Source organism: Theobroma cacao, chromosome 1 (genome assembly GCF_053813885.1).
Source record: "Theobroma cacao isolate CCN51 chromosome 1, ASM5381388v1, whole genome shotgun sequence".
NCBI lineage: Eukaryota > Viridiplantae > Streptophyta > Magnoliopsida > Malvales > Malvaceae > Theobroma > Theobroma cacao.
The window spans coordinates 8,717,776-8,992,983 of record NC_142639.1 but is presented as its reverse complement, the minus strand read 5'-3'; the positions used below and the strand labels follow the sequence as shown (position 1 = coordinate 8,992,983).

The following is a 275,208-nucleotide window of genomic DNA, read 5'->3' as shown; positions in this document are numbered from 1 at the left end:
AGAAACATCATGCCAATAAGATATTGAAAAGCCATAATTGCAAAAGAATCCATTGAGCAATTGGATTCGTGATGCACATGAATTATCTTAATTTGTCATTCCTTCTTCAAGAGGTCTTTAATGCTCAGCATTTGATTCATTTGCTTCCATTTGAATCACTTGCACAGATATTTTGTTATCCATAGCCAAAATCACTAGATAGCATCCATCATCCTAAGCCAACAATAATCACTAATAAACACCCCATAACTTTGCTCGATATGCAGAGCAGCTTCCAAGGTTGACCAAGAATCCACATTTTAAAGTCTTAAGATGGTCACGAAAGGCACCTTTTACAATAGATTTTTGGCATGAAGCTCTATGAGTTCCATCAACACTTCTAAATGAGATTTGTTGATGATGGGTTTGACTATGGACAACATGCTCAAAATATACAGCAGAAAGAAAATTAATACTTTATAACTAAACAACCAAAACATACATTCACCCATGGATCACCTTGGTGATATTTAACATATAAAAGTACAAAATTAATTACTATTCAAAAAGTTACCTTGCCAAGTAATTTTGTAATCACAATAACATTTCTCGAAGCAATCCCGCAAACACTAGAAACAGCAAAAACCCTAGCCAATCAAGTGCTTGGCCTCCAATGATAGTACACACAATTGCACACGAACCTTTAATAAAGAAGGGAGTTTTTAACTATGCTTTGTACTATCAAAAAGGACAACAATTGTCCTTTTTTTTTTTTCACAAGCTTAGCTGAACCTCTCTTAAAAATTGCTTTATAAGTAATTTTCTCTTTCACACAAAAGGGGTGGCGGCAATGAGAGAAACACTTGTCTTTTTCTAACAAAAATTAAGTTTTCTTCAATTATGAAAAACTCTCATATGAAAAAATAGTTAAAAGGTGACTTATATAATTAGGTTAAAATAACTTCAATTTTGCAATTAAGCTCTCAATATTATAACAAATTATAATATTGGGCTCATTACTTATCAAACTCTTTTAATTAAGTCCTTGAAAATTAAAATCAAAATTAATTTCCTTTATATTTTGCAATCAAGGCTTTATAATTATAACTATTTATAATTATGCTTAAAACTTAATTAAACTCTTTTAATTAATTTTACAAAAGTTAATTGCCTATCATGTGATTTAAGTCTAACTTAAATCATCATTCTCCCAATTGAATTCAAATGCAATCATTGTGTGTGACCCATTAGGTTCTTAACATGTTAGCAATAGAATTGATTAATGGCTAGCAATGGAATTGATTAATGACTTAATTGATTAATATAAATTTCAATCAATTAATTTATAATCAATTCCATAGACCAAGGTTGTCATTTAGCAATGCACCATGGCCACCCAATTGTTAGGAAAGTCAAAGGGTTTTTTGACAACCTTTCAGTGTAAATGTAATTCATTCCCTCATCATATATCTCGGAGATGATAATAGCTTGGCACAGTGTCTACTTTTATTGACCTTCATATTTGTTTTTGCAGTTATAACATTAGCTTTATAGAAACTTATTAAACCTTTTCATAATCTCTATGTTGCCTTAGCTAAAGACTTCAATAAGTTAATGTTAACTAAGAACTGATAGGATATGTCATTTAAAACACTTGAGGTGATAATTTCTATCTTGACCACTCATTTGCCTTCACTTGCTTCATACTATACCCAAAAGTATCCTGTTTTGGTATCCTTGATTAGGCACCCGTACGGATGAAATTAAAGCATAACACTCCACATATAAGACAATCTGGTGTCTCAAGTCTATGGAGTATTTACACAATTAACACATAAAAAGTGTTGCATAGACACTGGAGTGTATTACCCAATGCATTTCTCATGGCGGGTCATGTTCAATAAACGTGCTCTTCTAGGCAAATACTTAGATTCTAGTGCCAAGAATCTCTAAACTTCAATTTATGAGATCAATTACTTACTTCCAAAGTAAAGAACATAGAATATACCAATCTTTAAGCATCATTGATGTCCAGTCTCAATGATATATTGATTAGGAACATTTTGAGATTATGCTTTGATGCATAAAGATCTCATAACTGCAACCCATTACAGTTTCCTTGCAAGGCATATTAATCTCATGGACTTCATCCAATTAGACTTATAAATCATTATAATTGATGTCTTATTGATGATAGAAAACATCTAATCATTCAATATGGATGATACTGTTGCATGATTGAAATCAAACCTTAACCAATCCCAATTGGCTATAGGGCTCATTTTTGTGGGAATAAGGCATGACCAAGATTGAATGGTATCTTCAAGATAACTTTTAATTAGGATGATTCTGCGAGTAGTAATCACGTTGCAATGTCTAAATACTGCTTCGTTCCTCCACTTCCAAAGGATCCACACAATGATGCCAAACAAAACACCCCAATGGGTATTACAAGACGAGAATATCTCCCTTATGAGGTTTTGATAGAACTAATAAAGAATATTCCAATAATAAAAAGAGGCACAAGAATGAATGAATGAATCCCAAACAACTTTAGCAAGAGGGCAGTCGCGGATGACTTGATTGATTGACTTAGCTTCTATGACAATGTGTCTACTCTAAATTAATTAAGAGACAATCCTTGTCTACCAGCCATAACATAGTATGAATGCGATGAGCACCAGGCTACTTCCAAATCAATTGCCAAATCCGTGTCTCCACTAAACAATTGGGATTCACAATATAATTGTATGTTGATTTAACTATGAATTTTCCAATCTAAAATGATGCCTAAAATACTTTGTCTTCACCAACATTTGGATCAGGAGGTTTTTAAGCCAAGATGCATTTCCTTATTTCACGTGGAATAATGTCCAACCCTGCTTGGAGGTCCCAATCACCATTCTCGTTGACATAAGCACTCACTAGTTTGTTTATTTCATTTGGAGGAATAAGATTATAGACAAAATCAATAATTTGCCCTGTTGCAGTCCAATAACGACACCAGAATTTTGCTTCTCTACCGGAGGCAATCGACTAGCGAGCATTCTCCATTATTGTAGGCCAAACTCGGCTAGTGTTGTGCCAAATAAAAGAAGCCTAAGGAGTATTTGTAATCTTAGGAATCATTGCCATAGGAATTTTGCATTTTGTTTTCATAATGCGAACCCATATTCTGAGGATTGTTGATGATGGACCACCTTAACTTCATAAGAAAAGCACCATTCATCTCTCGCATTTTTCAAATGCCTAAGTCCACAAATTATTTCTACATGGATAACTCTACCCATTTGACAAGATAAATTTTGTTACTATTCCTCGTGGAACTCCACAAAAACATCCTACAAATTTCTTGAGGGATTACCGAAGCTTGCATGACATGGTATAACATCAAAAGTTAAACTGATAGAACCAGTGTCAAACGATCGGTGAAAGATAAAGTACTGACTTTTCACCCACTTAATTTCTTTTAGACCCTCTCCACCAAGTATTTATAATGTTTAAATTAAACTTAAATATATGTAAAAAATATTTTATTTATTTATACATATAATATTAAAAAATATTAAAAGATTAAAAATTTTGATAAAATTTGCTAGTCACTTGAGTTGAGTATTAAAAAACTTGAACTCGACACAACTCGTCTTGAGTAGCTCGAGCTCAAGCTAGGCTCGATAGTCAAAGAGTCAAATTCAAGTATTCATTGAATAAAATTCTAGTAGCTGATCACAAGTAGCTTGACTTGTTTACGTCTAGACGAAATGGATGAATTTTTAAATATTTTTAAAAATTCACAGATCTAAAAATTGAGTTATAAAAGTCACGAATAAAAATGAAATTTTATGTAAATGTTAGAGATGATCAATGCATTTTATTATGCACAAAATTATTATAAATACAGCTTTTTGCAATACTACTATTTGCTAAAACTTACAATATTACATAAATTTGTTGTTGCTACATGTGATATTTCTTGTAACGATACAAACTACGTAGGGCCCAAGGGAAAAATTAGTAGATATTGGAGGCTTTTAATTTGAAAATATATAATTAAAAAGATAAGAAAAAAATTGAGATTTATAGGATAAAAAAATTAATATTACCCATTTAAAGATTCAAAATGTTATGAATTCGCACTTCAACATCCAACTATATGATAAAAAAGTAGATATATGTATTCCTTTATTTAAAAAATTAATTAAATTCAAAAATATTTTTTTAAATCCGCAACAATAAAATTTAATGAAAATATATAATATTATATGTAATAATGAATGCTTCATTTTGTCATTGTGTCTGGGTGAGCTGAATCTGTCAAAGGTTATTGGCAGAGAATGGGACCTAGTGAAATTATTATGCCCTTGCGAAATTCATAATATTGTGGCTACCTACAGTATCCGACGCCGAACTTTGTGAATTTTTAATTTTTGTCAGGATCTTAAACTACTGCTCCCACCAAGTCTAAGCCAAATCCATTGGAAACGAGCTACATTTGTCGCAACACCACCATGTCAAAATTTTATTCCAAAACCTTGGTGGCTGGACCGATATTGACTCTATAACATCCAAAGAGAATGTAAACAAAGTTTTAAAGTATTTCCAATTACTGTTGGAAATTTATAGGTGAAAGTATTAAAAAAACTATATATATAATTTTTAAAAATTTATATAAGCCTTTATCTTTCTATTATACTCAATTTAATCTTTAAAGTTAAAGTACTAATTTTGTTTAATTGGGGACTTATTTGGATGAAACCAGCTAAAATTCATTATTTAATTTACCATGTCAGTATTTGCCTAAATGACCATTATCCAGAGGTGGAGGGAGGGGGGGCTAGTAGGGGCTCCCGCCTCCCAAAATAAAAAAAGTTTATATATATATATATATATATTATTTTATTTTAAAATTTTAAAATTTTATGTTTATTTTTTAAAAATTTTATAATTTCATCTTTTTAAATATTAAATTTTTTATTTTCATCCCTTCAAATCTAAAATCTTAATCCCGACATTACCATTTCTATTTATGTTAATATTTACATGGCACGTACATGATGAAAAAGGGTTCTGTAGAAATTGATGTGCCATGTCATATAAGTTAGTGCTACATGTCATGTAAACACCAACTTAGCATGAGTTTTCATATTTTAAATTGCCATGTGGAGATTACTTTAAAATAGCAGTCTAGGATAGCATAAATAATGAATTTTAATGATATTCATTTAAATTAAGGTTCAAATTAATAAAAATAATATTTTAAGAAAAGAATTGAATGCGATAAAAGATTATAGAATTATTTGAAAATTTAAAAAAAAAATACAAAGGGTTTTTTAGTATTGAAAAATTGATTAAAAGTTATTTTTAATATTAAAAAATATCCTATACATAAACACCAAAAAAATTAGAAGGTTGTCATATGTCCCATTAAGATAAATTTATGAAAATTAATAAGTATATATAGATATGACGACCATCTAACCTTAAGTTAATGTTTAAAAAACTCTATCACTTGTAAATCATCCTATTATGAAAATTACCTAAGAAACAATAAAAATAAAATCCAATGAGATCAAGTAAATAGAAAAATACATGAATTTATGTAGTTCAGTCTTTTGCCTACATTTATAGGGTGTAATAATTCTTCTACTATTGAAAAATTAAAATACAATAAATCTTTGTTAATGGTTTCCCAAACCAACCCAAAGACACCTTATATACCCTCTCTTAATATTCTTACAAGAATACTCACCTACACCCACTTTAGCTCCACTTAGAGCAAAAGATAAAAGTTATAAAGTATTCCCTCTCTAGGACTATCAAAAGCACTACTACTTTTCTAAAGTCTTGAAATCTATTTTTATAATATAAAAGTCCATAGCATAATAGGATTAGGACTCAAAGCGGAACAAGAACGTTAAACCTATACAACTACTCAATGTGGAATTCATTTTACCACCTAAGGTGCATTATTTTTTTGTGGTTGGCAACCTTGAATTGCATCGCAACTAAAGCCTTTCAAGCTTCTATGGGAATTTGTTTTGAAAATGAAAATTTGTGTTGTGGTTGGTGTGGGAAGGGACTAATTGACTTTGGAGAACAAGGGACTTTCATAACCCCTTCAATTCACTAACACTAGCAAGATTTTTCGTTCTTTCATGATTATCTACATCATAGGAACCTTTCATCACCTCATCGATAAATGAAATCTCATTTCGGTAGATACCATCCTTTTTGCACTATTATAATCCCATAAAGGCCTCACCTTCTATATGATACAAACCATTATGTAGATTCTTTTTCATTAGTATTGTGTCACCTTGTGTGACTTTTACCACCACAGGTAGAATATCTATACCTTTTGGAGTGTAATAGGCTTAATGATATTAAGTCTTTACACATTTTTGAGACATAGGTGCACTACCTAAAAAGTGAACAACCTTATCAAAAATTTTGATTCTCACAACTCCAAAACCCATGACCTTTATAGTTGACTCATATAACCCAAAGTCAAATTCTCGACCATCCTCTTTTTGAAAAAAATCAAAATAATCCTTTTGAAAGCATACGTAAGTGACACAAGTAGAACCTATATATTTACCATCACTAGAATTTGCATCCATATCTTTTGAGATTGTAAGGATAACACAATCATCATCATTAGTAACGAAAACACTCTGAATATGTTCATACCCTTCCTTTTGTTTTCACCACTTTCATCTTTTTTTGTAGGACAATCCCTCTGAATATGTTCATACCCTTTACATCAAAATTATTAAACATTGTTAGATCATGACTTGCCCTCCTTAGATCTCTTGTAGGTTGACTTGCTCTTATGAACTTCAACCACCAATGCTGAGCCAATTGAATTTTTACCCTATTCCTTACTTTTCTTTTGAGCTTCACAAGACATTAGCATTTCTTGATTACTTTAACATTATTGTATCCTATCAGCAAATTAGAGATTCCACAAATATCTCGTAAGAGTTTGAAAGTGATGTGGGGAACACCATTATTTTCTCTTATTCACCACTTTCACATCAACCATCTTCAACTGATCAATAATCACATTGAACTAGTTCATATGCTTCGTAAAATCTCCATTCTCTTAACCTTTTAAGCGATATAACTTTCGTTTAGGTTGCAATTTGTTGGAAAGACAACTCAAGAGTGGATTTTTCATCAATAACATGGTTAAACATGTTATCCTCAATGCGAAACAAGAAGTTTAGAATTGTACAATTATTTACTATTGTATATAAACTAGAATCCTAATCATATAAGATTTTGAATTTTAGTCAATCCAAACTTCAACATATCTTTTAATAATTTATATTTCTAATTATTTAGGAAATAATTTGGCATACACATCAAGGAGTACATTCCATATTTGCCTTTAATACAGGTTGTGCAATGTATTTTTAAGCAACTATGATTAAGTATTTGTGGAAAAAGAAGAGATCAAGAAACCTGATTTAATTTTTTTTCCTTTACATCAAAATTAAGTGAATACATAAATAATGTTGGTGATGATGAGATTTTTGAGAAATGAAATTATAACATACATTGGGAATGCTTACATGGCTTGTATTTCTCTTTTTTGAGAATGAAAATGGGCATTACAAGCTAAATGATAGATAGGCTAGTATTTTTCTAATACCACATTAAGCATTAATTTAAACAAATTGACAAAGCAGTAAGAGGCCAATTAAAAATAAAACTACAAGTAAAACTAAAACATGAGAAAATAAGAAAAAGTTTTTCTCAAAAGTCAACAACTCTAAAGCCTTTTTTTTCTCAATCAAAAAGAATTTTATTAATATCAAGACGATACAATCAATAACACCTAATATAGAAAATCCAAACACCTAACAAAACGAAACCAAACATTAGAACTTATGTAATATGTTTATGCAAGTGGGGTTTAGATAGAATTCAAGGAATTAGTAACACTAACTTCAAGGCGAGCTTTTCAATAAATGTTTTCTCTAAGATTATTTTGTCTCCATCACTTAGTATGCAAAAGGAAAATTATGCAAATAGCCTTAGGAATACGATAAAGTCAACGTCTAATTCGGTCTTTACACTTTATGGGAATAGACTGCTAGATGCATTTGAGGGCTTGCAAAGTTCTTCGGTCTTAGAGCCTACTTTTTATAGTAAGTAGATTATAAGGAATTTGGATTCCTTTGATAGATGATGGGAACTCAAGTGTTTATGTTTATTTTCAGAATATAATACTTCTATCTCTGTTTATTTTTCTGCTTTTGTCTTATTTCTTTTGGTGTGTGAAAATGGTTAGCAACAAGTTCTTTATATAAGTTTGAAAGTGTCTTTTCTTAAAGACACAATCCTTTTATTAAGGCACCTCTTTGCCTTAAAGACATCTTTGCATTTTGTAAGACACAATCCTTAGATAAAGGTATTGTTTCAATAATCACTTTATGAAAATACAACCATTTATTCCATAAGACATCATTTTTTAGATATAGTACGAAAATATAACTTTTTATATTCAAACTTTTAAGCTGTGATGTTTTTCTTGTTATCTCTTAACCTTTGGATTTAGAGGTGTTTTTCCAACATGTCATTTCACCAAGAGATATAACTGTGTACATGAAAAACTCACCTACAATCCACTAGTCACACTATGCGATATAATCTTTGAGCTAAGATAGTTTTTCAAATGAAGAAAAAACCTTTTATTTTGAAAATATATCAACAATCCCCCACCATTTTCAAAGTTTTCAAATATCAACAACATTGAGAATCTTGTCATAAATGAAGGTATCTCAAAAATTTGAACCTTTATTTAGTGAGTGTGGTTGGTTCTAGTCTGAATTGAGGGGTTAACCAAGCATTAAACCATCGATTTTTCATTTAACTAGGTAGGCCACTAAACACACACAAGCTTCCTTGCTAACTTTATATCTAGTTTCACCAACACATTTTTTATGGCCTTGTGTTTTGCATCCATTCATGAGTATTGTCAAAGTTAAGCTTTTAACTCATAAAAGCGGCCACACTTCCACTCACATAAGTAGCCCTTATTGGAAGTATCCTGTAATTATAGTAGTTCAACATATACATGTTATGAGTTTATTAAGAACTTTTGTTTAACCTTACTTTACACATTACAGGAACCAAGCACTATACACCTCGAGATGAAAAATATAAATTAGTGCTTGCAATCATTCATCTGATAGAATAATTGGTAACCTAGACTTGCAAGTCAGCCATAAGCGTTGAGATGAGCTCCCACCATTGGAGATTTAGTTGATAGGCTTGAAACCTATCCATCTTAAAGTCTTTATTGTCAAGTATATTTTCAAACTTTTGGTAAATTGATCCTCTAAATTTTTATAAGACTTCACATAACTTACAGTGACTATACCATTACTAATTCTTTGTCTTACAATGCTATGCCGAAGTTCAATATGTCAACTTTTTTCATTGAATGCTTGATTATGTACCTTAGATACTGTTGCTTCATTGCCACAATATATCAAGATTGGTGTCATTGGTTTAGCCTACAACAAAACTTTATAAAGTAAATCTCTCACCCATTCCACTTATTGGGTGGCAGATGTTAAAGCTATAAATTCAACAGCAATAGTGGAGTCAGCTTGACTAGATTATTTCTTAAAATCCTAAGAAATAGCACCTTTGCCAATTGTAAAAGTCCAATTTGTCGTAAAACTATGATCCATTTTATTTAAGTTTCAACTAGCATTTGTATACCTTTCTAAAACTAAAGAAAAACCTGAATAACAAATACCATAATTCATTGTACTCTTTAAGTACCTTAGAACTCTAGGAACAACATACCAATGTTCTTTTCCCGGATTACTTGTAAACCAGTTTAGCATCTCAACTGTAGAAATAATATCCAGCCTTGTACACACCATAACATACATTTGGCATTCAATCACCTTTGTATATTCATTTTGTGCTATTGGCTTGTTTTTGTTGGGTACTAGTCTTATGTTAGAATCATAAGGTGTAGACATTGGTGTACAATCTGACTTATTATACTTCATTACAATATTTTCAATGTAATGAGATTGAGACAATGTTAGGCCATTATTATCTTTCATTATTCTTATACCAAGAATAACATCTACCACACTTATGTCTTTCATGTCAAAATTCTTTGATAAGAACCTTTTTGTGTCTTCCACTTGTTCCAAGTTGATACCAAATATTAACATGTCATTTACACATAAGCAAATGAAGACACCTTTACCATTATAGAACTTACTATAGACACACTTGTTAGATTGATTTATCTTGAAGCCATTAGCTAGCACAACCTTATCAAACTTTTGATGCCATCTTTTATGTGCTTGTTTTAATCCATACAAGGACTTTACAAGCTTACACACTTTCCTTTCTTGACTAGGAAAACAAACCTTTCGAGTTGTTTCATATACACCTCTTCATTTACGTCACCATTTAGAAATGTTGTTTTAACATCCATTTGGTGAATTATCATCTAATAGATAGATGCAAGTGCTATAAGCACTCTAATTGTAGCTATTCTTGCTATCGGTGTATATATATCAAAATAATCAACACCTTCATTTTGTTTAAAGCCCTTGGCCATTAGCCTTACTTTAAACTTAATCTATGATTCTATCAACTTTCATTTTCCTTTTGAAAATCTATTTACAACTTATTGGCTTAAAACCTAGTGGAAGGTTTACTAATTTCCAAGTTTTGTTTCCCATTATCGAGTTTGTCTCATCTTGTATTACTTTTCTCCAAAACGAAGCATCTATAGACCTAATTGCCTCCTCATAAGTTTGAGGATCACCCTTACCTTCTACATTAAAGCAATAAGGTAAGTATTCACATGTTTCTTCTATTGTACCTTCTATAAAGTACATGAAGAAATCGAATCCCTATGTTTTTTTTTTCAATTCTTTTACTTTTTTGAAACTCAATAGCTTCTTTACCATTTTTTGAAAGTTTATCACTTTCCGTTAACAGTTTTTTAGGTCTTGAAATTGAATTTGACCTTGTTTCATCAAAGATAACGTCCCTTGATTCTAGACTATATTAATGGAATATGAATCATTGGGCTCTATCACCATGAAACTATATGTTTTACAATGTTTAACATATCTTATGAATATACATTCAATTCTTCTTTCACTTAATTTCCTTTTCTTTGGTTCTAGAACTTTTACCATGGCTTAACATCCCCAAACTCTTAAATAATTAAAGTTTAACTTTGTTCCTTTTCATAGCTCATAAGGAGTAGTTTTACTCTTTTTGTTTGGGATTCTATTTAGTATATGACGAGTCGTTAATAAGATTTCGTCCCAAAATCCTTTTCCCAAACTCGAAGTAGAAGGCAAAGCATTGACCATTTTTGTAAAAACTCGATTCTTACATTCCGCTACACCATTTTGTTTTAATGCGTATAAATTTGTAATCTGATGAATAATACCAGTAGACTTGAAATACTTGGCATCATAATATTCACATTCTCCATCACTTCTTAAACATTTGATTAACAATTCATAATGCAATTCTATTTCATTTTTATAGATTCTAAACTTCTCTATTACTTCATCTTTAGCATGCAATAAGTAAACATAGTAATATTTAGAGAAGTCATTTATAAATGTCATGAAGTCTTTCTTTCCATTAACAGATGGAGTACTATGCATGTCACAAACATTAGAATGTATTAATGCAAACAATTTAAAGTTTCTTTTTACCTTAGTAAATGAACTTCTTGTGATTTTAGTAAACATGCATGTCTTCCACATATCATTATTTCCATCAATATTAGGTATCAACTCTAATTTAGCCATATCATGCATTCTTTTATAATCGACATGACTTAATTTGTTATGCCATAGATTAGACAATGCTACTTTACTATCGTGAACATTAAATAAGGCATCAATATAAGTAAAATTAGTAGCGTTTTTATTAATATTGAGCTTGAATGTGTCTTCACATAAATATCCATTTCCCTCGTATTGTCCACTTTTTGTGAGGATGAACTTATCCGCCTCAAATATTAATATGAAGCCATACTTATTCAACAAGCCACCCAGCACACGATTTTTCTAACTTCTAATACATAATAGACATTGTTTAGTACAACTATTTTTTCAAAAGTAACCATGAGTTCCATGGTGTTTTTTCTTTTCACTTGTGTAGTGGAGGAATTTCCCATGTACAACATGGTTCCATCATTAACCACTTCCAAGCACTTGAAGAAACTCTTGTCCTTACATACATGCTTAGTTACTCTAGTGTTAATCCACCATGCTTCATCATCTTGGAGAAGATTGATCTTAGAAATCATAGCAAAAAACTAGTTGTTGTTCACACCTTTTGTCTTGCTTTTTAAAAGTCTACATTCCATCTTGAAATGTCTAAGTTTGTTACAATGGAAACATGGACCCTTTTTGTTCCTTCTGATTTTAAGACTTTTGTCATTCATACCAAAGGAATGTTTTCTTCTGTTGTATAAGATTGTCTTGTTTGATGGTTTGTATTTAATCTCATGGACCTTCGAAGTTTTAAGATTCTTTCCATTAGAATGCTTTTCTTTTTCATTTTTCTTGATTTCTTATTGTTTGCGATAATCTTCTTCTATTCAAAGAAAATTACCTAGGTCCCTATGAGACATCTCTTTTTCTTTTTATGTTTTAGAATTTTCTTAGTGTCTCTTAATAAGGGGGAAAGTTTATCAATTATAAAAGACATACTAATAACTTTATTTATGTTAAGATTATATTGCCTAAAGGTATTAAGCATACATTCAAGCTCATGAAATTGATTCATAACAAAACGATCATCTATGGATGTGACAAAATACTTTTTTTTAACCAATTTGCGTTTACTATGCATATCACACAATATCATTCATATCAAGTAAGGAAAAAAAACTTATCTTATAATTTAATGTAGAACCATTTTGCCACAAATGAATCTCATCCATGGATTATCATACAAAGTGGTCTAGCTTGACAATGTTAGTAGCTATCTCTTTTAGTGAAGTCATTTTGAATTCCAACACCACAAAAAATAAGTCTTAAAATTGTTGGTGCAAATGGAGTTTAAATGGAATTCAAAGGATCGGTAAAATTGATTTCGAGGTGAGCCTTTTAGTAGACATTATCTTTAAGACTTATTTCGCCCCACCATTCGGCATGCAAAAGGAGAATTGTGCGAATAGTCTTAGGGATACAATGAAGCCAATGTCTAACTCTGTATTTGCACTTTACTAAAGTAGACCACTAAATACACATGAGGATTTGTAAAGTTGTTCAACCCTATAGCTTACTTTTTGTAGCAAGTAGATTATAAGGAATTTAGATTCCTTTTATAGATGATGGGAACTCAAGTGTTTATATTTATTTAAAACATAACTCTTCCATCTGTCTTGATTTTTTGGTCCTTTCTTATTTGTTTTGGTGTGTGAAAATGGTTGGCAACAAGTCTTTTATATAGGTTTGCAAGTGTCTTTTCTCAAAGACACAATCTTTTCATCAAGGCATCTATTTGTCTTAAAGACACTTTTGCATTTTGCAAGATACAATCCTTGGATAAAAGTATTATTTCAATAATCACCTCACGAAAAGACAATCATTCATTCCATAAGATATAACATTTGAGTTATAATATGAAAAGATAACTTTTTGTATCCAAACTTTTAAACTGTGATGTTTTCTTATTGTCTCATAACCTTTGGATTTAGAGGTGTTTTTTCAACATGTCACTATACTAAGAGATATAACTATTTACATGAAAAACTCACCTACAATTTAATAGTCACATTATTATAATGTTGGGTGTATTTATAATGTTTGGTGAGACAAGTTAAATTTTTGTTGTGATAGTACCATGCAGAGATTGAAAGGAGATGGAGACTCCAATTTTGTGGAATTAATTGATGTAAAGACATTTTTGAAAGTGTACAATCAGTGTGTGGACTACTTTACAAAGGGAGGGGTGATGACTCAAGATTTTATGTGCTGCATGGATATGATTCAAGAAGAAATTGGAGCAAACTAATGGGTTTAATGGACAGGTCATGGTTTGGGGTATTTTATGTTATGTTAACTTGTGGTTATTTCTATCTATGGATAGGGGTGGAGCTAGCCAACTTTTGTTAGGGGGGCCCAAGACGAAAAAGAATAAAAACTAAAAATTTGTAAAACTAATACGTTGAATTTAACCAACAATCAAAGGATTCATAATAAACAATTTTATATAATATGTAAATAAAAAAGAACAAGAAAAGAAAGACTATAGTCTTTTAGGAAAGTTGTGTTCAACGATGCTTCAAACATTCAAATTCATCTATTATTGACTTTGTATTGAAAAAGCTAGTAATGTCTTTTTCAATATAAACAACTAAATTATCTATAAAAGACTCATCATCCATTTAGTTCCGAAATCTTCTTTTCACAATTTTCATTAAGCTTGGTGTTCAAGTGTAAGAGAATCAGTTAGACAATTTACATATTTTCTTTTAGAGAATTTGTCAATTGTTTTCAACTTACTCATATTTTAATCAAACTTTGAAAAATTAAATGCAGTCAACATCTAACATTCTTATTTTATTTATATTTAAACTTAAAATACTAAATATAAAACTATAATGCATAAATATATAAATACAATATGCTTGATTTTACATAATAGTTAAATAATATAAATAAAATGCATAAGATAAAAAAATAACTTTACCTCATCTTAGTTTCAAACAATAATGGTGAGTGGTAATTGTCCAAGCTCATAATCTCTTTTAAAGAATGAAGTGTGTTTCAATGGTGAGTTACATAGAAGAGAGTAAAGTAAAAAAGAAAAGGACAAAAAAGAAGAGAAACAGAAAAGGAGAGAAAGAAGTGGGGAGAAACTTAATTAAGAATTAGGGTAAAGTTGAGTAGAGTTTGTGGAATTATTTTATTATTTTTATTTATATAAATTATTAAATAAAAAATTTATTTTGAGGGGTATAAAAAATAAAAAATAAATAAAAATTTTGAAGGAGCCACACACTCATAAATATACTATTTTTTGTAACAATTAAAAATTTTCAAAAATTTTGTGGAGCCACATGACCCTCCGCCCTTGTCTATGGATATGTGTTGTTAAGGTGTATGTAAGTCTTGGATCAATATGTGTAATGCTTACAATCTAGGTAGATTTAGGATGGTTGTATGTGTCAGTATCTTGTATGCTAGGCGTTCTAGGGATCTTGTGTTAGGTAAGGGCAGTGAGTGTTTATGAGGAACTGGTAGCGGTGGCAATAAGGTATTGTAACAAGTTAAAGGAAGTAATGAGAGGAGAAACCCTCCTCACATAGAAAGGAAGAAAATATTTTCATTTATCAGCTAATGTCAATAAAGTTTATTGTCTTATAGGGACAAAAAATCACAAAGTTAGAATCTTGTATTTCAAGAGGGCCGGAAAAAAATTCCTCTAAGGGAACCATTTGAGTCCCTTAACACTCTTCAACATCTCACAAGACCCGCTTTACCTCTAACAAAGCCATTGGCACTGGAAATTTAGTTTATGTGTAAGTTTACAGTCTTAATAATTATTATGTATAAGTCTTACTAATCATGTGTAAGTTTAATTTGAAAACTTAGTTTACTACAAGAAGTTGGCCTTAATAATGATAAGACATGAAAAAGTCTTTTATGTTTCAAATCAAGGGCATTCATCGACGACTCAGGATATAATTAACAAGTACCTAGGGATCCAATCTAAGAAAGAAAAAAAGGTACTTAGACATACACCGGTACTAAATATTCAGTCATGGCTGCAAAGGTTAGGTTTGATTCAAACTTTTCGAAGCTACAATCAAATTGGGAAACTCAGATAAAGCACAACGCAATAGAGAATTTTCCAAGAACTAGATTTGAAGAAATGTTGAAGTGTGCATGGAAGACATGGTTGTCAAAAGGCATGAAGCATGCAACAATGTAACAGTTAAGGGATTTGAAGCCCTACTAGTGTCTGAGATGAAAATTCCTCTAGTTCATGTGATGATCCAAAAAGGAATACATGCTTGTGGTATGTAATGTATGATTTTTAAATTGGTTCGGGAAAACTCATGAAGTATTTAAAAGATTTTTAAAAAAATTTATATTCTTTTTTTTTTTGCATTCAATCAGGTCTTTTTATTTTTATTTTTGATCAAATAAATCTTTATGACTAATGGTTGACTAATTTTCATTAGTTAAAATGCCATTTATCATTTTATACTCACATGGTACTAATGTAGTGGTGAAAAATATCACATGATCATGCCATCATGTTATATCAGCATGCCACACTTTTATCCATTATAGCACGTCAACATGCCACGTTAGTACCACATGTTATAGAATGATAAGAAACATTTTGACTAAGCCAACAATTAGTTAAAAGGACTTATTTGGTTTAAAATAAATATATAAGGATTGATTGAATGTAATAAAAAAAATAAGGATTTATTTGAATTTGTATGAATAACTTTGAGGTTTTTTTAGATATTATGTCTTTTAAATTTTACTAGAGAACATATGTTTGTGTAAATATTATATAGTAACTTTTTTAATTAAACGTACTTATATAATTATATTCGCATTCCAATTTGTTAATTATTTAGATTATTTTTAATATGTAAAACCTTATAGAATATTCTTATGCATATATATTTATAAATTTATGAATGTTATAATTCCCAATATATCATTACTAACTAACAAAATTTCCTAAGAATAGTGTGTAGTAAATTTTAAATATATATTACAAATGTTAGTTTATTAAACTTTTTCTTATTATAATGTATGTTTACATTGATTGCATAAATATATCGCCTAATTATCTTATTTACTTGAATATATTAACCTTTATTTATTATTTTTCTATTGTTGTATTTTAGTATTGAACGTTTGTAAATGTACAATTATAACATAGTAAATGTAACAACAATTAATGTATTGATATTACTTAATACTTTCCCTCTGTCCCCCTTTTGTAGTCTAGTTTTCATTTTTGGGATGTTCCAAATCATTTGCCCTTTTTAATGTAAAATGCTTGGTTTTCTGTGTTTCATAGAATTTTACTTTTTGACATAAAATCAATTGAACATATATAAAAACATAAAATTTAATTATAAAATACACAAAATCCAAAGTTCTTTTTTTTCTTAATCTGTATAACAAATCAAATATGCTATATAGAAAATCACAATGGGATAGAAGGAGTATACTCCAATGTGAATAATGATATTGTACATTTTATCAATACATTTTAATATTACAAATTTTGATAATATGTTGAAATATATTAATTTTATTAGTAATTTAATCAATTATTATATTTATATTAATTATATCCATATTAGTAATTTAGTTTTTATTATAAATATACATCGATCTTATTTTATACTTTAGAGTAATTATATGTAAATATAATAAATAAACCATCATAATATACTATAATATTATATAGTATGTGGTATTATATATATGTATGCATGTATTGCATATAATAAAATTAAATAATAATATTTAACAATGATAAAAAATTACAATATTAGTATCATAAGTATAATATATTTTACTTGTATAACAAATTTTTTTGCTAAATATAGAGAGAGGAAAGTTCAAAGGAAAAAAAAAAAAGAGAATTATGGACCAAGAGCTTTAAATTGGTTCGAGGAAAATAACTACCTTACATCAAAATTGGAATTAACTTTCTGAAATTTCTTTATGTTTATTCCTTTGCGAAAACCCAGAATCTGAAAATTGATTCTAGGAAAGTAATTTCCGTGAATAAAAAGGAACCCAAGATGTCTTTTATCTTCAACTTTTGAAAAGGGGAAGAATTGTTGAAGGAAATGGGTGCGCCTTGGGAATGAATTATAAATAGCAATATGGTTGATCTGTCATTAACAATTCTTGGCATAATCCATCCAGAAAGTGTTTGTACGGCAAAGATTCCAATTTTCTCCACAGATGCCTTGTTGGCTTTTGGTGATAATTTGTTTCCCTTTTCATCGATCCCTCGTGCCTTCTTCTTTTAACTCCTCAATCCTCACAATTACGAAGCAAAGATGACATGAACGTGCAACTTGTCGGAAAAGTTTTGGCCAGTAGATCATGTCATTATTTGCTCTTTTGGCTTTTTTCGTGCAGATTTTTTATTTTCACTTCTATTTATATGGTAAATCTTGTCACGTCTTACTATCTAAGGTCGAGCCAATGATAGCAATCTCGAATCTTGTCTGCGATGGGCTTTTTACAATTTTTATAGTAAATGGGTACGTAGTTTTGCTGTTTAAGAAACAAGTTGTAAACCATGTTGTAATAGTTGTAGACATTTATACATACACATGATTTCCATCATGGCTGTGTTTCTTCTATTTCCATCCCCTTCAAAGAAACCTTGAGGCATCATGTATACGGACTATTGATTACAAGAATTGTTGTATGCATCCGTACATTTTGAAATGATATACTTTTTTTTTTTTCGATTTTAAGATTTACAATTCAAATTACTTATGATAAGACGTCTCAAAATAGTACTGATATTAATTTAGGCTTATGTCATAATTTTTTGTCGAAAAATATTTAAATGATGAGTGCGTTTTATTTAAGTGGACGTTACTGGAGATGACAAATCATATTATTACAATTGATTTAACCATATCAATCAAAGTGAGAAATGATTTTTTTTTTATAAATATTGAGGGAAAAAGGATAGAATCAGGAGAAAATTAAGCATCCATTATTAAATAAAATGATACTAGTACTTCCTCTTTGTCATGCATGACAAGTCTCCACAGAATCATATGAACAGGAGGACAGCATTGATTTTCTCAACAGGTTATTGGAGATGGAGATTTCTAGCCTAACACATAAACTTTTACTGATCATAAGAGTCTTGAACTCAATATCAACATACAAAGTAGGGTGAAAGACCATTGCATATCAATCTTCCAAGTATCACCAAAATGTAAAAGGATTGAAAATTCTATCTTCTCCATTTTCTTTAGAGGGCAACTTAAACGTAGAGGTTAATTTGTTGTATTAGGGGTGGAGGGGAGGGACGTACCCATGAACTCATTCGTCACTACACTGTGTTTCTCTGATCAAAAAGTTAAGCAGATAAGAATTTACATTGGGAATGTATCCAGAAAAACTTATTTGATCACGGAATTGTGCACATGGCCATATATACTCATTCATGGTTATTTAGTTGCGTCAACAAGCAAAGGCTGCAAATTAGTTATAATCTATATATAACCATATGTAGCAGGAAAAACAAGACTGTGGATGGAGGAAAAGACTTTCTGGTATTCACGAAAATAGATAAAGATACCAGTAGAAACGAGGTGGTTCTTAGGGAACGTTATTGTAAGTCGAGATGGTAAATCATCCAGGAGGAAAGAGAAAAAGAAAACGAGAAATGTGGTGGCTTAACTGGCAGGTAAACTATAATAATTTGTCAGCCTGTCAAAAGAACTTGGCCTCTTTAGAATAAAATATGTTTGAGCTTTTGTCTTTTGCTTCTTATAGTGTTTTGTACCAATCAAGACAGGATATTGAAGATACTACTTTATTCCATTTTTTTCCCCTTTTAGATGTCCTGCTCAAGTATATTGACCCTTTTCTAGGTTTTTCACTTTGGCGCTTCTCTCGTGTAGTATTTGCTTTTTACGATGCTTGTCTTTTATCAACGTTTTGACAACTTTTTCCAAGGTCTTGAAGATGCCTAATGCTCCTCTTTCATTTCTCCACTATTCGAATGGCGGAAAGGGTGAGCAACTGTTATACCTTCCTTCCAATCTCTTCTTTTTCCCTCTCAATTCCTTGTAATTCAAATCTTCCATCTAACACTGAAAAAGCAGATCATATACATATATATATATATATAGATCGCTGCATGCGGTCCCCTGAGTATCCAGTCAAAGGCTTGGGTTGGGAAAGCATGTTTTGATGATGGATAGCGAGACACAAGTAGTTGGGATAAGACTATTCTCCCATTAATTTTTATATTTTATATATTTATATTTGCATGATGAAGCCACAAGAATCCGAAATCATTTATTCAAAATTCAAACACTAGAAGAATGACAAGACATTACGGTGCTTAAATCAACATTCAAAAATGATCTCCTCTATATCAATTCATTACTTAGGTGGATCCACGGAATCGTTGCATCATTATCATCATATAACCATCCCTGTTCTTTTTACCAGTTAAAGTTATTGTTTATAGACTTTCAACAATTAAAAAAAATTAAGTTACTATCCCAATAATTATTCGCTTCCATTATTCAACCACCAATCGATTTAAATCTGTGTGACATTTTAACATTGATTGATTTTGATATGACACTTACTCAGTTTTAATTGAATTTGGTATAACGTTCTTTCAATTATAACTGGATTAGGTGTGACCCGTATCAAATATTTATATTTTTTTAAAAAATAATCATCAAATATGTTTATTGCAGACGTTAAATTAACGTAAAGATCACTCGTAAATGAATTACTTGAGATTATTCTTATTAATTGATTACTTGAGGTTATTCTTGCAAAAAAAAAAAAAAATCATAGTTACATTCAAACAAGGCAACTTGGCAAATGCTAGATGGAGATCTCTTATAAATTTTGGAGTTATCACATTAGAACTCTTGTAGGTTGGACCATACTATTGTTATACTACAATCTTAGCTAAAAGTACAACATCTACAATTCAATACTAATATTTTTTTTAAAAAAAAAAGTAATATTATTAGCCTCTTCTACCAGTATGCCATCTGCAAGTCTCAAGCTGATTTGCGGAGACTTTTTGAAGCATAAAACATCTAGTATGGGCAAGAAAAAACCTGCTCAATTATAGAAAAGACTCGTCACCGCTCAAAAAATAATTTGACAACATCCTGAACTACATTTAACTAAATAACATAACAGAACCTATGAACAAAAATTAGACGAACAAACTCGCTTTCCAACCTAGAACCATCCGCAGGTAAAACTTGAAATTACATGATCAATCCTCCCTCATCCGAGCTATACAACCTAAAAAATCCTTGTGCAACCGTCGTAAAAAGAGAGTTAATTCCTTCCATTGGCAAACAAGTCACAAGACCGCAATACCAAGAAAACCAAAGCAGTTGCGAAACGACTGAGTCATTGTTGCATCACTAAAAATTGCAGCTTGCTACCAAAAGTCAACCAAACACAGGCAAAGCTAACATAAAGAGACACCAAAATATGAATAGTATTCCCAGATCATCCCAAGGCACTAGTTTCACATGCTCAATCATCCCAATCTTAATATTGTTTATAATTAGTGACAAGCGTTGATCTTATACTCAGTTTACTAAGAAAAGGTTAATGATAAAATAATTTAAATTTGCTTCAGTTAATCAATTTGGGATAAATACTAATTTCATTTACGATAACAACTAATTAGGTTAACGGTTAACATTGTTTTCCATTTGAAAATTGAAGGTTTCAATTGTAACGAGTTAATTTCAAAACCTGATTGACCTACCAATTAATAATTACAAGTTTTTCATGTAATTTCCCACATTTTGGTTATATATGTCTTCCTTTTTTAAGGTCTAATAAGATTTTTCTTCTGTTTTCTTTTAAATCCTTAGGAATCTTCAATATTTCGAAATTAAGTGTTACAAGTGTTTGATTGGCATATGGTTGTAGTTAAAGTTTAATACGGTGCAACTTATTCTTCAAAGAAAAAAAAAAGTAAAAATGAAATAAAATAAAAGATGTGGCTCATCAACTTTTCTATTTGGGTGGAAATAAGGGGAATCTATACAATTTGATTTGAATTATATATCCTTTCCTTTACAAATAATTCGACTGAAGACTTGTCACATCCAACACTATAAGTTCTTTTGGAGTATTTAAGAAAGAGGAGTACGATGAAAATAATATTAGAATATGTTGTATACATTCTGAAGTATTAAATATAATTTAAGAATAACAAATTTCCAAATTAAAGAAAAAATCACAGCAACTGTCCATTTTTGTTCAATTATATATTATCTATGTTGAACTTTATGTAGGTTGAAACCATGAAGCTGAAGTTTCTAATTATTTTTTTATTAAAAAAGAAAAGGTCTTTCTCCATTTATTAAAATAATTTTCCATTGTCGTAAGTGTAATAGCTACTTTATGAAGGGATTTTATAATATTAATTCTTAATTTAATTCCATTTATCAGTAGAGTGCCACATGTAGATCTAATTAATCAATGGGGATTTGTGTTGTTTTTCGCCAGTCATCTCCCAAATAACAAGTTAGAAAGATGTGAATGATTAAGGGGGGTTGTTTGTTGTTAGGTGACATATCCAATTAAGCATGCACAAATATAATGATAACTTCACTTTGAAGCCTCATGTAGATGCATGATTGTCATCCCATTATATGCAAACAGATTGGAAGTAATAATAAAGTACCTTTGCCTTTCCTTTCTCCTCTCAGGCCCCCCCTCTCTCTCTTCTCTCTCTTTTTCTTTTTTTACTTTCTCCAAGTTCAATATGGTCTCACTGAAGCCATCAATTTGATCAGTAGGTGTCATCCTACATTTGAGTTGTATGTAGTGTTATTTCATGTGGCACAGAGTAAGAGAAAGAGACTGAGAGGAGTTTGTCACTAACATATATATACACACACACACACACGCACACACACACTTGACCACTATCCAAATTGACAAATTTGTACTGATCAACTATATGTTCATGGATCCATCATCCATACATGTTAACTGATCAATCAATATCACCGATCCACCATGAAATTTTAAAGATCACCCAAATTTGTCGGCCAAATCTTTTTGTAGGTTCATATTCGAAGATAACGTTTTAGTTGGGAGATACCACTTCTGTAAACAAAAAGGACAGGGAGAGAGAGAGAGAAAGACAGAGACAGAGACAGTAAAATCCTCTTTTTTGCTAGCTGATTAATGTAAGATTAGGTCCCCGGTTCTCTTTCATAACTTTTTTATCTGTTATTTATAAAATATATTTATAATTATCATTATTCAGAAAAAAAAAGGAAAGGAAATTAATATATATCAACCGGCCGGAGAAGGAGATGTAGATGCTGACGGGTTAAGGAGTAGCAAGCATTGCGTACGCAAATTTTGAAAGCAGTGGAATTGAAGGGCATGTGAAACAGTTGAACAAAAGTTTTGGCTTTGCGTGTGAATTGTCATCGTCCCTGCCGACTGGCCAAAGGGACAGTCTCGAAAATGTCACTTTCAAATGTTGAGTGCTCTCTTTTGTTTTTCACATAATGGTAGCTGTTGTTAGGTGTCCTTGAGAATATTTTCTCTTGGCACTAAGCTGGTAAGTTGGTTTAAGACATTTGCCCCACAAATCTTTTTTCCCTTTTTGTTGACAGTGAAGGGCATTCCCCACACTCAGTCACTAACCCTTTTTACCCCTTTCTTTGCTTTACATGATTGGACAAGAATTTGATTAAGATGCCACAAAACACTGTTTGTTTGTTGGTGATCGTGACCACGGTGTTCTTCCTCTCACGACCCCTACCCCCTCCCTGCTCTCCTTTCTTTTTTTTTTTCCTGTCTAGAAACCCACCACTCCTCTTCCACTCTCATTGGAGTACTCATTAATTTGTTGACAAATGATTTCTGTAAACACACAAGAAAATTGTTCTCTCTAGTTTACTATTCCCGTGACTCATAAAAACAATCTGTAATCACAATTATTGATCTTGCCTATCTTATCAATTTACTTTTTAATTGTTAATGCAACGTTACATACCCATTCAATGATTATATATACAGTGACGAATAAAACAAATAATATTATGCACTTCCTATATCATCACAAATCATTTGAGTTTGCTGTTCTTATTTTTAAATTTTTGCCTACATAATTGTGGTGTTGATATTGTTTTAAATACAATATTCTTGAACCCAAAGGCAATTGGTGTCCAAAATTTCCTCTTGAAAGCTTGAAACTTGAATCCTCAACTTCTTTATGAAAGGTCTGTTTGTCAAACGAAGGGTTGATAATGGAAAGGATGAAGTAAGAACATATAAGCCAATTGTAGGATTGAAAACAACCAAAAAACAAAAATCCAAAGAATTAATACATTAAGTCATGATATGGATATCAGAGCTCACGGAATTAAGTTAGAGACCAAAAATCCAACCTACAGAGATATGTATTGGCTTGCGACTCTTTTTCTTCAGAAGCTACGTATTAAAGCAATTGTCTTAAAATATTTCTCATTATCAGTATGAAGATGAGATATAAGTGTTCCTAAGGGTCACCTGAAGTGGTGGGCAAGTAGCCAACCTGCAGCCATTGATGCAAGGCATTGGCGGGCTGGTTCTTGTTGGAGTATTAGGGGCCTCCCCGGCCTTTTACTGTCACTGTAACGAGACCTCTTCTTAGCCCATTACATTATTTAGTAGCCCCCTGGCCCTGGGACCTTCTTGCGAGTAGAAAAGCATTTCCTGGAACTTCTATAAAATCCTTTGCTAACAAAAGTACGAACACCTTTAGTTCAAAAGTCAACTTGCATGCCAATGAGGTCTCAGTTTAATGGTGCAAGGCAAGTTCTTGATTTAGTGATTTTTCTTTTTTAAAGTGCTGCAGAAGAAGGAAGAAGCCGTCCTTTATACAACAATCAAGAAAGAATTAATCAACGCTAAGCACATCTCAGGGCCTATGCAACTAGTCCAACTGATCTACTATTTTTTTTTCCTTTTCTTTGAGCAAATCACACATGCTTATTTAGTTTGATGCTTAAGTTGTATTTGTAGATTTTCAATTGAAATTAATTAATTAAAGAAAAACATTTTTTTAATGTTCCATGGGGATCGGATTAATCAATAACGTAAATATTATATTATTAAATAAAATAAATCATGTGTTTTCATTTGAATCTAATTTTAAAAAATATAAAAAAGTCAGAATAAAAGTAAATTCTTTGCATATTTTAATACTTTAAATAGCAAAAAATCTTTTTTTTGTTATTGTACTAATAAAAAGTCTAGGTATATGAGTAGGTATAGGTGGACAATCTAGTTGGGTTTGAGTTATTTTAAGTCGTTGAAAATTTGAATTATTTTGAATTTAAATTATTTTCGAATTGAATCATTTGGGTTCAAGTTATTTTGAATTCGTGTCATTACAAATTTAATCATTTGGTAATTTATTGATTTTTAAAATAAAATTAAATTGAGTTCAAATGAGCTGTTCACGTCAAGTTACATTATATCAATTTTGTTATAATGTGTGAATCTTAAAACTTTAATTGTTTAATTGAAGAAGAGTCGTCATCAATTTTTTTTATTTAGGTGCGATTGATCACGTATTGAGTGTGGGAGTTCAATAATGTATGAGGAAGGTATTAGCATCCACACAATGCCTATTAATTTGAGTTAGTTATGTACCATCTTTTAGCCTTTTATTTCATTATTTAATTTTATTTTTCATAATTTTTTTATAAATGTATATATTTTTAAATGTTGAGATCCATGAATATATAAAAAGGTTGAAAGAAACCTTATCTCGGTTTTTCCAATGTGTTGGCAAAAATCGAGAAATTTTATGAAAATATTTTTTGAATTTTCCCAATGTGTTAATGGAAACCAAACAAAATTTTGAAAGAAAACTTTTTCCCGATCTTCCTAATGTGCTAGCGAAAAGCAAAAAATTTTTATGAAAATCTTTTCTGAATGTTCCCAATGTGTTGGTAAAAACCCAAATACTTTAAAAGAAAATTTTTTCTTAATCTTCCCGACATGCAATGCATGCTGATTAAAATTAGGAAACTTTTATTAATAGAAAACCTTCTAAACTTTCTTAACGTATTGACAAAAATGGAGAAGTTTTACATGAAAAACCTTTTACTATTATAATTTTTCCTAAAAAATTATTTTCAACACATTTACCATACACCGCTTCCTTGTAGCATTAAGTTTTATTTCACTTTTAAGCCATTCCACTATTTGCATTGTTACGAAAACCCTTAATCAATTAATGTACTAGTCAGTGAAAACATAATTTAATAATAAATCATACATAGAAAAAGTAAGAATTTAACATGATTCGACATTTCAACTTACCTATATAACAAATGAAAAAGAAAATCTATTAATTGTATAAAATTATAATCTTATCAACATCAACAAACAATCAACACTCAACTCACTACCCAAATCTAAACCAAATATAGATGAGTACTTTCACTTGTTGTACCAAATACAAACACTCCCAAATCCATATCCCAACACAAACTCACTGTTTAAGTTTAGTCTCTGGTTCACTACTCTGCTTGGCACGAAGATACCGAATCTGGAATGAAAAATAAGACCTCACCTACTTCTTACATGGTCATTTAAAAGACTTTTTGTTTATTTTATCTTTTTTTGCCATTTTGAATTGTAATTAGGCCACGTGTTAGCCTTTGCACAATTGCAACAAAGGGCAACTAACAGCCTTAGTGGTGCAATACTTTCTGTTATGCTATTTTTTTTCATTTTAATATTTTGTCTACTGCTTTTACATTTTGCAAGTTTCTATATTCCCCTTCTCAGGTTAATGAAAGATAGTCTTTTTCATTTCTTTGCTAAGTCTATTTTACTAGAAATAGACTTATTTTCTCTGGTAAGTAAGATTTGACTTACAAGACCATTTTTATATTTTTTATGAATCTTTTCATGGTATCAGAATCTGAAATAGGACCAGTTCTTAGGTATGGCCACCAAAGCAAGGGCTTTAGGCCTCAAATTTGAAAATGTCCCATATTTTTATAATAATAATATAATTAATTATATTAAAAATATATAAAAATTAAGATAATATATAAAATATTTACCTAAATCCTAATAAATATTTATTTTCTCTCACTTTCACATCCCTATTAGTTTTGAACTAATTATCTTATTTCTTATTAAAAATATGTAAAAGTAAAAAAAAAATTAATAAAATGACATATTCTCTCTCTTCTTTAATTATGTGTCTAATAAATCTCAATTTTATATCACTTTTCAATTGTTTTTTATTTCAGTTTATAACATCCACTCTTGAATTTTTCTTCCATCATATGCCTTCTTCCTTTAATTTCATATTTCTTCCAAAGAATATGCAGAAAGTCTGTTATGTTATTATTCTCATAAAGCTGTGAGTAATAAACATTCAACAATTAGACACTATTGTTCTAATCTTTGCAGACTTTTTTACATTAATTTAGAGTTTATGTTATATTATTATATTATCTTTATTTTATGTGATAGTTAATTTATTTGAATTAGAAATTTTGATTGTTGATTTTATATTAGTCATTTGAAAAATATAAAATAATTATAATAGATAAATATTTTTGATACTTTATAATAAATATTTGAATATGTCAAATCAAAAATATGAATTTGGTTACTCAAAAACTTTTAAAAAATTCTTAATTTCAATAAAAATGCCTTATTCGAATATTTTACTTTAAGCCTTTAAAGTTATTGAGCAGCCATTAGCTTCAAAAGAGTTCTTAAAAAACTGTTTTTGGGCTTTACTTTCTTAAAAAAATCAAACCTTTGTTCTTTTATTCCTTCATTACTTAGATTTTCCTTATCTGCAAACAAAGCTACAAAGTATGGCTTCCTTAACCTTTAATGCCATTACTGCACCAGTTTTTAATAGGAAAAACTATCCCATATGGGCTATGAAGATGAAAACTTATCGAAAGGCTTTTAACCTTTAAGAAATGGTTGAAGTTGGAGGAGAACCACAGATTATGCGCCATGCCAACCCCATTATGGCTCAACTCAAATAACATAGTGAAGAGGTGGCCAAGCGATATCATGTATACATTCTGCTATGTCAGATTCATTCTTCACAAGGATCATGACTTATGAAGCTCCTAAAGAGGCATGGGACAAGCTGAAAGAAGAGTTTTATAGAAATGATAGGACTGGACAAATATAGGTTTGAATCTTTTGAGGAGTTTTGAGGGTTTGAAAATGAGGGATGAGGAAACGATTAAGGAGTTCTCAAATAAGGTCTTGAAGGTTGTGAACCAGTTGAGGCTTTTCAAGGAAGACTTACCAAAGAGAAGAATAGTCAACAAAGTCCTTATAAGCTTGCTAGAGAAATTTGAATAAAAAATTGCTTCTCTGAAAGACTTTAAGGACATGTCATCTTTGTCTTTGATTGAGCTAGTTAACGTTTTACAAGCTCAAGAACATAGGAAAGCTTAATGACAAGATAACCATATGGAGGAGGCAAATGCACATTGTGATTACCATTTTTGAGTTCAAAGACATTCCACGAAGAATTGTACTACATTGAAACATAAGGTCTAATCACTTATTAAGGCGAGACTCATAAATTTCACTAAGAAGGAAGATTCGAATGTTGTTGGAAACCCTTTGCTTGATCATGCAAGGCCTACAGTAAATGCTATACATGATGGAAGGACCCATAAGGTGAAAAGAAGCGTTGACAAGATCCAAACACTAATGGATATAGTGTTTGATGCCTTACTCAAAGTCAATGCCATTATTCCAAAATCAACAGATGCCATAATGGGCACAATTCCAGTATTTCTTACAAATTTCATATGGGTGCCACTGGACATTCCATTCAAAGTTATGATGACTTCTGTTGCAAGTTGCAGAAGTTGATGGATCTATCAGTAATCAAATTTTATGTAGAAGGTGAAGAGGATTAGTTGGAGCCATAAATGAAGATCACCTAACTAGAGAGGTGTCAAGCTCGTTTAGTACACCTAAACCTCTTACTATCTTCTATGAAGAAGAAAAAATTTTGATGACCAATAAGCTCTATGGTAGCGTCGGAACTAGAATCAGCATTGAAATTCTTATTCCATTCCCATATAAGAGTGATGAGCTCGTCCCATGGAATTATGACTGTAATATTATTGGCATAACTTCCCTTATTGCTCAAGCATCTTCTATAGATCTGATTAGTGTGGGAGGCATAACTCGAAATGGACGATGCTACTCCCCTGAAATGATAAAAATGACTGAAAAAGGAAAGGATAAACAAGGAAAAAAGGGTCCGAAAGTGGCAAAAACCCTTCCCAAGGATCAAAATAATGGACCTATAGTTGCTCGAGACAATGAGAACAAAAAACTCGTCACAAAAAAAGAGGTAGGCAAGTTCCTTAAATTCATCAAGCACAGTGAATACAATGCAGTGGAGCAATTGACTAAAATGCCTACACGCATCTCAATGTTATCATTGCTTCTAAATTCAAAGTCACATAAGAACACATTACTCAAAGTCTTAAATCTAACGGTCGGATCCCAAACTCGCACGTTACGACACTTGTTCCAATCACATGATAGACAATGACCCTCAATTTTTAGCACTAAACAGAAACTATAAGTTAATTATGCAGATAGGGAATAGTGATCTACTACAGATTTGTGGAAAAGTAATAATAGGCATTGACATAGCTATAGGTATTAAGTCTTTCCCAATGTTCATTTTGTGCTAGATGCTAAACAAAATCTACCGAGTGTAGGTCAATTAATTGAAGAAGGATTATTTTATTATTCAAAGATAAGGCCTGCTCTATCTTTGATTCATTTGGAAATAAGTTATTCACTGTTGAGATGAGAGAAACAAATGTTTCCCATTAAATTGGATGGAAGTTAAGCATCAAGCTTACTCACGTGTTCTAACGATGCAAAGCTATGGCATCATAAACTTGGCCATGTCAACTATCCTTCACTAAGGAGAATGAGAGCTATGAATTATGTTACTGACTTAGCTATGTTGCCTAAGAATGAACACTTGTGCAATACATGTCTTCATGGAAAATAGAGCAAAACTATCTTTCCAAAGTACAACATCAAGGTTCATTTATCGACTGCAATTAGTCCACTCTGATGTAAAGGGCCTGCTAACACAGCTTCATTAAGTGGCAATAAGTTCTATATGACCTTCATAGATGACTATAATAGATTTTGTTGATTTATTTCTTGAAAAGTAAGTTTGAAGTTTTCAATTATTTTCTTAAGTTTATGGCTTTAGTTGTAAACCAAATTGATAAAAATGTTAAGGCACTAATAAAAAAGAATGGCTTAAAATATGTCTCTATTGAGTTTAAGAATTTTTTGTCACTTAAAAGGATAAGGCCTTAACTAACGATCCCTTATAGTCCCTAGCAAAATGGCATATGCGAGACGAAAAATAGGACTCTTCCGAAAATGACGAGATGTCTTTTTTTTAAGCAGAAGTTGCCTAAAGTCTTCTAGGCAAAAGCAGCAAATGCTACAAATAATTTGTGGAATATTTTACCAAGGCTCTTCAAGACAAGAATCCATATGAGACATGGTTTAATTCCAAGTCATCTATTGCACATCTAAGAGTATTTGGGTGCATAGCTTATACGCAAATTCTACAAGCAAAGAGGACCAAACTTGATCCCTAATCGTAAGTATGCATTCATTTCGAATATAGTGATAACTCTAAGGGTTATCATCTTTTTAATATCAAGAATAAAAATGTTTTCATCAATCAAGATGTGAAGTTTGATAAGGATATGTGCTGGAATTAGAAGAAGCATGAAGTAGAAAATACTAATAACAATGATGTCATTGCTAGCTGTAATCTGTCAAATGAAAATGCAATTCAAATTGATGATGAAAATGTAGATGATGTGTCTGTTCAAGGAACACGATCTTTTCAAGAAATTTATGAACATTGCAAAGTTGCAATTGTTGAACCAACCTCCTATGCCGAGGCTGCATTAGATGATAGATGGACGGAAGCCATGGAAGCAGAAATGCAAACAATTAAAAAGAATCAGACTTGGGTTCTTGTTGAAAGGCCAAAAAAAAAAAAAAATCATAAGTGTCGAATGGATTTTTAGAACGAAGTTGAATAGTGACGGGTCAGTAAACAAATTGAACACCAGATTTGTGGTAAAAAAATTTTCTCAAGTTCAAGGTGTTGATTGTTTTGAAACTTTTGCCCTTGTTGCTCGTCATGACACCATAAGATTGCTTGCTACTTTAGCGGCCAAGAAAAGATGAAGAGTTTGGCACACTTTTGTAGACATATATATATATATATATATATATATATATATATATATATATATATGAATAAGAATTAATAAAAAATAAATAAATAAAATAATTTTAAAATAAAAAAAGATAAGAAAAAAGTTGAAAAAAATGCACAATGCTCCCTTTCCAATCAATTCGTTTCAAGCCTATGGCCATAGGCATTTAATGCCCTTTTGGGGCAATCGAATTTGGGGGAGGAGAGGTCACCTCTGGCTGCCACCTTAAGCCTCTTGTTGCCAGAAGTCTTGTGATATCATGCTCAAGAGCGCATGATTTCACTTCAAGGATTGTCCAAAATTTTGAACAATCTGACTTTATAAAAAGTTTGAAAATTCATGAGGAGCAGGAGAAAAAAAAAACAACCAGAAAAACAAAAAACAAGTCTTATCTTCCAAACCAAAAACTAGCAATTAGAGAAAATCCTAAGCTCTATCAGCCAACTACCCTAGCCACAATAAAACTAAATCAAGCAAATCACAACCAAAAACCAAAAAAAAAAGATAGAAAAATCAAAAGCAATCTCTACAAAAAAAAAAAAGAAAAGATTTGGCTTTTGGGTTTTGAGAGGGGAAAGTCGTCGACCGATGGTTGGAAGAGAGAGAAAAGGGAGCATTGGGAGGTGGCTGGAAGAGAGAGAAAAGAAAAGTTGAAAAAAAAAAGAGAGGGAGGGAAGGAAAGCCGAAAAGAGAGAGAAAATGAAGGAAAGGAAGAAAAAAAAAGAGAATGAGGCAAGGAAAGGAGAGAGAATGAAGGAAATGAAGAAAAAAAAAGAGAGAATAAGGGAAGAAAAGTCGAACAGGGAGAGAGAATGAAGGAAATGAGGAAAAAAAAAAGAGGGAAGGAAGGAAAGCTGAAAAGAGAGAAAGAAGGAAAGAAAGGAAGAGAAAAAAAAGAGAAGGAAGAAAAACAGAAAAAGAAAGAAAGAAGGAAGAAAATGTAAAGAGAAGTGAGAAACAGCCGACTAGAGAGAGAAAGTGAATGAAGAAGGTGAAAAAAAAAGGTTAATTTTATAAATAAGCTCATATTCTTTTTAGGTGTCTGTCATTGAAAGTGGGCTAACAGAGCGGACCGCAATTAGCCCACGCTAATTTTAACAGATTCCTTGGGCTTACTTGTGCCCATTTGGTATGGGCTCTTTTCACCTTTTTTTTATATGTTTGGGCTTATTTGCATTTTTGTTGGTTATGCAAAAATGTATATGTAAAATACTATTAGACTAAGAATTAAAGAAAAAGGAAAAAGGATATAAATAATAATAATGATAAATGGAAAGGTGGAAAAAATGTAGATAAATATTTAGCCATAAATGTTTAGGTCTAGATAGGTAAACTATATAAAAAGAAAATGAATGGTAATAAGTTTAGGTAAAAATTTATAAAAAAATAAATAATAATTTAGAACTAAAAGAAAATAATTTAAATAAGAAACAAAAGGAAAAGTGCTTAGTTGTAGAGAAATGAGTTTAGATAGATGAAAAATATAACAAACAATGAAATATTTAGTTTTAAGAAAGGATAGGCTAAGTAGAAAAAAATACATTTTAAAAAAAATATATATTTAATCACAAGAAAATAGGATAAGTAAGCAAGCAAAAATAAAATAAAATTTATTTGGTCATAAAAGATAAAATATATAAAAAAAGAGAAAAAATATTTATTCACAAAAAAAGGGTAGATTAAGTAAAATGTATATGTATATAATGTTAGGGTGGAATACTAGATTACAAAAATAGATGTAGGCAAAAAGCAGACATTTGTCACCAAAGACTAAAAATAATGAGGTAAAGAAAATGATAATAATTATAATAATAAAATAGGTGTTTAGGATTAATATCGATAGTTAGGAAAGCATATAGGTTTGGTCGACAAGATGCTATAATATAACTCACAGAAACTATATAAGTCAGACCGATGATGGGATGTCCATTCAGAATGCGAGAAGTCACAATTCAAAATGAATTTTCCAAAGTTAGTAATTTTGATTAAGACCTCACCAGTATGATGGGAGAGTCTTAATTTTGAATTCCAATGTTTCTAATTTCAAGTAAATAAAAATTATATACTTAATTACCAATTAGTCAAAATAAAAAAAAAATGAATATGATAACAATAATAATACAAAAAGGAATATATACATGAAGGTATAAAAGAATATAGGATTAGATAAGACAATGAGATTCATGATGATAAACAACTAACAAAAAACCAAAAATAAAAAAATAAATCCACCATAGTGGTGAATATGGCTAAAATATAAAGGCAAATACATATAAATATAAAAAAATAAAAAGAAAATAAATTTATAAGAAGGTAAAAGAAAACCATGGTTAGTCAAAAAGAAGATAGGAAAGAAGTTTGGTAAAAAAAATGCATAAATGATAATAACTGAGAAACAAAATATTCGGTTTAAAAATATGATTTTTAGGGAAGTTTATGTAGTAAGACAAATAAGTGTTCACATAGCAAAATACACAACGAAATAAAAATGATTAAATAGGAACAATAATTAAATATAAAATATTCGTTCATGGTATATATGCATACAGGGAGAAATAATAAAATTTTTAAAGATAAGAAACAAATATTAGAATTATGAATGCATCACGTACCATTGTCGCATCGTAAATGTCATGGCATATAAACATATTCTGTATACGAGTATAAGCCCCGATGATGGGACTTTCCGAGGAAGTTTGCGAAGACGAGTTTCTTTAATAAATTTCCTAGGTGAGAAGATACCTCTAAGTCTCATCAATATGATGGGAAGGCTTGGAGAATATCTTTAATAAAAAGCTTCCGTTCGTAGTAGGTGCACTCATGGAAAAACATTATTTTTACTCACAAACAACTACCCCGATGATGGGACTTTTTGAGGGGACTTGCGAAGGTGAATTTCTTCAAAAAATTTTCTAGGTGAGAAGATACCTTTGAGTTTCACCAATATGATGGGAAGGCTCGGAGAATATCTTTAATAAAAAACTTCCACTCGTAGTAGGTTTGCACTCATAAAAAATATTAGTTTTACTCGCAAACGACTATCCCGATGACAAGATCTACCTAGTAAATTTACGAAGGCAAGTTTCCCAAGTATTTCCCTGGATGAGAGAATACTCTCGGATCCTACTAGTATGATGGGCGAATTCGAAAAGTACACTCAATAAAAAGTTTTCATTTAGCATTATCTCGATTTTATGCCATGCATTTCACAATTACATCACGTGCACGTCAAACCCATAAAACCAAATAAAATATATTAATTTGTTAATAGAATAAAAGATAAAATAAATAATAATTAAGAAAACATAAAAATAAAATCAATAGGTTATGATAACATATGATTAAATGGTACCATTTGTGGAGCGGGCATCATAAGGGTGTTAATCCTTCCCTGTGCATAACCATACTCCCATCCCAACTCTAAACAAAAATACATAGACCAATTGTTGTTCTTTAGATGGACCTAAAATCGATTTAGAACTCCATTGAATAGAACAAATTTAATAAATGGCCAACCGCACCTAGGTAAAAAATATTGGTGGCAACTCCCTAAGTTAACCACGTGTAGCGGTCGGGTTCCCGAACTTGCACATCACTACAGCTTTGATGTCAAATTGGCATTTCTTAATGGTGTGATAAAATAGGATATTTTTGTTGAGCAACCAAAAGGTTTCTAGGAGAAAGGTAATGAAAACAAAGTGTGCAAACTGCTTAAGGCTCCTTATGGCCTTAAGCAGGCTCCTTGAGCCTAGTATGAGAAGATCAATGGATATCTAGTTAGCAATGATTTCAACAAAAGTGAGAATGAACCAACTTTATATGTGAAAAGCTTTGAAAATGTAGTGCAACTTATAATGTCTTTATATGTTGATGATCTTCTCATTATTAGACCCCGATGGTGAGCTCATGAACGAATTTAAGAGTAAGATGTAAACTGAGTATGAAATGAACGATTTGGGGAAAATGTCATTTCTTGGGGTTGAAGGTATAGCAAAAAATAGATTGCATATTTCTCCATCAACAAAAATATGCTCGGGAATTTTTGAAAAAATTCAATATGAAAAATTACAAATCTGTTCCAACTCTTTTACCAATAGTTACAAACCGTGCAAGGAAGATAAAGGTGTTAATACTGATGCAACCAATTATAGAAAATTGATTGCACTCGAGTATTTGGTTTATTGGTTGGTGCATGATCTCTATCTTAAAAAAAGTAAGGTTCGAATTTCTTTTTCCACAAATATAAATATATATATATATATATATATATATATATATATATATATATATATATAGAAAATTGATTGGGTGTTTTTTATATTTGTCTACAACTAGATCTGACATTATGTTTGCTACAAGCTTGGTGTCACGCCTTAGGCAATCTCTTTCATGATTTCATTTGGTTGCTGCTAAATGCATTTTGAGGTACGTAAAATGAACATTGGAATATGGTCTTAAGTTTAGCAAGCATGAAGGAATGGAATTAGCTAGTTATTGTGACAATGATTGAGATAGGAGTCTTGATGACTCTCGCAGCACTAGTGGCTTCTGCTTCTCATTTAGTAGTGCCATGTTTACATGGAATTCAAAACAACAAGATATAGTTGCTCAATCGTCGACTAAGGTCGAGTATGTTGTAGCAGCTTCAGTTTCAAACCATGCCTAATGGCTTAGAAAAGTCCCCTCTGATTTGAAATTGAGCAAATTGTTGGAATAACTCTCTAGATCGAGAAGCAATCTGCCATAGCAATTGCTAAAAACCCATTCAGCATGGTAGAACAAAACATATAAGGGTGAATTTCATGCAATCAGGGAGGTAGTGAAGTGTGGAGAAATCTGTTTTAAGTACTACAATACTCATGAACAAGTTGTTGACATATTGACTAAGAGCCTAAACAAAGATATTTTGGAGAGCTAAGGTCAAAAATGGAAATATTGGATACAGATCCTAAAGAAGTGTGTTAAGGTTAGTCTCTGGTTCAATACTCTACTTGGCATGAAGATATCGAATTTGGAATAAAAAAGAAGACCTCACGTGCTTCACACATGGTTGTTTAAAAGACCTTTTTGTTTATTTTATCTTTTTCCACTATTTTGATTTTTGGTCAAGCAACATGTTAGCCTATGCACAATTAAAACAAAGGATAGCCAACCACCTTAGTGGTGCAGCATCTCCTATTATTCTACTTTTTCTTTATTTTAATATTTTGTCTATGGCTTTTACATTTTGTAAGTTTTTATATTCCCCTTCACGAGTTAATGCAAGACAGCCTTCTTCTTTTTCATTGGCGAATCCAAGATTATGTATGAGGGGTGGCTAAAGAATAATTATAAAATATCATGAACCGGGTCAATGATTCAATTTAGAGTAAAAATTAAACATTTTTAAAATAAAATAAAATTATAATATAAAATTTTATTTATAATTTGAATATAAATTTTCAAATTCATTAATATAAATAGACATAAAGTAGAAAGAAAAATTAATATTAGATTTTTACATTAGGCATTGTAAGTTGTGCTCAACGTGCTTTCTTACTTTCAAATTTATCGATAAATAAATTCGTGTCAATGGTTCTAACAATCACTTTTTTCATATTTAATTTGAAAAAGTAAGATAAGATTATTGAAATTTTCTAAATATTTTAATCACATTCTTATTCAATCTTTCATGTTAACGTATGATATATTGAATAAGTGCTCAAATCGAATCAATAGATTGTAAGAAAAATCAAAGTAAAAAGTTAAACTCTTTAGGCATTTACTCTATAGAACCATAACATATTACATACAATAACACAAAACATTCTAGTAATGTTCCACTAAAAAAATGAAGGGTTTTAAGGAAAAGTACATATTGTATAAATGCTCAAATCGAATCAATAAATTGTAAGAAAAATCAAAGTAAAAAATTATAGTCTTAGGCAATTAAACAACTCATCTTTTACTCTATAAAGGAAAAAAAAATAATTTCAAAATTTGAGTTTACTCTATCAAGAAAACGGGTTTACTCTATAAGGAAAAAGATAATTTCAAATTTAAGCAATTAAGCAATACATGTTTTACTCTATAAGGAAATTTGAGTTTATTCTATTAAAAAAATAATAATTTCAAAAAAGGAATTGAACCCAGCCTCTAAATTTTAACTTAAATGACTTACCACTATGCCAAATAAAATCATTTAATTTAAAAAAGGGTGACAAACGTATATATTTATAATTTTATATCTATAAAAATAAAAAAAATAAATTAAAAACTAACCCGTCATCCCTCTACCTCCACCACTGTTCATTTTCTTCGTTGAGTCTCTTTCACTGGAAGACGACTTTATTTTCTCTCTTAAGTAAAATCTGATCTACAAGACCATTTTTATATTTTTAAAGAATCTTTTCACTCACACATAATTACTTTTGCTCGATCTCAACAAACCAAATATCAAACATTTACATCTATGAACACTTTCCTTTAGCGTCATGAGATGTCTACATACTCAACCCTGCAAAACCCTTCAACTCTACTCACATATTTCTCTTATATCTTATTTTATTAGATTTGTATATATTTATAACCCACTAACTTGTCCCAGGAATCTCTTTCCTCATAAAATTCTTAATTCCGAACAAGTCTTCTTATAATTCATCAAGCAAACTTGTCTATCTAGTAAACTTTATCACCAAGCAATATTTTACCTGGTTAATGTTTTTTTGATGATTACATGTTACTTGAAAATATGGTATTATGTAGTTATTTAATATGAAATTTTTGGCTAAAATACAGATTCATTGAATTTAAGGATTGGTTAAAATATACTAAAATTAGTGAAATTATGCACAAATGACTCAATGGTTTTTATTTTATATATTTAATTGTAGGTAAATTGCTTGAACATGGGTGCGGGACCTATGCTACCTTCATTGATATAAGAGTGAACTGAAACATCTATTTTGGACCTTGGCGTTTGGTGTGTTGGTGTACGGTTCTCGCTTTTTTAAACAACTTGGACTGGATGCCTATGGGTCAATGCCTGGACCCTTTTCAAAAAAGTTTGGACTAGCATACCTTACCTATGACCAAAATCTTATGTTGGCCTTTTTTTTTTTTTTTGATAATTTGGATTGGATACTATAACCAGGATGTTAGCCATTGTGCTTGGGTGATGTAAATGATGGTTATAAATGGACCTAAATGATGATTTTGGCAGATGTAACAATACCCATGATTAAGCTTTGATGTATTAGCTAACTTATATTCGGACCTTTTATTTGATATGATTTGACCGGGGTTGCTTTGTGCTCTGTTTTCTTCTTTGTTTTGAGTATTTTTAGGGTCTTTGGGCCTTGTGAGCATGTATTTATTGTTAGATTTTTTCAAATAATAAAATATGAATTTACATTATTTAATTTATTTTATATTTTATATAAAAAATAGTTTAAATTTATTTGATTTTAATAAAGTGACAATATTATAATTCATAATATAATCTAATAAAATACGTCAGACTTTTATATTAAATGTGGAATTAAGAGTGTAGGTATGTGTAACAAACCCTAAATATTAAGGATTCATTATATAAAGGAAACGATAAGTCTCCTCTCTTGTCTATATAAAGGATTCACTATAAACCTTAAATCTTACTATGGTCAGTATTGTTTCTGTTTTGTCAAATCATGTATCAAGTATAAATACACTTTTATGTTTTAAAATCCTATCATGGTATATCTTAAATTAGTATATTTTAATTATAAATAACATTTAACAATTGGTATCAAACTACCATAGTTATGATTTAAAAACCTAAAGAATTATATTATATATATTGAGTGCATGTTGAGATTTTGCGTAGTTTTGAATTTGTGTGATTATTCCATTAAAATGCATAATTCCTTTATAAAATAGTGTAGTTAAATGCTGGACATATTTAATTGATGATAAATTATCGATCTTAAGGTTGTTAGGTCGAATTATATTAACATAATTCAATGAAATCATGTTTAAAAAATTGAGTTTTTCAAGCGTTGTGGGTTTTAATAATTTTCAACAAAATACAACTTGATTTTATGCACTTTTTGTTAAATTACCTCAAGGTTTATTTTTTCTTGATTAGTTAAAATTGTTTTAAGATCATAAAACTTGATTAATTAAACCAGTCAATTTTATCAAATTAGGTGCTACTATTTTTAGATACAATACCAATGGATATAGGTTTTCATGTTTGTCTTGAATTTGTCGAAATTATGTACTTTCACTTGAATTTATCAAAGTGGAAATCAGTTTTCAAGTTCGACATGCACTTCATGACCAATATAGGATGTGAAAGAATGGATCCCTGCTTCTTCATTGTGTGAGGTCTTAAAAGAGGCTAATAAAGCTTCACCGTGCCCTTGTGACTTTTAACTACGTCATAAGCAAAGGAATGGATTTCTGTCACTTTGGCAAATTGCCTAAGATCATGGATGATTCAGTTATACTGTCTATTACTAAGAAAGTAATCTTTTCTAAACTAAGTGTCTGTTTGGTCTGGCATATTTTTAACCTATCTACTGCTTAAAAGCAGAAACTGGATCAAACAGGATTTCGTAAAAAACTCTTAAAAAACAAGATAGCTTTTTTAAAAAAAAATAAAATCTAAAAAAAATGAGCTTAAAAAAAGCTCCAATTAGGAACTTTCTCTTCTCTTCTTTTTTTTAAGAAAATACATCAGCTTATTAGGAAAGCTATTTTTTTCCAAAAATATCCTCCTCAAAAAATATTCCCTCCCTCTCTCCCTATCAATCTTCCTCTCCTCTCTCCCTTTCTGTAAGTCATCATTCTAGGGTTTTTTTTATATTCTTACAAAAATTAAGAAAAAAGAATTTCCAAAATTTAAAACTGCATTCAGGTATTATTTCTTTTTTTTTCTTTCTATTTTGTTTTTCATTTTATTTTCTATCATTTTTTTTATACTTTGAAAACTCTCTTTATTAGTTAATATTTCTCAATTTATTGTTTGATATGATAATTATGTGATGTTTATTTATTCTTAACTTCTTTATGGTGTATATAATATTTGTTGATCATGATTGAAATAATTAATTAAATAGGTCAATGGTTGTTGAGATAAATTAGATGAAAATTGAGATAATATTTGTTGATTATGGTTGTTGAGATAATATTGTTCATGAAAGTGAACTTTGTTAGTAAGGACATCAATAGCTAAACATAATTTTCTTGAATTATTATTACCACCTTAGACTTCTCTTTTTCTTTTTTGGATTCTCTTCCATTGTTAGGGTTAAGAGTTCCACTAGTCGACTCACTGCTTTCTTTCATCTCTCATTTTTTTTATTTGATTCAATTTTTTTCTCTTGATTTTATTATTTATTATTATTCAATAAAAAATTATTTATGAATTATGTGTTACTTATAAATTATTTGTGAAACTCTTTTTTTATGATTTATTATTAATTATAAACTTTATGTTATATAAAAATCTTTTTAATATTTTCAAAATTTTATTTTAAATAGATAAAAAAATAAAATTAATTTTTTTTATTTTGAACAAAGAAATTTGTGATTAATAAAAAGTTATTTATTAAATACCCTTTATAGTAATTTTAACTAAAATTAGAGTTTATATAAGTTGTTTTGCCTAACAACTTATCTATAGAAAAGAGCTTATAAAAAGTAAATTTACTAAATAATTTTAGCTTAATTTTAAAAGCTATTATTTTTCATAAAAGCTTTATAATAGCTTTTAAATTAAAAAAAACCAGACCAAACATGCTTTAAGTGGTATGAGGGTAAAAGGAAAACTATTTAATATTACATCAATGCACTAGATTCAAGGTCGACCTATTATAAAGGTCCCAAAATTCAAGTGTCCTCAACGACACAGAGTCCATTAACTTGAATGAACTTGGTAATGAGACGGTTTAAAAGACTAGTAGGATGACTTCACCATCACGTGTGAGTGGGAGATGTTAGAGTTTTTGACACAACACCCTTGATTGTCATCCTATTTAGATAAGACTATTTAAGATAATGTTTACGCTTTTATCTAGAAAAATTGAAATTATCAAGATTATTCAAAATTAACATCATCTCATAAAATGTTATCTTGATAAGAGTTATCAATGGATGTTTAGAAGGTCACAAATAATCTTGGGTGTTTGATCAAATCAAACATAAAAAATTCACCTAGAATTTTTTTGCTACGCCAAGAGTGTTATAAAAAATACAAGAGTAGAAAATTAAGTCTCCTCCCTAGAGAAAATCACTCTCCCTCTGTTTTAAAGTTAAGGTTCTTATAAACCTAAAAAAATTAAGAGTGTGGTTTTTTCAACTTTCATGTTCGAATACAAAAATATAGTATTCTTGTGACATAATGTCACGACCCGAAACTCCCATCGAGCCCGTGACAACCCCCGCGACGTCCCGATAGGCACTCATTACCCAGAATGCCGATCAAAACCCCGCAAGGCTTAGCATCAGCTTCCGCATCTCCCTAGTGAGCGACAGTTATTGAATCTCACATTTCAAAAAAAATCATAAGTCATTTCCAAATCAAAACAATAAAATATTACTTTCTAGCTCACAGGGGCATTTTTATCATTTTTCTTCAAAAACACCAAAACCCGCTAAAAACATGGTGTAAAAGCTAAATATGTTCATACATACTTTAAATCAAATAACTGAAGAATAAAATTACTTTTACAGTGACACATGGGCCCCCAACTAACCAAGAAGTTGTAGGGCTACGAACCCTTACTTTCTAGGATGCAACTCCGAGATTAATTCTCGTCTTAATCAACTATCAATAAATTGTCCTGAGCCTGAAAAATGGATAGGAAGAGGGGTGAGATTATGATTACATAATTCCAGTGAGTAAACAATTACCATCAAAAGCATCTAAAGTCGAGTAGATGGAGACAATATAAAAACGTTATATCTCAATAATGTTCATACCACAAAATTCGTTTCAATCTATACCAAACAATTTCTTTTCATCAAAATTTCCTCGGCTTATGAATTTCTTAAACTTGGCCCCTGCCAGAATCATTCTCGCGGGTACCTTCGTCAAGGTATCCCACTGAGACAGCTAAGGCTGTCCAATGACCCATACCCATAAACATGTTTTCACATTTAACACACAGTCGTTCCTTGACGTTGGCTGAGTCTCACTCTCACGTGGTGGCCCGAACGTGAGGTGCACTCAAATCATACCTCAGGAGATACTTCACCCAACATCTCCCCCCGGAGGTAAGTATATAATTGGGTTACCGTACCCCTCTCATAGGCAGTCCACGAAAACCCCCACCACTGCAGTGACCGTTTAATATACCACTAGACCCATAAAAATTCCAGTAACATAATATGACGAATAAAATGTAATCTAGTCTACCAAGACCAATCCAAAACTGTTCATATATTTCATTCCAACCTAAAAAATTTAGCCATCATGCTACCATAGTGTCATAAGTCACAATTTCAATAACATATAAAATCATAAATTTCAACACAGTCTCCATATACTCAATTTTTTCAAAACAATATTTGATTTCAAAACCAATATAAATCTCATTTTTATTAAAAAATATTTTAATTAAAAAACATAATATTTTATAATTTAAACTCACCATTCAATAAAAGCATCAAACAAGTATAATTACTCTAGATATTTAAGACGATAAATTATCCACTCACAGTTCTAGGAGTCGATATACTCCTATTTTTAGTCCGCGGGTACAGTCCTTTACCCGTATCTAATGGCTCACCACCTAGCCATAATCCATGACACATATTTCAATTAAATTGTGTCTAACAATCATAAGCTATTTCAGGCTCGATATATATGCATGATATGAAATGAAAAATGCACAGGTAGCCATCTAGACCCGGTATTGACCTAAGTCAATTTTTCATCCAATAAATTGGCCAATGCGTCTAATTTCACTCCAACTTGCTCCATTTCTTTTCCAATCCCTCAATTCACCAAGCACAACTAATTAACACACAATTAGGCAAATTTTATCTTCACTTTTCTTCTTGGAACTTTCGGCCAACAATGGTACACTAACCCCGTGATTTTTCCTACTTAATTTTCTCTCCATAATTCATTAATTCCGACACCAAAAACTATTATTTCTTAATCAAATCACCTAGAATAACATCTCATTCTTCCTCTTTATTCACTTAGAGAATTCGGCTATTGATGGGCACCAAACCTTTGGTAGTTTTCTTCACTTGTTTTCATGCTACACATCATTAATCACCTAAAAACACTAACATACATAAAAATCAAACCAATCCAAGATCATTCTCTCTCCATACCCATTTTGACCAGCCATAAATTCATCATGAAAACATGTAATTTAACCTTGGAAATTAAGGGAAAATGCATGAGTAAGGTAAATCACTAGCAAAATCAAAGAAATTTTACCTTTGCTTGATCAAATCCTTGAATTCCAACACTTTCTCTTTGATTTTTCCCACCTAGGGTTTGTTCTTCCTTGGTTTCTCTTCTCTTCTGGTTTGGCTGATCACTATGGGAGAAATGGGCTGATTTTTTACCTTTTTATAAAGAAATAATAAAATAATAAAAACATGACACATGGCATTTCCTTATTGGTTCAAATTTTAAATATTTGACTTTTAATTCTTTAATTCTCAACCACACATTTCTCATGTTTATCCATTTCCATGATGAATAAAATCCCTTGGTCTGGACAAATGTCGAGGTAAAAATTTATCGATTTGCCCCCGGGGTGGCAAAATTACCATTTCGCCCCTATACTCTAAATTATACCAGAATTAAAATTTTTCACTTCTAAACTTCAAATCATACTCCAATACTCAAATCATACTCCAATAAGTCAAATGGACCAAAAAAATCTTTTCTAAAAATTTTCATTTTGTCCCTAGATAGTGAAAATTTCGGTTTGACTCCAAATTTATCCTTGAACTCCGAATTACCATTTTGAGTCATCCATGAACTATGAAACTCTTAATTTCACCTTAAAATTCCTATTTGAACTAGTTCGAGGCTTAATCGACTTAACGGTACCATTAGGGGCAATATCGTCTTTTAACGATTTCTCGAACTTTCTAAATATGCAAACATTCTATTGAGCATGTAAATGATGTCGTAATTATTTTATAGAACAGGGTTTGACACATAATGTTTAAAAAAATTTCTAAACTATTTAAGAAATTTTGGATAAGACTTTTTTTACATTCAATTAAGGCTTATATTTTTATTTTAGCTCAAATGTTGATTAATTATCAACACGTTACTTGTCACTTGTTATTTTATATCAAAACGTCACTTGTCATTTTATATCAAAACGTCACTTGTTATTTTTTATATAGTGTAAAGAATGAAAAATACCATGTGATAACGTCATCATATTATCATGTCATAATACATTATGACATATCAACAAGTTATGTCAGTATTACAATGATATTTTAACTAATAATAAATAAAAGTATAAGAATTTAATTGAATGTGATAAAATAATAAAAAAATTTTAAAATTTTTTTAAATAATTTAAGGATTTTTTAGATATTATTTTTATTCATGTTTTATAAAATGATGTATATTTTAGATAGTGATAAAGGACCATCAATTATTGATTCCAAAATCTATCTTAAAACAACAACCTAGCTGATTGAAATCTTCAAAAGCTTTTCAATTTAGGCTCCATTTGTTTTGCAATAAAATGTTTTTCTAAAAACATTTTTAACAGCTAAAGCTATTTTGAAGATGAAGTACAAAATCAAAAGAGGAAATTGTGGAAAATGACCTTCATAGTAAGGTGACTTTAAAAATGACCGTCTCTATAAATTTAACTGTTTTTAGCCAATTTTTTACACGACTTAACAAGAATACCCTGTAATCCAATTAATCCAAATGAAGGCCTGTCTCAATTTCTTTCTTTCTGCTCTCCCGCCATTCAGCTTAAAATTCCAAAATTAAATCTCATTTAGATTTAGCTATCCCTCTGTCCAGCTCTCCAACACCATCGAGGTCTATATCGGTAGCCAACTTTCTCATGATCCCAAAGTGCAGAGATGACATCAATGTATTTGTTATGGGTTCTTGCGTTTATTTAAGGTTATTCATAGAAAGAAAAAGTTGATGGGTAAATTATATGAGTTTGGAAACTTAAATCTGGGTGGGGGTAGCGAAATCAATCAGTTTATAGGCGATGCGTGAATATTTGTTAGGCATTAAGTCACTGGATATTAGGGTGTGTGACTGGATATTAGGAATCGTTACCTGTTTATTTTACATTAGGTGCCTGAATATTTGTTGAGCATTGCGTGAGTTCTTTATAGGCATTACGTGACTGAATATATGTTGAGCGTTGCGTGACGGGTAATACTTAACTGAATATTATCTGACTGAATATTTTTTGAGCATTGCGTGAGTTCTTTATAGGCATTACGTGATTGAATATTTATTAGCGTTGCGTGACAGGCGTTACGTGATTGAATATTTGTTAAGCATTGCGTGACCTATTTGTAGGCATTGCGTGACTTTAGCTACCTAATGCTGAATGTGATTCTCTACTGATTATCTTCAATAACCTAATAAGCTTTAATGTAATTCTTGAAGTTTATATATAATTTCAGACTTGCATAGTAATAATAGTATTATATTTTGGTTGGTCTACCATGATACCTAAATTAAAAAAAAAAAAAGAAAAAAGGAAACGATAACGAATTTCTTGGAAAAGAGAAAAGAGGTAAAATTAAAATCCTTTTTTATTAGTGAAAAAGAGAGAAAACCTTTAAGTTGCTTTTTATTAAGAATTTCTTGGAAAATGATGTTTGGCCTGACTTTTGCTTTTAAGAGGTAAATAAGATGAAAGGGTAGGGCGAACATGTACTTAATAACCAATTCAGCCCCCCTTCATTGCACTAATATGGCTATAAAAAACGAAAAGTCGGCTTTCATGCCTATAAATAAAGGGAACCATTAACCATTTGAATCAAATTCAATTATCTTAATCAATCTCAAATAATTGAAAAATGACCTCCAAAGATCCAAGAGTCGAGAAGAGGTAAAAGGCAGCCTCCGAAGAGGAGGAGGTGCCTTTGAGTGTGAGGGGCCAGTTGCACATATTCTTGAGTGTGAGGGACCAGTTGCACATATTCCAGCAGGAGATGCAAGTCCTCATCGACAACCTGATGCAAAGGACTTTTGACCTGGAGGCTACCATCTTGAGCAACGAAAAGATTATCGCCGAGATAGAGTTCAAAGTAGATGAACTTATGAAGAAATGAACTACGATTCATTTTTTTTGTATCATCTACTTGTATTTTCCAGGGGTCTTTTAAATAAAATTTGAATAAAATTTATAGCAAATTTAATTTTCATTGAGCACATATTTTGTTGAGTTATTTTATTCGTTTAAGTTATAATATGCTGAATAACTTCATGAGCGGATGTTAGGCATTGGGTGACCTATTATTAGGTATTGGGAGAGTGGGTTGTATGCGGTGCGTGAATTGTGCAATGCATATCTTCTGTTGAGACATTGCGTGAGTGGTTTGTATCTAGATGGAATAGAGTACCTATGGTGACGTGTTGTTATGTATTGCGTGACATTGGGCCAGTACGTAACTGTTTAAGTTGACATAACATGAGTGGATATTAGGCATCGATTGACTTATTATTAGGTATTACGAGACTGGTGGTGCGTGACTTGTGCAATTCATCTATTGTTTAGAGGCTTATTATTCATTGAGTGACTTATTCTTAGGTGTTGCGAGCCTAGCGATGCCTGACTGACTTGTGCAATTCATGTGTTGTTTTGATGCTTTTGTTCAATAGTTTTTTAGGCAGTGCATGACTTGTTTTTATATATTGCATTACTTGTTGTAGCAAGAGTGGTGGCGCATGACTTATGCAATTTATGTGTTGTTTTGAGGCTTTTGTTCAGTAGTTTTTTAGGCAGTGCGTGACTGGTTTTTATATATTGCATTACCTGTTGTAGCGAGAGTGGTGGCGCGTGACTTATGCAATTCATTTGTTGTTTTAAGGTTTTTGTTCAATAGTTTTTTAGGCTTACGTGATCGGTTTTTATATATTGCGTTACCTATTATAACGTGAGTGGTGGCGCTTGACTTGTGCAATTCATGTGTTGTTTAGAGGCTTTTGTTTAGTAGTTTTTTAAGGTTGCGTGACTGGTTTTTATATATTGCGTGACCTATTGGTATGTATTGCGAGAGTGGTGGCACGTGACTTATGTAATTCATGTGTTGTTTTGAGGCTTTTGTTCAGTCGTTTTTTAAGATTGCGTTACTGATTTTTATATATTACGTGACTTGTTGTTATATATTGCGAGAGCGGTGGCGCTTGACTTGTGCAATTCGTCTCTTGTTTAGGAGTGTTTGTTCACTAGTTATTAGGCATTGCATTAATGTGTATTAGACATTACGACACTTAATTTCTGTAAAATTTCTACGACCGACCAAATGTGACTTAGGCATTGCATAAGTGGTTTCTATGCATTGAAGGGCTATTTTTGATAAATTGACTGATCGTGACACTTATTTTCTGTTAAATTTTAGCGACCTGCCAAATGTGAAGCTTATGGTTACATACGGTGGTCATTGGGTCGATGACACTTACTGTCACGACCCAAATTTTCGGGCCATGATCGGCGTAAGGGCCCAATAAACGTAGTCTATTAAACCCAAGCAAGCCTATCGATTTATCCTACTCATCATTCCATCAAATATCACTAAATCATATTTCATACTTTTGAATCAAAATAGTAATATATTGTCGACTCGTACTGGCATTACTCCTTAAAAATTTACATACAATGTCTACAACATGTATTCTAATAATTTACATTAAGTTTGTCTATACAAAACAAATAACACTCAACTTCCAGCGGAGGGACTCGGATGAATGTACAGCTACTGAATGCCGAGAAACCTACCAAAAGATGGACACAGGTCTACAAGGACACCTCGTCCTAATTACTGGCTGCCTCGTGATCTGAAAACATGAATTTGAAAATGGTGAGTATAAACTCAATGAGTGAACAAGGAAGGGAACAAGCATACCATAAGGAATCTTTAATGAAATTATGATGCATTCTTTTTCAAAACAATGCAATTTGTTTCTATTCTTATTAAAAACCCCTCATCAAGCCTTTAAATGATTAATCATTTGAAAATCATTAACCCATACATAACGAACCATTTGAAGAATAAAAGCTTCAATATTACACAAGTAAGTCAAATACGACGACGAATCTTCGCTACAGCGAGAATGAATTTTTGTTGCAACGACGTTGGGATTTAGTTATTAACCGAACGAGGGTTTCTCAACTGGCCGAGGATTTCTCACTAAACCTCCTCATTTTAAACTTAACTCATTTAATCCTTAATGTTGGAAGTCCATGCGCTGATATGGTAGCAAAGAAGTAAAAGATAAGGCAGCAATTGAACAAGATAGGAGACCAAAACATAAAGTTTTTCGCTGCAGCGAGATACAAGGCATCAAATGAAATTTCCCTTTCTCCCAAAGAAAACCACCCTGCTTGAAATGTTCAAAACCAATATGAAACACATAACAATTTCTCAAGGTTTAACATGTCAAGTTTCACATGCATTACAACCATAAACCATTATCCATCAATTTCCTATAACACACATATTTACATATGTATATATATATATATATATACGTATATACCCATCATCATCATCACACCATTCCATCATCATCATCACCAGCTCATGCGCACTCCCTACTCGCACATGGTTGGGTCATCATCGGGTTATGCGTACTCCCTACTCGCACATAATTGGGTCATCCTCGGCTTATGCGCACTCCCTACTCGCACATAGCCGAGTCAATATAATTACACAACATTATATTCAAGCATAATGCAGCCACATAGAAATCCATAATAACCACATATTATAACATAAATCATTTCTCAAGAGCTTGTTCCCAAGGCATTCATTTTCATGAAAAATCGTATAAAATCATTCAAACGTTTGTCAAATACATTATATTCCCAAAATAAGTTTTGAAGGCAATCTACTCACCAATTGATTGTAAAGCCTTTAGATGACTCAAATTCCCCTAATTGTCCAAATGAGTTGATGGGGCTTCCTTAAAGCCGAGGATCACATTAACATTAACAATAGATCAATTTATACACTATGAACTCTAAAAGCTATCTCTCAGCTAGTTTTCAATTGCTACATTAAACGGCTATCTATGTTCACTATCTTAATCACTAAAAAGTAATGAACATAGTCAACAATAAAACAGCTCATAAATCCCAATTACTAGCCATTTTTTGCAGCTAAAAATTGAGCTTAGTTCATCACTTACCCTAGGGCTCCTTTGTAGTCAAATTCTCTTCCAATTGTTTCCAAATCAATGGAATAATTCTCTTTTTCTCTCTCTAGAATGCCCAACTAGTGAGAGAAAGTCTGGAAATAAGCTTTATCAAAGGTTTTGAAGTGAAAGGATGAAAGAATTCAAAAGTTCTAGTCAAAAGGGTTTAAAGGTGTGAAAACTAGAGCTAGAGAGAGAAAATCATTCAAGCTTCAATCAAGCTTCCATGGAGTTTTGAAGAAACGTGAGAGAGGAGAAGAAGAAGAAGGCCAGCTGCTGGAAAATCTCTAGACGCTGCTGGAAATTCAAGATATTTATAAGCAATCTTATCCTTTCCCTTAAAATTACGAAAATGCCCTTCCACCAATTAACTTATTCTCTTCCAATCTTTTATGCAATCTTTTTGCTCTTTTAACATTGAGACAAGATCCATAATGGTCTAGACATGTTCGGGTTCATAAAAACTTAAAATTTTAACCTGAGGTGAAAAATGATCATTTTGCCCCTATTATGAAAATTGTTAAAACTTTTAGTTTTCTTCGTGTTTTCACCAACACACATCATTTATGCAGTTTTATACCTATTTTGACCTTCAAATATCATAAAACTTTTCTTCTGAAAGCTTATTAGAGAAAATGATAAAATTACCCCTGGCTCGTATTATTACATCTATGTTTAGTTACAAGCCTATAGAGGTTGGGCTCTCACATTCTCCCCCACTTAAAGAAATTCGATCCTCGAATTTAAATTAAGCTATAAGGTAACGTACCTCTAAGTGTCAAAAAGATGGGGATACTTTGTTCGCATCTCCTCCTCGGCTTCCCACGTTACCTCCTTGCTAGTGTGATTCCGCCACAACACTTTCACTGATGTTACTTCCTTTGAACGGAGCTTTTTAACTTGCCTATCAAGGATAGCTACCGGTTGCTCCTCATAGGTTAGATCATCTTGCAACTGAATGGTTTCATACCATATTACATGTGATGGATCTGGGTTGTACTTCCTAAGCATGGACACATGAAACACGGGATGAATATTCGAAAGGTCTGGCGGTAATGCCAAACGATATCCCACTGCTCCAACCTTTTCTAAAATCTCGAAGGATCCTATATACCGAGAACTTAACTTCCCTTTCTTGCCAAACCTCATTACCACAACGACGCTCATCATGGTCTATGCAATTACCACTTAGGGAAAAACGTTAAAAACAAGTTCAAGCGCAAAGATGTTGCAGCGATTTTCACCATGGCCGCCAACTACTATAGAGTCACCGATTTTGACAGACATATGAATCAGCTGAAATAGCTTTGCAAACCTGCTTATGACAGCCTTATGAGATTAAGCCCTGAGAGATGGGCAAGTGCATGGTCACCAGTAAGGCAATACAAGCTAATGACATCCACCACTGCGGAGTGTATTAACTCCTGCTTGAGGCATGCAAGAAAATAATTAATCCGAGTGTGAAGCATGGATTATTAAGTAAATCAACATATACACATTAAAGCATTACAGTTGACCCAAAATAATACAGAATGAACCCATGCAGATAAATTTCATACAGTTATGACACTCGTGCAATTTCTTACAACAATAGTCACGCAATGTCTAATCAATTAGTCACATAATTACTAACATTAAATCATGCAATGATTTATAAACAAGTCACGCAATTCTAAGAACAACTAATCGAATCACGCACACACTAATTGATTCCATGCCTGAACAATATTCACACAATAACATAGAAATCAGTCACGCAATGACCTATCAATCAGTCACGCTAAGTTAAATCCTTTTTCAAACACGCAACCCCAACGTGACCCCATGCCAAAATCCACTCACGCAAAAAGGTGCTAACCACCTAAGCACACCTTCACTCACGCAATATCTAAACCCTCAACCGAATTCCTAACACATACATATCAACTAGTCACGCATGGCCGGTCACCTTTCCACCCGAACAACACCAGCAATACCACCTTCATGTTTATTTTCAAAAATTTCAAACAACAAAAATATCAATATGAACGTGCAATATGTATACGTTTATGCTCAAAAACCTTAACCCTAAACATGAACAATAACCATTCTCTCAAAAACCTCCACATGGTTCAAAATAAAATAAAAAAATTCATAAAAAAATATTATACCTTTCTCAGCGTAATGTCAACTTCCTCACACTACTCAATATGTGAACTATTTTTGTGCGAATAATAACCACTCCAAAAGGCTCCTACCACTACCAATATGCTCAAAAGTTGAACTGTCGAGGAATGCTTTTGTAGACGTGCTTCTGAGGATATGTACGGTCTCTCGATGAAAACCGAAGAGTTATGGTCCATATAAAAGACATACTTGACCCGTTAATAGGTTTCGGATTGAGGCGCGGAGCCTAGTGAATGGGTCGGTTTCATTAAGGATAATTTTGTCCAATTTTTTTTTCTCTTGGCTAAAAACAGTTAAAATTATAAGGAGGGTCATTCTCAAAAACGCCTTATGCCTGAGGCCCATTTATGAAAAGTACTCAAATCAAAATGGAAAACATTTTATGGGTTGACCTTGTAAATTGTCACCCTTTGGAAAGACTTAGGACAATTTCTAAAGTACAAGCTTTTTCAGTGCCGACCTTTTTCTTCTTCTCCCCTCTTTGTGTCGCAACTCTCCTTGTCCCAATCCATTTTCTCTCTCACTTGATCCGCTACATCTCATTCCTCCCCCCACCATTATCGACAGCATCGCAATTCTTCTTGACCAACAACCTTTCCTTTCTTTTCTTCTTTCCTCTCTTTCTTTCTCTCTTTTGGCTATCAAAATCGTGTCTCTCTCTCTCTCCTACTGTAGCAGCCACGAATTGCCTGCACCTCCCACTCTTTTTCTTTTCCTCTTCCCTTTTTTTATCTTCCTTTTCTTTTCCTCTTTCTCTTTTCTTTTTCTCAAAAGAGAACTCATTTGTCTTTCAATAACCTTTGCCTCTCATGGTACAAAAATTCAAAACCAACCATAGATACTTCAATGAGCAATACCATCTACCCAAGGATTTCTACTTTTTAGATTCTAAGATTCAAGTTATCATATCAATTTGAAGTTTAAAGACTAGTTAATTATAGTTAATTCCTCAAAAATAAATTTTTTTAACATGTAAGCAATTGGAGTAATTTTTTTATTGTATTTCGATAATATTTGTTGAATTTAATTAAATTAGTAAGGTTTTTTTAAAAAAATGAATAATGACAAATATTTTTCATATCTAAATAATAAAAATATTTTTGATAATTTATTTAAATAATAAAAAATATTAATTTTTTTGTAAAATATTTTACACTTAAAAATTTTTTTAATATGTTATTTTATGGTTATTAAACGGATCATTATTTTAAGGGGTTTACTACCAAAAGGAATTTTTTAATTTATTTTTATGGATGTCATGGAGCATGAATTACTTGTCGTTTGTGTAGCAGGGGATGATCCGCGCCATCTTTGCTTCATCCATCAGGAAAACACATAAAACCTTACTAATCACCGACTTTCATAAATGCAAAAAATCAAGATGACGTGTACCAAATGCTAAGTGCAAGTAGAAAAAGGACAGGAGTTTTTCGTATGGAACTCATCCACTCATTTATTTATTAAAAAAAAAACTCTCTTTAACTCATTACATATTAGTTTTATCTGCTTAATAATTGTTTATATGAGATTTAATATTTAATTATAATTATATAACTACTATTTATATATTGTAATTGTTATTTTTACGTATTATAAAAAATTAACTTAAGAAATTACATTTGTTTGACTTAATTTATAGGACTCTAAACATAACAATCATGATTATAAATAAATAAATAAATAATAAAATCATAAATATCATGTAAAGTGATAAATAAACCTAAGATAAGTACCAACTTAAATTATCTAAAGATAAAATAATAATTTTGAACAAAGAAAATGATAAAAACAAATCCAAAAAAAATTAAGCAAATAACTGAAAATGTAGAGTTTTGTCTCGAAAAGGAGTAATTGGAGTGGTTTTAATCTCTCTGTCTATAACATAAGTAAAAAGAAGGCCTAAAGGAGCTTCCTCATTTACCCACATGTCTATCCAGACAATGCCACGTTTTCAATCTCTAAACCCATTAGTAAGTTCAACTTTACAAAAGAAGCCATCAATCCATGTTTCCCATCAATCTCTAAACCTATTAGTAAGTCAAACTTTACAAAAAAAATCAGTCAACTCATGTTTCCCATCAGTCAAATTCATATCTCTTTTCTCCATAGCTAGAGAAGCTACGTTTTCTAATAAGGAGTTTTGAACCTGTCAAACTTGAATGGAAGGTTTTGAAATCTCAATCATGGATTCTCAAATAAAACCCAAATTACCTACATTAGTAAGTCATTTGACCCTGTTGGTATTTCTCTGTCCATTCACATCCCCTGTTCTTTAACTCCTCGAGTCGACTTAGATCTACTTGATCATTTTCATCTTTTCAGGTTTCCTCATTGTTAGCTTCCCCTCGAGTCTACACTATATTTCAGGCTTGCTCTCGAGTCGACTTGAGAACAACAAGGAATCATGAATTTTTAATATTTTATCGTAGATTTCAATCAGAGAGTTTCGGTTTTTGAGATTCAGTGCTGTGTTTACTTTTTGGGATTTCATTTTGGCCTTTAGATTTTCTACGCCCTGTCGACATGTGTGGTCTGAGATGAGTGCCGTGTCTAGCCTTTTGGTTCTTACCATATCTCTATTTTTTTTTGTTCTATCTTAGTTTTTATTCTTCACTTCAGTATTTAGCACTTCTTAAGATAAAACAAATATTTAGTTTAAAGTTCTTTCTCATGTCTAATTTTTTTTTAATCTATACATAATTTTACTTTAAATGCTAATAAGTTTTAACTCAATTTTTTCTTCAATCAAGTAAATAATTTTTTATCTAACCTCAACGTAAATAATTTTTATTTAACCTCAACGCAACGCGAGGTTCAATCTTAATATTCCTTAAAAGAAGGCGTGTTCCACACATAAATGCCAATGTCATGATTAATGCGGCAAAAACTTGCGACGTGGCATCTGGTCTTGCTTTCTTTTTATTTATCTTTTTCTTCCCTACCCTCGTCACGGCTTACTAAAGTTGGCCGACCAACATCCGCCATTGAATTGGATCGGACTGATATGAAACTAATTCAAACAAAAAAGAAAAAAAACCTATCCCATGACGTTACAAAGGCTCTCACCGTACCATCTGTACATTCATTTTCAAAGTTGTAATTTTTGTTTCCTAGTGTTTTTTCACTTGTGATTGAGAATTAAGCTTCCCAATTTAGCATCTGGCTGGCTGAGCAAGGAAAAACAGAATCAAAGCAGAAAGAAAACAAGCGTCAGAGAAGTCAAAGGGCTGACGTGGTGGTCATAGGCTTACGTGGCAAACAAGTAGCCTCTTTAGTTTGGGAAAAAAACTCCGAAAATCCACCTCCAGGAAAGAGAAATTTGCTGACGTGGTGGCAAAGCCAAACAAAAAGGAAAATCCTTTGAACTCTTTTCTCTATCTAAATTTTTTTTTAAAAAAAATAGAAGTTTCTAACAAGTCCAATTTGGATCCGTACCTAAGAAGGAGAATTATACTTTTCTGCCACTTGACTTTATTAACCTTCCCTTTGGCTTCAACAATTGATGGGAACTGCGATACACATGTTGTAAGCGGAAGAGGTACATTAACTGCCAAGAACTGAACACTTCTCGTAATCCTTTACGAATCGATTGAAAGCAACCAATGTTTCAAGCAATAACTTCCTCTGACTTCTGCATCTAAATATTTAATTTATTAATTGATGTATTATTTTTTATTTAAAAAGTAAAATTTAAATTTTTTTCTTTTAATTATAAAAAAAAAATACTTCATCTGGCCTTTGGAGTTGACCGAAAGTTACACATGTAGGAACCCACTAGAGGAAGAGAACAAATTCACAAAAAAACCCCTTGCCCCCGCCCCTGCCCCTCCAGATTTTGTAAGGACGTCCAATTCGTTCGAACAAAATCCTTTCCACGCATATTATCATCATACTAATTTTGTATTTATGCCTTTTTTTTAAATGTTTGGAACGTATAATATCAACAGTCAAATTGTACCTCTACTTGTTCAATGTTGTACCATCACAATGACTGGTAATTAAAGATCAAATTTCTATTTAAAATGACTAAGAAATTAGAGGTTTGAAAACGAACCCTTCCTCTCTCTCTCTTTTGCCAGGTTAATTGATCAGATTCTGATTTGTTTATCACCAGAATAAATTGAATTTATTATTTAGTGAAAGAATTAATTGAATTTCACTGTGCTGATGGCGACAATTCGAGAGCCAGTCACCTTAACAGGAAGCATGGACGCTCCGTAGAGTTTTCCATAGACGTTTACAGCTCTATATGTATTTCATAATTAGCCACTATAGCTTTATGTTGTTTTTCACTATTGGTGACAAATTATCTTACAAGTCTGGGCCCATTTGACTCGGATTTCAATCGAGTTGAATTTAAGCTATGAAATGTCAAATATTTTAAAGTCGTGTCACTTGTTTAAATGGTTTTAGATTTATACCATACATATTGCATTTGAATCTTTTTAAATACATGTAATTTCCAAGATCAAATCACTTCAAGTTATAAATTATATTGATTTGAGTCATTGATTATTTACAATAATTTAAATCAAGTTGAGTTTAACAGAATTCTTATCATCATTTATATTGCATTTGAAATATTTTAATTAAATTGAAATCTAAAATAAGACAATAATTTATAAAATATTCAATTTAATATTTAAATTCAAGACAATGACAAAATTTAATTTATGTTCAGATTGAATCAAATTCGATTCATCAATTTTTAAAATCAAATAAAAGTTGATCAAATTTCAACGAAGTTAGAATAGATTTTTTTGTTTTAGGTCAAGTTTTGTCAAGTTTTGTTCGTATTATCATTCGTAACAAAAATGATTTTTTTTTTAAAAAATTTTTTCTTTTTTAAGAATAAGATTATGCATGCAGCTAGTCGAATGAATGCAAAAGTCAAAACCGAGAGGGCCATGCTCATAATAGGTGTGCTAGTTTCCATGACTTGGAGGAAAGGCCTTGTCTAGAAAATTCATATGCAAATAATTACCATCTTATGTTAACTCTAAACACACGAATTGTCTCCTACTTCCCTAGAGACGATTTGACAATACCCAAAAGAGACACAAAACCTCTTCCATCTACTTTTTAATTTCAACCGTGTATATGTTTTGTTATTAATCCTTTATTGCTTATTTTAAAATAAAAATAACATTATTATATTAAAAATAATGAATGAAAATTTATAATTTTGTATTTATGAACAATTAAATGCATGTGAAATTTTACTTTAACCTGTAAATCGGAACATAAGTTGAAGTACGGGGCCGTTTGAAAAGGAAAATTATGTTTAGAAAATGATCTAGAAGTTCATATTATCCACAATACTCTAATTAATTAATATCTTCTTCTTTTTCTCCTTTTCATTTTTTTTGGTTTTTAAAAAATTATTTCTTATTTTTTTTACCTACAAACTTTCTAATTTTTATTGCAATAATTATCTTTCTCCTGTCTTTTAATGCGTAAATTGTACCACAAAAGAAATATCATCTCCCGATTTCATATAAGCATCGAGAAACATGTGGCCGCGTAAGCACATACCTAAGCCTTAACATGGAGTTAAGACTTTTGCCTTGAAAGAAAGTAAATTACATTTTTTTTTCAAGAGGAAAATATACTTTTTTTTAAAAAATTAAGGGGAAAAGATACTACAAATATAGAAGGTAAAATTATTGTTTTTATATTGCAGATTCGTACTTAAAGTTAGAAGGCCAGAAGGGAAATCCAGAACCAAATTCGATGCGTTTAAGAGCTCTCTGCTATCTTATATTGCTTTGGTACTACTTATCAAAATTCTGATTATCTTTTCCTCTTTGGCATTTGCTTTTAGAATCAAATTCTAAAAACTTTTCCACCCACATTTCATGAACATTTCAATTCCGTAATTTCTTTCCTAAACATTCAATTAAAGTGTCATTACCACCAAAATTTTAGAATCTGATTTTAGGGCACATTCTTGCTTCCAATGGCATATTCTTTTAAAGACAAGGGTACCCAATTCCAAGTGATGTTGCATCCGTGCCAAAAAAGAAAGTGAAGCGCCTGTTTAATGTTGAACTTTTTAAAATAAAGAAATATTTGATGAAATTAAAAGCTCAATTTATTATTATTATTATTTTAAATATGAGGTGGTTGATGAAAAGCAGAAAAAAAAATTTAAAAAAAATTGAAATTTAAAAACAGTCGCTTTTGTTGGTATAAATAGACGAGCGACGAGGGTGTGTTTCAGTGTTTGTGCTCTACATAATAAGAAAGAAGATAAAGCGATCTCTTTTCTGCGTGTCTGTCTCGTGATCCAAGCCTTGTTCCACTTTCTCGTGTTGAGATCATAAGTTACCCATTGTTTGTGTTTTTTCTTTCCCCTGTTTTTCTAGCGGTTTCTTCATCTAGGTATCACGGAATTCACTTCATTATCCAACCAGAGATTGGATTCGATTCATCTTTTTCTGGGTTGGGTTCAACGGATCTTTTAATGTCATTGTTAATATAAGTTATTTTACTCCTTTTACTGCGCATTTGATCCGTAATTGTTGCTAGGATAAATTGCCTCTCCTTTTCCTCATTTTTCTGGCTTTCATTGGTTCATAGACTAGTGTATTTGTAAAAGCAAAAAAAGTTGAGAAGAGAGTATTTTTGGCTTTGATAAAAGAAAAAAAAAAAGCAGAAAAAGAGAGAGAAATGGCAGGTAAGAGTATAGAGAAAATGGCATCAATAGATGCTCAGTTGAGGCTATTGGCACCTCGGAAAGTCTCAGAGGATGATAAGTTAGTAGAGTATGATGCTTTGCTATTGGATCGTTTTCTTGATATTCTTCAAGATTTGCATGGAGACGATATCAGAGAAACGGTATTATTACTCTTTCATTCATTTTCATGTCGCCTTTATTTACATGTACATTTCACTTTCACTCGTGCTTCAATCTCTGTTTCATTTGTGTACTACTTGCTAAAGTTAGTGGTGTAGCCAAAAACTTTTTGCCAATGTTTTAACATTGGATGGTGAAAAATTCACCTTTAGCTAGCTAACTGAGTAACAGTACAGTAGGCATTTATTATTATTATTTTGGTGGCTGTATTGGATTTACATTCATGAAATGAGGGATGACATATTTTGGACTTGTTAATTTGTAATATATTTAGAATATCGTGTGATTGTAGGTTCAAGAATGTTATGAGCTTTCAGCTGAATATGAAGGAAAGCATGACCCTCTAAAATTGGAGGAGCTGGGGAAGGTAATAACAAGTTTGGATCCTGGGGATTCAATTGTTGTTACCAAATCATTCTCCCACATGCTTAACTTGGCTAACTTGGCCGAGGAAGTTCAAATTGCTTATAGAAGAAGGATCAAGTTAAAGAAGGGAGATTTTGCTGATGAAAGTTCAGCAACAACTGAGTCAGACATTGAAGAGACCATCAAGAGGCTTGTGGGGCAATTGAAGAAGTCCCCTGAAGAAGTTTTTGATGCTTTGAAGAATCAGACTGTGGATTTGGTCTTAACTGCACATCCAACTCAGTCTGTTCGAAGATCTTTACTTCAAAAGCATGGAAGGTTGTCTACCAGTTATCTACTTACCTTTAGTTGGAAACATTTTACTTTCTTTTATGAGATGTGATTCTGAAAGTAAAAATGTCTGAGCATTATTAAGGATATGTTTCTTGCCCTGATTTTTTCTTACATTGAATGGTTAGAAATAGTGGTTCGAGTTCCCATCTTCAATTCTTAGATTGAGATTGGCATTAATTAGAAGTTTCTCTCATTTATGTTATACTTCACCCAGAATTTTCATTGTTTCAGGATTCGTAATTGTTTGACTCAGTTGAATGCTAAAGACATCACACCAGATGATAAGCAGGAACTTGATGAGGCGCTACAAAGGGAGGTAATAATATGCCTAGATTACATTGTGGAAACTAATCAACAAATTTACAACATAATGGCTTATTGCACCTCATTTCCCTTTCCTTGTTCTCTGGCTGTCTCTATTTGTGCATTAGATAACAAACTTCTCCCCAAGAAAGCTGTATCAAGGAAAGCAAAACACCAAGCACAATTAATGTTGCTGGAATATCTTATTTGCTGTTTCAGTTTTTTTATTATGCCTTTCTTCTATCCACTGTTATATCCTAATGGTGTAATCTTTTCTAATCTTTAGATTTTTAATTGAAATTTTGTGTACATACAAGCAAATGTATAATTTTTATATTGTCTTATTTGTATGACACACGACATGATACTATGTTTCATTAATTGTAAAACCTCTCATATTTCAACTTTGAAATCTGATGTTCACCAATAATCAGTCCTCATATATTGGAAAAGATCTATGAGACTAACTTGGACTTTGTGCTTGTCATTGAAAGACTCCCACTTCCTCTCTCTGTGTCTCATATGTGCTCGTCATGCATTTACATGGAGTTTAATGTCAAAACTTTAATATAATAATTTACGGATGTGCATCATTTGAAAGAAAAGTAAGAATGGGGTGAAGTTATGAAATAAAATAATTCACTCTTGTCCCTAGAAATGCAGCTGCCTCTAATGGGAGGCATGTAATACATCTATGTATGTCATTTGCTGTTTACATAACAAAAAGGACTAGTGGCTTAGGTTCCTGTTTGAACCTTTCCCATTTGCTTCATGTCTGAGCTTTGATGCATCTTCAGGGAATCAGGGCTTATATTCCTGAACATCTAAATCAAGATATAGAACCTACAATTATAGGAAACATCATTTGTTGCCATGCTTACAACTATATCTCTTTTGTTTTCATATAGATTCAAGCTGCTTTTCGTACGGATGAGATCCGAAGAAATCCTCCCACCCCACAAGATGAGATGAGAGCAGGAATGAGCTACTTCCATGAGACGATCTGGAAAGGTGTACCAAAATTCTTGCGCCGTGTTGACACAGCTTTGAAGAACATAGGGATAAATGAACGTGTTCCCTACAATGCCCCTCTTATTCAATTCTCTTCATGGATGGGGGGGGATCGTGATGGTATGTTTCTTTTCCGCATGTAATATTTAATCGCAGAATGTCTTCCTTTTTGCATATGGTTGGTAGGTAAAGTCAGAAACATTGCAACTGTATATCTTATTTATCTTAATATGTGACAAAAAAAAAGTAGATAGTGTGAAAAACAGGTTCATTATTCATTAAGTTGAACTGTAGAAATGCTCGTTTTGTCTCATATTGTGAGACCTCTAAGTAAAAATATCTATTTGATCTGGACTACAGGAAACCCCAGGGTAACTCCTGAAGTTACGAGAGATGTATGCTTATTGGCTAGAATGATGGCTGCGAACTTATACTTCTCCCAAATAGAGGATCTTATGTTTGAGGTATTAAAGAAATAACTTCCCTGACCCAGACACTCTTTTTTCCTCTAGTTAGACCGTAGTTCATGGCTTGCTATGATTTTGATTCATCTTGTTTCTTTTTCCTCTGGTTTAATTTTCAGTTATCAATGTGGCGCTGCAGTGATGAACTTCGTGTCCGTGCAGATGAACTTCATAGGTCTTCAAGGAAAGATGCTAAGCATTACATAGGTATCCAACATTGATCCTAAGATGTGCTTTAAAGATTGCCTTTTAGAATTGCTTTTAATTTATCAGTAATAGGTGTACATATTCTTGTGAATTGGTTGCAAGAGAACCACTTGCTGAAGAATATATTCATTAGCTCCAGATGATTTTTTGGGCATATTTTGTAGATCGTCTGAGTTGATTATAGAATTTTTTTGACTGCAGAATTTTGGAAACAGATTCCTCCAAATGAGCCCTATCGTGTTATTCTTGGTGATGTTAGGGACAAGCTGTACAACACACGTGAACGTGCTCGTTACCTATTGGCCAATGGGATTTCTGACATTCCTGAAGAAGCAACTTTCACCAATGTGGAGCAGGTCTCTACTTTACAATTGGTTAATTTTAAAGTGTTGCGAATTTCTTACCATTTATCATAGTAAAGCTTTTGTTTTTCCCAAACGACATTGAACTGCATACGATAAAAAACTTTTGTGACGATTCTTTTTTTGGTGGTAATTTCATTCAGTAGAATTTTGTCCTGGGGATTCATTGTCATGCTTGAGACATTCCTCATGCCTCATTACTTTGGAAGTGGAGAGGGAATCACATTGGGATGCAACCTTGAAGCCTAAGACACTGAAATCTCTTCCTTTATGGTGTGAAGTGCTGCTGAGGCAGATACTCACGTTTTACCATACATAATATACCCAAAACTAGGGGCTCCTATGAGAATATTAGAACTCACTCTAGTTGCTTTTCACAATTATGTATGTTGTGATTAATTTCAATGTTCTGATAACTACATCTCTATCCAGTATTTAGGGATTTAGTAATCTCTAACATAATTTATCCACTGACTATATGGATTTTGTTTTAGTGAAATAAGTTTTGCATTGCACAAAAGCCTATGTCTGAGTATGATGGTAGATGCTGCAACAAATTCTTGACGTTATTAGATTAGTCCTCTACTGCTTGAGGGAATACATTGCTACAAGGACTTTTGATTGGTAGGACCAAAGCTAGTCCATTGCATCAGAAGTAATGAAATATATTTATGATATCCTAGATTTTAATGATTGTTATTTTTCATCATTTTGATTACCCAAATCCAATTTTTCGAATCAGAACTTTGATAAATCAATGTAATAGTCCTTATACTATTTATGTTGGTCTGAATTTAGCATTAGTCTAACGTAATTATTTTTTCCTTAATATTGACTGGTTCTTTTTTGCATTCCTATAGTTTCTGGAGCCTCTTGAACTCTGCTATAGATCACTCTGCAGTTGTGGTGATCAGCCAATAGCTGATGGAAGCCTTCTTGATTTCCTACGGCAAGTTTCAACATTTGGGCTCTCACTTGTAAGACTTGATATCCGACAGGAATCTGACCGGCATACTGATGCCCTTAATGCTATCACAAAGCACCTAGACATTGGATCTTATCGAGAATGGCCTGAGGATCGCCGACAGGAATGGCTCTTATCTGAACTCAGAGGCAAGCGCCCTCTATTTGGCCCTGATCTTCCCAAAACAGAAGAAGTCGCTGATGTGTTGGACACATTCCATGTCATTTCTGAACTGCCTCCAGACAACTTTGGTGCCTATATAATCTCAATGGCAACAGCCCCATCTGATGTGCTTGCCGTCGAGCTTCTACAACGTGAATGCCATGTAAAGCAACCATTAAGGGTAGTTCCATTGTTTGAAAAACTTGCTGATCTTGATGCTGCTCCTGCTGCTGTGGCTCGTCTCTTCTCTATAGATTGGTACAGAGACCGGATCAATGGGAAACAAGAAGTAATGATAGGTTACTCGGATTCTGGAAAGGATGCTGGACGTCTCTCTGCAGCTTGGCAGCTATACAAGGCTCAAGAGGAGCTTGTAAAGGTGGCAAAGCAGTATGGCATTAAGCTTACAATGTTCCATGGCCGAGGAGGGACAGTTGGAAGAGGAGGGGGACCCACCCATCTTGCTATATTGTCTCAACCGCCAGACACAATTCATGGATCACTTCGTGTAACAGTTCAAGGTGAAGTTATTGAACAGTCATTTGGAGAGGAGCACTTGTGCTTCAGGACGCTTCAGCGTTTTACTGCTGCTACACTTGAGCATGGAATGCATCCCCCTGTCTCACCAAAGCCAGAATGGCGTGCACTCATGGATGAAATGGCAGTAGTTGCAACAAAGGAATACCGTTCTGTAGTCTTCCAGGAACCTCGTTTTGTTGAATACTTCCGCCTAGTAAGTATTTCACTCCTATAAGTACTTATTTGGTGCTCAAATCTAATTCAGTGTAACGTTACATTTGGTACAAACTTTCATTAAAATTTTTCCAACTTTCGAGAAAGTTTTATATTGGCTGACTTATCTATTTGTATAAGCATACATAGCTGATTTTCAGACAATTAAATAGTTCACTTTGAATATCCTAAGTGAACCATTCTCATCTAAAAAACTGCATCAAATGCTCCTCCACTGGCAAAAAAAAAAGAATACTATTGCATGTATTGCATAATTGTCAAAGGATCTAATTAATCATGCACTAAAGGAAGAAAATTTAATGAATATTTTAAATCTGAGTTTGAAATTTGTTTTCGAAATATTTCCCATTTTCCTTTTGAAATATCCTGCCAACTTCTAAACTTTGATTCATATATTTTTCAACTTTTCAAAGAGCTGAAGCCTTAATTGTTGAAGTAACAATGATGCTTGTAAAACTGTGGTTTTAGTTTTAATTTCTGTGAATAAACTCATGGCAGGCAACACCGGAATTGGAGTATGGTCGGATGAATATTGGCAGTCGTCCATCAAAAAGAAAGCCAAGTGGAGGCATTGAATCACTCCGTGCAATTCCATGGATCTTTGCATGGACTCAAACAAGATTTCATTTACCTGTGTGGCTTGGCTTTGGAGCTGCTTTTAAGCATGTTATCGAGAAGGATATAAAGAATCTCCATATGCTTAAAGAGATGTACAACCAATGGCCTTTCTTTAGGGTCACAATGGACTTAATTGAAATGGTGTTTGCCAAGGGAGACCCAGGAATTGCTGCCTTGTATGACAAGCTGCTAGTATCCAAGGAACTCTGGCCCTTTGGAGAGAACTTGAGGAAAAACTATGAAGACACTAAGCATCTTCTTCTCCAGGTATTACAACGGGTTGATTCTAGAATAAAGATAGTTGTATTTATATGGAGCCTACAAAGCATTGTTCGTTCACTTCATGGGAGGGCTTAATATTCCTGAGTTAAGGGTTTTTTTCTTGAGAAGCGTATACTATAGTACCTATGCAATAAACCAAATTTAACTTTCTTTCCTTGTAGGTTGCCGGTCACAGAGATCTTCTTGAAGGAGACCCCTACTTGAAGCAGAGGCTCTGTCTTCGTGATGCTTACATCACAACCCTTAATGTCTGCCAAGCATACACTTTGAAAAGGATCCGTGACCCTGATTATCATGTCAAGGTGAGGCCTCACTTATCCAAGGAATACATGGAATCCAGCAAGGCAGCTGCAGAGCTCGTGAAACTCAACCCTACAAGCGAGTATGCTCCTGGTCTGGAAGACACCCTTATTTTGACCATGAAGGGTATCGCTGCTGGCATGCAAAACACTGGTTAAAGCTTAAAATTAAACATAGCTGCAAAATTGCACATCGTTGTTTCATATAATCGCATGCCTCATCATCCCAGTATATTCCTACCGTATGAAATGCATGTTGTAGCCTTTGAAGGCTGAAGTTATTTCAAATAAATCCTCTTTTATTATTATTATTATTATTATTATTATGTTACTATATATTTTTCTGGTTTAATCATCTAGAACTTGAAATTTCAGCTTTCTTTTAACTATATCTTTCACCCTGCTTTCGATATGAGGGTCATCTTCACCAAAAGCATGTGGGTGGAAAGCATGGAATCATATGTTAAAATTTCCCTCTTTTGCATCTTTGATGTTTCCATGTGAACATGAGATATAAAACGAATTTAAGTTGCAATTTAAATGAAAATTACTTTTAACAGCAGCTTTGTTTCATAATTTTAATCTTTATCCATCATTTTACAGAAATCGTCCAAAAAAGCTTACAGTCATATTCTACAAAGCATTTTACGTTTCAAACATATAACATTCGAAATAGTTTCATCATAAATTTAGTTGAACAGCAGGAGGTTGGATGTATTATCATAGGCTCTTACCTCTTATTATATATTCAAAGTACTACCTTTGGTTATATAACCCACCAAAGGCGGAGACCCAGTGACACTTCCCATGTCCCAAAAGAAAAAATAGATTGAAATCTAGAAACAAAAATTTGTCTCTAGATAGCATTTTACATCAAAAGTGTACAAGAATAATTACTGTCATCTTCTACAAAGCATTTTGCTCTTCAACAAGAGAAATCGATGCACCAAAAGAAATCCAACAACCTTCTTAATATCCAGTAATGATTAAGAATGGTAAGAGTTTCTTGTTCTATTTGTCTTCTGCCCAATGTTTTCATGTTATCCCTCGCTTCTAAGCAGCCCAATCAGCAGCTGAAACCATTTCTGCATATATGTTACAAAAATAATACTGAAAGTAAAAGTGGAAAGAAAGGGGCATAAAATGTAAGTTGCCGAAAAGGCTTATATTTGCACTTTTAAGCACAGTTTTTTTTTATAAATATGTGTATCCACAACGCCAAAACCTGCCAATTATTGCTCTTTTATTTTTGGATAAAATTTTGCTAAGTTAGATTATATACCTCAATTCTCCTCTGACATTTTAACACATTCAATAACTCTAAACAAAATTCAGGAATTCATATAAAGAAAAACAGAAAAATACAAAGTTGGCAAGACCAAAATAAGCCAGAAGTCTTAAAACAAAGAATTATTAATTGTGTAGAAATTACTGAAAATGAATAGAATACCTGTGGGAATTGCAGCAAGTTTATTGTTTAAGATGCCCTTCTGCGTGACAGGGTTTTCAATATTAAACCTCTGTTTTTTTCTCAACTACAGTAACTGCCTCCTCTATAGCTTGAAAGAAAGTGGCAATCTTGTATGTGAAAAATCCCACCAACATTGGGATCAATTCTAAATGCATATAACCATATTCTGGAACAAGGATCCTACACCAAACAACATTGTCAGCATGAAAATCAAAACTTTTATGGATTTTGAGTATATCTGAAGATCCGCATGCCTTGAACTGGATGAATTTTTGACAGAGGATTTTGATGTATTTGCTCAAGGTTGCCCGGAAAACCACAGACAGAAAATCTAACAGCGTCTTACAACAAATTAGAGAAAGCCATTGAGAAAGGTACTAAAATGAACAGGATAATCATGAAGACAAAGCAGTACCCTTTTATAATGCCAAAAAGGTAACATGATGTAAGAATAGTTAAATATGGCATGAGAAACAAATTTGTCAACCAAGTGACCTATTGGGGGAAGAACATAAACTCTAACCAAAAGATATCTAAATGCAGAATTCTAACAGCTAGGCTTTGAGCTGTGAAACTTACCTCCCCGTAGGATAAGTTACAGTATGAAGTACTGTCGTGACGTGCGGGTCCGGGAACCCGTCCGCCAGACGCGGGGCGAAAATTAAAATCGCAAGGTGTGGGAGTCGCCACCAATCTTTTTTATCTAGGTGTGATTGGTCACCTATTAACTCGATTCTTAATCGACGAAGCCCTAAATTAATTTTAGGTCTGTCGAAAGAACGAGAACTGGTCCACGTTTTTTTAGAGATGGGTTCGGGAGTGCGATTACGCACGGAGAAGGGTTAGCACCTCCGTGACGCCCGTTCTACGAACGGTACCATTTAATCTTAAGTTATCTTAATATAGCCTTTTCTTAGTTTAATCCCTATTTTATTAATTAAATTTTTATTGAATTGTCAGACTGAGTTTTTCACTTGGTCTTACGTATGCATATGATGCAAGCGTAGAATGATGTCGTGACTTGTTTATTTTAAATGATGGAGTCGGTAATCTTTTATTGGAAAATTATTCGAAGACTATCCCAACGCTTTGGTGAAGTCTCGAAATTCTCCTCACCTAGAGATATCCCCGGAAGAACTCGTCTCTACGAGCTCCTCGGGGAAATCCCATCATCGGGATTCCCGCGCCATATGCAAAGTAAGAGTGGCGTGCAATGACAGTGTAAAATGATGGTATCTATATGCACGCGTTTATTGATTGTTTAAAAAATTTTGGTTATTTATTTATTATTTATTATTATTTATTTATTATTTTTATATATACTTTATTTTTTGGTTATTTAAATCCATGTTTGTTGTTGGTCAATTTTTACTTGTTTACAAAGCTTATCTAAATAATTAATTAATTAACTTTTAAATGATTAATTTAACTTTGTTTAGTAATATTTATTTGAATTAACAAAATCTTTCTACATATATTATTTTCTAATAATGACTATTTGACTTAATGGGTTTTGAAATTTAGAGTTCAGATTTATCCCGACGCTTCGGTGAAAATCCGTCTCGAAATTCGTATCCGAAAAATATCCGCCCGAAAGAGGCAACTCTTTGCCCCCTTTTTGGCGATAATACTCAAATATTTTCTTCCAATTATATTATTCATTATTATTATTTATTTATTTTTTTATTTTTTTATTATCTTTTAATTTTCATATTTTATATTTTTTTTATTTTTTTATCTTAATATAATATAATATATATATATTTGCATCATAAATTACTATTATTATTATTTATTTTATTTTTAGATTTTTAATATTAAATATAAGTGCCCATAGTATATAAATATTTATTCCCTAAAAAAATAAATAAATGCATTTAAATTAAAAATGGGCTAGACCCAAGCAAAACAAAAAGGGTTATACCTTGTTGGGCTGCGATTGGCCCAACTCGGCGACCCGTGGGAGCCCAAATTCAGCACCCCGGCCTGTTTCAGGAAGCCCGCACGGTGAAGTCCAAAACGCACCGTTTTGATGCCTGCGAAGCCGCTCAAAACGACGCCGTTTTGCCTGGTCCTTTCAGCTTCTGCTTGCCTCTCCGAAACGACGCCGTTTTGCCCACGAACCCTAGGTATTTAATCCCCTTTTCTCTCTTTCTCTCTTCAGTTTCACTCCTCACTTTCTCTCTCTAGCCGCGGCGCCCTCTCCCTTCTCTCTAAAAATCTTCTTCTTCTCTCTTCGCCGGCGGTCTCACTCCTCTCAAATCTCTCCCTTCCGTCGGTCTCTCTCCTCCCAGATCTCACCGGCTTCCTTGCACCTTTTCCCTTCCGATCGACCTCTCTCCTCTCCGATCTCACCCCCCTCTCCTTGTTTTTCTTTTTTTGTTTCTTTTTCTTGTCTGCGGCTAACTGTTGATGATTTTTGGTTTTTTCGTGTTGTGGCTAACTGCTGTCCTTTGTTTCTCTATTTTGCAGGGTTTTTAAAGAGCCGGGTTGTCCAATTTTTTGGACAACCCGGCGAGGGGGTTCTGGCACCTCTGGAGTTGGTGGCCAGAACCCCCCATCCCGCGTAGTGGGTGGGGGATGGGACGCCCAGCCATCCCGATTTTTTTTAATTTTTTTTATTTTTTTTAATTTTTTTTTTTTTTAATTTATGTGTCTACAGTTGCCCCTCTTTGCACATTCTTGAGAATCAAGGATAGTGCAAAGACGTAGACACCACATTTGGCTTATCTCGAAGCCAGTTGGTTTAATCAAATCGATCTAGAATCGACTTATCTCAAAATAAGTTCGATTTTAAACAAAAACGAAATTTCTAGACTTGATCTGGGCTTGACCCATGTTAGGACAAATTCAATTAAAATTCTTAGACTTAATCTAGGCTCGAACTATCTCACAAAAGGTTCGATTTAAACAAAATTAAAATTCCTAGACTTAATCTAGGCTCGACCTATCTCACAACAGGTTCGATCTAAAAAATTGAAATTCCTAGACTTAATCTAGGCTCGACCTATCTCACAACAGGTTCGATTTAAACAAAATTAAAATTCCTAGACTTAAACTAGGCTCGACCCATCTCACAGCAGGTTCGATTTAAACAAAATTAAAAATTCTTAGACTTAATCTAGGCTCGACCTATCTCACAACAGGTTCGATTTAAACCAAGTTAAAATTCCTAGACTTAATCTAGGCTCGACCTATCTCACAACAGGTTCGATTTAAACAAAATTAAAATTCCTAGACTTAATCTAGACTCGACCTATCTCACAACAGGTTCGATTTAAACCAAGTTAAAATTCCTAGACTTAATCTAGGCTCGACCTATCTCACAACAGGTTCGATTTAAACCAAGTTAAAATTCCTAGACTTAATCTAGGCTCGACCTATCTCACAACAGGTTCGATTTAAACAAAATTAAAATTCCTAGACTTAATCTAGACTCGACCTATCTCACAACAGGTTCGATTTAAAAATTGAAATTCCTAGACTTAATCTAGGCTCGACCTATCTCACAACAGGTTTGATTTAAAAAAATTGAAATTCCTAGACTTAATCTAGGCTCGACCTATCTCACAACAGGTTTGATTTAAAGAATTTCTTTAATGCTAACTTAATTGAAATAACATGAAATGAAAAGACTCAAATCCTTCCATTGAAGTTTTACAATCTCAACCCTTTAGGTCGAGTGACTTTCTACCTTCGATGCTTGGGACATGAACTAATTTTGATTCTTGTCGAGTGCATGGCTAGGCATGTATGCATGTATGCATGATTGACATGATTGAATGCTTTTCATGTTTACGATTCATTAAGGTTCCAAGACCTTCCTCTTGCTTCATCCGATTTTTCACTGCAACTTTCGATCTTCTTTGCCTGTTTTCTTTCCTTCTGTAGAATTCAGGTAACTCCAGACTTTCCCTTAAGTACCCTCTCCTTTGACATTTGACTTTGCCTTAGGTTCAGGGCTCTGCCATTCCTTTTTCATCCTTAAGTCTTTTGCTGAACAGTGAGTGTAATTTCTTGCTTAATTAGTTTATTTCTTTTACCAATCATCATTCATTTCCATGACAATCATTATGTGAATCATGGGATGGTAAATAACGAAAGAGTTGAAATAAAGAGGTGAAGAAAAACTTCATATATGAGGAATCAAATAGTTCAAGGTAAACAGAATTTACAAGGCAGACATTAGATCTTTTAAATAATGAACACCCAGACCACTAAGAGAAAACAATCTGATATTCGATTTCAAGAATTGTCCTTGATTGATGCTTTGATCAAATCTGTAGGTTGCAGATTCCTTAGCTTCCCCTTCTTTGTGAAATTGCGGAGCTCCATCCATGGTGTATTTAGGCCGACATCCCCAAATTCCCTTCTATCTTCCTGTTTTTCGGCCTCAAGCCGCCCTTTTTCGGGTTTTCGACATGAGCCTCCTCCCTTAGGTACGAGCTGCCTTTTCCGGGTTTTCAGCACGAACCCCCTCCTTTAGGTACGAGCCGCCCTTTTCGGGTTTTCAGCACGAACCCCTTCCGTTTTTTTTTTTTTTTTTTTTTTTTTTTTTTCTTAGGCATAGTACTTCTTCACCGCATCCGCATTTATTGGATTAGGCAGATCTCCCCCATCCATGTCAGCCAAAATCAAAGCTCCTCCTGAAAAAGCCTTCTTTACCACTTATGGCCCTTCCCAATTCGGCATCCATTTTCCCCGAAAATCAGTTTGATTAGGGAGTATTCTCTTGAGAACCAACTCTCATTCTCGGAACTGCCTGGGATGAACTTTTTTCTCGTATGCTCGTATCATCCTTCGTTGGTACATCTGACCATGACAAAGAGCCGCCAGCCTTTTCTCCTCAATCAGATTCAACTGTTCGTAGCGGGAGCGGACCCACTCAGCATCTTCCAATTTTGTTTCCATCAACACCCTCAATGATGGGATTTCTACTTCAACAGGTAGGACTGCTTCTGCACCGTATACTAATGAGTACGGAGTTGCCCCGGTGGAGGTACGCACAGAAGTTCGATATGCATGTAGGGCAAACGGAAGTTTCTCATGCCAGTCTTTATAAACTTCAGTCATCTTTTCGACAATCTTCTTGATGTTTTTGTTGGCTGCCTCTACCGCTCCGTTCATCTTCGGACGGTAAGTTGTCGAGTTATGATGCTTGATCTTGAATTTAGCGCAAACATCCTTCACCATCGCACCATTCAAATTGCTTGCGTTATCCGTAATGATCCTTTCTGGAAGTCCATACCGACATATGATCTCCTTTTGGATGAACCTACACACCACCTTTTGTGTCACATTGGCATAGGAAGCTGCTTCTACCCATTTCGTGAAATAATCGATGGCCACCAATATGAATCGATGTCCATTAGAGGCTTTTGGCGTAATAAGTCCAATCACATCCATTCCCCACATTGAAAATGGCCAAGGTGCTGTGAAAATATGCAATGGGGCTGGTGGAGCATGGATCCTATCAGCGTATACTTGACACTTGTGGCATTTTCGAGCAAAGTTTATGCATTCTGATTCCAATGTCAACCAATAATAACCAGCTCTCATAATTTGTCTAGCCAACATATGTCCATTAGCATGAGCTCCACAAGTTCCTTCATGGACTTCTTTCATTATTTTGTTGGCTTCCGCAACATCCACACATCTCAAGAGTACTTGGTCTCGACTCCTTTTGTAGAGCACTTCTCCGCTAAGGAAGAAACCCATTGCTAATCTTCGAAGAGTTCGCTTGTCATTATCGGTGACATTCTCAGGATATGCCTGGTACTTGATGTATTGCCTGATATCATGATACCACGGCCTACCATCAACCTCTTCTTCAACATTTAGGCAGTGTGCGGAGACTTCACGAACTTCTAAATCAAAAGGGCGTACATCGGCCGCCTCTTTTATTTTGAACATCGCTGCGAGGGTGGCCAAAGCATCAGCAATCTGATTCTCTTCTCGAGGTAAATGGTTGAAGCTGATTTCTTTGAATTGTTTGCTTAATTCTGTAACCAGCTTTTTATATGGAACTAGTTTAGGGTCTCTAGTTTCCCATTCACCTTTCATTTGACATATCACTAAAGCCGAATCTCCGTAAACATCTATCGCGTCAACCTTCATCTCAATTGCTGCTTGTAATCCCATTACCAACGCCTCATACTCCGCCATATTGTTGGTACAATTGAAATTCAATCTCGTCGTGGCTGGATAGTACTTTCCGTTTGGAGAAATCAACACTGCCCCAATTCCGTGCCCCAAAGCATTGGATGCTCCATCAAAATACACCTTCCATGGATTAAGTTCATTGGGACTAACCTCTTCTATATGCAAGACGACCATCAAATCTTCATCTGGAAAATCGAAACTTACAGATTCATAATCCTCATTAGCTCGATCTGCAAGGAAATCGGCGATGGCGCTCCCTTTGATTGATTTCTGGGACACATACACAATGTCATACTCAGACAATAGCACTTGCCATCGAGCTATTCTTCCGGACAGGCAGGGTTTTTCAAAAATGTACTTGATGGGATCTAATTTTGCCACCAACCATGTTGTGTGATACAACATATACTGCCGGAGCCTCTGAGCGGTCCATGCTAGTGCACAACACATCTTTTCGAGCGCAGAATATTTGGACTCATACTCCATGAATTTCTTGCTCAAGTAATATACGGCTCGTTCTTTCTTCCCAGTTTCATCATGTTGTCCCAATACACATCCCATAGAATTCCTGTTCACAGTCAAATACAGAATGAGAGGTTTTCCGACCGTCGGTGGCATCAACACCGGTGGATTTGTGAGATATTCTTTGATTTTATCAAAGGCTATTTGACATTCTTCATTCCATTCTCCTGGGTCTCATTTCCGAAGCAGCTTGAAGATTGGATCACATTTGCAGGTGAGCTGGGATATAAATCGAGCAATGTAATTCAGCCTCCCTAAAAATCCTCTCACTTCTTTTTACGTTTTGGGAGGTGGTAGCTCTTGAATAGCTCGTATTTTATCCGGGTCCACTTCAATTCCTTTTTCACTGACTATGAACCCCAACAATTTCCCAGAGGTTACACCGAAAGTGCATTTTGCAGGATTCAACTTGAGCTGGAACTTCCGCAATCTCTCGAACAGTTTCTTGAGATTGACAGTATGATCCCTTTCTGTATGAGATTTTGCAATCATGTCATCCACGTATACCTCTATCTCTTTATGCATCATATCGTGGAACAAAGCTACCATTGCCCTTTGGTAAGTGGCGCCTGCATTCTTCAATCCAAATGGCATTACTTTGTAACAAAATGTTCCCCACATGGTCACGAACGTTGTTTTTTCCATATCTTCGGGTGCCATCTTAATCTGATTGTAACCAGAAAAGCCATCCATGAAAGAGAACAAAGCATGTTTTGCCGTGTTGTCCACAAGAGTATCAATATGTGGCAAAGGGAAGCTATCCTTCGGACTCGCTCTGTTCAAATCCCTATAGTCGACGCACATTCGAACTTTTCCATCCTTCTTAGGAACTGGAACTATATTAGCTACCCATTCAGGGTACTTAGCCACCTCCAAAAATCCAGCATCGAATTGCCTTTTTACTTCCTCTTTAATCTTCAGCAACATCTCTGGCTTCATCCTTCTCAACTTCTGCTTAATAGGCTTGCAATCTGGTTTCAAAGGTAACTTGTGAACAACCATGTCAGTATTAAGACCTGGCATGTCCTGATATGACCAAGCAAACACGTCCACATATTCATGGAGCAATTCTTCCAGCTTTTGCCGTTCATCGGATGACAGCGAGGTGCCAATCTTAACCTCTTTCTTCTCTTCTCCACTTCCGAGGTCAATCATTTCTGTGATTTCCTGATGAGGTAGAATCTCCTTCTCTTCCTGTTCCAACATTCTCCACAAATCAGGGGGTAAGCTATAGTCATCCACCTCCTCTTCATTTTTCAATTCATCAATGTTCGGAATTATCTCAAAATCGATATTCAAATCGTTGTCTAGATTGTCTTCGTGTTCATTATTTAAAGACCTGCAAATAGGTAAAGTTGGATGGGTGTATGGGCAGGTATTTATTGACTAAAAGAATAGATGAAAGGAAATATGCAAAAAGATTGATGAATTATGAAACACATTATGCATTGTCATTTATTCAAATGATGAAGGTAATAGAAAGCCCTACTTAAACAGAAAATTAATCTTAACACCCTTGGGCATAGGCATTTAGATAAATTTTTCATTACATTTTGGAAGACTTAAAGATGATGGGCAGTTCCGTGGCTGTCCAATTGCTTAGCTCCTCTCCTGGCAGTACTGGATACACCATAGGGATCTTCCCATCAGGTTCTTCATCTCTAATCATATGGATTGATAGCTCATCAAATATCCGTAGAACCTGATTGACCTTTGGTGGCGCTTCGGGATGAATGAAACCTGCAGAGCGAAAAGTCTCATATAGGCGTGGGATTGTCCGTTCCCCGAATTCTTCTTCCTTTCCCTCAAGTTGAGCCATCCTTTTAATCTTCTTTTGAGCTGTCAGCTTCCTTCTCTCTTCTTTGGTAGGCTTGTACCCCAAACCAAAACTTTCTTCGTTCTTCATTGGAGTCAGAGGACGGTTAATTCCTTGTAAATTCTTGCCTAACCCCAAACCAGCACGGCATCTTTTACCCACAGTCTGCTTAACTCTCATTTTAGTGGCTACTGACAAACGAGGGGTTGGTATCACTTTCCTTTCCCCCACATAAGTAGCATTAACAAATTCAAAAGATCTGAAAGAGCATTCTGGGACTTCTTCTGTTGCCTCTACATAGGGAGCAGATGATGGTTGAATAGCCAGTATGTCTTCTTCCGCACATACACTTATCAGTTGGCCTTCAGCTATGAACTTAACCTTTTGGTGAAGGGAAGATGGTATGGCTCCAGCCATATGAATCCATGGACGCCCTAACAAGCAATTGTAGGACGGGGCAATGTCCATGACTTGAAATTGGACCTAAAAAATGCAAGGGCCGATTTTTATCTGTAGTTCAATGTCTCCTACCACCTCCCTTGTGGTCCCGTCGAAAGCCCTTACAACCATGCGGCTAGTTCTCATATACGACACATCTACTGGCAACTTGGTTAAAGTAGAGCGAGGCATGACATTTAAAGCGGAACCATTATCGACCAAAACCCTAGGTACGGCATGGTCCTTGCATTTGATGGTGATGTGCAGCGCTTTGTTACCTCCTCGACCACCCGATGGTATTTCTTCATCATTAAAGGCAATGAAGTTTCCCACTGTAATGTTCCCCACGATGTGGTCTAACTTTTCCACTGATATATCTTGTGCCACATAAGCTTGGTTCAAGACTTTGAGCAGTGCGTTCCTGTGTGCTTCCGAATTCAACAGTAAAGACAACAACGAGATGCGAGCGGGCATCTTGGTTAATTGTTCTACCACACTGTATTCACTGTGTTTGATAAACTTGAGAAATTCACCCGCTTCTTTCTCGGTGACAGGATTTTTGACCTCACTGTTCGGGGCAACTACGGATTCGTCAACTTGGTCCTTGGCAATGGTATCTGCTTTCTTTAGGCCTCCCTCTTCCTGTGATGGTTTCCCTTTTCCAACTCTTTCTGCTACCTCAGGGGAATAACATCGCCCGCTTCGCGTTATACCCCCCACACCAGTTAGGTCTTCAAAAGATGCTTAGGGGGCGGATGAAGCTGTGCCCAAAATATTGCACTCATAATTCCATGGGACAGCCTTATCGCTCTTGTAAGGGAATAGGCTGGGGACTTCGATGGTGATACCATTTCGGATCATAGTTGGGGACGTATCATTCATCGGGCTTCTGTTTTTTTCATAGAAGATGGTGAGAGGTTTAGGTTTGTTTGCCCCGAATGAACTTGATGCCACTTCAGCTGGGGTGTCTCCATTTATGGTTCCGACCAAATTCTCTTCAGCTCCTTCATAAAACTCAATTACCGATGAGTCCATCAATTCTTGCAACTTACGGCGAAAGCCATCACAATTTTGAATGGAATGCCCAATTGCCCCCATATGAAATTTGCAAGAATAAGCGAGATCATGCCCCAATTCCTTTGTGTCGATGGGTTCTGGAGTGATGACATTTATTTTGGACAACGCCTCAAACACTTTATCCATCGGCGTTTGAATCTCATCAATACCCTTTTTCACCCTTCGAATCATCCCTTCATGTATGACATTCACAGTCGGTCTTCCATGATTAGGTAACGGGTTCCCATCAACACTCGAGCTGTCTTTTTTGGCAAAATTTAAAAGCCCTGCCTTAATGAGCGCTTGGACCTTGTGTTTTAAAGCAGTGCAATTCTCGGTGGAGTGCCCTTGAATTCCAAAATGGTAATCACAATGCGCATTCGGATCATACCATTTCGGGAAAGGTGGTCGGAGTGGTTCTAAAGGGGTTCGAGCAAGGAGTCGATTTTCTATGAGTTGTGGCAGCAATGTGGTGTAAGGGACTGGAATAAGATCAAATTTTGGTCTTTCTGGGGTAGTTTTAGGTCCTCTTTGACCATGGCCAGGATTATTGGTTGAAGCTATCGGCCTTGGTGGTGGAGTTTGTGGAAGAACATTGGTTTGAAATGTTGGTTGCGGGACGGGTTGGTACACATATGGGTTTTGTGTGACGTTGCCTATGTGCGGATAGAAGGGTTGGTATGGAGGGTACGGGTAATATGGGTTAAAGTTGTGGGCTTGTTGGCTGTCGTGAGCGACTGCTTGCACATCCCCTTCTTTCTTCTTGGGCGTACTCCCTTTCTTTGAGCTGGCAACTTCATGCCCTTCAATTTTTCCGCTTTTGATAGCTCCTTCTATTATTTCTCCCGATAAGACCAGATCTGCAAAGTTTTTCGTGGCATTGCCGATCAAGCGCTCATAGAATGGAGCTCGGAGGGTATTTATGAACAAAACAGTCATCTCCTTATCAGTGAGAGGTGGCTGAACTTGCGCTGCTGTATCTCTCCACTTTTGGGCATATTCCTTGAAGTTCTCGCTTTGCTTCTTCTCCATGGTTTGTAATGACAAACGATCAGGGGCTAATTCAGCCACATGCTTGTATTGGGCTATGAAGGCTCTTGCTAAGTCTTTCCAAGTCTTGATACGGTTTCGATCTAGCTGTACGTACCACCGAGCAGCTGACCCGGTTAAGCTGTCTTGGAAAAAATGGATCAGTAACTTATCATCGTGAGACTGTGCCGCCATCTTCCGACAATACATAGTAATATGTGCCATGGGACATTTTGTTCCGTCGTATTTTTCAAATTCCGGAACCTTGAACTTGGCAGGGATCAATACATCCGGCACTAAGCATAGCTCGGTTGCGTCCATGGTACCAAACCTATCAACTCCCTCGATAGCACGAAGACGTTCTTCCAACAGATCATACTTTTTCTGGTCTTTTTCATTTTCCCCTGTTTGTGACGAGTCCTTTCTTAGTTTTTCTTGCTCCTTCGGATCGTCTAAATCTGGGACATTTATTGGTTCAGCAGGATTTATCCCAGAATATGGCCCAAATTGCCCCTGAATCGGTTGATGGCCTAGCGGGGGTGGTGCATTGTAATAGACGGGTGGGATCACTTGAGGGTGGACCCTTTGAGAGGTTTGGGCATGTGGTGGAGTGAACCCTGGGGGATAGGGTGGATCTTCCCTTTGGTTTTCACTGTCTTGTGCTGGTGGGTTTTCTAACGGAGCTGGCTCTTCGATCGCTCTTTTTCCTTTACTGAGACTCATCATCAATTCCATCATCTTTGCTAACTGTTCTCTCATTTCTTCTTGAGCTCTCTCCATTCTATCCATTCGCTCACTTTGTTCTTCTTCCATGATCCTTGCTCGTCGACGCGTATTATGAACACGTTGGTCACTTGGCTTAGGTGGTCGAGCTATTTTTGGAACCTTATTGTAATCATAAACGTGAATTAGATGCATGTATGAATGAAAAAATGAACCCCTTATCTTTATTTACAGGTGAAAATACTTATTGTCATGAAATGAGGATTTATGCACATATGAATGATCATGTACTAAAAGTATCTGTCACATAACACCCCTCAACAAAGTAATTCAATGCATAAGCTATTGTTTCTTGTTGCAATTCAGGAGTCATCTTTTGCATCTACTTTGTCAATGGTTGTCAAATGACATACTTTTCCTATATACAAAATTATGATGCAAACATGCATATGCAAAAAGTTCAAGTTAGCACTATAAACAAAAATTTCAAAAGATGAATGAAAGTAATTAGTAACCTGATACCTTTATTATTCGCGGAGAAAAATTTAGAACAAGGGGATTATGAAAATTCCTTCATGTGTACCTAGTCAAAAGGTATATTCTCACGGGTGAAACTCTACCTAAGCAAAGGTGACTCTCGGTATTCTACATGCTGAGTTTGGGTTGAAAATGGAGCTAAAGGTTCCCAAATCGCTCCTCACTGTCGTCCACACGGACTAGTAAGGCACCCCGGTCCTCACCCATTACAGGCTTCAAACGGACTAGGTTCGATTTGAGTGGGAGTCTTCACTAGCCCATGCGGAGGTTATCACCTCACGAGAGCGTAGCTACTTAACTCCCTCCTAATCAAGGATAAAGCCCGGGTGGAAGGCTTATGCATGAATGCAAGATGTGTAGTGTGTGAGAAGGAATATACCGACCTTGGACCAATAATTTCACATTCCCCTTATCCTAAATTTCTCGCAATTATTAAAATAGTGAAGTAATAATAGCAAAATAAATAAATGCATTAAACAAAAATATGCAAAATTGATGCTAGGGAAAACAACAAATTATTCAAGGCTAAAGCTAACTTATGATTAATTAATGGCTTGACTCTCGAAGTCCCCAGTGGAGTCGCCATCTGTCGTGACGTGCGGGTCCGGGAACCCGTCCGCCAGACGCGGGGCGAAAATTAAAATCGCAAGGTGTGGGAGTCGCCACCAATCTTTTTTATCTAGGTGTGATTGGTCACCTATTAACTCGATTCTTAATCGACGAAGCCCTAAATTAATTTTAGGTCTGTCGAAAGAACGAGAACTGGTCCACGTTTTTTTAGAGATGGGTTCGGGAGTGCGATTACGCACGGAGAAGGGTTAGCACCTCCGTGACGCCCGTTCTACGAACGGTACCATTTAATCTTAAGTTATCTTAATATAGCCTTTTCTTAGTTTAATCCCTATTTTATTAATTAAATTTTTATTGAATTGTCAGACTGAGTTTTTCACTTGGTCTTACGTATGCATATGATGCAAGCGTAGAATGATGTCGTGACTTGTTTATTTTAAATGATGGAGTCGGTAATCTTTTATTGGAAAATTATTCGAAGACTATCCCAACGCTTTGGTGAAGTCTCGAAATTCTCCTCACCTAGAGATATCCCCGGAAGAACTCGTCTCTACGAGCTCCTCGGGGAAATCCCATCATCGGGATTCCCGCGCCATATGCAAAGTAAGAGTGGCGTGCAATGACAGTGTAAAATGATGGTATCTATATGCACGCGTTTATTGATTGTTTAAAAAATTTTGGTTATTTATTTATTATTTATTATTATTTATTTATTATTTTTATATATACTTTATTTTTTGGTTATTTAAATCCATGTTTGTTGTTGGTCAATTTTTACTTGTTTACAAAGCTTATCTAAATAATTAATTAATTAACTTTTAAATGATTAATTTAACTTTGTTTAGTAATATTTATTTGAATTAACAAAATCTTTCTACATATATTATTTTCTAATAATGACTATTTGACTTAATGGGTTTTGAAATTTAGAGTTCAGATTTATCCCGACGCTTCGGTGAAAATCCGTCTCGAAATTCGTATCCGAAAAATATCCGCCCGAAAGAGGCAACTCTTTGCCCCCTTTTTGGCGATAATACTCAAATATTTTCTTCCAATTATATTATTCATTATTATTATTTATTTATTTTTTTATTTTTTTATTATCTTTTAATTTTCATATTTTATATTTTTTTTATTTTTTTATCTTAATATAATATAATATATATATATTTGCATCATAAATTACTATTATTATTATTTATTTTATTTTTAGATTTTTAATATTAAATATAAGTGCCCATAGTATATAAATATTTATTCCCTAAAAAAATAAATAAATGCATTTAAATTAAAAATGGGCTAGACCCAAGCAAAACAAAAAGGGTTATACCTTGTTGGGCTGCGATTGGCCCAACTCGGCGACCCGTGGGAGCCCAAATTCAGCACCCCGGCCTGTTTCAGGAAGCCCGCACGGTGAAGTCCAAAACGCACCGTTTTGATGCCTGCGAAGCCGCTCAAAACGACGCCGTTTTGCCTGGTCCTTTCAGCTTCTGCTTGCCTCTCCGAAACGACGCCGTTTTGCCCACGAACCCTAGGTATTTAATCCCCTTTTCTCTCTTTCTCTCTTCAGTTTCACTCCTCACTTTCTCTCTCTAGCCGCGGCGCCCTCTCCCTTCTCTCTAAAAATCTTCTTCTTCTCTCTTCGCCGGCGGTCTCACTCCTCTCAAATCTCTCCCTTCCGTCGGTCTCTCTCCTCCCAGATCTCACCGGCTTCCTTGCACCTTTTCCCTTCCGATCGACCTCTCTCCTCTCCGATCTCACCCCCCTCTCCTTGTTTTTCTTTTTTTGTTTCTTTTTCTTGTCTGCGGCTAACTGTTGATGATTTTTGGTTTTTTCGTGTTGTGGCTAACTGCTGTCCTTTGTTTCTCTATTTTGCAGGGTTTTTAAAGAGCCGGGTTGTCCAATTTTTTGGACAACCCGGCGAGGGGGTTCTGGCACCTCTGGAGTTGGTGGCCAGAACCCCCCATCCCGCGTAGTGGGTGGGGGATGGGACGCCCAGCCATCCCGATTTTTTTTAATTTTTTTTATTTTTTTTAATTTTTTTTTTTTTTAATTTATGTGTCTACAAGTACAAAGGAAACATCTCAGACAAAATGATTCAAAATTCGGTAAACTTTTTCTTAAAAAAAAAAAAAGAAAAGAAAAAGAAAATTTTATTCTTTTAACATGATGAAAAATGGAAATACTATCTTGAATACAGGACACAGCAATTGAAGGTGAAATAATGCCCACAAGCACGTAGCCTGGTGGTATCTTTTCTTTTAACAGAGTTTAAGGTCTTGGAATCAAATCTAGGCATGTTCGATGTGTATAGAGTGAGTAAAGGGATGGAAGAGGATTATCTTCCATTGTGCACCCTAAGCGATAGATTTTACACAATAGAGGAAAGAACAGCATAACAGAATGCACAAGGACAACAGGTAATTACAAAATAGAGAGCATTACTAGAGTTGTAAAGTTATAGAAATGCTCAGAAGTTGGTGAGACGTGAGAAAGAGATTTCACCAGAATTTCAACAAACTGCCTTGAGAAAAGTTGCTTCTTAGTTAACAGATAAAGCAATTTATCAACACGAGAATGCTAGAAAAGGTGCTTACCCATTCCAACGGTTATAGATCATGACCAATACAACAGGAACGAGCAGCCTTGGCTGTGCAACTGCACCCCTGAAAGCAAAGCTCAAAGTGAGCTAAAAAGTTAAATCAAGTCACTTTAGACTTGGAAGATTATGTGAGGAACAAATGTGAAAGAAAAAAAAAAAAGAAAACGACACCATGGATCCCATCCTGTTCAACTTAGAAATTTAGAGCAATTTCCATTACTTGTAGGCCATTTCCCAAAAAAGAAAAAGACATCACGGATCTCATCCTGTTCAACTTAGAATTTTTTGAGCGATTTCCATTACTTGTAGGTCATTTCCCATGGCACTGAACATTTAGAGCTTGCCCTCAGCACTTATGGCTCATTGCGACAATGCTGAAAGCAGGTTGCAATGACCAACTTCCGCTATATCACTGTTGCGAAATCAGTTCTTGACATGCAAGCAGAATATTGGAAAGCCTAATTAAAGGAAAGCTATCAAAGCCACAACAGAGAAGAGAAGGATCAAGAGGGGCACAAAGAGGAGAAAAGACAACTATGTCTCTCTAGGTTGATACTTGCCTCCTCATAGAGGACTTTATAAATTTCCTTATGTTGGTATTTATCCCAACTACTCTTTAATCCTTTTACACATTCCAAAACTGTCTTGACAAGAAACTCTCTTACTATATTTTACTACCAACATGGGTCCTTACTTTAAGAAATAAGTTTATTTCCAAGATTTGATGAAAACATTAAATTTAGGCACATTTAATATCAAAATTCTCCAATGACCATTTCTGCACTCAAAACAAATTGGTTTTTTCTTTGGTGAGATTAAAACTAGTCTTACCAATGGAAACAAGTCAAAAGAGTTATGCAAATAAAATACACAATGGACATATATCTGTAGAACATTAGTTGTGAGATTGTTTTGTGGCATTACTCAGCAAGACATTCAGGGATTCGACAATATGGTATCTCATGGATCATAACTCAAGTTTACTACCTCATTTAAATAATAGTCAATGTAAATTTAGCAAGATAAGAGTGTTTTAGCAAGACAGTATCTTCTTGGAACATGCAGATGAAACCTGTCAAGAAACTACAGGGGAAAAATGGACATAATGCAGGTAAAACTGTTGAACAGCATTACCTCCTCTATACTTAACAAAGAGCTAACCTGTGTGAGCACAAGTCTCCTGTCGACTTGAAGTTCAAGTATTTAACTTTAAAGTAAAATTTATAGTGGAACCAAAGCATTCCACATAACATATAGATTATCAAATGTCTGAACAAATTATCTAACCAAGTTTTTATCATCTAGGAATGAATAAAATTGTAAAATATCAAATCATTGCAGTGATAAATAAATAAAATGCATTTATAGCAACAGTTCCCTAAAGCTTTCTTTCATTTTTTTCTTTTACTTGTAAAGCTTAAGCTCCGTTTGTTGATGCTTTCTATTTGCTATTTGCTTTCTTTTTCCTCTACTTCTTTTTTTTTTTTTTTTTTTTTTTTGCAAAAAATGAATAGAAAGCAAAAAGCAGAAAATAAAAAATGAACAGAAATAAAAGGCCAATAGCAAAAGCATCAACCAAGCAGAGCCTTAATAAGTCATTCTTCATGTAAAGGGTTTAAGCATCTAAATCAGTATCCAGCTGATTTCATCTATCTGATTCACATTTACATTCTGTAAGTACAGTAAGAGAAAAGAATTAGAAATTTATGTCCTGTTTCATTTGCCGTATTTTGGTTTCAACTACTAATGATACTATGGTTGCTGAGATGATCAGTTAAGTGAGTACGCAGTCAAAGAAATACGTGGTACCAAGGATGTCAAGATAGTGCAGAATATACCTGAAAGTGATCAGGTCAAGATAGTAAGCATCTGAGTTTTAAGGACTAATAAATTACTTACTTCATACGCCCCTTTGCTCCTTCTGTAAGGGAATCCACACTACTTCCCAGCATACGCATATACACCAAAGAACCAAGCAACCCAGCACCAAAGCTGCAGTCAGGAAAAATCAAAAAGCTTCAGATATCATGGCGAGAACAGTGAGCTCCTAAGTTTAAAAGTTTATATGCAATGGCATAATAGATCTAGAACTATAAAACTAATACTCTTTCCACCTATAATCACAACCAGAGAATCATTATCTGTTCAAAAGGGATTTTCATATAAAGCAAGTTAATGGTTGTATGATCTAGTTGAGATTGTTGTCTCTTAACAATACATTTGACATGGCAGTAGGCTATGGCCAACAAATATACAAAAGGAATGTGTGCAGATGGTTATGACTAATGCATGGCTTAAAATAAGGTTTTAAAGCTATTGACAATTATTTAACTCTACAATATACTAAAAATTGAATTTACATGTAACATCTCCAGATCCATAAAGCAATGAAATGGGTAAATAAAAACATCATCCTTAAAGTTTGAGTTGAATTCTTATACAGCCCACATGGTTTAAATTTTGACATTTATGATAGTTTGAAACTATTCTTAGAATGGTCCTTACTCTAATTACCATTAAAAAAAGTAACAAAAAAGGCCATGCTGGATCCTAAGTAACTCAATTTTAGTTTCCCTCTTTTTTCTTCTTTTTTGTTCACCCTTTCTCTCTGTATCACTTCTTTCTCATCCTTTTTTTCTCTACTCTCAGGAAAGAGCAAAGGAAGTGTAATTAAGTCAAAGACAGAAAGATTTGATAATGAAGAGAGAGGAATTAAAAAAAAGAAAGGAGGGAATACCCAGCATGGTAGCACCAATGGAAGGAGAAGACATAGAGAGGGGGGGAGGATGAGAGAGTACATAAAGCTGAAATAAGAAATAATGCAAGTTTGTGACATATCCTCACAAATACACCAGTTCTAGCATTCATAAACTGTAGTTCTCACTTCTCAATTACTAGATGCCTAGCAATACATATTGTTCTCAAGTTCTGAGCAATGGTTAATATAGAGAACAACTCAAATGATTTAGGGTGAACTCCACTGTACACCTCCTGCGGTTCCAACTTTTTCCATATAGCACTCTATGATTTCCTTTTTCCATTTAGCCCTTGTACATAAATTCTGTTCCTAAAGAGGTTAAACTGTTAATTTCATCCAATAAAATTATCAAAATACCCTCAATTCAAAAGTTAGCCTATTTATTCACACTTAAAGGTACTTTTTTAAATTTTACTGAGCAAAATTAACAACCTAACCCCTATGGAAACAGAATTTATTCACAGCATACTAATTGGGAAAAAAGAAATAACAGTATGCCATGTGAGAAAATTGGAAACCACAAGGGTGTAGGAGTTTACCCAATGATTTTAGTAATAGGTATCTGATATGCTTGATTGTTAAAACATGACAGACCACAAAAGTTTAAAAAAGGAAAAAAGGAAAGAAAAAGAATAAGAGAGATTAATCTCAGCTGCCACAAGGAACAACTTATTAACCTAAATTGCAAATTATATTAAGTATACAGGAAGACTGCCTACTAAGAAATATACTAAATAACTAAAATATGTGCAAATATAAACGAACCTAGCAGCAATTTCAGGAGTGTAAGAAACATAAGCTGAGACTAGACCAACACCACCTATAATCAAGGTGAGAACTTGCAACTTCCTTTTCAACTGCAACATGAAATTCCAAAAGTTATAAAGATAAGAGAAAACCTTAAGATATCTCTTCCCCTAGGTACAAACAGAGTGAAACTGTAACAAATGAGATGATGAAATCAACAAATACTACTCCCAACTACCTTAAAGTACTGCTCCCTTGATTGAGCAGCCAACACTTCAGGGTCTCCTTGAGGCCGCCGTACCTCCCGCAATATCACATCCTAGATGGTAGAACCACATCAGAATCAGAAAATGCAAAGTGGAAGTATCCTTCCACTTCACAATGTCAAGAATCAACATGAATAAAGCTTCTACTTCTGAAGGCAAAATCAAAGTCAAAATTTGTGCTTCATAGTCACAAGTATTCATACTATGTGTTTTCTTGACTGACAATTAACTGATCAAAAGTTACTTATAACCACTTTGTGGGAATTGAATTATAACTCACACTGCCGCCAGTTGCAGCCTTGGTTGCTTTATCCCACTTTTCTTGCTCACGCCGTGTTGGCACCAATTTCCATTTGCACGACATGCTACCACTGCTCTGGTAGTCATTTCATTCCAATAGACAAAATAAGAAATTTCGTGATTAGAGAGAAAATGCCATTAGATCAAGAAGATCTGATAGGAAATGAAAACCCGTTGTCTCACTTGAGTTGTAGATTCAACTGTCTGTTCTAACACAGGCTTTGAAGGTGCTGTAAGTTCCTTGCTCAGATCGACATCCAGACTATTTATATTCCCATATCAATGAAAAAAAAAAAAATAACATGAGCAACAAATATGGAAGAGAGAAATATCTAGAGAAAATACATTGAATTGTCACATTGTTAATAGGCATAAACCTGTCAAGGCTCATAACTCGATTTAAGCTTAAAAATCCAGAAGGCTCTTCCTGTTTACACCAAACCATATGAACTGAATTATAACATAGGCGATGAACAAAATATGAGAGTAATGCAGTCCAACTGACAATCATATCAACGAAAAATATAATTATTTTTTCTATTATGGGATAATGACAATCAATCAAACAAACAATTAAAACAATCAAACTGTTAAAACTACATAGCAACCCCACTAATAAAGCCACCAACCATAAGCAGATAGACTTTAAATCACAAAATTCATTAAGATAACCATATAAAAGCTATTCCCATTCTGCTACCAAACTTCAAAACAAACCCTTACTGGGAAGGAGGCCAATACAGTAAAGCAAAAACAAACTTTGACCTTAACAGGGGAGGGTTGAAGAGAAGAGTCATCGGCAGAAGCAGGGTCCTGAATGAGCTTCTTCATTCTACCAACGAAGTCCTTGTTCCAAATGAAGTCATCAGAGGTTAAAGGGTCGTCTTCTTCACCACCCCAGTACTTGCGAAGCTTGGTGGTTGCAGGCGGGCCCCCATACTCCCCTGGAGCCACGCCTGTTGACCATTTAAGGGGCTTCTTCTTGGGCAAGATGATTTTGGTCCGTCTTGGGTTTGGTGCTTGCTGTTCTTGAGAGAATGCTGCTGTCGTTGAACTTACTCTCAATGGCATATAGTTTAGTGTTGCCATTGCTGTCCAAAGCTAAAACGCTTCTCCTTCACTTCAGCTTATAAGTTTTATTCATTCATTCAGTTTAGAAATCAAAATATTTGGAAAAAGAAAAAAAATATCTGGGTCTTCACTCTTCACGCTGGGTTCGTGTAATTGTGTCCATTGATGTTCCACACAATTCTCATCCTTTATTTTTTGAAAAATTTAAATACTTAATTTAAAACGTTTTACATTGAAAAATTAGTACTAAATTTTAAAAATTTTAAGCAATGAAGTTATAATATAAAAATTGTTTGGTATGCTATTGGAAATTATAATATTAGTCAACTTTTTATTGGAATTTCTGTAGAAGAGAAATAGAATTTTATAATTATTTTCTTTGGTGAATTTTTTTTTAAAAAAAGAAGGAATAAGTGATTAGAAAAGAACATAATATTACTGTAATTAAATAACAAATTTTTTAAAAAAATTAATTGACTAAATACATTAAGTTTTTAGTCACTGAGAATTTTTAAAACTATTTTTGAAAATCTTCTATTAATTAATTTTTAAAATAAATTATCAAACACAATGAAAAAAATTAAATCAATAATTTAATCATTTAAAAATTTAATCGAAGTATCTGTTATTCTAATTTGACGACCAAACTTCAACCTCGCTATATCTATTATTTGAGTTATAATAAAACATATCATATTGAGTTACAATTAAAATACCATTTAATACATGTTTTTAAAAACTTTGAATGAAAAATATTTTCTTTTATTAAAAAATCAAATATGTGAATTTTTAGGTACATATATATATGTTTAGTAAAATGTAATGTATTTAAAATAATAGGCATCAAAATTTTAAAGGTTTTTTTATCAATTAAATGTTAATCTTTAACAAGTTTATTAAAAGAAAAAAGTCTTTAATTTTATTAAAATAGCTAAATTAATATTTATTTTTATAAAAAGAATAACATTATATGATTCATGAACAAATTGCACCTCAAATAAGAGTGTCCTAGTGGCCCAAAGCTTAGGTTTTGGGGTTGCAGGAATTTACTATTGAATTGGGTTATTTTTGTCATTTGGTGAAGAAGAAAAACCCTAGCATTGGCAGCCCTCTTTTTTCTATATATATGTGCTTAAGATTTGTCTGCTGCTGCCCTGCTCCCATGGGGAGTTCTCGCTCTTTAAAGAAGAAAGAAAAGCTGATGTCAAGTTCTCTTTTTCTTAGTCACTGCTGGTCGGGGTTTTAATTTTTTTGACAAGAATTCATTCATTCAATTGGTTGTGGCTGTAGTAGATTTGAGAAGAAAAAATCTGTGTACAATAAGCCGATGCTCTGGAACAAACAATGAAGGAAGCATGGTAATGTGCACAGAAATTGAATCCTCCGATGGGTCAACATGTCTGCTCCCTCTGAACCCCCTTTCTGGGCGGCTTTGATGAGGGGGCCTGGTTTCGACCCACATTTTTTTGAGTGTCTGCGGGCATGTTTGAATTTGTTTTATATCAGATCCGCCTGGGATTGGCTTTCTTGTTTGTGTTTGAAATCAATGTCTGCAATCTGGGCTGTTTTTGTGAAATTAAAAGAAGCAAAACTGTTCAAATTACTAACCCTTTTTTGCCAAGTCACTAATTGGCAGTTGCAATTTGAGGGTGAAAAGGAGAGAATGACTGGGCTATGGCCTAGAGAGACATTATGAAACAAGGGATGTGTATTTGATTTTGATGGTGTCAGACCTTAACATGGCTTTGAATATTGATGCTCCTAATCCAGATTCATCATCTAAACTAGAATAAATGAAAATGTAAAACTGATTCCAAGTGATGAGCAATCAAGGAATATATACTAAAATGAAAAGAATTCCACTATTCTTCAATGAAAAGAATTCCATTTTCTCTTTTTTTGATTCCAAACATAACCAACACATGGAGGCTTTGGTGACAATTAAGGAATAGTTGCATTCCCATGTATATATTTCAACTGAAAGTTGGGAGTTATGGTTACCCTTGGACAAAAGTTTTCCTGACGATGCCTAAGCACCGCAACTATTCCCCATTGCGTCCATGCGTGAATCATTTCAGCCACTGCCATCCTCTGCGACCTATCGATCAAATAAAAGCAGAGGAAGAACTCATTTGCTCTGGTTGCGGCCTTGAAGTCATAGGTTCAACTTTCATGTGCAGCAAGTCTGACTGCGATTTCATTCTTCATAAGTCATGCTTCGAATTGAATTTGGTGCTGCAACACAAATCCCACCCTCCCCACTCTCTCAAACTTCTCTGCGCCCCTCCTGACAATTATAGTAGGAACATTTTCATTTGTAGTGCTTGCCATGACTATGGCACTGGTTTTGACTACCATTGCTCCACATGCCAATTTGATCTCCATGTTGGATGTGCTAAACTGCCCAAAACCATAAATCATAAAGATCACCAACATTTGCTTACCCTCTACTATTCCTTCTCGTGCATCAAGGAGAATATTGAAGCCTTCGTTTGTGATGTTTGTGGCCAGGATGTACCAGATCGACTCTGGGTTTACCACTGTGAAAAATGCGATTTTGGTATCCACTTACGATGTACAATTCCTGATACAGTCCTGAAGAAAGATATTCAAATGGTCTCAACTAGACCATAAGGAGACGTTTGCTATGGTGTAAGTAGAGAAATTTCCATTTATTTTAATTGGGTGTAATGTGATTACATGGTTTGGTTTGCAAATTAGACATGGGAAAGTCTTCCCATTGTAAAGTAATTACAAAGATTAAAGGGAATGTCATTCCCTATTAATCTATATTCTATTCATACATTCCCCATATTTGTGAATTTATTTTGTTATTTTGTATGTTTAATTTCACCTATTCAATTTGCAACATTGATCTTTCCTAAGTTCTTCAATAAATGGTTATAAAATAGTGTTTTTTTTTTCTTTTATTGGGTGAAATTGATGCTGATAGTGTTTTGTTAGGGCCAAATAAATACAGGCCACCAGCAAAACGTCACAATTACACGTTGCCTCCTTGGCAAATAAAATGTCTAAATCTAAACGGTAACCAACTAGAACAGGCAGTTTTTTCTTTTATTTTTTGTTTCCAAAACCGGCGTTTCCATTCCAAACAAAACCAATGATGACTCGTAGAACAAGAAATGCACCTTCATCACCCCAATTCTCCGCTGAATCATCCGCCACTCGCAGCAAACATCACCGCAAAATCCCCTACGTGAATTATTATTATAGTGATGATAATTATGTTGACAATACTTCTCTGTCTCATTCTCCCGATGAATCAAATGGAGATGACTTGGAACAACCGAGGAATGAGAATGACTATGATGATGTTGATGCTTCTGACTTTCAGTCTGAATCCATGACTAATGCGCCCAATGCCCCCAAAACATTGCTCAGAGGCAATGGTTTAAGTGCAGCAGCGTCTTTGAATTCAGTCTCAAATTCTGCTATTTGGTCACGATCCAATCTTATTGAGGCTACTTCATATATTAACATTGCCCCATTGCCTATCTTTCATGGTAGTCCCAGTGACTGCCCGGTGACCCATTTAAGCAGGTTTGCCAAAGTTTGCCGTGCAAATAACGTATCTTCTGTTGATATGATGATGAGGATCTTCCCAGTCACTCTTGAGAATGAGGCTGGGCTTTGGTATGATCTTAACATAGAGCCATACCCCTCACTTCGTTGGGAAGAAATAAAGTCTTCCTTTCTGCAGGCATACCATAAAACCCAAGTGACAGAGCAGTTGAGGCATGAACTTATGATGATTAATCAAGGCAGTGAGGAGCGTGTGCGGTCATATTTTCTGAGACTGCAATGGAGTTTGCAGAGATGGCCTGATCATGGGATCCCAGAAAATTTGCTTAAAGAGATTTTCGTTGATGGATTGAGGGAGGATTTCCAGGATTGGATAGTTCCCCAGAAACCTGATTCTTTGGTGGAGGCGTTAAGGCTTGCTATTGCTTTTGAGCAATTGAAAAGCATCAAGATATCAAGGAAAAAGGATTTGAAATGTGATTTCTGTGAGGGGTCGCATGAGGAAAGGAATTGCCAAGTCAGGGAGACAATGAAAGAGTTGTGGAGAAAGACAAAGGACAAAGAATGGATGGATTCTTCAGAGAAGAATCAGAGCAATGAAGCAGTAAATGAGAGTGCAGAGGGGAGCGCTGAGGACAGGATCGAAGAGGAAAATGTTGTTGAAGGAGAGATGTTGAGTGGGAGGAAGCAGAAGAAGAAGAGTCCGTGTCAGTGTTGTAAGCACCAGTGTTGGAAGAAGCAGCTTGATAGAACAAACAGCCTCGTTTCCAGAAACTCTGATGCAGTTTGAATTTGTTACTACGTCTTTTGCTTTTCTTTCTTGCTTAAATTCCTTGTTTTTTTTTTTAAAAAAAAAAGGAAATTAAATTATATTACGTTTACGTTTATCCAGGAGAAGGGAAAGGCTTTCATCTTATTGATACGAATAATTTTTATCAACAACCATAATACTTTCATTTCAATACACGGAGTGCAATCTTCCATAATAACATGAAAACCCGAACCTGATAAAGCAAAATTTGCCAGCTGATGTGCCGCCTTCTTCGACTCTCACTGGACGTAGGATCAAAAACTTTGCAATCTAGGTTTTGTGAGAATCTTATCTTTTGGATGTAGGAAAGAAATCTTAAGGTTAAAGGTGTTAACAAGTTTATGCTAATAGTTGAGATTTTTTTGAAAAATATGATGGGATTTATGATTAATGGTGTCCCCAATTTTACTTGTTAGCCACAGGAGAAGGTGTATGAAGGGAAATTTTTAGTAAAGTAATTTAATATTATCGACCGAATGGTGCTTTGGCATAGGAGAAATATGAGAGAGAGTTGAATTTGTGATGATGGATAGTTCTATAACTTGGCATCCATTCTGAACTTCTGGGCAAGTCTGTTGTATAAGAAAATATGATTAATATGAGATTACATCAAAATACATGATAAGTATACAAGAATTATAAATTTATTTTTTAAAAAACTTAATCATAGATTGAGCGACTTATCTTTGGTTGATTGTAATGATTTCAAGTTATCTTAATTTTTTAATACTCTATTATGTCTAATATGATAAACGGAAAAATGAAAAAAATCGAATCAAACTTTTTTAATAAGAAATTATATATTTATCACTATTGGTTGTCCAAATGCTCCAATGTAGTATGTAAATATTATAATGCATGATTTAGTTTCTTATTTTTGAATGTCTAATTATTATCAAAAATTAATATTCATTATGTGTAAATTGCAAAAATATCACGTCAACAACGTAATGATGTCACATTAACATCAATCATCATTTAAAATCTATGTATTTACTTGATCAATTTTATCTGAGCGTAATTATTACATCAATTTTAAATGTCATATTATTAGTGTCTCATTATCAGATGCAATGTCACATTAACAAAAAACTATGTCATAATAGCACAATAAAATACCATGTCAATATAATTAACAGAAAAAAATTCAACTCCTTAATGATTGAATTGAAATTGTCAATTTTGAAAAGCATATGAATTTAATTTTTGTAAATTATTGTATAAGAATTGACTCCACCACTTTGATTGATAGAGTACAAAAACTAATTATATAATTTAACTATGTTTTATTATTTTTCAAAATACTTTATAATAGTACAAACTAAAAAGAAAAATGAATAAATAAAAAAAGAATATCAGGTTAATGGAATTAAATGATAATATTCAATGGATTTAATAATTGAAATGATTAAAATTTTCAAAAATTTATGAAAAACAACTTGCTATCTTCTAGAGAGCATTCACACTCTATTTATTTTTGGGCTTATATTGCACTCCTTCTAAGTGTTTTTTGGGTTAACATACGCACATACAAGTAGTTGAATATTTACTCGTATATTTTGGGATCAGAAAAGATAAATGCATTCCTAAATTGCTTGTTCGTGATCAAAAACCCAGAGGACAAGGTCGGTGGTAAAGGAGGACTAGAAATAGGCAAGGTACTAGTTACGGCCGGCCATTATATAACGGCGGAAGACAAAAAAACAGCGAAGGATTTTGATGCCGCGTGACACCAAACGGGAGCGTGGCACGTTCTGATTGGCCCAAGTAAATAAGGACTTTTGTCTGGACTGCTGACTCTCAACCAACCCAAGTCCGCTGTCCGAATTTGGGTCCTCATTGGACGAGCGAAATTATTAAGGTGCAAAAGAGTAGACAAAGAAAGCGAGTGAGAGAATCTCTCCTACGGCATAGATTTGCAACAGCAGAATCCTCTCAATATAAAACCCTAAATAATTGGTGTGCTATTTGCGTGAGATCAGCTATGGCTTCTTCTAAAGAGCGCGAGAATTTCGTCTACGTCGCCAAGCTCGCCGAACAGGCTGAGCGCTACGATGGTGATAACTCTTCGTTTTTTGTTTGCGTTGAATTTTTATGTACATTTTTCTCTTATTTTCTACTCGTTTCGAGCTCAATTTCGTTCCCCTGTGCTTGCTGATTAGAAAAAATATGCTGAATTTGATGTTGCTTTTGCTGTCCACTAGATTTAGTCATAATTGTGTAAATTTACCGACTCTTTCTCTTTTTAAAAATCTATGGGAAGAGTTTATCTGGTCCTTTATTTTTAATTGTTATTTTTTTTGGTCTTTTATGTTTAATTTTTATTTGTGCTGACTAGTTTTGGACAATGGAATTATTTGAGTGTTTAAAAATTTAAGGCTAGAGGAGTGAAATTGTCGACTTATTTTGGAAGTTCACTGATAATTTCTTTTTACAAAATTAAAATCCTATAAGTTTAGGTTCCCAACCCAACTGAAGTTATTTTTCTGAATTTCCTCTGTGTAGTATACTTTATTATGAATTAACATCGATCTTTTAACGTTTAATGTCTATATTTTGGTTTGGAATTCTTGTCTTGTTGATCCAAAATGGAAAGCTTTACCTAGGTTCTATCTCTTTCTCTCTTTTTAAATTTGACAGAGATGGTGGAGGCTATGAAGAACGTGGCAAAGCTTGATGTTGAATTGACAGTGGAAGAGAGGAACTTGCTGTCTGTTGGGTACAAGAATGTGATTGGTGCTCGGAGAGCTTCATGGAGGATTCTTTCCTCTATAGAGCAAAAGGAAGATGCTAAAGGAAATGAGGTGAATGCAAAGCGGATCAAGGAGTACAGGCACAAGGTTGAATCTGAGCTCTCAAGCATCTGTAATGATATTATGACTGTGATTGATGAACATCTCATCCCTTCAGCATCTGCTGGTGAATCAACTGTCTTCTTCTATAAGATGTATGATGTTGTATCTGAGCATCACTTTTGACTGCTTAGAAGCAAACATATTTAGTTTTTATTGTTTTATTTTACTTTTTACCCTTGGCAATTGCAGGAAAGCAGATTATTATCGTTATCTTGCTGAATTCAAAGCAGGCAATGAGAAGAAAGAGGCTGCTGATCATTCTATGAAGGCATATGAGGTATCTAATAAATTATTCATTTTAAACTAATTTTAGTAACCATTTTTACATATTAAGACAAATAATGACCATGGTCTTGTATATACCATGGTATTTTTCTCCAACTTATATAAGCAATAAGACCACTACTTTTTGTATCCTTGCTTAAAATTTGGGTATCTTGTATGCTTGACTTATTATCTGCCATAAAGTTAATTTGAAAAGTTTGATGCCCAGGTTGGGCCCGTGAGCCTTTGCTTTATTGGTAAGGGTGGGGCATTGTCTCTGTGGATTCTTTTTGTATTGTATTAGCAAAATTAGGTGGAAGTTTATTGATTTTGGCCATATGTTGTGATCCAGCTTAAACTTGAATTGATGTTTTTCTTTTTTATGTATCCTTGGAAATTGAAAATCGACAATATTTAGATATTTTGTGTTTTGTTTTGATTACTTGAGACCCATTAGCATGGGAATTTCTGGGTCCTACACTTGGTTAACATAAAGGGTTTTGGAAGATTGTACATTTCTTTCTGATCATGTTCTTATCCTAGCCAGTTGAGATATGGCTTTGGTTATGGAAGTACTTACTTTGGTTATTGACACTGTATTTGTTTGGATCAAGGGAAGGGAGAAGGAAAGGGAAGGATGGGGATTAACACCTCCTTACTAGCTTTAAACATTTTAATGGAGAGGAAAGAATTTTTCTTTTTGATTTGTTAATATTTTCTCCAGATGATGCTTATTTGCTTTTATACATCTGTTTCTCTCTATATGTTTCTCCTTTGGATAATATTATTTTCTTATTTTCATGCTCAAAATGGATGGCCACTCACAATGTCCCTTTTTTATGTGCTGAGGATTGCGTGGACCCATCCATTGCATGTATCACTCCCTTCTCTTTTTTATGGCTTTTAATCTATTTTAGAAGGCAAATAAACTATGCAGTTATTTATTTGCTTGTTGATTTTTTTAGTGGAATAAAATTGACTATATAGTGTATAAAGTGGAACTTAATCAATACGAGAGGGCAACCAAACTATGCAGTGTGTTTTATTTATTTTGGTGGGCTAAGTGGGAGTATCTATTATATTAGATTGAACTTAATATGTCTTCTTCAGCTAAGATATCAATGTCATTAAATGCTGTGTCATATGCCCATTTCATTTTTTCTACAGACAGCTACCGCTACTGCAGAGGCTGAGTTGCCTCCTACACATCCTATCCGTTTGGGTTTAGCCTTGAATTTCTCAGTCTTCTATTATGAGATTATGAATACTCCTGAGAGGTTTGTTGGAGTTGCTACATAGGATGTATTCCATTTAGAATCTTGTTCTTTCATCTTCTTTGACATAACTGTTTTTTCTTTCTCTTTTCTATTTTCACTATCAGGGCCTGCCATCTTGCCAAGCAAGCTTTTGATGAAGCTATAGCAGAGCTTGACACCCTCAGTGAGGAGTCTTACAAAGACAGCACCTTAATTATGCAGCTTCTAAGGGACAACCTCACCCTTTGGACTTCTGACATCACAGAGGATCCAGGTCATTATTATAATTCTTTCTGGACTTTTTCATGCAGTTAAAAAGTTAAATTATAAAATTTCCCTTTAAGTAATGGACTAGTTAGTAGATGGTTCAGTATGTTTTTATCCAGCTAAAAACTGTTGGGCTGTTGGCTACCGTTTTACGAGTACCATTTCTTTCCATGTTTCTTAAAGTGCTCAAAAACTTCATCTTTCCTACCTCAGGGGATGTTAGGTTATGTTTTGTTTGTCTTTTGAGGCTTTCATGTTTCCTATTAATTAAGGAGATAATAACCTTTTCCAGTTAAAATAATTAGCTTATAACTGATACTGAGAATGAATTAGGTGGCTCATGCTACAGACTAGCTACACAATAATATATTTTTCAAGATATCTAGAATCAATTAGGTGTACCATGCTGCAGGCTAACTACATGATTGATATCTCTTTCCATTGCACTTGTAAACATGCTGAGAGAGTGAGCAACAGTGCTTAAACAGGTTTTGTGTTTCCCCATTGAACCTGGAGTCTTTTTTTTATTAAAGTAAAAAAAAAAAAACACCCTGGAGTCTGGTATTCATAGTAACATATCTGATTAGATAACACTTTTTGTTTTACCTTTATGACACTTCTTTGACAAGGACTTGTTTCTATATGCATTCACATGATTTGCTTTAGTTGATGATATCCTTCATTTATGTTATCTGACAACTCTTTCACCAATATTATTTCTGTATATGTCTGATTTCTTTTTCTTTTACTAACATTAAAGTATTTGCTAATTGCCCTAATCAGGATAAAATTTTTTAAATCAAGGGTAGAGGTGTATGTGTTTCTGGTACATCAACCTCTTAAATTTCTAATAAGAAACTGAGACAGAATCAACTGGGAAGAAAAACTGATCTTACCCGAAACTGAATAACTCAGTTTTCTCAACTTAGGTTTTCAGGTTTTCCAATTGACATGCCATTACTTCCAATTACACACCAACCAATAAACCTTAAGAACTTGTACTTGAAACACCAGATTCACTACTCTGTCTTATACCAGACTAAAGTTTATTAGTATTTACTTCAACCAACATCCAAAATTTAAGATCTTATGTTTGAGATCTTAAATCTTAGATTTGATCTCAGATCTGGATGAAATAGAGAAGATAAAAGATAATTTGTCTTGGATGGTTGAATCGGTTAACAATATCATGATTGTGTTAAAGGAGAAGGAAGCCATGATTAATATTTGGCTGGTGAGAAGGTATTGAAATCTTATAGGAAACTGCACAGAAAGAAAGGAGAAAGAATATGAGGAAAAAAGTTTTAATACGATGGCTAAAAAGTAGGAAAGTGGTCATAGAACCTAACCATTGGAGTAAAAGGTTTTCCATCTTTCCCCTGTTCCATCCTTCCTACAAAGCAAAGCCTAGAGATGCTAGAGCTGTCTTGAAATGATCAAAGTTCCTTTTTCCCCCATAACTTGGGCAAGTTCTCACATCAGGCACACAATGTCACTTGGTCAAATGGGATTTTGATAATTTGGAATGAGATCAGCTGTATTGTATTCCGAAGTTTGAACTTTGAAGATTGTGAAAATAGGTGGGGTTTATGGTAATTCTTGTGCTCGCTACTATTAATTGTAATCAGTTCAATTACAGTAATTCGGGTATCTACGCATAGTATCCTAAACTGAACCGAATGCCCCAGAAATCTATATGGGAAAACTGAAACAAATTGTTTTATGTTAAAAACGGATCCAAACCGATCGAATATGGTTTTCTCAATTTTCTTGCACAGCCCTAATCGAGGGTGTAACCTATTATTTTGAAAAAGCTATATCCTAATTAGAGCATTTAGTCTTAAATCATTTGATGTTAAAGGTTTTTATTGCTAATTGGAGACCTAAGAGTCAAGATGCATTAGATAACTTTTTTTCCCTAAAAAATTTTGGTTTTTGCATATGTATTTGTTCAGACTTTAGATCATCAGGATAGATGAGAGATTTAAGGATGATGATTTAAAAGGGGGTATAATTTCAAAATTGAAAGTCAATCATACCAAATTGCCTTGATTATGCATAGAGGCATCAAGTTGGTAAGATCTATATTTTAGAATCCTGACCACCTCATTTTTGAGCTTTAATTAGTCTCAACACAGAATGAAACTTGAACTTGAGCTCAACTGAGAACTGGATACTTGAGCTGAATTATTTCATGCTTGGTCTCAACTCAAAAAGTTGATACTACTTGACTTTAACTCGATTAGGCTTGATTATTTTATAGTCAGGGTTAAATTGTAATATTAGATAATAATATTATATTTTATTGATTGTGCATATTATATATGATATATATTGTAAATTGACTACAAAAAAAAATGAAAGCTTATCTTAACTCACAACCTACTTACTTATGTCAAGTATTAAAATGCTCATAGTCAAGGCAAAGCCAGGAACTTTGTCATGGGGCTTGTTAGAAACTTTAGAGTACAAAATTCAAATGAAATAAGAATGAAGTTGCATGAAAAATATAAATTGTTTAATAAATAAAAAAATACAAAATTTCAAGCATCATAAACCATATTATATACATAAAAAATGAAATGACTAAATCTAAAAATATATAATTTCTCTTAAAAATAGAATAGAAGTCACAACTTTTAAAACACTAAGTGGGTAATAGGAAATAAAAGAAAAAAAATAAAAGTAAAGGTACATGCACAATTGTTTGGTTTTTTTTTTTTTTGAAATTTCATGGTATATTGAAGACAGAGGTAAGTAAAAACTTTACCCTGGGAAGGAACAAAGTGATTCATGTCTGTTCATGCACAATTGTTTTTGTATGCAAAATATAGCCATCTAATTTTCTTTATTATATTTTCTTTTATCAGTATAATTCATATTACTTGACACAATAATTTGTGTCAAAGTGCTTGTTTGATCATTAACTTCAATAAGAGCTGAAGAAAATCAATTAGTAATTAGGTCCACTACTTAAAGTGTCATCAGATTGTGAAAGCTGCCATACTAAGTATTATAAAGTTTGGGGAGGGGGCACTTCCTATTTACCATTTTTTTATTTGAGAAAAGGTGTATATCTCATGGTAAGATCTCCTAAGCCAAGGGAGGCCCAGGGCCCCTGTCAGCCCTCCTGGCTTCCCCTCTGCTCAACCTCAACTTGATTAGTTACTTGAACTACTAGAGCTCGAACTTGGCTTTACAGTAATTTAGCGTTCAAGTATTAATTGAGTCTCACGAGTAGCTTAACTTGCTTACTCTGTGATTCCCACATATGAAAAAGGTACAAGATATATTATAAGAATTTTAGTGGCATTTACTAGCATGTGCAAACTACACTATATGACCAATGTTTTAATTATGTTCTTTGTGTTTAATTATTAGTATTTAGTTATTTTACAGAGTTTATGTAAATTGTCTAGACTATGTATGCAATAGAAATGTACGTTCAAAAGAATCTACAGAAAAAAAATGGAACCTCAATTTAAGTGGCATTTACTTGACTGGAACTCAAATGGTTACTCAAAGTACTAGAGCTCAAACTTGATTGTAAAGTTATTAAATGTCAGTCTCTTGAGTAGCTTCACTTGCTTACTCTCTGATTCCCACACATGAAAAGATAGGAGAGTTTGTGTAAGAATTTTAGTGGCATTTATTAGTATGTACAAACTAATAATACCTTAACAATAATTTAGTTATGTTTTTTGTGTTATAATTATTAGAATGTAGTTATTTACAGATTTTGTGTAAATTTGTTTAGAACTGGAGACTATTCATGCAGTAGGAGCGGAGAACTGCATATAAAAAGGTATTTACAGAAAGTAGTTATAGCAAAAAATGAATAAAAGCAGCAGCCATAAAATTAATAAATAGGTAAATTATATATGTATATGTATTCATATCTTTGTATGTATGTCCCGGTGTGTGTGTGTGTGTGTGTGTGTGTGTATGTGTGTGTGTGTTTCTGATTACTTTAGAAGTCACCTAAATCTTGTATGCTGACATACAGTAAAACCTCTATAAATTAATATTCGATAAATTAATAACCTTGATTAAATAATAGTTTTGACCGGTCCCGGCTTGGGACCAATGTGGTAAATTAATAATTCATTAAATTTATAAGATAATACATTTATAAAAAACATATAAGTCCCACTTGATATATAAATTAATAATCTCATTATACATCAAAATTATATATATACATAACTCAATTAGGAGGCTTTTGTAAAATATGACTCCAATGTTACTTGTTTTTCTTTAATTTGATGTTTCTTTGGACCTCATCTCTTAACTTTTTTTGGTATTGAACAAATCACTCGTAGAGAACCTTATCTAGCTCAGTGAATTTTCTAGTTTTGTATCGTTTGGCATCACCTTTTTCAATTTTGGCTGATAAATACTCTGATGACCTCTTGATCGTATTTGATATTGTTGCTCGGCCCACTTACAAGTTAAACTTTTCTGACACTTACTGTTGCAATTGCTTTTAGGTGCAATTTGAATTTTCTATGCTGTGCTTATACAATGCTTTATGCATTTCATCTATCATTGTTGATTTCTTTATACCTTTGAGATGATAAGTCATTGTGTTTAGTTTTACCGTTTGTGATACTATATGTTTTTTTTATAGATGTTTTTGCTTGACTTAATGTTCGTGAAGTATATTAATTAAGTATTCCTAAAATAATGATATATCATAATTCGGTAATTAAGTAATATTTGTATAATCACAATACACAATACATGTATTAAGTTTAATGTTTTGGGAAAAAAAAATAAAGAATACCTTGATAAATTAATAAATTATTAATTTATCAATTAAATAATATCTCGATTAATTAATAAATTTTCATAGTCTCACGGATATTAATTTATAGAGGTTTTACTGTATAAAGTTTACCTCTTTAGATATTTACACAGAGCTCATGAGAGTTTCAATATGATGTGTTGATATCCTAAATTGTTTTTTATTTCTTCTAATTATTATTTTGCTTTTTAACCGTAGAAGACAATGATTATGAAAATCAATGCTATATGGTTGACTTTCAATGAGGTTGAAACTCTGAGCAGGCCAAGATAGTTGCAAAATTTTAATGTTTATTGTAGAATGCAGAAGAGGGTATTACTTGTTCCCATCATTTTAGTTGTGGACTTGTTCAAGTTCAGGGCTTGAATGTGTTAAAAGGAGTTCAAAATGTGCTGCTATTGGAACTGTTTTCCTGTCTTGCACCCATTGTTGTTGTAATAAATAATTAAAACTGCATGTTAGTGGATGTTTTGTTGTGATTCTCGTGATTATATTAAGGACGTTAAAATGTAAGACACTGAAATAAAAAATGTTGTAACATAGATTTCTTTTTTTTTTTGTAATACAACCTTGAAGTATCCACTTTCATAGTCATGCATGTCATAATAAAAATCACGTCAGAATTTATTTTTTTTGTTATCAGTGTTAGATACATGACTGTTCTACCAATTTGGTTGAGAAGGAACAAAGGAAAACACTTGGCTTTTGTTATAGGTGGATGAAATGAATGTCGGTGCTTTTTCTGTGTAAAGATATAAATGGGAAGAAGCTATTGTGGTGAAGTCTATTCCCAGAAATGTGTCCTGATGCATGCATTAAAAGTATAAAGAGGCTTTTACATCAAGTTAATATTTCAGATAGACTTTTGACCATGTAAAAACTGCAGCATGACCAATTACATATCTAAATGTAGCAAGATACTCTATTTTGAAGTGTAGATGCAGAAATCCTCTACAATCAGGTTGCAGTTTTCGAGTTTTCATGAATAATGCAATCTAATATGATACTCTTTATTGCAACAGAAGATTCCATGAGGGACTCCACTGGCAGATCTGGTGCGGGAGATGATGCAGAGGTATGATTATTAATTGTCTTCAATTTAGCTGCTTTAATTATTCAACTGTCATGTCCTATGGCTTTTGTTCATGATGTCTTTGTTTTACCCTGTAGTGAAAACAACAGCTTGTGATATCGCCTAAGCTTGCGGGAAATTCTGCCCTTGTGACTTGATGTGTTTGGGGAATGACTGGTATCTGATAGCCAATGTTAGATTAAATATATACCATCAGTTAATTCACTCTTGTGTTTTTCTCTCCCTCTCGAAGTGCCATGTTGTGTTGTGGTTTATTATTGCGTGATGTCTAGACGAGGTTGGTTCAATTTGTAGTGAGCAGCTTTTGCTTGAGACTAGGCATTAGGATTGCTCTGATTGCCTTTTCTTTTTGGGTGTAAATGGTACAAACACAGATGGAGGAAATCTGCTGTTTGGTTTTCCTCACTACCTTAAAAGCTTACATTTGGGTTTATGGTTCCTTGATCGCCAGCCAGCCATTGCTAGTATAAATTTGTGTTGTGGGGAATATCTTGTATCCTTTAAGGAGGCTTTTGGGTAAAAAGGAACTGAGCCATCAGAAATATGATTCAACCATGTGGGCTCTTTAACCCTAAACCATAGACAAGCAGAGGGTAATATTATTATTATACAAAAAGTATGTATGCCTAAATTTCTGTTTAGACATGTCCAACAATGATGGAAAACCTAAGGATTATCTCCCAGGAAGAAACCTTTCTTAATCTCTAAATGTAGATTTTGTTCAATTTTAATGTGAAAAGTTTCTAAACGAAAAAGAAAAAGAAACTGGAATCCTTTTAACTAATATACACGAGAGTCTCAATACTAATATATGTGACGTAATTGGAACTTTTACTTTCACAGTTCAACAAACGCTTGACGAATTTGCGAGTATGGAGAAATGCTAATATTGAGAAAATTTTACACCTAATTGACCAAATCGGTTAATTTGAGTAGAAAAGTTTAAAATCAAACGAAAAGAATAATAATAATAACAGATGTTGAGACTGAAATGCACTTAGCACTATATTACTGTACATTATAATTCTGTACAAGAAGAGGATGCACTAATAATTGCAATAGTGAAAAGAATATGCTTTTCCCTTCTTCTATTTATAGCTATTTTCCCAATTCCCCCCAATTTCTTTTTTTTTTTTTGAAAAAAAAAAGGTTAAAATTTTTTTAACCTCTATTGGGACATTACCCATTTTCTCCTTTTACTTTTTGGGTTAACAAGGAACGAAAATGATGCAAATCTACCTACTTGATGTTATTTCGGTGCAGTAGATATCCTCTACCCCCATGCTCTTTCCCCTGTTCAATTGTAGACAGCAAAACCAGTAAAAAGTCTTCTGCATCTCCCTCTGATGCCACTTCCAAGTTGGTCTGAAAGAGTGGTAGAGGAGTTGATGGATTATTCCATCGCTTCCTCGTCCCACCACCCTTCCTAGACAGCTGCTGCTTCTGTCTTAATAAAGCATCTGAACTGCTTCCAACAATATGTACCACTCCGTCATCAGCATCAGTGTGGATTACACTATGCAGGCTAATTTCTGTTTCTATCACCCACTCTGGATCTACTGCAACACCTCGAAATTCAGGTTTCTCAAAGTCCACCAGACTTGGGCAATTAACAACCAACACAAGTCTCTCGGTCACGATGACAAATTTACCAGGTTTTCTCAGTGCTTTGCACATGACATACACCTCATCCTTGAGCTTGCCATCATCAGCTTCAGTAAGCACTGATATCCCAACAGCTTCTTCCCAAGAGTAAGGTCTCAAAGGAAGCTCTCTACTTAGGGGCCTTGGAAAACGAACTCTGTACTGTTGTGATCCCATATGGTATACTCTGCTTCTGTTTCTAATACTCTGTGCAGTTCTTCCAGTAACCTCAAGTATACTTGCAGCTGGTCTTCCCACTAGTCCTGTTACTCCCAAGGCTATTCCTGTACAAAAATAAAACGAGTCAGCATTCCAGGTGATGATGCATGACTACTTGTCATGATGGCAATACAGTACATATAGACAAGCAGTCAACTCTGCGCCTGTGGTTTACCTGAGAGGATGCCAGGAAGGCCATGTTTCTCTGCTTCTTTAACCGGTGATTGAAGGAGGCCAGTAAGTCCCTGGAATCAACAGTAAAATAAGATTCAAACTTGAAAAGCGATACTGGAGCCCGACCAGAAGCTTCAGTCTAGCATGTCTAGGCTGTCAAAGATATAGCTCTAAATGAAAAGCATAATTTATTTAAGGCCTTGACAAGATACAGGATTTGGCACCGGCAGTGCAGTATTTATCATCCATATAACAAAATATACAGACAACATACAGATAATGTACCTCAAAGACTTCATTTATTATGCCTTTACTGTGTGAAGCTTCCCCCTTCAATTGCTTTTCCATTCTTGCAACAGCCTGGTCATCAAATGTAAATGCAACAATACCCTGCAAGTAGAATAGCTTTTTATTGTCAACCGATGATATTTAACTGAATAATTCAAGTTTCCCATAAAAATAAACTTTTAAAGAAGAAACCCTGAATTACTCAAGTTCAATCTAGTGATACCTTGTGCGCAGCTTTACTGAACTGAGTGGCAGCATCACTTAGCGCATAGACTGTATTGCTCAGAAGACTAGTAGTACCTTGAGCCATGCCTGTGATAAGTCCAGTGGGACTCTGTAAGAGAAACCACCATATTTTAGTCCTGCAGTAATGAGCAGTTTAAAGTTAATAAAGAATTTCATTACCTTCAAAATACTCTTGGCAGGAACTGCTAAAAAATCTCTAATTCCAACGCCTAGACTCCTGGCAAATCCCATGGGATTACCTATAACACCAGCAGAGCCAAACACCTGCAGATTATACAAGTAGGAGCCCCAAAAAGACTCTTTAGATTCAAGAAGATGATGAATCACGAGTAAAGTAACATAGTCCGCACTATAATGAACTTTAGTCTATACCACATAGCACTAAGGAAATTCAAACATGGTAAGCTGTAGACTACTAATTTATTGAAGCAGATTCTAAGAAAATTAGAGCCCAAAGGATAACTTCGCAAGGAAATAAAGTTCTGAAGCATAAGCGGGCAAACATGAGATATAAGATGATATAACATAATTAATAAGCAAGCAGCACTAATTTAGCCTATTCAAATCATGAGGTAATATATTTCCCAAATTAAAAGGTATCAACTGTAGCCACCTGGGCTTACTCAAGTGTTAAGGATGGGGTTAGAGATCCTAGGTTCAAGTTGTAATATCAATGGAGAAGCAGGACATGAAATTTTAATCCCAAGACTATGTGGAAGCCCACTGATGGAGGAAATTCTTGCAAGATTTGGAAGAATGTCTTCCTAGGCATAAATTTAAAAAATAGATTTAATCTAACTTATCGGCTTCTTTGCTTAGTTTGACTTGGTATTTAGGTGAGCTTCATTATCTATGGGCTTAAAACATAGGCAATGGAACTCATATATATAGGTTTTGTTAAAACTTGGAATTTAGGTTTGATGATTGATATTTAGATATTGGGATTTTGATTTTGAGACTTGAGTTCATGCAATTGAGACTTTTAGACTATTATGAGTGTTATTGTTCTAGAATGCTTGTTCTACACCAATCTAGTATCAAAGTACACAAGACCTGCAGCTTTAAATTTGAGAGAATTTTTTTCAACCAATCCAGAAAACTCCTATTTTAACAACTTTTGTTTTTCCCCTTAAACAGCTTTGAAATACAATCAAAATTCTCTCACAACTTTGAAATCACTCACGAAACCCTGAAATTCTCTCAAATTCACTCAAAAAAACATCTCTCAACTCAAAACTTGCAACACTGGCAGATCTTTTTATTCTAAAACCAAATTGATGTAGAACAAGTATTATCAAATCAAAACACTCATAAATATAATCTGAATTCTCAACCAAAATTCTCAAATATTAATAACCAAAAATCAAATATTTAAAAATACCAATCTCCAAAATAATCAAAATATCAATATCCCAATAATTCATAAATCAAGCCTACTCAAAACTAAACTTAAATAGGTTTTTATAACTAAATCCTAAAACCTAGTAGAAATGCAAAATAGCAAATATAACCCATAAGCCCTAATACTTGGCTAACTTGGATAACAAGTAAAGTACTAGTTAATATAAATAACCTAAATATTCTGTAATACCCTACTTACATATAAAAGATAAAATTAAACCATAAATTATAACAAAGAAACAAAACGAAGTCTTAGATAGTTTATTCCTTCAACTGGTTTTTTTCCATCATCATTACCCCTTAAGAAGGGTGGTAGCATCAAGCCAAAGGATTCATTGATTTAAAAAAATAGGATCTAATATTTACCTTGTACATCTCATGGAGTAGTTGCCGAGTGTAGTGCCTAATGAGGATCTCCTGAATGGATTCCCAACTAGCCATTTGATGCATGATTGACAACTGTTTGAGATGAATTCTTGCTCCCTCTACATCAGCAAGGGCCATAAGACCTCTCTGCAATGAATAATTTTACCCAGAAATTTATTAATTTGCTCAGAAAAGGAAATTTTAAAGTAGCACTAAAACAATGGGATTGCTATGAAGCAAAAAGAAAGCAGTAAGCCAAAACAGCATGAATTTCACAAGTGAAGCAAATTTTTTATTCAAGGTATGACCTTCTAGTGATTGACTTGGGCACATCTGTGAGATGAGAATCATGGTTAGAAATTTTAAAGAAAAATAATGAGAATCATGACTATTTTTCCTCCTCCCTTCCACATCATGTCTCTTTATTTTAACACTATCATTTTTTTCCTTTGTGGTTTATGTTTTCTTTTTTTTCTTGGAGAATGAGGTAATTAGACAAAAAGCAATACGACCAGAATAAGGGCCAGACCAATAAATAGAGAAACCAGCAACATAGAATAAAATGAGACTTATTAACATTCTGAAATTAAATTCATCAGGTTGGAAAGATCAGTTGCTCCTGTTTGAATGGCTGCCACCGGTTCATTCTATTACAAATCGAATAAGGACTAAATCCTCAGACACTGCTGTGCGAAAAAAAAAAGAACAAGAGATCAAGGGATTACTGCAGCTAGTTTGAGCTTGCTTTTTCCAGTTTTTATTGAGTTCAAGTTTTTATCAAGCTCAAACTTTTTAACTCAAGCATGTTTATTTGAGAAATGATTGAGTAAGAGCTCAAGCTTGGTTCTTTAGATAACTGAGTTAACATTGAACTTATTTTTAAGCTTGTAACTAAACTCAAAAAGAAGCTTTGAAGTAAACCAAGATTCAATCTTGAAAAACATATGTAATTAAGATCACTTATAAAGTAATAATGAGAAATGACAATCAAATACATTTTTATATGATTTATAGCCAAATTCAAATATCAAATAATGAAAAAAAAATTCTCTGCAAAACTTATAAACAAGCCATTCATAAAATTAAACAAGCCAAGAACACTTAAGAGTCCAAAGTAGGCTCAATTAGCTTGAGCTCATTTAGTAAACATAATAAATGTGCTTAATTAAGACATGGCTCAAATAGCTCATGAATTGTTTATTATTAGCTCTATTTACTTTCATCTGTACTACAAAGGCTAAGACATGATGTCATCCTTGCTATAGTTCTAAATAAATAAGAATTAACCAAGTCAAGATCAGGTATCAGCCAGCCCCTATGTAGAGTGGCCAAGTCCAATCACAGTTATGGAGTCAAAACAATATATGCCAAATGAGTATCTATAAATATACCATATCTATGCATTTGTGCATGTAAAATTAATGTGAAGAAGTATACTTGTTAAGTCCAACCCTTCTTAAGTGTCAAGGCGTGAAGCACAAGTCCTTTCCCCAACATTTGGCTAAATTAAAGAGGGGAGGAACTAACCAAATAAATCAAAGTCATATAAGATTTGACCATGTTTCCCAATTACTGGAAATCCTCATCAGCCAAGTGATCAGGTCTCCATTGCCCTAATTAAGCTTGGAACAGTCTCGTTTTGATAACCATGCCATTTTTTTGTCTAAGACTTATCTTCTGTAATACACAACCTTAGATAATTCTAGCACTTCAGATAATAGATACTCACATGGATAAGAGATTCTCCTGATGTAAGAACCCCATTCCTAAGCATCCAAGGAGAACTAGAAAAGCTGTTGAAACCAAAACATCATGTCTGTCAATATATAGGTGTTAAAGTAAGAACTTGAACTGAATAAAAAGAAAGCAATTCCACTAGAGATAAAGTTATTGGTTCTACCTCAGAGTAAACTTTATAGGAGCCAAATCAAATGATTCCACATAAATCTTCCTGTGTCTTCTGGCCAAAAGGTGAATTTGCTGCCAAGGAGCTCCTAGTGGAACTATTAAAGGTAATAATCCACCAGTTTCATCACTTTTACTGAGCACAGGAGTACCAGTTCCATGTAGCTGTTCTCTTGCTTTCACATGCTCACATGTTTGACCATGCGCAAAGCCCACATTGTATATAGGATCAGAAAATGGCAAGACTTGACTCTGAAGACCTGGAGAGACAGCTTTGAAGAAGTAAAGCAAGCTCAGTATCACTTCCTGCTCAAGCTCAAGGCAAAAATCTGCCACTCTGCAAGTGATTAATATACCAGGATAAGCACTGAAGCTACTATAAATAAAATAGACTATTACAATGCACATGATTCTGCAAACAACACCTTAAGCTTATATATTCAAATGAAACCAATGAAACATCTTTCCTCCTCCACTTTGCCACAGCTAGGTAGAATACAGGTTCAAACGAAGAGTCAGAAGAAATTTGTAATCCTCTTTCAGCTTTAGATTTTGGGCCATCATCCTTAGTTATCTGGCCAACTTGGTGGCTTCTGTAGTCACTATTAAAGGAAAGGATAACAGGATAAGGGGTATTATGCAGTTGATTATCTATTTGCAGTGAAGAGATCTGAAAAGAAAGCTTTTGGTGGTCCACGCTCTGAAGCAAATCAATTTTTATATTTTTTGCAGAGGCAAAAAGCAGTTCCTGCAAAATAAAGAGGAAAGCTTAATAGATGTTGAGTCTCTCTTTAAATCTGAACAAAAATCTACTAATTTTGTATTGACTAACCTGCGGATAAGAATTAACCAAGGAAATACCCATGTAAGGAATAGTAAGTGAAAATTTCTCCTTATAATCAACAGATTTCTCCTGTTTCTCCTCTTGTTTTTGTTTTTCTTGGAACCTGATGCTACTGTGATCCTCCATGTCTTTCAGAATATGATAAGTTGAATCAATAATGCTGAGAACCTGAAACAGGAAACTCAGTTTTTAAGTAAACAAATGAGAAAAATCCAGCTCAATGCACCTAACCATGAGAAACACACCTTTGTTGCACCCTCAGCACGTACAGATAAAAGCAACATCCTCTCCGGCTTCTGTAGGCAAAATTTAGCATTAGACCAAATTGTGTATGTAAATCAGGATTTAGGAGTAGCAAGGAAACTAATAACCTTGAATTGCTTATGTTAGATATTAAAAAAAAAAAAAACCCATCTCAGAAGAAATATTTGAAAAAAAGAACCACCAGAATCATATCACTTGGTGCACTAAATCCAGCATTGTAATATTACCTATCACATAGCCAGTTTGCAAGTTTTCATTTTATATTCTCTTGACTATACAATATTTTATGAATTTCTAAAAAGCCAGTGAATGTTATAGTTAACTCAGAACTTGGCCGTTATAAAAGTGTCTACAGAAGTTCCCTTACAAAATGAAGAGCATTTCATAGATTACATGCTTTCCGATCTTCTTTCCTAATTTCATTTTTAAAAAAAGTAAACTAACTCAAAAAATAACAATAAAAATGTCAATATATTTTAACTTTAATTTTAAATATGATTAATTTTAATTCTTAATTTTAAATATATTCTTTTTTTTTCTTCTCTTCATTTTCTCATTCCCTTCTCCTTCTCACTTTTTAAAATTTAAATATTTTCAACTTAATTAGTTTTAAGTAATGTCAAATAATATTGTAAAATAAAATAATTAAATTATTATATATATATATATATATAAGTCATGTAATTATTTAACTTTTTAATGTTTGAAAATTTATTTTATTTTTGCCATGTTGGTGCCACATAAGCACAACTCAACCACAAAGATGCCACATAGAAATTGATATGGCAGAGGTAATGAATTTGAACGATTTCCATCCAAATAAGGGCTCAATTAAATAGAAATAATTCTTTAAGAGCTCAATTGGGTACAATAGAAGAATAAGAGCTTATTTTAAAATTTTGTTTAAGTAGAAGGGCTTTTTTTAGTATTTTAACCTCCCAAATACATCATAAAATTATATTCATCTTCAGACTACACTTCTAATGCTGCTATATTGATTAGATATAGCATGAAACTAGGATAATGTTATATTATGAAGTTGTAAATTCGTATGCTGGAGCAAAATGACCATAAAAGACAAGTTACTGCAGAGGGTTCAATCCTTGGAGAGTATCATCTGCATTATATAATCCTTCTCCTTTACCAGCCGACTCAGAGCACATATAAAGTTTGCATATCTACTCGAATATCCTTAGACCAGTCCTAATTAAAGCAATAAATTTAATAGCAGAATTATGTACCTCAGAAGTTGACTGTAGATGTACAGGCATGTACTCTTTCAAATCATCTAGAGAAAAAGAACCCACAATTCGCTCTCCTGGCACCTTCATTTCTCAAACAAAGATTTCTTAGCAAGCAATACCTTACAGTTTAACACTTCTAAAAGGAACAAAAAGGTAAGCAGGCATACCTCAATAGTGACACGATGAGGATAGTAGGGTTCATCCCATGCATAAGGGCAGGACGTGTATGGGTGAACAATGGTGTCAAGTGATTCACACCTTTGTTGGTAAATCCTTAGTCTCTACAATGAAGCAAAAACATCATAGAAAACTCTTACAAATAATGATAAAAGATGTCGAAATGGGTAATGCAGAATGCAAAGAAGGTATTTAGTGTTTGGCATCATTTTCAAGATCACCATGGTGATTTAATTGCCAAGGTGATCTTATTACTATGGTGATCTTTATCAAGGGATATTTAAGATTATCATGTTTGGTTAACAAATTATTAATCACTTGGATTAGAGATTACATTTATGGTATCATATAAAACTCAAAAAAATTTTATTTAAAATACCAAGATAACCACAATAGTTAAAAATGATAATAGTAATTTGAATATGGAATAAAGATAACAATTAGTAAACTATAAATATTTTATTTTTTATAAAGATATAATTAAATAATTTAATCAACAATTATGAAAAATATATCTATCAATAAATAAATTAACTTCTAAAATACTAATTACATAAAAATCTTTGAATGAATGAGATATGAAACTAAATCAACTAAAATGATAATAAATTTGCTGAGAAAAAAAATTATATATAACATAAAAAAAGCAAAGAAAAGCACGTAATGTACTTTTGAGTTTGGTACAAAGAATATTATTTTGAAAAAGGCAACTATTTACTATATAAAAATAATTACAATTTTTGCAAGAAAACAAGTGTCTGTTCATACATTAAAAGTGTAATATTATCCATAATTAATTTTACATATAACTTCACTTGATGCAAAAAGTTTCCCACCTTATTGGATGGGAATTAGATCACCCTTCAAGGTAGTTATCCAATCACTTCAGTGATCTTGGATCAACACCACATAAGATTACCGAGTCCTTACCAAACACGGTGATCTAATCACCAAGCGCAAATCACCATGGATTTTGAGGTGATCACCCCAGACCAAATATATATATATATATATATATATATTAAAAGTGTAATATTATCCATAATTAATTTTACATATAACTTCACTTGATGCAAAAAGTTTCCCACCTTATTGGATGGGAATTAGATCACCCTTCAAGGTAGTTATCCAATCACTTCAGTGATCTTAGATCAACACCACATAAGATTACCGAGTCCTTACCAAACACGGTGATCTAATCACCAAGCGCAAATCACCATGGATTTTGAGGTGATCACCCCAGACCAAATATATATATATATATATATATATATATATATATATATATATATATATATATATATATAATTGTAGATTTAGGGTTATTATATTGGTATTTAGGTTTTTTTTAAGTAGTAAGACGTTTGAGTTATATATGATATTCTACGCTTTGTATTAGGGTTTAGGTTCTTAGTGCATTTTATCTTTAAAATAGAATATATCACAAATATAACCCCTAACCAAAGGAAAAGAGAAATAATAATAAAAAAGGTTGGATACATTTAGCTCACAAAAAAAAATGTACAAAATAATATAAAACAAAAATCTTTGCACAGAGATATTGTCTAACAGCACATAAGTAAAGCATGCAGTTGAACAATTTGAACAGGCTTAGCAAAGCTGGCATGCACATAGCAGGCAACATATAGATTAAGTATTTGGTCCATGCAGACCATTACTTATTGAACTGATTAAAAATAACAGTTGGTATCTGATAAATTAAAAGGTCACAAAAATATCGAAAACCAATAATTAACAACTATAAAGCAATCAGCTAAGAGTACAATAGAACACTAATCAAACAGGTACCAACCTCCTTTGAGAAATTATCAATTCTGTATGGCATATATCCTGTATCATCCTCTGATAAGAGAATCAAGTTTGTTCCAGAACTCCCCTGGAGGCTTCCAACAATCTCATCCCTGACGGAAACATCAGCATTCTGTACCTCCACCCGAATCATATTCATGGCACCAGAAGCATAGTTCCTTGTTTTCACTTGAGTGTCACCAAGATGATCTGGCAAGAAGCTGCCAGACCATTGCCAGCCAGGTTCATCAAAAAGCATGGAAATCAATAACTCCCTGCAACAGATAGGAAACGGAATAAGCAAGCGACAGAGGGACGAAAGATAATGTATCATAGTTTTATAAGTTATAACCAAGAACTTAAAAAATGTAAGTAGACAAACTTGTTATATAAATCATCACCCCATTCTAATTAAAACCAGTGACTTAATGATACTCCTTCCCCCACCTCTCACACCCCTCTCTTCTTTAAGCCAAATAAAGCATTGTAAATTTTGATTGACTCACATAGAAGTCTTGAGACTCTTGACTCAACCAGGATCCATTTTTTCAGAAGTATTCATGGTTAAGTCATGTTAACTCCCATACACGGAAGATGCTACTATTACCTCCTAAAAACCCAATCAACAAATGCAACTCTGGGGCCCCCCAAGTAGGGGAACAAGTATAGCAAGTTTTGATGATCCAGGGGAAGATCAATTTTCAATACCATAAAAAAGCTTGATAAGTAAGTGTTTGCATTGCAAAGATGGCAAACTGTTCATTACAAATATGAGATTATTGATGAGGTGATTGAAGATAGAGGGCCTATGAACAGTGAGGACATACAAGCGGGTCTGCAAACCAGCTACTTTCCTCACTTTGCCTTCAAAAACAGCTTGCTTTGCAGTTTTAGCTGTTAGGGGTAGTAGTAAAACACATCGCTTTGTGGCTTTATTCGTTGGTTTAATGTTCAGTCATCAATACTTTTACTTGGTTTTACATCTTCAATGGTCTTCTTGTTATTACTTTAAGTCAAGTATAGCATATTGCAAAGAATGGAAGTTGCTCTCATGACACATTTTTTAGAGTTAGCCAGCAAGGGCAACTTTTACCAAAAGAAGTGGGGAAAATACTATCATATTATTTGAATATTCCCAGCAAACCAAACAGGTTATCAAATATACCAGGGTTTCCAGGAAAATGACACAATTCAAAACACATAAAGAAAGACTATACCATATGGATATATTACTCCTAAGCATCAAATTCTCATAAATCTAATGCCAGAGGGAATCTCAGATTCCTTGAAACAAGCACTAAGATTTGTTCATGTTGTAGAAATTGCATCTTATGAACAAAATGTCAAATTTTAGGATAGGCATCCAACCTAAAACCAGTTGGCAATAAATAGCGAGGCCCAGCTTGAATATAAAGACATGACAAACTGAATACTTCACCGATGAGTGATAACACCACTCATTACTCCCCCTCATGTGTAGGGCAAATACAAATTACTGAAACGAATAGGCCTACGACGTGGACAAACAAATCTTAGGGCAACAAGAACAATAACAAGTAGCGAAACCTTAGCTCTGATACCATGTTAAGCATTCGACCTAAAACCAATTGGTAAGAAGTGGAGAAGCCCTGGTTACATGTATGTGCCTACCCCAAATTTAATCAATGTGGGACTCATCACCACTTTAACATCCTCTTCACATGTAGGGACAGTACATATAGTGTGACATACTTAACAGGCCTATCATGTGGCTTGGAAATCACATTTAGGCATAAAAAGCCTATCAACAAGGGGCCCAACAAAAGGGGGTGGAGGCAAAGCCTGCTCCGATATCAAGGTAAATTTTAGGATGGAAACCAACCTAAAAACCAATTTGCAATAGATATAGAGGCCATACTTGAATATAAAGCCACAGCAGACTCAAGCTTAATTGATGTAGAATAACACCATTCAACACAAAAATGGCAAAGTACCTTGTTGTATCTGTCCAGTGAAGCTGTGAATGTTGCCCCACACCCAAATGATAGACAATATCAGTTCCCTTCTGCTTATAATAAATGTCCTTGCTGCATGCATTACTGATGACATATCTGCACAAGCAAACAATTGTAACAAAGATATAAATATAGAGTGCGTTGAAAAAATAATAGTAATATGACTGGGGACAGCACTTCTTTTTGCATTCTTATCAAATCATTACCTCGGCTGAAAAGTAATGGCCCGTGTCCTCCCAGCAAATGGTCCAGCAATAGCACTAGATGTGACAGATAATATAAACGTTGCATTTGATGATGGCTGTCGAACAAGAACAGTCGTTGAACCACTTGGTGGAACAAGAGGAAAGGGCCCTGACCATGGAGAATTAGGTATATTTTCTGAAATATGTCCATGATGACAATTACCTATGCAAACGACAATTTCACTTGCAGCAGAAATATTATGAGGAGAAAATATGCATGCCTTAACCATTCCACACTCTTTCTCCACATAGTCATTATTCCCTGACAATGACTGAGTGCTTGAACACAATTGATTCTTCAGAATATTTGAAGAAGTTTTCTGGTCCACCAAATCATGTTGGTCAGTTTGCTTCTGAGAAAATGAAATCAAGGGATTTTTTAAAAATCTTCCAAACAGTGGATCAACGGTTTTTCTAGTTGAAACAATGTGATCTTTCAACAATGAACAGCCCAAATTGTCAATTTGTGGAGCCCCAACATATGAATGTTGGTCAGAAAATAAAAGGCTGAGACCATCTCTTCTGCCTTGAAACAGTTCGTCATCAACTTGATTGTAGCAGGAAGGTAAAGTACAGACAGTTCCATCCATTTCATTGGTGAACTCTGAAATAATAAGTGGGAATGCTGTGCAGTTATATAACAGAAAGGGAACATAGATGAAAAGTTCTCGAGCACCAGAGAAAGCATCCATCATCTTTTCCACAGTTACATAAATTGCGCCTTGAACAAAAAAGCAACAGAGACACTATCAAAAAAATTAGTTAAAAAGATATAATTATGTAGAAAATCAACAACAGACATTAATTACCATTACACATATCAGGATCAAAGGTCATGGTTTCAGACTGACAGAACTTCGTCCCACTGAACTTAGCAGTGCTACTGAATGTTTCTGTACGAGGAAACTTAATGACTGAAGGTCTATATCCATGCATACTGAACTCCAGTAACAAGTCATGTGAAAGATCAACATGATGAAAGAAAGTGACTACCTGAAAAGACAGGCATATGTTTTCAAATTACTTCATAGCATCGTATACTAATAAGACAAAAAAATGCACAAAACTACATCTATCCACCTTAAGACATGGTGGAACAATGAAATACTAACCTTTGAAAGCAAAGTAGTACGAGTAATTCCACCACTTTCAATTGTCAATGATATTGCCTCAGGAAGATAGTTGTTAATGACTAACGGAGTGCTTAGAGTCATTTGATGAATAAATCGATTTTTTGACTTGCCCTGACCATTTAGCATTTTACTGCAACTTTGAATTGACTGGTTTAGAGTATGATCAACATGACTCACTGGGCTGTTCTTTAGTCTGTCAGCTGCAGGTAAGCTAATGTGCTGAAGTGATAAGCAACAGCGAAATGGGTCACTGCTTGGATGAGATGGATAACATACAAAAGACCTGAGAAATCCAATTTTGCTTTCTGAGGAGAGAAGATCAGAGACATTGTGTGCTTCACTCCACAGGTAAGAATTTCCAAGTGGACGCCACCGCATGCGACCGGCTTCAGCCAAATGGAGGGGCAGTGGGAACTCTTGACCAGGATACACTGGGTCTAGTATCTGCAATAACCAATACAAGGACATACATAATGAAAAGATAAAGAGGGGAATACATAAAAAATGATTTATAGGATTCAAACAATAGCTTTGTCCACACCTTTGGTGATATACCAAATGGAATATCAAACCGTAGTTCCAATGGCATTGAAGTGGCATTTAGAATTATCACCTGAAATTAAAAGGCATTAGGAGAAACCAACAAATAACTGAAAATTGAAAAATTGATGATTCTATTTGCTCATATACATACCGTTGAGTACAATCGTATTAGCTTGCTATATCGCAGCATTGAAACATCAAACACAACAGGGACAACAAAACCATTCTTGGCATCAACTACACCATTTTCTTTCGTGTTTACGTTGTACTGTGAAGTATTTGAAAAATCAACTTCAAAATATGTAAGTCCAACAAGATCCATTGAAACAGAAGCAGAAGGCACAGACATGCCATCGAGCTGAATAGTCATTAAATGATGAGCCACCCCATTTGATTGCCTCTCAGTGAGATTGTCAGAAGAACAAGTAGGCCGATAACCAAAAAGTTGTTCCACTGGAGTGTCATTAAGATAAATTGGAACAGCAGCACCAGGCTGCACAATTTTTCCATCCTTTTCTTTTGAGACATCAAACTGATCAGAATCAGCCAGTCCTTGATAAACCCGATATACTAGAGGCGAAGAAGTCAGATTTTGAAGTATATAGGGAGCATATCTTCCTCCAGATACATTTTCAGTGAGCTGAGGATTTAGATATCTTTGCTTTTCAGAAAAATCTTGTTCCACAAACCCCCAGGCATCCTTAAGCATTTCAATTGTCCTGAAAACAGTCTATAAATGTTTTTGTAAAGAAGTAAGCATTGACATTATAAATTAATAGCTAAGATCTACACACAATGAAATAGACAATGACATTTGTCTGGTAATAATATCTTAAGAAAGACACTGCACCTTGATCAAAAAAGATATTTTAATCTTATGCGACCCAGATCATTATACAACTGATTAAAAAGATTAACTTTCAAAAAAAAAAAAAGCCCGATTAAAAAGATCTTTATAAATTGGACCATGGTGCACAACCGTCAACAGCAGTAAAAATACCAAGATGAAAGATATCTATGGCAACTATCAGTTTACATATTCTCTTTGACAATAATTCAATTATTTACAATGCTTAGCAAGAATACCTCTTTAACGTGATTTTAAGAATGACAATTCACACCCTCCAGTGATATGCAAAAGACAATTGGAGCTTTCAATTTCCATTTGATGTCCAAATGATGCAGGACATGATGTGGTAATTGAAGGACTAAATTATTTTAGGTGTTAATTTTTACCGATTTCATTATATTTATGGGAGCAGTTGTATTTTACATATACTTTAGGCTGTTTTAGATTACCTACATCATTAAGTCTTTCTAGTTTACCAAGAGTTTGGATCAGGAAGTAGTCTAATCACTAATGTATTTCAGTTTCAGTAACCAATATTGATGATGAATGGATTATAGTTGCAATCACATATTCTCTCTTATATCCTAACTCTCTATTTTATCTCAGTTTCTCCCCTTCTAATCCCCCTGCTCCTTCCCCTTTTCCCTATGATATCCCCCTCTATCATCAGCTTTCACCCTCTTTCTCTTCCTTTCTTCCCCTATATTTTCCTATCTCATCCTAAATCATGTAAGTAACCTATCAAATGTGTAGCAGAAAGGTGATCCAGCAAGTATGAAAACATAAAATGGAAACAAGATCTCCATGTACCTCAATTAGGGATTCTGTAAAGTTGAAGTTAAGCTGTCCTGTCGATAGGAGATGGACATCAGTAATAATAGAGTTGTCTAGCAGAGCATTCAGCTCTTTTTTCCTAATTATCTCCATCTCAAACTTCCAAGGCTCAAGAAAAGGCTCCCAGAAGACCTACAACAAATGCAAGCAGAAAATTAGCATCTAAGTCATGCTAAAGTTAAAGAATACAACAGTAATGCAAATTGCGTGCCAAATATACCTTCTGAATGTTATTGTAATTCACTTGAAGATCACATGCAACTGCACTCTCCATGCTGTTTTGAGTCATGTTAGCACATAACAGGAAGTTACTGAGAAGAATTTCTAAAAGAGGTCCACTACAACTCCACTGCAAAAACCAAAATATATATATAATATATTAAAGAGAAGGACAGAAGATATAAATGAAGTGGTATGACTAATAGCCAACTCAAGCACATAAAATGATTTTTTTCCTCTTCTTATTTTTCTTTTTTGTGATAGATGGCACATAAAAGTTTTAGTTAAACAGAAAAGCAAATAAAGCACATGGAGATAACTGCCTAGTGGAAATCCATAATCTATCTTGACAGCTACAAATTGTGAAAAGCCAAACAACCTAATTATCTCTTATAACATGTCATTTGTAAAAAGCATTTCATGCCTCTCTCTAATCCTCTGAAATTTGAACATTATGATCTTCACTTTTTCCACACCAGCTAATCTTCACATCTAACACATCATGCAAACTCCATACAATAAAGGCAAAGTTACTGACAGAGTCAAGGCAAGTGCTTAATTGTGTCGTATAGAAGATGATGGCAAGCAAAAGCATTAATTACTGCATCATCAGAAACTTTTTTCAAACAAAAGCAAACTGCAACAATGAGGAAAGCACAAACAATAACACTAATTCACTCTTCTGAAGTTCTAGATAAAAATTTAAAGGCCAAACAGATAAAAAATAATAAAGATACCCTTCCATCAGATAGCAGAAGAGAACCCTTCCTTAGCTGGATCTTAAATTCCATACTTCCAAAGTTATACCGTGAAGATCTTGATCCAGGAACATCAAACCTTACATCATGCAAGAAAAAGAATGTTTGATGCGAAAGCCATACGTCTAGCCGTTCACATTGAACCCCCAGATTGAAATGCACTGGCTTTTCCTGAATATTGCATATCTCAGTCTCCACACTAACTTGAAATATCTGGAAGAGAGGCCAAGAATTGACATTTTCATTGCCTTGAAACCCCACAGTACCACCGGTTTTGTCCAAAATGCACTTTAACTTTGCATTTTTACCAGAAATAATTAGTTCACTGTTTTTGCTGTGCATCGTAAATGTCAAAAGTTTACAATGCTTCCCTTCAATACCAGTAGATGGAACTTTCTGTGGCCCTTCTTCATTGAACACCAATTCAGTACATGCTTCTTTAGTGACATGTATTGGAAGATGAAATGTGATGCCAATATCTTCTGACCTCACAATAACAACTGTTTCCTGCATCATGCTCAGTGCCGCACTATAAGTTGAGGCACCTGACTTTTTAACAGAAATTTGAGGAACAGATTCTGATACATTTTGAACTGGACAAATTGTATTCACAGCTAAACTCCCTGATGAAGAATCCAACTTTGCAGTTTTGACAACTCTTCGCCCGTAGGAATTATACAAGTCAAGGACCTCGGTCCATTCTGAACAATGCAGCCAGATATCAAGAGAAGGAAGACCAATACGGAATTCACTTTGACATTGATCAGATTTTGAGAGAGAAAGATCAAGAACTAATGAGGTTGAGCAAGTATTAGTGCAATGTGCAAGTATAACCGAATTTAGCAATGAAGATAATGCTAAAGAGAAAAAACTTAAATCCAAGCTTCTAGGTGTCTCATTTATCAGCGACATGGAGCAAATAAAGTTCATTTCAGCTTTAGCGATTGGTTCCAGTAAAACGAGGTCTTTTCCCAAGCGATTCAATTGTATCAAGAGTGATTCAACATAACATCTGACTTCAGTAAAGGTCATGGCAGAATCTAGAAGTGAAACTGCCCTTTTTTCCTTTCGCAACCTCTTTGACTGTAGAAACTGTAAAACATCAGACATGTAACTTTTTGACTCATCCTGAACAAAGGAAAACAGGTCTATGATTTCCAATAATGCTTCAAATCCACCAATGAAGTAAAAATCTGTCCAAAAGAACAACAACAGATGCATCAAGCGACACCAATAGAACAAAATAATGATAATAATAATACAAAAAATGAAGAGTACTATTCCATATTGAAATTTAACTATAGAGATTAATTGATCTTACCATCAACAAAAACTTGACAAATGCCAATCCTTGCCATGATACATGTGGAATCAGAAGATCTTGCAGAAAAGGATTCTGTTTCACTAGGTATTCTGATCCAAACATCAGCACTAAATGGTGTTATCAAAGAGAAATTTCTCGGTTTATTGCCTGGGATAAATGTTATGTGATCATCCTCAAACAACAACAATGATAGAGACAAATCTCGTCCAAAAATATTTAGACAATGATTTGTTCTTGCAACTTTATTTTCTGGAACCACATATTCAGGTGGAATGTCCTTCAATACATCACTTAAAGCACACTCATCAATGAAACTACCATATAGCTGCTGAATTTCTGTCTTCAGGAACTGATGGTCATCACTTTCTACAGGCAAAATCAAAGTGGATTCCAGAACCTCAAACTTATAAATGATAGCATTCTCACTTTGGCTATCCATGGACTCAATATTTTTGCTTACAGGCTGCATACTAGATTTTGAACTCCAATCAGGCAGTGAAAAGTAACCAATTATGATGGCCAAGTATTGGAATGGTAAAATACAACATGCATGCTGAATTCCAAAGCTAACTTCAAGCGGCGAACTTAGCGATCCAAAACTCCCTTTCCTCACACGTATATTTAAGATTGGAGAAAGATTTGGTAATGAAGGACCCCACAAAAATTCATGTAAATTATTGGTCCACCATGATGATGTGAGAATCACTCCTTCAGAGGAAGAAACCAGATCCATACAATCATCAAAAATGTTAATGGAAGATTTAGAGGTTGGCAATGTGATTGTTCCAACAATACAAGAGGAATCATGGAAATGAAGTTTAACTCCTGAAAGATTGATGTCAATAGCATATAAATTTGCATCAGTAGAACTCCCTGACACAGGAAATGCAACCATATCCATTTTGGATTTTAGTGGTGAGGGATGAAAAGGGTTAGACCCCTTCTTCAAATTGCAATTTGGGCTTCTTAATTTTTTATCTCTTAAATTGAATAACTTCCTCCAGTCGGGAATGGAATAACGAAGTGAACTATCAGGGCTACCAAGGGAACCTGAATTATGTATTGTAACAAATGGAAAACAATCCAACGATATGCTCGCATAATCAGATGTTCCTATTTCAGAGAAGTTTGAGAAACCAAACCTTTGGAACTGAAAACCTGGCATCTTTTTTGTACTTTGAGCATCAAAAGTGGGGCCCAAAGAGTTCTCAGCAGCATTAAATGGGCTAGATGAACATATTCTATCATAAAACCCAACCAACAATCCAAAAATATACGGGTAGCAATGGAGGTCAGCATTATTCAAGTATACTGTGAACTTGTGATTTATGAAATCTATGTTCCCATGAGCTTCATAGTGTAAAAGAAAACAAGCCTCGGTAGATTTATTCTTTTCACAAAGGTTATTACTTGCATCACCAAGTTTAATGGCCATATCATACTGATTTGCAGTATTTAAGGCAGATACATCCCCAAGCGAGCATAAAACATGGTTATTGTTTTCACCACTCAATGTATGTGCAGTAACCTCCACTGCTTTCAAACAGATCCAGCACCTCTCATAGTCGATAAGAGAATACCTGCAATTATAAGAAATTTATTTTCCAGAAAAAAGCATATGTACCTACCTAGCATTCAGTAAAAAAATTTGAAAGTGAATTTCATAGCTAATTCATATATTGACAAACTTTTTAGAAAGAATTTGATATCAGACATGCAAGCAATTTGCAAAGCACCTGTGGCTAAAGTTATATCCACAAGCAGGTGAGAGAAAAGCACAACTGCATGTTTAAGAAGAAAATTAACAGCAAGCAACATACCACACATCTAGATTTTTTAGAGCAAGCGTGATGAAAGAGCTATTTTCTCCATCATTTGCAAGATCAACAAGAAAATTGGCTGATTTGATGTTTGCAGTTACACTGAAACCAAAAAGAGGAGCTCCCGGGTGACTTGATACGGTATTAAGTGAATTTGGGTTTTCCAGCATGGCAGGTTCAGATCTTGACCATTGTATATTAAGAAGCACTACCAGTGCAATGACTGACTCATATATTGATAGAGAAAAGTTAGCATCAAGCGATGATACAGCAACATATACCTGCAATTCAAAGGACTGCTCAGAAGGAAAACCCTATAAATACATATCATAATTTACACATACAGATCCAACTAACTAGACCAGCAACTTAAACAGTCCTGGGTTCAGAATATTTGCATATACAAAGCTTAAATCCTCAAGTAACTGAAAATTGCACAATTCAAAAAAAAAAAAAAAGCGAGGGAGAAACAACCAAAACAAGAAGTACACAACCCATAAAATCTGGTAATATCTAAGTCACATGGTCCTTTGCATCTCCAGTACAATTCAGAGAAAATCCGCTGAAAATGAAGTTATTAGAGAAACCGTTCAAAGAGTTATGGGCAATGTGGGCGAAAATAATATAGAACTGCAGGGAGCTTAGAGTTTTAGAGATATTCATGAGGAACATGATTTGGAGTATATGATGATGTATGCAGAGGTATTGCTTTACATGTTTTTTAAGATGAAGGAAGCACCTTCCTCAAAAACACATATGTATTCAACTATTATGTAGAATAAACTTAACAATTATGATAAATTCGAATAGGACGTTCTTTCTCCTTTTTTCTTTTCACTTCACCACATGATACAACTACAGAGAGACAAAAGGGGGACCTACAATCCTCAACTAAATTCAGATGATGGTAAAAAAGGTTCATCTAAATCGAAAAACGGACTTCAAAGCACAAGAAAAGTAAACATTGTGAATTTTTAAATGCAAGTTTACATATATTCCCATGCTGCTTTTAAAATTGAAACCCAAAGGGAGGCATGGGATATTCGTTCTCATTACTTTTCTTTTAATGCCGCTACATGAGAATGACACAGAGGGTAAAGAAACGTATCTATAAAGAAAGAAAGGGGACTTTAAACCAAAGAATATTGTGGACATTTGTCTCAGAGTCTGTATGTGTTTCCATGCCACTTAGAGGCCCCATGGGGGTATGGGAGTAATATTTTCCTCTCTTTAAATGTTGCCACACATGAGGAATACATAGACACGATAAGGGCACTACAATCCTCAATCAAAGTATGATAATGACATAACAGGTTAATCTTTATTGCAGCAAAAAAGGACTTCAAGCTCAAGAAATACCCAAAAATTTCTTCTGAAACCCAAATGGTAAGTTAACAATATAGATTACCTACTTGAAGGTAGGCATTGTAACCTAAAATCAGAATTCTGATTTATATATATGAAAGAAAAAATTTGGGATTGAAGAGGGAAAGAGAAAGGACTGTAGATGGAGAGGAGCACCAGAGTATATTTCCAAGAATACACAAAACAAGGAATAAAAAGAAGTGCAACAAGGAAAAACCAAAAAATAAAGAAAACCATAGAAAACATGCTTACCTGTCAGTATTTCTAATCGGTTAAACACAATGAACAGAAATGCAACAAAGAAAAAAAACTTAACACAAGCTTACCTTTCAGTATTTCTAATCAGTTAAAATCGAAGTACAATGTTTTAGCAAAAACTAATATATAGATCTACAAGATTTGATCTAATTACCTCCAATTGTTTCAGTCTTGATTCATTTGGAATAATGCAAGATGCCAAGGTAATACAAGCACAAAACTTTTTCACAATTGAGATTGTTTGGAGATAATTAGGCTCCACCAGCTTCACCTGCTTATATAAATCGCTATTATCAGAAATACAATAATGATAATGAAGAAAACAATATCCAACAAAACACGATACCTGACCTCAAAATCAACTAGTTTGGTCTCAAAGTAATTATAAAGATGTTGAAGCTGAAAACTTGTTAACCAATCAGAGGAGAAGGCAAAATCAAGTGAGTTCTTCTGGAAAAATGATTGCCCTTCAATACTAGAACCATGAGAGTCTAGCTCAGGTTTAGATGCGAAAAGAAGAGATCCCAAATCAAAAACCTAGCAAACCCAATTGATATAAGAGAGATTAAAATATAACAGGAGTTGGACATTAATATGCAAGAATAACGATGTTCATGTCCAAATAAACACATTAAACAATGCGATTACCATGTTAAACTCTTCTGAAACCGCATTTCTCAAGGGAATATTTATCATAATGTTGGTGATACTAACATTCCATGTCACCTTCTTATGAGCTGATAGGATGTATCTGCAAAATATAGATAAACATGTAAAATTGCATGCATGTATAAAATGTAATATTTGAATACTACTAACATTTTCAGACATTAACTAATATATCCAGTAGCAAAAAGACTTACTCAGCTTTTGCTAACAATCGCGACTTAACATCTTCAATCCCATTCAGAGATGACAAGACCTGCACTAGGTTAAAAACTTATCATTACTGATTTGCAACCCATATCCTCACAACTTTCAAATAGAAAGACATAAAATGAAGTCATTTTTATCATTCTATAGTTGAAGAACTACTGAAGGAAAATAGTCATTTGTAAAGTAAAAAGACAACCTAAACAACAACTTCATGCGTTACACCTTTCAACATTGAAAAAATGCCAGAAACAATATAAGTGAAATATTTAATTAAATCAATCAATTGACTTTTTTTTTTTTTTTTGAAAATCACCTATTGATTATTATTTATTGATATTATTTTCTTTATTTCATTCGAAAACCTAGTATCACATAAAACAAAAATAAATAATTTGCCTGCCTTAACATGCAGACCTTATTGCTTGTATCTACTAAAGTTATGGCCTGATGAAACAGGAAACAAGTTCAGAGGGGAAGGAGAAGGGGCTCTTGCTGAATTTTAGTTTATCATTCCCAGCAGGCAGCAGTGCAAGGAAGAGCCAACTTAAAAGTCTAACTTTCAACATACTATAGAAGTATGCTTCTTACATACACAAATATGTATCCTACTTCTAACATATGAAAGGACTAGAACCACAATAGATTGCTAATATACACCAAAAAGTGATAACAGAAGGCCCAGATATGTTATTTTAATTTAATATAAAATTGCGAACATTTCTTAATGTGTACTCAACCGACTGTGAATCTGTAAAATTAGAACACAATCTAAAAGTAAGAGCATTTGAAATGCATTACACTTCCCAGAATTATCAGTTTTAGTAAACACATTAAATGACTTAATTGATATCAAACTCTTGGACCTGCTCTTTCACACGAGCAAAAAGCTCATAACTTAACCATGAGATTAGAAATCTAGACAAGCTAGAAGTACCTAAGGATCATCATAACTTAACCAAACCAAAAAATAAACAAAGGAGATGTACCTTAAATAATACAGCTGACAATATAATGACAAAAACCAGCAATAATTGCACCAGACACATGCAGGAATTTTGAGCATTTGAATAGGAAAGATGCAAACTTAATATGCCCATGCAGAAGTTTGTGACTGACCAAATAGGGAGAGGGCATGCTTAATATAATTACTTCTTACCCTTTCATGCTGAAATTCAAAGGATTTGACAACAGTGAAAAATTCTGTGACATCCCGAAAAAATGTTGTTTCATAAGCAACCTCAAGTGACTGAAGCATGACCTGAGTATGGAAGTCATAATAATAACACTTGTAAATAAAACAATAGCATAAGAAAAGTTCCTTAAACACAGATTATACTATCAAGTAGAAAAAGTTCTATGTATAGCACCAAAACGAAGGGGCAGAAAATTACATTCACTGACAATTCCACATCTTCCTTAGGGGACAAGTCTACTTGAACTCTGTACAAAGGCAGATCTTCCCCAGCATTTTTCTCCATACAGGACTGTAAACATACAAACGAAGAATTAAGTAGAAGAACTAGCTAGATGCAGATGAATTACTACAATATTGTCATCATTGAACAGAATCACCCTTCAAGCATCTGAAATACAAAATTATAAGATGTTGGGTCCCCTTCACACTATTTTTATAACTTAGATGAGTTTTCTCTGATGCACCTCAGTAATGATGTGATTTCAAATGTTTTCTCTTAACAAGTGCTTTCGAGACAAAAAAAAACATTCAGATGTCTTGATGGAGGAACATATTTGAGTTCAGGAAGTTAGGATTTTTTTTCTTTTCTGGGTAAGGAGGGAGAAGGGGGTTATACAAGTTGATAGTTTGTGATCAGAATGTCATGAAACGTCTAAATTACACATTGACATATAAAATTTTAGTGCCAGTTCATCACATGACATAAAAGCAGCCACTTCAAGGTTACATATATTCTTAGCAAGAGCCAGCAAACTTAGAGAAGCTTTGCTAACAATTTGCACAGTTACTATGACATAACAAATCATTTAGCACCTTTTCTAACCGCACAAATTGGCTTCTTACTATTTATATGATAGGCATTAACCTATCCACACACCCAGGGGTTTCTTTTTAACTAAAACAGACATCATTACAATCTAGCAATTTATGAGAAGAGCTGAACTGGTGTGCAAGGCCAGCTTAGGAAAAAACACCTAAACAATAGATCACAACCATATCATATTGTCCAATTGATATGGAATAAGTCATCAAGGCATGCAACAATAGAAACCCCTACCATTAATCGAATCACGTTCTTATTGCTTGCATTACCCATCTCTCCTGACTTAACAAAAGCAATCACAGTTCCCAATTCTTCCTGTAGGTTGCACTTGATAACTGCCTCATGAAGATTCAACTTAGCAATTTCCTGACAGAAGTTCCTACAAAATAAAAAAAAAAGAAAATATAATGACAATTTAACTATACAGGGACCACAACAAAATAATAATGATATTAATTCAAAAACATGCACAACACCACTACTTAATTCAATGATTAGTGGATGATGTAAACTACATGTAATGCAATGTCAAAAGAAGAAAGAAGCAATTTACTAATATAGGTGAAAACATATGGGAATGTTAGGGGTTAGAGCAATTTTTTGATGGCTGAAAATAGGCACATTGTTTCCAACAATTCTAGTGAGCTGCTCTGATTAGGTAGTTTAGACATTAAAGTTTCCTTTCAAGGAGAAAATCACCAAAACACTGTAGGTAAAGAGGGTTATCACCCTGATGTAGCCGAAAGATTTAGGGCAATTAGAACTCAACAATTATGGCTAGAATAGGGTTGATTGTATTGAAACAATAAAAAGATAATTGGATTTTCAAAAAAACCTCTTGAATAAATATTCAAAATAACAAAAGATGATAATAATAATCTTCTACCTAAGATACTTAATTATAATAATTAAGATAAATCCTAATCAAATAGTAATTCTAATCCTAAATAAAGACTTAAAGTACTAAAATTCTAATAAAGATAGGAAAAAGAATCTCAAACTAAATAAATAAAATAAAATCCTAAACTAACTAAAATACTAAATAAATTTTCATATGCGCCTGCATCAGTCCCCTCGGGTCAGAAAAGACTCGACTCCGACAAGTAGGCCTTGACATACTCCTCATAGATGTCGGGATCCACTCGTTTCAATTCTTCTTCTGCAATCCAAGTGTTTTCATTAGCAGGCTTACCAAGCCATTTCACTAAAAATCGTCTATACGGGTTCCCTCGTCTAGATCGAACCTCTTTTACATCTAGCACATCCTCAATAACTTCAACCTTATCAATTGGAAGGTGCTGAATTTGAGCGTCTATGTTAGATGCAGTTCCATCACATCCATCAAATGGATACAAGTCCAAAACATTGAAAATAGGACTGATTTGTAACTCAGGTGGTAACTCAATTAAATAGGCATTTGAACTGATTTTCTTTATCACCTTACAAGGTCCAAACTTTCTAGACTTGAGTTTGTGATAAGTACCCTTAGGAAATCTTTCTTGCCTCAAGTGCACAAGTACTTGATCACCTTCCTCAAATTCCTGCTTGCGACGATGTTGATTTGCTGTAAAAGAATATTCTGCATTGCTGGCCTTTAAAGCAGCCTTTACCTCTTCATGAATTTTCCGAATATGATAAGCAAATAACTCTCCTTCATTACTCACTCTAGCTTCTTGTGGTAGAGGTACTAAATCTAGCACATGTTGAGGTTTTAACCCATATGCAACCTCAAATGGTGTCTTCTTTATGCTTCGATTGACAGAATTGTCGTAAGCAAATTCAGCTTGGGGTATGACTAAATCCCAAGTCTTTGGGTTATTTTGAATAAGACATCTTAACATGTTACCCAAACTTCGATTCACAACTTCTGTTTGACCATCTGTTTGCGGATGGCAAGTACTAGAATACTTCAACTCTGTCCCAAATTTCCTCCACAAAGTTCTCCAAAAATGTCCCATAAACTTCACATCTCTATCAGAAACAATGGAAGTTGGAATTCCATGTAATCTTACAACCTCACAAAAGAATAATTCAGCAATATGAGTTGCATCAGAAGTCTTAAAACACGGAATAAAATGTGCCATTTTTGAAAACTGATACACCACCACAAAGATAGAATCAAATCCTTTTGCTGTCTTTGGAAGTCCCAAAACAAAATCCATACTCAAATGAATCCAAGGTGCATCTGGCTCAGGTAAAGGAACGTATAAACCAGTGTTTTGAGCACTGCCTTTACCAAATAAACAAGCTGGACATCTTTTCACCAACCTCTCCACATCTCGGAGCATTTTTGGCCAATAATAACGATCAGCCACCATTGCCAAAGTCTTGTCTCTGCCAAAATATCCTCCTAAACCATTCCCATGAAGTTCTCTAATGATTTGCTCCCTTAAAGATCCTTCTGGAATGCACAACTGGTTACCTTTGAACAAATAATCTTCGTGCAACCTATAAGGTAAATTTCCAGCTTGTAATGAACCCTGCAAATCAGCTATTATCTTGCTGAAATAAGAATCAGAACTATACTGATTTTTAAGTTCTTCAAATCCTGTCACTTGAGTGCTCATAACTGATAACATTTTACATCGCCTACTCAAAGCATCAGCCACAGTATTAGACTGCCCAGATTTATATTTTAAAGAGAAATTAAATTCATTGAGAAAAGAACTCCACTTAGCATGTTGATTACTAAGCTTTTTCTGCGAATGCAAATACCTTAAAGCTTGATGGTCAGAATAAACAGCAAACTCACAATAAGCCAAGTAGTGCTGCCAATGACGAATGGCCCTTACCAAAGCATAAAACTCTAAGTCATAAGTTGAATAACGTAGTCTAGAGTCTGTCAACTTTTCACTAAAAAACTCTATAGGCCTTCCATCTTGACTAAGAACTGCTCCAATTCCTACATGTGAAGCATCACACTCAACAACAAATAACTTCTCAAAATCTGGTAGTGCGAGAACTGGGACTTCAGTCATCAAAGCTTTCACTCTTTCAAAGGCTTTTTGTGCAAAATGTGACCATTCAAATCCATCTTTCTTCAAAGATTCAGTTATAGGACTCATAATAGAACTAAAATTTTGAATGAATCTCCTATAAAAAGATGCCAAACCATGAAAACTCCTTACTTCTTTGATAGATGTAGGTGCTGGCCACTCTGAAATTGCACGAATCTTCTCTAGATCTGGTTTCAAACCCTCTGCAGACACAATGAAACCAAGAAATACCACTTCTGGTTGCATAAAACTGCACTTTTTCAAGTTTATATAAAGCTGCTCCTTTTGAAGTACTTCTAAAACTTATCATAAATGTTTTAAGTGCTTTTCCTTAGTGTGGCTATAGATCAAAATATCATCAAAGTAAACCACCACAAATGAATTCAAGAAGGACTTGAGTACCTCTGCCATGACTCTCATGAATGTGCTTGGTGCATTTGAAAGGCCAAATGGCATCACCAACCATTCAAATAATCCATCTGGAGTTTTGAAAGCTGTTTTCCATTCATCTCCATCCCTCATTCTAATTTGATGGTATCCGTTCTTCAAATCGATCTTTGAAAACACTCTTGAACCAACTAATTGATCAAGCATCTCATCTAATCGAGGAATGGGAAAACGATACTTGATTGTAATTTTATTTATGGCACGGCTGTCCACACACATCCTCCATGAACCATCTTTCTTAGGAGCTAACAAAGCTGGGCAAGCACAAGGACTTTTACTTTCACGCACTAGACCTTTCTCCAACAACTCCTCAACCAGTCTTTGTACCTCAGCTCGCTGCATAGGTGGCATTCTATATGCTGGCAGATTTGGTAATGCTGCTCCTGGTACCAAATCAATTGCATGTTGGATGCTTCGTACAGGTGGTAGACTTTCGGCAAATCCTCATTGAACAATTCTCCAAACTCCTTCAATAACTGCTGAATTTCTGTTGGATATTGAGGAGATTTACCCATCTGATCACTTTTTAAATGCTTAGTTACCAAAGCATACATAATACCCATCTCACTACCTTCAGTTTCAAAATTTTCAGCAAATAAATACCCAGTGATCTTGCTGATCTTGCTGTTTGCTGATATCTTAATCTCTTCTTTAAGAGGATATAAAGTGTACCTCTTGTTATCCTTGTAGAAAGAATAGGTATTTGGTTTCGTCTTATGAACCATATCGTGATCATACAACCAAGGTCTACCCACAAGAATATGGCCAACATCCATTAGCAGCACATCACATAGGGCCTCATCATCTAAGTTATCTCTCATAGTAAATTTCACCAAACATTGAGTAGTTACTAGTACTTCGTGTCCCTTCTTTAGCCACCCAATCTTATAAGGATAAAGATGTTTGTTTGTAGGAAGCTTTAATTTGTTCACTGCCTCTTTTGAAATAATATTTTTCATACTTCCTCCATCAATGACAAGATCACACACTTTACCTTCACAAACAACTCGTGTGCGAAAAATACTTCACCTCTTCCAATCTTCTGCTTCCTCATTTACTGTTGTTGTCATTACTCTTTGTACCACTAATGACTCACCTTGTGCAGGATAAACATCGATTTCCTCTCCCTCCTCCTCATACTCATCATAAACATGCTCTAACTCTTCCCCTAATTCTACTAAGTTCACCCTTCATTGTGGGCAAGCAAAAGAAGTGTGCCCCTTTTCCCCACAAGTAAAACATCGAATATGGAAATTGCTGCCTCCTTTATTTGTAGAAGAACCAGAACTGGTTTGTCCTCCATAAGGCATTATACCCTTGCCTTTATCATTCTTTTCAACATTGGTTGCACCTCTATTAGTTTTATTGATTGTGACAGCCCCTCGATAATTTTGTTGGGATGTTGGATAACCTCGTCTTGCTTCAGAATTATTTTGCCAATGGGTGCCATATAAGGGCTTTCTAGCACCATAGCGTAAAACCTGTTTTTCTGCTGATAGAGCATATTGACGAGCATCTTCAATGTTGTATAAACGAACTACTCCCATCTCGTCTCTAATAGAATGATTTAAACCAGCAAGATAACAAGAAGTAATTTGTTCGTTACTCTCAGCTAACCCAACCCGAATTGATACGTTATTGAATTCCGATGTATACTCCTCAACGGTCATGTTATTTTGCTTCAAACAATGAAACTTTTCATATAATTCCATAGTATAATCAGCAGGTAAAATTTGCTTTCGTAATTTGCTTTTCATGTGCTCCCAAGTGCTGATTTTAAGCTTACCTTATCGTGCACATTGCTCTTCAACTCTCTTCCACCATTGAAGTGCAGTACCCTTTAATTTCAACTTTACAAATAACACTTTCCGATTTTCTGCCATGGGTTTCCATTAAAATAATTTTCCAAACTAGCTTCCCAATCCAAATATTCTTCCGCATGAAATTTTTCATGAAAATCAGTTACTTCGATCCTGATTCCTCCACCGTTTAAATCAAGAGCATGTAATAACCGGCCCTCCAATCCAACTCTTGCCTTTTGATTTGCGGGTCAATCTTCATGAAAGGGGTTCTCGTTCTCAAATTCATCATCATCCTCGAGATCGTGAATCTCAAGGGGGTTGTGGTTACCTTCCGGATTCTCCATTCAGACTTCCACTGGTTCCTGACGCTGCAAGGCTTGCACAGCCCGGGTCAAGTCATCAATCATTCAAGTCATCAATCATTCTCCGCATCTCTGCCAACTCAGCTTGTTGGGGCTGATTGCCTCTACCTCGACCTTTGGCTCGACCAACCATAATCTCCTAACTCAAATCCTTATAGGATAGTAAGATCGTTTGCTCTGATACCACTTGATGTAGCCGAAAGGTTTAGGGCAATTAGAACTCAACAATTAGGACTAGAATAGGTTTGATTGTGTTGGAACAATAAAAAGATAATTGGGTTTTCAAAAAAACCTCTTGAATAAATATTCAAAATAACAAAAGATGATAATAATAATCTTCTACCTAAGATACTTATTTATAATAGTTAAGATAAATCTTAATCAAATAGTAATTCTAATCCTAAATAAAGACTTGAAGTACTAAAATTCTAATAAAGATAGGAAAAAGAATCTCAAACTAAATAAATAAAATAAAATCCTAAACTAACTAAAATACTAAATAAATTTTCATATGCGCCTGCATCACACCCACTCATGGTCCTATCTAAGCACAGTCCTAGGAAGGATGATATAGACAAAGTCCCATATGCACGTAATTTTTTAGTGTTGCCTCTTTCAACAATCAAGACTTGAAATTGCACTCTTGTACTTAGTAACATTAATTGCACTCCGACCAAATTCATATAAATGAACTTTATATGTTTTCTTGAGTTTCATTGTTCTTGTATAACATTCTTGTTCCTTGATGCTATTCTATAAGCATGTAATAGCATTTTACAAACCCAATCTTATTCACTATGATTGTCGCACCACCCTTTGCTTCTCTTTTTTTCCACTTCCTTTGTGGCATGGACTTTGTTTAGATGAAGAATTAGAAAATTAAACTCAATTTCCAAAGCAATATATCAAATAAAAAATGATGCAACTCAAATTGTAGCAATTAGAATAATGCATTGTTCAAATAATAACAATGGGATTTCACAAGAGAAATTAGCAGTTGTCCAAAAAGTTACCAAAATACCCCTAATTATGAATAGAAATTTCCATCTCTACCCATAATCACAAACACCAACCCATACAAATTAAATCACTACATTAAATTATTAATAAAACTGTTGTAGAAATTTCTCAAGAATTAACAATAAAAAATGAGGAACAAAATGAGACAATTGAAATGAGAAAAAAAATGACAGATAGGAATGATGACGGTTATGATGATGTGATTTTTATTATCATCATTTCCAAGAGAGAGAAAAAAGGATACCAGACAAAAAGGACTGTAAAATAAAAACATTGTTTCAAGTTTGGTAAATGGGACCACTAAATACATGGTTAAAATATTGACTATTTTTGAAATTCTGATACTTTGTACGCAAATGAGATAGTTGCTTTCATTTAAAATCCTTCCACAAAATGAAATCCCTCTTAAAATTACTTCATCCAAATATGCTGTTTTTTACTGTTTATTTTATATCTGCATGTATGCATTATCATCATGTGTTACCTTGACTTTCAAACGTTTTATACAACACATGCTTATAAATTTGTCTCCAAACCTGTTTCCATTTTCATTGCTCTTGAATAGATAGATATGTTTGAAATCCAAGAAAATCAGACATAGTTCATAAGCAAAATCACAGGCTTTCCAATTTTTCTGTTAAAGACATACTTCATAAGCAATACATGTATGTATTGCAATCTCAATTCTGTTAAACAAATAATCATTGATAAGCTTTTCATGCCGAAGTGAAATCAACAATTATTTTTCACCCAAAAAAGGATCAAAGGTAAGTAACATACATGCTCCATAATGTTGCAGAAATTTCATCTATGCTGAACTCGATTACCCGTGTATACATCTTTTCATTTGTGTCGGCATCCACAGCAGAAAAAACCGGAGGATAGAACTTTGTGGCCTCATATATATCCTGTAAAAAGGGAAAGCTATAAGTCTTCTTGTACAAAGCATTTTCAACTAACTACAACTTGGACAAGAACTACCTGTACATCTTCATCAGAAACAACACCAGAGAACTGACTAGAATCATCTGTTCCTCCGGCACCAAGCATACCACGGGACAACCAGTTCAACCATCCACGAGACTTGCCAGATGACTGGCCATCTTGTCTTGACTTCTCGACAGAGATATTGGCTGTTGAAGGCTTTGATAAAACTTCCTGTAGAAACACCAAATATATATATATATATTGAAAAAGTGGGAAAAAAATGTCAGCTGACATAGAAACATGCCTTGGCCCAAAACAAACCATAGAACCATCTAAAGTCATAAGCAACATATCAAACAGAGTGAATATAAGCAAAAAAAAAAAAAAACAATGACCATGAGATCTAACTTATAGAATATGAAAAGCATTCTGATGTAAATTCAGATCAACACGTCAGAAATATTCATACCTGCAGTTCATGTTCCGCAGCAGACCTATAACTTAAAATATCATCAATACCAGATTCTTTCTCCATTTGTTCCAATTCCCGAATGATAGATTCATCAATTGGCTGATAACAAATTGGAAAACATATTTATGCCAGGGAAAAGTTAGCAAGTGAGCAACTCTTACATTGCATGACATTAAAAGGCAGTCCATGTGCAAGACCAGATGAATGAAACAAACTACTAAAAACTTTAAGTTGAAAGATAAAACAAAAATATAACAAATAAGGTCACAACTAGCTAATTGGAAAAGAAAGTACACGGGACATTGTTCTGTCATAATTTGCAGCAAATAATGAGAAAACCAATGGATTCTAAAAGACATGTTTAAGCAACAAGCATTTTGATGCTTAAAATATACAGGAATTGCAAGATGGTTAGTCATCAATCTTTATAACACTCAGGAACCCAAAGTAATTGATACAGTACCAGGAGGAGAAATAAAGAGAAAGTAAAGATCAAAGGAAAAATCAAAAAAATTAAGGAAGAGAGAAGAATAGAGGAAAAAACCTATGGAACCAAGAGGCAGAGGGAAGATTCCAATAATATTCCCAAATCTCAGCTAATTAAAATCCAAAGCTACCGGAAATAGAAATGGAACTAACAGAGGTACTTATAAACTAAACCCTAAACCTTGATAGAACTGCAAAATACTAAATCTAACCCTAATGCCTTAATACTTGGAAAACAAGCAACCTACCAGTTAATAAAACAGCCTAAGTAATTTAAATATATCCAACTAAAAATTACATTTAGCTATAAAATATAACAAGGTAACAACCTAAAATCATAAGTAGCTTAATCCCTCAATATCTCCATCACACATCATGTAAACCAAGGAGGGGAATTAAGAAGAAAATACAGAGCAGAGTAAACATAGAGATACAAGAATAGAGAGAAAAGCAGATAGAACCTAGAAGGAGATAAAAAATCTTCAACACTAAATATTCCAAAATCTCAATAATTAATTATCTAAAACTATTAGGAATTGAAACAATACATATACTTATAGGGTGAACCCTAAACCCTAATGCCATAATAATTGGAATAATAAGTAAAACATTAATTAATATAAAATTGCTTAATTAATCTTTTTCTAAGTTAGCTTAACTAATCTAAAATATGTTAAATCTATATAAAAATTACAATTAATACATAAAATATAACAAATAAAAAAATCTTGAGTAGTTTAATCTCTCAATTAGCTTCTTTCCATCCTACATCAGCAATACATAGAGAAATCAAACGACAACAAATAAATGTTAAAGTATCCTAACAATCTTTGTACTTGGTCAAAATATTGAAATTAGTCCCCATACTTTGATTTTTGAGAAATTGAATCCTCGTGCTCTAACTTTTCATTGCAGTCAAAGAAAACCATCGACATCTCAACCTTTAGCTGTTAATTATGCTGACGTATAGCTGACATGGCATCCATGCGGTCATTTCTGATGGCCAATTGATGACACAGAATGTTCAAATCATTATTTTAACAATTAAATCTTCAAGAATAACGCAGTCAAACCATTTTGCTAACATGGAAATGATATGGCATTAAAAAATAATATTTTTGATGATGTTGCATACCATAGGAATTAAATAAATTTTTTGGTAAAAAATAAAAAGCAAAAGAGCCACATGGCAACACACTGGCAATGGTTGTTTCATTATCGTTCATTGCATTATTTATTTTTATTCGCTTTTTAAAGCCACACGTATCCTTTTCTTCTTCAAAATTTTCATTTTACATTGAGGTAGTGCCTCATAAGCCAGGAGTACTATTTTTTAATCCACATCATCCCCAGGTCATAAAAGAAATAGTCTATGTCTTCGTTGTTTTTTTTCAAAGATATCCATACAATATTTTTATAAGTCATGTCATCATTCTGTCAAATGAAATGGCCACACAGATGCCGCATCAATGCTACATCAACATAACAATAAAAATGTTAACAAATCCTTGATTGCATCAAAATTAAAGTACATAGGTTCAATTTCTCCCAATGTAACTAAAAGGGACTATTTTGACCAAGTACAAGGACCTTTATAATTCTTTAACTGCAAATGAACATAACATATATGTATAAACTTCAAGGACAGCCTAACACGAGCCTAATGACATCAAAAATGAAGAAAAATTAGACAGGGGAGGGGGGGTGGGGGGGGAGAGAAAGGATGCCCCAAGAAGTACCAAACCATACATCTATGTCCAGGGCCAAAACCCAAATTGACAACCACCACTCTGTGCATTTGTGCAAAGACAAGCCAATTGAGAGATAGAGAGAGTAGTTTACCTGGTCTTGTTGAAGAAACTCTAATTTAGTCTTGTATAAATTAACATACTTCCGACGATTACTCCTGCAATCATAAAAGATTTTCTTATTCATCTCACATGTCAAAACAATTAAGAAACCATCTGCCAAATTTTCCTTTCAACAAAAGACAAGAAAATCTTTAATTTCACTCATATTTGGTGTGCATGTCTATAGATGTCATAAACAATTTTAGGAAAATTACACATGTCCTTGAAATTTACTATAACTACAATCTCCATTATTCTGATTTAACAATAAAGTAAACTTGATTACACATGACAACCAAATCCTTTTGTTAGTTTTCTCTAGAGTTAAAATAGTAAGCTGCCACCTGCAGAGCAGGTCATCACCACGTGCAAATTGAATAAACTTTAAATCACAAAAAGGAAAATAAAAAGGCAACCTCCAAATAAAAAAATAAAAAAGACAGTATAAAAGCAGTAACCATCTTCTATGTTTGCCACCAACTAACCTTTACAACGTTAGATATACTTTGCTGCCATACCTCATTTTATACACTACAACCACCGTCATTTTGAAATCAAAACCAAACACCTCATATTAATCAAAGTAAAACAATTTTTAATTGGAAAAAGAAAATAAAGAAAAACTCAATTGTATTTTTTTAATTTTTTTGGTAACTAACATAGAGTGATATAAAACAGTGACTTCATGCTCCATCCTAAGCAACATGATACATAACACAAACATGTCATGTAACATGGACACTTTAACATCCTCTTTAACAAGGCTATAACAGAAGGGCTTGATTGTCATATGCTTAATGCGTGGTTACCTTATTGTTGCGATTATAAATATATGGACAAAAGTTAACAGTGGCAAATTTCCAGGGTAACTTGTGTAATTTTCCCAAAAATTTGAAATTGACTAAGACTTCAAGCATTAAATATCCATTAGTCAAAATCATTGCAAGCAAAAGGTAAAAGCATGACTGAAGAATTCTTTAAAACAAGTGCAATCATTTAACATTTTCTTTTATTTATAATGTAAAAATTGAACATTTTAACAGAAAACAAGAAAACTTTCCAACTACTTGTGTCTAAAAATTTATATTTGATCTGAGAAGAAGTTCCATTTTTCTAAAGGAAAATAACTGGGTCACTCGGTTGCATTTAATGATAAAGAACAATGACGATTATGCTATATACATCACATAAGGAAATGAGAGCAAGGTAAGAACTATGTCTAACTAATTCCTACTTCTGCATATAGGATGTAGTCAGCAAAAAGGTTGCATGTTGATTGAAACAAACTTACAATCGCTGTCCAAGGTATCTCCACGAAGTCTTCTTTAATTTCTCACGGACATCTGATAAAATAGATTCTTGGGCATAATGCCACCACAATTTTTGCCAGCCATCTTCTTTTCTTGACAAAGGACAATACCATGGCCGGTAACGTCCATACCTATGTCATTCAATAACAACAGATGAAATTTTCTATGATAAAAATTAAAATAATAATAAGTACAGCAACAACAGATGAAACTGATTACTATTTCAGCTCTAGGTGCTATGAATAAGACCTTAGTCATGACTGAATCTTCCACTAGAAAAATATCCTAATGATTAGCCATCTACTCAAATATAACACATGAGCCACATAACCCATCAAAACTAGCCTGAGAAAGCACTCAAAAGAGTGACAACAGGTAATGCAAGACAAAAAGAAGCTGATTGAGGAATTCAAATTTATTTAAGACTTCATTTTATTACTTGGTTTTATTTTTGAATTTTATTCCAACTTAGTTTTATTTTTTAATTTCATTCTAATTTATAGTATTTAACAATATATTTGGAATTTTCATTATTAAGGTATAGGGTTCAGGTTATAAGTACAGAGGTTAGTTCAATTTGGATAGCTACAGATCAAGAATTATAGAAATTTTGCGGTATTTGAGTTTAAGATGTCCCCTCTTCCTTGATTTTCCCTAGCTTTCTCCCCCGGTTTCTTCTATTGCCCCACCCCAACAATTTCCTCCCTCTTCTCCTTAAATTGCTTTGATCTCTATATTCTTGTTCTACATCGCCAAGTCAGGCTAACATGCATATTCCTTACAGCTCTATTCAACTATGAAAAAGGAAACAACACTTTTGGAAACAGAAGCAGTCCATCAGAATAAAAGTAAAAGGTATTCGATCTATAAACTGATCAAGAGATCAGTACAGCTATGAGTAGCATCCATATGTTAACAGAGAATAAATAGAGGTAAATCAAAATTACTTGATTGATGCCATAAGAAGGGTTTTGGCTGCTTTAGATATAGCCTTTAACCAGGTTGAACAAAGAAAATGGATTCATGTAGCAAGCCAAACAGTTTGGGATTATGGTTACTTGTATTTTGACACAAAAATTAAACTGGTCTATCAACTACTTGAAATTAAGCCCAATTATTCTGTGCATTCACCTTGTTCTGCAAGAGCTAATACCAAATTATTTACACCTTTTTTTTTTGAAAGGCAAAGATGAAATTATTATTATTATTATTATTATTATTATTATTATTATTTACACCTTTGAGAACCATAAATAATGTTGAATTAACTTTAAAATTACAGAAAAAAATAAAGTATATATACATGAGCAAAATGCAGAGAATCAACTAAATACAATTCCAGCAACCTGAGATCCTCAACTTTGATCAAAAAAGGCCCAAAGTGTAGGCCATCAAACATAAATTTAGACTTAACCCTTATTTAGCCCAACCAAACATAAAACCTTTATTAAATAGTCTTAAGCACATCAACAAAGACTATAGAACCTTAGGTGGTGTTGATATGCGGAAAGTAGGGCACTTTTTCCTGGGACTTTAATTAGAAAGGAGGATATTGTTATGTTTGATATGGCACTTTCCTAGAAAAATACCTTTACTGTGACCATCTCCTCCCCATCAAAGGATAGAATATGATTCCCATGAAGGGAGGTGGTAAAGTTATTTTCCAATGTTGAGGGAATGTGAAGGCTTTTTTTTGAGATAAAATTGCCCTTCAGGCTTCTTCCTCTCTTCAACCTAGCCAACACCATTTTCTTCATCTCTTTTTCTTCTCACCAGCAACCATAGCCATACCCACCATCTGCACCAGCTTCTTTTTTGTAAAATCACCTATGTCAAAAATTTGCATTGAAAGCAAGTAAATCTTCACTCTCTCTCTCTAAGATCTAGAAATTTTTGCTTGCCTTGAATATGGGCTTCAGTGGTTCTCATGGAATTTTATATGGCTTTGTGTAGCTTCAAGGAATAGAGATTAGTGGAGGTGTGCTTGGTCAGCAATGCTTCAGGCAGCATATGGGATGGTGGTGGCTTGAATCTGGTTTTTGCCCAAAAGAATCAAGAGAGAAAGAAAGTTTTGACTAGAAAAAAGAGAGAGAATATCGGATTTTTCAAGAGTTTATTTTAATTTTGAGGGCATTTTATTTTTCTCACTCCAATTAATTTGTACTTTTAAAATCTAAAAAAAGCAACTAAATTAAGAGGGGATACTAATAATTTCTAGTGCATGACATTCTTAACGTCTATATTGTTAAAAATAAAAAATAACTTAAGAATAGTTTTTATTTAATGTGAAGATCTTTTTTCTAGATGAATTTTAAAATGTATCTAATTTTCATCATTAACATTTATCACAAAGATTATATACTTTCCTAAAAGGATGCTTAAAATTTAAGATGCGTAGTTATTCTCATTTTAATTGGTAGGGGTAGTTTTGTAATTTCCTAGTACTTTCCTAGTAAAGTACCTATCAACCAAACATTTCAATGTAACTTTCTCAAGATTTTACTCAACACTTTCCAACGCTACAATACATAGTAATGTTAGCTTCCCAAAAATCAGACTCTCAGCAATTACTTTCCCCTGGAACCAAGATATGGGAAGGCACTAAACAGCCCCTCAGTTCTACACAAAGAAGGAAGATCATAAAACATTTGATTAGTTTCCACCTCTATGTTTCAATACTGATATGAACATCAAATGCTCAAAACTCAAAAATATAACATCTTTCTCAAATGTATATAACCAAAAGCAAGTATGCACTCCTTTCTGTTGAAAATTATTGTCCTACTAAAAAGCTATTCACAGAAACAGATAAAGCAAGCTAATTTGAAAATTGTCGAGAAGCACCTAGCGAAACTGGAAAAGAAGTCAGGCAACAAGTACGTAAAACAAAATTTTGAGACATGTCCAAGTATAAAACCAGAGACAGATGAAAACAGAACAAGAAAACTGGAGAGAAATTAATTCCATGCAATGTAGGACAGATTTGGGGAAGTCAGCCTACTTAGATATAATTAATTAGGAATCTATGGCAATGGTAGGAATTAGGATTGAATCTGTTTAGGTTTTATCTTAAATGAGGGCTGAAACAGTAAAAAGGATTGCTAAAGATTTTGAGCAGCAAGAAGACTAGGGTTAATTAGTGACTAGTAGAGTTCGGCTGGTGGGATTGATATGGAAAATATGGGGCAAGAATTAGCACTGAAGACAAGAAAGGAATTTAATATAGGTTGCAGAGTCTAGTTTAAATGAAGAGGTTTCTATGTTGTGAACGTTCCCTACATAATAACATAGCAAGAAAGGAGGAGAAGAAGAAAGAGAACTATAGAGAGAGAGAGAGAGAAGACACTATAATCATAGGCATCCATGTCTCATAAACCAATATTCTCATAATTTCATTGATCAAAATATATCAATATCTAAAGATTGCAAAAGTATCAACACCGATTCTTAGACTAGTTGAAACCAAATTGGACCGCAAGCAAACAAACCTATCTCCTAGAATAATCTAAAACTCAGCAAATATTAAACCCTAGGGCTGAGAAATTGAAAATTGCAACCCTGCCCCTGTGAATGAAATTAGCAAATTACCAGGTAAAATGCTAACTGGTGAAACTATAAATATAAAAGCAATAAAAATTCTTCTCCCACACGGGAACCACCAAGTAATAGTCAAAACCAAGCGAACTCACTGAAATTATAAATATGAAAGCAATAAAAATTCTTCTTCCAAAGGTGCATCATTAAGTCATAATCAAAAGTATGTGAAATCACTGAAATTAAGGGAAACTGGGTAAAGAGAAATTTTCAGTAAATTAACTCTGTATTTAAAATAATGATGATGAAATATCAAACTTACTTCTCTCTTAACTGGCTTGTGCTTAAGTAATCTGAAAGGATCAAAATTTGCTGCAACTGAATCTCATTCAAAGACACAACCTTAAAAAATTTAAAAGCACAAATTACAAATCAAACACCAAGCAAATTAAAGGACCAATGAAATTATAAAGTACTTATCAGTATAAAACAAAAGAAAACCAACCAAACAGGTTATCTTAGCACTTATAGAATACTGTGGCAAATCATTAAGTTTTCCTGATCTGTTCACCTGCACAACAAAAGAGTATGATTTGACAAATTTAAAATCCAACAACATTATTCTATAAAAACTTAAAATTAATAAGTATGTATATCTAGACAGATATATACACTCACATACAGAAAATAAAAGAAAAATATCGACAAGTTCAAGAACAATACTTTTACTCAAATTTTTGCAAAGGGCAAAGAAACGATGATATTTATGCTATCAAATAATGCATCCTTGAACACAAATAAGTCTTACCATTAAGGCATACAAAATCATCAGCTTGAGAATGATATGTGGAGAGTACTGAAGACAAACAACTTGAGTAAATAAATCCACCATTTTTCTATCACCCTACATAAGTGTAGCTAATGGCACACATCTCATCTGAAGAAGAGATCTAAGCTCAGATCCCCTTACCACTGAACCATCAAAAATTATCTAAGCAGCCAATATCTTCACCCAAGATTAATTAATGTTTGGCAAACAGGTGTCCACTTTACTCTGTTCTATATCTAAACTCCAAAGCCTTCCTAAAATGAGAAACTTAAGATGCAAAGAAGGGCATCAAATACCATAGTCATGTTTCATAACATCTAAACCTGAAAGAAAACAAAACTCAGAACAGTCACATTAACCTGTCAATCTTCTGTTCATGTTTCTCTGTTTCTAGAAAATGATAGGTTGTCCAATGGAACTTTTTTGATCTTCTACAATATCCTGGAGGAAGTTTTTATGTAAGATATCCTGATCTTTGATTGTTTTTACATGCATTTGCAATAACTTTGCATGAATTTTTTGGAGGTTACAGATATTGGTTTTCTACACTCTTCTGAAAACTCATGAATAGAGTCAAAAGGTTAAGGTGAGGCAATCAAGTAAGCACAGTTAAACCAAGCCTAAACCTGCACGAAAGTTTTGGTGGTCACAGATAAAGGTTTCTACCATATCCACTCGAATCCTGGGAATCAGGTCCATTGACTGTTTAGGATTTAAATGCAGTAGCATAGGGTCAAAAGATAAAGGTCAGGCAATAAGTAAGCATAGTTAAGTCAAGGCAAAACTTGATAAACTTCTACCAAGCTGAGCTCAAGCAGGCTGGCCAAAGCTCATATTAAGTTGAGCCCAAGCAGAGCTCATACTTTACCATGCTAAACCCTGCGTAGCCTTGATATGCCAGCACTTGCCTTGGTTCACATGCAGCTCTACCCAACAAGGCTATACTAAAATTTTCAACCTTATAAGTCACAAATCACCCTCCTGAATATGAGAGCTTATATCCTGTGAAATAAGCACATGATGTTTAAACTCTTCATCTATCTTTTCAGATAAATTCTCAGTAATGCTTCTGTCCTTACCATCACCGAGACAGGAATCAGAAAACAAATGTGACAAAATTAATGAACTGCTTTTGAAAATAAATCAGACAATTCCTACACCACAACCACCTCCCCCCCCCCCCCCCCCCCCCCCCAAAACACCCCACACACCCTCCAGATAACAGAATAGTTTTTCTCTTTTCTTACCAGCATATTAATATTTTATAATTAATTTAAATATGATTGTCTAATCTTGAAAACAAAATTAAGACTTCTTGAAATACAGGAAAAGAAATAAGGTCCAATTGGGCCTTTCAAGATGCTAACATGCTTCATGACATGCCTACAATATAAATGCGAGTATAAAAGGAAGTATAGAAAGAGAGACCAAGAGAGAGATACAGAATGATCAAAAGCACAAGATGTTACTTCATAAAACAAACAATTAGACAAGATGAAAAAGTATTGATATCACAAGCTAGATGGCTAGAATGCCAAGTAAAGATCAACAGATATCCTGAGGAACAATGTTCATTAAAAATCAAATAATGATTTTCTTGAGAGCAATTTCCCAACCTTGCTAGAAGCTACTTTATTTTTTTTTGGCACGTATACATAGATGTATATAAGTCATTAGGTAAAAGCTTATATCACATAGAGACTAGCATGAAATTTGAACGGAATAAATCTTGAACAAAAGAACTATAAAGCTCTGATAAAATTTGCATACCAAAAGAGACAGTGATACATTGACAGGCTCTAATATATGATCAGACTTATCACCAACAAAGTGTGAATTGCACCAGGGTTTGGAATCCTCAACTTGGTTCAGGCTCAAAACATTGGCAGCTTCCTTGGAGATGCTACAATAAATTTCTAAACCTTCAATCTCCACAATTTTGCTCACCTGACCCATTCTCAGTCTGATACGTTGAGGTAACAAAGTCAAAATGCATTTGTAAGTAAAGCTAAGTACACATCAGAAAGATAAAAAGGACCTCTATTTGGACTTATTTGTCACAAAAGTGAAAAAAAAATAAAAGAAAATAAAAACATGCAAGTTTAATCTGCCATTGGTTACTGATGCTTCACAAATTAATGCAGAATAATTAAGAAGGTGCATTTCATACATACGTCACAACAATCATTGCCAATTAAGTCAAGGAAGGTCAAATAACTGACTTCTGGAAGTCACTAAGACAGCCAAAGTGGAAGAGATAGAGTGTATAAATTAAGATGAACATCAAGAATATTACAGTAGACTGAGGAAATTACCCAATCGGATTTTGCTTTAACATTGTCAAGCTAGAAAATCTTAAACCAAACATAAACTGTTCCTGCAAAGACATTTAAGTAAATAAATGATTATAAGCTCAGTTCAGATAAGTTGCATAAAATAATATGCAAAGAGAAACGTTAAAAAAAAAATCTAAAACAATTTAGTGCCAAATCTTAAAGAAATTCCATATAATTCTAAGATTCAAAAGGGGGGCTCCTCAAAGCATCCACACGTCATTAAGTCTCTACTAATGCATATACACATAAAATCCCATGCTTAATTTTTTGAAGATTTATATCTCCATAGCTACACCTCTAATTACGATTATTGCAGTCAGATGCAAAATGATGACAATAATTCTTTTTCCATCATTATATAAATGATCAAGTAAGTAGTTGACAGGGAAAAACTAAAATGATCCCTTAGCTTACTAGGCGAAAGTGAACTTGCTTCTGGGAAAACAGATAATGATTAGAATGGAATTAGACATTCCATCTTCATGAATTTCTACTTTCTTATAAGAAGTGAAAATCTAGTGTAAGCATCACCAAAGAAAATTCTTAAATATTTCTAATTTCAGAATTTGAAAGTAACAAACTGAGCAGACCATAGTAGACAGGACAATAAAGCATAAAAATAAAAATAAAAAAATCGATTAAAAAAATCAAAAGATGTAAAGTAATTTTAGATAGTATATGCATTCAAAACACATGCAAACAATGCAAACAAATGTCAGCAACATAAACAGAAGCAGTTGAGGAAAGCAGTAGACTAGTTATAATAAATGAAAATATAAAAGATAACAAGGTTAAGTATGGAGAAGAAGCAAATGGCAGGAGAAGGAGGGAACTTACTGAATCGGATTGCATATCACTATATAAGACATGGAAATTTCTAATGGACACTTGGATATTCTCAAGAACCTAGAAGGAAACAAAATTGTCAAGGGTGTAGATTTCATCAAAAGTCAGAGAAGTGCATTTGCAACATGACAGAGACAAAATCAGAGAGAAGAAAGGGAGCAATTACCACCAATAACCATCCAAGGAAGTCCAATATTAAATCTCTAACCACAAATATCGAATAAAAAGGGAAGAAAATAAGGGTTTAAACAAGTGGATTACCTTTGCAGTAACGAAGGGAATGAATGACCACCCTCCTTTATTATCTGCATAAGTTCATAAAAACAGATTTATTAATTTATAACCATTAAAACTTAAAACATCACCATATATTTGCCCAAGTGGAAATTCACAAATATATAGCGATAGATAACTGACTGACCGCAAACACGTCTTGAGAGTTTAGCAAGCTCGGCGGCAGCCAGCTTAGCCTTCTTGCCGGCAAGTTCTCTTGTTTCAACGGCATCCATTCTCCACTGCCGCAACATTCATGAATTCATTAAATTCAGGAAAAAAAAAAGGACAGAGAGAGAGTTTTCTTCTTTTTCTAAATTCAAAGAGCAGGAAGATGAATAATAAAATACCTCATGGTCATCCCTCTGGGATACAGAAAAGAAAACATTCTCCAAAGCAATAAGAATGGGTTCACCCCCAATCAAATTCCAAGGAACCTTAATGCTTAGTCTCCCAACTCGACCTTGCTTAAGAGCAAAAGGCAACTGCAGGTAGTCGAAGGCTTCGAGAATAAGGTCTATGTCCTTCAATTCAACCTCGATGTTCCAGAGAGTAACCTTCACTTGGTCCTTTGAGAAATCCTTCACGTATCGCCCAAGATATCCCAGTAACACCTGATGAACCACTCTTTCCAGCATTCTCTTTGCCTTTGCTTTATATTTGTAAATTTTTTATCATTCTTCGAGATTCAAAACCATTCACAAACCAACGTTGTCAATGCCCAAATATATGCCATTCGCAAGAAAAATACTACGACAGTTGGAAATTTCATTTCGGTATTGCTTTACCTACAATAACTACAAGACCCCACACCAAAACCCGCAAACCAAGACTTTTGGAGACGGGAAATAAAGAAAATTCGTCTCGTCTGATGCCTGCAATACGATGGGGCGACGTGAAGAAGAATTTTTCTTTTTCTTTATTTTTTCCTTTCTTACTAGTTCTAGTAATTTCTTTCTTTCTCAGCATTAAACCCAACCCCGAGCAGATGTGGCAATCAGTGGAGTGGGCGTCCAGTCCCCTTGGTTTGGATCATTTGTTGGGTTCGGGTCATTCTAACTTCCAACATTTTCCGTCGGGTTTCGTTCGGATCTAAACATCAATTATTTAAAAAATAAATCAATTATTCAAGGACTACTTTTTATTTTTAAAATTATTTAACTCTAATCAAATTTTTTATTCTACTATTTGGTAAGAATTATATACCTCATGCATGTTGTATAATTGTAAAAGTTGTAGATTAATTATAATAAATAAAAAGAATTTTATTTTTATTTTTTTAATAACAAAAAGGATCTTATAATGAACTAATGTTATATAGAAATTAACATACAAGTGTAAAGAAAAAGAAATTTCATATTTTTATTATCTTTTAATGTTACCAATAGATTAACAATTTGTGTTATGTTCATTTTTAAAATCAAAATAAAATTTAAAATAGTAATAATTGTACTCAATTTACCTTACAAATTTTAGGTCGTTTCAAAGTAATTTTTTCAAATCATTTTAGATTCAAATAAATTTCAGATTTGAAAAGCTTTAAATTCGCATTATTTAATATTTGAATCATGTTGAGTTTAGGTAACTAAAAATTTGAGTTGATACATTTTAAGTCTAAAATTAAGTTGATTAAGGTTTGATTGTTTTAAAAACTCATCAATCATTCAATTAAAATTCATATATGTGTCATTGCATCTATTACTATTAAATTAAAATAATTTATAGATAAAATCAAATAAATTAAGTTCTTATTAAATTTTCTTAATTAGTATTATAATTACAATACTCCTCCTAGCCATTCTCTCTAAGATTGAAGAGATAATTTGTGTTTTCAATTAATAAATTCGCTTATGAGCATTGTATTTCTATTCATAGAGCTTAACTCGAATTTTTTTTTTTTTTTCATATTAAAAGAATGTTCTGCTTCCTGACTAAGATATTCCATAATCTTTAGAGTAAGTAGTTATAACGTCAGCTAATCTAATATTTGATGGAAATCAGCAATTACAAACACAAACAAAGAACATTTGGCTGATTACATTTTCACAAAGTTAAAAGACGCAAAGGCCCTTACTCTACTTGTACAAATCCAAATATAGCCCTTCCCTCGCCCGCCTGTACACCTATAACTGGTTCAGTTGAAAAGGCCAAAAACGCCCTTCCAAATTATCCAAAATCACAGGTCTACCATTATGTTCAAATACTTACCCCCCGAAAACACAGGTTAATCAATCGTTACAAGTCTGCTGAACAGAAAGGCTTGAAACTTGAAAGCTGAAATTAAGCTCGAATGCATTTACCAATTCAAGTCTCAAGATGATTGAAAGGAAACTACAGCGGAGGAGAAGGAATCAGCGCCTTCGGCAACAGCGACACTCGCGCTTCTCTTCCTTTTGGCTTTGGCTTTGGCTTTGGCTTTGGCTTTGGGAATGGATTGTTGTTCGGGAGATGAGTTTAGGGTTTGGATGGAGGTAACGCAGCACTCTTGCCACTCCAGACGGTTGAGGTCCCCGATTATCTCCTCCTCTGTTAGCCAGGCGCTCGATGACATGGTCGATTTCAGCGTGGAACGTGATGGATCAATCAGATTCAGCTTCTCCACCGCTTCGCTCAACGCTTTCTATTCATTTTTCCGTTCAATTTAACGTCTCTAAACAGCTAATCAAATCCTATACCAAAAAGAAATTAAAAAGACAGACAATCAATTCAAGAGATAGAATATTTCCGATTACCTTGGGCATGTTTGTCGATTTCTTGAGACCGTGAATGAAGATAATCTATCGAAGAGAAAACAAACAGCACTACGAATCAGATCATCAACAATTAAGAAAATAAAAAGGTTTTTGATTCGAATTGGGAATTTGAAAATCTAGAATGGAAAATGAGATGAGAGAGGATCGACGACCTGGTTGAGGGAACTGAGGGTGAGAGGAAGTTGTTTGTGAGAGGAAAGGAAAGCGATGTAGTCCTCGAGAGAAATCTTCTGCTTCTTTGCTTTCATTCTCCATGAGTTCGCTTTGCTGCTGCGCTCCATTTTTTTTTTCTTCCCTCTTTTGAAATCAAACGGATTTTCGCTTCAACGGTTTTCTTTCTAGCTATTTATAGTCATGGGGATATGACAGTCACGTGCTGATTACATCACATGTGTATTTGTTGACTCTGTATATTCATTTAAAATTTTTTTTAATGTAACAACTCTCTTCATCTTTTTTTTTTTTAATTTATTTTTTTAGAATATCCTAAAATAAAGTTATTATCTTTTCAATTTCGAGTACCTAAGTAATATTTTTACCTTTAAGAGCAATGGAGGGTGGCTTAACATAAGTAGAATTTGATGAAATCCTATACAATAATTGAAGATCCCATAGCCGACTATACATTGAATATGAGGGTATATATAACTTCATTTTCAATCTTATGTTGTATACACAGACAGAAGCATACGGACACAAAGGTGAGGAAAAATATGTGAAAAGTATAGAACAATACCATTGGTATTACCTCTCTTTCTCTGATATGCATATATAGGACGAATACTTCAATGCAGCTAAACTTGGTTTTCCCCCACGGATATTGTCCCACATTTAGCTCCACAGCTGTATATATTAAACTCTTATACCCCCACTCTAGCCTATCTATCTTCAAAGCAACATTGAAGTAAGTAATCAAGTTTTGAGCAAAGAATCTGTTGTTAGCATGGAAGATAATAAGGAGGGAGGGATCGTGAAGAAAGGTCACGATGACGGGATGAAAATGGCAGTTTCCCTTTTGCGAGAGTTCGAGCTCCCCGAAGGGCTTCTCCCTCTAGCCGACGTGGTTGAAGTGGGGTACGTGAAGGGCACTGGGTACATGTGGATAGTGCAGCAGAAGAAAGTGGAACATGAGTTCAAGATGATCAGCAAGCTGGTGAGCTATGACACCGAGATCAAAGGCTTCGTCGACAAGAAAAGGATCAAGAAGCTCAAAGGAGTGAAGGCCAAGGAGCTGATGCTGTGGCCTCCCGTGAGTGAGATCACCATTGATGATAAACAACCAGGGAAGATCCATTTCAAGAGTCTTGCCGGGATCACCAAGACTTTCCCTGTTGAGGCTTTTGCTGCTGGCCAATGATTGGATCCTATACTGCCCATATATTATGCCTCCATTATATGTAGTGATCACTTTCATTGCTGGATATATATTAACTAAAAGTTGAAAAAGGTTTCTTTACTCTTTCATCAGCGTTGGAGCTTGGGTTGAATAACAATTTTCTTCTTATTAAGAAAAAAAATGTGTATTTTGAATCTATTTTTGTGCAATATGATTTGGTTATCGGAATGTATTTTCTTCTTCTTGTTCATCGCAATTATTTCAGGCTTCGATCAAGCAACCGGGGTTTACAGTGCTAAAATTTTCCTGGGTGCCTAAAGCCCAAGTCTTGGCAAGCCTTATGGCCCAAAGAAAGTCTTGGCAGGCCTGTCCGTCCCACATCCACACTTGTACTTTGGGTTGAACATCCTCCCCTTAATTTACAAAAATTGTGGGAAACCCAATTGACAAACACCATGTTTGGATTAAATGAAATAAAATTAATTATTTCTTTGTACAGTAGAAAGGGTAAAGCGAGATAAAGAATTTGAACTTCAGTCCTCAAGAAGGACCAAATCTTATGCTGTGTGACTGTAGAGCGTAAATTCGAATAACTATATATATTCAGTTAGTATTATTTTTCCAAAGGTATGAATGCATGCACCAAATATAAAATTGTGATTGGGGTCCATGACCCGAGACTAAATAATGGAATCAGTACCAAATATTAAAAAAGCCAAAGACAAAAGGTGGTTAAAGCTTTTGAGCTCCCATCTCTCTCTCTCTCTCTTTTTCCAGTTTCAAGGAGAATCCAATCAGAAATTATTGTAGTCGACGTAATAGGAATACAAACACCTCAAGCTATAGATATTAATATATATATATATATAGATATATAAAAGTATGACCTTGGATTCTCTTATCCTCTCTCTGCTCTGCCATTTCTCTCTTGCAGTGGACGGACAATTGCCCACAACACCAAAACACAGAAATAATGCCCCCACGCTCTCCCATGCCAAAGGGCAAAAGCAAAAGCTGAAGCCTTGGACCTTGATTCGCATCACACTATCCAAGTACGCTATATCAAGGTTGGTCCTTTTTAATTGCCTTCTTTTAGAATTTCTCCTTTTTTGAGGCATGCACATTTGACAAAAGCAAAATAGTACTAGTAATTAGTTAAAAAAAAATAAGATAACAAAAAGTAACAACAATTGATTAAAAGGTGCCAAAAAATATGTCAAAGAAAGCAATTTGCTGTTTGTTAAGTAACCTGTAAACCAACTAAGCCAACAAAGGATTACTTAAATCAAACCATGATGTGATTCACATGAAGCAGAGCAAAGGAAAGCAAGACTACATTCTTGGGGTCAAATAATTAGACATTGGCGCAAAAAGGAAAGAGAAGTGAGAGTTGAAAAAGAAAGAAGAAATTAAGAAGGGAAGCAACAATTCTTCTTTTAGCAACATTCTATCTCAATCCGAATCCCAGGTTTCAAGCGGTATACTTAGGTGGCATTTGACATTTTATAATACAATATAATTACAGATAATGTGATTGCAAGTAATGTGATTGCAGAAAAAATAACATTACAGTTTTTTGTATACAAGCAAAATAATGATTAAAATGTAATAAATATAACATTACAATGTTTAGTTTACAAGTATTTTGCTAAAAATTTAATATTAATTTTTAAAATTATCCATATTTATTAAAATACAAGTGTAATATGTTTGTATTTTTTATTGTTAATTTTTATATAATATCATCTCTTAAATATATTTTTAATGTCATATATTTTATTTTCATTTTTTATTAAAATCTTATATAGTTTATTTTCATTTCTTTAATATAATTTTTTATATTATATATTTTATTTTAATTTCTTTTACTTATATTATATAAATTGTAATTTCTCATATTTTATTTTATTTTAATATTTTTTATTTTAATTATAACATTATAAAATATTTTTAATAAAATAATAAAGTTGAAGGGTTAAAATATCTTTAAGAACATTACAGAGTACATTGTAATGTAATTACATTGATTTTGAATTATAATCACATTACATCTCTTGATTATAATGTGATTGTATTACAATTTTATATTACAGTGATTTGTTACAAAATAAACATTGTAATGTAATTTAATTGAGCACATTATAAAAAATGCGTTCTTCCTTTCTTCATACCAAACGCTACCTTAGTGTTAAACTCTGCATTAAGGATTAATGGGTTTCTTCTAGCTAGGCTATGCCACTTTTTACAAGAAAAACATCCTTGAAAACAAATATGGCAAAAAAGGCCATTTCATTACTTTAAAAGGCTAAGGACAGCAACATCTAAAGTGTAAACATTGTACACAATAGATTGACCGTTTAACAGAACAGCAGTACTATTGTGTCAGAGTTTCTGAAAACAACCAGGGACCAGAATAACTTTGCTTATCTGTTCCTGTCCGGGTTCCAGTTTGCTAGAAGGTGGATGTTTGCAGAATTTGAAAATTTTATTTTACGAATCCAGAAACTGTTTTAATTCTTCATCTGCAAGGTTATTACTTGTTACTTGGAAGGAAAGAGTTGGGTTCTGGTTAGCCTGAAGTAGTGTGTGAAGTTACATAAACAAAAAGGAGAAATGTACAGTCAAAAAGTAAAAAGTTCACCTAAGTCAGCCGAGATGAAAACAGTAAAAGGTGAATGTAAAGATTTTAGAATGGAACATTAATAATGCACCCCTCTTTCCACCCGAGTGTCCAGCAGAGATCCAGCCTCTCAACACAATGTCACCTACCAGCCAACCCCCCACCTCCCTTCTCTCTCTTTCTCATCAATAGTCCCAACTGGAGAGACAAAATAATTAAATCCCACACTTTATCCCACTTTTTCTTGTCATAGGAAACATGGGACATGAGAATGAGACTTGACTTATTCAACTGATTCTTTCTCTCCCTCGCCCTTTTTTCCTTTCCTCTACTTTTTCCTAGATGTAGAAGGAAAACCAAAAAGGATTACTGTTAGTCTTAGTGGCTGTGCAATTCAAAGGGTTGAGAGGTAAACCAGAAGACAAACATAAAGAAAAGAATTAAGTAATTCCACAAATGTAAGCTAAGAAGCTACTTTCTCTCTGAGCCTGATGAGGTTTTCTTGCCTTCAGAGCTCTATGAAACAATTATGTAAATGATTATGTCACAAGTAAAACTGGTGATACTAGTATGAATCAAGAACGGACAATGAATACTTTGGACAACTACCATCAAACGCTGTGGGGGCCTTGAGCCACAAGAAAGAGTAAGGATATTTTCTTTTTATACTATATAGTTCCTCACTGAGTCCTCCAAGAACTGATGGCTTGGGCAGATCATCTCCTTCACTTTGTCTCCATTCTTATAAATCTTAAACGTTGGGACCATTCTTATACTCTCAGCTTTTGCCACTGCCAGGCTTTCCTCCACATCCACCTTCAGGCAAAAAACCAATAAGACATATGTTAACACTGATCCTTTTATCAATCAATTCATGATTATTAGAATGAGTATGGTACAACTTCAGTTTGCTTTTTGATATTCCAGGCATTACAAGCAAGAATCAAACTGAAGCATCATAAGAAAATCAAGAGAATAACAACCATGAACACTTAATTGCCAACCTTAAAAAAATGAACAGATGGATACCGAACACAAAGCAAATTTATGAATGGGGATATTTCTTCACATTGTTCATTCGCTGCCACTTTAAAATGGACCACTGATATGCCTGAAATTTCAATTTGTAAATCAGATAGGATAATCAAGACATAAATTGAGGAAAAGAGATCCAGAAGAAGGCATCAATCTCACCTGGTGATGATATTGCTGTTTTAAATCTATCTAGGCTAGAAACTTCTTCTACTTCACCACTGATTTTCATACTATGAACATCCACTCCACGAGATTTCTTCAGCGCAATTTGTGCATTGTGTAGAGACTCAGCAACTTCATTGTCTCCAGGAAGTTCCTTCCTCAACAGCTCATAATCTCTCACAGCATCTGCCCACCGTCCAAGCTGTAACATCCCACAAGAACATTTCCCGATATATGAATTGCTAATCAAAAAACAAGAGACTTGGAAACACATATAACAAAAAGTAACCATAGAAATGCTAATTCACCTTTCCATTCGAGGCAGCCCTTCGAAGTAAGGCCTTTATGTAATTTGGTTGGATCTTTAGAGCCTGGTTACAGTCCTCTACAGATTTTTCCCAAAGTCCAAGTTTGGACCAGCAAACTGCTCTATTGCAATAGAGAATAGAGTTAGAACTATCATAGCTGAGGCCTTCCCCGTAAGCTAAGCAGGCTTCAGCAAATCTTCCAGCATTGAAGAAGTCATTGCCGCGAGTCCGTGCTCTTGCTACCATTTTCACATTGTTTAATACCATTGCAATCTCTATGTTGTAATCAATACGTCCAGCCTTCTCTGCTGCTGAAACTGCATTCTCAAATCTGCAACAAATCTATAATCCATTCTCACTCAACTCCAATAACAACAGCAAACAGTAATTGTAACTACATCTTTCAAAGCTCACCTTCCCAATGCCATCTCAACTTGAGCTTGAACAAAGAGGGCATAAGCTTCAGCCACCATACCAAAGAACCTAGTCTGTGAGGAGGGAGTATATTGCTCCAATTTTGGAATGTTTGATAGGCAGGAATCTGCATCCTCAATTTGGTGGAGCTTCAAAAGGGCTTCTGCTTTACAAGCAATGAGCTGTGAATTCATTTCAATAAGCTCAGATAATCTGCAGTTTACTACTATAAACAGCTAGCCAGTGCAAATATATAATTGAGGGAAGGAGTTGTACCTGAGGAGATGAGTCTGCGCCAACAGCTATTGCTGCATCCATTTCCCCTAGTGCACTCTTCCAATCACCAATCTTTCGGGCATCTGCACATCGATTAATATGCTTCTCCAACAACTGCAACTTCTGTAACTCAGCTTGATCTGGATTTTGCCCTGGGAAACATAAGTGGTGCCTGGCATTTTCAGGAAGACCTAACCTGGAGGACAAATTTGAGGATTGTTACTGTTCTGTCCAAAATCTTTTCTTGTCAAACAGCATGGAGGCAGACATCTAAAGGTAAAGATGACCGATGCCATTTTGAACTTAAATCTAAAAACCAAAAGGTAATCACAAACTCGACTTAAATTCCGAAAGGAAAGGTTATAAAGTTGAGAAATAGATGCAAGAGAACTCCTTAAACGTCTAAATCAATAAACAGAACAAGCTGAATGGCTACACCAATCAGACAACAAAAAGGAACTCGATTATAAACAAAAAAAATATATATGAAAGGAGCATTTTGACAACCTCCCAGACAGCTAGGAACAAAGAGATTGAAGCATTCTCAAAGTATAACCAGTGACATGGAACAAGTGAAAGTCGCCCATGATCATGAAAAGGAACAAAATGACAATGCAAACATGAACCAATCACTCAAAGTGAGAGAAAGAGAAGAGCCCACCGAAACAGATCCAATCCTCACCAACACCAATGAAAACATAAAGAAAGCACCCACCAATCACATTACTCAAGAAGATGAACAAAAAACAATGATAAATAAGCCAACTAGTGATTGAAACAAATAACCAAAAACATTTCCGTCAAAAATCCAAATTAAACATGAGCTAAATCATCAACTAAGAAGATTAACTGACTCACCTAAGATAAAGAGAAGACAATCTCTGACGAGCTCTGCCATAAGCATGGTCCAACCTAACAGCCTCCTCACACTCCCTGACAGCCTCTCCCAACCTCCCCACCGCCGTCAACGCCGCTGCCCTGTTACTCCTGAACGCGGCGTTTTCCGGTGAAATGGATATGGCCCTATCGTACAATGCCAATGCCTCCACAAAATTCCCTCTTTTATACATCTCATTACCAGCTCTCTTCACTTCCTCGGGATCACTAGTGTTCCCCAATTTAGCACACCCACCACCACCACGCATTATGCTGCCATGTCCATAGTTTCCTTTGCCAGCACCAAGCGTGTCCGTCTTGTTAGAGGTACGAGACGCCATAGTTTTGAGGATTTTGCCAGATGGGCAAATGTTACCACTTGGCAAAACATTTGTCGTGCTTGGATTGGAACAAACTGATGACGTTGCAGATGAGGTTGCGGCACTGAAGCTTGAACCAGAGTAGATCAATGGGGGTCCAGCAGACACGGATCTCCTGTGACCCGGCCTAAGAATCCGGTTTGTTGGGGTCGATCCGGGTATAGGTGGACTTGTCTCCGACAGCTCCCCTGAATTGTTGGTGTTCAAGCCATTACTTTTGGGCAAATGGGTAGTTGTGCTGTTGTTGTTTTTGCCCGAAACGGAACCCACTGAAGAGCTTGAGCTACTGCTTGATGTTGTAGTGGCGGTTGCATTTCCGTTGTTGTTGATTGAGACACGGGTGGTGAGCAATGGTGAAACCGGTGAACCCAGATCGAGTTCTTTGAAGTCAGGCTTGTTCATTTCTTTTTCATTAATGTTGTGGTCGGCTGCTTTGAAACTCAGTGAGTCACGGTATCGACTGGTTAGAGAATCAAGGCTTGGTCTTTTGGAATGTGATGACATATTTTTGAGTGTTGTTGTTTTCTTCGTGTTTCCTCAGAATTCTAAATCTCAACAACAACAATTGTGGTTCTGCATTCAATCATATACTATCTTCTTTCTCTCCCTCTCTCGTGCTTGTGCTTGCAGATATACTCTAAAACAAAAGCAATACAGAAGAAGAAGAAGAAGAAGAAAGGGAGGTACGTGAAGAAAACACGAAGCAAAGCAAAGAAAAGAAAAGAGAGATGGGGATCTCGTGATATAAAAGGTGAAAGCAAAGAATGAATGAATGTGAGCCAGTCGAGTGCTTAAGGCTTAAGGAGAGAAAACACAGAGCTTCCACTATTAGCCGTAGACTAATACAATTGTTTTTATATATGTTTATATATATATATATATATATATATATATACACATACATATATATTATGACAGAGAAGAGAGAACAAAGACATTCATCCTCACTGCTTCCTCCTCTTCTCTTCTTCTACCAATTCTCTCTCTCTCTCTCTCTCTCTCTCTCTCTTTTACCCAAAAAAGAAAAAATATTCATTGCGGTTAATTATTTCCGCTGCCGGCCATTGCATGTGGTGTCGCCGCATTCATTTAGTATTTTATCTGAGCTTCACTGTTCCTTTCCAATAATCCTAATTCGAAAATTACTCGTGCAGCAGTACTACGTTTGTTTTCCTTTTCTTTTAGCCAATGAAGAAACCAGAGCATTCATTATTTACTTGTCAACAAAATTGCGAAAAAGGGTTTTTCCTTTCAAATTCTATACTTAGATTAGTTATCATCCCTTAATCAATACTTAACAAATTTCATCACGTAAAATATTGTTTGCAACTTCATTAATTCTTGCCAGTTGCCACATATAAACGTAGCAACTCCCTTTTGCTAACTTGAAATAGCAAAACCATGTAGCGCCATTAATGCCCGAACTGGTCTTGCTACGCGAAAGGACTTAATCCCAAAAATATAAACTTTAATCCACCTCTCTTTTTCTTTTTTTGGGTTAAAAGAAATAGATAAAACCAAAATTAATTAGTGACGTTTCAAGATAAGGATGTCATGCTATTTATAAATTTAAGGGTTAAATGGTTTGTTGAGGTGTACTTACCAAAATTAAGATGTTCCTCTTCAACAAGATTCCGAATATTCATGATTTCCCATGTCATCACCCAAATCTGGGATGTTAATTTCCACCCAAATTCCTTGGAAAACTCATTCCCTAATAAATGGGTTTGCGGAAAAAGAAAACAACGGCAGGCATGACACACACAGACATATATATTGGATGCATTATTTATATTATTATTTAATTATATAGTGTCACCTTATAAATGGGTAAAAGTAAAAAATTTAAAATATTTTGATAAATGTTTTTAAAATCATAAATTTTTATTTTTGAAAGTTTTTAATTTTTAAAATTTATTTATTAATAAAATAATAATATTTGTATAAAATTTATATAATAAAAGACATTAAATATAAAAACTTAATCACCTTCAAATATTTAGTTTATTAATTGAAGCATGATTCCCTACTTAAAAGAATAAGATTTGAATTCCCTTCTTCTAATTCTAAAAAAATATATATAATTTAGTTTAAATAATTATAATTTAATTGTATTAATAATCATTAATTTAGAATTTAAATTTAAAATTTTTTAAATTACAAAATAAAATAAGCAGGGAGCGTGGATTCCTAGTCATGGAACAAGGTGGCTGGATGGGGAGGAATTTCCTCCTTAAAGGCGGGGACACAGGACAAAGATGGAGGTGGGGTTTTGGAAGAATCCCTCCTTGCCATCCCTAACCAAAGGTTTACGCTTTACAAATTTTCCCTCAATTTTACCAAAATACCCTTAAGCTTTGCAAAGAATTATACTTTTATATTTTTCTTAATAAAATAAGGTTTATTGATCAAAATAAATTAAAATAAGGTCTCTCTCTCTCTCTCTTCTCAAAAAATAAGGTTCGTTTTTTAAAATTATATTGAGGATGGATAATTCGACTTGAACTCTTTAATAGAAAGAAATATACACTAATCATTGAATTAAATATTTAAGTGCAAGTTTTTTTTAATTGCACATTAAATATCAAAATTGAGTACATAGCTATAAATGTTATGATTCAAGTATTATGTATGTGATTTTAAATAAAGGTTACCTACACATTTGGTATTTGAACTAGAACCAATTCTTATTACTATAACAAAAATTTTAAAATTAACTATTACTTAATTAGTAGAATGTTGTTTCCATTGTACACAGGATCAACATCATTATTCAAATGAGTGATATATCCAAAACATTAAATATAATAGTAACACATTACTTGTATATTGTTTTTAAAATATCATTTATTTGATTAACAATTTAGTCGTATATACAAATCTATAAATAAAAGTAAAATATTAAATGGAGAATTTGATTATTAAAATTGGAATATCAAATATATAATAATTTTGAAGTAGATAAATAAAGAAAAGGGAAAGGAATAAGTTGCAAGCAAGGTTCATGATTGAAAAACTTGGATGAACCCACAAGCAGCATGCATGTCTTTATGCTTTAAATTGGGAGAACATAATGCGACACATCATGGTAATGAATTTGTAAGCGAGGACAGCAGTTTTAGTTGTCTATACAAATTTGGTTGAGAATTATCAAAGCACAAGCTCCTATCAATTCGTTTTGATCACATGGACGTGCTTGAATCAACTTTAAAAAAAAAAAACAAGGCTAGAGGGTACAGGCATTTGGATGAAAAAAGAGATGAGGTGTATGGGTAAAAGGGTAAACGAAGGGAGAAGAATGGAGACAGTGGACAGAGGCAGCTGGCCATGTGCAGAGTGCCGTGCCAGCTGGGCCACTGAGGGAACCCTAAGCGCTCCCAAGCGGCCTCCAGCTAAGCTTAGCCAATGCCACTCATAACACTGACGGAACTAGTGTTCCTCCTCTTCCACACGAATATTCCGTTTAGAGGTGCCGTTACGTTGGAGCCGAGCCGAGCCAAGCTGGAGTGGGGATGCTGTGGACTCGAAGAGGCACATTGTCTCCCCGTCTCCCATACTTCGGTGATTTGCGCTCATCACAATTCGCATCTTCGCGTGCTTTTTCTTAGGTTTGAAACAGAAGGACGGCGTCCGTCCAAAAATATACAAAAGGTAGTCAAATTTGTCTTTGGTTATCCACTACATTACATCAATTTGTTTATGATTGGTTTCGGCAGATAAAATTGGGTGGAAGGGCAGTTTGGGGTATCCAAGGCAATGAAGACCAACAGAGCTCTTTTAATATTGTTTGATAAAGCAGGGCCCAATGATTAGCATCTCCTTCGGGAAACTGGAAAAGTGTCAAACCCTGGTTTCTTAGTCTTATAATATTTACCCTAAAAAAAGGTAAGAAAATGAAAGGTAAAAATTGCATTTTTGTATACGAATTGTTAGTTCTCGGGCATGGTAAACAGGGATATCTAGGAATCTTTCCAATAGGATTCAATGGTCCGAATTAGGTTTACCAAATTTTCAAGCATTCTGAACCTTGAAACAATTAATAATAAAAAAACCAATACAAGTCATAGCATGTATGACCACATTTAGTCTACTTGGGAGGAAAGGTTTGATTAGCCACGGGCTGCGGTTGTGCGGCAGATAGATAAAGACTGGTTATGCATGTTAGGAAAAGATGCATGCATCCTCCATTAACAAGTCTTGGGCTTTTGATGTTGAGTGTTAAAAAATGGATTGTTTATAGATACGGATTCAACAATCTAATATTTCATTAAGAAATAATTTTACATGCTGCCCACATTGCTACGCATAGAAGAGACACATGTTTTAAATCACCTTCCTCGTCAATCAAAATTGCATTTGTCCACCCCATATCTAAGAGTCAAAATCACAATGAAACCGTAATCCCATTCCTGTATTAAACTTTATATTGCACAACACTGTCTTGCAAGTGTTCCTAGTGACAATAGAGCTTGATTGATGAATCAGCACCAGCAGTAAATAACCAGGGCTGTCTTGGATGGAACTTACAGTCAATTACTCCTGCAAGAAACCAACAATATATCACTATGTAAGTTCCAAACCCAAGTATGGATAGGGCCGACTATGGACCTCCTTTGATTTGAAAAATGCAACTCGATTGGGCCAACCGTGCACCCTCCTTTCATTTGCTAAATTCAATATAGACCAGAGGCAAAGGTAATACAAGCATATCCATAGTACTCACCTCTTCCATCGGAACTGGTATGCCCTCTCAGAATTTCCAATGGAACAATCAGAGGATTCTGGTTAAGATCGGCATAAACCATGCCATGAAAGACATAGGCTGTGCAATCATCTGAGCATGATGCAAATAGTGGGTATGAACGATGGAATGCCACATTAGTAATGTCTTTAGGGTGACACCTGAAAATGTCCCAAAAAAAAAATGAGAGAAGATTAATAACCTGCGTAAAACAAAGACAAAAATACTAGACTGCAGATGCCCAAATGAAAAAATCTACACCTGCAGTCATAAATTAAGATAATAATAGCGTATTGATTTACCTTGTTGCTCAAACTATGATATAGTTAATTAAATGGGATTTAATCATTTTACCATCTGGTGAAAGAAATTGATGAGAGCACATTTATAGTGGTTTCAGAAGATACAGGAAGAAATTGTTTACAAGTAACATCATGTTTCTATTTTCAAAATAAATGTTGACACATACTTGAGGGTTTTGTAAGGTTTAGATGAAAGATCCATATCAAACCAACACAATTTTCCCTCTTTGCTTCCCACAATTACATTATCACCTGCAGAGAAAACAGGAATCTTAAATATTATGAAGACAGCAGATAATAGGGAAACAAGAAAAAGAGAGTATTAACAAATGAAATCAGTGAAAAAAAAAAATAAAAAAAGAGAAATACCAGCAGGATGAACAGCAATTGATGAAACTTCACGCAGTTGAGTCTCAAGCTTTTTGATTAGCTTTTGCCTCAACAGATCATACACACGAACATTTTTCTTTGTTGCTACGAAGAAGATTGAACGAGTAGGATGAAAAACTGATGATACTGGAAGGCCATGGTGCTTAAAAGGGAGTCTTTGAGTAAGTTTCTTAGAGAGCTGGTGTATAAGAATTGCTCTTGATTCGCGTGATTGACAAGTTAAGGAAACCCATGAATATCACCAAATTAATAATATAGTCATATACACAAAATCCCCCCTCCATTCCCAGGCAAATAAAACCACACAAATGGTAACCAAAGCATCAATAGACATGATAGTTGAACAAAGGTGTTGATTATAGATCAGCAGCAACAAAGTAATATAGCCAAAAGAAATGAGTAGTTTTCACAAAACACCCCCCGATTGCTCTTTTAATAATGACTACCATCTAATATAACATCAGTTGATGCATAAAGAAGAAAAACAAAAATTATAATAATAAGATGATATTGGAAAAAGGATATCTGCCGGCATAACTGTAGAAAGATAGTCTCCTTTACGATGCCATTCTATTGAAGATACAGTCTGCAACAACATATCAATCAAACAGTTAAAATTTTCCTACAGAGCCTTTCAACTAGTCCTCAGTTTAACAATACTGGATTATTTTAAGTGCAAATAAATAAAGAGGGAGGAAACAGAAAGCAGAAGTACCCTAAAATGCCTTAGTCTGATGCAATCATGCTTTTCATCTTGAAGCCAGCTTAAGACAGATGATATATCGTCTGTGCATTAAAGTTAATTTTCCAGAGTCAGAACATATCCATCTTATACAATACATGGAAAATAATAGATGTTTCAAACAGACCAGAATCATCAGAAGAGGTAGGCGTTCCAATTTGCAGAAGTTCCTTAGCTTTTCTCTGTTGTTCCTCATTCCCAAATCCAGTGTTCAAAATAAGTACATCAGATCCCCTGTAGTAAAATATTTAGTCTCTTAGCATAGAAACAGATCTAAAAAAAGAGGAGGATAGCAAAACTGCTCTGTTTTGATAAAAACAGGCAGTAAAAAGGAAGATACAAAAAGCACTGAGGTGAAATTAAAACTGTAATAACTGTCTAAGCAGCCTTACACAGAAACTGCCAGAATAGGAAGCTCGAGCAATGGATTCCATGCAACATGCTGGACAGCCTCACCAAGCTCCCAAACTCTAAGACATCTACCAGTCTCCACCTCCCAAATACGTACAGTTCCATCCTTTGAGCCTTTGCCAAACAGAAGCAATTGTCAAACCCAAACTTACCAATTTTATATTTGTGAACAGAATCATTTTATACTTGGACAAGGAATGTAGTTTATAAGCAAAATGTTCATACCTGAAGCAATCCATTGCCCTGAAGGTTCAACAGATATTGACAAAACTGCACCCTCATGACCTCTATACTCAAGATAACATGTAACTGGATAAGGCCTAAGATCTTTTCTGCTAGGTAGCTTGGGCTTCAGGGATTCAGGATCGATATTAATCTGAAGCATAGAAGGGGGGAACCTAGATTAACTTGATTGTTATGAGAAAACAGTGGTGTAATGGACAATTCAAAGACTATGCCAGAAAAACGTAGAGATTTCCTCCAAACAGAATCTCGGACTTACACGTTTCTTCCGCACTCTAGGGCACAAGTATAGATCCAAGCATCGCTCAAAGGAGTCCTTGATAGCATTCTCATATGCCGGGATGCTTCTAAAGGATGTGAACCTGAGTATATCAATATGATTAGAATGCTAGTTCAACTCTCAAACATTCAAGCAAGTAAATAAGCAAATGCTTGCAAGCCAAATTGTAATAAACAAATAATTTTGGCTAGAATATTACCTCTTAGGTATAAATTTAGGGCGATCTTCTTCATACATCAACTGATAAGTGTTGATCTCTTCCTGTGTTGGTAGGTATTCTAAAGAAGGATTGTATGATTCCTCATGGCCTGAAAATAGATTAAAAAAAAGCTTTCATAATAGTTCAAATAGCATAGCATTAAAATGTAAATTTAAATAAGATGGCCAAAACTCAAACCTGGCAATTTTGGCTTTGGAGGGGGAATGTAAGCCAAATGCTTAGTCCTATCTGCTGAACTCAAATCATCACCCCAAAGGAGATATAAACGAGGTTCTTCTTTTGGCTTGTCAAACTTGATCAATCCTTTGCGAATTGCCCTAACGTACTCAACAACCTGTAGATTCACAATTACAATTAAAAATGGAACAACATTCACCCTGAGAACAGTTTAGTCTTTCCCACTCCTAGCAAATAGCCATTAGAAGTGTTTACTTCAAAGAAATAAATGAAGAAGGAAAAAAGTGGGTGGGGAAGGGGGGGGGGGGGGGGGGGGGTTGTGGTTGGAGGAATGAAAGAGATCTCATACATCATCTGACAACTATAAATGTAAAGGATTTTACCTTTTTGCTTTCCCATTTAGAAGGAATGAACCGCCTCTTTGGTTCTGGCACATTAGATAAAGGATGTTTCGCATCATCCCATTTAAACCAATCAACATAAGGCTGCAAGAAATGGGTAGGACCTTGAGCATAAAGTGAAAACAATATCTAAGGTTGAATATCGTTAAAGTGTGAATGAATGTGAGAACAAACTAGAGTAACAGACCGCATACGGATCAAATTCAGCATGTGGTGCCTTCCCTTTGAGCAATCTACGAATAAGTTTGGTCTCTTCTTTAGTCAGCTCTACCTCCTCATCATTATACTCATCATAGATCTTGCGCCTGAAGGCAACAAAGTTCACCAAAGTTTATATGAATGACTGATGCAAAGTGCCATCAGAGTTAATTGTGCTTAGCAAATACAATACGTTTATAAAAGCATTGAGAAAAGCCACAGAAGTGTCCAGTAACATTCCTAATGTGAGACAGAAAGTTCCTAATGCAGCAAATAAATGTAATTAAAAAATACAGGAGCCCGGCAATTGAGCAAGAAGTTCATGTGAAATAGAAAATAAAACAATCCTAACAATGCAATTACCATACTTGAGCTTCCTAAACCTAGAAGGGGAAGAGATAAAAGAATTCCCTCAAAACCAATAGCTATTCATATAGAAACTAAATAAACAGAAGCAAAGAAACTAACCAATTTTTTGAGTCATCGGCACTCGCAAGAAAGGAATCCAGTTTATCTTGTCTTTCTTTCTTTTTTATCTTTTTCCCAGCAATGTCATATCCAATATGTTTTTCATCCTTGTACCACTCCAATGGAACATCACCAATTGTATTACGAGGAGCCACCTGTTAAGCCAAAAGAGAAATATAAGAATCCAAATGAAAATTTCATTTTCTAAAATACTAAAGGGCATGCCTGACCTCATCTTCTGATGAATCACTCTCATCAACTGCTTGACGGGATTGGGAACTATCAGCAAGCTCATCTTGATCATGATTATCATCCAAGCCATCATTATTGCCACTCTCAATGAAGCCCTGATATAGTTACTCTTAATTAAATATTTAAAATAATATATAAAATTTCATTGTCAAAGAAGAGAAGATGAATATGATTTTGGTGCTTGCTGAAAAACAAAGAATAACATTTTCAAATATCCTGAAACAGGATAGATTTGTTCCGGGTTTACTTGCTTTCTTTATCATTATTGACAATATTGTATCTTATCATAGTTAGGTAACTCAAGAACAAACCATCCTGAAAACAAATAAAGCAATTACCAAATCTCTCATCTCCAAAGGATTCACTTTCTCCGGCCTCTGACTCTCCTGATGATTCATAGTCTTCAGACTTGGAGTCGTAGAACTTGGAGATGTCCTGGAATTGCATATAATTGGTGATTTATCAAGAAAAATTCAACAACCGATAAGAATGCATAAACCAGCTAAAAGATTTCAAAAAATAGAGGCCACCATCTATAAACATCGTACTCCATCCCAGAGGAGGCAGAGGATTCACTTTCTCAAGCTTCTGACAGTCTCAACAATTCATGGTTTGACTTGACATAACTGGGTACGTAAAGATGTAGCTCAAAAGAAATAAAACAATGATGCTAACACAAATATATCTAAGGAGCAACGAAGTAAGGCTACAGTGATTAAAATTAATGTGAGGTGCAGACAATTTAAGAATATCAACAGGTCGGACATCCTATAATTTGGAGATACCCGAACCTTAACCCTATAAAAAATCAACTATCCTAACCCTATTAACCCAAACAATTTTAAAAGTTACTACCCTAACACTAATCCTATTACATTTTTACTATCCTATAATTACCTTAATCCATTTAAAAACCCGATTAGATTAAAATATTATTAAAATTTTTTTTTATGAATATCTAATTATTCGAAAATTTCATAAAATTAACTACTAATTAAATTAATAAAAATAAAAATAACAAAATTTAAATTTAATAATCAAAAACAAAAATTTTAAACATAAACTTAAATAACTATACATAAATATCCAAATAACAATATAAACTTAAATAACTAAACACAAAGATCCAAACAAATAACATAAACTTAAATAACCAAACTTAAATAACCAAACACATATATCCAAACAACAACAACATAAACTTAAATAACTAAAATAAATATCCAAATAACTAGTTAAACAACATTAAAAATTGACAATAAGGCAAGCTCACAAACAATTCAATCACCTTCTTCCGTGTCAGTGTCAACAAGCGTGGCATTTGAAGAAGGAGAATATCTAGAGCTAGATAAATAAGAAAATCACCTTCTCATCTATTGCATTTTATTACACCGCGGCAGCCGGCGGGGCGTGGCTGTGGCTGGGCCGCTGGGGAGAAAAGACAGAAGAAGGAGCCGAGCGTGGCGTGGCAGGCTGGCAGCTGGGGAAGAACAAGGGCGTGGGGCCAGTAGCGACACCGTGGCAGCCAGCAGGGCGTGGCTGTGGCTGGGCGGCTAGGGAGAAAAGAAAGAAGAAGGAGCCGAGCGTGGCGTGGCAGGCTGGCAGCTGGGGAAGAACAAGGGCGTGGGGCCTGGGGCAACACCGCGGCAGCCGGCAGGGCGTGGCTGTGGCTGGGCGGCTGGGGAGGAAAGAAAGATGAAGGAGACGAGCGTGGCGTGGTAGGCCGGCAGCTGGGGTCTTGGGGAAGAACAACTGAACAAGGACTGATTCGAGTGAAGGAGCGGCTACCGACTAGAAGAGAAAAAAGAAAGACAAAAAGGGAGTGGCTAGGGTTTTTATTTTTTAATCTTTTTGTCTTTTTTTTTTAACATCAATTACATAAACATTTCACATTTGAATTAGAAAATTGTGAAGTAAGTTAACAGTTTTTTTCTATTAAGCACAAAAAACTAAATTTTGCTATATGAAATTTATAATTTTATAAATTATAATTTTTATAATATTAATAAAAAATAAAACATAAATATATATTAAAAGTATTATAGTGTATATACAAAATAATAATTATATTTTTTATAAATAAATTTAATTTATATAAAATATAGTTATTAAAAGATCTTACAATTTAATTAACAATCATAATTTTATTTATAATATAAATTTATCCTTAGTTACATAAAATTTTAAAAAAATAGCTAAGTTTCAAAATTATGCTAATCTCACAACTTCTTTTTAGATAATTAAGTTTATATATTATAAATTTATATAAACAAATATATATATATTATTTAGTAATTAATTTATACAATAGTAATTATATTTTTTGTAAATGAACATAATATATAATATAAAGTGTATGTGTTAAAAGACATTACAAGTTATAGTAACTATAAAGTGTATATATATATATTACAATTAATAATTTTATAAGTTAAAATTTTTATAATGTTAACACAAAATAAAAAATAAAAATATTTATATTTAAAGTGTATATGTATATATATATATATATATATATTAAAAGTATTAGTATATATATAATATAGTAATTATATTTCTTATAATATTACTCAATATATATAATATATATTTAAAAATATTTTAAGTTAATTAATAATCATAGTTGAATGAATTAATTTAATTAACTATATGAGTTTGTCTTTAATTGCATGAAATTAAAAAAATAGTTAGATTCCAAAACTATTTTAAACTCAAAAACTTTCTATAAGTATATATATTATAAGTTATAATTTTTGTAATCTTAACCCAAAAAAAAAGTAAATACATTTTTATTAGAAATGTATATAACAGTAATTATATTTCTTTATAATATGATATGATATTCATATTATTTAAATATAATTAATAATCTAATAATTTTTTTATTCATATATATTCATATCATCATATTAGTTATTTAACTAACTATATTTTAAATATATTATTTTGTCAATATACAATAAAGGAAACTGGTTGTCAAGATAGTAGAGATGGTGAGTGCATTCCTACTGAGCCTGGGTTAGAGTCTTGATATATCAATTTTATTCAACTATTTAAATAATAAAATAATATATTAACGGGTATTGTAAGTGGGGTTCAGGGCGAGTATCTGCGGAACTTGGTTAAAAAATAATCAGGTTTAGGTAACGAGTATCCAAAATATGAATATCCGAACCCGATTCGGGTAATGAAATCACTACCCAAATCCATTCCGAACTCGTTTATTAGATACCTTAATCCGGTTTAACCGGGTCGGGTACCCGCGAGTACCTTATAATAGGGTACCCGTAGACATCCCTAGCAGACATGCTGCAACTTTCATTTATATGTGTATACATTTATACATATTATTCATAATCCTTCTTATAAGCTTTGTTCTTTGCTAAGCACTACCCTTGCTACTCTCCCAAATATCTATGGGAAAATTCTAAAAAAAATTACCAAATTTCCCAAAAAACAACAATATCAAACCAACTTAAAAGGCATTTGCATTTGTCAACCTATTTTAAACATTGTGCATTTGTTACAAAGTAAATAATATATTAGAGTAACAATGCACTTGTTCTACCAAATGGAGTGATGTCTTGTAGAACATCCTAACCCCTTATTAATCTAGACCATTAAAAAGTTAGATAGAAATAGTTGACTGCCCCTTTTAGTAGTACAAAAGCTGAAACCTTCTTCTAAAGATAGGCCTCCCTACTTCTACATCAAAACACGAGTAAAAAGAAACTGAAATAATTAGACAGAGTTAATCTAACCAATTACAAGAGAAAAATCAATAAATTAAAAAGTAAAAAATTAAACATAAATTTAAAATAAACTCATAAAATTGACAAAAAAAACCAAAGAACTAAAGCACAAATATTAAACTAATCTTTTACCTTGACTGTTCAGCCAAAGTGAGTAAGGGAGACACAGATAGAAGAGAAACAAATGGCGGCGTCGGCATCAGGGGAAAGAGTGGGAAGATAGAGAGGAGGTACAGACGGAGGAGAGACAGTCCGGCTCGTCAGGGGAGGAAACGAAAGCTGGTCGACGAGCAAAAGAGAGGCTCGTCAACGTTGAGAAGAGAAGAAAGAGGACGTGCAGGCGTAGGTGATGGAGAAAAATAGAGAAAAAAAGAAGGTTTAAAAACTTCAAACCCTAAACCCGCACTTTTATTTATTTTGACGAATACGCAAGAAGAGGAAACGGAATGAGAAAAAAACAGAGGAGGAAAAATGTTTTTTTTTAATTTTTTTTGTAAAATTTAATGTGATATTTAAACTTTTTAATTTTTAATTTTTTATTATTAAAATTTTAAATTTTTATTTTAAATCAAATTTTAAATGATTAAAAATTAATGATGGTCTATTTTTTATTAATTATAATATTATTTATCTTTTTATATCACATAAAATTGACTTGATATATTATCACATTACAATATATAATAAAATGACGCATTGATGTGATGACATCAATTTTAAATAAACATAAAGTGATGAATATATTTTGATTAATGCGTTATTTGAACATAATAAAAGAAACATCACTTTAGGGGAATGAAATAGTTATTTTCCTTTTAAAGGTAAAGTTACATTTAATTTAATGGAATAGTTATTTTTTGAAATGGCCATTCAAAGAAGAACCTGAATAACCATTACCAAGGTCCCCTTGGTAATGGTTGTTTCAAGTTTGTGAGAATAAAAAAAAAAGTTAATTGAACAAAAATATCTCTTTACAATTTCAAAAACTACCTTATAAAATAATACTAAATCTATTTTTTTTCTTTCTTTTCCTCACTCTTTCTCTCTCTAAAGCAATTTCATTTTTTGAGCTTTCGATCACTATCGCCTCGCTCTACTTTACAAAAATACCCATTTACAAAGAATTTTTTACAAAGAATTTAGTTAAAATATTATTTATTTTTTTTATCACTTGATGTTGGCATGAATTATTAATATATTATAATATATGATAAAATTACATATTGATGTGACGAGGTCATTAATATATACAAAAGTAAAAAATTTAGACATAAATCTCATTTTGAAAAAATTTAAACATAATTTCAGAAAATTTTTATAAATTACTATAAAAAATTAAATATTGATTTTTCTATTATATTTAATTAATGCATAAATGAAAATATATTCATCACTTTATGTTTATTTAACATTGACGTCATCAAGTCAATATGTCATTTTATTATATATTATAATGTGATAATATATCAAGTCAATTATATGTGATATAAAAAAGTAAATAATATTATAATTAATAAAAAGTAGACCATCATTAATTTTTAATCATTTGAAATTTGATTAAAATAAAAATTTAAAATTTAAATAATAAAAAATAAAAAAATTTAAAATTTTTAAATAATTTAAAATTTTTAAATATCACAACAAAATTTTACAAAGAAATAAAAAAAAAACTTTTTCCTTCCTTTGTTTTTTTCTCCTTCTGTTTCCTCTTCTTGCGTATTCATAAAAAATAATAAAAGTGCGGGTTTAGAGTTTTAAGTTTTTAAACCTTATTTTGTTCTCTATTTTTCTCCATCACTTGTGCCTGCACGTCCTTTTTCTTCTTTTCTCCACGCCGACGAGCCTCTATTTTGTTCGCCAGTTGACTTCCATTTCCTACCCTGACATGTCGAATTGTCTCTCTTCTTCCAGTACCTCCTCTCTGTCTTCCCACTCTTTCCCCTGATGCCGATGCCGCCATTTGTTTCTTTTTTATCTGTGCCTTTCTTACTCACTTTGGCTAAACAATTAAGGTAAAAGATTAATTTAATATTTGTGTTTTAGTTTTTTGTTTTTTTTGTCAATTTTATGACTTTGTTTTAAATTTTTGTTTAATTTTTTACTTTTTAATTTACTGATTTTTCCCTTGTAATTTTGCTTTGATTGACTTTGTCTAATTATTTCAGTTCCAAAGTGAATCTTTTACAACATCTTACTGCACGTTTGGTATAGGGAATAACTAAGCTATTTTCAGTCTATTCCCAAGGGAATAGCTTACCTCCGTTTGGTACAGTAATGCCCCAAAGAATAGCTATTACCTAGTAATAGCTATTCTTTAAAATTGGATAAAACTCAAGCATAACTATACCCATGTTTCTCCATGGGTTTTGCTATTTTATGACTGAAGGAATAGCTTTGAATTATGATAAGATTAAAATGCCTCTTATAACTTAAAAATATTACAACCCTATACCTATAAATATTTTTTTTCTTCTCATTTTCCCTTCTTCTTTCTCTCTCTTCTCACGTTCTTTGCTCTCTCATTCTCTCTTTAAGTGGCACTTAACACCGGAGATGACATTGGTGGAGGCGGCAACGACGATGGTAGCGGCGACGACGGTAATTTCACGATCGAATATGGTCGGACAAGATTCAAACGGAGATCCAATCAGATCTGGCCGCGAGAAGCACCGAATCTGGTACTTCTCGACCAAATCTCACGGTTGGATCTGGCACTCCACGGTCAGATCCAGCCGCGGAGAAGTGCCGATCTGGCACCGTAGTGGCCAGATCCGGCTACATGGTGCCCCAAATCAGCGTTTTATTACACCGGTCGCCTTTCCAGCGACAAGCCCATGAAAAATAAAATAGAAAAAGGGAAAAAATAGAATAAAACAGAAAAATAATTTGTAAAATTTTAAATATTAATATTTTATTTATTAAATTTTTAATGAGTATAAATAAAAATATTAATATTAATATTTTAATCATAATAATATTAAAGTATAAATAAAATATTATTAATTAAAATATTAAATTATACTAAAATACTGATATTTAAATTATTAATTATAAATATTTTAATTAATTATAAATTATTAATATTTAAAAAATAAAATAAAAAATAATTATCTATATAATAAAATGTATTTTTGTCTTTTTATTTTCTAATCCTTTTGTATTCCAAAGTTATTGTTACCAACCAAACACTATAATAAGTTATAATAATTATTCCTACTCTATTTCATTAATCATACCAAACTACATAATACTTATTATATTCTATTATCACCTCATTCTATTCCCACATAATAACTATTATATTCTATTTCTATCTATTCCGTGAACCAAACGTGTCATTAGAGTTTCATGTAAAAAGCTAGTTTCAGTTCTTTTCTTTGTTGAAGAGAATAGTCATCCCACCATCGATGTTACCTATACATTATTCTCATGATTAATAATTAAGACTCATTTTTTTTATACTTTATTAATATTAACCCAAAATATAGATTTTACCATTATAATTAATATATTTTTTATCTCACCATTTTAACCCTTGTTGACAAACATCTACTTTTTCTTTTATTTTATTATTACTATATATTTTTATTTATTTTTTTGTTACTCTTTCATTTTTCTTATTTATTTTTTATTAATAATTTATTTATTCCTATATCCTTTTCTCTTCTTTTCATTTTTTTCTTTTCAGATTGATCAAAATCTATTACTATAGCAATACTTTATCTAGACATTTATTTCCCATTTATATGTATTTCGACTAACCTATTTTCACATATTTGCATTAATATCTTTTCAACTAAGTTCCAAAATTTTTTATGACTTAAAATATTTAAAACATTTCACTAATTCCTACTATTACATTTTTATTTTCATGTTCCTCTTTAAGTTTTAATTCTTTAATCCTAGAATATTATCTAAAATCTTATAGCATTAGAATAAAATGAAGTTCACTATATATATTACCAAGCAAACAGATCTAAATAAAAATGAGTGGGCTACATCCAAACACTAAGCTACACCAACACAAATGGCCCAGATCACAACAAAGCCTACCAAAGAATAAGCTTTTTACCAGATTGGATCAGACTGACCCAAACTATGCCGGCTTGGCCCACGGTCTGCTCCCAAAAATGCACTGTCCGGTGCTTTGTTCAGTCACCTCCTAAACTCCAAAACGACGCCGTTGGTTGGAGTAGAGAGGGATTTTGGTGAGTTACAAAACGACGTAGTTTTAAGCCCTCCAAACCCTAACTATAAAACCCACTTTTTCTTTTCTCTCCTTTATTTCCCTCTTCCATTTTCTCTCTCTACCTAGGCGGCACTCTCCCCTCTCTCTAAAAAAACTTATTTTTTCTTTTCTCCTCAAACTCCTCCCACCGACGCCGAAACTTTCTCCTTTTCTCTCTTACTCCGGCGTGCACCTTTCCCTTCTCCTTCCTGGCGTCGCTTTTCTCTCTCTTTCCTTCCTCGCCGGCACTTCTCTTCTGTCTTCTATCTTATCCTCCACCTGCAGATCTATTGGATCCCTCTTTCTCCATCGTTGCAATTCTCTTCATTCGGTACGCTTGTCTCTCTTCCTACTTCTTATAACCAAATATAAATAAAAATTTCAAGTGTCTTTCCAGTTCTTGGTAATTTTTTTCGTTTTGTTATAAAAATTTAGGATGTTCATGTCTTATGCTTATAGCAACAGAAATAGAATATGATTTACTTTATGTTAAATTTTGAATTGATTTTTACAATCCGTCTTCTCTTTTGATTTATTTTTAAAAGAGTGACATTTTTTGTATTTTTACTATCTGTCAGTTGCTTTGTAATTGTCTATATTTCTTTAAATTTATAATTCTGATGCTTGATTTGTTTTACTTTTTTATTTACTTTTTGTGCGTGGTGGTTTAATTTTTATTTTCAAATTATGCCATTGAGTGATACTTTTTTTTTCGTATAGTCGAGATTTGTTGCTTTTTAAAATAATTTCCTTCTTGTAAGAGGAATGGCTGAATCAAGATTGGTGCTTTCCTAATTTTCTTGTGAAGATTTTCTACTTGGCTTCTAGTTTAAAACATATTTTTGGTGGGTGCATATTATTCTAAGAGAGATAAAGAATGGAAACACAAAAGAGTCAACCGGAAAAACAACCATCACCTGCTTCACCAGCACCAGTGGTGGCTTCATGTAGGAAGAAAAAGAACGAGGAGGCCACCTTCCTTGAAGACTTTAAGGATCACATTGATGAGTTCATTAATGCATCAATGGATGAACACAAGACTTGCTTTAAGAAGACCATCCAAAAGGTTCAAGCCTTTATCTTCTGTGCTAATGCTGTTGTATATGGAGCTTCCTTGTTGGTTATCTACTCTATGCAAGTTGGTGTCTGACTAAAAGATTGGTTCATTTTCAGATGTTTGGAATGTCAAAAATTGTAGCAGAAAGGAGTGCTGAATCAAAGGAAGTTGAAAGTGTTTTGCCCCTTCGAGCAACAGTGACAAAATAGAGTATCTTCCTCCTTCAATAACGAGACCAAAATTGAATGTAATTTTCTCTTGGGCCGGAGGGAAAGTGACTTACCAATGAAAAAGGGGAAGTCAAGAAAATGTTAGACAAATATGCCTTTTCAAGTTAAATATTTAATAAAAATAAATATTTAGTAATTTTATATATTTTAATATTTAAATAATAATTATTAAAATATTATATTAATTTTATCATATTATTATTTATTATTTTAAAGATAAGTTAAAAAGTTAAAATTTTGTATTAAAAAATATATATATTTATTTAATTCTATATTTTCATATATAAAGATAATTTTATAAATTCACATTACATTTTTAATAAAGTGTTTACAAATCAAACTCTATAATGTAATATTCTCAGTAATCATATTTTTCATAATCATTACTTTTTCAGTTTATATCAAAAGTTACAAAGTTATCTCCTTAGCAATTATATTCTCAGTAATCACATATTCAGTAATTATATTTCTAGCAACATATCAAACGCAACCTTAGTATCTTAGTTTTTCTAGCTTGATAGTAAGAGCTCTTGGTGGGTTCAAGCACCGGTGGTCCATTGTTGGTATTTTTACTAGACTGAGTATATAAAAACTATTTATAATTCCTTGACAAGATTGAAATCAAAGAAATAAAAACAGTTACAAAGAGAAAAAAAAAAGAAAGAAATCAAATACAGCTATATATCCTTTCTGATTATGGATTTTAAATAATTAAGGCAGTACCTTTATTTTTTAGGATGAATTAAGGGGAGTTATTAAGTGCATGCTTGGTTGCTTTGCAGCTATAGTTACAATCAATTAAAAATATTTTAAGACAAAAAAGAAGAATTTAGCACTAAAATATTTTTGTCAAAAAGAGTTAATCTAACAGCACCTATATTTGTATGTTTTCATAGCTTGATCTAGTCAGATCAATTTTACTTTATGTGTGTTAAGGCTTATTTTAGTATGAATTTTTATGATTTAGTATATGCTTTCGAGTTATGAATGGAACGGCACGGTGAGAGTGGGAGTATTTTCTCCTTGATGTGAGGGCATTAGAACACAAAATTAAACTTGTTCGTAAATCCATTCATTTATTTTTTTTATTTATCACCATTAAAGACAAAATATCAATCAAGTTTGCAGCTAGCCAGACTGGGAAATTATGAGTTTGTAAAATTAACTAATTTGATTGATGGGTCCAAATCGGAATGATTTCCAGGGCACGTAGATTCTTTAGCAAGTTCATTTATCCATAAGAATACAGGCAGGACTTCTCTCTCTCTCTCTGTCTTTCTCTCTATATATATGCATAAGAATGGCAAAATAATTCATTAACAATCATCTGAGTGCTATATTCATTGCTTTTCCAATTCATTTATCCACAACTATGGCGGTTGCAAACCAGCATGGATGTCTTTGTTTGGCCTTAATCTTCATCGTTGGAACTAATTTAGTCTTTCAAGCCACTTCCCGCACTCTTCCAATCCAAGATTCAGCAATGTATGAGAGGCATGAGCAATGGATGGCACAGTATGGACGAGTCTACAAGGACAGCAACGACAAGGAAAAACGTTTCAAGATTTTCAAAGAAAATGTGGCTCGTATCGACGCTTTCAACACTGCTAATGGCAAGCCTTACAAGCTTGGCATCAACCAATTTGCAGATCTTACAAACGAAGAGTTCACAGCCTCTCGGAATAGATTCAAGGGCCACATGTGTTCCAACACAGCTGCTTCCTTCAAGTATGAAAACGTCACTGCAGTACCATCTGCCATGGACTGGAGACAGAAAGGAGCTGTAACACCCGTCAAGGACCAAGGCCAATGCGGTAATTAAGTACACATTTTTTAATTTAAGAAACAAGTAAAGCTCATTCATGTCCAAGTTCTGACTCTTTTTCGTGTAACGTCATAAAATGTAGGATGTTGTTGGGCGTTCTCGGCTGTGGCAGCAATGGAGGGGATCAACATGATTACAACCGGTAAGCTAATCTCTCTCTCTGAGCAGGAGTTGGTTGACTGTGACACCAAGGGCGAGGATCAAGGTTGTCAAGGTGGTCTGATGGATGATGCATTCAAGTTCATCCAGAAGAATCAAGGCCTAACCACTGAAACTGATTACCCCTACAAGGGAGTTGATGGGACTTGCAATACCAACAAGGAAGCTAACCACGCAGCCAAGATAAATGGATATGAAGATGTGCCTGCGAACAGTGAGACGGTATTATTGAAGGCTGTCGCCAATCAACCAGTTTCTGTTGCTATTGATGCTGGGGGTTTCGAATTCCAGTTTTACTCGGGTGGTATATTTACAGGAGCTTGTGAAACTCAGCTAGACCATGGTGTTACCGCTGTTGGTTATGGAGTTGGCGATGATGGGACTAAATATTGGCTGGTGAAGAACTCTTGGGGCACGAGCTGGGGTGAAAAGGGGTACATCAGGATGCAGAGAGATGTTGATGCAAAGGAAGGCCTCTGCGGTATAGCAATGGCAGCTTCTTACCCTACTGCATAAAATTCATTCTGAAAAGGCAATACCTGCCACTCAGACTGTAATACTATAATGTTTATCCTACTCTTTAGTTTTCTCTAGTTCGAGCTTTTGGTTGCTCATATTATCATCAAAACTCTATGTTCGGTCTCGTATACCAAAACATAGTCTAGAAAACTGCTATTGCTGTAAAGTACAAAAACGTATGAATATATATATCACCATCACTTTCTTATATTGAACTACTCTGCAAATACTTAAACATTGCTATATTGGTCAAAAGACTTGCTGGCCTGTATACTAAAACAACCATACGAAATATTCTGCATGGACATGCCTGCAAACTATGGATTGAATGAACAAAACTTCTGCTTGGCTATCACAGATTTCAGGGATTTGAAACAACTCTCGTGCATGATTGCACAAACCTGCTACTATATTCCAAAAAAATTGAAAAACTAATTTCTGTGATTTAGAATTAGTTTTGGGAAATACATCCAGATACGTAAATACTATACGAGTCAATAATTTTCAAGTAGTTTTCCAGTATTGTTATATATCGACTATTGAAAATACTGATGGATGTAACAGTAGTCGGTATTTGTTTAAGGAAAATTTAGTGGGGGTAGGGGCTCGATCTAAGACCTCCTTTGGTAAATGTAGCTTTATTTCTCCAAGGAGCAGGGGCAGAGGGCAGCTTCACTACGAACCCCAAAATTTTTAAATTTTTTATTTATTATATATTTTTTAAATGTCTTTCAAAATATATTTTTATTTAATAATTAATATCAATTAGTTTTTATCTTTTTTTTTTTTTTATTTTTTCATTTCTATTCTATTTGTTCAAGTGTTCTTAGTTTACATAGATTTTGTTTAATTTCTACAAACTATCAATTATGTTCTTTTTTTTTTTAAGTTGCGTGAATTTTATTTTTTATAATTTTAATTTTTAAAATTAAAAAATTATTATGTAATTTTCAAATATAAGTTATAGTATTACACTCTTGACTATTGCTTAAAATTTCATCAATGTATATTTTTTTATTAATCTTGATTGTTAAATTAATTGATCTTATTTATTTTGAGAAAAATATTACTAACCTTTTCAATATAGAAAACACAACTTTCTTAAAATATTTTTCTTGTTATTTTTTATTTATATGTTATATAAAATTATTATCTAGTATGAATTTTTTTTATTATTAGTTAAAAATTTTAAATATTTTACATGTTATGTAGTTTTAAAAATTTTTAGTTTCATCTTTGACTCCTTAAAAAAAAAAAAAAAAAATTGGCTAACTCCAGGCTGCTGCGAAGGAGCTCCTCACCGCTACAAAGCAAGAGGGTTGGACCCTTGATGATGCTAAATGATAATTCTGGCCTATTGTTTCTGTTGCTCCTTTAGTAATTCCAAGACTGCAAAACTTAATTAGCAGCTTGGAAATACATTATTAAAATAATCGATCATCCATTAACAATGTTGAATCTTCTTTAAAACCCTTTCAAATGAGTGAATAAAACGTTGCTTTGACACTTGACAGCACCTACGTTTTAGTTGAAGTGAAGCCATTTGCACACAGACAGAAGCGACGAGACGATGTCCTTCTGAAACTCAAAACAGTTGAGGCTAATGATTTAATTCTCAGAATGAGACAAGTTACGATTCATTAACTTATGAGAACCCTTTAGAATAAACAAATTGTCCAAATCATAATTATCTTCTCTGGCACTTTGATAGCTAAGTTTTTCAAGATATCCTTGCGGTATGGTATGCAATAAGAAGGCAGTTTCCCTATATAAGTTCCAGGGGTAGCCCTGCAGTCTATGTGTATGTTCATTAATTCTAATGGCTGCCATAAGACCCAAGGGCGTAATGGTTTCCTTCGTTCTGATCTTCATCTTGGTGTCTTGGGTGTCTCAAGCCATGTCTCGTGCTCTTCAAGATGAACCAATGTACGACAGGCATGAACGATGGATGGCCCAGTATGGTCGGGTATACAAGGACAACTACGAGAAGGAAAAACGTTTCAAGATTTTCAAAGAAAACGTGGCGCGTATCGACTCTTTCAATACCGCCAATGACAAACCTTACAAGCTTGGCGTCAATCAATTTGCAGATCTTACAAACCAAGAGTTCACAGCCTCTCGGAATAGATTCAAGGGCCACGTGTTCCAACACAGCTACTTCCTTCAAGTATGAAAACGTCACTGCAGTACCATCTAGCATGGACTGGAGAAAGAAAGGAGCCGTAACACCTATCAAGGACCAAGGCCAATGTGGTAAGTTAACTAATTTCTAATACAAAACAGTGAAAGCTAAATGAATTCTAAGTACTCTTCATCTAATGTCAATATATAGGATGTTGCTGGGCATTTTCTGCTGTGGCCGCAATGGAAGGGATCACTAAGCTGACAAACGGTAAGCTAATCTCCCTCTCTGAACAGGAGCTTGTCGACTGTGATACCAAGGGTGAAGATCAAGGCTGTCAAGGTGGTTTGATGGATGACGCATTTGAGTTCATCGAAAAAAATCAAGGCCTAACTACTGAAGCTATATACCCCTACAAGGGAGTAGATGGGACCTGCAATACCAACAAGGAAGCAAACCATGCAACCAAGATCAATGGACATGAAGATGTGCCGGCCAACAGTGAGGCAGCATTACTGAAGGCTGTCGCCAATCAACCGGTTTCTGTTGCTATTGATGCTGGGGGTTTTGGATTCCAGTTTTACTCGGGTGGCATTTTTTCAGGAGCTTGTGGAACTCAGCTAGACCATGGTGTTACTGCCATTGGTTACGGAGTTGGAGATGATGGAACTAAGCATTGGCTGGTGAAAAACTCCTGGGGCACAAGCTGGGGTGAAAAAGGGTACATTAGGATGCAGAGAGATGTTGATGCAAAGGAAGGCCTCTGTGGCATAGCAATGCAAGCTTCTTATCCAACTGCATAAAGAGCAGTTTGATACACAAAATCTGCTATTATGAATACAATACACTATTCCTTCTCCTTTTTAATTTGCATCAGGCTACGCTGGCCACATACCAAAACAAGTCTAGAAACTATTGTTGTTGTAATTTATATAAACTTATACAGATACCATCAAGAATTTCCTAATTTATTGGAATTCTCTGTTATGCAATTGACCACACCAATGGCTTCCTTTAAAGTTTACATGCTATTCAAAGAAACTGAGGTATACTATATTAAAAATATAAGAATATCTAAACCTGCACAGCAAGGTGATGCAATTCTCAATTTGAAAATCCTTTTGAACAAGTGAAGCTGCTAATGAGTATGAAAATGTAATAAAAGAGTGACAATAGTTATAAAAAAATATTGGAATCTGGAAAGTGACAATTTTGAGTAACATTCAACCTGTGTTTTTCTTCTTATGGTAAAAGATTAATATCTACGTAGTATTTATGTATCTCAATGTAGAACGAGGCTGACTCCAATATATAAAGTTACAGACTCAAAAGTGCAGATTGCTAGCCCTAGAATTCTACTCACCAATTCATATATATTTGAATTCAAAAGAACCCCTAAGAAGAGGATAAACAAGAAGCAAAAAGGCAACAAAATCTCAGAGGAGCTAAAGGCTCAAATAGTTAAGTGTTCCAAGGTCCTTTCTGAGTTGCTTAAGCAGAGCAATTGGTTAATTCCCTGGACTGGAGTCAAGTATCTTTTTCAATTTTGACAGAAGCATTATTTCCCAAAAGCATGCATAACGCACTAAGGAAATCTCTAGAATTATGTATTATCCTGAGACGGATGGAGATCTTTCTTTCCTTGGATAAGTGAGAGGGATGGAGATCAAGGTCACTCTACCTGTAACATGTTATATCTAGGACAAGATTTTTTTTTTCTTTCTTGCTTTCTTTTCTCAAGTTCATTGACTCATCTCTCAGGCCAAATGGTCACTGCAAATCCTTCTTTAAATGCGAATTGAAAGACATCTAGATTGTTTTCCATTTTAAGTGAAGGAAGCAAATTTGGTGTCGTAGTGGGCCAAGACAAGCAAGCTTGCAGAGCAGTACCTGATAAATAATCTCTTTGCATGTTATAAAAATATTCCTAAATTGGTTTTGCAGTCATCATGGATGTAGGAAATGGATGCCAAACCATGTTAAATATTATATCTTATGTGATTTATTTGTGTGCTGATCTTGATATTAAATACGTTTCTACTTAAAAATCCCAACAAAAGTAACACATCGATAAAACTCCACTATTCATACATTCAAGCAAGTTTCACAAACAACCCTTTCATAAAAGGTTGGCTAGCTCAAGCTTAAAGATCTCCACTTACTAACTTGATTGACGCAACTCAGGTCGCACAAAATCAGCATCTGGGGGCACTGAAATATCAACTGTAGGCCTCAACTGAGCACAGACTTCAATGGCTCCATGTACAGGATCTGACAGAAAGTTGCTGATCAAATCTTGGTCGATGGGAGTGCCATTGTCCACTGCCACCAGGGCCTGTTGGGTAAGGATGTAATCGAACCTAGGAGCCCATTTTCTTGATCCCAATCGTGCAGTTGTGGAGCAGTTGTCAACCATAAAGGAAACTCCACGAGCATGCATAAATGGATTCAATGAATCCACTGACTCTATCACACTTTCATTAATGATCTCAGAGTAGGAGTGCCCTTTCTTCCTCAGGATCTCAATCTGCAGTTTTAAAAACCAACAGCAAAAGATCCTTCAGACAGCATGCATGGAAACTACTTATCTGACACCCTTTAGTATTTTTATTCTGAGGACACCATAGTTACCTAAGCTTTGACCAATGAACTCTATTTTTTCCACACCATTACATCACATATAATTACTCCTTAACTTATTGCCACAATAAGGAAAAACCTAAGTTACATTGTAATTTTAAGGGTTAAATCATACCTGGGCCATCATTAATGCCAAATAAACACCAGCTGTAAATGGATATAATGGTCCTAAATCACCTGCTAGTCTTGCCCTCCATACTTGTTCTCCAACTTTCCACATGCGTGTCTGATCAATTTTACCCATTGGGAAGGCTGGCAGCCCATCCTTTTCCTGTGAAACAATGTACAAAAGAAGTACTCCATTACAACATCAATTTTACGGAAATGAGCCTTAATGCTCTGAGAGCAAAGTTATCTATAAAATACGCACCAATATTGGGGAGTAGGAATTAGTCCAAGATAATACAACAAAGTCATACAAGATGATAGAAATGAACATACATAAAAACGCCGCCCAGCCAAGACAACACTGCGGATTTCATTCCCACAAGCTACATCTTCATAGCACTCATACAAGATATCCATGCATGGATAATATGAAGTACTATATGCAGTCTCAAATTCCTTCCGTCCCTCTTCAGAAAAAGAATTGTACACAGCCAACATGCCCTGTTCACCACAAAATAAGATGAAAGTAAGTAAAGACAGATGCATTTTCCACTAAGTAAATATGTACCTTTTCTATGTGTAACAGAGAGAGATGCAGAGAAAGAGAAAGTTTCAGATGAAAAAAAAAGCAACCTGAGTTGAAATTGTCTTTGATATAATTCCTGTTATGCATTCAACAGTATTCTTGTAAGCCAGGTCCTCACTCATTCCATTTTCTGTGTATCTTCTAAATAAGGCCTCCACAATGCCATGAACCGCACCAAGCAAAATGCCTAAAACCAATACATCCAAAAGTCAGGCATAGAAAGTTGACTGCACAAAGCAGAAAAGAACAATATAAGCTACACACCTCGTTCCCCAAAGATGTCACTCTTGTACTCCTGCTCTAAAGTAGTAGCAAATGTGAAAGGCGAACCAAGACCAACTGACCAGCCAAGTGCAACATCAGTAGCTCGACCATCAACATCCTGAGCAGAAAAAAAAATGATCCAGTGCCTTAAACCCAGTAAAAAATGAGAATCATAGAGGGGCAGAGAGGGAGAGAGGAAGAGAAAAAGAAAGAAAATACCTGGTGGACTGCAAAACTGGAATTAATACCAGCACCATTGATCTCTTTGCCTTGAACATAGAGTCTCCTTACTGATGGACCCATTCCTTTGGGACAAACCGCAATTACGCTGATGTTTTTTGGGAAATCAAGTCCCATAGATTGCAAATGCCCAAGAAGAAAGCCATGTGAGAGACCAAGTATGCTTTTTGGTTTCATGTGTGAGAATATTTTCTCACAATTGTCAGCCTGCACAATGAGATTAAGTTTCTTATAAAGTCAAAAGAACAAGTAATAAAAGCTAGTAATTTCAACTTCAACTAATGATTTTGAAAGCATAAAATACAGATATTGTTGCAACAACCTGTGCAGCATCAGATATCAAAAGTAACACAAGATCGCTGCCAGAAATAGTTTCCCATATTTCACCCAGTGTTCCATTATCTTCAGTGAAACCAGCAGCACGAGCTTCGGCAAAAGAATGAGAACCCTTCCTAAGTCCAACCTATAGAAAATAAAGTGATCAATGCAAACAAGAAGTTGATTCAGAAACAAAACAAGACTTTATCCAAAGAAAAGAAGCAATTAAATAATCAGCTAAGACCCTAGAAAATACTACTAGTAAGCACAATGAAAAAAAAAAAATACTGAAAATAAAATTGAAATGAGATCACCTTGACAACAATATCAGATTTTGCTTCTGCAAGGGAATCTCTTAAATTTTGAGCTTGAGCTGGTCCCTGAACAGAAGAAGGTTTTGAATTTGGTAAAAGTCAGTGACATTTGCAACTTTGAGCTTGGACCTTACTCGCACACCTAGTCTTCAATCTCATTAAAATATTTACCCATCAAATTAATTTTCCAGTTGTTTATCCAAAACCAGAACAACTCAAAATAAACAGAAAAAAAGGAAAAAGATACATGCTTTATCGGCCCTTGGTTGCTAATCCCTGCCCAATAGTGGCACGAGGCCAGATACGAAGAGGTTTTCAGAATTACTAGAAAATGAGAAAATTCACATGGCAATAAATGGATCAAAATTGATTAATATAAAAGCAAAAGGTAGAAAGAATTGCAAGATTTTGAGCAGATCACTCACCTGAGAACCCCACCCAATAACGCCAATCTGTTTAATCCCCTTGAAAGCGTCAGGCAGCAGCTTGAACAAATTTCTTCCTCCTTTCACAATGTACTATATCACATGGTACATACAATATTGTTTTAAACAAATGAGCAAAAAAATTAAACAAAACCCTCCAAGGCTCCAAAGAGATTGACAAAGAAGCAAGCAAAACCCATTACTATCAGAAATGAAAAGGAAATAATTAAAAAAAAAATAGTGTATGAGAAACCTCATGGTGACCAGCAAGGGAGACCTTCTCCTTGTTGAAAACAGAGGTGTGGAAGTCGAGCGATGCCGGAGGATTCATACTAGGCGTCGAAACCGAAAGGATGCGAAGAGAGGCAGAGCTTTAGCTTTAGCCGTTTAGTGATAGCCTCTGGTCCCCTTCCTTGCTTGCTGCTTTTTGTGTGTACGCTTGTTTCAGTGTTGATAAAGAGCTTTTACTCGTCAATTTCTCACTGGACACTGCTATGCTCGTCACCTGACGTACCGACGACGTGGGACGCATGCCGATTGATTTTCTTTGGCTAGACGCTCCGTTTAGGATTTAAATTTGGCATTTTTTTTATTTCAAAATTCAATTTATTATTTTTTTAAATTTTATATTAATACTAGGATGCTGTTTGTAACTACGTTACAAATAAAATCACAAAAATAAAATCATAAAAAATATTGATTACGTTAGAGTAAATTTTAATTTGCTTCCTTTAAAAGAGTTTGTAGAGAAAATAATATTTTATTAGTCAGTTGCATAAATGTTCAGTTTTACTAATAGAGAAAAATATAAATTGATATTAATTTAAAATAATTATTTACTTTGGTTTCAATTACCAGAAATTTGCACCTATATATATGATTATAAAACAATAAAATATTAAAAAATGACAGAGTATATAACATGCACTATTAGTAGATTAAAATAAACAGTTGTATAATATAAGGTAACTGTATAATATAAAGATCCTATCAATATGAAATAGTTATTGATTTTTAATAATATATCTTTTTATATATAAAATGAATAGCTAAAAGTTATCAAATTTAGTTGATTTATTTGTTCAATGATACTATGTGCTATGTATATTAAGAAATGAATACATCTTTTTTACTTTTTTATTTTGTTCAATGAATTGGATGAATATTTATTGAAATTTAAACATTCATGTATAAAAGAAATCTCTAAATACTATAGATTCAGGTTCATACAGAATAAAAGGATATAAACAGAAAATAATATTAAATTACAATTGATAAATATTAAATGAATCTATATTCTAAACATTAAAAATTATTGTTTTCAAGTATTTTTTTACTAAAATAAATAAAAATAAAAAAACCCTTCAAATGTAAAAAAACAATGCAGCTTTGATATAAGGTGTAAAAAAAAATTAATTCAATTAAGAATGACAACCAATTGATCCAATTAGTTATCATATTTAAAACAGAATTTATCCAAAAAAGACGATAATCCTATCAAAGATTATTAATGTATAATAAACTATTAAAAAATAAGAAAGTATATAACCTACACTATTAATAGATTAAAATAAACAGTTGTAGAATATAAGGTAACAGTATAATGTCAAGATCCTATCAATATAAAATAGTCAATAATTTCTAGTATTATATGTTTTGACTTCAGAACACCTCCAACATGCTAAACCCATTGTTGCTGGCCTTAAAATCTTAGGCTTAGTAATGCTTTGTCTCCTTGCAAGATGATAAAGTTCCTAATGTGATAATTAGATCTCCTGGCAGTTTATATACTTTTCCCTTGCAATTACCTATAATTGTTAGCTGAGTGAAGAGTTAATTGTTCTGTAATTATATGCCCTCCCACCTCCACCTCTAAAAAAGAGTTAATTGATTTATTCATTCAATGATAACTATGTGCCATGTATATTGAGAAATGAGTAGGTCTTTTTGACTTTTTTATTTTGTTCAATGAATTGGATGGATGTTTATTAAAATTTAAAAATTCATGTACAAAAGAGACATCCACATACTATAAATTTAGGTTGATACAGAATAAGAGAATATAGACAAAAAATAATATTAAATTGTAATTGATAAATATTAAATGAATCTATCTTATAAGCATTAACAATTATTGTTTTCAAATATTTTTTACTAAAATAAATAAAAGTAAAAAAGAAAAAAAAACTCTTCAAATGTCAAAAACAATGTAGTTTTGACATAAGGTGTAAAAAAAAATAATTTAATTAAGAATGACAAATGTCAATCAATTGACCCAATCAATTATCCTACTTTAATATAATAAATTGGATAGATATTTATTGAAATTTAAACATTTAAGTATAAAAGAGATATCTATATACTATAGATTTAAGTTTATACAGAATAAGAGAATATAGATAAAAAATAATATTAAATTGTAATTGATAAATATTAAATGAATCTATCTTCTAAGCATTAAAAGTTATAAAATATTGTTTTTAAGTTTTTTTATTAAAATAAATAAAAGTAAGAAAACAAAAAAAAATCTTTCAAATGTAAAAAAGAACTTATTTTTGACATAAGGTGTGAAAAAAATTAATTCAATAGAAAACGAAAAGTCAAAAAAATAAAAAAAAATTCTAATTGAATGACACTTGTCATTTAATTAAAGACACAATTGAAACAAATTAAAAGAAATTGAAACATCCTACTTTTATATATACTAAGAGAAATAAGAAAGAGTCGAACACCTCAGAAAAATAAGAAAGAGTCAGATAGGAATGCAAAAAGCCTTATATCAATACGACGTTGTTTCCATGGGCCAAAGTTACAGAAAAAAATGAAAGGTTATACTTGAATGACACTTGTCATTCAATTGGAGGCTTAATTGAAAGAAATTGAAGGAAATTGAAACATCTTACTTTTATATAAAGTTCTAATTGAATGACACTTGTCAATTAATTAAAGACTCAATTGAAACAAATTAAAAGAAATTGAAACATTCTACTTTTATACATACTAAGAAAAATAAGAAAGAGTCAAACACCTCAGAGAAATAAGGAAGAGTCAGATAGGAATGCAAAAAGCCTTATATCAATACGACGTTGTTTTCATGGACCAAAGGTACATAAAAAAATGAAAAGTTCTAACTGAATGACACTTGTCATTCAATTGGAGACTCAATTGAAAGCAATTGAAACATCTTACTTTTATATATATTATAGATATCCGTTTTTCTTATTTCACTCATTTAGTTTCCATAAAGTTAATAAATTCGCATATTAACATTTTATTTAACTTTGTTAGTTTTTTGGAGATGGGAATTGTTGGAAATAAACCCTTTGAACACGAAAGACCTTCAATTCTCACACAAGTCTAGAGATGTTCATCTTCGTTATTGGTTACATTAATTGCTATAACTTAATGAGTAACAAAGTTGCTAATCTAATCCCTAATTTAGGTTTATCATAATTGGATAAAAAAGAATCGACTTATAGCCATATTTACACCCTAAAAAATGCAAAGGGATGGATCATAGATCCTAAATTGAGAACTTTGACATTACCCCCAAAACCAGTAAGAAAATACATTCCCACGTCTTATTTTCTCAACTCAAAACAACCATAATTTTGGTCCTACAATTACATAAAACATAGGGCTAGCCCAATAACACATATAGGTAGAACTACATCACTCGTACATTCAAGCAAATTTTGCCTCAACAACCTGTATAAGTAGTTGCTCACTCAAGTTCCAAAGATTCTAGGGCTCAATTGCCAGATTGACGCAACTCTGGTCGCACAAAATCAGCATCTGGGGGCACTGAAATGTCAACTGTGGGCCTCAACTGAGCACACACTTCAATGGCACCGTGCACCGGGTCTGACAGGAAGTTGCTGATCAGATCTTGGTTGATGGGGGTGCCCTTATCAACTGCCACCAAAGCCTGTTGGGTAAGGATGTAATCGAATCGAGGGGCCCATTTCCTTGAACCCAATCGTGCTGTTGTAGAGCAGTTGTCAACCATGAACGAAACTCCACGAGCATGCATAAAAGGATTTAAAGAATCCACTGCCTCTATCACACTCTCATTGATGATCTCAGAGTATGAGTGCCCTTTCTTCCTCAAGATCTCAATCTGCAATTATTAACATCAGTGTAAAAAGATCATCAGACTAGCACAAAGGGGAACTATTTTCTCAAAGAATCACCATTTTACAGAGGCACTATATATATATATTGACAATAGAGGCACTGCAATTGGCTTTGCTTGACTGAATAAAAACATATATTAGTACTACATAATTACATTATCACAATAAGTTGTTGTTTAAAGTACTTACATACTTGTCAGAAATTGAGAGATTTGTTGTTTCAAATTTCAATTATAAAAATCACAATAATTTAGAGAATAACCTCTGTTTGCTGTAAGCATCATACCTGTGCCATCATCAAGGCCACATAGACACCAGCTGTAAATGGATATAATGGCCCTAGATCACCTGCTGGTCGTGACTTTCGGACTCGCTCACCAACTTTCCACATACGAGTTTGATCAATTTTCCCCATCGGAAAAGCTGGTAGACCATCCTTTTCCTGTAAAACAATCAGACACGAAATCAAACTTCATGGTCTAAAGTGCAAAAAAACCCATTTTCGTTACAACTTACAAGTTGGAAACATGATAGAGATACTTACATAAAAGCGTTGCCCAGCCAAGACAACACTGCGGATTTCGCTTCCACTGGCTACATCTTCATAGCACTCATACAGTATATCCATGCATGGATAATATGAGGCACTATAGGCCGCCTCAAATTCCTTTTTGCCCTCTTCAGAAAACGAATTGTACACAGACAACATGCCCTGTTATAGGAAAAAATAGAATAAAGTAATTAAATACATACAAGTCTACTCAATAGGTGTAAGTGAGTCAACAGGAAGAAAGAGAGAGACAAGAAGAGAAGAAATAGAAGATGAGGAAAAAGAAGAGGTTTGAGACGTTATACAGAGAAAGGCAACCTGAGTTGAGATGGTCTTTGACATAATTCCTGTAACGCATTCAACAGTGTTTTTGTAAGCAAGATCCTCACTCATTCCATTTTCCGTGTATCTTCTAAATAAACACTCCACAAGTCCATGAACCGCACCGAGTAGAATGCCTAGAAATCATACATAAGAATGGTCCAGCAAGTTAGTTCACTTTCAAGGAAAGAAGATAAAGAAAAAGCATAGCTAGTTGACTGCAGAAGGAGAATTAAGAGCATGATAAGCCACTTACCCCGCTCCCCAAAAATGTCACTCTTGTACTCCTGCTCTAGAGTAGTAGCAAAAGTGAAAGGAGACCCAAGGGCAACTGACCACCCCAAGGCAACATCAGTAGCTCTACCATCAACATCCTATGCACAAAGAATTTACTCAGTGCATTAACAATAAACCAAGAAAGGTGAGGACTTTCAGAATAGAAAGATGCAGGACAAGAAAAACATACCTGATGAACTCCAAAACTAGAATTGATTCCAGCACCATTGATCTCTTTGCCTTGAACATAAAGTCTCCTCACAGATGGACCCATTCCTTTGGGGCACACAGCAATTACACTAATGTTCTTTGGGAAATCAAGTCCCTTTGACTGCAAATGTCCAAGAAGAAAGCCATGGGAAAGCCCAAGGATGCTATTCGGTTTCATGTGGGAGAATATCTTCTCATGACTGTCCGCCTGCAAAATGATATAAAATTTAATTCTTTGTGCATGAAAAAGAATACCTACTAAAGCCAATGATAACTACTTTATCTCATTAGCAGATTAGCAGAAAACCAAGTGATATATTCAACAACCTGTGCAGCGTCAGAAATCAACAGTAACACAAGATCACTTCCAGAAATAGTTTCCCATATGTCACCCAAAGTGCCATTCTCTTCTGAGAAGCCAGCAGCTCGAGCTTCAGCAAACGAACGAGAACCCTTCCTAAGTCCAATCTGATTTTTTTTTTTAAAAGGAACAAATTAAGCAGAAAAAAATAAGTCAGTTGCAACAACACCAGCCCTCCACACCACATAAACAGTGTATTGATTGGTTAAGAATAACAATGAAAATAAATTAAAAGAGATTACCTTGACAACAATATCAGATTTTGCTTCAGCAAGAGAATCCCTCAAATTTTGAGCTTGAGCAGGCCCCTAAAAGAAGATTGTTTGGAGTTAGTAATCATGAGTAGAATTTGAATTCACGTACTTCATGCATCCGAGAGTAGAGTGAGGCTAAGATACAGGAACGGAGTTTATTTTCTAAGTCGACATTATTAAAAAATAATTAAATCCAGCCACCCATATTACATATTGTCCAAACCAGCAAGGCGGTAAGATTACAACAATAGGTTTCTGTGGATAATGATAATAGATTTGTCCTTTCATATATCTGTATGAATTTACTGAGCAAAAAAAAATCTGTATAAACTTAGTTTCCGTATACCAGATTCCTCCATTATTAGCTACAACTAATTATAAGGAACCTAATTCATTAATAAAAAGAATTTCCTTCTTTAATTGAGTGAAGGTGCAAAGTATTACTATATCATTTTCTAATATGAATATCGTCTTTCGTCGCCGGTAAATTAGATTCGGTAAAGCATAATGCCCATATATTCTGAAATAAAAATTACAAAACCAACCGAGTATGGAAGATATAAAAAATATATAAATAATCCAAACAAAGCTTACTAAGACGAATTAAATCCATTAAAAAAGTTAAGTAAACTTTTGTTTGGTGAGTTTGCAGAAAAATCACCTGTGAACCCCAACCAATAACACCAATCTGCTTAATTCCTTTGAAAGCATCGGGCAGCAACTTGAACAAATCCCTTCCTCCTCTCACAATGTACTAAGTTTTAACACACAAAACCCAAATCAATAAGCAAGAAACAAACCCTAAGAAATTATCAGAAACGAAAAAACAGAAAATAAATAAAATCCACCTCGTCGTGACCGGCAAGAGAGATTTTCTCCTTCTTGAAGACGGAGGTCTCGAAATCCAGAGAAGTCAGAGGCTTAACAGCAGGAACGGAGACCATCCTTGAGGCGAGAGCCGAGCCGCAGCCGTTACGGGAAGTGAGTCTGGTAGCTCTAAGAGAACTCAAGGATTTGGAAGTAGAGGACAAGAAGCCAAGAGTAGAAGGGGTAGCTAAGGTTTTGTGCGTTTTGGAGGAAGAATTAGGAGAGGGGATAGTGGAGATGGAGGGAGAGAAGGAAGTAGCCGCCGCCATAGCAGAAGCAGATATTCAACTTTCAAGGGTAAGGGCGAAGGGGGGAGGCGAGGCTAGCAAATGAAAGAGAGGGCGAGGCATTCTCTCACGGGAGCCTTTTATACTACAAATCAGCTTCCAGGTGGGCCTGCCCTGCAATTGTTGGCCTTAGCAAGCACCGGGTGCACAATGCGCCACAAAGAACGTGTATTTCATTTGCATTGAATTTCAACTATACGTGCCATTTGTCAGTTACTCTGTGCCCTGGCTAGTCCCTCCCAGAATACAATTACCAACCATATCTTTGCATTTCTTCAGCCAGTTCTTCTGGTTTTGCTCATTTGTATTTTTTCTTTATTTTCTGAACCCAAAATCATCAGGGATTCATGAATCATGATATATCATAAAAAATAATAGGGATGTTCTCACACAATCATGAGTAAGCTTGCACGAATATTAAAACGATCACGTGAATCATCCATAGTGCACAAAATAGGTAAATAAAATAATATTCAAAAGCATAACATTGATTAGCTATGAAAAATCTAAACACTTGGAAAAAATTTCTAGCAAACATCGAATCAATTAACAATTAAATAAATAATAATATATCACACCCGCATTGCATACGGGTTAAGATACTTAAAACTATAAATCTGGTACAGAAACAGAATAAATCCATCAAACCCAATACAAAATTTATGGTCTAATAATCTAAACACACAAGATTTATATTTTCTGACCTTTTTCTAACACCGATATAATTTTTATGATGCGGAATTATAATTTTTAATTTTAATAACAATAATTGTTACTTAAATAAACAATAAATATATATCATAATAAATTATAGGTAAAATATAATAATTTATTCGAGTGATTCATCTCTAAAATGATTTATGTTTTTTATAAATAAAATTTATTATTAAATAATTTTATTGACCAATTAAGTGATAACTCTTACCTCTACGTGTCAATAAACTTAGATCCATATGGCTTAATTCATATTCCAGCGAGATTTAAGCATAAGATTAATTTGGACTATTGCATTTCATGGCCATGGGAATATTTGGCCCACGATTACATCTTTGATATTTCCCTTAATGAGAATCTATTACATATTTAAAACGAAGTCCTAAAGAGACTTTTTTATTTTGCCACGTATAAACTTAAAGAGTAGTCACACCAAATTTTCAACAAAGGGGGTGGGTTTTTAATGACTATAACAGGTTTCGATTAGTAATGATACTGTAGTGACTTAATAATAAGCTTCAATCAACTCTTATGGAATAAACATTAATATTTTAATAGGTAAATAAATATTATCACATTAATTCTACTAAATTATTTTCAACAATTCCCTTATAAATAATAAAAAAAAAAACCGTGACTCATCTCATAGCCTAACCAATATTGTCAGGTTATTACTCTTTTAAGTTAATCATTCGTGAATTACTACTTTACTCTTGCTATGAATATATGTGTGAATATTCATTATATTATAATTCAAGATTTTAGACCAGACAATTTACATAAGCCAAACAGCTCAACCAGCTAGACACAAGAATGTAATTTGATTTAAATTCTTGTATTTAATTATGTATATCTATATTTGAAAGTAGATTAAGATTAAGATTTAATCTATCTAAATTAAATCTCTTAGCATTATCTTTATCTTATAAATTCTATCTAGATTAAGGATTATTAGTCTATAAATAAGCCTTTCACTTTATTTGTAAATATACACTGTCGAATAAAATGTTTTTACTACTTTTAAATACTTTTTCTCATAATTGTTCTTTCAAGTTATATTTCATAATATGTTATCAACACGATTATTTAATTTTTCAAGTTTTGATATTATTTAGTTTTCATAATCTCTAGACTTCAAAAAGAGTTCAATGGTTGATCTTTGATTTTTGGTTTTAACAAATCAAATAAATGGCTTGATATCTCTTTGGTGTTTTAATTCCTTGAAAATCAGTCTTAATGTAAATTTTGCAATCATGTAATATCTATCATATATTTTTCCATTGATTTATTAAATTAGGTTGAGCTTGAAAATATATATAATTATATATGATATATTTGTTCTAATTTTAGAATATGATTTTCTTAATATATGTTTTTTTTTTGTTGAATTTCAGTTACAATTTTGCTCAACATATGTAAATCTATCTTTGATACTATAAGATTTTACATCAGACATTTTGAATTGAACATATGGAATTAACTTTGTATGATATCTATTTTTGTAACAAATAAAAAATACTATACTTTGGGTAATCTAAAATACCTCTTGTTTTGGATTTTATGTCTTTTTACAATTGAGCAAAACAACGAACTATTAATGAAAAATCTTAAACTTCGTCCATTCCCTAAAGTGAATGCAACATAATTTAATAACTATGGTCAATAACATCGAAAAGATCACCATAATAATTGCAATTATGGTAATTACACTAATCACTATTATAATAATACATTTAACTACTAAAAATGGATGAATATCTTTACTCATAAGAGGTGGATGGATACCTTTACCCACTAGAGATGGATGAAGGATGGATACCTTTACCCATCAAAGATGGATGAATGCGTTTACCCACCAGAAGTTGATGGATACCTTTACCCACCAGAGATGGATGAATACCTTCATCCACTAGAGGTGGATGGATACTTTTATACACCAGAGGTCGATGGATACCCTTATTCATCAGAGGTGAATGGATTCCTTTACTCATCAGAGATAGATGGAAACTTTTACCCATCAAAAGTAAATGGATACTTTACCCACAAAAAATGAATGAGTAGTGAAAATATATATAAAAAAAATACAAAAGTGGACAAATCATCGATGTGGCATGAAAGGCCACTGGTCGCATACTTGTTGTACGTTGAAACATCTTGTTGAATTTTATCAAATATTACTGAAAGGTAAAAGAAAAAAAATATTGAAACAAATTTTGTTTAAAATGATTTTAACCATGACCAAGTTAATATAACATATCTAGATATTACTATTTTTCTTGTCCACTCTAAATGAGGAATTAATCATGTGATTGGTGATTAAAATATACAATAATGAAATTTCTTAAATAATTTGTTAGCATGTTTTAGTATAATTTAATCATGAATATGTTTCTATATGTGCTCATTATAATTAAATAATATATTTTTATTATGTGTTTTAATAGTAAATTATATATCTAATGTTATTTTATGCTAACTTACAAGTTTCTTACTATATATATATATATATATATATATATATATATATATATATCTTATTTTATTGAAAAAAATTCATATATTCATAAAGATTGTACTACACGAATATTAGAATGATTGAAAATTCATGTGGTTATCCATTCTAGAAAAAATTTTTAATTTGATGAATTTTCATGTGTTGCTTGCTTTCAAAGCAAATTAATTATAAGATCATCACTAGCTAAACTTGGGACTAAATCTTCTACATTTTTTAAACATACTCAAAGTGATATATGTAGACACATACATATTTTACGTGGACTATTTAAATATTTTATGATTTTAATCGATATATCGATTAGATGGTCACAAGTGTGCTTATTATTAACTTGCAATTCGACATTTGAAAGATTACTCGTCTAAATTATTTATTTGCAAGCACATTTTCTTGATTATGCAATCAAGACTATTCATCTTGACGATACTGATGAATTTACATCTCACACCTTTAACGTATGTTTAGTTCGCGAAATGAAATAGGATATAAATGGAATAAACATTTTGAGGAAATAGAATTAAGGATGAATAATTATTATGTAGTTTGGTTAATAGAAATGAAATAGGATAATAATTGCTATTATGACTTATTCTAATATTTGGTTGGCAAGAATAGTTTTAGGAATAATCAAAGAATAAGTGATAAATGATAAAAATATTATTTATTATAATATTTGATTATTTTACTTTTAATCTTTATTTTTATTTTTAAAATTTTAAATATTAATCATTTACAATTAAAATTTTGAATATGATTTTTTTATAATTTATAATTAAATTTTAATTTAATTTAAAAATATAAAACATTATTTTTTAGCTTTTTTTCATTATAATTTTTTTTTCTTTTCTTCCTTTTTACCAGCCAGCCACTAGAAATGTAGCCAATGTAATAGAGCTTCAATCTGACATTTCCCATGGCCGGATATGGTGGGGGAATGCTAATCAGCACTTTTTGCAAGCCAACATCGATGCCGCGATAGCCAAACGTTGTCATCCTTTGTTGAAGGACTTTAAAGAAAGAATGAGAGAGGTAGAAAATGAGTAGAAAGAGAAAGAAAATGTGAAAAATGAAAAAAAAAATCTATGTTGTATATGATGGTAGTTTTTAAATTTATTTAAAGATAATTTGTTCAACAAAATTTTTGACCTACCCTCGAATTAGTTGTTACCAAGGTCCTCCTTGGTAATGGCTATTCAGGTTTATTTAGGAATGACCATTCTAGTGAAGAAAACAAGTTATTAGATGGGGCTAAGGAAGCCATTCCCCCCAACCAAACACACTGTTGGTGAATATTGTATATTAGTTGAAATAATTGTTGAACAGTTGATTACTCATATTCATACACAAAATGATCTAACAGAATCATTTATTAACACTTCCAACTAATTACAAGGACATTGCTTATGAAAACTAAATTCTCCATTTCTACTTGAGGTATATTATTTTAAATACAGTGGTATTTGTACACATCAGGCTAACAAGTTTTCATAAATTCTCTTATATACAATTGGTTTATAGTCAAGAACCAAATATTTTTCATCTAAGAACTTTTGGATGTGCGATATATGTTTCAATGGCTCCACCACAACGCACAAAAATGGTTCCTTAAAGGAAGTTGGGAATACATGTTGTATACAAATCTCCATATATATTTAAATATTTAAAACCATTAATAGGAGATTTATTCATGACAAAGTTTACCAATTGTCATGTTGATGAAATAATTTTTTTAACATTAAAGGGAGAAAATAAGCAGTTAAAAGAGAAAATTTATTGTAATGCATTGTCATTATCTAGTTTTGGTACTTACACAAATCAATGTGAACTTGAAGTTTAAAAGATAATTTATTTGCAACATATAATAAATCAGTTGCTAGATGTATTTACTGACTTAAAAATAATAATTAAATCTCATATACCAGTTGCAAATGCTCCTATTAAAATTGATGTGCCTGTAAAACAAGGCACACACAAAGAATGAGAGACCAATCAATTACAAAAATAAAATCCTCGAAAAAAATAAAGAGCAAATGTACAAGATGCTCAGAAAAAAGAATAAGAAAATCCATAAGAGACCCCTGACATAATTGATAAAATTTTAAAAGAAATTGAAATACCTGTAATTATTGAAAATGAATAGATCTCAATAAATTTTGTTGTGACAAGAAAAGATGAAATCAGAATAAAATAAATGTCGACAATATTTTTATATCTAATATAATGCTAAATATTATAAGAAAATGAGGATTTTGAACCTACATTTATTGAAGCATGTAGGCATAAAAATGATTGGCCAATGTAAAAAAGACACAATCAATGTGGAATTGAATTCATTTGCAAAACATGAAAGTTTTGGACCTATAGTCTATATAACAAATAATGTAAAATCAATGGAACCTAAATGGGTATTTATGAAGAACAAAATGAGATTACGAGATATAAAATAAAACTTATTGCACAAGGTTATTCCCAAAGACTTAGTATTGATTATGAAGAGACGTTCTCTCATAATGGATGCAATTATATTTCTATATTAAATAAGTCTGACAATACATGAAAAGATTGAAATACGTATAATGAATGTAGTTACAACCTATTTATATGGCTCATTTGATATCAATATTTATATGAAAATCCTTAAAGAATTTAAGTTACCTAAAGCATAAAATTTGAATTCTTGAAAAAATTATTCAATGAAATTAAATAAACATTTATATGAATAGAAAGCAATTCAAATGCATGTGGTATAATCACTTTATAACGAACCACCTTAGTGAATATTTGTTGAAAGAAAGCTATAAAATATTATATGGCTTTGTGTTTTTATAAAACGATTTGGATATGAATTTGATGTAATTGTTGTTTATGTTGATTACCTAAATATTATTGGAACTCCTGAAGAAAGTTACTTAAAAAAAAAATTTGAGATGAAAGATTTTGAAAAAACAAAGTTTTGTTTGGGTCTTCAAATTGAGCACTTGACAAATGAAATTTGTATCCATCAACCAAATTATATAGTAAAAACGCTAAAACGATTCTATATAAAGCACATCCATTGAATTCACCAATGGTTGTAAGGTCACTATATGTGAAAAATGACTCTTTCTGACCTCATAAGGATGATGAAGAACTCCTGAGTCCTAAAGTATCGTATCTTAGTACAATCAAAGTACTAATGTATCTTCTTAACAATATGCAACCTAATATATCATTTGCTATAAATTTATTAGTAATATATAGTTCTTTTCCAACTCAAAGATATTAGAATATAATTAAATATATAATTCTATATCTTCAAAGAACAATGGACATAAATGTATATTACTCAAATGTATCAAAATAAGATTTAATTAGTTATGCGAATACAGGATATTTATTTGATCCACACAAAACTCGATCCCAAACAAATTATTTATTCACATATGGAGGTATGGCTATTTCATGAAGTTCTGTAAAATAATCTATAGTTGTTACTTCTTCTAACCTTACATAAATTTTAACAATTCATAAGACAAGTCATGAATGTGTTTGGTTAATATTTATAACTCAATATATTCAAGAAATGTGTGACTTATCAACCAAGAAGGAAATTCCAACAACATTGTAAGAAGATAATACTACTTGCATAACTTAGTCAGAAGATGTACACATTAAAGGCGGTCGGACAAAACATATTTTACCAAAATTCTTCTTCACTCATGATCTCCAAAAAAAATGTGATATATTGTTTAACAAATTCGTTTAAATGACAATTTAGTAGATTTATTTACCTAAGCCTTTTCTACTGTAACATTTGAAAAATTGATACAAAAGATTGAAATGCGTTATTTTAAAGATTTTAAATAATACAGTTATCAAGAGAAGTAAAATACGCACTGTGCTTTTTTCCTTCATCAAAGTTTTTCCTATTAGGTTTTTGTTGATAAGGTTTTTAACGAGCCTGTATTTTAAAAGCGTATTGTTTAGAAAAAGTATGTACTTTTTTTCCCTCATTTGAATTTTTTCCAATGAAGTTTTTTCTTAATAAGGTTTTAATGAGTCATATTCTTAATACAATAGACATTCAAGTTGAGTGTTATGAATATATGTGTGAATATCTATTATATCACAATCCGAGAGTTTAGACTAGTTGGGCAATCGAGACAAGCCAAATAGCCCAGTAGTTTAGACATATAAGTGTAATTTGATTTGAATTTTTATACTTGATTATGTATAACTAGATTTAGATATAGATTATATCAGGTTAAAATTTAAATTTAATCAATCCAAATCAAATTCATTAACAATAACATTATCTTTATCTTATAAATTTTATTTAGATTATTAGCTTATAAATAGGTTTCTTATTTCATTTATAAAACACACTTTCAAGTAAGATTTTTTTATTTTAATAATACTTTTCTCTCATACTTATTTTTTTTACAATTTTTTTTTCCTATATGGAAACCGAGATGGTTCATGTGGTATCAATGAATGTCCCAGATATTCTTTTTAAAATGATATGCCTCGTAATCAATGTGACTTAATACACATTATCATAAAATTTGTAATTATTTATCTTTAATCATTTTAATATTGATTAAAAAAATATTTAAGTGACCTATTAATTATCTTCATGTGTTAGGCGTATAGTCATGGTCCTTCTATGTTTTTCAAAGATAAATTTGAAAAAGTTCAATGTAGAATTAAAAGTCTAACGGTTAGAACTATTTGTTAAGATTATTGTTTAAAATTAAATAAAACCAGTATTGACGTGTAATGTACATGCTAATGAATATTAATATAAATAAAATTCAGTGTAAAACCCATTACAACCTTTTATCCTTGGATTTTTTTTTATTTTATTCTTTTGATTGTTTGAAATCGGAAAGACAAGGTAGGGTGATTCAAATCCTATAGGAACCTCCCGCTCAAAGGAATGGATCTGTCAATGGGCTAAGCTACTTGTCAAGCCAGCAGGCTCAGCTTGACTCGAATCAGGCCTCGGAGCTTGGTTCGACTCAAATTAAAAATATTATTATTGATTAAATAGGTGGGTTTAAGTGTCACGTTCCGTATATCCGTGATTAATTCAATTCGTTTGGATTGTTGAGTCAATCCATATATAAAGGATCCATCAACTGTTGTCTTAGTTTTTCAAAAATAATTTTTTTTTGTTGTTGATTACTTGCTCATCAAAAAAACATAATATTTACTTTTACCACATTCTCGCGTTGATCATAAAAAAATCTTATTTAAACTTACTTAATCTTACAAACACAAGATTATAACGTCACTCGAAACTTGATTAAAGTTTCAAGACCGTGACATTGAGTCCCAAGCTTGAAAGGTGTTAATAGGATCAATCCGTCGATGGAGACCTCTACTAAGGAAGGAGGCGGTGGTAATTTCTTATACGCAGAAGCAAAGGTTTTCTAAGTCGTTTAATTTTGTTGATTGGATTGGTTCTTGCAGTTGTTTGATGAACCTAACAAGTGTTTCAATAGAAAAGTTGGCAGAAATGGGGAAATTGAGGACCACCATAAAGGTGAAATGATGACAAGGCAAAACCTATCCCAAGATGAGTCTCTATGTATTTTTTCTGGTTTTCCGTTATTATTTTCTGTCACTACTTTTTAATATAATCATTATCGTTGTCCATATTTGGAGGAGATGTAATAAACAAATAGGAGAGTCGAATCTTATTTAAGGGATTAAATGGAAGTAAATGACGGACTTCTGTCATTATCATGAAATGGGATTGCACTCGCTATGAAAAAAACCAGAAAAGGAAAAACGGAGTTTGGTGGGGGTGAGCTGGTTTTTCACTACAAAGAAAGGGACCCTCGTGTGGTCTAACTTTGAGGTTAGAAATGCCAAGAGCAGTGCAAGTAGCGAAAAAGGGCTAGACACGATTTTCCACGACCACGACGCATAATGCCAAGGGCCTTTTCAACCATGGTGGGCGTCCGGGATCGACGTGGGGGCGTACCGAGAAATGCGGCTTTGACAAAAGCAAATAATCAGACCAAAGTTTGATTACTCATCACTTGGGTTTTTAGTATTTATAATTTCTGCTACCATATATATTAATGGATTTTGCACTGTGCCTTATAAATACCTTAATTTTTCTCAACTCTTGTTATCCTTCTGTGATCATAGACCAAAAATATATAAATTAACTTATAAAATCATTCTAGTCTCATGCGGAATTTGCTAATGGAAGAGTTTTTTTTTTTTTGTGTAAAATTAAATGTAAAATTTAGTTAGATTACCCAATATATTAAGAGACGGATATTTGAATTTTTTTTTTAATTTTCTCATAAATTGTATTGTTAAAATTTTAAAATAACAAATAACTTAAAATGAAATTGACAATCAGTAAAAAAACTTTATTATATTTATATGTTTAAGATATTCTTAACTTAATAAATGTAAAATTTTTATCAATATTTAAATAATATAATTTTAAATTGAATGCACATCTTAAAATTTTAAGATAGTATTATAGTAAATGTGATCCTCATTAATGTTGCTTCCATGATAAGTTTATTATACCTACAAAATGATGTCTCAACTATATGATAGGTCAATTATCTTATAGGTGACATTTAAATTAAGTGATAAGTAGATTGTTTTTATATACAAAATGAAAGAGCAATCAAGTAAAGATAGTTTTTATATATAAATATAAGATAAAATTTTTTGTTTATTATGAATAAATTTTAAATTAAATGTTCATAGTAAAGATTTAAGATCGATGGCAGAATCTTGTAGTGTTTTTTTTTGGTTTATTTTTTTAATTTTTGTGAAATATAGACGGAGCACAGTGAAGCAATGATAGTGAAGTTGAACCAAACTCCCCAATCAGCTTTGCCTTTCGAAGTGGGCAATGACCATTGACCACATTATCAGACTTTTTGTCAGCTTGCTCGGTTAGAAATTACGATTGTTTATGATTTATTTAAGGAAATGGAAAATGTAGGCAGCACGCACTTTCCCATTCAATCCCTCCTGGATCTTCATTCTTCAAACAGAACAGCTTTCTCCTTTTGCCTTAAATGGAACTTACACTTCCCAACCAAAAATAATTCTCCCCAATTTATCTCGTTGATTGGTTTGTTGCTTGTTTGGTAGCATGGACCAGTTTTCTTGGAGCTCCAACACTCACAGCTCTGGTTTCATGGTGAATTCAGGGTGTCGAGGGAAAACAAGAAATGTGTCATTTTCTTCTTCTTCTTCCTCTTCGTCATTGGTTTTGGATAGTGAGAGAGGAGAGCTTGTGGAGGCTACGATGAACTTGCCGAGAAAAGGGGTGGCAGCCGAGAGAAATATGGCTGCTTTGAAGAATCACAGTGAGGCTGAGAGGAGGCGCCGAGCCAGGATCAATGCTCATTTTGATACACTCCGTGACATCCTACCGGATGCAAAGAAGGTAAAAAAGAAAAAAAAATTGATCTTCGTCTGCTTAAGATTTTGGTTGAATGGTTATTAAAAGAGAAAAAAGTATGGTAGTTTTCTTATTTGATTGATTTAATATCAATTTTAGCAGTATCTGATTCAATATATAAAGAAATAGAGATTGCTAAATGCAATTGTCCAGTGGTCACTGTTGAGCATACATCATACATGAGTTAGTAAGATTGACTGAAAAAGGCTTATGTATGCTGCAGTGTGAGTCCAGTACTACTAAAACAATTGATTTTTCTTGCTAGTCAAAATTTTTTTTTTGAACTTTTTTTGGGGCTAGTTGATGTTGATAGTCCCTAATGATTTGAGTTCTACTTATAATGTCTTATCTGGTGAGTTAGTTGTTTGTAATTCCTTAATTGGGTTTGCTGAATTAGCTGTCTTGAACTCACAGATGGACAAAGCATCATTACTTACTGAGGTGATTAGACACATGAGAGAACTAAAGAAGAATGCGGAAGAAGCTTGTAAAGGCATTCTAATTCCAACGGACACTGACGAAGTCATAGTGGAAAAGCAGGAGGATGAATTAGATGGAAAACCTTGTTTGATTAGGGTATCTCTATGTTGTGATTATAAACCTGGACTTTTGTCTGATTTGAGACAAGCACTTGATGCCCTCCATTTAATAATAGTGAAAGCAGAGATGGCAACCTGGGAAGGAAGGATGAAGAATGTTTTTCTGGTGGCTAGCTGCAAAGAACGGGACTCTAAAGATCCTGCAGTAAGGATTTCTACAAGCACCCTAGACCAAACACTTAGGTCTGTACTTGATAAATTTTCTGCTTCAGAGGAGTTCTCCTTTAAAGCGACACTGTCAAACAAGAGGCAGAGGATTTCTTTATTCAATTCTTCATTATCTTCTTCATCCAAAGATCTTTGGTGAGCATAAAATTTCTTAGAAGTGGTTCGATTCTGTAGAATGCTACTTTTGATGTCCATAGTCATAGGCATGCTGGATATATATAGTCAGTAATTGCTTATGTTTCTTCTGCTGTATAAACTTGAGAATTTATATACACAGGTCTCTCATTACTGGATTATAGGTGACTGCATATGATGTACCTGCTGTAATATAAATCATAGATATTGTAAAATGGGCAACTTATCTCATGATAAAACTTGTGGTAGAGAGTTATTTTATCAATATTCTTACCCAATGTGGATAACAGTGAATCAGAGGCATTTTTAGGTCTTTGTTTGCTTCAAGATACATTATAGTTATTTTTCATAAATATCATCATAATCATTGTGACTTAAATCATATTCCAATCATGCACAATAAGAAACTCTTAAGTATTTCTCATCTTCCTCCCAAATTGGATAACATCTGCTTTTGGGAACCTTGAAATTCAGGAAACTCTATTAAGCAGTGTTTTCAAGGCTTGTGCCCAGGTGCTGAGGTGCAGTGCAGATCAAAGAAAGTGCCTTGCACCCCATTAGGAAAGGGGCAACTTTTTCCTTATTCTGAAAAAAAAAGAGCCAAAAGTTGCATAAAGCGCACCTATCCTAAGCATTCCTTTGATCTTTTTAGTTTTTAATTTCTTTTATTAGCTGGACTATTGCTGCTCATAAAAGTATCATATAGGTAATACCGTCTATGAAGAACTTGTAGAAGATGGAAGTGAAGATATAGAAAACATTGAGGTACTGTATGAAGATGAGTTATACTTAAATATGATAATGCTTGATTTTTCAAACACATTAGACTGTGGTATCAATCAATCTAATTAATGTTGTTGAACAAAATTATATTTTAAGATAGTTGTGTTTGTGTGTGTGTGTGTGTGCGTGTGAGAGAGAGAGAGAGAGAGAGAGAGAACTTACTTGACTTGGCAGGTGCCTTTTTCTGTTCTCTTTGTCTGTGTGTCTTGTGCTTTAGGAAATATAAGGGTACTGAAAATTAATAATGTCAGAAGGAGACATAAGATGCAGGGGAGAAGGGGAGGAGCTTAGCTGGTAAGTTAAGTAAAGAAATATAGGTTCTTGGAAATGGTCTTTTGAAAGACCACAAGCCAAGAGTCATACTCTTGAGAATTGGGTGGAAGGGTACAGAAAATTAATAATATCCTTTGGGAGCTAGGAAGACACAAAATTCTGGCAGAAAATGATAACTACTATATCTCTAAAGTGGCTAGAGGAGTGGACATTTCTCCATACCTGAATCTGAATAAGAAACACTTGGTAATCATCAAACTCGAAACTTTTGATTGGGAATGGAGGATTGACCGTAAGATGCTTTGGTAAGTTTTACTATGTAAAGAAGAAAATGCTATCATCTCCAAATTTAATAGTCTTTTACTCACTTTTAAAGTAGAAGAAAGTTCTTCCTTATTATTGAATCTACAACTACTTTTCTATGAGAAGGTGCTGTTAGCATATGTGTTTTCTTTATGCACAGGCATACATGGGATAGGGATTGTGTTCATTTTACTAAAGAAAACTGTACAAGCTGAAAGCAGTGCTGCCAAATCCCTTGGCTCCTCTTTTACCAATATGTACAAGCTTTGTGACTGGAACTTGTATGTGGAGCCCAAATTCTATAAGAGAACAAACAATATAAGCATCAGAGTAGCTGCTGTTTTGTACTAGGAGTAGTATTTTTGTTACTAATTGTAGATTAATTCGGGCCTTGGCCATAATATTGAAATGAAATGCACACAAGTGCATCACTTTAGGAGCCATTTGATTTAGAACTATCTAGCTTGCTCTGAACCTGTTGCATTGGCAGGTTGGGTACAACCATTCAATAAAGCTGGCAAGTAAATGCTTTGAAATGTTGTGAATGAAGTCTCTTTTTTAAGGTGCATATCTTTCTTACCATATTGGTAACAAAGAAAGTCCTACAAGGAAATTGCTTACACCATACTAGCTTCATTGCTTGGCTGTACTGCTACAACACTTTGCTATTAAATATGTTGAAAATGCCTCTTACAGTTAGGTACCAGCAATTGTCAATGTTTATTTTGCTCTGCTCTTAAGCTATCATATTTAGCATTCAAGAATGTGGTATTCTTTTATGTCAACTTCATATCTAAGCAGTACTGATACTCCACTTCTAAGGCTATTCACAGCTTAATGAAACCCAAAAGCAAAGCTAGAAAGTTCAGTTCCTTGATATTACAGTTTTGGCAATGGGTACTAGCATGGCTGTTTCTGAAGCTCCTTTGATTTAGAATGGGGAAAGGTAGGACCTCTTTGGGACAGTTATTGTTGACTATTTGGAAACTAAACTATTTAGGAAGAGATAGTAGTGCTTGTTCTTCAATATTGCACAGTGATAAAGCCCTTAAATCATCTTAAAAAAAGTGAGCTCATAAAAACTGTTACGGACTATTGCCAACTGCATTTACCACCTGGGATAAATACAACTTTGAAAGAGAGTCAGTTTTTGAAATGAGATGTTTTAGAGTAGGGGGATCTCTTGGCAGATAATGCTTAGGATTATTCTCCTAATATGATATTTCTTCTGCATTGTCACCCCTTTTCCTTTTTCTCTGTAGACATCAGCATGGTAAAAGTAGTTCTCAGCGTAGGGAATTTTGTTCTTGAACCCTCATCTTTATGATCCTTTCCCCTTCAGGTTTAACACCAGTACGTCATGGTATCACAATCACCATTCCTGTTTCACACTGCCATTAACCTCCATTTCTATTAGCAAAAAATTCTGACTCACGGTGCTGACTATCTGAAATACATGAAATCATTTCTTCTTATTCTTTTTCTTCTTTTGGGGGATGTGAAATTCATGTTAAATGGGAACTTGGAAGTGCTTGGACTGTGGGAGTCCTGTGTAATTCGGCATTTCAGTTAGCTGGATATTAAAGCAGGTGCATAGAAACAGTGGCTGCTGATTCTTGTTGGTAACTTTGAAGTTCTTACTCACTGAGCACAAGGTCCATTGCATCACAACAGTATTTCGAATAATAATGTTTTCTTTTAGGGAGTGAAAGTCACATTATTCATTGTAAGGGATGTTGTTTTGAAACTAGCATGAGTTTCAATAAAGTTATGTTAAATATCATTAAAGAGTTCTGTGATGCTATATAGAAGAAGCTCATTTCAAGTCTACTTCACAGCAGAAAGCCCTTTAACTTTTTGTTCTATAGGACCTGTAACTTAAAATAAAAATGCTCAGAATTCTGTACCCAACAATGAAACCCAACATGACAACAACATTACTCCATTTCTGTGACTCTTTAAGACCTCGCTGCATCAGAAACCCTTCGGCATAGAGGTAGCACTCTCCTTCCACAATCTTCAAGCATCTCTTCTGGCCCTTCTCTCTTCCATACTCATTTATCATAAAACACTCGAAGGGATACTTGAAGAGACTCAAGTAGTGCATGAAAATCCAACACCTTGGTATGTCCTCTTTTGATATGAAATAGCCAGAGAACAGGAAAAAGGATCCAATGAGGCCAGCGATCAGAGATGTTCCCATGATGAAATCTGGAACAAGTGCACTGAAACATGCTACAAAAGAATTTGACATTAGAACCACCATCCAGACCACCAGTGAAAAATAAAGAAACGCATCGATTTCCCTCCTCAGTCCTACTAGCCAGTATACAGGGATGGTGTACAGCAGAGCCACAATTAACAAGAAAGGAAGGAATACCAGAGTGTTTGATATGACATAAGAAGAGATTCTATATGCTCCCCTTGAGGTTTCTCTCATCAAAATTCTTCTCTCTTGCAAATAAATTGGTAGGCCTTCTGTCGTGGATGAGAGCAGGAAGGTGAGGCTGAAGGCAAAAAAGCCAATCTGTGTTTGTAGCTTAAATCTCATTGAATCACTAGCTGCATTCATGAATATAGTGCCAAGCACAATCCCGGCAAGTACGGCTTGTAATGTTCTTGCTACGAAAAGCTGTTTTGTTCTGTAAATGTTATTGGAAAATCTCTGACCCAATATTAAAACCTCCTTGAATTGAGGGTTGGCGTAACAAATATTAGTTTCTCTGACATTACTGACCTGAGTGTTTCTTCTAGTATCTTCACAACCTTGTTCTAGATCAGCATTCTCCTCTTCTTGGCTTTCTTCAGCGTCTTTGACCAGGGCTTCTTTCACTTCGATGGCAAACTCGAGAATGTTAATGTGCCGAGGAATGGAATGACCTGATAATTCAAGACGCTGCTCAAGGAGATGCAGGGATCCATGATGAAGAACAGTTCCATTTGATAATAGCAAAGCTTGGTCAAACAGCTCGAGAATTCGGGAACCAGGTTGATGGATGGTTAAAACAATTGTCTTCCCTTGTTTCACAGCCATGGATTTCAGCAACAATGCTACATGAAGGGCTGATGCTGAGTCCAGTCCTGATGTTGGTTCATCAATCAAAAGAACAGCCGGGTCATGAACTAGATCAACCCCAATTGAGACTCTACGTTTCTCCCCGCCTGAAATGCCACGGTTTGATTCCCCACCAATTCTAGCTTTGGCAACGTGCTCTAATCCAAGCTCCTCCAGTAGCTCTCTTACTCTGGCTGCAGCCATTGGCCCATCATGCAACCTCAGACGTGCGCTGTACCTGAGTGTTTCTTCGACAGTTAGAAGCGGGAAGAGAATCTCATCTTGGGTAACATAACCTGATAACCTCCGGAAGTGTCTAGGATCCATCGGCTGGTTATTTACAAGAACATTACCAGAAAGCCTACTCAGTGGGATCATTCCTGCTAGTACTTCCAACAAAGTTGTCTTGCCAGCCCCGCTTGGACCAGCAATTGCCATGATTTCCCCAGGTCTGGCTTCACAGTCCACATTTTTCAAAATTCTTTTACTAGCAGTGCCCTCCTTCCTGAAAAACCAACTGAAGTCATCAACCCGCCTAGATAACCAGTAGGAAAGCTTCTTGGTCTTTATTGTATACTGGGTTTTCTTGTCTCTAAAATCCGGTGCCTTTGTGGGTAGCTCCATTTGAAGGCACTCAAAAGAAGGGCCAAAGATATGGAGAATAGGGAGATACACAAACAAGAAGATGAGCTAACACACCCAACCACCCGTGCTTCGAACATGCTAGCCGCAAAGCTGATATTATTTCTTTGCATGCATGTTGATACTTGACACTTGACAGCTTAACCAGTCTTCAACTCTTTTATATAATTTTCTTCTATTGACAACACTGTGGAAGGGCAGCTGGTGGTGGTGTATTAGGAGTCATTACCAAGTACATGAGGCTTGAAAGTTTCAAAATTTCGTATGAAAAGTGAAACCATATATATATTTTGGCAGGTAAAGTTTGTGTTGACCCAGCGTGCTGTTGGTGTTTGGTCTTTGTTGCGTCAGCCATCCTGCTTGCCCATGTGACTCAGTAATCTACGGTTACAATCCCTTGGGAGCCTTAAATGGGAACTTGGTAATTCCAAGGGGATGCAGATAAGATTGGGGGAGTGCTTTTACTTGCCAAATGAGGGTATGCATTTAAGACTGAGGGAATCTAATTATTAAATAGACTAATATTTTTAAAAAATTGATAAAAATTAATCAAATATGAAAAAGATCAAATCGATTAAATATAAAATTAATTTGATCGGTTTGATTTTAAATCAATGGATCAAAATTTTATTATTTTTTTAAATTATATTATTAAAATTTATAAACTTCATCTATAATTATAAATATACAAATTAAGTATCAATTAAATGTATGTATATATAATATATTACTTTATTATATATATGAACTTAATAACACAACTTATATGTTATAATATTTTAATTTTTATATCAAAATTTATATAAATAATAACTAATTGTAAACAATATGTTATAAAAATTAAAGTGATAATGAATAAAATTATTAAGTGTAATTATATAAATAAAGTCTATTACAAATTACAGTAATATCTATGTATAAATTAAATATATATATAATATTATTATATTGTGTATATATGAAATTAATAACACAACTTATATGTTATAATGTATTATATCAAAGTTTATATAAATAATAACTAATTATAAATAATATATTATAAAAATTAAGATGATAATTAATAAGGTTATTAAGTGTAATAATATAAATAAAGTTTATTACAAGTTATAGTAATACTTATGTATAAATTAAATATATATATATATATATATATATATATATATATAATGTTTATACACTTATATATATATATATATATATTCATAACATTTGATATTATAAAACATTATTAAGATGTAATAATTATAATATATCAATGTGTAAGATGTTTATTATCATAAATTACAATATTAACTATAAGTTATATCATTTAAAATATATAATTTGTAATTTCATATTAAAATAGATTTATAAATAAAAAATATATAACAAAAATTAAATTGCTATGATTATGATTTATATACGTATATATATAATAAACTGATATATTTTAAGTATATTATTAATTAAGTTTATTATCAATTCTTTTTAATATATATAAAAAGTATTATATATAAAGTATATATAAAAAATTAGTTTAGTTTTTTTAGTGAATTGATCTAAAAATTTTAAAATGGAGAACCGATGAATAACCAATTGAACTAAATATTTTATATCAATTAATCCAATAAACTAATTAAACCAAACCGTTTTATCCAAATCAAATTTAATTTGAATAAATAATTAATTTGATTTGATTTTGTTCACCCTAATTTAAAGTAAAGAAACTAGACATTAGAAAAGAGTAGGCGGACTGAGCTATGGGATCAAGCTAATCTCAAACTGGCTCTGATGTCTTTAGTTACTGGCCCTCGGTTACTTAAAATATTTATGTCTTAATTCCTATACAAACAATAAATGAATAAATAAATAAAAAAAAGCTATTAACAATATTAAACAAAACATTAAGATTTTAAAAAGAATAATAAAACTCAAGGGTAAATGAGTAAATAAATTATAATGTGAATGTATGAATTTTCTTGTAGTATTTATGAATTTGATAGACTATTTAAATATAATATATATTTTAGGATTAATCCTGTACGGGTGACTTGTAGTCCGGTCTTCAAGTTTAACGGCCACCACGAGACCATACTCTCCCTTGTTAGAATATGAAACACCACCCCTCTGACTCCAATTATTTACTCTGCAAATTGTCACAAATATATAATCATTGGTACATGATTAATGTAGGGGCATCTATGGAGTACACTCCTGTTTCATATCCAAGATCCACTAGCCAATTTGTCCAGATGATGTTTTATACACTTGAAGACCTAATAACAAGTGGTATAGAAAGTCAGATTATGTGATTAGATTTGAAGATAAAAATGGTATAATTGCCAAAGACCAAGTTAGGTAAACCTTTTTCCTCTCTAAAATATATTAGCTTTTGGGGCATGCAACCACCAAATAATTCCATTATTTTAATCCAACCAACTCTACCATCTAGCAATTATGAGTTTTGGGATAAAACTGAAAATAGTAAACTTAAAATTTTACATAATGAATAATTAAATAATAATTATATTCTATATATATATATATATCAATTTTTTTATATATAATAATAAAAAAAAATTAAAATTGATTGTCAATCTTGTCACCAATTTAGTTTTGTTTATAAATGAGTATATTCAGAGCTTGGTTGCAGTACAATTTAAAAGGCTACAGTGAAAGTTAGACCAGCAGGTTGACATTGACTCAATATATAAAAGTTATATAAATATATACATATATGATATATGTAGTATAAAAAAGAAATTAGTGTAACATCCATACCATAAGTGCCTTGCCCTACTAATAGTTCAGAAAACTTAAATGTATTAATTTAATCTGTAAAAGCATTACTAGTAATACTATTTGCTTATCCAACAAATATAGATATATTAATTTAATTACTTTATTTTGATTTTCTTATATAGAATAATTAAATATATATATCTGAGTATTTTATTTAGTTACACAGTAGACCGAATAAATATTGCAAAAAAAAAAAAAAAGAAAATCAAAGAAGCAGATAAACTTTGTTCTTTTGTCCACGTGGTAGTACACAATAGGCTGACAAGATTCGGGGTTAGTGACGTGGCAATAAGAAATGAATAAGCAAGCGCTGCTGTTATCGGTCGGGAAAATCCTGGGATTGCTTATACAGGAAAGCCTTGGTTTTCTTCCCTCTGCAACTGCAACTGAGATTAATCTGCATTAATGGCGCTGTGTGCATCTTCTCAGAAGCTTTTTCTTGCATCTTCAGCAGCAAGTGGAAGAGAAAGAGCAAGACATGGAGGAAGGGCAAGCGCAAATGGCAGAAGAGATCTAGTGGTTCATGTTCGGATGGCAGCCCCAGACCAAATAGCAACAGCATACGAGGAGGGAAATCTAGAAATGCCAAAATGGGCTGGAGAGACCCCTCTCTCTCGCCTTGTAAAAGCTCTCGTTTCCTTTAAGCCCCTTTACTCTCTGCTCAAGCTTGGTGCCCGACAAGTCCTCATCAGGTTCTTTATCTCTTTGTCACAATGTTGCGTTAAGATAGCAGCTTTTGAACTTCAATGTATTGTTAGTGATTCAAATGCATTATGCGAAGGCTACCCAAAATTCTTTTTTACTCTTTGAATTTAAAGCGTATGCTATAATATCTATCCAACAGTACAGCGGAGAAGAACAACATTCCTTGGAGGGAGATGTCGAGGGAGATTCTGGAATCAGATGTTTATAAGGAGCTGCACAGCATTGAGAACCCCTCTCTCCAATACCCAGATTGTAAGTAATTCTCTCCTTTTTTCCCTTGAATGATTTAAGAAAAAGCAGAACACAAACAATCCAAGTACTATGTAAACATCATTTAAGACTGGAATTTTCGTAAATATGCTTCGCACAATCCTAACTATCAAGTATCAGCTATGCATATATAAATGAAGATTCAGTAACCTTGAAAATTGGAACTTAACTTTCAAACTCTGAATCTCAAACTATGTAGAGGCTGCTTGATTAGATGATTAAGTGTAAGTTCTGTTCCAGATGGTTTACATGCTGCTAAATGTTGTATGTTATTTATTGTTTTAATCATTCAAGCAAATTAATAATCGCCAAAGCTATTGTGTTTTTGGAACAGATTATCTGAGTCCTTTTCATGCATATGACGAGGGCAATCTTTCTTGGTTGGTAAGTATTCGGCCTTCATCTTAAGTTTTCTTGGAACTCTTCACTCCCCCGTCACTGTAGCGGCTGAAGAGTGAAGATGATTTGTTTCTTTCTTTTAGCACAGGGAATACAAGGGGACAGGGTAGGGGATGAGAGCCACTTGTTTTTTGGCTTAAAGATATTGAGGGCTACTTGTCTTCTAGTCCAATATACTGAGACAAATTAGCACTGCATTTCCAGTTATTTGTCTAACCAATATTAAGACCATATTGTATCTCTAATATGTGCCCGTTTATTTGATTCTTGACCAGTGACTTCCTAAAGTTGCTGATGTTTAAATGCTCTTAGCTCTCTTCAATTCTCAATTGTTTAAATTTCTTGGCATGAAGATTTCTGCTCTAATATTGACTTATGTGTAATACTTCTACTTTAACTGGTACTGTTAATTTTGTGATTTTCACAAATTGAAGAATCTTTTTCAAAGGAGTTTTTTTTGAAGAATTCTCTTACCTCTATAAGAAAATTGTTAAGAAGGAAAGCATTTCTTACAGTGTAAAGGAAAAAAAAGAAGATGAAAGGATTTTAACTTGCAAGATTGCTAGTGTGATGGCAGGCTGCAGCTGAAGCGGAGGTTGCAACCATGTCTGTTGCGAGACGAGCTATACCACATGCTTCATCAATTGAGGAAGCAACTAAAGAATTGCGTGGAAATTGGCTTCAAGTAATTGAACAACATCATATGAAGCATTCAGGATCCACAATTGAAAATATTATAGATATTGGGTGTTCTGTAGGTGTGAGCACAAGATTTCTTGCTGATAAATTCCCTTCCGCTAAAGTCACTGTAAGTGCATATATTTATTTATGGAAACTTACCATAAGACATGTTTTACAAGATAAAGACTTGTAACTGTAAGAAGGAAAAATAGCAATTTAAGCAGCCTTATGATATGGCACACATTTGTATTGATATGCTCATAAAACTTTAATGATTACAGTTCATAGTACATTTGGTCTTTAATACGTGGATATAAACCTCACGTCCTTCATGTGTATCTTGATGCAATGCTACAGGGACTAGATCTGTCACCGTACTTTCTTTCTGTAGCTCAATTCAAGGAAAAGAAAAGAGCCTCTCGAGAGAATCCCATCAGATGGATACATGCAGCTGGAGAAGACACAGGCTTGCCCTCAAAATCATTTGATCTTGTTTCTTTTTCTTATGTGGTATGTCTTCTCTTAACCTTCTTAAAATTTTCTGGGAATGTCTAACTGAACTGACTATATGTCCTATAAGTCTACTACATAATGTGGAGAACAAAACATAGTTTTAATTTTTCAAGTTTTTCCCCCCATAATTCAAATGTATATTTGGAATTCGATAGCGTAGGTTGGTCAGTTCTCCAAATTCATTGAATCATAAATCAATTTCGCAAATCCTCATAACAATTACCCATTTTTTTCCTTCTCAAGTTAGAACTATAATATTAGGCATTAATCTGGTTTTCTGTCAAGATAAACTTGTCTTTTTGTGATCTTGAAGTTGCAAACCAAATGTGTCCTTCCAATTTAGCTCATTTAGTTGAGGACAAAATCATGATATGAAGGATTAAGAAAATTTGAAAACTAAAAAATCGAAAGAGTTTCTAGCTGCATGGTTCCAGTTATGTGGTCAAATAATGATTTTCCATACTTTTGGTGTTGTGCGTGTGTTTGTATGAGACAGAGAGAGAGTTAACAGACATGTTGAGGGAGGAAGTGACCTAAGTAACTGAAACAGTGTCTCTTACCAAACCAATCTTAAGATGTTCCAAGTGTACATTGTATCCTCTTTATTTGTAAGGTTTTAAATAATACAGCACTATAGCTGTGAGGTGTTGGTTGAAAATAAAAATTCCTTTCACCATTCAGCAAACAATGGTAAATAGTTCTAGTAAGTTTCTCTTATTTAATCAGAGTTAGAAAATTCTGTCAAACCCTTATTTATAAAAGCTGTAAGCTGAAGGTGCAATCTTCAAGGGCAGAGAAAATTCTATATTTTACTTCCCTCATGATTGGAAGCGATTTCCAACACTTGCTTTAAACAAGAATCCTGTTCTGTTATAATTGTGGGATTCAACATGATTCCTAGATCATACAAATGGGGTTTGATCATGCCCTCTTAGCTAAGAACATTAAATCATCTAAGGGTACTTTCCTCATTGTGGTTCATACTCTGGGAAGTTTGTATCTCTACTGCATTTCCCTTGTTCTCTAGTTGCTTCCTTCTCTTTATCTCAAGAGGCAATTACTAACTGTACTTTATGAACTTCTCCTTTTTCTTCGTAAACATTTTGTAATGATAATTATTGAAAATAAAGTGCTTGTAATGAAATCTCTGCATTTGTATAGAAATATCAAGCTGAAAACTCAAATTGAGGAGACAAGAATTATCATTTTACTTATTATTCATATCCTAATTTCAATCAAACTTATAGTTTATATTAATTAATCTTATAGTAATTAATAGTTAGTACAAGTCTGTAACCTATTATTATAGAATTTTAAACTCACCATTCATCATGCCAAAAATAGTACTATAGGCTATAGCTACCTATACATCTCTCTGTTTCTCTTGTATTTTCTAAAGATTTTTGTCAACTAATGAAATTAAGAATTTTTAGTTAGTGAGAATGAGACTATATCTAAATGTGTGCAGTTTCATGAATGTCCTGAAAGAGCAATAATCGCATTAGTGACTGAAGCATTCCGATTGCTGAGACCTGGAGGCACAATTGTTTTGACTGACCAGTCGGTAAATTACCATAACTACACTTTGTTTACAAATGGTCTTTCTTTCAGCTGCTACAACCCTTCTTATTTTAATTTTAACTTTCTTCCTTGTGCAGCCAAAGTCAAAGATCCTTCAGGTGCAGTTCCTCCTAATCCTTAATTTGCTCTGCTATTCTACTGCTTAGCTGGTATTCTCAGTTGTCAATCTATTATAGGCGTTAGAGATGTGATTTAATTTGTAGAATTTTTGTTTTGACAAAAACATTGAGGACGCTAAAAGTTTGAAAGCAGATAATTTTGTCTGTATGCTTAGTTGAGGAATTAGAAATTCTGATAAAGAAGTTGGTGCCGTTCCAAGAATAAAGGGAAAATCATAGGTCTTAAGTTATCATCTTACAATGAACTAATATAATTTTATGAAGAATTTCTCAAATCTATCATTTACCAATAAAGTCAGTGTTGGTTGCAACTTGAGATGTAAACCACTGCAACTCTGCAAGAACTGTACATTATGAAACAATCTTATTATAAAGCCTTAGAACTTAGTGTGCGCATATGCTTTCAAGTGAAAGATTACTCGTAGCATTTCAAACTTTAGATACAGCAAAATTTTGCCAAAGGTTTATTTTGGCTGTAAAGATGACAAGAATCACCATAAAGGAATTTGTATGCAAGTAAATCTCATTCCAAGATAGAAACTTGCGAGGATGGTTGTATTGCTTTGAACAAGAAAATCAATGAACACTGGCATGTTAATTTGGATTTTGTTTCTTTCAGGAATTGTCCCCAGCTCTTTTCACATTGCTGAAAAGTACAGAACCATTTTTGAATGAATACTACCTCACTGATCTGGAAGGAAGGTTGAGAGAAGTTGGCTTTGTCAATATTCAAACAGTGCTTACAGATCCGCGGCACATGACCATGACTGCAACAGTGCCTCATCAACAAGTATGAATATTTTCATAAGATGGGAACTGCCTACGAGAGTTTGTTTTCAAATTCATCTGCCTTGTTGAGCCTAGCAAAACCATTTCCGAGTTCAAATTGCAAGCATTCGACTTCTTACTAGTGGCATCAGATGATATTTAGAGGTCTCATTGGGAGCTTCTGCACTGAGAATGTGGTGAGGTACACATGATCCGAGACTTTTATGTACAAGCAACTCAGAGTTCAGTGGCTTCAAATTTTTTTTAAATTTATTAATTCCTACTGTTCAGTGTTGTTGTTGTTGTAACCCAAAACAGGAGAAAAACCAACAAGTTGCAGCATAAGGAATTTATTATTGTAACTGTGTAACTTGTTTAAATCTCGTGAGACAGAGATATTTAAATAGTACTTTGAGATTAACTCCAACCTGTGTTGACTCCATCACCACCCTGCATCAATCTCATTGTCTTTGCCAAATAGAGAAAGAATAAAAGGTGCCATTGAAGAGAGAGAGTCAGTGATAAATTAAAGCAAACTGAAAATGTAGATGCCAGGAGGTCTTTGATTAACAAGAGATCTGCTGTAGCTGTTCTGGGAAACTTGGAAATGAATATGAGTTATAATCAAAATAGGAAAGTGAAAAGTGTTTCTAGCCTAGGAAGAAGTTGTTGTCTGCATGGCTCATGCATTGTAACAATAAGGGGATCCAACCTTTGACTTGTGAGAAAGTGAAAGTCACTAGATCAAGATGAGGCAGAGGCAGAAAGCAAAGGAAAGATGGAGCTCCAACATATAAGTTCTGCACTTCCACTGGTGCTCAGTGATGAAAGTGAGAAAACTTACTGCTCAGGGTAAAAAATAATAGTAATAATAATACTTTTTTGGAAATATAATTAAAAATAATTATTGAAGTCCATGATTAATAGAGTTTCTAAAAAAATCAATAATTAATAATTAGAAGACATGATCTTCAAGCTTGACTTAGCTCAAGAATATTATTATTTTTTTAGTTTATTTAATTTTAATTTTAAATATGTTTCAAATATTAACTTTCAAAAAAAATGTTACAAATATGAAATAAAGATACATTTTTAAAATTTTTGTAATATTAAATATAATTTAAACAGGTGGATCAAACTGAATTTGAATCTAAATCTTGAATTTAACTTGATAACAAACACTTCCACAAGTCACAACAAAAGCTAGTTATTGAATAAAGGTTAAAGCGTATGACTTCACTAAAAATAAATGTTTATTCATGTTATTTATTAGTACACTTCTAATATAAGTACGAAACGTGGTCAAAAGTCAAGTTATTCGTTTAAACTCATGAATGTGGTTCAAGTTCAACTGAATTAATGAAATTACTCTTTTATTAATAAAAATATTTTTTATTTAATTTTAATTAAAATATATTTAAAATATTAAAATATTAATATAAAAAATTTAATATTTTTAATAATAATATAATTAAATGAACGGAAAAAAAATTAACGGATTGGACCAAATTCGGGTTTGGTGGGTTCAGCTTTAAGAGAGACCCGGTTAGGCCTGGCCGGCGACGGAGACATCTAATCAGTTGTAAAGCTTGAATTGCTTTACAAATATTTATAAAGAGAGAGAGAGAGAGAGAGAGAAGGAAAAAATTGAATTAATAAAAAGAAAATAATAGCAAGAGCGAGAAAGAAGGAAGAAGTCTGTTTGTGTTGTGGTAGAGACCATAGAAAGCAAAATTGGGAGAGAAGAGAGTATTTTCATAAGAAATTTGGAAAATTACCTATCTAGTCGCAAGCTGAGTGAAGTTTTTGGTTTGCTTGCCTTGTACTCAAGCCGAGTTTGAGATTGAGAGCGTAGATGATGGAGAAGGAAAAACAGCCCAAGGGCAAGGCAGCAAGGGAGGAAGGCAAAGTTGATGAGAGCGAGGAGACTGCGGAAGCGTTAGAACTTGTCCTCTTTCAAGTGTCTGAATGTTATGTTTATTTGGTCAGTACCCTTTCTCTTCCTCTCTTTACTCTCAGCTCTTTCTATATATATATATATATATATATATATATATATATATATATATATATATATATATCTCAATTTGTTGTCCCTGTTGGGATTTTGGGATCAGACTAAATTCACATGATTTTATCTGATTTTTATTTGGTTTAGTACTGGATCAAGATTGAGATTCAAAAATGGGTATATATATATAATTAATTAATTAACTTTAAGAATGATTTCAATGGAACTCCAAATAGTTGTCGTGTTCCTTCCAATATGTCTAAAACTTAGGTGGGTTTCTAGGGCGCTTGAATTTTCTATGCTCAACTTTAATGTAGATACTTTAGTTTCGCAATTTTTTGAGGAGTGTAGTTTTGTTGGATATTTTAGATTCGGAATCATTGTTCGGTGTAGCAGCTCCAATTCCTGCACAGTTTGAATCATCAAAAACTAGACTTAACAAGCTTTGCACTTTTATACAGCTTGTATTTTTTACCTTTTAGATTAGTACAGAGTTCACAATTAATCTGGACTTTGTATCAAAAATTGCTGCCACTCCAAGATGTGTAAGGAATAAACCTGTTAAATTCAAGATTTTACATTCAAAATATATGGCTGGATCTTTGAACTTTCCAAGGGATGCTCTCATATCAATATAAGTTGTCTGATAAAAGTGCTTTTCTTTGGTCATTCAATATTTTTACCCCATTTGAATCTATATTTGCATTTTGTGCCAACACTATGACAATTTTTCATGTTTTAGTTGGTCAAAAACCAACCAAACTTGTTCTTATTAAGCCATATGCACTTAAAATCATGCAATTTTTGAATATTTTGCTTCGGCTGACTTTATGAGACAAATAGAAGTGCTGATAGAGTAAATGATAGAGTATACTGGCAGCAGCCTCCAAAGGTGTTTACAAGGTGTGCAAGGGGGGTTCTCATGGCCAAGCCTTAACTTGGTACAATTCCAGTGGTGAGAAGCTTAGTTGGGAGCTTGAGTACGGTTTCTTAGTTGCTTTTGAGTTATGTTGAAGTTTCAGGTTCTTATTTTGTTCTCTGTTTTCTTCAGTTTCAGGGGTCAGGTGTGCTTTTGCAATTTTTTGGATTGCTTGAAATTGCAGATTTTGAGGCTCAAGTCTTAGTTTGGGTTTTGTTCATGCTATTGGCATTCGGTTTTATTTAGTTTTGGAGTTGTTTTAAGTCAAGGTTGTTAATTTCCTATTTGGACCTCAATTATATGTTAAAGTCCTCATTGGACTGCGAGTGCTAGCTCTTTAGGGACTAGAACGCATATGCATGTGAGCATATTAGAGAGAGAGAGAGAGTTATTATTGGAGAATTTCCAGTGCTTTTTCTCTTGTATGTGATAAAATCAACCTTAGGTATTACTTCTATGGAATCCTAGGTTTGAAGCCCAGGGATTCCTTCTTTTCTTTTTGTCTGTATTTAATTTTCTCTGTTTTCTCAAGAATCAAGATCAGAGTACTGCCACAAACCCTAATCACCTAATGTCCTATATTAGTGAAATTTCAACCTTATGACATTTTCTCACTTTTATTCTCATTCCCTATATGCTCGCGATAATGTCAAACTAATTCAACTCATTATTTCTGCAGATACCTCCAAGGAAAAGTGCAGCCTCCTACAGGTAGTTGGCCAGCTTGTCAAGATATGATGCTGAATATGCAAGAAACACGAATGTGAATGATATCTTTTGTATTATGCTGTGTTTACTATGTGCTGTTTGCTGCAAGGAAGCTAAAAACCTTACCTATCCTTCTTTTTCTCTTTGTATTGCTGTTATTATTCTCTTCCATTAGTTTACCTTGCAATTTCCATACAATATGAGAAAGTTAGGTGATAATAATGGGAACACTATTGAGAACTCGATATTGAAAACTGTTTGTTTGTTATCATGTTATTATTATTATTATTATTTTTTTTTTTTGAGAAGTATTGTCATCATGTTAGTTGAACCCTTTGTTTTTGCTTTTTGTTTTTTTTTTTTTTCATTTTGTTTGTTTTCTGTCTTAGTGTTGGCTTGCTTCAACTCAGCCTATTTCTAAAATTAAAATTCATTATGTAATTAACAGAGAGAGAAATCTTTTATGTTTAATTTTTTCCCTGAAAATTTTCAAATTAATTTTGTTGATCTATGAAAACAATTTTGTTTTGTTAGCTAAGGAAATCTCCTTAACCAGCTGACAGGGGGTAGGGTAAAAAATCTTGTCAGGGAAAGCACTGTATTGGATGCGAATACCTAGAACAATTATTTTATGTGCTGAATTTACGGTGGCAATCTTCTTGTTAGATCAATTGGCATTGATTAAGATGTGGGCTTTTTCTGTTTCTTTCTGGTGTGGAGATGCATGTTTATTCATCTGAAGTTTATTTCAGGGCTGATGAATGGAATGTCAACAAATGGGCATGGGAGGGAATTTTGAAAGTCATTAGCAAGGGAGAAGAGTGCATTATCAGGCTTGAAGACAAGTCTTCCGGTAAACTTAGTTTTGTAGTTTGGAGGGCAATATTTATATTGTATTTATCTTATTATTAGATAATTGGTTTCTGCTTCAACTTACTACATCTTCATAGGTGAATTATATGCTCGAGCATTTCTCAGAAATGGAGAGCCGCATCCAGTGGAACCTGTAATTGATAGCAGTAGGTATGTACAAATAAGCATTACATTAAATGTTGATGCATGTGCAGTGCTTTCATATTGCTTTTGTTTATGATGCAATGCATTAGCTCAAGGGTGTCTGTTCTGCAGATATTTTGTTCTTCGAATTGAAGAGAATATTGGTAAGTAATTTTGCTTCTATTCTTTCAAATTTACATTTGATTAGTATATCAATTTATCTTTTCCTACCATTCTTTTTTTGTTTTAATGTTCTCTAACAATGTGTATGGCATTACCATATGAAATTCTTGCCACTCCTCTTTGTTACCCTTCTTTTCTTCTCCCCATTTCTTCAACTTAGCAAAAGAAAAAACAGAGAAGTATTTCACAGGAAGTTTTATCAATAGATAGTAAACAAATTTCAGAAGAACTGTCATGTAGTTAGATCAAATAGAGGCCAGGCTACTACACATCTGCCTACTTCCTTGATTGTGTTCTGCCTTTCTCTTTCTTCTTCATTTTTCGTTTCCATATAAAAGCAACCCAGACACCTGTCATGAGAATCTGTCAAATTGGTTTACCAACTTTTGAAGGTATCTTGTCACCGTGATTAAGCATTAAACTCTTTAAATGAGATTTTTGTTAGTGAAATATATGTCAGTAGCTTATGCATCATAATATGCTCCAGTGCCTACTAATTTCAGATTGCATTACTGAGAAATATTATGAGTAAGCCAACAGAAAAGGTGCTCTACTTATGCTTTTAACTCTTGTTTCATATTTGGAGGTTCCCATATGCTGTCAATTTATCTTCTGCATCAAGCATCTAGAAACATCCAACATTCCCTGATTTTATGTCCATGTGCATGTGACTTTAACAGCCAAAGCCAGAAAAAGAAAGAATTCATCTTTGGGGTCTGGCATCCTAAAGAAAGAATAAATGTCTAATATGTGGTTCTGACTGTTCTAGACATTGTCTTTGAGCTATGGTCATTTGAATTGGTTCTTGTTTTCTTTATTGTCTAATTACGTTCATTTGCATTTTTTTGCTCAACTTATGTGGAGTATAATTGACTCAAAATACTTAAATGCCCAAAAACCTTCTTAATTTTTGATCCATTCTAATATTATAAATCAGTGCTTGCGGTTTTTTCTGTGCATGAAATTATTTCCACATCTGCTTTGAGTAAAATGCAAAAACCTTTTTCTGCGGTCCCCATTTCAAAACATTTAACTGTGTTGGGATGATGATGATTGATGTTTTTCACTTCACTTTTTTCTATTGGTATATAGTTTTTAAGATATTGTGTTTATTAATTCAGAAGTCATGCAGGTGGTCGCCTTCGTCATGCTTTCATTGGCATTGGATTTCGAGAAAGAACAGAGGCTTATGATTTCCAAGCAGCCTTGCATGACCATATGAAGTACTTTCTCATATACCTTTATGCAGTTTCTCTCATATCATATGCTTTATGTTCTCGGATTTCATAATGGCTCATACTGCAGATTATTCAAAGAATAATCTTCTAATTTTGAATGATTACTGTAGTTTTATTAAACTGTGTACTTTCTTAAATTGCTATTGAAGATATTTGAACAAAAAGAAAACTGCGGAAGAGATGGAGCAGCAATTCCAGAAAACTTCCTCAGTTGACTACAGTTTAAAGGAGGGCGAGACCCTTGTACTTCAAATAAAGAATGTACGCCTGTCTATTTATTGTTGACAATTTTTAATAATTAATCATTTTATATACAAGTATTTTAACAAGTTTTCCCTGCTTTATGATGCTCATTGCTCAGAGCGGTAGTTCCAGTGTGAAGTCAAAGATTTTGGAGCAGGGTGTGGACAATCTGTCTTTGGAGGACAAGGGCAACCGGACAGAGCCCAAAATTAGCATCAAACCACCACCACCTCCACCAGCACCACTTTCACCTGTAGCTAGCAGTCAGAAATCTCCAACAAGCTCACCACCAAATCTCAGCCTAGAGAGCACTTCTAAAGATAATTCCCCAGTCTCAGCAAAGGAACATTCACATGAACAGCATTCACCTGAAAGTCAGAGCACAGAAGACATAGTGGATGATGATTTTGGGGATTTTCAAGCTGCGGCGTAGAGGCTGTATGGGACTGTTATATTTGTACCTGAACATACAAATTGCTTACTTGTGTTTCACGGGTTTGGATGCTGCCATGATCGAAATTAGGTCCTCTGTTAAATTTGCCATTCGTCTGGTAAATATTTGGTAAATAGACCAAACATATGGTGCATACTCAAAAAAAGAAGATTCTACATTGACTTTCTTTTCCCCTTCGTTTTGGGTGATAAACATGACTTGGTTTTCGTTCATTTTGTGAAGCACTAACAGTCAAATTTTGATGGATGGGGGGAGAGATGCTGCTTCTGGAGTTACTAGATTCCTCAATAACCCACACCTCCACGCTTTTAAGAAGGAAAAGGTAGTTGTCTTTGAGAGTAGGAAATCCACGTTCCTGTGAATTACGCTCATCTTCCTTCAAAGCAACTTCTAACCATGGTTCCCTACTTCCGTTGAGGTTTTTTGGAGTATCAAATAGTAAAATTAGAGGGACGAAAGTGGCCCCATTTCGATTTAAGTCAGGTCTAATCCAATTTAATCGGGAAATTGATCAATTCTTAATGGATCTGACTCCTAGGCTGTTTTAAGATTGCTATGCATTTAATGGGACGGAGATGGGAATAATGATTTGAGTTTTCTCCGGCAAGCAACCTCCTTCGGCCTAATGAAGTCAGGCCCTAATCAATTACATCACGAAGAATCAATTAAAAAAAAGGAAATTGTGAAAAATTAACTTTCGTCATAAGGAAGCTGCTGTGAGCATGATTTTGGCCGGCTTTGGGGTTGAATAATAAGCATTACTTCTTCGGGATTCAAAGAATTTTTTTTATCAATATCACTGCCATTAAGCCATTAGCCATGGACACAAAACAAGCATTGTGTTATTGTTGATGGCATTTATTTATTGATATTTAAAACTCTGAAATAGACTCTATATTTAATTTCACCTTATGATCCAATATCTTTTCTTCTCTCTCAAAATTATATTCATTTGGTGATTGATTGGTCCCTATTTGTTGAATTTCATGACTAGTAGAACCCAAAAACGAATCTTTCAATAATTGCATCAAGAAAAAGAAAAAAAAAAAAAAAGGTTGTGGGAAAGAAATTATGAGGAAAAGGCTATTGGTAATGGTAGGTGACATGAAAATGAATTACGTGCACAGAGACACGCGGTTTGATGCTATCAAGTTTTCAGTGCAGTAAATACATGCATTACATACATATACTTCAATCGCATCAAAGTTTTAAATAATTGAAGAGATGTGGCCAACTTTGGCATCCAAAATTTCTTGCTTTGAAATCCAAAATTAAGGTTTCTCGTACCTTTATTCGTGAATTTTTATTTCATAATAAAAGTATTTTTTTATATAAAAAAAAATCAAAATTAACGGCCGGTTTACTTGTTTGTTTGTTTGAAAATGTTTGTAAAATTTTCACTTATCCATTATGTTGAGGTCCAAGAATTCAGACCAAGTCAAGTAATCTAGATAAAATGATCAAACATAGAAGTTTAATTTAATTTTTTTTTATATGAAGAGAAATTTTATTAAATTAATTTAAAATAACATTACAAGCCATTGAACACTTAAAGAGTCTGCAAGTAATAAATAAAAAATGTTTACAGGGGTACATCATAAACTTATAATCCTATGCTTAAATCCTCATGATGAGTGGCCATCAAATCGGCACACTAATTGGCTTCACGATGTATGTGAGATAAGTGACATTCCCATTCATTGTGAAGTAATTATCTCATTGACTGTAATAATTGAATATTTAAACTTTTAGATTTGATTATATATATCTAAATTTGAATGTGCATTATATTAGATTAAGATTAAAATTTAATTTAAATATTATTCATTCAAATTAAATATTTTAACATTATTTTTTCTTTTTGTAAATTCTATTTATATTAATCATTTCATTTGTAAATACACACTAAAATAAGATTTCTTACTTTCTTAATATTTCTTTTTTATTCGTTCAAGTTATATTAATCCTCATAATTGTGAAAATATCACGAGATATTTTTTGACATGAGATGTTAACATACCATTCACATGTCATAATAGATGATAATGTGGTATATTGATATGATCACATGATATATATTATCCTTCATGTCAATGTTAAATTAAACTATATAAATATAAAATAATAAATAATATTTTTAATTAATAATAATTAATCAATCATTATATTAAGAATTTTTAATAATTATACAACTTAACCTATCTTTTTCTATGTTGGATTATTTTATAATTTTGATTTTTGGATGAAAAAGAAAAAGAATTAAGGGACTTTGGGATTAATGGATTGGGCTGTATGGAAGCATGTTAAACTTGTGGCCCAAAGCAGAGCCAATATAGACCAAGCATTGCTTGCTGTACTTTATCCAAATATATCAATCAATCAAAAAACATAAAAATAGGAAACAGAAAAAGGGGGAAAAAAAAAAAAAAAAACTCCCTTCCTTTTTCCCCCCTCCCCTCAATCGACAACAATGTAAGAGATGGGCCCCACTACTGGGCTAATAGTAAACCTTAGTTTTGATGCTTTATGAGAACACGTGTCTACCAATAACGCCTACAAAGTGACCAAGCTGTTACAACTCTGCCTGCCATATAGGTTTTTTTTCTCTTCACACAAAGCCTAGAACAATTATATTGTAGTGTCGTGGGGTTGAAGTTTGAAATCGATGAACACATAATCCAAGAAATTCCTTGACCAAGTTTTAGATTCTGGTTTTGCTTCATCTTTCACAACACGTAAGTTCTCCTGCTTCAACCAGTTTTCGTGGAGGAAAAATGAGGAAAAAGAAAAAGAAAAAGAAAAGGAAATTGCTTCTTTTTCTGAACTTTGCTACAGATAAAGATCTTCGTGTCTCTTATACCATTCGTTTATGTTAATTATCCAAATAATTGACGAAAGGGTTTCTGTTTTTTGTTTTGGATTACTTGTTTTTCTTGGTAATTATCTTTTCTTATGAAATTTTGCTGTGGTTTTAATGTCTTTTTATCTTTTTAGAAACTGTAATTTGTATTGATGGTCATCTGCAAACTTAGCTTATGATCATTTCGAATTCATGGTTTTTTCTTTTGTTTCATTTTTGGTATGGGGTGGAAATATGTAGTATTAGCTGAAGCAGTTAATTAAAGGGGTTTGTGTTTCTTTAAATATTAATTTGTTGGCTTCAGATAATTGATTCTAAACGCAGATTTTTCTTTTTGGGTTTTTTTGTTCTTGTTTTGACTCTTTTCTATAAAGGACGAAGCTCTAACTTCATTTTCTTCTTGAAGTTAAGGGCTGTTTTCCTTTCTTATTCCTAATTCTTACTAAGAGGAAAATACATTCAAGCATCCCTGATGATCTTTTCATCATCAAATTCTTCCACAGAGTAGTTTTTTTGACAGCGAGTCCTCTGGTAACAGTGGTCATAAGAAAATCAATTTGTGATCCTTGACGATTTATTTATGTTACCTAACAGTTGAAAGTATGGTTTTGTCTTTTAATTTATAATAATTGGATTGCTTATGCAATGCAAGTGTCATGCCTTTCACTGCATCTATATAATTAATGTCTTCTTAGATACCTGTTTCCTGGTATTTTGATCCTTTATGTTCATCAAGATTCTTCTACTTTTTCCTCTGCATGCTGTTTTTGTGTCATATGGTTAAGACTTTATACATCTAATGGAAGCTTGGTAGAATGAAGATCAGAATTTAAGAACAAACGAGTATTGATGAAGATTCCATGATTTTTGCTGTTTTGCTGGCTTTTTAAATGATTTTATATGTTAAACAAACTTTTTAGCTCTTACTGTGGCATTGTCTGAGAGAAGAGACTACATAGTGGCCTCCAAAGAGACTAATCTCATTTAATGTAAGAGCAATATAAAAGATTAGGATGATGGTTTTTAGTAAGTCCTGGCATTACGGCCTTTTGCTTGTGTCATGTCAAGATAACTTTTTAAAACTGTTCACAGGTTCTATCTTTTGCTTACTTGTTGGATATTATATGAAGAACTATGACGCAGAGTCACCTTGGGGTTTTATTTCTTAGGGTTTTTCTAATGGGGAATATGTTTTTAACCTTGAGTGTATATTAGGGTTTGATGACTGAAAATGCTTTGATTGGCCATGTTTTAAGTAGGTTTGGGATTATAAGTTATTAAGATTTTGGAATATTGAGTTTCAGTTTTCCCCTCTGTTAATTCTCTCTGCTTTTCTCTTGCTGTTTCTTCCATTTCTTCCCCAATTTCCTCTCTTTGTGTTTATCATCAATGGACTGATTTAGGGGTTTCAACAATGAAGTGTTATAAGGCTTTGTTCATTCAAATTGGTCATCCGGCCAGCATTCCTTTCTTCCTAGTTCAAGGGACCCCTTTTTCAAATAACTCTTTTTCTTTTCTTTTCTTTTTTTTTGGGTCAAAATTGGAACCACGTGAATATGATTACCAAATCTAGTTATGCTTGATTTATGTTCTTTGGCATATTTTCTTGGGCTTGGATGTATGTGTCTCAATTGAACTGCCTAGCACCCATGTTGTGTTTCTTTTAAAACTTCACTGAACTTAAATCTAATTTCCTGCAGATAAGTACTTAGTTAAGGTAATTGCAAACAGAAGATAGCAGAGGAAATCGAACAGCTGGTCCAGTGAGGTTGATTGATGATCAGTATGGATTTAAAAGGTATAACCTGGGTGGGGCATGTATATGAGAAATTTGAAGCCATGTGCCTAGAGGTGGAAGAAGTTATGTACCAGGTATGCCCTTTTTGATAATCTTTTTTTGAACCATCTCCAACCTTTTTCAGGTCCAAAGGAGGTTCTGTGGACACAGTTCATGAGAACCCAGCTGTCAGAAGGCAGTCCTCCTTCTCCCTTGATTTTGTTGTGTTCTGTGCAAATAACAGTCTACAGCATGGTTTTCTTGCGAAATTATGTATTACTATGTTTTCGGCTTCTTATTTGAGGTGACTTGTATCTATAAGAGAGCCTTAATTGTTGTGTCATGCGGTTTGATTTCATATTCACAGTGACTTTATCTCTGAACTGGTCGCACTTTGATTATCTACGTTCAGCATATCCTCAGATAAGTTGGTAGCAACATTCCATTAACTTATTATCTTTATGAACAGGACACAGTTAAATATGTTGAGAATCGAGTGCAGACTGTAGGTGCTAGTGTCAAAAAGTTCTACTCCGGTATGATGCAAGATGTGATGCAGGATTTGCTTCTTCCATCTTCTTTTGAGCCCATGAAAGCAGTGGCAGCCTCTGACTTGCCAGTAGAGATATATGCTGAGACATTAAAAAAGCCTAATGTAGGTTTAAAGGAGGATGCCATACAGGGTGATAGCGAGCAGTTGACTGAAGATTCAGAAGTAATTGCTGATGTTAATGAAAATGCTGCCCATGTGCCTTCGTCCTGCCAGCTTCACATGGTTGATAACATATTTGAATCCTGCTCTGGGAGTTTTGTGGAAAGAGCATCCTCTGACTTGCTTTCTGGGGAGCCTAATAACAGGTGTACACTTAATAAGACAAATGTTGAGCATTTACTTCCAGCTGAGACATCTTCTGAAGCTGGTTGTGTGGAGAATGAGTTCGGCAGGATGTCATCATTTTGTGGGAATGCTAATGCAAATCATGAAGTGTCTTGTCAACAGATACCCGCAACATTAACCCCAGTTTCAGTTGAAGAAGATGATTGTGACTCCATAGAAGAAAGTTCTAATGAAATCAAAAGTGCAAGTGACTCTGTACCTGAAATTTTACCTGATGGTTTACACTTGGTTGGGATAGTTGAGAAAAACGAAATGGAGATGAGATGTTCATCCTCTATTATTGAATCAGAAGAATCAAATGGTGAGATTTCCTTGGCCCTATTGTGTTAAAATTTTTCTCATTCTTGTTACGGTTGCAATTGTTGTCATCAATCTGCAGCTGCAGGCAGTTCTTCAGATGCTGGATGGTCTCTTTCATAGGCTGCTCTGCAAATAGTAACATTCAACATAATGAATTTTCCAATAAAATTGTTTCTGCATCCTGTCCAGTTATATATTTATATACATAATAATATATATTCATATGATGCTCTGCGAATAGTAAGATTCAACTCAATGAATTTTCCAATAAAATTGTTTATGCAATTATGATTAGGAAAGTCTATTTATTGGCATTGGCAATTATGATTTATTATAGAAGTTCTGCTAAATGGTTTTAGCAATTCTGTTGCTAGTATTGGAAGATGACTATAAGTGAATAACTGGAAAGTAATTTGGTTTGATTTGGAGCTGTATGGAGTTCCTTTTTCACATCAGTTTTTTGTGTTACTCCATCAGGTTACTATCTTTTAGTGATTCTAGGATATTCGTGAGACTCGCTTTATATGTCCTTGTTTTATTTCTGCTTAATTTACTTACAGTGGTCACTAAAATCTAGTACAAAACCTAGTTGTGGCCTTTGTGTTGGAGTTTATAAGATTGCTTCAAAACCTTTTTTTTTTTAATGATTGAGAGGATTTTTATATTACCTACAGTGCATGTTATGTTTAACAACCTTTAGCTAAAATAACTTAGCAACACTTTTCCCAAATAGGTTGGCTTGAATTTAAGTTTGGTTCTAGTTTTCACAAGTCATCCCCCCCTCTTTTCCCTTTCCCACCTCCCCATTTGTGGGGGAAAAAAAGAGAACATTGAATAAAATTTATTTGTGTTTAATTTTCTTTTTCACTTTTCCCTGAATGACGTTTGCTATTTGTCTGGTAGTTCTTCATTTGGTTGCAATTGAAACTTTCTGCTTGCTGGTTGCTGTCAACCTGGTGTAGAACAAGTAGGGAAAAAGATAAAAAACATAAATTTAGAGGGAAACTCAGAAATAGACAGAAGCAAATAGGGAGGAACAAAGGAAATTGGGGGAGAAATGGAAGAGGAAGAAAACCTGAAGTATCAATAGAGGGAGAAAATCTTAATAACCAATATCTCAAAATCTCAATAATCAATAGTCAAAACCTCATCAAAACTAAAAAAAATAAACATAGGTACTTATAACGAAACCCGAAACCCTAATAAAATGCTAAATACCAAATATAACCCTAAAACTAATACTTGTGATAAAGGAAAATACTAATCAATACAAAATAACCTAAATATTGTGAAATATTCTATATATATATATATATATATGAAGTTACAATTAAATCCATGAAATATAAAATAGAGTCCTATGTTATGTAATCTATCAACTAGAATATCTTTATCCTCCATCATTCTCCCCTAGTTTGAAAAAACTCAACCTTCAGTTTTGAAAATTTGAAGTAGAAGAAATTTTGAGCCTGATTTGTGACTAGTAGTCTCAAAAATGAACTTCACTGGTGGCACAAACATCTTCAACAAAGCAACTTAAATGGAAGAATTTTCCTTGAAAACAATAAACTTGACCTCTGTAATTGGAAGAATAAAAAGTTAATGGCAGAACCGTTACTAGGTAGCAGCTCACAGTTCTTATTTTCTTTAACCACTTCAAACTTCAGTCTCTAAAATTTCAAACGCAACCTCTAGGTTCTCAACCTCTGCAGTTTTGAGACTAGGTACCTCTAAATTCTTCAAGTCACTGATAATGTTGCATGTGTTGCTCCTCAACTTTAGATCTCTACCATGGTACGTTCCTCTTCTGCAAGGATGTCAACAACAGGTTCTAAAATTGGTTTTTTACTTTCCTGAAGCATTTATCCTTACTGTAATTTCACTTTAGCAGTCACAATATGAGTTTCGATTGAATCCTTCTTCATAAGCACATTAGAGGAACATGTTTTAAAAGGTGAATTTGAAAAAGGATCTGAAGGTGCATGAACCTTTTCCAAATCTAGCTGTCAGTTTCTGAGATTCGTCTTTTAGTTCCATCAATTCATCATAAACAAATTGTAATCACCAATTTTCTAGTGTTTTCTCACTTTGGAGTATATAATCTTTGAAACCATAGTACACTTAAAATACTGAAGGATGAAAATTTTCAAAGCCAAATCACTCTCTCAAAGCAATCAACTCTTGTAAGTGTTAAGTAGCTTCGTACATATCATCTTCCAAACTCTCAATTTGCTCCAAAGTAATCATGTTTACCTTAAAATAAAGATTTTCATAAACTGTCCAATTAAATTCTGACCTTTTGAGGATATATCTTGCAAAATGGACCTCAAAATTGGAATTAGGACTTCAAAATTAGCAAAGACGGAAATTCTGGCTGAAATGGTGATCAAAGCTCACGTGGCAGGTGACATCAGCAGGCGATGGAGCAGAGTCTGCTGCATAGGTGAGTGTGGCGTGTGACCCAAAGATGCCGTCACCCGACTCGACCTGTGGAATGTCTTCTGGTGACGGAACTTTTTGACTGGATGAACTAAAACTCGCAATATAGTCTTAGGTGGTCTTGTCTCTTATTGCTGGAAAACCAAAGATCTAACTCCATGGTTTAGGTTTTTTCAATTTCCAGCAAATGGTGTGGGTAATGGTCCTTCTGATATTTAATGACACAAAAAAATTCTACAAATGGAGGTACTGAGTTAAGTAAAAGTTTGAGGAATCTTTTGATCATCAAAAATTTCTCTCAGAACTTCAGTTATTGTTTTAATTGCTGCTTATTGGTGTCATTGATCTTACTAGAAGCCATTTATGCAAAGCAATCTCTTTCTACACCACCCCCCGCCACAATCCCCACCACTGTCACCCCTGCACCTCCACCCTTTTATTGGTTTTTGGTTTTTCCTTATTTTCAATACAAGTTTCTTAACCTCTTTGTATCCGCAAAGCTGCATGTTGTAATTGGTGTCATGAACTTTGCAGGAAAATTAAACTGGACCAAGGATGCCTCAGGGAGCAGTACTGTTGGTAGAAAGGAAATTGAAACTGTTCAACAATTAGATAAAATACGAGTTGATGAAAGTTGTTTCATGGTGAATGGAGCTGAACTTCATTTTCATCCTCAGAGGGAAGGCAAACACAAAACTTACCAGGTGCTTTGACATCCCTGTATTTCTCCTGCCCCCTTCTCTCTCGTGACCTTCAGTTGATAATTTCCTCTTCTTCCAGAGAAAGATTCGTGATGCAATTTCTTCAAGGATGAGGTCAGCAAGGAAAAAGGAATACGAACAACTTCCTCTATGGTATGGAGATGATGTAAAATCTGATCAAGACTCTGAGGGGAGTTCAACGTCGGCTCTAACAAGAGAGGATACAAGGAGAACACTTAATCATGATGACCTGGATTCTGAGTGGGAGCTTCTCTAGGTGGAGGATGGCAGCTTTATGTACATAATCAAATTAACCTCGAGGTTATTTCCATCCCTCCCTGCTGAAGTGCTGATGAATAAAGTGAGATGCTGGACTTGATGCTAATGGTGCCCAACTTACACTATTGAAGTAAGATTTATGATACTGTGGCTGTAGGGCAAAAAATGAAAAGGAAAAGGAAACACCGTTTCCAGTTACGATCTAAATAATTAGTATACAAAAGTTATTAGCAGACCTAGTCCCCCTGTTTGCGGAGACAGAGACAGAGGTTCAATACAGTACGGTATGTTAAAATTTCAGCAATCTGTAAGCCATCTAAAAGTTTATTCATCAATATGTAAATATGTTTATTATGTATGAGTCCTCAATGGTCGTAACTATGCTGTCCTTTTGAACTGCTCAAATTACGCTTACTTCTCACATGGTATTAGCAATGCAAAAACATGTCTGGATTGGCCTGATTCTGTTTCTTCTGTACTGTTTCTGATACAAATACAAGTATGTTGTGTTTGGTATGCGAAAATGAATAAGGGTGACCTAGTACCGGCCTTCAGTTTTGAGAAGATGGAAACCATAAGAATATTTCATAGTTAATGCATTGTTCTCTTAAATTTGGTGTCAAGAATGATATTAAATGAAAAATATTACCAGTCTTCATTTAGCATCTGAACAAAAATATACCCTCATTGAAGTTGCTAAGTTTGCCATGCGGTTAACTTGGAATGCGAGCTGCTGTCCCACAGCCTTAAGGCCCTGCGGCGAGTCAAGCTCAAGCCTAGCTGGTTTTGGTTAATTTTATAGAGCATCTGCTGTTTATCTGAATTCTTAATACCCCCATGACCGAAGGAAAAACATCTGCAAGAAGAAGCTTATATATTTTGTTAAAATAAAAATAACAATAAATAAATTATGCCAAGCTAGAGCTAGAGCTATCAAAGACCATGGTTGCATAAAGAAGGTTGTTCCAGGTGTCAGGAACACCAGGCAAACACCAGTGACTGCAATCGGGCCCAGGCCTGAATTGCTTTTGCTTCCAATAAATTGAAGAATGCGCATCTTTTCGATACTCTGTTAGCTTTGTGATGTTCAAGTACTTCACCGGTGTCCTCATGCCTTGTATTGTTCTCTCGACAATGCCTTTGATCAGTGATTCACTATATTTCAGTTTGAAAGGCTGATCATCCTCGATCGGTTGGGTTGCTCTGTAGCACTTGTTTCTCCCGGAATGCGCCGGAGACATGCCCCTGAAGAAGACTGTTGTTTTGCTTGTGTCCACATTTTTTTGGATCCAACCAGCCCAAGTTTGCATAGCAAGCTTGAATGCTCTTTCGAGCTTCATATCTGTATACAGCTTCTTTTTGTATAGAAACCAGTCCCACCTGCAATGCAATATTCTCGCCCATTACCTCTGCAAAGGTAATCATTTCACAATTTACATATTCACATCTCGTTTAAGAATTATTACCTTTGGCGACTCATCCACCAGTGACCAGTGTTGAAAACCATAATATCTGCACCTTTCCATTTCCAGGCAGAAGAGGAAAGAGAGTCGAGGTTTAATATCTTTTTCCCACTAGTCTTGTTCACTATTACTTCCACCAAAAATTCCGCCCAGCGAGACTCTATTATCAAGTTATAGGACTGCATAACATCAAATATTACCTTCTAGTTAAGGAAAATAATGAAGGCAATGAGTAATCTTTATGAATTGGAAGCATGCATGTTGAATTTCTCATTACGTAGAATGAACAAATAAAAGTAGTTGGGAGGAAGAATATCGAGCAGATGTGGAAATCGAACTGGAGAAACTATATGCAAGTTAAAATTGTCTGCTTATTTCCATCTTTTTGAATTTCTTCAACCATTTGCTTAACAAGACTAAAACAGTACTTGAGACTTGAGAGAGGAATTTGTAGAGAAGAAGATCAAAACTAAAGAGTACGATGGGAATAATGTTCTCTTACCTCTGCTCTGAAGACCCGATTTCGAGCATCAACGTGGGATCTATCAGGTATAGCAGAATAAAGAAGACACGCAAGAGATTCCCATTGGCCAAAGTTGATGGAGTCCCCCACTAGTACAACTCTCTTACCTCTAAGTCTTTCTAGCATGTCCTTGGCGTCAAACCTTACAGCAAAATGGAAGGACCTGCTTACAATGCTACACTACAGAAAGAGGAATGTGAAATGAAAGCATTTATGAGCCAAGGCACTGCTTACCTAGGGATCTTACACTCATTAGCTTGCCACCTCCATCTTTCGTATTCCTTGTCTGGCCGTCCATTCCTTTGGCAGCTAGCTCTATCACTAAAAAATGGACACATCGCTGAATCATACAGAGGACTTTCCCCAGGATCGTAAACCCATTTTCCTTCAAAGATATTGCATCTTCCCATTTTCTTCTCCGTTAAATTTGGTTTTACATCATCGAAAACCTTTGATGGTTTTGGGTTTTTCGAGCCTGATAAATGATACTGAGAAGAAGATGTTACCGGTTCGATTTTACCAGCTGTAAAGTTTGATGGGCTTGAATTTTCGAAGTCTAAAGAGGGAACCCGAGAAGGCATTACCGGTTTTACATTATCAGAGATGTGTGATGGTTCTGAATGTGGGTGGCCTGAAAAAGGAACCTGAGAAGAAGATGTTGCTGGTTTCTCACTATAAGTAAAGTTTGATGGCATACAAGTTTGCAACGTTAACTTGGGATACTGATCAGAAGATTTTTCTGGTTCCTTATTACCAATGTGATCTGAAGATATTGGAGACGGCATGTTGTCCGGCATGGTATACTGAGTAGAAGCTGTTTTTGGCACTGTCAGGTTCTGAAGCACAGATATGTTGTAGCCATTGCGGCTGTGGCTGATGAAAAGGAGAAGGACGAGTATGAATCCTGCAAAGGTGACCAGCCACCATCTTTCAATGATGGTTGAATAGGTGCCCATGACTGAAGAACTACTTGTCCTGCTCCAAGGCAGACTTGTGTTATCCTTAACTGTTTCTAATCAGCGTGGGCTAAACATTTAAGAACTTTCTCAAGTCGGGTAAATTAAGATTTTACAGAACCTTCTCGGAAAAATTATTAAAATATGAGTCTTTTTATGCAGCTATAGAGCTGGGTAAATTTAGGGTCGGGTGTGGAGTTTTCTTTTCAAGAGATAGCCAAGTCGTGGTGCTAATGAGGACAGAGGCTGAGGCTGTAGGATCAGTGGTCCTGTGAAAGTGAGAAGGGTTGGATGCATGCTGGTTTTTTATAATTAATAAATGTAGGAGTTATTTCACAAATACTCTTAATGCACAGATGTGGATGGCATGCATATCAGTTAGCATCAAACAAGAATATGGACGAAAAGTCTCACCCCATCTTTATTTTCCGATCGAATTTGCTTTCAACAATTTCCCTATAGGCTCGTAGAGATAGAAGAACTCCATATATGAATCAGGAAGCACTCCTGCACAACGTTTAAACCTTGAGAGTATAATTCAATGGCATATGTGTTTGTTAACACCGGAATGAATTGCACTGAGAATTTGGTAGCATAGATTTGACTTTAGAGTGACGTTTCCTTCGGATTTATAAATAAAGTCTTTCTCTACCTAAACATCATTTTTGAATTGAAAAGTGTAAACTTTTGATAAGTGATATTAGAATTTATTCAATTTTTTTCATAAAAAATATCGAAATCAAGAAACCAGTGCATCGAGATATGATTTTTTTTTTCACAAGATAAATATATATATATATATATATATATATATATATTTTATATTGAAAATGTGAACCCTGATATAATTTTTTTTCATTGAAATTTATATCTCAACTATTTATTAATAAAATTATTTTTTCTAAAGAAAAACGTGTTTTGAGTTCTTCCGTGAGTTTCTTATCTGTTTTTCCTTTGGTCGGATGTGTGGTTTTGCTCTTTTCGGTGTTCCCAACATGACAAAAGTGATAAGAGGATTTCTGAAAGCAGGACCACACAGCGGAGCTGTAAGGTTAATGCATTGCGTTGCCAAACTTGTGCTGATTATCGCCTTGTTGTGGACATAAAAGTAAGTAAACAAATAATTAAACAACGTAGAATTGAAGAACAAAATAACCAATTTATTACAATACATATATTTGAAATTTCATGAAAGGAATGCTTTGGATGCCGTGGCTTGGGTTCAATGAAGTAATCGAACTTTCCTGATTAAACAACAGACGATGACTGCAATTTGGACTGATGCAAATAACTAACCCTGAAATGAAGTAGTAATTATTGAACCGACTTCAAACTCAGTCTCTCCCTGGAGTAGCGAGTCAAATCTGAAGGCTCCTTTTCTTTGTTGGTATCAATGTCAAGTGACAGTTCGCATTAATCCAATTTTAGCATGAATTGCTGAAAGGATTAATGATCTTCTGGTTTCCATAGTGATCATTATCACTTCTGACCAAATTTTTTAAAAGAAAAGAAAGAAATTAACAAAAAAAACCGAATTGAATTTCAGGAAGTAGTAATGTCCCTAGAGCTATCTAAGACCATAGATGCATAAAGTAGGTGGTTCCACGTATCAGGAACACCAGGCAAACACCAGTGGCTACAATCAGCCACCATCGCTGGGGGTTTTTGTTTTGTCGCCACCAGTAATTTCCCTTGCTTTGTTCCGTAAATGGAAGAATGGGCATCGGTCCGGTACTCGCTTAGTTTTGTGATGTTCAAGTACTTCACCGGCGTCCTCATGCCTTCCAGTGTTTTCTCAACAATTTCTTTTAGTGATTTGCCGAATGTTAATTGGTAGGACTCATCCATGATGGGCTTGGTTGCTTTGTAGCACCAGTCCTTCCCAAAGTGCGGCGGGGACATGCTCCTGAAGTAGACTTTTGTTTTGTTAGTGTCTACGTTTTTGTCTATCCAACGAGCCCAAGTCTTCATTGCAACCTTAAACGCTGTTTCAATCTTCATATCATCGAACACTTTCCGCTTGTACTGAAACCAGTCCCACCTGCTACCAATAAACTTTCACCCCATTAATAGACTACAAAAGTTACTAACTTATAGTAATAATTGTACATATATATATATAGATATATACACACATATATTTCATTGAGCAAATTATTAAGTTACATTACCTTTTGCGGTTCACCCACCAGTGACCAGTGTTGAACACCATAATATCAGCATCTTTCCATTTCCAAGCAGTGGGGACAAGTGAGTCGAGTTTTAAAGTCTTTTTGCCATCTGTTTTGTTCAGTATGACTTCCACAAGAAATTCAGCCCAGTGAGACTGAATAACCAAGTTATAAGACTGCAACCCCATCAAATTTGTCCTTGCTTGTTAGGAATTACGGTCACACGAATTAAGAAAACAATTCAAGATAATGAAGACCGAATTAACATTGAATTGAAATTAAGAGGAAACAAGCAATTAACTGAGAAAATCAAGCTGAGATTAGAGGGAGTACTCAGTGAATCAATAAATTATGATGAAATTTGTCCTACTTGTATAATAACTTATGGACATCTTTATTGTTTATATACTTGGTATATAGTTTAGGATCAGTAAAACAAAAGAAGAGACTGATCATATCCTTATTAAGTAGAGAACAGAGCAATATGATGACCATGTTGCCTCACCTCTGCCCTGAAGACCCGACTCCGAGCATCGACATAAGATCGATCAGGTATAGCAGAATACAAAAGGCAAGCAAGAGATTCAAATTGGCTAAAGTTGATCGAATCCCCAACTATTACAACTCTCTTCCCTCTCAGTCTCTCCAAGATGTCCTTGGCGTTAAACCTTTCAGGGAAAAAGAAAGCGATACTAGTATTAGAAAGGGTTAAACCAGAGGAAAGGAGTTAAAGCTTATGTAATAAAAATTGTAAGGAAGATGAAAATGAAACCATATATTAGCGGAGTAGAAATATTGCTGCTTACCGAGGAATCTTGCAGTCATTAGCTTCCCACCTCCATTTTTCATATTCCCTGTCTGGCCGTCCATTCCTTCGGCAGCTCACTGTATCACTAAAAAATGGACACATTGCTGCGTCGTATAGTGGACTTTCCCTAGGATCATAAACCCATTTTCCTTCGAAGATATTGCATTTTCCTTCTTTCTCCGTTGTAATTGGCTCCTCATCATCATTGTATTTGGATGGTTCGTGATGTTGCGCGTCTAACAAAGGAGTCTGAGAAGAAGATGTTGTTGTTGCTTCAACTTTATCAGTTATTTCTGATGGTCGTTTTGCCTCTTGCAAACCTGAAATGGTAACCTGAAGAGAAGGGGTTGCCTGTTTCACAAAATCAGACAAGTCGGGCAGTTTTGGATTTTGCAAGCCTGACAAAGGAATCTGCGAAGAGGGTTTTTCAGTGAAATCTTTGTTTTCGTTCTGTGGTATGCAAGATTGCAACTTGGACATGGGAAACTGATTAGGAGATTTTTCTGGTTCCTCATTCTCAATAATGTTTGGGGACAAAGGAGACAGCATGGTAGGCATGGCGAGCCCGTTGGTAGCTGTAATTGGCATTGTCAGATTTTGAAGCACTGATATATTGTTGCTACCGGGGCTGTGATTGAGGAAAAAGAGAAGGACGACTATAAAGCTTGCGAAGGTGACAAGCCACCATCTTTCAATGACGGTGGATTTGCCCATGGCTGAAGAACTCTGGTATCTCTTGTCTGAAGACAGGGTTATGGCTTCTGAAGGTGTCTGAAATGCGTCTAGGACAACCAATAAATGGTTCCTATACTTAAGCTAATTTATTTGTCTAGTAATTATTTGATTATCCAACTGCAAAGACGGGTTTATACTTTGAAGAGATTGCTATATTGCGGTGCAAAAGAGAGGTAGCGATGAAGGGTATGGTTGTAGTGGTAACAACAGTCTTGGATTTTATAACGAAAACACTACAAATTAGTGCAGTTAAATGAATGACAAATAAGTCAGCATCAGGCCTCGAAAGAGGTTGATGCGATACGCTCTGTATTTTCATAAAAATCAAATGATACTACCAGCTCTCGTATTTTAGGAATTGTTCATTGGAGTCCTTGCAGGTTCGATCCCTCTTTCTCTATATTTTTCTCCAAAACAGTCCCTATCCTTATAATTGTATTCTTTTTTTTTTTTTTTAATTTGTTCTTCTGTTAACTTTATTACTAAACTAGCACATTGCTTTCCTGAAAAAATTATCATCCGAACTAACTTAAAGAATAATCTATTAATATGTAAGTCTAGATAAATACTATCAACAGATAAATTCAATTTGAAAAACTTAATTTATCTGATAATCATTTTATTATAATTAAATTTAAGTGCAGATAAAATTATCATTTTATTATTATTAAATTCAAATGTAGTTACGATTTATCATCTTATCATATATTAATCATATCAATGGATGAGGTAATCCATTGTTAATTTGAATATATATACAATCTAATCTTTTGTCTACTTCATTCTATCTTGGACATCTCTATTGTGTTTTGACATGTCAATGGCAAACTCCCCTTAATCCAGAACTACTCCTACCTCCTCTCCCCGTCATGTACAGATGTTATAATTACTTGGAATGGCAACTTCTTTGCAGCATCATATTCAACTCGAATGGAGATATGAACTAAACCTAAAATAATTCAATTCTATCAGAGTAGATTCCTTTGTATGATTTGAATCTTTGTATGCATTCATTGTCTACTAAATCTTCTCTCTGAATCTTGAATTAGGTGAAATGTGCCCAAATCAGCTTAATTATTTATCTTTCGTATGTGTAGATCCGATTTATTCTCTTTATTGGTAGAGGTTGCTCCTATACTTGAATGTCTTTTGATCACTAATGGTTGGTTTTTTCCTAACAAAGAACAAACTCCGGACCCTACCTTTTCTCCAGGAAAAGTTGACAATATGACAACACATATCCAAACATATCTTACTCCTAATATGATTCATTCAAATGACAAATAATGTACTGTATACGTAAATCGGAATATGCTGCGGTACGAGGGGGAAGAAAAGAAAGAAAAAGCAGAGATGAATATCACATGTAAAATACGATGGTACAGGATTGTCTGTCAGACTTATCATTCTACACCATCGTCTTCCTATAATGAGTCTGAATTGGTCCAAAATTCAGGGAAAATAAAAACATGGGAACAGACGTCTTAAACACTTCAAATCTTCAAGCAAATATTCTATATCCATGGCAGGAAAAAAGGGTGTTGCTGCAGCTGCTGTCGGCTTCTTAATTTGCTAAGTGGAAAGTGACTGTTAACTGCATACGTAATAAAAAGAGCTTAGTTCTTCTATCTATATCACGTCTATAGCTTTAGTTTCCGACCATTTACAATTTGCATTATCTAATGAATATTCCTTCCGCCTTGGTCCATTGAAGAGATTTCTTGGATTACTCTTGCAAGCATTTGTCCCTCATTCTTTATCATTATTACTGAAGGGGAAGTGACATTTGTGTGCTGAAGAAACAAGGGAAAACGATGGTGTTATTCCCTTTGCCAGCGAGAAACTGTATTCATTTTTATCCAAAGAGACAAATCTTTCTGTGCCCATATTCTCACATTATCTCATCGAGGTTAACCGGCCATTCTTCATCAATTTCCTCCTCCTCCCCCAAAACAAGATGACAGTTGTTTATTAATTTATTTGGATTTAGCTCTAACGTGATACTGCTTACTTCCCCCATTCCTCCGGGCTCAGCAAGAACAAGAAGAACCAAAAACCCCCCGTTCTATTAGCACATGTGAAAGATGGAGCGAAGCTGCCGGGTCCTGGAGTTTGTGGTCCATGTGAAGCTATTTGGGCAGCATCCACACAGCTGGAATTGCTCGTGATGGGCCAAATTGTTATTGCTGGATGGAATCTTTTCAATCGGCAATGGCGGCCACCCCCGCCCCTTTAATAGTATCATTGGATTAAATTCTACTATAAATTATTAATTAGTTGAGCATGCCTTTCCATGGTGAAAAGGACCTGCTCATGTAGGGTGCAAAGTCACCAACTGACAAAGAAAACACAACAACAAAAAAAAAGACATGTGAAAAATATTAGGTATACATATTGTGTCATGGATCCATGTCTTTAAAAGATAAAGAGGTCTCTATTTATAAATATGGATCTTTCATCATTTGTTAAATATGTTTTTTTAAAATTGAGAACATGAATCCCGTAATTTATGAGTTTATTTAAATTTAAAGTCACACGAAATTCAGATTAAGTTTTAGCTTGTGACATATTCTATATGTGATATTGAGGTTGTTGCTAGAATTATTGAATCATATAAATCAATATAATATTTTTTTGGTGACAATTTTTGTCCAAAAATAAACTTATATGAAAATAAGATGGCAAAATTCAACACAATTGAAATATAATGACAAAATTTTACCATTGATCATAATATACTGGCAAATTTATTATTTACCTCTAAATTCAATTTAGAAGACAACAAAGACGGAACTAAGATTTTTCAGTTTGGGAGGGAAAAGTCTTATATAATATTAAATATTAATTTTTTTTATATTATGAATCTGTATACATTATCAAATAATCTAAACAATAATCATACTGACTATGATCATTTCAATTTTTTAGTGTTGTATCGTGTTAAAAGTTTAATCATGATTGATTTTACATAAGTTTAAGTTAAGAACTTTACTTAAGTTATTTTTATATAAAATCTAAGTAAAGTAAGTTCAGTAGATCTAATCTTTGTTATTTACTTAAGTAAAGTAAGTTATCTTAAATTACTTAAGAGAACAAATTAGTTTTACATGTAGTTGAATAAAAAAAAACCAATATATATATATATAGTTAAAGATTATTATTGATCATTTACTTATTAAATTATGGAGAATCATATAATTTAAATTTTTCTAACTTAACAAAAAACATAAGAACATATTTGCAACTTTTAAGGAAAAAAATATATAATTTTTAACTTATATACAATCAAAGTACATAGAGCCCATATGTTAAATTTTTTTTTAACTTACCTCGTATTATTATATATATAAAGGTAACATGCTTGATTTTGTGCTTATAAGCATGTTTTAATTCCTAAAAGGATTTTTAGTTCACTTTGTTGATATTAAATATATATTTATATATCTTTAACATTATCCATTTCATTTTATTTTCTTGTTAAACCATCTACATTAAAAGAATTTACGAATTTGAATTTGAATACCTTCAAAATTTTGAATGAATGATAATATATATTAAGATTCATGAAGATATGAATATCTTTAAAAAATTAATAAAGTATGTGTCAATTAATTTCAATTCACCTATTACAATGTGAAATATTTTACTTATCTACATAATTTAAGAATAATCATTAATTTTCAAGACGTATTATGTCTTTCTTTTTAATTTTATTTCTCAGTTAAAACTATCATTATTCATAAAGTCTGATTACATTAAATTAAGATATTCTTAAACAGAAAAAAATAAGAGCACAAATATTTTAAAAAATAACAAAAATCATTTGGTCACATCAATAAAGAAAATTCGGACCCCGCAGCAAAGCACAAGAGAGAGGGACAACAGTTGATATGGATAAGAGGTGGATCTTCGTTTTGAGTATAGTTTAACTCTATTAGCAAACAATTCTATCTACAATGTTTGTAGACACGCCAACCGCTTTTACGGAAATTAACAGCAAGGTATTAGTTTTGTTTCGCTCATCATCTGCTATTAGCAAGACAATCAGATAGGTCCTGCGCCAAGATGTGCTTACTTTAAACACTAAAGCATATAGAGTGCTTGCTTCTTCACAAGCAACATGGTAAAGCCATTATGCATCATTGACCAATTGAACCTTGAAAATCATGCTCTAGACCAGGTCAGATAATATCCCACAGCAGTTTTGCCTGATGTTCCATTACAAAACTGATCACAGCACCAACCTGAACGTACATTCTTCATACGTACCACTCAAATTTGCACCCAAACAACCCTTACTAAAATCAAATAAAACGGACATTCTTCGTTTTTTGTTTTTATATAAAAGACTCATTCCCCTTAGCCCATGAAAACATCATAGGTAAATTCAAAGTTTAATTCACTTCAAGCAACATTATCTGACAGATATTTCAATCCCATTAGCGAGAGAATATAAATAAAGTACACTAAACTGTCACAATGACATATGAAAATAAACGAACCTAAATCAGGAAGCCTCAGCAGCAGGTTGGGTCACTCCAAACTTCAGCAACAACTTACTCAGAGAATCAGGTGAGCAGACCTGGTACTTTACATTCCCAGAAGGTGTGAGGAAAACCTCAGCCAATTCAAGCTTCTCTGAAGTAAGGCTAGTGCTGTCCATGGTTTTACTGAGCACCTTCAGTGCAAGTTGGACTGCTTCTTCCCTCATGATATCGTCCTTGTAATCTTGTTTTAACATTGACTGTGCTGCCTGGTTATTGGCACCAATAGCTGCAGCTTTCCATCCACTGTAGTTTCCACTAGGATCACTCATGTAAAGTTGAAAACCATAATTTTTGTCCCATCCTGCAAAAAGAAATGAAACACCGAAGGGGCGGAGACCACCAAACTGTGTGTAACCCTGCTTTGTGTCACAAAGAGATTGAACTAACTGTTCGACAGGCATTGGCTCTTGGTAAGCATATGTGTATCGTTGTGCTTGCACCCTAGCAGTGTTGATGAGGATGTTTGCATCAGACATTATTCCCGCCACAGCACAAGCAACATGATCATCAATCTTGTACATCTTCTCGGTAGATGTAGAGGTTTGAAGAAGCTTGGAAGTAACTTTCTTTTCACCAACCAAGACAACACCATCCTTTGACAATATTCCAATCGCAGTGCCAGCATTTCCAATGGCCTCCATTGCATACTCAACTTGGTAAAGGCGACCTTCAGGGGAGAAGATCGTTGTACGGCTATCATATCTCCGAGACATTTTTGTTATTGCTGATCAACAATTGAAATAACTAAAAACAGAAAAGGAAGGAGAAAAAAAGAACCTGTCAGTGTTAACAGAAAATAGAAAAAGAAAGCACGTGCAATAAAAGAAGAAGAGGGGAGAAAAAAGGAATTAAAAAAAATAAATAATTGAAATGATAAATTGGAGCAAAGGATGATAAATCAAGGTTTTCAAGCAATAATGAAATTAGGTTCTTTTTATCCAATCAAATACATTTTTATCATCGTCATTTCCTTTTTCAGTGAAAGTGAACAGAGAAGATAAGACACTTTATGCAGCAAACACCAGTAATGCAACATCCACATTTCTATTTTTTGTATCAGAATTCAAGACACGTGATGAAAAGAAGTGAAATGTGTAAATCATGTATATTACATGCCTCAATAAGATCAAAGAGAGAGAAGAGAGAAACTCAATGATTTTCCATGAATATTCCACAAAGTTAGATTATATTTATTATAATATTCTTTTTTGTTAGTTTGAATCTGATATCTAATATAACCCCTCTCCCAAAGGAGCTAATGCCCAAATGCACTCAACCAGAGGCTTTGAACACCAGCATTTCCTAGTAGCACCTCCTCTTTCCAAATCAAAGAAACAGCGAGCAGACTCAACAGATTTGATGCCTGATATTTCACTCATCATCATCAAGATCACTACTTCCTACCTACGTTCTAAAACATGAGAGCCTAAATGAGTAGAACAAATAACCCAAAATAAAATTTGAAAAGCTCAATTGTATAAACTCAAATCTCAAAAACAAATATCCATCATCAAAACTTAACTTCCAAATTTAATAAAACCTAGGTATATGTATATGCATATGTATATAACCTAAGTTTAAGCCCATAAAAAATAAAGCCCACCTAACTAACAAATAAGGTTAGACAAAATAAACCAAACAAAAGCCCATAAATAGATTAAATCCTATTTCTTAAATTTACGTCTAGACATTCTTCCAAAACTTGAAACAATGTCCTCCATCATTCTCCCTTGGTTGACAAGGACTCAACTCCAGAGAGTTAGAATGAAGAACCATTTAAAGAGCTCCACATCTAGCTTGTGAAACTCATCAGCAGTAATCCAAGAAACATCTGAAAATGGCCAGCCTTCTTGCAGAGAAACATATCTCAGTACAGCACCATTAACAGAAGCTATAGTCTCTTCATCTAAAATAGTTTTAATCTCCTCCATTTAAAATGGAAACAGTGGTACCTTTGGGATGGAAGTTCTTGCAAAATAACTAGAAGGCAAGAGCAGGGGCTCAAAAGTACCCTTATAAAGTAACAAATCTTCCACATTGAAAATAAGACTATTATTTAAATGAGGCAAATCAAGCAAATAAGCATTAGGTTAAAGCTTTTGAACAATAGGAAAAATGGTATGAATTTTGACAGTCTTAGGTCTACTGGTGGTCAAACTTAGGTAGAATTGTTGATTGGAGAATATGTTGCAATGTGTTGTAGGAATGAAGTAAGGTAGTCTGGATTTGGCTATACCTATTGTTTAGTATGCCCATAATAAGTCTAGTCACATGTCTACAGGAAAGAGTCCAGTAAGTGGTGTGTCTATGATATCAGACCTCCTGCACTATTAACCTGTTCCCATTCCCCCTACTTTTTTGCACATCAGAACCTACTGAAACTTCTGCTCACCATATTCATGATGTCCATGCTGAAGTTAGATGAAACATTTCAATGAGTAATATGGATTATAAACTTGCTGCTAATGTGCATCGTAGAGCTTGATGTTAATGTCGGTAATTGTGTGATGGTTCATATTCGCTCTAAAAGTTGACCCAAAAATGCTTTTGAGAAACTACATGCTTGAGCTATAGGCCCTTTTCATATTATTCAAAAACTCAGACCAAACGCTTATTTACTTGATTTGCCTACTTTAAACATTAGTCTTGTTTTCAATGTGGAAGATTTATTGCTCTAGGGAGGTACTTTTGAGCCTCCTTTGTTGCCTTCTAGTAATCTTGCAGGAACGTCTATTCTGAGGGTGCCAAAGTTCCCATCTCAAAAGGAGGAGATTGAAGCTATTTCAGATTAAGAGACTGTGAGACTAGTTTACGGTAATGGTGGTTTACAAAGATATCTTGTTCATTGGAAAGGCCCACCATTTTCAAACGCTTCTTGGAAAGTTACTGATAAGTTTTGCCAGCTAGATGTGAAGCTCTTTGAGTGGTATTTGCAGTTTAACTTTCCAGAGTTAAGTTCTTGTCAACTGAAGCAAAATGGAAAACATTCTTGCCAGTTATAGAAGAATATCTACTCCAGACTTAAATTTAGGAAATAGGATTTAATCCCCTTTTAAACTTTTATTTAGTTAATTTGTCATACCTTATTTATTAGTTAAGTGGGTTTTTCTATAGGCTTAAAACCTAGGTTGATATTTGACATTGAGATTTAAGTTTATACAATAATAACCATACTTTGCTGACTACGACCACATCTAGAGTCACCATACTTTCTCTGAAAAATCTAAATGTGCAATCCCTGAAACAGAGCAGAGCAATCAAGGGTATGGGTATTAAAAAATCAAAGTCAGAAACAAAGCTGTAAAAGGTACGAGCTCGTCCCAGGACAACATACACCACATTAGCAAAAGCAAAATCTACAACTCTACTCCACCCAACTAACCAGAATGGGCACTATACTGCAAGAAAAAGCCAATATATTCCTTTTTTTTTATGAGAAAACCCAAAAGCAACAGCATATTACAAAATCCTAATTAAATATCTTCATTAATCTTAATATTCCTAGTCTAGTCCAAGTTTGCCCTCATTCCTTAATTATATTAATCATCTCAAAATTAAACGTTAGAATAAATCTGATGCAGGAAGTTTCTAAGCATATATTAAATCAGAAATTCAGAGAAAGGACAATATTGAGCGAAATGAAAACCCATTTTCAAATCGGAAGCCGCCATTAAACAAAGACAGTGTAAAAACTATTTCCGTGGATGGCTCCTTTAAATTTCAAAGGGATTCAAGCTTCCCATCACAGACACAAACGAACTAAGAAGATGGATGAAGCAATCAAACAAATGAAAAAGGGAAACTAAAGGCAACACACCTTTTTGCTTGATGGCTTTCGGCCTTAATTCCCCGACTGTAGAGCGAGAGATGGAGAGAGTTTCACAGACAAATTTCTTCAAATTTGGAAGGCCGATCAAAGTTTATTTTGGGAAGACTTGCGCGAAGGGCAAGCTACTTTACGCAGCAGTAGAGGTGGGCCTGTGGCCCGACTTGAGCCGAACTTGGGCATCCCAGCCCAATCTGGCTCGAAGATATTATTTTATTAATATATGTGAGATTTAATTACTTCAATTAAATTTAATTAAGTTATATTCTAATTTAATTATACTTTTTTTAAAAATTCAAGATTATTAATTCAATTATATTGAATAATCCAAGAGAAGGGTGAATTAGATTTCTAAAAATTTGTTGACAATATTAACTGAAAAATAAATGCGTTAACAATAAAGAGTAAATAGTAGAGAAATTTTTAGTATTTAAAGTAAATTTTAAACAATAATTTGACTAATGTATAGAATCCTATGATATCAATCACTTTTGAAGAGAAATAAAGAGTGTTTTTCAAAATAATGGGAGTAAGTTTACTTTCACTAAAATCTTATGATTAATGACAATTATTTTTCTCAATTGAAATATATATAATTTAACATATTTAATACATAATTGACTAATTAATAGATAGTAATTAAAGATGAATTTAAAACTAAATAAATCTTTCACCCATATTTTTAAAATCTCAAAATTTTTTTCCAAATAACAAAAAAACCTTGGGTAAAAGAAAAACAGAAAATACCAGATGAAAAGAAAGCAAAAAATAAATAAATAAATAAATAGCAAAAATGTATACTTATCTTTTCGTTTAAATTTACCTAAGTAATTATGGAATAAGATGGTATTTCCCAAATCAATGTGGATATAAGTGAATTTATAGCAAAACCTCAGGTTTATATTTCAACAAATTAAAGGTGGATTATAACTTCCTCCTGTACCAGGTTGAATTAAACATGAAAGCAATGGTGAATTTTCTGAACCAAAATTGAGTGCAGGGATTGTAGCTAGAGACAGTACCGGGAGAGTACATGGTGGTGTTGAGAAGGCAACTTATGGCAGATATTAGCAGGCTTTGGCACTCAAAGGAGCTTGCCCTTGGAAGGGAATGATCCCAAAGGAGTTGTCCTAGTAGCCGATTCTTACAGTACTTAGAAAGCAGTCAGAGCAGAAAAAACTTGCCCTTCTCTTTGTATAAAGAAAAAGAAAGCGAAGCAGACATAGAATTAGCAACAGTCTGCGGATGCACGCGCTTGGACATATCAATCTTGAGGCAATAATAATAACATGAGTTTCACGCCTTCAGGGAATAATCACATCAGCCTTGGTTTGTGTGAAAATGGTGATTGATGCAATGAATGAGAATGGAATGTTTTAAAAAAACGTGTTACATGCACGAATGTGAATATATTCTTATTATATCTGGAAGGCATCAACAAATACCTTAGGCTGGGATCCTGGAAGGCTGTTTGTAGAATGTAGTATAAAAGGAACAAGAAACAGTAAAAGATGGCATGAGGAAGAGGCCTTGTACTTGAAGCCAGTTGGGGGAGGGAATCTTAGGATTATATATTCTTGTGGACACAGAAATATATATATATATATATATATGTTTTTCTTCTTCTTCTTCTTTTTTTGTAAGAGTCGGCCTCGTAAGAATCACTAATATAATTGAAGATCAAAGATAAGACTGTTCATTTGCATATTTGACTGGTTGCTCAGGACATAAACCACAAGACAAAAATATGGCCATCGGCCTAGGCTCAAGAGCTATTCATTCAACTACCTAGGAACATTTAGCTGCAACCTCGGAGATCCTCTGGAAAGTTGAATCATCGCAGGGCAAGACAATGCTATTGTGGCTGTCAAACCCAAATTCCTCTGCAGCTTTCTCTAACAGTTGCTGAAAAGGAGGACTTCTCAAGTAAGATAATGGGACCACAAATCTCCTCATTTCCTCTCCCACATAAACAACGAAGTGCCCCTTGGGAGCTCTTCCCCCTTCCTTATAGTTTATTTCCTTTTTCATTTTCGCAGAGAAGACTCTATTTGAATGTAGAAATATCAGAGCGAAAAAAAGTTTGGTTTATGCCTGGAACTGGGCAACAGCCTTGTCAATATATAGAGGAGTTGATGCAATGTCTTTAATTTCAACACAGTGCCTAAACCGAAAATGTTAGCAACTTGGTCTCATGTGTTTAAATCATGAGACCTGATGAGCAAGTTGCTTTCCTAGATGGCAAGCCCGTGTGAAAGAGGGGAACTTGGCTGCACCCCACATGGGGTAATTTCGAGTAAAATGAATCAGAACAACACAAAAAGTGGATTCTAAGGACAAGAATTAGGATTAAGGAAGATTATATATATATAATTAACAATTCACATCTCTGTTCCTACAGATATCCTATCATGTCTTAAGCTTTGGTACTTACAAAATTAGCCACCATGACAACAACAATGCATTCACGTGATCCTTATCTGGATATCACACCTTCAAGCACTAACTATTCCTAGCTACACAACTATTCCTAGCTACACAGTCTAGAAACTTGATGGCTGATCAGACCATGGTACGTATGTACTGGTTCATATTCGAATTCTCTTGTCGGTAATTATTTCCTGACAGGCGACAGCAACTCTAACTAGAAAACAAGCAAAAATGCTTTAACTAACATCACTTTTGACTGAATATTAAAACCGTTTTCTTCCCTCTGTAAATCCTGCCAATTTGACTAGTAAAAGTAGCCAAACTATCATTTATTTGTTTGCATCTAGAAAATCATACAGTCTATTGCTTCTAGCAACTGCTCATATATATGTTTGTCCGGTGCCAATCACGATTTGACCCGACGATACATAACATGTGCAAGCCTACGTCTTTTCTTATACCACTCATTACCAGCAGAGTTTAACACTGTAGCCGGGGAGGAGGCGATGAGCTGAGTCAACATCAAACTCTTCCTTCTAAAAGCAACTGCTGCCTGCCTAGCATACCATATATGTCTATCCCTGCAAAACCTAATCCGCTCTTTCTACGTAACTTGAAGCTCTTCAGAATTTCAGACATGTACAGATGAAGGTTTGCATGCAACGTATTTTCCAGACAAAGAGTAAAGGGTGATGCACAAACTTGGGCCGCCTAACAATTGGCAAAACCTATATCGTTCGAGTATTCACATTCTTATGTAACCGAAGCTGCCAACGAATTTCCCTAACATGTTAGCTGAAATATATGTAGTACCATGTAAGTTGCAACATGCTGATAAGTTTGGCCTATATATCCACTATGAAATTGGATTTCCATGTTTAAATCCTGCATTTTAACAAGCTAGAGAGATGATATATAGTAGATATTGTGAACTACATATTTAGTGGCAAGGAATTGAGGGTGATCTTAAGATGACGATAGGATATGGTACATCTGCAATTCATGCGCAATTTTATAATAATTAATGAATACAATCTGCTGAAACATAGCCATGTGCAGAAAAAAGTTGAATGGACTTGACATTGGAGTGGGTCTCCGCTCTTCCACCAAAGAACAGCAACGATGTTAAGGTGTAGAAGATAACAGTTTAGAGAACAATCAAGTTTTTTTTTTTTTTTTTGGCTAAGTCAAAATGATTCATTAATTGAATATAAATGGTACAATGAGAGAAACAAAGTTTTTCCTATGATTTCCAGCAGAAAATCAGAGCACCCCTAAAACACAAACAACACCCCAAAGAACAAAAAAAAAAGGCATAAACAGACCCTCAATACTGTATTACATATCAGAATCAGAGAAAACAGCACACAGTGCATATCTAAACATGTAACTTAACATGACAGACTGGCTATATCCGCACCACTCTCTGCACACTATCAATCAAGTCATTGGCCTCCTCGAAAGCCATTTGTCCACAATTTGTACTACCACTAAGCATAAAATATCTCTTTATCTGTCAACATCAGATTTAGTTAGAACTCGACAAAAAGTGTTAGCTTCTCTAAAGTATGCACAAACACAATATCACCAATAATTTTTTTTTAAAAATGGTCAATTTTATTTAAAATGTATCGTAGTTTATTCTATAATCTAGACTTTACGTTACATATTCATAAAACAATCACTTTAGAGTTAGATTCAACAATGAGAGATTTCTTACCAATCCATGCCGATAAGACAAAAACTTTAAAAACATTTTTAATGGTCATTAATTTTGCAAATTACAATCCATTATTCCCAAAAAAATAAAGAAAATTACAAGCACAGAACCACATGAGTCTCTTAGCACCCCTCCACAACCTGCCAGGTCTAATTTAACCCTAACAAAACCTTCTAACATTAAATTTCAGTTCATTTTCTTTGGGAGAAATTCAATAAATTCTTTTCTAACTTCAAAAGAAGTATATTGGAAATTCCTAAGCTCAGACCATCACCCGACTTCATCAATGCAACTATTGCCTTCAATTGCTTTAACCCATAATGTTGATCTCATCTTTATCATTAAAAAAAAAATCTCCCCCATCTCATTTTTTACCATTAAACACAACATCATTGCTTGCAATCCACAATGATCAAAATGTAGGCACCACACACTGTTAACCACCTCTTTTCTAGACATCAAGCATCATAACATCTTCACAAGACTTAAGGACCATTTCCACAGGCATTGGAGTCACCCATAGTAGTCTCCACCATTTAAACATGTAAAACTAGACAATTCATGAATAATCACATGAGATAAGAATATGATCACAATCCTCCTCCATTAAACAACCCCATATAAATAAACATTAATTATTCTCAAACAAGACTCCTCTGGATTTCAAAATAACTTTTAGTAGGAATGCGATGCAAAATAACTAACCACAAGAAACCCTCAATCTTAGGAAGAATAATGTATTTCCAAATTGAGGAGAATCATACCTTTTCCACGTTCAGGTATGATATGATGATCTAGAGCGACTATAAGTCTCTAATAGAGAAGGAGCGTTGTGATCAAGTTCCCATCTTAGCTTATCGTCCTTCTCCCTGTCAAGGTATACATCTTTCAGAGACTCTACAAAACTTCATGCAATGAACTCAATTCCCACTCAAAATTCTATCTTTGAAAATGCAGATTCCTTTGTCCTCATTGTTCCATGCCTCTGCTACTCTAACCTCCTTGTTAACCGCTATAAATAGTCTTGGAAACGTTGAACTAAAGGGATTGGCTGTAGTCCAATTTTTTTTATTTTTTTTTGAAGATTGTATCATATCCTTTCATTGCAAAAGAAAGGGAAGACCCCCTGTACACAAAAGAGAGCGACCTGACTGATGAGGAGATGTCAGGCCAGGTTGTAATGAGCTTGGCTTACAAAAACATAGCCAGCTGATCAGACTATAATCTATCTATGTAAACAACCATTAACAAAATCGGTAAGAGAATCCACTATACCCCAAAATGACAAATAACATACAAGGGCGTGCGAGAAAAGGAACAACCCATTCTGTAAGTTCCTTTTACTTGCAGACCGTTCCATAATGAGTAGTCTGCCACAGCAAACAGTCCTCCCTGTAATGAACCTGCAACAGCTTTCCATTAATAAACCAGCAGCAGAAAATTCAACCAGCGTACAAGAAAGGTCACTCAAACATTTAAGGGAAAAGTTCGAGCAGTTCATGTGGCCTGTCCACGCCTAATTTCGCAAGGTTATCGCAAGCTGTAGTCCAATTGTTTAACCAGAAGAAAACATCTCTTCCATTCCCCACCATCCGACTCGTTTCTACCCACCAATTTCTCCACTCCATCAAATTTTGGTACATTCACTATATTTCTCGAAACATTTGACATTCTCTCCTTAAGCTGATTCAAGGCAGCCAGTGCAATTTTCCTGCATCATATTTACCACAGATGAGCCTTCACCACAGAGCCCTTTTCAACCCCATAACGCCACTATCACTTTCCTAACATGATTGAAATCTTATGATAAAAATTATAAAGTCCCAACCCTCCCAATATCTTCGGCTCACATACTACTGCCCATATCACCTTTGCAATCTTCCTCCTATTGTCATCACCTCTCTTAAGAGAAGTATCTTCCAGGTTTCTTAATCACTCCTTTAGGTGCTTGAAAAACTGATAAGTTGTACACAGGCAATGAGTTCAAAACAAAATTTATAAAAATAATCCTTCCTCCAAAAGACAAATATTTCTTTTGTCATCAAACGAGCTCGTTTTTAAATTTGCTTACCATTGATTTCCATGTTCGAGGGCTTCTAGAGTTCACCCTCGATGGAACACCAAGATACACAAAAGGGATAGATCCCATTCTGGATGGCAAATTTCTGCCATTTCCATACTAAAACTCTTTTAATACAAAATTAATATCGGTGTATTTTTTAAAATCAATATCATATCTGCGTATGTGTGAAAATTAATATCAAACCTGTGTATGTGTAGAAATAATATCATACTTATGTCTTGAAATTAATATCAAACTTGTGCATGTATGGAAGTTAGTTAATATCAAACTTATGTATGTGTGGAAATTAATATCATACTTGTGTATGTCTCGAAATTAATATCTAACCTGTGTATATGAAAATTAATATCAAACCTGTTTATGTGTGGAAACTAATGTCATACCTGTGTTTGTCTTTAAAACTTAATATCAAACTTGTGTAGGTATGGAAATTTATATCAAGCTTGTGTATGTGTGGAAATTAATATCATACATGTATGTGTCTTGAACTTAATATCAAACCTATGTATGGTAATAAATATCAAACCAGTGTATATGTGGAAATTAATATCATAGCAGTATATTTGTGGAAATTAATATGAAACTTGTGCATGTTTGGAAATTAATATCATACCTGTGTATGTGTACAAATTAATATCATATTGGTGTATTTTTGGAAACTAATATCAAACCTAGTATGTATGGAAACTAATATCAAACCTATGTATACATGGAAATTAATATCATATCAATGTATTTGTGGAAACTAATATCAAAATTATGTATGTTTTGAAATTAATATCATGCCTTTGTATGTGTGAAAATTGGTAACATATTGGTGTACTTTTAGAAACTATTACCTAACCTTTTGTATGAATGTAAATTAATATCAAAACCTGTATGTGGAAATTAATATCAAAACTTTGAATATGAGAAAACTAATACCAAACTGGTGAATGTGTGAATAACATACTCGTGTCTGGAAATTATTAACATATTTGTGCATGTTTGGAAATTAATAACATGTTTGTGTATGTATGAAAATTAATATCAAACCTGTGTATGTGTGGACATTAATACAATGATAATAGTAATAGATAAAAATTTAATTAGTGAATTCATGTAAAATACATGTAACACCATAACAATGCTATTTCATTAAAAAAAAAAAGATTGATTAATTTAAAGCCAGATTAAAACTAGAAAATTGGCCCACCCTTGCTAACGGGTTGATGAAAAATATTTACCTTTTTTAATGAAAAAGAAAATGTACACAAAAGAAGTTCAAAATAATAAAAAACAAAAATGCATAGTTCTATTCCACATTTTTCTCCTTATTCTATTTATATTTTTTTATATTTTTATTTAACTTTCATTTATTTATAAATTGTATAGATTTGAATTTGCTGTTACCATTTTGATAGGAGATTTCGATTAGGGTTGAAAACAAATAGATTGGATTTTTAAAAATAATTAGGAATTTATTCTTATGATTGAAAATATATATATTTTAAATCAAAAGCTTTAATCATGATTTTTTTTTAAGTAAAAGTGAATCTAAATCCCCTGCCCTTTTTCCTATCCCAATTTGCTCCCCAACTCTCACAAAGTACCATACACTTACCTTTTAATTATTAATTAATATATATTTAATTTTAATTCTTTCCATGTTTATCTCTCATATTTCCTTTTCTCTATCACAAAAGGATTACTGGTTTAATTTTTTTCCTTATTTCTCACAAAAGGAAATATGAGAGAGAAATAAGAAAAGAATTTAAAATCAAATATGCATTAATTAGTAATAAAAAATTAAACACATGATATTTTATGAGAGTCAGAGCACAAAGTGGGATAAGAAATAAGGATAGAGTATTTGGATTGGGCAAATGTTGAATATCAAAATTCAAAAGGTTTCTAAATGCTTAGTTCAAAAACAAGGAAAAGAAAAAGTTAAATGTGTAAATAAATCTCCAAATTAGACCAAAAAAATCAATTTAACCCATTTCCTTTTATTACGTTTAAATAAGCCTTTGAATTCTTATTTTAGATCGAATAAGTCATTTTCTCTAATCGTTGACCAACTTTCATTAGTCAATGGTACAGTTAAAGCGAGCACAAGTCAGTTGCAACCGTACAACCGATCAGAATCGACGTCAGCGGCCACAATCAGCTCGGTTATTTAGTGTCGATTTAAGGGGTCAATTTTAACTATCAGTTTAGAAGGTTGCACGATTCAATTTTCGGCCACACATCTTCCCCACCCGAGCCAGCAGAACAACTGAAGGGGATGAGTGAAATTCCATTTTTATCTTTTTTAATCCTTTTTTTTCTTTTTTTCCTTCCCCGATTTTTGCATTCTCTCATCAAATCAACCCTTTTTTTCCCTTTGAAACCCTAAAAACTTTCTTCCTTGGTCCTAATCAATTGTCGTTGCCAACCCCTTGCTGCCATCTCCACTCTCCTGTCGTCGTCGTCCTCCTCGCCAGTCACCAGTTGTCTCTTGCTGTCATCTTCCCTTTGTAACAAATTTATCTTCAAGGTATATTTAATGTTGAGGAACTTGAGTAGTTGACAGATTGTGCTTGCTATGTGAACAATGAAATTCAGATTGTTTTGTATTTTAATGGGTTTTGTGATTTGTGAGGCTTTTGTTGAGATTTTTTTTTTTTTTTGCTATGTAAAGTGTGAACAATGAAAGCTGGTCTTTTTAGCCTTGATCCCTATCCCAGATGTGCTTTTGCAATCCAACTTGTTTGGTTATGTAACTTATGTTGATTATGTTGTCTCATGTTTGGTCTACAAGTGGGTTTCATGTATGGGTTTACATTTAAGAGCAGAATGTTTAGGTGTACATTGAATGAATTTGTGCACCAAATGTTTCGTTTTTTTAATTTAAAAAAAAAGGTTGTTTATTTTCTTTATTAAATATTTTTTAAATTAGTACTTACAATATGAATATTAGAGAAAATTGAACTTGATTTTTAGATAAAGAAATATACATTTTTTTTCTTTATATAAAGAAATATAAAGCTAGGATTTAGAAATTAATTTAGATTTTATATTATTATTTCTTTTTAAACTCTTTAACTAACTATTATTCTTTTTTTTATTAATTAGACCATAAATAATAAAAACTTTTATTCATGTCTAAGTCTCTACATAATTCATAACATATTATCATTGACCAAATTTAATTCATAACATTCTAGCATTGGCCAAATTGATGCTTGCATTGATACTTTTTTTCTCCAAGAAAATTTGTTTTATTTGCAAGTTCTTATAAAACTTAATCAATAAATCATAGAAATGTTTAGGTTTTGACAAATAAATTCATGTCACACCCTTATTAAGTTAAGTCTATTTGTCCAAAAATTAAAATGTGTATAAGAGTCAATTTTTTTGCTAATTAATTTAATCCAAAAATCACATGTTCAACCTCTCATAATGGAAAAGAGATATGAGTCATATAAGGGGCACATCAATCAAAGAACAAATTGAAAATATTAATCCAAAAACAAAAAAGGTATATCAACCAATACTTTAATTTTCTGTTTTCCATATTCATAAATCAAAATTAATTTAGAAATTGTTTAAGGATTTAAATCATTTATATTACGTTCCATTAAAGTATGACAAATTAGAAAATGAGATGGTTTGGGTTAGAACTTAGAAAGAGATTTTTAATCTTCATAATTAATACTTACAATATTAATATTAACAAAGAAATATACATTTTTTCAATTTTTTTTGCTTGTTTTTTTTTTTTGGTTATGCATGGTATTATTATTCTTTTTCACTTTGGCACACCATATTTACTTATATGATGATTTTTTTTTTTTTTTTTGCAGATGTCAAATGAAATTGAGGAGAATATAAATTTAGCAACTAATGACTCAACATCTACACCTCAAGTTGATGTAAGTGTTATTGAAGGCAACGCAAAAAGTGAAGCAGTAAGCTCTAAACCACAAAAGCACAAGGAACCATCAAAGACATCATTGCTTGTGTGGGATCACTTCGCAAAATTTGTTGATGACAAAGGTAATCATAAGGCTAGTTGTAGTCATTATGATAAGGTCTTATGTGCTGATACAAAAAAAATAGAACATCTTCTTTAAATAATCATATTAAGATTTGTCTGAAGTTGAATATACTCTGTGCTAGTGAGGAGAGTAATCAAATGGAATTAGTTTTTTCATCAAGAGGAGATGTGTCTTTGGATAGTTGGAAATTTGATCATGATGCATTTAGAAGGAGTTTAGCTAAGATGATTATTATAGATGAGTTGCCTTTTAGATTTGTGGAAGCGAAAGAGTATAGGAAACACATGAAAGAAGCATATCTTAGATTTCATATACTGTCACGATGGGCTATTGCTAGGGATTATTATAAGGTTTATGTTGATAAAAAAACTCATATGAGAAAATTTTTGAGATCATATTCTAGTAGAATATGTCTCACCACAAACACATGGACTTTGGTATAAAGAATTAATTATTTATATCTAACTGCTCATTTTGTTGATAAAGATTAAACGTTACAGAAAAAGATTTTGAACTTTTGTCCCATTACTAGTCTCAAAGGTCAGACTATTGGGAAGACAATTGATAGATGTTTGGTTGATTGGGGGATTCAAAAGATTTTTTCTATTAATATTGATAATACTAGTTCCAATGATGCTGCAATAAGACATTTGAAGAAAAAATTTATACGTTGCCAAAACTAGTATTTTATGAGGTAAATTTTTTCATATTAAATGCGTTGCACATATTGTTAATCATACTGTGACTGATGGGTTAAAAGATATCAATGACTCAATTGCTCGTGTTAGAGCAGCAGTGAAATATATTAAACAATCTCCTTCTAGATTAGCTAAATTTAAGGAGTGTGCTACTAAGTGCAGGAGTTCATAGTAAGTGTTTATTGTGTTTAGATGTGTGCACCAAATGGAATTTTACTTTTTTGATACTGGATACAACTGTGAAATTTGAAAGGGCTTTTGCATCATTTGAGTATTGTGATAGTAGTTACATAAGTGAATTAGCGAGGAATAGAGATGGGGTGCCTGATGAAAATGAATAAGCAACTGTTAGGAGGATTTTTTTTTTTGAAAGAGTTTTATGATATGATTGTGAATGTTTTAGGTACATTTTATGTCATTGCCAATTCTTTTCTTAATTCTATTTCTGATGTGTGTGGCACTTTGATTGAATGGCAACAAAGTAATGATGTAGATTTGAAGTCTATAGCAATGAGAATGAAAACTAAATTTGACAAGTATTGAGAGAATGTGGAAAAAATGAATTTAGTGTTGTACATCGCCTCAATTTTTGATCTAAGGAAAAAGCTTGCTTAGGTTGAATTTACTTTCCAAGATATGTATTTTCCTGAGCAAGCTCTGTTGATGTTTTCTTTATTGAGAAAAACAATGGATGAGTTGTTTTAATGTTATAAGTATATGTTGCAATCCCAACCTTAATTTCTTGTCGGTGAAAGTGGTCAACAGTCTCAAATGTCAATGAGATAAGTCACCGGTGGTGAAGGTGAGCATGGTAGTGCTATTATTTTGAGTGGCAAGGACCCAATAACTACTAAGAAAAGATTAGATGCTTTTAAAAGGCATCGGTTAAACAGTGGCTTTGAATAGCATAAATTGAAATTAGATAAATATTTATTTGAGCTGGTGGATGATGATTGTTACGACCCGAAACTCCCTTCGAACCCGTGACAACCCCCTCGATGTCCCGATCGACACTCATTACCCGAAATGTCAACCGGAACCCCGCAAGGCTTTAATATCAGTTTCTCATTTTCTCTGTGAGTAACCATTGCCAAATATCACGTTCTAAAAGATTTTAAACTATTTTCAACTTAAAACAATAAAAAATAATTTTCGTCTCATAGGGGTATTTTAGTTATTTTTTCTCTAAAAATTTCGAAACTAACTAATAATGTAGTATACGGTGCAAAACACATATTTCATAATCAAAAATAAATTTGGATATCTAAAACATTCGTTTAAAGTGAAATTATGACTGTTAGAATAAAATAAAAATATTGAATAAAATACTCAATTTTCTCATAAAACAATATTTTTAAAACACTGCGTAAATAATTTTTATTTATAGCGTAAAAGTAAAATAAATTTTTACATACAGTAGTACAGATAACTAGAGTATGAAATTTAATTTACAATGACATGTGGGCCCCAAAATGACAAAAATGAACGAAGGTTGCAAACCTACAGTTTTTGAGGAAGTAAAGCCAACTGTGGCCTTCGACGATATCAGCTATCTACAGCCTATACTGAGTTTGAAATGGGTGGAAAGGAGGGTGGTGAGATTATAAAATCCCAGTGAGTAAACAAATACTATCTAAAATATGTAAAGCTGAGTAAATGAAGACAGATAAAACAGTTTAACATATTAAAATTCATCACCTTTCAACTTGTTTCAACCAAATAAAATCAATTCATATAAATCGAGTAATCAACATGGCTTATGAATTTCTTAAAAGCTTTGGCTCGTGTCAAAATCATTCTCATACCCAGTTATCATGGATGTCTTGATCGAGGGCTATCCCAACCGAGTCCGTCAAGGCTGTTAAAAAGTCATGTACGCATAAATTATGTTTTTATTTTGAAAACATAGTCGTTCTTTGGCGTTGGCTGAGTTCACCCTCACGTGGTGGTTTAGCGTGAAGTGAACTCTAAAGTGTTAACCTCAGGAGTTATCCACCCGCGCCTCTCATACTGAGGTAAGATATAATGGGGTTTACCATGCCCCTCTAATAGGCTGGTCCACAGAAACCCGTCTACTGCAGTAAGCTAATAATTATCCACCAAATCAATAAAATTCCAACAACATGACGTGGCAATTATTTTACAACACAGCATGTCAAGGCAAAACAACAGTTCATACATTTTCAGCACATTTACCAAATCCAGCCACTCATGTCCACATTATCATAAGCCATTTAATTCAAACCATAATTTACAACACAACAATTAGTCTCCAATTACTCCATTTTCCAAAACCATCATTCAATTTCAAGACAATTTTATAAAATCATTTCATTAAATCACATTTTGTTTATAAAACTGAAAAATTAATCATTTAATTCATTTTTCATGAAATTCACAAAATTGGATAAAAACCACTTTAGATAATTAAGATGATAGTAAGGTTACTCACAATGTCTAGAGTGCGAATTTTTGAAGTACTCTGACTACTGGTCCTCAAATGCAATTTCCTTGCCTTTATCGGAGGACTCACCACCTTGACATAGTACAAAATCGAGAAACTTACTACATTGGTACTAAATCGAAATTAAACTAATTTAGACTACTAATGCATGATATGGAATGCAAAATGCACGGGTAACCATCTAAATATGATATTGGCCTAATTCGTCTTGTCACCCGATTAATTAGCCAACGCGTCCAATTTAGCTCCAAATTGCTCTATTTCTTTTCCAATACCTTAATTCACCAAACACAAGTCAAATAACCTAAAATTTGGCAAAACCATCTTCACTTTTCTTCTTAAAATTTTCGGTCAATAATGGTACATTAACACCGTGATTTTTCCTACTAATTTTTCACACCATAATTCATCATTTTCTAACCAATTCTCTTAAAATAAAAAATCAAATTCATCCTCACTCAATACAAGGTAGGTTCGGCCATTGATGGGTGATGGGGAAAATGAATTCTTTTCTTGTTGTTTTGCTTCTAGACATGGTAAAATAACTAAAAATACTAACATAACTTGAAATCAAATCAATTCAACATCATTCTCTCTCCATAACCATTCGGCTAGCCATGAATTCTTCATGATATCTTGTGATTCAACCATGAAAAATGCAAAATAATGCATGAAAAAGGTAGATCACAAGTCAAAATCAAGAAATTTTACCTTTGATTGCTTGATTACTTGAAATCCACCAATTTTTCTCTAAAATTTTCACCCTAGGGTTCTTGTTCTTTCTTTTCTTCCTTTGTTCTTCTTTGGCCAGACATATGAATGAGAAATGGGTTGATTTTATGCTGATTTTTAAGCCAAAATAATGAATGGATGAGATTTTGACACATGTTATCATTCCATTGGTCCATGTGTCATACTTAGCCATTAAGCAATCTTTCTCCACCACTTAAATTTCTTCAATTATCCATGATAATATTGGGTAAAATCCATGTGCTGGACAAGTGTTGGGTGGTGTAAAATTACAATTTTGCCTATAGGGTGGCAAAATGACTACATTGCCCTTATGCTCGAAAAAATACCGAAATTAAAATTTTTCACTTCTCAACCTCAAATCATACTCCAATGAGTCAAATGTGATCACAATCTTTAAAAAAAATTTCCATTTTATCCCTAGATAGTGAAATTTTCGATTTGACTCCAAATTGATCCTCGAACTCCAAATCACCTTTTTAAATCATTCATGGACTGCAAAATTTTCAATTTCACCCTAAAATCTCTATTTGATCTAGTTCGAGACTTAAATCAACTTTGTTGTACCTCTAGGTACAATACCTACTTTTGTAAATTTTTCGGGACTCTCCTAGCATGCAAACATGCTATCCATCACATGTATGTCCTGTCAAGTATTTTATAAGGTCAGGCTTTACAATGATGCTAGTGAGGATACTGACTTTGATGTTCTCATGTGGTGGAAACTCAATTAGAATAGGTTTCCTATACTTGCTACTATTGCTCATGATGTATTAGCGGTTCCCATATCAACAGTTCCTTTAGAATCCGCTTTTAGTACCGGTGGACGTGTGCTTGATGCATATAGGAGTTCTTTGACTCCTAAGATCTTGCAAGCACTTATTTGTACTCAAGATTGGCTATATGAAAAAGCACGTGGTGATCCGAAGCAGCTTGAGGATGATTTGGATGAGATCGATAAACTTGGTTTCAGTAATTATTTCTTTGTTTCTTTAGTTCTTTGTTTAATTTACCATAATATAGTATCATTTTTTCTCAATTTATTTCTTTGTTTTTTTAGTTCTTTATTTAAAGATTTTACCATATTTGTTATTTTATTTTTTAGATTTATTAAAGATTACGTTAAAGCCTATACGGTAGACTAAGGCTGGGTCTGACTCTGACTCTGAGTAATGTGTTGTTCCTATTGACTATTTTCACTTTTTAGGTAACATTATCCATAAGTGTTATGCATATTTACATTTATAATTTATTTAGATTATCTTAACATAATTATTTATACTAATTATTTTATATTTTAATATTTTTAGGAACATGTTTTGAAAAATTGCTACATTGGAGTTAGAGGATTGAGGTCCATCAAATCTATGTTTTAAATTTTAGTAATTTATGTTGTGTCACTTTTGGTTGTGTAACTTTTAACTTTTATTAATTTGTAGTATGTGAAGTTTATTAATTTATATTGTACTTCTCAGATTTAGAGTAATTGCATTGCATATTATGTACAATTTATGAAGATCCTTTTCCTTTATCTTTATCATTGTATTTAATCTACTTGTTAGCGAATTTAATATATGGTATTTATTGCTTCTTTTAAAAAAATAAATTATTGATTTTACATTCTTATAAATAAATAATATGGTGTTTATTCATTTTTATTAAACAAAATTATATACTGTTTAATTAGATAATTAAAAATAAATCATATGAGTTGAATTATTTATTTAAACAATATGGGCTTAATTTTAATTATGAAAATGACGTTGATACAAATTTAAGCCCAAACCCAATACAAATTTTTCAATGGTTTTATCATCTTTGGGTCATTTAAGCTTAAGCCCAATCCAAGCCTAATGCAACCTCCCACTGACCGAAATCGAGGGCGATTTTGATTAAGCGATTTCCCTTACGACCGATCAGTTTTAGTTAATCATAAGGGAATGTCACTTTTAGTGGTTTTGGTTTCTCCGAAAATCGAAACCGACTGATGCACTCCTTTAAATACAATTAGCAATTTTTTATGTCACATCATCTGTCATATGATACGTTGATGTATTATCTTGATGACATCAATACCACGTAAGAGATGATGTGACACCAAAAATTGCTGACTAAGAATTAGGTTTTTTTTTCCTTTTATCTATTTAAATGTTCAAAAATTATTAATTAGAGATTTGAAACAAAAAATTAAAAAAACCCTAACTGCTTAAAATTAATTATTATCGTTTCTTAATTGATTACTATATTTTTAATTGAAATCATTCTTCTTAACAAAAAAAAAAAGCATAATCTAACTTTTTCAGTTTGATTAAAGCCATTGTTGCTCTATTGAAAGTTGGTGTAGAGAAATCCAAAAATATCCAGAAACGATTATGAAAAAAGAAAGAGTAAGGTAGGACACACAAAGTTTATAATAATGAAACTAGTAAAGACACACAATATTGTTTCACAATAATAAAAAAAAAAGCCAAATCCTTTTCTTCTCTTCCTTAGAATTTGTAAGGAAAATCAGATGGTGTTGAATTTTATTTACTAGCAATAATAGATTCTTTTTCCACATCTTTGATAATTTGTGAAAATTCTAGACTATCCAAATAACGATTTTAGAATAGAAATTGTAGACAGAGATGGGACATTTTGATTATAAGGTACATTGGGCTTAGGGAATGTTGAAGAAAGTGAATATTTGTTCGTGAATATTGATTTGTTTAGGCTATTTGAGTGCATGGTTGTCTTATGTAATTAGATTTAGGTTTTTTTTTTTGCTTTTTGTAATCAAATTGAAAAAGTTGGATTAGGTTTTTTTTGTTAGGAATGATAGCTTCAATTAAGAAAATAGTATTCGGTTAAAAATGGAAAGTAATAAGTTTGAAGCAATTAATTTTTTTTTAAATCCCTAACCAACAATTTTTGTACATTTGGATGGAATAAGGGGAAAACACCCAATTCTTAATCAACAATTGTTAATTCCTCGTTATCTACCACGTGATATTAATGTCATCAAGATAACATATCAACATATTACGTGACAGATGATGTGGTATCAAAATTTGTTAACTAAGGGAGAGGAGCTTATTTGATCCAAAATAAGAGTTCTCGAGTTTATTTAAACACAATAAAAAGATAAGGGTTAAATTAACTTTCTTGGTATAATTCGAGAACTTCTTTGGGGTATTTAACAAAAAAAAAAAAGCTTGTAAATGCTACTTCAAACATAGGCTATCCTAATTCCTCAATGAAGTGGTGGCATAGTTTATAAGATAGTATCACTTTAGAAACTTACTCTTCATTAAAGAGATATAATGATCGGTAAAATGTTAAAAGATATATTTTCACAGTTCTTGTATCAGTAAAAAATAAAATAAATTTTAATGTATAAATAGATACCTTTTTTCAATTAATATAAAATAAATTTTAAGAGACTTTTTTTCAATTAATAGATATAATTTTGGCTAAATAATTAAATAAGCCCATAAATTATATAAAAAAAGTTAATTTAACCCATATCTTTTTATTGCATTCAAATAAATTCCTGAGTTCTTATTTTTGGTCAAATAAACTCATTTTATTAATTGTGGACTAACATTCGTTAGTCAAAGATATAGTCAACAATTTTTGATGCCACGTTATCTGCCATGTGGATCTTAATGACGTCAATACCACGTAACATCAAAAATTGCTGACTAAGAATTGAGTTTTTCCTTTTTACCCATCCAAATGTTCCAAAATTATTAGTTAAGACTTTGAAACAATTTTTTTAAAAAAAACCTAATTGCTTCAAACTAATTAATGTTTTATCCAACTTTTCCAGTTCGATTAAAGCCATTATTGCTCACAAATAAATATTCACTTTCATCAACATTCCCTAAACCTAACATCCCTTATAGTGAGAATGTCTTCTTTCTATTTGTAATTCCTATTCTTCTTCTAAAAATCATTTTTTAAGCAATCTTAATGTCACGACCCGAAACTCCCCATCGAGCCCGTGACAATCGCCGCGAAGCCTCGACAAACATTCTTCACCCCGAATGTCAATCGAAACCTCGCAAGGCTCTCGTATCAGCTTTCGCACTTCCCTTGTGAGCAATAGTTATCAAATATCAAAATACGAAGGATTACAAATCATTTTTAAATTATAACATAACATATTTTTTTTCTGGCTCACAGGGGCATTTTCGTCATTTTTGTCGAAAACCTCGAAACTTGCTAAAAATGTAGTAAGTAAGCCGAAAATATATATTTAATGATTTAAAAAAAATTAAATATCTAAAATGTTCATTTGAAGTGAAAATTTGACCATTTGAATATAATAAAAATATTCAATAAAATAAACTATTTTCTTATAAAATAATTTTCATAAAACTATCGGTACATAATTCTTATAGCATAAAAGTTAATTATATTTATATATACTATAAAGCAAATAACCAAAGTATAAAATTTCTTTTACAGTGACACGTGGGCCCACATCTAACCAAAATGCATCGGAAGCTGAAAACCTACAGCTTTTACCGATTCGAGTCCAAATGAAAGTCCTTGTCAAAGTCAGCTAATTATGGAATTTCCTGAGCCTGAAATGTGAGGAAATGAGGGTGGTGAGACTATAAAATCCCAGTGAGTAAACAGATACCATCTAAACTATCTAAAGTCGAGTAAATGGAGACAATTAAAATAAATCATCATACTGTAATTTCATTACCTTTCAACTCATTTCAACCAAATAAAATCAATCCATAAAAATCGAGAAATCAACTTGGCTTATGAATTTCTTAAAACTTTGGCTCGTGCCAAAACTCATACTCGGTGATACCTTGCGTAGGGCATCTAACCGAGTCCGTCAAGGCTGTTAAAATTTTGTATACACTTAAAATATATTTTAGTTTGAGAAAAATACAGTCGTTCCTTGGCATTGGCTGAGTTCCCCTTCACGTGGTGGTTTGGCGTGAAGTGAACCCTAAGCTATACCCCAGGAGATACCTTACGCGCCTCTCCGTTCGAGGTAATAATATAATGGAGTTTACCATGCCCCTCTAATAGGCTGGTCCACGGAACCCCCTCTGCAGTAAATAATTAATATATAATCCACCAATCAATAAAATTCATTCTAGCATGACATGGTAATTTATTGCAACCCAGCCTCTCAAGGCTGAATACACAGTATAAATAATTCTAACACCAAAATCAGTTTAGCCGTTCATGCTCATTTATTATCATAAGCCATTCAATTCAAAACCATAAATTTGCAACACAAACTAGCAGTCTCCAATTACTCTATTTTCAAAACCAATATTTGATTTTCCAGAAAATTTATAAAATCATTTTATAAAATCACAATTTCTCTTAAAACATAGCAATTTACCATTTAAACTCATTTTTCATAAAATCACACAGTTGTATAAAACTACTCTAGATAATTAAGACGATAATAAGTTCACTCACAGTTCTAGGAGTCGATGTACTCCTAATCTCAGTCTCCAAGCACAATCTCTGTACTTTTACCAGTGTACTTTATTCACCACCTATCCACAATGTACAATACATAATTTACCACATCAATACTTGACCATTATAAAATCAATTCAGGCTCGGTATATATGCATGATATGATATACAACTTATCCGATAACCGCTTAAATGCGGTGTTGACCTAATTCGGCCTATTATCTCCAATTTAACTCCAAATCTATTCTTCTCACTTTCTACACTCCAATTATAACTAAATTACCTCCATGACTGTGAATGAGATTCAATTTATCATTCTCGATAGCAAATTACGAAAACACCCCTAGTGGATAAAAATTATATTTTTGCTCCAAAAATTTTCATTATTTTTCTAGGCTCATAATTCATCATTATTCATCATAATTCCTCAAATAAACATCAAGATCATCAGCCAATATTCCCCTAGAAAATTTGGCCAATAATGGTAATGGAGGAAAATAAATTCTTTTCTTGTTGTTTTGTTCCGAAATATGCTAAACTAACTTAAAACACTAACATAACTTAAAATCAAATTAATCTAACAACTTTCTCTCTCCTAACCCATTTTTTCAGAATTGAATTCATCATGAAAACATGTAATTTAATCATGAAAAATAAAGAAAAATGCTTGGGAATAAGAAAACTCAAGCTTAATAGAAAAATCTCACCTTTTTCACTTAATTTTCTTGAAAATTCACACTTTTTCTTTGATTTTCTCTCTCTAGGGTTTTGTTTTTGTTTTCTCTCTCTTCTTGCTGGTTTGGCCGGCCATGGGGTGGAAGATGGGCTGATTTTATGCCTTTTTATAAAGAAATAATAAAATAATAAAGGTATGACACATGGCATCATGTCATTGCCCCGTTTTTAAAATTTTAAAAATTTTAATCCTTTTTATCTCCACCACACAATTAGTCAATGGTCAAAATGAGGATAAAGGAAGACCATGTGCTGGAAAAATGTCCTGGTGGTGGAAAATTACAATTTTGCCCATAGGGTGGCAAAATTACCATTTTACCCTTTTACTCCAAATTATACTGAAATTAAAATTTTTCACTTCTAAACCTCAAATCTTACTCCAATAAGTCAAATTATACTCCAATAAGTCAAATGGGGCCAAAAAAATCTTTTCTAAAATTCTCATTTTGTCTCCAGGTGACAAATGACCATTTTACCCCTAGATAGCGAAAATTCCGGTTTAACTCCAAATTGATCCTCGAACTCCGAATCACCATATTAAACCATTCTGGGACTTTAAAATTTTTAATTTCATTGTAAATTCTCTATTTGATCTAGTTCGAGACTTAAATCAACTTTATTGTACCTCTATGTACAATACCGACTTTTGTAAATTTTTTGAGACTCTCCTAGCATGCAAACATGCTTTTCATCACATGTATGTCATGATAAATATTTTTATAGAGTTGGGCTTGCCATCTTCTCCCCCACTTGGATCAACCATATGATCTTTCTTCTTGATGACTTCGACATCCAGCTAAATATTAATATTTTAATATTATTTTATTAATAAAATATTATTTTATTCTAAAAATTTTATCTTGTCTCCTTGGTACCCAAAATACCTTATTATGCCTCACTTGACTTCCAAATCGCCTTTTATCTCACAAATTCTCCTCCGATAAAATTATTATTATTTTATTGTTATTTTCTCACTTGCGGAATATTTTATCCTAAACTACTCCTTTCGTCTTTTATCACTTCTAAATATTTTAATTGACCTCAATTTGCATTCGATCAACTTTATTTATCACCATATCAAAGTATGGGATATTTCACTTAAATTTTCAAAAATTGTGAAAGATGTAGAGAGATAATTTATTATTGTCTTCCTCTTCTCAAAATCATATCTAAATATTCTCGAATTTTTCTACATTCCTCAAACCAACATACCTTATAGTTAGAATGCCCTTTCTCTGTCTGCAATTCCTATGCCTTTTCTAATAATCGTTCTTTGGATAGTTTTAAATTTTCAAAAACTATGACGATGTGTAGAGAAAATTTATTATTGACTTCCGCTTCTCAAAATCGTATTTAAGTATTGTCATATTTCTATATACCAACTTTTAGTCAAACAACGATGGCTTCAATCGAATCGAAAAAGTTGAATTAGGCTTTTTTTTTTGTTAAGACTAATGACTTCAATTAAAAAAAAGACAATTAGTTTAAAAATGATGGTAATCAATTAAGATGCTAATTAGTTAGGAAATGACGGTAAATGGTTTGAAGCAATTGATTTTTTTTAGTGTTTTGTTTCAAATCTCTACCAATAATTTTTTGATATTTGGACGATTAAAAAGAAAAAAACTTAATTCTTAGTTAGTAAATTTTTATGTCATGTGATATTGATATTGATATAATCAAGATAACACACTAACATATCACTTGACAAATAACATGATATAAAAAGTTATTGATGGTAATGTTGACTAACAAAAGTTAGTCAATAATTAGTAAAAAAAACTTATTTAACTCAAAATAAAAATTTAATGATTTATTTGAATGTAATAAAAAAATAAAAATTAAATTAATTTTTTTAGTATAGTTTCGGGGGTTATTTGTGTATTTAAATTATATTTTTTAAGTTAAAAATGTGTAATATGGTATCCGCTCAACCCAAAAGGAATTAAACAAAAAGAAGTTGAAGTTAAAAATATACAAAAAAAAAGGTAAAAAGGAGCAACTGATATTTTTAACCGATAAAAAATAAATAAATTAAAATAAATAGAAAAGGGTTTTAGGGGCTTTGGCGGTTAGGGTTTTAGTCAGATTGATATATTTCGGCAGTAGATTTTTTTTTGGGCTAAAAAGTGAAAACGGAGTCTGCCCGACCTTTCAGCTTATTTTTCTTTTTTTTTTTAAAAAAAAAATTGGTATTTCGTAAGAATTCTCTGTTTCTGATCCCAAAATCCTGAAGGTATTTTCTCTTTCAACTCTCGATCTTATGGGCTTTTTGTTTTGCATGTCATTTGATTTGATTTTTCTGTGTCTTAAGTCTTGACGATTCTTCTTCGTAAATGTTGTTAGGGTTGTAGAATGGATTGAGTGTCGGAGCTACCTCTCGTTCTCTGTCAAGGTAACCCCATGTTCAACCGTCGCCGTCATTCTCGTTTTTGATTTTTCCTCTGCCCTTGTTTTTCGTTTTTCTCAAACGTGAATGTGTGACACTCTGTTCTGCTTGGTTGCTGACAGAGAAAGAGGGGAAATAGTGAAGGAAAATAGAAGTATGGATCATAGGTTTGATGTTGTTTATAGGTTTTTTTTCTTCTTTCATTCCATTTTTTTATGGTTTAATGCTGTGGGGAACTTATGGTATAGGCTCGATCCTTTTTCCCTTAAGCCATTGTAAGGTGTTATAATGAGAGATGCCATCTATGATAAGGGGTTCAAACGTGTGTGATTTGTAGCATCGACTTTTCTGGTGCCTAAGACATGACATTAGTGACCACAAAGGTACTTTGGGTGTGCTGGTGCTCATTGAATATGTGCCACTGTGCTGGTTCTCTTCACTCACTTTCCTTGTAATACTTAGGCATGCCATCGATTTTGTTTTTGTTGTTACACGGGAAGAGAATTAGTCTGAGTGAAGAGGCTGACTTTGGAAGGTCCTGTTGATTACTTGGATCACATGATAGGTTGGTTAAATAACTGATAGTGTACTTGTTGACCATATAAACTGTCCATGGCACTAGGGTTAGCTATGTTAGTGATGAAGCTTTGTTGGCTTAGCAGATCTCCTTTGAATTTAATTACTGGTAAAAAATTGAAATACGTGGCTGAGATGGTGGATAATCAGAGTTAGGGAATTGATGCTAAATCTGTGAATGCTGGTGGTGCATGCATGACCACAATGATTTGACATGTAGGGTTGTATTTAATTGAATACTTATGCTGTTGGAGCTGGCTGTAGAGTGTAGACTAAGACATCATGTTTTTATGTGTGTCCTGTTTATGTAAACGTGACATTCCAAATCAACTGCTGGCTCGTGAAGAAAGGCACTTCAGAAACTTAAACTTTTTTTTTCTAGGACAACACCACCATTGTAATTTGAACAATTATTCAACTACTAGTAATACGGCACACTAGCTTGCATGTCTAGGATAATTGTTTACCTTCTTGCATAGTCAGAGGCAGGGTCGAAGTCTGGGGGAATAAAAATAACATATATTTAATATAAAAGATGAGTAAAAAGTAGCAAATAGAACCCAGTTGATAAAAATATATGGTAAAAAGTATATGCCAAAATAAATAAAAAAGTAGGGTAATTGCGTAGAAATTGTAACTTTTTTATAAGTAAAAAGTAAATAGATTCAAGCATTGTAGTTCATATCACATACTAAGAATTGTATAAAAATTAAAGTCTAATTGATAATTTTGTTTAAACTTATAATTTAAGTTGCAAAACTTTTGAAAAAACCAAAAGGGTGATAAGAATAAAAGAAGAAGAAAAAGGAGAGTTGCATCCCCAATTGATTTTGTATGCCAAACATATAGCAACTAAATCTTCATTAATTAATGTATTTACTTAGAAATAAATACCATCAAAAATATTTATTTGACTAACTGAGAAGGTACATAATTTAAGGTATTATCAAGTTTAATTATGCATATTTAAAACGAAAGTAAAAGAAAATCAAATTATTAATTAGATTTAGAGCTAAAAGTTTTGGCAAATTTAAAGTTAGATATCAATTATAAGGATTTCTAAATTGGGTGGGTTGGGGGGGGGGGGGGGGTGGCAATATGAAAATTCTCCTTTTTAATTTAAACATTTACCAAAGAATTCAAAAGCCAGGGGGGGGGGGGTGCTCCTGCCCTGGGGATTCACCTCCGGGCAGAGGTGTTTAAATCTAAGGAATCATGTTATTTGATATGCCCAGGTTAAGTAGGTGACATTCTAAATTTGATGCTGGTTTTTGAGACATAAGTGCGATCATGTTTTCTCTCCCTCTTGTCTCTTTTGGTGGGGGTGGGGTGGGTGGACAGACAAAGATTTAATGGATGTGAATTGAGCACCAGTTGTGTTTGCTAATTGCAAAACAATCTTTCTAGTTTAATTCTTTATTAAAAATCACTCATTAAGTCCCTTTAGATTGCTTTCCAGGTGCTCCAATTTCACATCATCATGATCCAAATTCTGGTTGAAGAGTGTGGCTGTTATTATTGCCATTTTGTTTTGACATTGTGAAAGGTTTTTGTTGCAAAATGCTGTTCTTTTGTTGATTTCAATGATATGTAGTCTTTAACATTGCATTTATTTTCCTTTTGAGTCGTAGGATTACACCTCGGCTGGTGGAGACGCTAATCCAATTCATTCAGATGTTATGTTGCCAGGTTTAATTCAGATTTTATTTAGTGATTCTACAGATTTTGTCTTGATTGTATTTCCCTTGCCTGAAAAATATTGCCACTAGTGTTTTTCTAGTTCATTTATGCTTTTATTAATTAAGAACTGAAATTGTTTCAGAGAAAGTGAGCACAGTGATCCAAGTATGATGTAGCATTGAGTAGAAATAGTAAAACAGTGATAAAAAACCAGAATAAATGCTAAAATTGATGTAAAATTGAAGTTGGAGCAAGAAAACTAGGGTTTAGGGTTGTAAGACCACTAATGAATAATATATTCAAGTATAATATGGCTGCTAAATGAGTTTTAAAGATTATTTATGCTAGGTTTACTGCAGGTTTAATCTCAGCCCTTAGATACGAATAAACCTCATCTAATCCTAGCCATTCAAACTCATTAAATGATCACATGCTAGTCAATTGACCATTTAATAAAATGAAAAACATACTAACCATAAACTAAAGTAAAACAGCAAAACCTGAAATAACATTTCAAAATAACTAATTTAAATTGCTTCCTGAATGCTCCTGCATCAAAGTGTTGAGTATCAAATTTTTGGCTTGAAATATGGGGATGAGCAACTTAAGCAGTGATTCATAAGGACATCTGGGGCAAGAGATCTAGCATTTGTGGTATGGAGAACTAAAGATACGGTGCTCTTAAATTTTTATAAAGCTTAGTGATTTTGGGTCACAAATACCTTTTGGGCAGCGAGATTATTAAGCTTGCTGTTAGGATTAGATGAGTAGAAGCAGAGTCTGAAAGAGAACACTGTGTGTTACTTGGACTGATCATGGATGAGAATATAGTAGTTATCTGATATTATGAATAGCGATTCTCATAATTTTGGGTAAAACACAAATGGGCTGTTTTTGCAATGTGACTTTAAAAAAAATGGCTCAAGTTTTTTTTGATAAGATGTGAGCAATTGATAAGGATATAAGAACTGGGAAAAGCATTATAATTTTTCTGCAGTTCATTTGGCAAATAGGATGTTGATATTTTGGATTTTATGTACATCTCTATTCTCTGTGGCGTTTCATGTTCATGAAAAACTGTTGGTTACATCAGTCATATTTCTTAGTGTTGTACGTACGTGTAGGTGCTTCTGAACTGTACAGAAGTTGTGAGGGGGTAGCTGAAACATCTAAGAAAGGGTTTTGTTGGTTTGAGCTGAAGCGTCTTGGGATGGCAGAGTGGGGTGTCTGCAGGCAAGTTAAATTTGTGAGCTCTCAAGGAGATAGCACTGCCAAACAATCTTCTGGCATAATTGAGGAAGAATATGATGAAGATGATAAAAAAAATGTGAAAACTGAGTTGATTTCATGCCCAGAAGTACGGAAGAGAAAGTGCCCTTCCTCCAACCAACTTAGAAAGGAAAAAGCTGCAAGATGTGGGAAACAAAGGTTAAATAGTGGTCCTAACAAGTGCAAGCAAAACAAGCGCAACAATTCTGCAGAGAGATGGTCCACTGAAAGGTGAAAACCTTAATTGCGCTGTACTTAATTTTTATACTTATGTTTATGCAGTATTTTCTTATATATGGTACATGTTTTGAAGATATAAGCTGGCTGAAGAAAGCATGTTAGAGGTCATGAAGGCTGAAGGGGCTGTGTTTGAGAACCCAATATCTCGGCCTGCTTTGAGAATGGCAGCACGTAAACATATTGGTGATACCGGGCTCTTGGACCACTTGCTGAAGCACATTGATGGAAAGGTGGCACCAGGTGGCACCGATCGGTTTCGGCGCTGTTACAACACTAGTGGAGTGATGGAGTATTGGCTTGAGAGTGCTGACCTGGTCAACATACGAAAAGAGGCTGGGATCTCCCCATTTTGGCGGAAACCAGATGGGGTCCCCTTTCAGGATTCTGCTTGTGCTGTAGAACTCAAATTGCTTAAAGAAGAAATGGCCAAAATGAAGAGGTGAGGAAACTGGATTAACAGCTTTGTTAAAGATGAAGCCATAGATGGTCTTGTTTTCATCATCTCAGGTGCCCTCTATTTTTTGTAAATAGGGAGATGGAGGAACTGGTATCCAAGCAGCAAGAACAAGGCCAAGCTAATTTGATTGAGGTGATGAAGGAAACATTTTGAAATGAAATATCATTAAGATAACTTTGTGATGTTCACTTGAATTCTTTGTTGTTATACAGGGGATGCAGAAAGAATTGTTGAAATGGAAAGCGAAGACAGATGAACGCCTGATGGAGTTTTCAAGCTCTTTGAATGGTTTGCAGGTAAGATAGCAATATCCTCTCTTTAATCTTTGAATTTCTGAAAATCTGATAGATGTTAAACCTAAGGTAGGAGGTTTGTATTCTTTTGAAGTTATTTAATACTTGTTTTTGTAACCAAGAGAGTTATGCTTGCACATCGATGTTAGAAGTTGTCAATTACGTGCACTGAACTCTTAGTTTTAACTTTTTTTACGAGAAGGACATGTGCAAAGAACTAGTGACGTGGAAAGCTGGAGTTGAGCAACAGCTTCTGGAAATTTCAAATTCATTGAGCAGTCTGCAGGCATCAAAGCAATGCACTATCTTTAGTCCTTCAGCTTCTGAAAGATGGGAAGATTGGCTGGAGAGCACCAACCTGGACAATTTTCAAGGGGGTAACTTGGCACCCTGGTTAGAGAACCCAGAGCTGATTAACTTTGGCCACGATGCTGCAGTTCAAGATACAGATCTGGCCCCCCTAGCATGGTCAAGACCTGGTCATAGCCCCTTTCAAGGTCCCATTTGTGCTCAAGAGCTGGATACGCTTAATGAAGATATGGCTAAAATAAAGAGGTAAAGAAAGCTGTGTGACTAAATTTTGGAGAGAAGATATTGTGATTAATGATGGAGCTGCTCTCTTTTGTTATATAAACAGAGATGTGCAGGAAGTAGTGCCTAGGAGGCAAGAGGAAGATCAAGCTAATGTGACACCTGATTCTTCTGTTACTGCCAATTCAAAGTTAGATCTTGATAATTCGGTGCTTCTGTTTCAGGTGATGTCAAACAAAAGAATTTAATTTTTTTAAACTAAGACATGCATGGAAAGGTGCATATGTACTATAACATGTACATGTATATAATTTTTGCTTGCGTATATAATTGTGTGGATGTGTGCTTGTTATTTGAGTGTACTCAGCTCTGCATTAATCTCAATGAAGGGCCAATTTGGGAATCTCCTCTTTGACAGGAAATGTTGAAGGACTTGGTGAAATGGAAAGCTAAAATTGAACAACAGCTGATGGAGATTTCAAGTGCAGTTAGTGCTATGCAGACATCAAGGCAGTAAACTCTCTTTTTCTTCAACTATCCTTGGATGCAAATGACTGGAGCAATCCCTCCCCACCAGGCCTTCCTCTCTTAATTTTTCTTCTCCCTTTTAAGTTACATTTATATTAGTAGGATTTAGCTCTTGTATAGGACTCACACACACCTGTGGCACCACATCTAACCTCAACCTACAAAGCACAACTTACGTTGTGAGTTAAGTTGTCAATATCATATGCTGACAGAGTAGAGACCTCTCTTTCAAGTATAGATTTTTCTGTAGGAATATGCTTAATTTAGTTGATGACCTATGGATTTGTTTATTATATTATATGACCTTTCTTTTACTAATGGTATATATTAAATTATATGAATGTGGAGTGGACTGTTGTTGATTTAGTGGTTTTTTTCAAGTAATGTGCTTGTATTCAATTGTATGTACCATTTTTCTTCTTCTTTTTTTTTTTTTTGAATTATTGTTATTGTTTCAAGTAATATCAGGATGCTGACAACAAGCATTCTGCATTCTTATTATGAAATGGCCAGGTTCTACGGATTAATTATTTGTTCAGTGATACTATTATCAATGGATGTAAAAC

The 275,208-nt window shown here is 33.6% G+C and overlaps 20 protein-coding genes, 2 long non-coding RNA genes, 1 other non-coding gene and 3 pseudogenes across 38 annotated transcripts; 14 read left to right on the top strand and 12 right to left on the bottom strand.

The window, feature by feature from the left end:
* Positions 1 to 57,790: 57,790 nt before the first annotated feature.
* On the top strand, positions 57,791 to 64,869 carry LOC18612050 (phosphoenolpyruvate carboxylase 2-like). Its single transcript, XM_018129985.2, has 10 exons — positions 57,791 to 58,415; positions 58,727 to 59,118; positions 59,365 to 59,449; positions 60,345 to 60,567; positions 60,808 to 60,911; positions 61,031 to 61,118; positions 61,320 to 61,474; positions 62,341 to 63,339; positions 63,858 to 64,244; positions 64,421 to 64,869. Exons 1-10 carry the CDS (start codon positions 58,248 to 58,250, stop codon positions 64,715 to 64,717), a joined length of 2,898 nt encoding a protein of 965 aa, XP_017985474.1. The 5' UTR covers positions 57,791 to 58,247; the 3' UTR covers positions 64,718 to 64,869.
* Positions 64,870 to 65,266: 397 nt separating this feature from the next.
* Positions 65,267 to 86,764, bottom strand: LOC18612049 (ATP synthase protein I-like protein). Of its 2 annotated transcripts, none has more exons than XM_018114169.2 (10): positions 86,321 to 86,764; positions 85,933 to 85,982; positions 85,739 to 85,817; positions 85,536 to 85,631; positions 85,228 to 85,308; positions 85,008 to 85,099; positions 83,384 to 83,476; positions 81,480 to 81,548; positions 66,009 to 66,209; positions 65,267 to 65,643 (listed from the first exon to the last, which is right to left on the bottom strand). In XM_018114169.2, the coding sequence occupies exons 1-9, from the start codon at positions 86,642 to 86,644 to the stop codon at positions 66,071 to 66,073; spliced, it is 1,023 nt and encodes a 340-aa protein (XP_017969658.1). In that variant the 5' UTR covers positions 86,645 to 86,764; the 3' UTR covers positions 65,267 to 65,643; positions 66,009 to 66,070. The 2 variants fall into 2 exon arrangements, with proteins under 2 accessions (XP_017969658.1, XP_007048689.2); XM_007048627.3 differs by having other exon boundaries at positions 65,267 to 65,631; positions 86,321 to 86,761.
* A 987-nt stretch (positions 86,765 to 87,751) lies between these two features.
* Positions 87,752 to 89,456, top strand: LOC18612048 (protein VACUOLELESS GAMETOPHYTES pseudogene; annotated as a pseudogene).
* LOC148764511 (small nucleolar RNA snoR100) lies at positions 87,969 to 88,090 on the top strand. The gene has a single exon (XR_016024332.1). It is a non-coding gene; the product is annotated as a small nucleolar RNA snoR100 (small nucleolar RNA).
* A 3,147-nt stretch (positions 89,457 to 92,603) lies between the features above and the next one.
* LOC18612046 (14-3-3-like protein B) lies at positions 92,604 to 101,960 on the top strand. Of its 4 annotated transcripts, none has more exons than XR_016024714.1 (8): positions 92,604 to 93,037; positions 93,621 to 93,927; positions 94,025 to 94,112; positions 95,267 to 95,376; positions 95,481 to 95,629; positions 99,380 to 99,427; positions 101,452 to 101,504; positions 101,612 to 101,960. XR_016024714.1 is itself a non-coding variant. In XM_007048624.3 (7 exons), exons 1-7 carry the CDS (start codon positions 92,965 to 92,967, stop codon positions 101,657 to 101,659), a joined length of 828 nt encoding a protein of 275 aa, XP_007048686.1. In that variant the 5' UTR covers positions 92,605 to 92,964; the 3' UTR covers positions 101,660 to 101,960. The 4 variants fall into 4 exon arrangements, 2 of the variants coding, with proteins under 2 accessions (XP_007048686.1, XP_007048685.1); XR_001928330.2 differs by having other exon boundaries at positions 101,600 to 101,960; XM_007048624.3 differs by lacking the exon at positions 99,380 to 99,427 and having other exon boundaries at positions 92,605 to 93,037.
* A 542-nt stretch (positions 101,961 to 102,502) lies between these two features.
* On the bottom strand, positions 102,503 to 146,834 carry LOC18612044 (vacuolar protein sorting-associated protein, putative (DUF1162)). Of its 3 annotated transcripts, XM_007048620.3 has the most exons (45): positions 146,181 to 146,834; positions 145,979 to 146,072; positions 145,819 to 145,862; positions 145,549 to 145,617; positions 144,691 to 144,752; positions 144,146 to 144,338; positions 142,052 to 142,117; positions 141,869 to 141,948; positions 137,994 to 138,143; positions 136,695 to 136,758; positions 134,364 to 134,465; positions 133,949 to 134,125; positions 133,748 to 133,875; positions 126,575 to 126,719; positions 125,714 to 125,806; positions 125,479 to 125,580; positions 124,310 to 124,368; positions 124,095 to 124,197; positions 123,798 to 123,983; positions 123,601 to 123,717; positions 121,824 to 122,104; positions 120,001 to 121,583; positions 118,659 to 119,872; positions 117,923 to 118,051; positions 117,679 to 117,834; positions 116,170 to 116,748; positions 116,017 to 116,088; positions 115,455 to 115,919; positions 115,152 to 115,335; positions 114,304 to 115,063; positions 114,077 to 114,193; positions 112,108 to 112,378; positions 110,285 to 110,398; positions 110,115 to 110,198; positions 108,855 to 108,905; positions 108,598 to 108,777; positions 108,191 to 108,513; positions 107,761 to 108,102; positions 107,590 to 107,653; positions 105,861 to 106,007; positions 104,253 to 104,357; positions 104,071 to 104,181; positions 103,845 to 103,949; positions 103,561 to 103,630; positions 102,503 to 103,450 (listed from the first exon to the last, which is right to left on the bottom strand). In XM_007048620.3, exons 1-45 carry the CDS (start codon positions 146,466 to 146,468, stop codon positions 102,762 to 102,764), a joined length of 10,518 nt encoding a protein of 3,505 aa, XP_007048682.3. In that variant the 5' UTR covers positions 146,469 to 146,834; the 3' UTR covers positions 102,503 to 102,761. The 3 variants fall into 3 exon arrangements, with proteins under 3 accessions (XP_007048682.3, XP_017978341.2, XP_088660005.1); XM_018122852.2 differs by lacking the exon at positions 145,549 to 145,617; XM_088803879.1 differs by lacking the exons at positions 133,949 to 134,125; positions 134,364 to 134,465; positions 136,695 to 136,758; ... (7 more) ...; positions 145,979 to 146,072; positions 146,181 to 146,834 and having other exon boundaries at positions 133,795 to 133,849.
* A 956-nt stretch (positions 146,835 to 147,790) lies between these two features.
* LOC18612043 (uncharacterized) lies at positions 147,791 to 148,889 on the bottom strand. Its single transcript, XM_007048619.3, has 3 exons — positions 148,736 to 148,889; positions 148,563 to 148,607; positions 147,791 to 148,450 (listed from the first exon to the last, which is right to left on the bottom strand). Exons 1-3 carry the CDS (start codon positions 148,862 to 148,864, stop codon positions 148,142 to 148,144), a joined length of 483 nt encoding a protein of 160 aa, XP_007048681.3. The 5' UTR covers positions 148,865 to 148,889; the 3' UTR covers positions 147,791 to 148,141.
* A 594-nt stretch (positions 148,890 to 149,483) lies between these two features.
* Positions 149,484 to 150,058, top strand: LOC18612042 (uncharacterized). Its single transcript, XM_018117151.2, has one exon. The coding sequence runs from the start codon at positions 149,527 to 149,529 to the stop codon at positions 149,938 to 149,940; it is 414 nt and encodes a 137-aa protein (XP_017972640.2). The 5' UTR covers positions 149,484 to 149,526; the 3' UTR covers positions 149,941 to 150,058.
* A 2,883-nt stretch (positions 150,059 to 152,941) lies between these two features.
* LOC18612041 (inactive TPR repeat-containing thioredoxin TTL3) lies at positions 152,942 to 157,716 on the bottom strand. Of its 2 annotated transcripts, XM_088804399.1 has the most exons (8): positions 157,594 to 157,716; positions 155,593 to 156,627; positions 154,735 to 154,930; positions 154,459 to 154,640; positions 154,045 to 154,375; positions 153,734 to 153,938; positions 153,544 to 153,650; positions 152,942 to 153,355 (listed from the first exon to the last, which is right to left on the bottom strand). In XM_088804399.1, the coding sequence occupies exons 2-8, from the start codon at positions 156,492 to 156,494 to the stop codon at positions 153,203 to 153,205; spliced, it is 2,076 nt and encodes a 691-aa protein (XP_088660525.1). In that variant the 5' UTR covers positions 156,495 to 156,627; positions 157,594 to 157,716; the 3' UTR covers positions 152,942 to 153,202. The 2 variants fall into 2 exon arrangements, with proteins under 2 accessions (XP_088660525.1, XP_017976748.2); XM_018121259.2 differs by lacking the exon at positions 157,594 to 157,716 and having other exon boundaries at positions 155,593 to 156,827.
* Positions 157,717 to 160,193: 2,477 nt separating this feature from the next.
* On the bottom strand, positions 160,194 to 166,625 carry LOC18612040 (Transducin/WD40 repeat-like superfamily protein). Its single transcript, XM_088806385.1, has 18 exons — positions 166,181 to 166,625; positions 165,154 to 165,250; positions 164,794 to 164,910; positions 164,564 to 164,718; positions 164,085 to 164,202; positions 163,880 to 163,981; positions 163,497 to 163,653; positions 163,299 to 163,407; positions 163,079 to 163,181; positions 162,802 to 162,952; positions 162,558 to 162,690; positions 162,293 to 162,399; positions 162,139 to 162,209; positions 161,949 to 162,009; positions 161,403 to 161,630; positions 161,201 to 161,285; positions 160,714 to 160,892; positions 160,194 to 160,529 (listed from the first exon to the last, which is right to left on the bottom strand). Exons 1-18 carry the CDS (start codon positions 166,186 to 166,188, stop codon positions 160,444 to 160,446), a joined length of 2,067 nt encoding a protein of 688 aa, XP_088662511.1. The 5' UTR covers positions 166,189 to 166,625; the 3' UTR covers positions 160,194 to 160,443.
* A 1,749-nt stretch (positions 166,626 to 168,374) lies between these two features.
* LOC148764510 (uncharacterized) lies at positions 168,375 to 168,997 on the bottom strand. Its single transcript, XR_016026319.1, has 2 exons — positions 168,700 to 168,997; positions 168,375 to 168,520 (listed from the first exon to the last, which is right to left on the bottom strand). It is a non-coding gene; the product is annotated as an uncharacterized LOC148764510 (long non-coding RNA).
* Positions 168,998 to 172,845: 3,848 nt separating this feature from the next.
* Positions 172,846 to 174,218, top strand: LOC18612038 (uncharacterized). 3 transcript variants are annotated; one of them, XM_088804278.1, is made up of 3 exons: positions 172,846 to 173,126; positions 173,624 to 173,861; positions 173,969 to 174,218. In XM_088804278.1, the coding sequence occupies exons 2-3, from the start codon at positions 173,673 to 173,675 to the stop codon at positions 174,059 to 174,061; spliced, it is 282 nt and encodes a 93-aa protein (XP_088660404.1). In that variant the 5' UTR covers positions 172,846 to 173,126; positions 173,624 to 173,672; the 3' UTR covers positions 174,062 to 174,218. The 3 variants fall into 3 exon arrangements, with proteins under 3 accessions (XP_088660404.1, XP_017975675.2, XP_007048675.3); XM_018120186.2 differs by having other exon boundaries at positions 173,604 to 173,861; XM_007048613.3 differs by having other exon boundaries at positions 172,847 to 173,126; positions 173,662 to 173,861.
* A 277-nt stretch (positions 174,219 to 174,495) lies between these two features.
* LOC18612037 (senescence-specific cysteine protease SAG39-like) lies at positions 174,496 to 176,776 on the top strand. Its single transcript, XM_007048612.3, has 2 exons — positions 174,496 to 175,896; positions 175,990 to 176,776. Exons 1-2 carry the CDS (start codon positions 175,455 to 175,457, stop codon positions 176,580 to 176,582), a joined length of 1,035 nt encoding a protein of 344 aa, XP_007048674.3. The 5' UTR covers positions 174,496 to 175,454; the 3' UTR covers positions 176,583 to 176,776.
* Positions 176,777 to 179,020: 2,244 nt separating this feature from the next.
* Positions 179,021 to 179,605, top strand: LOC18612036 (vignain pseudogene; annotated as a pseudogene).
* Positions 179,606 to 180,684: 1,079 nt separating this feature from the next.
* LOC18612035 (ketol-acid reductoisomerase, chloroplastic) lies at positions 180,685 to 184,119 on the bottom strand. Its single transcript, XM_007048610.3, has 10 exons — positions 183,856 to 184,119; positions 183,603 to 183,695; positions 183,178 to 183,243; positions 182,868 to 183,008; positions 182,525 to 182,752; positions 182,306 to 182,423; positions 182,089 to 182,228; positions 181,789 to 181,956; positions 181,463 to 181,618; positions 180,685 to 181,234 (listed from the first exon to the last, which is right to left on the bottom strand). Exons 1-10 carry the CDS (start codon positions 183,931 to 183,933, stop codon positions 180,869 to 180,871), a joined length of 1,554 nt encoding a protein of 517 aa, XP_007048672.3. The 5' UTR covers positions 183,934 to 184,119; the 3' UTR covers positions 180,685 to 180,868.
* Positions 184,120 to 187,119: 3,000 nt separating this feature from the next.
* On the bottom strand, positions 187,120 to 190,920 carry LOC18612034 (ketol-acid reductoisomerase). The gene is made up of 10 exons (XM_007048609.3): positions 190,559 to 190,920; positions 190,372 to 190,464; positions 189,699 to 189,764; positions 189,423 to 189,563; positions 189,076 to 189,303; positions 188,866 to 188,983; positions 188,607 to 188,746; positions 188,283 to 188,450; positions 188,025 to 188,180; positions 187,120 to 187,722 (listed from the first exon to the last, which is right to left on the bottom strand). Exons 1-10 carry the CDS (start codon positions 190,844 to 190,846, stop codon positions 187,354 to 187,356), a joined length of 1,767 nt encoding a protein of 588 aa, XP_007048671.2. The 5' UTR covers positions 190,847 to 190,920; the 3' UTR covers positions 187,120 to 187,353.
* A 10,122-nt stretch (positions 190,921 to 201,042) lies between these two features.
* Positions 201,043 to 202,702, top strand: LOC18612033 (transcription factor bHLH30-like). Its single transcript, XM_018115216.2, has 2 exons — positions 201,043 to 201,507; positions 201,937 to 202,702. Exons 1-2 carry the CDS (start codon positions 201,211 to 201,213, stop codon positions 202,426 to 202,428), a joined length of 789 nt encoding a protein of 262 aa, XP_017970705.1. The 5' UTR covers positions 201,043 to 201,210; the 3' UTR covers positions 202,429 to 202,702.
* Positions 202,703 to 205,583: 2,881 nt separating this feature from the next.
* On the bottom strand, positions 205,584 to 207,650 carry LOC18612032 (ABC transporter G family member 10 pseudogene; annotated as a pseudogene).
* Positions 207,651 to 210,596: 2,946 nt separating this feature from the next.
* Positions 210,597 to 215,742, top strand: LOC148764509 (uncharacterized). Of its 2 annotated transcripts, none has more exons than XM_088805758.1 (8): positions 210,597 to 210,956; positions 211,109 to 211,221; positions 211,574 to 211,623; positions 212,216 to 212,446; positions 212,677 to 212,829; positions 214,301 to 214,396; positions 214,491 to 214,511; positions 215,152 to 215,742. In XM_088805758.1, exons 1-8 carry the CDS (start codon positions 210,670 to 210,672, stop codon positions 215,326 to 215,328), a joined length of 1,128 nt encoding a protein of 375 aa, XP_088661884.1. In that variant the 5' UTR covers positions 210,597 to 210,669; the 3' UTR covers positions 215,329 to 215,742. The 2 variants fall into 2 exon arrangements, with proteins under 2 accessions (XP_088661884.1, XP_088661885.1); XM_088805759.1 differs by having other exon boundaries at positions 214,491 to 214,562; positions 215,152 to 215,292.
* Positions 215,743 to 216,873: 1,131 nt separating this feature from the next.
* On the top strand, positions 216,874 to 222,264 carry LOC18612030 (Adaptin ear-binding coat-associated protein 1 NECAP-1). The gene is made up of 8 exons (XM_007048605.3): positions 216,874 to 217,284; positions 218,910 to 218,941; positions 219,691 to 219,791; positions 219,889 to 219,961; positions 220,067 to 220,098; positions 221,250 to 221,340; positions 221,505 to 221,616; positions 221,717 to 222,264. The coding sequence occupies exons 1-8, from the start codon at positions 217,156 to 217,158 to the stop codon at positions 222,029 to 222,031; spliced, it is 885 nt and encodes a 294-aa protein (XP_007048667.3). The 5' UTR covers positions 216,874 to 217,155; the 3' UTR covers positions 222,032 to 222,264.
* A 2,343-nt stretch (positions 222,265 to 224,607) lies between these two features.
* Positions 224,608 to 231,768, top strand: LOC18612029 (uncharacterized). Of its 2 annotated transcripts, none has more exons than XM_007048598.3 (5): positions 224,608 to 224,787; positions 226,613 to 226,784; positions 227,159 to 227,888; positions 230,861 to 231,030; positions 231,107 to 231,768. In XM_007048598.3, exons 2-5 carry the CDS (start codon positions 226,689 to 226,691, stop codon positions 231,302 to 231,304), a joined length of 1,194 nt encoding a protein of 397 aa, XP_007048660.3. In that variant the 5' UTR covers positions 224,608 to 224,787; positions 226,613 to 226,688; the 3' UTR covers positions 231,305 to 231,768. The 2 variants fall into 2 exon arrangements, with proteins under 2 accessions (XP_007048660.3, XP_007048661.3); XM_007048599.3 differs by lacking the exon at positions 224,608 to 224,787 and adding an exon at positions 224,798 to 224,988.
* Positions 231,769 to 232,096: 328 nt separating this feature from the next.
* Positions 232,097 to 234,431, bottom strand: LOC18612028 (protein trichome birefringence-like 42). The gene is made up of 4 exons (XM_018126952.2): positions 233,527 to 234,431; positions 233,272 to 233,434; positions 232,773 to 232,948; positions 232,097 to 232,686 (listed from the first exon to the last, which is right to left on the bottom strand). The coding sequence occupies exons 1-4, from the start codon at positions 234,246 to 234,248 to the stop codon at positions 232,215 to 232,217; spliced, it is 1,533 nt and encodes a 510-aa protein (XP_017982441.2). The 5' UTR covers positions 234,249 to 234,431; the 3' UTR covers positions 232,097 to 232,214.
* A 956-nt stretch (positions 234,432 to 235,387) lies between these two features.
* Positions 235,388 to 238,161, bottom strand: LOC18612027 (protein trichome birefringence-like 43). The gene is made up of 4 exons (XM_007048595.3): positions 237,226 to 238,161; positions 236,925 to 237,087; positions 236,420 to 236,595; positions 235,388 to 236,289 (listed from the first exon to the last, which is right to left on the bottom strand). Exons 1-4 carry the CDS (start codon positions 237,939 to 237,941, stop codon positions 235,791 to 235,793), a joined length of 1,554 nt encoding a protein of 517 aa, XP_007048657.3. The 5' UTR covers positions 237,942 to 238,161; the 3' UTR covers positions 235,388 to 235,790.
* A 4,078-nt stretch (positions 238,162 to 242,239) lies between these two features.
* Positions 242,240 to 246,457, bottom strand: LOC18612026 (proteasome subunit alpha type-4-like). The gene is made up of 2 exons (XM_018114286.2): positions 246,327 to 246,457; positions 242,240 to 243,253 (listed from the first exon to the last, which is right to left on the bottom strand). The coding sequence occupies exon 2, from the start codon at positions 243,220 to 243,222 to the stop codon at positions 242,470 to 242,472; it is 753 nt and encodes a 250-aa protein (XP_017969775.1). The 5' UTR covers positions 243,223 to 243,253; positions 246,327 to 246,457; the 3' UTR covers positions 242,240 to 242,469.
* An 8,317-nt stretch (positions 246,458 to 254,774) lies between these two features.
* On the top strand, positions 254,775 to 261,988 carry LOC18612023 (uncharacterized). Of its 2 annotated transcripts, XR_016025291.1 has the most exons (3): positions 254,775 to 255,086; positions 256,396 to 256,588; positions 261,813 to 261,988. It is a non-coding gene; the product is annotated as an uncharacterized LOC18612023 (long non-coding RNA). The 2 variants fall into 2 exon arrangements; XR_001926487.2 differs by lacking the exon at positions 261,813 to 261,988 and having other exon boundaries at positions 256,396 to 257,824.
* A 6,763-nt stretch (positions 261,989 to 268,751) lies between these two features.
* Positions 268,752 to 275,008, top strand: LOC18612022 (DYAD protein). 4 transcript variants are annotated; one of them, XM_018114234.2, is made up of 10 exons: positions 268,752 to 268,915; positions 269,026 to 269,074; positions 271,276 to 271,333; positions 272,449 to 272,824; positions 272,907 to 273,272; positions 273,365 to 273,422; positions 273,503 to 273,586; positions 273,786 to 274,138; positions 274,221 to 274,338; positions 274,533 to 275,008. In XM_018114234.2, the coding sequence occupies exons 3-10, from the start codon at positions 271,324 to 271,326 to the stop codon at positions 274,629 to 274,631; spliced, it is 1,464 nt and encodes a 487-aa protein (XP_017969723.2). In that variant the 5' UTR covers positions 268,752 to 268,915; positions 269,026 to 269,074; positions 271,276 to 271,323; the 3' UTR covers positions 274,632 to 275,008. The 4 variants fall into 4 exon arrangements, with proteins under 4 accessions (XP_017969723.2, XP_088659189.1, XP_007048650.3 ...); XM_088803063.1 differs by having other exon boundaries at positions 274,504 to 275,008; XM_007048588.3 differs by having other exon boundaries at positions 268,762 to 268,915; positions 271,319 to 271,333.
* Positions 275,009 to 275,208: the final 200 nt, after the last annotated feature.

Excerpts from the sequence above, each read along its gene's own strand:
- LOC18612050 (XM_018129985.2), top strand. The coding sequence starts at position 58,248 with ATGGCAGGTAAGAGTATAGAGAAAATGGCATCAATAGATGCTCAGTTG. Across the intron at positions 63,340-63,857 it reads TTGTTGAATACTTCCGCCTA|GCAACACCGGAATTGGAGTA; the intron begins GTAAGTATTTCA and ends AACTCATGGCAG. Across the intron at positions 64,245-64,420 it reads CTAAGCATCTTCTTCTCCAG|GTTGCCGGTCACAGAGATCT; the intron begins GTATTACAACGG and ends CTTTCCTTGTAG.
- LOC18612049 (XM_018114169.2), bottom strand. The coding sequence starts at position 86,644 with ATGGCAACACTAAACTATATGCCATTGAGAGTAAGTTCAACGACAGCA. Across the intron at positions 85,818-85,932 it reads CGAGTTATGAGCCTTGACAG|TCTGGATGTCGATCTGAGCA; the intron begins GTTTATGCCTAT and ends GAATATAAATAG. Across the intron at positions 85,632-85,738 it reads CAGTTGAATCTACAACTCAA|AGCAGTGGTAGCATGTCGTG; the intron begins GTGAGACAACGG and ends AATGACTACCAG.
- LOC18612046 (XM_007048624.3), top strand. The coding sequence starts at position 92,965 with ATGGCTTCTTCTAAAGAGCGCGAGAATTTCGTCTACGTCGCCAAGCTC. Across the intron at positions 95,377-95,480 it reads ATTATGAATACTCCTGAGAG|GGCCTGCCATCTTGCCAAGC; the intron begins GTTTGTTGGAGT and ends TTTCACTATCAG. Across the intron at positions 101,505-101,611 it reads GTGCGGGAGATGATGCAGAG|CTTGTGATATCGCCTAAGCT; the intron begins GTATGATTATTA and ends TGAAAACAACAG.
- LOC18612044 (XM_007048620.3), bottom strand. The coding sequence starts at position 146,468 with ATGCTGGAAAGAGTGGTTCATCAGGTGTTACTGGGATATCTTGGGCGA. Across the intron at positions 115,336-115,454 it reads GTACTACTTTGCTTTCAAAG|GTAGTCACTTTCTTTCATCA; the intron begins GTTAGTATTTCA and ends CTGTCTTTTCAG. Across the intron at positions 107,654-107,760 it reads CCTATAAAGTTTACTCTGAG|CTTTTCTAGTTCTCCTTGGA; the intron begins GTAGAACCAATA and ends TGGTTTCAACAG.
- LOC18612043 (XM_007048619.3), bottom strand. The coding sequence starts at position 148,864 with ATGGAGCGCAGCAGCAAAGCGAACTCATGGAGAATGAAAGCAAAGAAG. Across the intron at positions 148,608-148,735 it reads CCCTCAGTTCCCTCAACCAG|ATTATCTTCATTCACGGTCT; the intron begins GTCGTCGATCCT and ends TCTCTTCGATAG. Across the intron at positions 148,451-148,562 it reads AATCGACAAACATGCCCAAG|AAAGCGTTGAGCGAAGCGGT; the intron begins GTAATCGGAAAT and ends AAAAATGAATAG.
- LOC18612042 (XM_018117151.2), top strand. The coding sequence starts at position 149,527 with ATGGAAGATAATAAGGAGGGAGGGATCGTGAAGAAAGGTCACGATGAC.
- LOC18612041 (XM_088804399.1), bottom strand. The coding sequence starts at position 156,494 with ATGTCATCACATTCCAAAAGACCAAGCCTTGATTCTCTAACCAGTCGA. Across the intron at positions 154,641-154,734 it reads GCGCAGACTCATCTCCTCAG|CTCATTGCTTGTAAAGCAGA; the intron begins GTACAACTCCTT and ends ATGAATTCACAG. Across the intron at positions 154,376-154,458 it reads GTTGAGATGGCATTGGGAAG|ATTTGAGAATGCAGTTTCAG; the intron begins GTGAGCTTTGAA and ends GATTTGTTGCAG.
- LOC18612040 (XM_088806385.1), bottom strand. Across the intron at positions 162,691-162,801 it reads AGGGCAATGGATTGCTTCAG|GCTCAAAGGATGGAACTGTA; the intron begins GTATGAACATTT and ends TGTTTGGCAAAG. Across the intron at positions 161,286-161,402 it reads AATTGCTGTTCATCCTGCTG|GTGATAATGTAATTGTGGGA; the intron begins GTATTTCTCTTT and ends TTTTCTCTGCAG.
- LOC18612038 (XM_088804278.1), top strand. The coding sequence starts at position 173,673 with ATGGAAACACAAAAGAGTCAACCGGAAAAACAACCATCACCTGCTTCA. Across the intron at positions 173,862-173,968 it reads TTAAGAAGACCATCCAAAAG|ATGTTTGGAATGTCAAAAAT; the intron begins GTTCAAGCCTTT and ends GTTCATTTTCAG.
- LOC18612037 (XM_007048612.3), top strand. The coding sequence starts at position 175,455 with ATGGCGGTTGCAAACCAGCATGGATGTCTTTGTTTGGCCTTAATCTTC. Across the intron at positions 175,897-175,989 it reads CAAGGACCAAGGCCAATGCG|GATGTTGTTGGGCGTTCTCG; the intron begins GTAATTAAGTAC and ends CATAAAATGTAG.
- LOC18612035 (XM_007048610.3), bottom strand. The coding sequence starts at position 183,933 with ATGAATCCTCCGGCATCGCTCGACTTCCACACCTCTGTTTTCAACAAG. Across the intron at positions 183,009-183,177 it reads AATCTGATATTGTTGTCAAG|GTTGGACTTAGGAAGGGTTC; the intron begins GTGATCTCATTT and ends TATTTTCTATAG. Across the intron at positions 182,229-182,305 it reads TGACATCTTTGGGGAACGAG|GCATTTTGCTTGGTGCGGTT; the intron begins GTGTGTAGCTTA and ends TATTGGTTTTAG.
- LOC18612034 (XM_007048609.3), bottom strand. The coding sequence starts at position 190,846 with ATGGCGGCGGCTACTTCCTTCTCTCCCTCCATCTCCACTATCCCCTCT. Across the intron at positions 189,304-189,422 it reads TGATTTCTGACGCTGCACAG|GCGGACAGTCATGAGAAGAT; the intron begins GTTGTTGAATAT and ends ATCATTTTGCAG. Across the intron at positions 187,723-188,024 it reads TGGCCTTGATGATGGCACAG|ATTGAGATCTTGAGGAAGAA; the intron begins GTATGATGCTTA and ends TAATAATTGCAG.
- LOC18612033 (XM_018115216.2), top strand. The coding sequence starts at position 201,211 with ATGGACCAGTTTTCTTGGAGCTCCAACACTCACAGCTCTGGTTTCATG. Across the intron at positions 201,508-201,936 it reads TCCTACCGGATGCAAAGAAG|ATGGACAAAGCATCATTACT; the intron begins GTAAAAAAGAAA and ends TTGAACTCACAG.
- LOC148764509 (XM_088805758.1), top strand. The coding sequence starts at position 210,670 with ATGGCGCTGTGTGCATCTTCTCAGAAGCTTTTTCTTGCATCTTCAGCA. Across the intron at positions 210,957-211,108 it reads GCCCGACAAGTCCTCATCAG|TACAGCGGAGAAGAACAACA; the intron begins GTTCTTTATCTC and ends TCTATCCAACAG. Across the intron at positions 211,624-212,215 it reads AGGGCAATCTTTCTTGGTTG|GCTGCAGCTGAAGCGGAGGT; the intron begins GTAAGTATTCGG and ends GTGTGATGGCAG.
- LOC18612030 (XM_007048605.3), top strand. The coding sequence starts at position 217,156 with ATGATGGAGAAGGAAAAACAGCCCAAGGGCAAGGCAGCAAGGGAGGAA. Across the intron at positions 217,285-218,909 it reads CTGAATGTTATGTTTATTTG|ATACCTCCAAGGAAAAGTGC; the intron begins GTCAGTACCCTT and ends TTATTTCTGCAG. Across the intron at positions 219,792-219,888 it reads GCTTGAAGACAAGTCTTCCG|GTGAATTATATGCTCGAGCA; the intron begins GTAAACTTAGTT and ends ACATCTTCATAG.
- LOC18612029 (XM_007048598.3), top strand. The coding sequence starts at position 226,689 with ATGATCAGTATGGATTTAAAAGGTATAACCTGGGTGGGGCATGTATAT. Across the intron at positions 226,785-227,158 it reads TGGAAGAAGTTATGTACCAG|GACACAGTTAAATATGTTGA; the intron begins GTATGCCCTTTT and ends CTTTATGAACAG. Across the intron at positions 227,889-230,860 it reads TGAATCAGAAGAATCAAATG|GAAAATTAAACTGGACCAAG; the intron begins GTGAGATTTCCT and ends TGAACTTTGCAG.
- LOC18612028 (XM_018126952.2), bottom strand. The coding sequence starts at position 234,248 with ATGGGCACCTATTCAACCATCATTGAAAGATGGTGGCTGGTCACCTTT. Across the intron at positions 233,435-233,526 it reads AATGAGTGTAAGATCCCTAG|GTTTGACGCCAAGGACATGC; the intron begins GTAAGCAGTGCC and ends TTTTGCTGTAAG. Across the intron at positions 232,687-232,772 it reads TGGTGGATGAGTCGCCAAAG|GTGGGACTGGTTTCTATACA; the intron begins GTAATAATTCTT and ends ATTGCATTGCAG.
- LOC18612027 (XM_007048595.3), bottom strand. The coding sequence starts at position 237,941 with ATGGGCAAATCCACCGTCATTGAAAGATGGTGGCTTGTCACCTTCGCA. Across the intron at positions 237,088-237,225 it reads AATGACTGCAAGATTCCTCG|GTTTAACGCCAAGGACATCT; the intron begins GTAAGCAGCAAT and ends TTTCCCTGAAAG. Across the intron at positions 236,596-236,924 it reads GTCGGGTCTTCAGGGCAGAG|TCTTATAACTTGGTTATTCA; the intron begins GTGAGGCAACAT and ends ATGGGGTTGCAG.
- LOC18612026 (XM_018114286.2), bottom strand. The coding sequence starts at position 243,222 with ATGTCTCGGAGATATGATAGCCGTACAACGATCTTCTCCCCTGAAGGT.
- LOC18612022 (XM_018114234.2), top strand. Across the intron at positions 273,587-273,785 it reads GCTCTTTGAATGGTTTGCAG|GACATGTGCAAAGAACTAGT; the intron begins GTAAGATAGCAA and ends TTTTACGAGAAG. Across the intron at positions 274,139-274,220 it reads GATATGGCTAAAATAAAGAG|AGATGTGCAGGAAGTAGTGC; the intron begins GTAAAGAAAGCT and ends TTATATAAACAG.